The 288,358-nt window shown below is 38.8% G+C and overlaps 6 protein-coding genes across 8 annotated transcripts; 3 read left to right on the top strand and 3 right to left on the bottom strand.

Annotated features, from left to right (window-relative positions):
• The first annotated feature begins 13,796 nt into the window (after positions 1-13,796).
• TNKS2 (tankyrase 2) lies at positions 13,797-48,493 on the top strand. 2 transcript variants are annotated; one of them, XM_066191217.1, is made up of 27 exons: positions 13,797-14,027; positions 19,105-19,329; positions 20,275-20,370; positions 21,005-21,041; positions 21,363-21,438; positions 22,693-22,787; positions 23,322-23,388; positions 25,084-25,270; positions 26,198-26,319; positions 26,824-26,915; positions 27,003-27,081; positions 28,021-28,192; positions 28,830-28,909; positions 29,877-30,022; positions 30,422-30,587; positions 30,878-31,097; positions 31,494-31,603; positions 32,300-32,488; positions 33,285-33,537; positions 34,145-34,221; positions 34,801-34,921; positions 37,087-37,184; positions 37,790-37,864; positions 38,865-38,970; positions 39,624-39,810; positions 41,206-41,362; positions 41,664-48,493. In XM_066191217.1, the coding sequence occupies exons 1-27, from the start codon at positions 13,823-13,825 to the stop codon at positions 41,724-41,726; spliced, it is 3,501 nt and encodes a 1,166-aa protein (XP_066047314.1). In that variant the 5' UTR covers positions 13,797-13,822; the 3' UTR covers positions 41,727-48,493. The 2 variants fall into 2 exon arrangements, with proteins under 2 accessions (XP_066047314.1, XP_066047313.1); XM_066191216.1 differs by having other exon boundaries at positions 34,139-34,221.
• An 8,746-nt stretch (positions 48,494-57,239) lies between these two features.
• Positions 57,240-58,252, bottom strand: FGFBP3 (fibroblast growth factor binding protein 3). The gene is made up of 2 exons (XM_066190599.1): positions 58,191-58,252; positions 57,240-57,889 (listed from the first exon to the last, which is right to left on the bottom strand). The coding sequence occupies exon 2, from the start codon at positions 57,820-57,822 to the stop codon at positions 57,313-57,315; it is 510 nt and encodes a 169-aa protein (XP_066046696.1). The 5' UTR covers positions 57,823-57,889; positions 58,191-58,252; the 3' UTR covers positions 57,240-57,312.
• Positions 58,253-71,077: 12,825 nt separating this feature from the next.
• Positions 71,078-73,268, bottom strand: LOC136293668 (D(1)-like dopamine receptor). The gene has a single exon (XM_066190600.1). The coding sequence runs from the start codon at positions 73,266-73,268 to the stop codon at positions 71,895-71,897; it is 1,374 nt and encodes a 457-aa protein (XP_066046697.1). The 3' UTR covers positions 71,078-71,894.
• A 12,706-nt stretch (positions 73,269-85,974) lies between these two features.
• On the top strand, positions 85,975-127,251 carry TBC1D12 (TBC1 domain family member 12). Its single transcript, XM_066191214.1, is given in 15 exon segments — positions 85,975-86,092; positions 86,095-86,974; positions 102,992-103,115; positions 109,742-109,798; positions 114,616-114,731; positions 116,409-116,491; positions 118,066-118,183; positions 118,520-118,626; positions 119,172-119,252; positions 120,779-120,873; positions 121,540-121,611; positions 123,460-123,588; positions 123,909-124,018; positions 125,104-125,362; positions 125,588-127,251. Coding segments are annotated over 15 exon segments (2,418 nt in total). The 3' UTR covers positions 125,657-127,251.
• A 74-nt stretch (positions 127,252-127,325) lies between these two features.
• On the top strand, positions 127,326-147,391 carry NOC3L (NOC3 like DNA replication regulator). The gene is made up of 21 exons (XM_066191215.1): positions 127,326-127,390; positions 128,554-128,761; positions 129,141-129,267; positions 130,927-131,084; positions 131,196-131,252; positions 132,238-132,368; positions 132,817-132,978; positions 133,756-133,849; positions 134,043-134,218; positions 134,451-134,579; positions 135,048-135,179; positions 135,559-135,639; positions 136,188-136,288; positions 136,745-136,817; positions 136,890-136,953; positions 137,041-137,112; positions 138,101-138,282; positions 138,515-138,643; positions 139,255-139,352; positions 141,090-141,174; positions 142,892-147,391. The coding sequence occupies exons 1-21, from the start codon at positions 127,382-127,384 to the stop codon at positions 143,021-143,023; spliced, it is 2,400 nt and encodes a 799-aa protein (XP_066047312.1). The 5' UTR covers positions 127,326-127,381; the 3' UTR covers positions 143,024-147,391.
• Positions 147,392-147,493: 102 nt separating this feature from the next.
• On the bottom strand, positions 147,494-283,327 carry PLCE1 (phospholipase C epsilon 1). Of its 2 annotated transcripts, XM_066191211.1 has the most exons (34): positions 282,900-283,327; positions 258,605-260,209; positions 221,046-221,337; positions 196,030-196,346; positions 186,645-186,790; positions 184,625-184,883; positions 183,783-183,991; positions 181,216-181,257; positions 178,908-179,574; positions 178,226-178,408; positions 177,265-177,382; positions 176,722-176,881; positions 173,397-173,519; positions 173,176-173,312; positions 172,013-172,251; positions 171,163-171,224; positions 170,819-170,984; positions 168,930-169,037; positions 168,422-168,538; positions 168,181-168,339; positions 167,050-167,173; positions 164,775-164,899; positions 164,027-164,144; positions 159,669-159,800; positions 158,252-158,542; positions 157,309-157,472; positions 156,143-156,404; positions 155,164-155,282; positions 153,715-153,843; positions 152,756-152,965; positions 150,787-150,948; positions 150,415-150,633; positions 149,473-149,675; positions 147,494-148,349 (listed from the first exon to the last, which is right to left on the bottom strand). In XM_066191211.1, the coding sequence occupies exons 2-33, from the start codon at positions 259,859-259,861 to the stop codon at positions 149,505-149,507; spliced, it is 6,987 nt and encodes a 2,328-aa protein (XP_066047308.1). In that variant the 5' UTR covers positions 259,862-260,209; positions 282,900-283,327; the 3' UTR covers positions 147,494-148,349; positions 149,473-149,504. The 2 variants fall into 2 exon arrangements, with proteins under 2 accessions (XP_066047308.1, XP_066047309.1); XM_066191212.1 differs by lacking the exon at positions 181,216-181,257 and having other exon boundaries at positions 282,900-283,326.
• Positions 283,328-288,358: the final 5,031 nt, after the last annotated feature.

Genomic DNA, 288,358 nt, shown 5'->3' with positions numbered 1-288,358 from the left:
GAATATCCCACGGAAAAGGTATTTAAGGAGAAACTTCTCTGCTAGTCATAGCACAACAATGTTGAAAGCAGGATGGGGTGTTGGTCAATGGAATGTCTCTGTTTCAGAAATTACACCCTATTATCAGGGCTGCTGGTTTCAAAATCAGGTTATGCATGCCCTGCAGGTATAATACCAGAAAATAAAGTAGTATACCTGGCCCTTTTATATAACACAATGTAAGTACAGATAGAGGAGGAGAAGTGATGATTCATTACCTGTTCATCCAAAAACCAAGAATGCTGATTCACATACTACATCCTAAAGCTTCACAAGCCTAAACGTATTCTTGACCGTTGTCAAATCATCTTTCTAGATGCTGTGCACAGGAGATGGGCTACGCTTTCTGTCACTGATCTTGCTCTAAATCAACAGGTCTAGATCAGCCTTAGAGTCAGTAGCATTTAATGTCTCTTCTAGTATTTCCTACTTCTACCATCCCTTGTCATAAGTTTTGCAAATAATATAGTACTTGTTTTGACCTCTGTGTTTTCAAACACCATATGGAACTTTAAAAATACGTAATGTAGTTTATAGAATACTACAGCTTTTTATTCCAAGCTTATCCTTGTGCCTTGTTTCTTATGATAGCCATATACAAAAATGAAGGCAAATTAATCCTTCTTGCAGGAAAAAGAAAGATTTCATTCTGTCCAAGACAGGGAGCTTCCTGCACTCAGCCATTTATAGTTTTTACTTCTACATCAGTTTGCCGAAGTTAGCAAAATGTTCTTTCTACAATTTTTATCAAAATAAGACATTAATCTCTATTTTGTTTAAACTCTATAAACTATTAGAGTTGGATGCAAAGTTGATAAAAAACAGCTGTTCCTAATGAAACTGCATGAGACTTACTCCAGTGTAAGCCCATCAGACTGGTGTGAAGTATGAATAACATCTACCACACAAATATAAAAAGGCCCTGCCCTGACTCTCTGGCTGACATTCCTAATGATACTTTCTCAGCTAAGTCAATAGAGATACAGTCTCATGCATTCATGGATCTTTGAGATCCCCTGTTCACAGGATTATTTCCTTTCTTTTTCCATATGTATTTGAAAGAGTAATTATACTCCTGAAGATCTTTCCCTGAACAATGTTACCACACTCAGTGTGTAACCCTTACAATGCAACTAATAACAAAGGTGGGAACTCACACTTGAAACTCCTACCAGGTTTTCTTGATGGGGCAAGAAGATGCTTAGAAACGCATTCAGTGGGATGTGTTCCGAGTTTAGGGACAATTCTACTTTCACTGTGCATCATCCCCACAGCCACAATAGTTTGCAGAAATTTAACAGAGCATGGGTTAAATCTGTGGGTTTCTGTACTTCAGTACCAGTTTACTATAATCTGATCAAACGGCAAAAACCAACACAAATCTGTTGTAATGCTGAAAAGAAAGGCCATAAAAAACTTACAGTTTCATCAAGTGTTGCCTAACATTTGCTTCATCTGTCTGTATTGTCTGTTTATGGAAGGAGTTGTTCAGCAGACCAGCTGAGCAACTGGTCAAACCTACTTTCCCTGCAGATTCATACTGGTATAAGTTTAACAGTGGAATGACGATGTTTCCATCCCTTATCAGAGTTAGATGGTCAAAGATCAGAATCAGTGCAAGACTTCCTAGCAGGAAGGAAACATGACTTAAAGATAAACCAGCCTATATACACTCCAACAGTGGTAGAACCGTTTGAGCTGCTGCTATGTCACACAGCATTTTAACTACTGCCAAGACGTATTATGACTCCACTGTTGATAAATAGTATCAAATCTAACCCCAGTTTTCTTCCCTTCTAAGTAAGTCTTCTTAGTAGATGAGTTCAATTACCCACTGTGACTTCACTCTTGCAGATAATTGACTGCTCAACCACCTTAAATTGGCCTTTGGTAGCTAGGCTCAGAGGGCTGATGATAGGATGGCTGATGCAGAAAGCATATGCATGTATTTAGAGTGGGTGAGAGGGATGTAAGCATACATCCTGAGAAAATGCTTCGTTTGCTTGCTCTTTTTAAATCTGAAAAACAGGGCACTGATTTCGTGCCAGGGGACACTTTTGAATAGGAATATCTGGAATTGCCTACTAAATTTGGTTTAACTTGAAGTAGGAGGCAGAGAGCAGGAGGAAATCATGATGGAAAAGAATGGATGTCAGGCTAGGAAAAAATTGGGCTAGAGGCTCTGTATCTAGAGGCTTTCTTCTGTCTCTGAGCAGATGCTCTGACAGAGCCCTATTTTTATGGGGACATGCATTTTCTTCAAAGGGGACCCAGAAGGGAGTACTGCCAGCTCATGTTGGTCCTTTTCTCCCATCACAAATGCCATAATTTAAGTGTAACATGTGCCAAGAAAGAACCAAGCAAAAATTATTTAGATACATTGTCTAAATACGAAGGGAAATTTGACCTCTTCATAAATTCTGTATTTGCACTGCAGTTAAGTGTTTTGTAGGCACATTTGAGTTTATCTAAACATCATTACCCTGATGGAAATTCAGTCTTGGGTGTTATTTAAAAAAAATTAAAAAAAAAAAGCTTTTAGTGTCCTTGAGCAGTGCTAAGAACAAGGTCTCTAATTCAGAGGTGCTGCCCACTTCCCTTCCTTTGCACTGTTTCCTTCACCTTGTGCCTCAAGTGATGCAGCACAAAGTTTAGGAAAAGGTGACAGCTAAAATGACACATGACATTTTAAGAAGCACGTTTTCCTGACATCCCGTTTCTTCTCCTACCTGTTTTTGGTTTTGTTTTTGTTTTTTTTTTGTCCCTGCAATTAGAGGAGCTGTGCTAATCACGAGTGTCTAACAGCTCTGTGTGCCAGCCTTGGGGCTGGGCTCACATATCTGCACAACAAACTCTCCGGAGTGGAAAACTCATGCCTGGACTGAGGCAAGGCAGGTTACTGAGGGAATATAACAGGGACTCAATGTGCCATTCTTGCCCAGAGGACACAAGGGGAAAGGATCGGGTTCATCCTTGCCTCCTCCCATCTGTAGCTAACAGAAGTCAGTCAAGAATTGATTCAGTGAGTCTTTCTGAGAAATTTAGAGTCGTGTCAGGGGTTTGCTGAAGACAGAGCAGAACTTGAGAGGAACTCCTTTGTCCTGAAAAATGACTAAGAGCAGTCATTTGTCAGCTGTCAGTGGCAGCTGAGAGGCAGCTTCCAAGGTGAGCAGCCTGTGAGCTCCAAAGTGGTGCCTCACAGAATCAGGGAATTAGTCTTACCATATGCTAACACACCAGGTGCAAAAACAAGGTTAGTGTGTCAGTGGATCTGCTGCAAACACGTGCCAATTTCACAGCACAAATGCACAACTATTAACATGTATTTTAAAGGGAAGGCTCTACACCATTGAGAAGCGACTTAAAAATAGGAGAGTATTAGTTTCACATAGATAAACTTGGAGGACTGACACAAGATAATAAAAGGTACATAGCAAAGGAAAAGAACATTCAAATAAATCCCTGCAGGTCACTTTGGCCCTGCTTTGAATTCTTTCCAAATTTAGCCTGGAGTGTCCATGCCCCTATCAAGTTGTTTTTGTACACAGCACAACAGGACTGGTCCAAGCTAAGCTTCAAACAGAAGAACAAATTCCATTATCTCTTTCATACTTTTCCTTCTTAATGACTTGATAACTTAAAACTTTCCAATAGCTGACAGAAAATTTGCTAGTTAAGAAGTTGTTTAGAGATCCCTGAATTGAAAGTCAGAATGTGAACACCAATCAAGGTATCAAGAAACTACAACTAGTTCTGGAAAGGTTATGAGTGTCTGGGGATTTTTTTTTTTGTAAACATACTTTTTCCTACAAGAGAAGGAATATAATTTTTCCTATTAAGTAGCCACAAAGTGCAGATAATTGTCAGTCATTGATGAAAATATTTCTCCCCCACCTCCCAAAATTCAAAAAATTCTTAGACTTTTTTTTTATATGGAGTTTTTTTAATTGTTTGGGATTCTTGGTTAACATTTATGTAAATAGTTCCATTTAGTAATTTTAAGTGCTGCAGTGTTTTGCAAAAGAACAGGGTACAAAATATCCTGTGTGCAGAATTACAATTTAATTTGTTAACCATATTTCCAATGCAGTTTTTAGCATAACAAAAGCAGCGTTTTGGCCTAAAAAATCAAGGTCTTTTACTGATTTTAAATCTCTGGTTTCAAAGTTTTTGACACATAGTTCACGTTATGTTTATAGTGGTTTTCTCTTCATCCAACTTCTTTTTCCCTAAACAATGGACAGAAGGCAGGGTTTCCAAATGGCAGCATGTTCTAAGATTTATTAGGGTGCTTGGCATCAGAATTAAAAAGAACATCAGACTTTGCCATTACTCGCAATAGCCACATACCCAGCTGCTTTGCACAATTCCTCCCAATATAGACACAGAGGAGCTGTCTTGCACAATTCCTCCCAATGTAGACACAGAGGGGCTATTTTAAGCCTTGTCACACTTTGAATTTGGAACCCCTGTCCAAAGAGTATAATGTCACCTAAGCTTTCACATTTGTGCTGGGAACAGCTAGAGCAGGGTTTTAAAAGAGGACACTGGCAGTTTGCCGGAAAAAAAAAAAAACACCCCCAAAAAAACCCTGCCAATAAATCTTCTGTCTAAAGTAACTGGACAAAGTGTAACTCAGAAATTATAAAGAATCAATAACCAGGCAATTTCAAAATACAAACACACAATCTTGGATTCCTTGTTTCTTTGTCAAGAGAAAGTATATTTCCAAAATAAGTCAGTGACTAAAGGGAAAATCTGGTTCCTCAGGCTCCTTTCCTAAAGGAGGAGCTTCAGAGCTGTGCCCAGCTGACTTCTGTCCATACACACAGATCTAGAGTAACTGAGCTTGGCCTGTGTGGGAGCATAGCTTGGATTTCATCGTTTCTGATCAGGCTAGTAATAATAGCAAGGCTATGACTACTCCATTCTGCCAACACAACTATTTAGGTGGTTCTGATATCACTTTGCAGAACATCTGCTTTACTTCACTCCTTTTTCATTCTTGAATTAACTCTTACCACACCTACAGTGAACTCTTCTACCATCCCAGCTGGGTAATTGCCTCAATAAAAAAGACAAGATAACTCTATAAATGCTGTTTTGAAAGAGTTCCCACAGCAGTGTTGTGCTCCTTGCCCATCCTCCACCCACCCTGCTGCCTCACAAGTTCCTTGTAACCTGCAGCCTTAGTGGCCCTGTGCAGTGTAAGGCAACAGATCACACCATGTCTAAACCCAAGCTTCCAAGTCAGCATCTGCTGGACAAAGGTGATGCTTTAGAGAGTGGTCTCAGGGTGACCATTAATGCATAATTTAGATTTAACCACTATGGTTTCTGATAGCTTTTTTGAACAATGTAAGTAGCATGAATACTTGTTTAATTTCTCACTATACTGAAGCATAGTATCTTCTGGTTTCTGCTTCTTCTCTTCAGGGACTTATTAAATATTCCTTTTAAGAACGTTACAAGCTCAGCATCAAAGTACATTATAAGTCTGTCCAGAAATAAATAACACCGTGCTCAGGAATGTTAGCTAAGGGAATCTATAATAGATTTATTTCTTTCTCTCCCACTCTTCTGCCAGTAGAGAGGCAAAGCCTCCAGATTCTTCTTCTTTCCTAAAGGGACTGGCAGTTGACCAGCTCAATTAGCAAAGCATTTAGGCATGTTACTGAACTTCCATAAGCAGGTCTCTCTATGTAAGTTAACATGACTACTCCAAATATTCCAATACTTTGCTAGACAGAACTAGGCCACGAGCGGAAAAAAAATAACTGATTTAGCCAAGGTGGGCTACACCTACAGGACTCTGTGAGATCTCTGCTAAAAGCAGACCAGCTCTCTCCCAGAAGATGGTATTACTGTGCTGTTAGATGCAAAAGACGGTTTCTACTTCACACTCTCTGTAAGGTAAATCCAAGTTCCCAGAACTTCCCTCTCTGTGTTACCTGAGTAAATGCCAAGTGAGAATTGCTCAGAAAAAGTACAATTTTATTTCATCTCAGGGTTTTTTTTGCTAAAAGCTCTTTTGACTAAATTGGAGGATTCCTAATACCTCACAATTTTTCCTTACAGTGATTGCTCTGTCTTGGATGAAATGAACACAGGCATGTATCAGTTGTTGTGGTAAATCTGCACTGTGGCCTCTCAGATCTTTGCTACAGCACAGATTGCTTTTGGATCACTCAATGTAGCTATAAAAAGGGAAAATGATATTCCTAAAAGGATTATTAAATACTGTTACAGTGTAAAGTGCCTGGATTGAGAAGAAAACCTTTAAGCCAGTTGTGCATGTGCTGTCATCAGTTCTCCAGTGCTCTGCACCCTTCTGAATGCACAGCTGACTTTTCTGGTTGCGTCAAACTGGGTCAAATGATAATTTGTTTGCCTACAATTTAAGATCCCTAGTAACTAGCACACATTCCATATATTTTTTCCAAGAATACCATTTATCTTGGATCAAATACAAATTAGGCCAACTTGTATCCAGTGTTTATCTGTTGCAGAGGACTTCTGTTTACAAGCTAAGAGGGCCACAAGAACATCTGGGTCCTGTCATCTAGACTGCAAGGGTTATTCTGGTCCACACTGAATAGTTTCCATGCAAGGACAGTATTGAGGAAGACAGCAGTAGCTCTGCTCCATGAGCTGTCCAGACAGCAGACAAAGGATCATCAGTGAAGTTACTTCTGAAGAAAACCAGTTAGTAACCTAATGGGGAAAAGCTGTTTCACTGTTAGATGCCTGGAGGACCTTTATTTGTGTGCACACATATTGTGTGCAGTGACAGCATTTCAAATGTCTTTAAGATCTTCATCATGCCCACTTCTCCACACCAGTCTCACTTTCCATTCAGCTGCTCTGTTTCCAGTCTTGAAGTTGTTCAAGTCATGAGGCAGATCTGGAAGTAAAACAGGCTCCCTCTGGGCATTTTCTGGGGAAGTGAGGTAGGAGACTCAGTTAAGTATTTCTTATCTTGAAGACCAAAGGGCCTGGCGAGATGAGGCAAAGAATTGAAAAGGAAAGGGTGAAGGATGACCATTCATGCTCCTGGAACAATTCCAGAGAGATAGAACCTGAGATATATTTAGTTCTAACCCCAAGTAACCTTGCTGTTGAAATGAAATCTTGTGTAACTTCACCTTAGCAGCAATAGTTGGCATTTATGTAATTATGTAAAGTTAAAATGACCTATTTTTTAATTATAAAGAAATGTATTCTGTGATCTCTAAAATATAAAAAGGAAAACTTTTAAATATATTTCCCAGAATAGCTAAAATCCTCATTACACAGCATTACCCTACACAGTAAAAAGTATTGCCATTTAAAGAGGAATTTATCAGGTATTAGGCATTGGCTGCACTGGCCAAGTACACAGTGTCATGCTAAATAATCACATTCCAGATGAAATTTGGCACCATTTACTATTTTTAGGAAGTCAAATTACATCACTCTGTACCCGTGGTCTTGAGAGTGACCATAAGGCAATGTTTCAACAATCAAGGCAGGTTTAACAAAAGAAGAAAATCAGTAATTTTCTGGACTGAATGGAAAAATTATCTTCCATGGACAAATAAAGACATAAATTACTGCTATAAGACTTCATATAAACTATATAGAAGAAATCTCAGTTGCTTATAGTAATTAGACAATTTAAAAAGAAGATCAGAGAAATAATCCTAGAATAAACTGGCTGAATAAAGTGCTTAAAATTTTCTCTCCCTTGCTAAAAAAAACCAAAATCCAGAGAAAGGCTGTGTATACACATAAATGAATGGTATGTTGCCATGCACTTATGTCCCTGAACTGTGATGAAAACTAATAATACTTAATTTGCTGATATTTTCACTTCCCTTAAATTGACAATAAACAAAGCCAACAAATTTGCTGTTCTATTTAAAAATTGCTTTACTAATGGGATTTGTGTATATGTGTGAGAGAGAGCAGAGAGAATGATGCTGAACACATCTTAATTTCAAAATGTTTTAATAAACTTCAGTGTAAAATTCAGTAAGCCTTTTGTAAAGCATCAGTGAAACTGGTGCAAGATTTTTTTTCTTGCACATATTTAGTCAGGTAAGACATACAAAAATAAAGACCTATGTAACACAGTCTTAAAATGTTGCCAGATTAAGGGCTTTTAATTTATTTTTTCAATTTAATTTGCTTTCAACACTGTTCAAGTGTACAGTTATTTTAAAACTTTCTCACTACTCAATATTTCTAACTTTTGTTAGACTCAAGTCTTTGATAAATTTAAGGTGTTACCAGCAGTTCTGTTTGGGTTTTTTTGATCTCAGAGGTCTGATAAAGGGATTCTGTCTTCCACTGACTCATGGAACAAAAAAATGAAATAGATTTCCCTTAAGCAAGGATTAGCCACTTTACTTGCAATGTAGCTGTCTACTGTGCATTCAGGTAGGAAGAAAAATATCTTTTCCTGGTAAATATCTGAATATTATGAGATTTTTTCTGCTAAAGACAGAAATATCTTTGGGTGAGGATTTTAAACCTTGCTTGCAGGAACGTAAGAATTGTCTTAAGGGAGCACTTTTTTCCTCAAAGAATATCCCTCACTACTCTACCCTTTTTGAGACATTACTGGTTACAATGAATTTTAAAGTGTGGGAAAAATCCTCCCAAAGAAAAAGTTTCTAGTTGTAATGTTGGTTTAGCTCTATGACAACTTATGCTTAGTAGGATATATACATAATTGTGTTCACTCCTCATAATCCTCATTTTAAAAAGAAAAAATCGTATTTATTTTTATAGGTTTTTACTGAAAATTTCTGACCGTTAGAGAGGGACTCCAACAACCATTTGAACATGTTTTCTACTTTCTGTCACTCAGTTAGAAATCCGCATATATATATTCTTCACAGTACGTCTTAGGATTGTAATGGTTTCATGTCTGATTTTAATACCACCATAATGACATTCCTTCTTCTCATCACAATTCCTCTTCTGAATCACTGCCATGGACTACTTTTCAGCAGGAGCCTTCCATTAGAAATACTGAAATTCACTGGATTTGACAATTTTTACTTCATGGTGAAACTATACAAACTTCTAAAACTATTTCTTAGGCTGAAGTCAAGAATAGCCTGTTCATTTTCCTGTTTTTTTTTCCCCTGGACTGTGGAACTAGCTGTTCCAAGAAGCCATCATTTTAATTGTTGAGAAATTGCCACTCAAAGATCTGTCGTGGAATAAAAACTTGACAATCTATTTGCAACTATTTAGAGGGGTACACGGCTACTTTCTTTAAAAACATTATATTTAGTTTCTTCTCTGCTTTCCTTCACACTGCCTGCTCTGTATGGTATTTACATACTATAGGCAGCCAATTCAGGTATCCCAATTAAAAGTAGATGCTTCTTATGCCATCAGTGGAAAAAGGAACATTGCTTCAGAGGGCAATTAAGAGTAAAACACTGAGAAACTTGCCTGCTTTGTCAATTACTTGGAGGACCTGGACACTTCTGTTCAGCGCCCAGGACAGACTGTGAAGATGTCTGAACCTCCACAGAGACTCTTTTATTTTTTTTGCTTTAAATTTGGACAGAAAACAAATACCAAAATTTGTTAATAAAATGTCACTTGAACTGCAATTTAAATGCATGGAGAGTCTCTTGCTACTTGTGGGTTGCTGCCCCGAAATATTCTCCCTTAAGATGATTTTTCAAGAGAATTACTCTTTCCCTATTGCTATCTCAGTCAGTTCTACACAGATTATAACCTAACTAGCCCACAATTTTTTTTTCTTTTGATTGGCTTCAGAAAAATGAATTTCACGGTTGGACACATATTCTGGTTTGCCTTTCATTGCTTCTAGCACTTTCATATTATTATACCTACTTGAGGTACAGATGGATCTGTTTTGCTGGCATCCCCAGTCAATGTTGATCTTTGGCCCTACTGCTCCTCTGCTGCTTGTGGTTTCTTCCCAATAAAAAACAACAACTTCCCAGGCCTCCGCCACCTTCCCATGCTGGCACCCTGTCTATTTCTGCTTTGCATGCAAGGAGCCTTCACTTTTAAAAAAGCTCTCTGTCATCCCAGAATGTTCCAGGCACTACAGAAAAACAAACAAGAGCTCCCTTTAAGCCCTCTAGACTTGTTTCAGTCCAGCAGTTTTTGACAGAAAACTGGAACAATTTTAAACAAATCACAGGCATCCTGGACCGAAGGCTTTTCTGTTCTGTGTAATCTAGTTTCCATGAACTCTCATACACTTATCTGTGCTGCTGGTGTCTAGATCACAAGCTTCTCCCTACCACTAAAATAAGTCTTCTCCAACTGCTGTCACCACAGCTGGTCATGAAGCTGCTGAACCATTATCCTGGTTGCTGCATACACAGATACAGTATTTTGATAACTAAATCGCCTACCATTACAGCTTGTTAACAACCCACAGTGTATCCCCATCTCCTAGAGGGAGCACTCTTTGTGTCCTTTGTGTTTGCTCCTCTCTGAAAAGCTCAGTTTCTCAATATTTCATCATTACCATGTCTCCTTTCTTTTCTTCTTTTTTCCTTTTTTTTCCTTCTTTTTTTTTAAATCCCTTTATTATTCCAGAACAACATTTTATAATTATTACACTTTACCCCCAACTGCTGGTAAAATAAAGGTGGTACATCTAAAACACCACTAACTACACATAGCTAACTGGCAGAGAAAAAGAACTGCTTGTTTAAGATACATAGCAAAAGTACTTGATGGATTAAATAAGTAGGGGAAGGGAGAAAATTTCTTTAAAGATCCATTTTACACATATTCACTGATGTACAGCCTGTACTGCTTGGATTTTGCAGTGAGTCTGTATTTCTTAAATTGATCTTTTCATTTAGAAAAAGAACTTTGCACTGAGAAATAGAAACTGAGAAAGTTTCTATTTATAGTTATAAAAATTTAGTAATAAACAACAGTACACTTCTGTTTCTCACCAAAATAATCCCTTTTCTTTATAGGAATGTTTTATTATTTCCTCATGTGTGCATTAATTGTCCCTGGTTTGGGCTTTTTTTCTAAGCCTCTTCTGGAAATACTTCAATTGGAATAAATTTAAAATCATTCTCCTTTTGGAATAAGCTAAATGTCTGAACTCTTGAAGTGTTCTTTTTATTCTGGCATTTTACTTTGCTTCCAAGAGCAAGGCAAAGCACTGCAGGGACCAAACAAAAAAAACTGGAAAATCCTCATAACATGAAGGGCTGACAGCCGAAAGTCCTAAATCTGATTGACTGCCTTGTAGATTGGCATGAACAATGCCTCTCCCCATAAGTAAACCTTAATCTTCTAAGCAGAAAGGAATAGCATTTCTTTTTAAGGCTGCTTTAGTCTTTCCATACCAAACAGTCCCTATTTTTCTTTCTTTTTCTGTATCTTTCTCTATTTATTTTTATTTTTTCTTTTTATTTTTCCCTCTTTTTTTTTTTTCCGCTTTCCTTTTTATCTCCTTTCCTTTCCTGCCCTCTAGTGACCAACCAAGCATGTTTCTAAACAACGTGAGCACACTTCCAAATACTTCATGTTTCTGTTTTGTGAGGTTATACCACCAGAATAACTACGCTTCAAAGGTCGAGGCCATTGGTATATCACAAATTACACTACAAGGAATAAGAGTGAATTTTGTCTGAGCTGTTCATCTGAGCCTCTCAGGCTGGGTTAATAACAGGTGGATTAGAAGCCTCTAGAAAAGTCCCTAGCACATGTATTGGGTGGGATTTGGCACATATTTCAGCTATGGTTTTCTAACCATGCTATTGTACAGAAGAAAGAAGAAAAATATTGGATTTTATAGATTATTTTCTCATAAAATAAACATATAAATAACATAAAAAGCAGGGAGGGCGGGTATGTATGGTGAATCTCAAAAGTTACTGTGAAGGCTATTGATACACCAGTTCTAAAATGTGCTGAGAGCCTTTGCCTCCTTGAATTCAAAGCTAATTGAATCCTGCTCTTACAGTGTAATTTTTTAAAATTGTTTCCAATCATATAGACCTGCTGTACTTTCACACTCAAGCTATCACAAAGACGTGCTGGCAAAGGAAATCAGGCAACAGATAATTTAGAATAATAGTATCTTCTGTGTACAGTGATGTGGAGAGAATATATAGTTTATTTCAGGCCATGCTCTTCATAATCGTGCTCCAGTGGAACACTGGATTTAAAATTACTTAGAAGACCTGAGGAACAGGATGTGTTTGTATTTACACAGGTATATGAACTCAAAAGCTTGTATAGTTTTTCCCAGCTATGCTAATGGTGATAATAAAAGATACAAATGGCAGCATTGCAGGTCTTGTTTTCAGTCTGTGGTGTCTGCAGGCAGAAAGGGAAGCTCTCATCATGCATACTTGGGGGAAGCTGGGAAGGTCTGAGAGGGCTGCAAGGCCTATGAGCCACATTTGATGACAGTTTTTGTGGAACATTATGGCCCCATGCAAAGCAGTGGATGAATTATGTAAGTATGGGACTCTGGCCATAGCCAGGCTATTTCCTGCCTGCTGAGCACAGCTTGAAATTTAAATGGAGACACAGAGAAAAGCCAGTGGGATTACAGAAAACACACATGACCAAAGCATCACATTTGTTCAAACCATGTGGTTTCGGCCCTGTGCTGGCTGCATTTTTCTGTCACACTGTGGCTATGTGTAAATTCCTAAACTGAACAGGCCGCAGACACAAGCATCAGACCTTGATCTGTCACTAGAGCATGATGACAGCCTGGTACAGCTTGTAGTCTCCTGCAGAAAAACTCCTGGGTGCAGTTCAGGCATTAGCATGGATCAGGGAGAGAAAATATGGATGTAACTGACTTGTTTCACGGACAGGGATGTTTGACAGAATTGAAGTAACTAGACTGTACAAATGTCCTAGATCTTTTTCCTTGTACTTAAGTCATTTAATTTCCTAATGTAACAATAGCCTGCAAGATGAATTGAGTTTGGAGTTACCTGTGCATTGGCCACAGGAAGGTACTGACTCTATTCAGCTACCTTTTCTATAGTAAGTGTTTTAATATGCCGTGAGTGAAAAAAAAAACAAACAAACCACATTTCAGAATTATCAACTGAATCCTCTTCTCGTCAGTCCCATCTGGGCTCAGGCTTGCCCATCCAGCCGATGAGGCTTACTACAGGGGCGGACGGGAGGGATGGCGGAGGGAGGGGCGGGCACTGTCCGTTCTCTTCCCAGATCTTGAATTGGCTAAATCAACCATCAGGGCTTTTGGATATCTGTTTTCCGAGATTAATAGAGAGAAACACGTCGTTTATGTTGAATAATTTCCCTTTCATAGTTATTATGCAAGCACTCAACTTCCTCGGAGTCACTGTATTTTGCTATATAACCAACCGTGCGAGAATCATGAAGCCCCTTGGCACCAAAACGCAGTCTTACGCATTTTGCGGGGGGGGGGGGGGAATCCCTTAACGGAAAAATCCCTGCATTTAACTACTGAAAGCAGCAAAGGCACATTTGTTCTTCTGGCGCGAATCGCCAGCGGTGTATTTTTTCCCGCTGCCCAGCATCCCTCACACGGGAGCAGGGGCAGCCCGCGCGGCCGCCAGCCGCTCCCCCCCGTGCCGAGGCGCTGCGGCGGCCCCGGGGCCGGGCCGGGCCGGGCGGCGCTGGGAGGCTCCGGCCGCGCGCGCCTGCGCACGAGGCCCGCGGTGCCCGGATCCCTCCGCCGGGCGCAGCGCCCGCCCGGGAGCGCGTGCGGAGCCCCGCGGGCCGTGCGGGGCGGCGGCGGCTGCGGGGGCCCGGCCCGGCCATGGCGGGGCGGAGGTGCGCGGGCGGCGCGGCCGCTCTGGCTGAGGCGCCGGGCTGCGGCGCGGCGGCGGCCGAGCCGGCCCGTGAGCTGTTCGAGGCCTGCAGGAACGGGGACGTGGAGCGGGTCAAGCGGCTGGTGCGGCCCGAGAACGTGAACAGCCGGGACACGGCGGGCAGGAAGTCCAGCCCGCTGCACTTTGCCGCAGGTACAGGGGCCGGGGGAGCCCGGGGGCGGCGCCGCCTCCCCGGGGCAGCGCCGGGCCGGGCCGGGCCGCCCGGGCCGCGCCGCGCGTGGGTCCGAGCGCTCCGCCGGCCCCGGAGCGTCGCCCCGCGGCCCGGCCCGGCCGGGGCCCCGTCGGTGTCACCCCCGCGGTGGGGGTCGCCGAGCCGTACAGCTGCGCCTGCTCGCTTGTTTCCTTTTTCTTTTTTGTCTCCTTTTTTTTTAAAAAAACAAATCTCGTCTGGCTTTGAGGACACATCTGGAGTGGGGTTCGTACTGTTCGTGTTGTGACACGTGAGCTCTGACAGGGACACATGTCCCACGTACAGTTCTGGATTTCAGCAGGCCTGTGCATTTTTAAAATTGAACTCATGAAGGTGCTTGTCAGATAACGCCGTTTCTCAGCTTTTTTCGTTCTTATCTTTGAGAAATGGACTTTGTTAATTTAGGACGTAAGTAAGCAAACAACTGACGTCACAGTCTGGACAATTGCATTCACTGGCAGCAGGCCAGAGGATTGTATCCCACCTTTTCAGACAAAGACCTGACTGCCACTGTCATTTTCATCTTGCTTGTTCCGGTTTAATTACAGCCTTAGATGTCGGACCCCAAGGTTGACGGGTTGCAGAAAACAGCAGCCTCTTTTCAGCTTAACAATATGGATAGAAACAAAGATGTTTGTTTCTTTATTAGATTGTCTTGGTAAAGGTTTCTGCTTCAGGTGTCCTTTCCTCATGTTAAGAGAGCTTGACTCTGACTTAAGAGGTCCAAGTTCTTGAAAGCCTCCTCAGGACAGCAGTATCTCATAAATTCAGGAAGCCTGGTCAGCAGGAGAGCTCAGGAGGCAACTTAAAATATCCTGTCAGAGGAAAACAATTTTTGTAGCTATTTTTTTATGTGCAGCAATCCTGCCTGTTCACTTACAAACTCTGAATTAAACAACTGTGTATGTTTTAGAACATTTTGGAGAAGTGAAGGATTGTTTTTATTTTTTTGCCTTTTGTTAGTTCTGGGGTTTTTTTGCCTAAGATGTTTCTCATTCACTATAGTGATCTAGTTTATCTCTCTGAACAGGGGTGATCTATCTTGACTGACTTTAAATAACTCCTGGTCTGTAGAAAGATTTTTCTTTAAAAAATGCATAGCCGTAAGTTCATGTAGTCGTTAGATTGCTAATATTTAACGGGTTGCTGTGTAAATGGGAGACACCGTTGTCATGCCCGAGTCTTCTTCACGCTTGGTACAGGGAAATAATTGCTCCTCTCACGGGCATGTAGGAGATGCTGAGAGTTTCTGGTTAACGTGTGATGGAAAACACTTGTGTGATTTCTCTTGGCTGCCTCAGGTGGAGCGCTGCTGTTGTCAGCCCACCTGCAATAGGCTCTCTGTGAAAGGTGGACATGAGTAGCTCTTGGGCTTGGGCCTGACTGCTTTTGTTTGGTTTTGCCTTTCCCCTGTCTTTCACAGTTGGAGTAATACTCACTTCTTTTGTCTTTGCTTCTAAAGGAGTCATATTCCAGGAAGTAAAAGCAAAAATCTGTTGTATTCCTGCTTTGTTTATCCTAGTTGTCTGGGTATTCTTAGAAAATACATTACAAAACTTCTCTGACTAGTTTCATTCAGTTTCAGGATTTCTTTTATGAGGAAGGTGGAGCTGAAATACACCATGTTTTGTATTGCCCTTCTTTTCCTTTTTTAGTGGCATTCTGGGTCTGAACTTAGGTTCTATTTTTTAAGTCTTTTCACAGATCTTACCTTACAATTAAAAAAAAAAAAAACCACCAAATTCCTCTTTTTCCATGTGTCAGTTTGTACATGTGGATTTTGAAGGAAAATATGTAAAAAAAAGCTTCAGGCTCTCTCCAGAAATGTGTCGTTATCAGAAGTAATACGTATTGGAGTTTTGCTGGAGGTTGTTCTTTGGATTTTGTGTTTCACAATTGTGTGTGTGATAGTTTAGTTATCCTGAAGGTTTTCGTCAAGAGCCCACCACCCTCCACAGGAAAAGAGGCTCCATCATCTCCCATCATAAGCTGCATATACTTTCTCAAGTCAGTCTTTTTCATCACAGTATGTGTCAAAGTTCAAAGTATCACAAGGTTTTAAGGTACCAAAATGCCCTTCCTGCAATCTAAAATTCATCAAAGATACGAGCCCCCGGGCCAGAGGAGAAGAATTTGAGCTGAGTTCTTTCTGTTAGCTTTTTATCCCGTTGAAAGTAGCTGAACACCAGTTATGACCTACAGTGACTGTAAATAAATACCTTTTTAAAATTATACACAGTTGTACATTTCTACTATGATAAATACTGGGGAATTGTCAGCTAAAAATTTGTAACTTTCCAGGGAACGAGGGCAGTGAGCTGCTCGACTGTCACAGGTGGTGGAGGAGTGTCAGCCTGAGGTCCTGAGTAGCCAACCTTTCTTGTTGGCAGTAAAAAACAAAGAGTTCATCATGTTGAGACCATCACCTTGCACAGCTGAAAGAAAGCTGGGATCCCATTTAGGTGGTCTCTTGATAAAAGCTCAAGAACTAAAGAAAACCCCTACCCCTTAAAAATTACAGTGTTGGGGTTTTTTAAAGTGTTGAATTCGTTTTTACTGCAGCCAGCTGATGGTAAAGAGGCACTGTTAGAGTAGGCAGTGGCTGCCTTCCCGTGGTAGCAAAGGCTGCCCCTGCTTTCCACTCTCGGGGAAAACAGCAGAGGCAGAGACCATTGTGCTTTTTGGCCACTTCCTCTGAACTCATGCATCCTTTAGAAAGTAATGGGAAAAAAATTCCCCTTCCATATATGGTGCCCTGTTGTACAGATGCTTCCCCAAGGAAGTGAGGAATCCCTGCTGTGCACTCTATGCTGGAGGGAAGTTACAAACGTTGATGTGATACAAATGAGTTCATTTCATTGACGTTAAATTAGCTACAGGTAGCTGAGGGGTGTTGCTGTACTTAAAGTACGTTATGAATAGATGCAGGCTTTGCTGAGAGGGAAGCTATGGGTTGCTCATGAATTGTATCTGATTGAAGCTCTGTATTAAATAGAGGGATCTGAGGGAATTCCCTGTGCCTACAATAAGGTTTACTACAGCTGGTTTTCAATTCTGATGTTGGTTCCTGCTGAGAAATTTTACCTGTAAAAACATGGCATTATAGCAATACTTTGAGGGGTAGGAATGCCTTCTGTACAAGAATGAATGGGTTAGCTACCAGATCTGTAAGTTCTGGACAAAGAACTTGATCAGGGTCTTTTCTAACGTAATTGCAGCAGTCCTGGAGAACATTTTTTGGTACTCAAAGGAAAATACCAAGCTGTCTGTCATCAAATAACAGTTTTGATTATGTGTTTGCAGGACTCTGGCACATGTGAAAGTCTCTTTTGAGTAGTTTCTCAAAATAATTTAGTATGTTTTGAGTATATATTCAAGCTATAAACAGAATTTTTTGAAAGCTTGAAGAAGTAAGAAAACTATCAGGACACGTTTAAGAAAAGTAGCAGTATTTATAATACTTAGAATAGCTTAGCATATTTAAGAATGAGAATCATGATGCATATAATGTAATAGAGACACTAAAGCTGCATGGATATAGCTACTAATATTTTTTTTTGGCAGCAAAAATATGCATGCATGTGCAGTGACTAGGACTTACTGTGCCTGTGCAGATAAATTGGGTTTGCACGGACCATGTGTCTGATCCAGTTCTCATCCTATGTGTGCGGAGCTCCTGTTCTCTGTTAGGACAGGCAAGGTGGGTAAGTGTCATGGTGAAGCTCAAAAGTGAATTTCCTGTAGGGTCTGTGGTTCTATCATAGGCAAGGTTCTAGTAAGCTGAGGTTTGTATTTTGAAGAAGTGCATCACCAGTATAGCCTTGTGACTGTTACTGGAAAACACTTAGAAGTCCATGCTGTGATTCAAAAGTTTGACATAAAATGATTGTTACAATAATGAGGAATTCATGGTGAATGTGGTTCCTAACCAGACTTTTGAGGGAAGAAGGGTACAGGGAGGATTTAATTAAAGTCTTTCTGAATACTTGTCCAGGCTTTTCTCTCTGACATATACAAATTGTCTGCAAGATCTTCTCTTAGCAAGTGGGATCCAGAAATTGCTTAATAATGGCAGTGGGGTTTTGGGAGCTCCAGGGTGTGAAAGTGTTTCTTGCTCCAGAAGAAGGATTTACTGAAGTTGGGTTTAGTGAAGAACATGCTATGAAAACGGTCAGTCACAACTAAGCTGAGACTAAAAGTTCAGTTATAACTGAAATGCTGACACTTGTTTGCTTTGGTGACTTCGTCACTGAAATGCTGTGCTGTTATCAGGAATATACATCATTTCTAGGTTATGATTGCAAGGACTTAAACCTACTATGGACATTCTATGGGTCATCTGTAACAAATTTTAAATTTGCTGCGATCTGGATTATCAGTGGTGTTGATAACTTCATGGTTATTCCCTCTGAGGGGAGAGCTCAATTTCATCCAGTTCTTGATCTGTTCAGGGAAAGAGTTTGTAACTCAGATATTTAAAGCAAGGAAGGCCAAGTCCTGCACATGTGAGTTATTTCCCAGAAGGTACTTGGCAGAAGACTGAGACGTAATAAAATATGGCTGTTACCTGCCCTAATAATTGCTGAGACCCACAGAGACATTCATGGAACCTTTGAGGTGGCCTTTAGAACATAACCAGATGGGTATAATGGCTACAAGCAGCAATCCTAAAGCATTCTGGCCTCATGTGGAGATAGCAGAGCAAATACAGATACAGTTTGATGTCCTAGTTCATTTGCCATTGTATAAGTATGCAAAATACAGCTGAAATTTGAGGGAATACTATCAAGATACTGTTTTCTGTAATCTTTAATACTATTTTTCTACTGAGTTTAATCTAATTTTTAAGAGTTCCAGAAACATCCTTAGAGTGTAAATGCTTCTTTAGTAAACCATGCCACTTGTGTTTGTCTTTAGGAATGGTTACTGTTACTGAAGTTTGTTGTTTTAATCTGCACATCTGGGGCAGGAATTTCTCTTACCCCACCCTGAAGCCTTTTCTCCCTTTTCCTCTTGCAGGTTTTGGTCGGAAGGATGTAGTTGAGTATTTACTCCAAAGTGGTGCCAATGTCCATGCGCGAGATGACGGAGGCCTTATTCCCCTTCACAATGCTTGCTCCTTTGGCCATGCTGAAGTTGTCAACCTGCTCTTGCGGCACGGTGCAGATCCCAATGCTCGAGATAATTGGAATTACACTCCCCTTCATGAAGCTGCCATTAAGGGGAAGACAGATGTCTGCATTGGTAATTTTCTCCCACTCTTGCTGTGACTGACTCACTTGTTTAAGAACCCTTCAAAGATCATTTTCACTCTGTGGGGCTATGGCTGATACAAGGGTTAGAAGTAAACATCTTTCATAAACTTCAATTCATATGTCATTGTTACAAGTTACAAGTTTTTGGATCTATTTTTCAGAATTGTCTACCTATAATGGTTCACATTGACATCATGGGGAAAGTGGTTTCAAGTGACATGATGGAGCTAAATTCTCTTTTGTTTCAGCCTAGACTCTTTTACTGCCTTCTGCTTCTGATCATAGTGCAGTGGAAAGAACAAAAGTGATCTTAATAATAGATTCATTCTGTCTTATGTGTAGCAGCTGTGTTAAATTAGTTAAGGATGGGAAAACTTCAATTATATTGACTACCTGTTTTACCTACACAGTTCTTAGGAGGAGCTCTTTAAGGAAGAGGTAGAAAATTAGACACATAGTCTAGAAGCGTTTCTTGATTCTATGGTTTGCTGCCATTTACTTTAAGAGAGCTGTAGAGCTCTAGAGAGCTATACAGATAACATTGCCTGTTTGGCCTGAATATGAGTGCAACATGCACGGCCTGCCACTGCTGTCTGCAGGTTAGGACAGCCCAGGATTTGGGGCAGCACACTCTGGAGCTGATGGAAAATAGCTGCTGAGTTTTTGTGGTGGGTCAGTCACAAGCTTTCAGCTGAGATTTTCTCTTGTCAGTCTGTGGTTCTCTTTCTGATGTTTTTTTTCTCTTCAAATGTGTCTAGACACATTTCACCAGATCCACTGGTCACAGATGACACTGAAGAATGCTGACATTAAAAATTTGAAAGATGAAGTTAGGATGTTCCTTTTGCTGCTTGCAGGTTACAGTAATGATACATCTCATAAACCTTGTCTTGTAGAATTGTTTTCTCATGGAAAGCTTTGGCATTTTTTGTAGTACTGTTGCAGCATGGTGCTGAACCAACCATCCGGAATACAGATGGAAGAACAGCTTTGGATTTAGCAGACCCGTCTGCAAAAGCAGTGCTGACTGGTAAGTGATAGTCTTTAGATTCCTTTATTGCTAGTAACAGTTGAACTGATGTAACACAGTAGTTTGGGGCTTCTCTTCTTGATACTGCTTTAACTTGTCTCTGGTTTGTAATTCTAAATAGAATTCCCTTATGGCTCTCATCATCTCAGTCACGGCATGTGTTCTGGATAGTTTATCATCCTAGTTCAATAATGAACTGTCAGATATATAGAATCATAGAATGGCTTAGGTTGGAAGGTACCTTAAAGGTCACGTTGTTCCAATCCCCTGTCATGGGCAGGAACATTGACTAGACCCTATCCAACATGACCTTAAACACATCCAGGGGCAGGGAATCCACAGCTTCTCTGGGCAGACTGTTCCAGTGCCTCAGTACCCTCTGAGAAAAGTATTTCCTTCATTTAATCTAAATCCCTCCTCTTTTAGTTTAAATGCATTTCCCTTTGTCCTATCAGTACCTGCCTGTGTAAAAACTCACCCTTCCTCTTTTTTAAAAGATCCCTTTAACAACTGAAAAGAGTATTTGTAAGTACTTCTAGCGCTTAGGTTCTCCAAAATTTTAGAAGAGGAGAAGTGGTGAACTTCACATATAGAGACTTACTTGACAGCTAAAGAAAGTCCTTTTGTCTTCTAGGTGAATACAAGAAAGATGAACTCTTAGAAAGTGCCAGGTATGTATGTTCGGAAGATAACTGGAATTAGTTATATTTGCAGAATTTTGTGTAATTGATATATAGATATATAGTCTTTGGAGCTTGCATTCCATCTTGATACTAAGCTTTGGCTCTTTTCTGTGAATGAAGTTATGAAAGTAGTTGCATAAATGCATTTTTGTTTTCCCTTTAATTCTGACAGTACAGAGGGGAATGTGTTGCTTCAGATCTGTTGAATATTGAACATTTCACTAAACACAGTGAAAAATACAAAACCAGAATAAGCTACTAAAAATTGGGATAAGAATTTTTCTGCTCATTTCATATCTTGTTTTTCAGGAGTGGAAATGAGGAAAAGATGATGTCTCTTCTTACACCATTAAATGTTAACTGTCATGCAAGTGATGGCAGAAAGGTATTTTTGTTTAAAACCTGATTTAAAACTAGTTATTTCTTACATGATCCAGTTATTGTTTGACCAGATTTTAAAAATGTTAAACATAAAATCTGTTTTCTTCACTGTATGTGGGAAAATAAGATTCCACCTCTTTAGCAGCCAGCTGAGGTTTGTTTTTTAATCTTAAAAGGACTACATAAGTGTTTCTACATAGGAGCAATAAACAGACACCTTTTCAATTGAAACTTCTGCTTGACCTCCATATCTGCAATGATAAAGAAATGAGGTCTTTTCACAGATTTTTGTCCCTATCAAGGAGGAACACACAGGCTTTATTTGACATGCACCCTTAGGCTAGTTACTGCTCCTGTTTCAGGAACAAGCTATTCATTGCTGTAAGTAATGGTAAAGAAATATATAAAAAATGTTCAAAATCTCCATTCTGAAAAACCCTGAGTCTTCTGGGTTCAGCCTCTAGCCTATGGAAGGTTCAGGTTATTGAGTGTCACTTTCTGGCATCCTTATTCTCATTAAGTATTTGTACTCATTCACCCAGGTTTTGATCTAGTTACTTGCCCTTTGTGAGACTTTGTGGTAAGACACTGGGATCTCCAAAACACTGATACATCTCTGTTTTCTCATCTGGTTATGAGGCTTATCTTCTAGGAACTGTAGAAATCTGGTTCACTGGATGGGTTCATAAATGCAGAAAATAAGATTTCTCCTCACTAATTTGTAGCTCTGCCTTTAGTGCTACTGATGCTTGAATGCATTTGCTAGAAAAGATCACTGAGCAGTTAACTGCCTGCTCTGTGGAGGGTGAGAGTTTAGAAGAGATGAAATTTCCCCCATACCCTGCTCACTTACTGCACTCACAAATGTGGATAACAATCCCTCTTGATAATTTTTAAACTTACTTCGCTGATTGGCAGAGTGTCTTCTTCATAGTTCAATAGTCATTGTTGCTAGTGGTCTTCCTACTTCCCCTTTCACAAGGGCATAGTTTGTGCCAGCAAAGTTTTTATAGCTATGGTAGGCAAAAAACCAAAACTGGCCTTTGTATTAGTGATGGAATAAATTTGGGATTTGTGTTTATGTTGACTTCAAGACTAGTCAGTGAACAATGAACATAGTTATCAAATGGGATTTTTTTTAAACTTGTAAGTCTTAAAGGACTTCAGCAGTTAGTACTCTTAACAAGTTGTGAAAAAACAAGTACAAAATCAACCTTGCTTTTGTGTTACTGATTTTTTCTACATTCTGTTGTTTCAGTCTACTCCACTACATTTAGCAGCTGGGTATAACCGTGTAAAAATAGTCCAGCTCTTACTGCAGCATGGAGCTGATGTACACGCTAAGGATAAAGGGTAAGTTCCTTTTTCCCTTTGTTCAGAGTAAACACAATTCGTTACAAATTGAGGTGAAGTGCAGTAATACTGTTTTAACCACAAAGAATTTCCAACTTGAGACTGTTCTGTCACCTTTAAGCTTTCTGTTATGATGAAAATGCAAGTTGATTAGTTTTCACGGGAGAAGATATTACAGCATTGTTCTTGCGAAAAAGGATATAATTTGGGTCCCTCCTGAGCATCCCCTGCAGATAGATCTTGGTGCTTAGGGTTCGAAGTCTGAGTGGAACCTTTTCATCTGCAGCGAGACAATGCAATTTACTTCTCATCTTCTGATTATTTTAGATGTTTACTGTTCTGATAAATGCTGATGGGATTTACTGGTTTTTTATTCAGCTTCTTATTTCCACATAGTCTCATTTGAAAATTTGTCTCATTATTTTTGTAAAATGTTCAACGTAAAGCATAGTGCCAGTTGTAATGTGTTAGATGCATTTGAAATTATTATTTATGTACTAAAATAATCATCCTTCTCCTTTTTCTTCTATGTAGAGATCTGGTGCCACTTCACAATGCCTGTTCCTATGGTCATTACGAAGTAACAGAGCTTCTAGTAAAGGTTGGTCTTTGAAGAGATGAAATTGCATATTATGAAACAAGAACAGTTTATAATAATAGACTAATACAAGTTGCATATCTTTTTTATTTTGTACGTAGATTTACAAAACTTAGATAATGATAAATTGCTTTTGCTCTACATGTTAGTGATTATTAAACTGGAGCTACAGAATCTGCTGCTTGCAAGGAAGCTTTTTCTTTACAAATGTGCTTTCTGTTTTTAACTCACTCTGCTCCAAAGTTGAATATTTTCATACCACCAAGTAAATACTGCTTATCTCAGTCTTTCTACTCTCACAGAAAAAAAAAAGAAAAAACGGGGGGAAAAAAAAAAAGGCATAGAAAAAACCCTTCAAGCTGAGTGATATTTTGAGTTCAACAGTGGAAGAGTATTTTAGAAGACAAAGCAATAAGAGATGTTCAAAAAGAATACTGATAAAGATAGTAAAGGTTTTAAAATTAAAGAGCAGTCAGTCTTCTGAGAAAATTGACTTTGCAACATCAGTTCTGGTGCTGAGTTGTAGCCTTCACCCCAAAGAAAGAGAAACCTGATAGTTTTCATAACAAAAGGGAAGTCTTGGAACTGAAGTGGTTTATCTGGATTATGTTGGTTTTGAAGATAGGTATGATGCACATTAAACTAGTGGGTTGAAAAAGTGGGCTGCAGTATAATGTGTACTCCACCCAAGGAGTTTTGAGCTGTGCCTGTTCTCAGCTGCCACAGCAAATCAAGATCATTATAACAGCTGACTGTTCTGTTACCTAACTCTAGACATTTGGCTGCTCAGGGAATAGCTCTTGTTCTGTTCTGTGTTTCAGCCCCCTATTAACTCGGTGTATCTTTCTATTTGTTAAGCAAAAAATTAAATTAAAAAACTTACTGAAATAAGCTTACATTGTCGTAAATATAAAGAGTCATGTTTTTTTTACTTCAAGGACCAGTTGTAAAGTGAATTTTTACAAAGGTGGTGCTAGACACAGCCCCACAAATGAACTTTTGCCTGTACACCACTGTGTGTTTTCTCAATTTAGAGTTGTGTTCCTTATTGGATTTCTGCTCCAGAGAATTCTGAATTCCTTTCTGCAAAGCCGTACAGCGTTAAGAGAAGCAATAGGAAAGTGTGTGTCCTCGCTTAAAGACTGAACTCGAAGTGCAGTCAAAATGTTACTGGAGATGAATTACACATACATTACTCATCCAGGAGCATTACTTGTAGAATCTTGTACTTAAATGTTTTGAATTAAAATTAGCTTTGAGTGCCCATCTTGGTTTGGATACCGTGGCACTCATACCTTGGGTGTTATTCACAGAACATGTATTCATCTTAGTGCAGCTGGTCACTCTAGACACTTCCTAGAGCTGCAAAGAACCAGAGCTTGTTCACGGGTGGTTTGGAGAATGCGAATATTTCTATTTCTCTGATTTGACCTGTAGCAGAGCTCCTTTTTTTTCTGAAAGAGGTCTGAAAAGACTTGCTAGCCTTTGGTTTCTTTGAATGTACCTGTGGGACACCAGGTGATTAAAAACCACAATGTGCTGAAATGCTGAGTTAGATGGAAAATGAGTGTTGTAGAAGCAGTTTGCGTATAAGCATTGATTTTATTTTAACAGTCTACTGTATTAAAACTAATAACATAGTCTTTTTCTAACGTCTTGGTTTTGATTGCATCTTTTTTTACCCCTTTCCCTTTCAAGCATGGAGCATGTGTGAATGCAATGGATCTGTGGCAATTCACCCCTCTGCATGAAGCAGCTTCTAAGAACAGGGTGGAAGTATGTTCTCTTTTGTTAAGTTATGGTGCTGACCCAACACTGTTGAACTGTCACAACAAAAGCACCATTGATTTGGCTCCAACACCCCAATTAAAAGAACGATTAGCATGTGAGTATAAAGTGGGATCAGTACTACAGTTACAGTTTGAAATGTGTAATTAGATTCCCTAGACAGTGACCTGCCAGAAACCAGATTTGGAAAATGCTTACGCTTTAAAAGTAATTGTGCAATTTTGTGCAGTATGTTTCACTGTTTATAATTTGAAACTGCTGGATGTTTTGAATGTAGGCATTTAGAATAATTTAATGTCAGTTTTATAGTCAGGTGGTTGTGATGGGTTTTGTAGCTTTTGCCCTATTACATGCCTTCCCTCATGACCTTGCCAGTACACTTTCATTTCCTGTACTTGTTCCTGTCATTGCATCAAGATCATTGAAATATTAAATTTTATTCCAGTTTCTTGTTTGAAGAAAAGAAAAAACAACTGTTTAGAATGCTGAACATGTTTGAGTGTGCCACAATCACTGAAAGTTCAAAGAAATCGATGAAGGGATTGATTTTTGTCCAGCAAACGTAAAGAGTTGAGAAGAATGACCTCAGATTCTGTCCTTGAGTGGTCAAACCAGAACTTTCTGGGATATTTACAAAAATTTTCAGTAAATACTACACTTAGCTTCATGTTAGCATCTAGGAATGGTTTTCCAAAAATAGGTCAGAAGTGAACCTTTTTATATGCTTGAGTTAGTACCTATGTGAACAATAGAACCTACAGAGTGGTGAGTGAAATAGATCTTGTGCAGCCAGTTTGGATGTGTCTGGCTTTGGTTTAGAAACAAAGCAAAATTTGTATAGGGTTTTGACTTAACAAGTTCTGTCAAGTGATTTAATAGCTTGAGTCAGACTTGGAAATGTATATTCCATGGTGTGCTGAATAAAGTGAATTTTTTTTTTTTTTTTACTGAGAGAAACAATTCTCTTGATCCTTCTTGAGCCAAGGAGTGTGACTCTCCGCTATGTATTTTTTTGTTTTTAAAGATGAATTCAAAGGTCACTCATTGCTACAGGCTGCAAGAGAATCAGATGTAGCTCGTATAAAGAAACATCTTTCTTTGGAAACAGTGAACTTCAAGCATCCTCAGACACATGAGACAGCATTGGTAATATCTCAGGATTTATTAATGGTTTTGTATATATTGTGGCTAACCTAAGCATACTAGGTAACAGTTTAGCAATAAATATTGAAGTGTCAAGTGTTGAAATTCAGGCCAACCTGGAATATCCAGTGTCTAGTTAAGCAAATAACACTGATTAATATTTTGTTCTTAATGTTAAGACCAACATAAATGATTTAGGCCGATTTAGATTGTCTAAATGACTGGGTTTTGTAGAATAGTCTTATTTTAAGCAACAGCAAGCTATGTTTGCTAGCTTTGTTTTGATGGTTTCCAGCAGTGATTAGAAAGGGGAGTTCTTGAAGATACCAAAGTAAATCCAAAAGCCCATGTGGAATCTTTCAAATTAATAAGCTTCTAGGTGTTTAGGAGTTTTTTTTTTCCTGTTGTCTTTGTATGCCACCAGCTCTTAACTGCCAGCTGATGAGCAAGTAGTAAAACCTGGATATTGCTAGCTGGTTGTTAATTGTAAACTTTTAATGTTTACAGCACTGTGCTGCTGCATCTCCATATCCTAAGAGGAAACAAGTGTGTGAATTGCTGCTGAGGAAAGGAGCCAATATCAATGAAAAAACAAAAGAGTGAGTGGTTGCAAATCAATACTCTTAACTGTTTGCTTAGAAGATTTTGCAAAATACATTTTGAATTATTCCTTTTTTTTTTTTAAGCTTCTTGACTCCTCTGCATGTGGCATCAGAAAAGGCTCATAATGATGTTGTTGAAGTAGTTGTGAAACATGAAGCTAAGGTATGAGTATCATACTTATGTTGACATTCATGTACTATACAGGTTTTCATACTGTGAGAACGGACTGCTTTTGTAAAATAATTTGTTTTGGAAGGTTCTAGATTTATAGACTTCAGCTACAGGCCATCAATCCATCTGTACAGCCCTATACATTATAGAATCATCGTTGGTTTGGTCTAATTTTAAGAAATGCAGATGTAGTTCTTTCTGGGAAGGGAAAACTTTTCAGGTGTCTTATTCAGTGCTTCATTGTCTAGCAGGAAGAATGAAGTATATAAGGAAAAGGGGGGGGGTGTATATGAACAGCAAGAAGCTAAATTGAACTGTGGGACAGAGACTTTACGTGATGTTGTGTGCAGTAAAAAGTAAAATGAAGGCAAAATGTTAACTCATAATGATTAGTTCAAACTTCCACAGAAAGAAAATGAGGAAGGGAGAGGCTCTTTGTGGTGCTTGAACCCTCCAAGATTGGGAGTTGAATCTCTGTCATGGAAATTTGATTATAGCCTGACAGCTGTGAAGTTTCCAAACCAGAGGAAGAGTAGGGAATAAAAGTACAATTTTGGTTAAGTGTTTTAAATTGTTGAAAGCACTTGGACTGAGCCAACACATAGGAAGTCCTCAGTCTGAGAAACCACAATAAGCCAATGCTAGGTAAAAGCTGTTCTACGCATTAGCACTGAAGATCTTTGCTGTGAGGAGCAAAAAAGTGAAGTATTCTTAGTTTTGGTAAAAAAATGCAATGGATTATTCCCGTGCCTCTAAAAGGGGGCTACTTTATGAGCTGCTTTTGTTTGAAATGTCATCATCTTTGGAAATATTCTAAATATGTTCTTTTTATTGAAGTAAGGATGCTACTTGTGAAATGTTCCCAGTCAGCAATGAAAACATCTTTAATACTAATTTGATGGTGGTACTTCTTGTCTGTGTTATTTTTAGGTTAATGCATTAGATAATCTTGGCCAGACCTCTCTTCATAGAGCAGCACATTGTGGTCATCTTCAGACGTGCAGGTTGCTGCTGAGTTCTGGATGTGATCCTTCCATCGTGTCTCTGCAGGGCTTTACAGCCTTACAAATGGGGACTGAAAGTGTGCAACAGCTGCTGCAAGGTGTGCTGAGTGATTCAAGATCTGCCGTGGTGCTTTGTTTTACTTGCCATTCCTAGTGCTATCCAATAATAATGAAGAGTAGTCAACAACAACAAAAAAAATGTTCTGCAAAAGGCAGTACTAGGTTATGTTTTACTCCTGACTTAACCATATAATTTATTGTCTAGATCATCAGAGATGAAGATTTTGGGGTATAGCCACCTGGAATAATTTTATTAAAATCCTGATGTAGGGTGGGGGGAGAATCAGTAGAAAATGAGTTTCTAAAACAGGAAATTCTTGCTTTGCATTTGTGAGTGGAGGCAACAGTGTACATGGATTTTCAAGGCTAAGGTTTGGACATTATAATGCATAGGTAAACTTGATCTGGTCTAATTCTGAAACTGAAATAAGAATGCTTTGTTGTTTCCACAATATCCCAAAACTAAAGGGAAGCACATTGCTGAAGTCAGCTTCCCAAACACTATTGGCTCTAGCAGCTATAGTTGTAGATGGTAAGCAGAGACAAAACTTGTCAGTAATTGGTTCACTTTATTTCAAGGATTTCCCTTTTTAAAAAAATCAAGTTATTTCCTGTCTTAACAAATTTCTTCAACTGCCTACACTGACTTCTCATGCAATCTCATTTATTTTGCAGAAGGTATCCCATTAGGTAATTCTGATGCAGATCGACAGTTGCTGGAGGCTGCAAAGGCTGGAGATGTAGATACTGTGAAAGTAAGCTTAAACCTCTCCTTAAAGATAAGAGGGAATTTGTCATGGTTTAACCTCAGCCAGCAACCAAGCCCCACACAGCTGCTTGAACAATTTCCCCCCAGCAGGATCAGAAGGGAATCAGAAGGGTAAAAGCTGGAAAACTCGTGGGTTGAGATAAAGGCAGTTTAATAGAGAAAGCAAAAGCCACACACGAAGTAAAGCAGAACAAGGAATTAATTCATTACTTCCCGTGGGGAGGCAGGTGTTCAGCCATCCCCAGGAGAGCAGGGCCCCAGCTTAGATAAGTAACTTGGGAAGACAAATTCAATCACTACAAATGTTCCTTCCTTCCTCCTTGTTCCCCCACTTTCTGTGCTGAGCATGGTGCCCTCTGTTCTGGAACATCCCTTTGGTCCCTTGGGGTGACCTGTCCTGGCTGTGTCTCCCCCCAGCCTCCTCGCCAGTGTGGCAGCACGGAAAGGCCTTGGCTCTGTGTGAGCCCTGCTCAGCAGTGACAACAGCATCCCTGTGTTATCAGCCCTGTGCTCAGCACAGATCCTAAACACAGCCCCATTCCAGCCTCTGTGAAGAAGTTAACTCCACCCCAACCAAAGTAGCACAGAATTATATGTCAGTGTATGATTTCTCAAAGCAAGCAATCAAACAGTGCTTCACTGACTGTTTTAGGATTGTGATCTGTCCTAAAACCTTTGTATTGCACAATTTTTACAGATTTCAGAGTACAATATTTATCAGCTCCAGATGTTTACCTTATAGAAAAAGCATTAATAAGTCAGAGGTGTGGATTTGGGAGCAGGTGGATTTTTTTCTTAGGACACAATCTGCAAAAAGTAAAGATTGAAAAATAATTTTTTTAAAATTGAAAACGGTTATGGAAAATTACATATGTATAACAATATTCTATGACTAAATTAGAGGTGTCAACACTATATGTAGTGACATATTTTTTGTTTGGGGAAATTCACAGAAGCTGTGTACAGTCCAGAGTGTAAACTGCAGAGATATTGAAGGACGTCAGTCTACACCACTTCATTTTGCAGCTGGATATAACAGAGTGTCTGTTGTGGAGTATCTTCTTCAGCATGGAGCTGATGTACATGCAAAAGATAAGGGGTAAATGCTGGAATATATCTTTTCTTGGCAGTTGTAATTGGTCATATCTATCAGCTTTTGAATATTGTTAGCTGATAAGCATCCTGTTTTTCTTCAGTCATTTTTTTTATTTTCTTGGAAATTTCTGTTAGAATAAAGATGTTAAGAATATCCAAAAGCATTTTGCAGTACTTAAGATTAGAGCATCAGGAATTTCTGTGGCCCTGTGCTTTTAATTCTCTTTAGTGCCACGCTGATTCAATTTTTACTACAGTAGGTATTCCTACTATATTAGACTGTTGGCCGAGGTTTTGTTATGATTTGATGTGGTCAAAGGTACACTGTGTTTTAAGTTTATATTGCTTGTTGAAAAAATACCCTATTTTTAAAGAGTTTTTCTTTTGTTTTAATTGTTTCCAGAGGACTTGTCCCTTTACATAATGCCTGCTCATATGGCCACTATGAAGTTGCAGAACTGTTGGTTAAACATGGTGCAGTTGTCAATGTAGCTGACTTGTGGAAATTCACTCCCTTGCATGAAGCTGCAGCAAAAGGAAAATACGAGATTTGCAAACTCCTGTTACAGGTATTACATATGCTGGAGGGAGGTAATTTTCTTTTCTTTCTTGTTTACTTTGAAACATAAATGGACTTCTTTGAGAAATTGATTTGTGGTTTCTAGATTATTGTATTGAAATGTTTACAGTAAAAGGGATACTGTTGGTATGTGTTGTCCTTTCTCACACAGTAAATGGAAGACTCTCTGCAGGATTCCAGTATGTGTCAGAATATTTGCTCAACAAGGCATTAGATGCCTAACATATGCAGCATGTTTATTCTACTGACATACTTACCACCTGTTTTTGGTGTGCACAGCATGGAGCTGACCCTACAAAGAAAAACAGGGATGGAAATACTCCTCTAGACCTTGTTAAAGATGGTGATACTGATATTCAAGACCTCCTTAGAGGAGATGCAGCTCTCCTAGATGCTGCAAAAAAAGGTTGTTTGGCCCGAGTAAAAAAGCTCTGTTCACCTGACAACGTCAACTGTCGGGACACACAAGGACGGCATTCAACACCACTACATTTAGCAGGTCAGGATTCTAATTAACTAGTTTGATCAGTTACTAATTACTGTGGCTGAAATTTCTATGTCTACACAAGTTTAGACTTTAGCCTCAAGCAGGAAGATTCAGTACTTTTTCTTTAAAAAAATTAGTATCTTACGCATATTAATCTTATTTTGATTTTCAAAGTGATTAATTATTTTCCTGTTCTCTCTAGCCAGAGAGGATCTTTTATGGTTTATTGGCAGGTTTAAAAGCAAATGCTCTTAAGGTAATGCTGTCCTTTGTAATAGGTATTACACTGTCCTCACTGGGACTAACAATTTAATTTACTTTCAAGTAATTTAAGTGAATTACTACTTCTCCTCAGCATGTTGGGGATGGTGTTTTAATTCTGTTTATTCTGTCCTTCTGCAATCCCAGCTGGTTACAATAATTTGGAGGTTGCAGAATATCTGTTGCAGCATGGAGCAGATGTGAATGCACAGGATAAAGGAGGCTTGATTCCTCTGCATAACGCAGCATCTTATGGGGTAAATATCTCAAACTTTTTGAGACTTTATTTATTTTTAAAAATTGGTACGTTTCATTTCAATGGTAGATTTTGAGCGTCTGCAGAATGCTTTTGCTGTTGAGTTATAATGTAATCTTATTTGTAAGATACAGAATGAATAATTAGATCACAGCTTACGTTAGAGGTAAGGCCCTTACGAATTTGTAAAATCACAAATGGAGTTTTCTGACCATGAACACCTAAAAAGCCAGCAGGCTGAAAGGTGTTCTGTAAAATGCCTTTCATTACCTGTGCCAGTCAGTTTTTTTCAGGAAGATGTCACTTTCAATTATATGACTGCTGTTGAGACAGCAATTGCTTTTATGAACTTCCTGAATCTTTCTCCTTGAATCAAGTCTTTAACCAAAACAGTTGGAGAACTTTCCAAGCTGGAAGTTCAGAATCAGGCTTTTTTTTCCTTCAGATTCTTCTGGATTTGGTATATTGTTTTACTCTGTCCTTTTTTCACAAGAGAACAAATCTTACTTAACTTTTTGCTGGCGTGTCATAGGTGAAGAAGAAAGCACCTTGCTTTAATACTTTTTAAAATTGTAATTAAATGCATTCTAAGAGAATTCAGAATTACTCTGATTTCGGAGAAATAGCAGTAATAGTTCTGAATTATTTTAGTGTACTGTGGTACCTTGGAATTAAACAGGTGTTTTTACTTTTGCAGCATGTTGATGTAGCAGCTTTACTTATAAAGTATAATGCATGTGTGAATGCTACAGACAAATGGGCGTTCACACCCCTTCATGAAGCAGCCCAGAAGGGAAGGACTCAGCTTTGTGCCTTGTTACTGGCACATGGGGCTGATCCTACCCTGAAAAACCAAGAAGGACAAACACCATTGGACCTGGTCACTGTAAGTGGTGGGGCTCCTCTTGGGAAATCTGTACTTATCTATGTGTGACAGCTCATTTAAAACTATCCTTTAAAAAACAGTAATACAACCACTTCTGCAAAGTTTAAAATACTGTGGATTCTGTGGGGTTTGGATGTGCCTGGCAAGGGAAGTCAGTAGAGCTTTATAAACCTTCTTTAAATAATTTCTTGCTTCAGGCATCTTATTTCAGTATGGAGTGGGGGAAAAAAAACCCTCAAAACTCTAGCAAAATGAATTAATGGTTGTAATTTGATGCTTTGAATTCAGTGCTTATAGTTTGTCTAGTACAAAAATTGTGACAATAAAATATAAGCAAACGTGCAAGCAGCATAAATTTAAGAAACTGTCTGTTAAATTTATAGGGGTGTTTTTTCTAAGTATTATAATGTAATCCAGAAGTACACTCAGAGTAACCATTTTGTTCCATAAATTCTGGTTGCCAGTAGAAGCTTCTGTTCATTTTTGTAGCAAATTAATTCTCTTTAACTGCCCCTAAATTGTTTTAGAAATACTGAAGTCTTTACTTTTTACCTTTTTACAGCTTATATGTATAAACAGTTTTTTATAAACTTTTTACAGTTTCATGTATGCTACTAGCAGAAAAGTTCATTTGTAAGCTGCACTGTAAAATGCATGTTTTCCCAATTCTTAAAGTATTTTGCAGTGTACTTAAGAAATCTGATATAATGATAATGCATTCTAGGAACAAATATTGTGTTAAAAAAAAAGTGTTCCTGTGTTCCTCTGTTTTAATGAGTTGTTTTCTGTTCTTTAGGCAGACGATGTCAGTGCATTACTGACAGCAGCAATGCCTCCTTCTGCCTTACCCACTTGCTACAAACCTCAGGTTATAAGTGTGTCTCAGACTACAGGTTCTGCAGCTGATTCCCTCTCTTCTGTTCCATCCAGTCCATCCAGTTTGTCTGCTGCAAGTAGTCTTGACAACTTGTCTGGTAGTTTTTCTGAACTTCCCTCTGTTGTTGGTACAAACTGTGCAGAGGGAGCTACTGTTCTGGAGAAAAAAGAAGGTGAGGCTTTCTCAGGAGCGAATAACATTTCTTAACAAATGGTAAAAAGAACACAAAAGTGTGATGTTTACCATGCATTCATAGAACTTTTATGGCATACGCAATAGATTCCAATGAGGAACAAAAGTCTGAAAGTCTTACACTACAAAGATTTCACTGTTTTCCCCTTACAAGAGTCTTTAAAATGTTTTTTGCTGAACAGATCTAATATGGTGAATTGTGTTTTAAAAGAGAAGTCAAATGAAATTTAGCTGCATACCAAGGAATATTTTACTACAAACTTTATCTTTAAGAGGCTGTTTTTAGATCAGGTATCTTAAAGAGGCTATTTCTATGACATTTTACTTGCCAATGTATTTTCTGTAGTAACTTGCATTCCTGGTGGCTGGTTGGCTTGTTCTGTGGGAGCACAAAGGCTGCCCTTAGGGAGGTAGAAGAGCAGATTAAGTTGCTGCTGGTTAGTGATACAGATGTTTAATCCACATCAGCAGAAGACCAGGAATTTCTGTCTCTCTCATTGTTGCCACAGATGGGGAGATGTGTATGCCTTTTTTTACAATACAGGTATGAATGTACATTGTGAGTTTTTCTTCTTACCCAGTTTCAGGTGTAGATTTTAGCATTAATCAGTTTGTGCGGAACCTTGGCCTTGAACATCTAATTGACATATTTGAGAGAGAACAGGTAAGTGGTTATATTTGTTTCTAGATACTCTGGGCTAGAAAGCAATGGAATAAATAACGACTGGTTAGTATAATGTAATGAAATTTTAAATGAGTGACTGTCAAAATGAGTGGAGAGAAGGAAAGGACTGTAAATGGATTTTTAATTGATATATATAATAAATGTATATTAAAATATATGTGTATATATTAATAGGTGGGACCAATAATGTTCCTATCAGTTTGACAGTTGTAGCACTGTTTCCTTTCAGTGGTATAAATGGTACGGGAAATAAGTAGTTTGTGTTAATTAGTAATTTCAGCATTTGTTTCACTACATCTAGAAGAGTTATTTCTCAATCAGAAACATGGTCCTTGTAAGCAATGCAAGTTGCAATTTGTAGGTTGTAGCATGTTTATTTAAGACAAAAAGTTAGAAGAAAGCGGTTGAGTTAAAGTAAAATAGGAAAATAATACACTGACGCCTCCAGTGTTCCTGCTCTTTTCACACTTGCTTTTTCTCACAGCTGTTGTGAAGTATATTTTCACTGTCATTGGCAGTTGTTCTAGTACAAAAAACATGGTCTTGCTTTCATTATAGATAACACTGGACGTATTGGTTGAAATGGGACACAAAGAATTGAAGGAAATTGGCATTAATGCTTATGGCCATAGGCATAAAATCATCAAAGGAGTTGAAAGACTTATTTCTGGACAACAAGGTATATGCTTATTTTAAATTATCACATAATACTGCCTTTACATAATCAATTTTTATAAATTATGTTATTCCAAATTGTATCTGCTTAAAAAGAATTGGTAATAAAACCTGACCTAGAAAATGGCAGTTCAAATGGTAAGAATGCCTTCTGACTTGAAACTTGAGTACTTTTCTTTGTGCTGTGAATCTTGCCTTTCCGTTCTCTGATTTATATTCTTTGTCTGTGGTCACTCTTTTGTGTTTACTTAGGTAAAGTGTTGATCTACTGCAAAATGCTCATAAGCTCCTTGAGATAGGGAGTATTTCTCTTCATCAAAGCACTCTGAAGTGCAGAGGACATTCTGTTGATGAGTTCAGGCCTGTTATGTATTGTTTGTTGGGTCCTGCCACAGAATGGTGTCTGCTCACACAGAAAGCCAACTGAAATTCTTACTTACACTTCTCTTTAAAAATAGAGTTGATGTGCTTTCAGTGAACCAAAAATAATATAATTGCTTTGTTCAACAGCTTTAGCTTACATTGAAATTACTGCTAAAGCCTCTTTATTTGTGCAGGACTGTTGATACCAGCACAGTCCCAGCAGTCCTGAATTCATCATAATTCAGTGTGCTTCATTTAACTATGGCTGCATAGAAGGCAGATTAAACCCTCCAAATCTTTTTTTTTTCTTCTTTGATTCACTGAAGTATCACTTCCTGTTTTTTGCTGTGTTTCACAGAAATTAAATAAATTAGAGTTGGTTGGATTTTTTTCCTTTCCTGATTCACCATTTGTGTCTTCTCATTCTAAAATTTGCACTCCATAGTAATGAGTTGCTATCCCAAGCTCTAAATTACATTTTGCTCCTTAAAACAGTATGAACCAACCCAAAGATAATTATTTTCTTGATAATGAAGTATTTAAGTGAGTCTGCATAATTTTCTCATAATTGTCAGGTCTTTCTGGACAGACTCAGTGAGTAATTGGGATAAAAGTTAGTTTTAAGGTGTGATTTCGACCTCATGTCTTACTTGAGTTTGAAGTTCACATAGCCAATAACAGTATACTTTGCCTTTTAAGCAGGCCTGATGTATTTTTGAACATATGTGTATTTGTACATATTTCAGTGTGTCTTTATATAGAGAGAACATCAAATATCTAAATCGTTCACCACTTCCACCACTGGTCTTTCTAAACTCCCCCTGCCTTGATGTAAAAGGCCAGACATTTTTATTTGTAACCACAGGCATAAGTACTTAAACAATATTTCAACAACTCTTGATCTTCTTCTAGGGTGTGTTTTTGGGGTGGGGAGGATTATTGTCAATTTTCTCGAGTTGTTGTAATGGTATGACCATTGTTTTGAGGTTGGTAGTGGATGAGCTTTATTTTGGTTCTTCCTGTTTGTTTCTCCTGAGCCTTATTCCAGTTGCACACTGCTAACATGAGGCTCTAGACTGTGCATATATCTGTAATTTCCACTTTTCCCCGATTATTCCTTTTAAAGAGCTCATGGCAGACCCAGTGTTTAATTCTGGTCACCTGTTAGTTGGAAAGGCCACGGCCTTTCAAAAGACATTGTCCATCCAAAAGACACTGGATACACACTGTTTTTATATTTTTACATCCAGTAGTTACACTCCCATTACTTGCCATTTTGATTGCAGTCTTTCCAATGCAAATTGACGTTGGATTCTGTGTAAAATTCCAAAATTTTTTTGCTTATTTGGAAAGATAGAGAAGTTTCCTTTAAACATTCAATATCTTTCAAGCTTTCAATACCAGGCTCAAGCCTTTTGGTTTGACAGACTTAGTTCTTTTGCCAGTTCTTTCTGCATGACTGTGGGAAAAATACTCCTCCTAAATTAGTGCTTCAAGTTGCTCTGTATTTATACTGCAGTTGTCACCAGTAGTTGTGGACTCTGTGCAGGGACTGGTTGCTTGCTGTGTCGCTGCCTAGAGTTGAAATGAATTCTGAAGTAAGCAAATGCTTACAAGTATTTTCCCTGCTGTGTGTATTAGTATACTGAGCTAAGCATGGACAAATGTGTTAGTGCGTCTGAAATGATGATCCTTGCTAAGAGAAGGATCATTCAGTGTCCACAGAGCAGAGAAAATTATTGTGGTTCCTGAAACTGTGTTTTATTACATTCGCATACATTTTGCTGTGTTTTATTCCATTCACAGGACTTAACCCATACCTGACTCTAAATACCTCTGCTAGTGGAACTATTCTCATAGACCTTTCCACCGAAGACAAGGAATTTCAGTCAGTAGAAGAAGAGGTAAATGCCATTCTTTGTAGTCTCTCAGTATTTTTGCTATTGCTACTAAAGAAGTAGATAAAGAACTATTGCTAGACTGTTCAACAGTGCCGTAAACATCACTAAATTTAAGAAAAACCTGCATAAGGATACATCAGATTCCCAACTTTGATTGCATCACTTATAATCTGTGCTCATGATGTCTGTAATTTTTTTCTTTCTTACATTATTATTGCTTATGTTCTTAAAATCTCTACTATATATCACATCTCTTCAACATAACATAAATTCTGTGCTACCAAGGGATTGCCTGTTTGTCATACACAGTTTTACATCACTTCTTTTCAAAGTGCCGTAATCACACAAGGCAAAATTCTGAACAAACACAATTTTAAAGAGATTAGGGGCAGTCAAAATATGTGGGTTTTTTTCAAAAATCATTAAACCTATTCATGTGCATTCACTAAATCTGGTATTACTTAACAGCCAGTCACCTAAAAACTTCTCTTACTATTTTTAATTGTGTTAATACATAATTAGTTCTTTTCATTATTTGACTTGTGTAAAGGAAACGTGTTGAATGTGTTCTGAAAGAATGTAATCCTCTTTGAATTCTCAATTTTCAGATGCAGAGTACTGTCCGAGAGCACAGAGATGGAGGACATGCTGGTGGAGTCTTCAACAGATACAACATCTTAAAGGTGCCTGTTGTTTTTTTATGGCCACTGGTTTTACACCTTTGGAGTTTTGTCGAAAACTAACATATCCATAAAATGTTCTACACTTATTTGAGTTCCATAATGGGATAAGATGCATCATTCTGAGACATGCACAGGATAAAGATCATCTTCCAGGGAAATTCAAAGACTTAAGTTTATATGAGAAAGCTGCTTACAGGTTAATAGTCAGGAAGAAATTTTATGAGAAATTAACATAGAAAGATCTCACTGAAAACTGGAGAATTTTTGAAGAAAAAGGCAGAAGATTTTATAGTAGAACCAGTAGAGGGTGTCTTTTGAGGGAGAATGGCAGGAAAAAAAAACACAAGAAGGAAAAGCAAAACTTTTGTACTCCTACTTGGCTTGATTTAACATCAAACAAGTGTAGAAAACCAGGCAGTAGACAAGTTTAAATAATCTAATGGAATTTTGGTTTGTATTTATGTAGTTTTCCCTCTGAAGTAATGGTAATTTTCATTAATATGATAAATATTTTGATTTGCAAGTAAGTACTACTAAGATTTATTCTGAACTGAAGTTACAGTGAAATTGCTATGCTATATCTATGTGCACAAAACTTTGCAATGCCCAGCATACCTCTGCAGGGAGTATGTAATTTACTTTCTTTTGGAAGTGCTTCAGAAGTGTTCATGGAGGGCATTTCTTAATTTGCTGATTGATCTTTTTACTAATGGTTCAGCATCAAGAAGAATTTTGACTGAGTCTGCTAAATTTGAATTAGAGAGTATTTTAATTTAAGGATTATTAACAAGGAGCTCTGTAAAATAAATTGATTCTTAAGTATATAGTTATTGTTAATTGTCATACTACAACAATCAATTTGTGCAGGATAAGTCAGTTTGTGTTTCGTTGAGTCCCAAGGAAAGTATTCCTCTTCCAATGGCAGTGTAACTGTAGTGTAGGTTATACACGTGTCCGGTAAAGTGAACAGAGTTTTTCAGTGTCATTTTGGCTGTTTCAGATTCAGAAAGTGTGCAACAAAAAACTATGGGAAAGATACACTCACAGGAGGAAAGAGGTCTCTGAAGAAAATCATAACCATGCCAATGAAAGGATGCTGTTCCATGGTGAGAGTTTGAAATGCGCTTTACGAACTTAATTCATCAGCAGCACTCTTTTTTTGGAGGGTTTCTACTGTCTCAAACAAAGTAATTTTCCTCAGTGGAAGTAGGTTCTAGGTTTTACATGAGTTTTTATGAACAAGTGTTTGTGTATTTCACAAGGGATGATACAATGTATTGTGTCATTCTTCTGAAATTTGCATCTCCTTGTCTCTCCCCCAAGGAAACTTCAAATATCGAAGTGAAAATATTTAAGCAAATATGAATGAAGATTAAATAGTGTGCCTCCTCAAGTCTGTTTTATCAGCTATATGACCAAAATGATGAAAGGTCAAAATTTATTCTGTTTAAGGATTCTGTCTAAGGATTGTTTTGGGGTGGGGTTTTTTTGGTTTTTAGTTTGTTTGTTTTCTTGGTTTTATAAGTTGATAAGTTAGTTTTGTTCAGCATTCCAGAAAAGATAGCTTATCATTAGCAAGGTAAAGCAAATTGAAGTCTTCCTTGTGCACAAATACAGAGTTTGTCCTGGTAGGCAAAGTTCACAGTGCATATTCATAAGGAAGACTACATAGTTTCCAACACAGTGGGAATGAATGATTGAACTGTGACATGTACAAAAATCTGTGAACTGTATTTTCAGTATTTTTTTTTTCTCTCAGGCTCCCCATTTGTGAATGCAATCATTCACAAAGGCTTTGATGAGAGACATGCCTATATAGGCGGCATGTTTGGAGCTGGGATTTATTTTGCTGAAAATTCTTCCAAAAGCAATCAATATGTGTATGGAATTGGAGGTGGAACTGGATGTCCAATTCACAAAGATAGATCTTGCTATGTTTGCCACAGGTAAGTCCCTTGAAAGAATCTGATTTTGCTTTTGTATGTTGTGTCGTAGACTATCAATGCAGCCGTCTCTCTCTGAAGAAGGATTTGCTTGACAGCCAGACCTTTTCAGTACTCTCTGTGTGCTGGGCCTGATAGAAACTTTCAGAAAACTTTGACATTTTAAGTCCTAAAAACCTTCAACCATCTTCAATGCATTTAACTGTATCTTTGCTCTTAACTTAATATAAAAATCAGACTTAGGGAGCCAGAGAGTGAAGAGGATCTGCTAGATCCTGTGAAAGATGCAGCAATATGAGTTTATTATAGTTCATTTCCTGATACAGAGAAAGGAGAAATTCAGAGATACTCGGATGCAGTATTTCTTTGAGGAGGATGTACTTTGTAACAGTCAGCCCTCACATCACTGCTTTTTCACACACTGAAACAGAGATGTGGATTTGTGGATTCTGCCACTACCTGAGTTCTTGAAACCACTTTTCAACAGAAACACCTGTTATATCTTACCAACGCCGTCAGTTCAGAATAAACTCTTATGTCATGGAGTCAGTTTTGGTGATGGCAGTCATTTCACCCAGAAGAATATCTAGTGTTTGTGTGCATCCTGTTTTACATTAGTACACAAGGATAATGTCATACTTCCAGTATCCTTGAGTCTCTCCCCCTTTTCATGTTGCTTATTCTTTTCTGGCACTCTCTAATAACAAGGATCATCTTCTAGAGTTACAGAGGATGTCAGAGTCTTTTCATGGTTTTCTAAAGTTTTGAGTAAGAAGGGGTTTTTAGTTTGTCTTCTGCAAAGAGTGAGAAAAGCAAAAGCAAAAGTTTTGGCAGAGTGAAATGGTTCATAACCTTGGTCTATAAAAATGCCAGGATTGCATTGTCATTGCAGTAGGTACATGTGTACAGAAATAAGAGCCCTTGTTGAGTCTTTTAATAGTGGAAACAGCATAACAAACTGACAAATGCTTGTCTGAGGAAGTTTGCATTGACCTAGAGTTTGCACTTGACCTTGATGTTGATTTGGCTGTTGGATACAAATCTAGCATTAGAACATTTGTGAATTATGTTGTCAGGATGAGTAAGGGGGGGAGGGGATAAAAAACATTTTCCTAAAAAACCCCCAAAATGAAAATAAATAGGTAACACAAAAAGAAAAGGTGCTGGTAATCTCTTGAGTACATTGTTAAACATGCTGTTTCCAGTAACTAAGATAAACGTTTTTCCATGTTACTACCAACCCTTTTCTTGGGCTAGAGCTTTCCAAAGTGAGTGTAACTTTTGTTCAGCAAAACAGAACCCTAGAAGTTTATGAGCTATGAAAGCTGCCTAAAGTGGCTTCAAGGTTCAAAGTCATAAGCATTGTGTATTGATGGTCCTTTTTCCCTTTGAACACAGGCAGTTGCTGTTCTGTCGTGTAACACTGGGCAAGTCCTTCCTGCAGTTCAGTGCCATGAAAATGGCTCATTCTCCCCCGGGACATCACTCAGTGACTGGGCGGCCCAGTGTAAATGGATTGGCATTGGCAGAATATGTCATCTACAGAGGAGAGCAGGTAAATAGCTTTTGGGTTGGTTTTACAGGCTCTGTTTTGTCTTTTTCAAAGGCATGTAATGCATTGAGGATTTTTTTTCCCTGTGTTTGTGGTGCTAGGACTTGCTTTTGTTTTAGAACAAACTACAGCTGCAGTTGCAGGTGAAAGGATGCATGTTTCCTGAATGATCCAGGGATTTTTACCTTTGTTTTGCCCTTTTTTCCTTTGGCATTAATAATTTTTACATCTCCCTAACAAACATTCTGCATTTATCCAGAGAATGAAATAATAATAATAAACAATGTGTGTGTCATTTTTCCAGGCTTATCCAGAATACTTGATAACTTACCAGATAATGAAACCTGAAGCCACCACTGATGCTTGAGAAAAGTTACTTATGGGAAACCATCAGACTTTGGATGCGAAGATATCAATGGCTGCCATCCCTATAATTACCAGTTTTTGTTGAAAAACTTCCCATTCCCAGGTGGTGTGGTAGCAAATGTGAACGAAATATACCAGTTCTGACTTGATAAAGCTTTAATAATGTACAGTATGTTTTTCTAAAATTTCAGAAATGTCCTCTTTTTCAGCACTTTAACAGATACCATTCCAGGCATAAACTGGGGTTTGGCTGTACTAAATTATAAACAAAAATTAACTTGAAACAATGGTTTTATACAATAATGCATTCAAATCTAGCAGAAATTGTAATGGTCTATACAGGAACTCATTTTACTAATATTGTGTTCTTTAAAACACTGCATTTACACTGAAAACGTTTTCATTTGTAAAACTGTAAATAAGAGCTTTTGTACTAGCCTGGTATTTATTTACATTGCTTTGTAATATAAGTGTTTTAGAACTGCAATCTTGTACAAAATGTTCCTTCCAGATGTTGGTTTGTTCATCTCTGTTTTCTCATGCAAGTTAGATTTGAATAGTCAATTTTTTCAGGTTTTATCACTTATTGTGAGGGAGAAAGCAAATTTTATCTGAGGAGGTTTAGAAATACCCAACTTTAGATTGAATACACAAATTTTTGTTCTGTATTTTTATTTATGAAATATACATTCCTGAGAATGATGGGCTATGAAAATAAAATGTTCCAGACAGATACTAAAGTGGTTTTCCACCTACTTCCTAGAGTTGCATATTTTATTTCTGTAAAATGCCTTTTGAAGTTTCTTATTTAACTATAGGTATAGTTAACCTGTATCCTGACTTCAAGGCTAGTAGACCTTGCAAGTTACAGTTTTAGTAAATTATTTTCTTTGAATGTAGATGGAAAATTAACCTCAAGAAGTTCTTTCTTGAGTTTCTCTTGCTTACATTTAAGCCAGGAAGTTAAATAGTTTATTCCTAACATGAGGGCAAACAACTTGGCCTTTTTTGTATGCTTAGTTTGGTAGATTAATCTACCTGTTGGTGCCCTCAGAATACGAGCATTGCAAGGTGGAAATGTTAACAGCCATCCTGTCATCTCCGGTGTCTCCTCCATGTTAACGTTCAAGCTGTGGTTGAAGCAGGTGTGTAGGAGTGTGTTTGTCTGCTTTCAGCTGAGTGGGACTGGTGGGGCTGCACCTTCTGCTCCCAGCTCAGCCAGCTGGGAGGGGAGGAGCACCTCTGCCACAGCAGCAGCTGCCTTTGGTAGCCCTGGTGAGGCCCCTTGGACAGAGGAGGAGTGCAGAAGGTACAGCCCCTGTCCAGGTCTCATTGGGGGCTCCTGGCTGCCCCCACCCGCTCAGTCAGCGCTGTCATAGCTCTCGTGTGTATTCTGCTTTTCTGCCATCTGCAGTTTTTACCTACATATTTCAAAAATATGTAAATACAAATTATAAGTTACTTGGGGTTAAAGTGGGTAGGAGTATATTTTAGTTGTTTAATATTTCTACGTACAAAACACTGTCCCAGAAGACAATTTGTTTGCAGGGCATGTTATCTTACCATGGTTTTAAATGTAGTAACTGGTCAAGATAATGAAATCCTCTTGCTGATGTGGTGGTTATGTGATTATGCTCTATGTAAAAATGTATTGAACCTTACCCAGTTATGTGAGGAATAAGATTGCAGAATTCTTGCAGAAAGTAATACTGGCTATGAATAAAAAAGGCTTTGATTTTTAGGTACTTTTTCCCAGCATGTTGCCTGTTCCTTAGGTATAGTAATGCTGGAATTTGTGTTCATGCAAAATCTGTTAATTATGTTTAAAACTTTTTTGTTATTGCTAAAATGCTTCTTCATTCTATATGAATGATCACCTAATGTCTTGTAAAATATTGTGGTATGATAGCATTTTAAGTGGTACCACAATGTTGGTTTTGTCTGTTTGGGGATTTTTTGAGCTGTTTTTTTGCATGACATTCCTTGCACTCTGAAGATGGAAGCTGTAATGATTTGATAATACTGACTGTTGAGGTGAACCTTTAATCCCTTGTGCAATTAGTTCTGCTTTACTCATCTTGAAGTGTCTTTACATGTACTGTATGACATTCCATATCCATTTAACACTAAATAAATTTAATTCACTGTTTTTCTGGTAGCATGGGAGTAATTACAGATGTAGTATGTTAACCCATTGTTTTAAATGTAAGCATGCACAATGCTGTAACAAACTGCATCACTGGAGGCAAAATTAATTACATTAAGTAGAAGAGCTTTTAATGTGGATGAAAACCTGCAAATACTGTGGACACTTGTAGTTTGATACATGGCTAACTAACAGCTTTAGCTAGCAGTGAAAATGTTTTAGTAATAAACCCAGAAGTAAGCTTCAATTTGTGCACTTAAAACTCCATTATATGGTCCAGAACTGAGAAAGAAAACTTGCTTACATTGGTTTTGTAAAATGAAAAGTAACCTAAAGAGTCTTACCTTTCAGATAACTGCATGGGTGTGATACATACATGAGCAACAACAGAAGGAACTGTTTAGATCACTGGTAGTATTGCAATAAGTAAGTAATTTCATTTTAGTAGGACAATTTATATGATGTTAGGTTTCCAAAACCAGGTTTGTATAGGAGACCTAAATAGACATGAGCACTAGAGGGTAGGAAAGCAAGTGTTTTCTAAGATTAATGGTAATGAAATTCTTCAGACGGTCTCGGGAACTCTATTTCTCATAAAAATGCTCCTGAAAGTTCCACCTGTCTAGGTTGTAAAAAATTAACTTTCTATTCTGCATTAGATTTGTTTTTGTTTTTTTAAATAATTAGTATAAAAAGAAGTGATACAACTAAGCAAATGGAAAATATTGGGATCTTTTCTTTTAAAATTTACTCGTAAGTTAGATTTTAGTTCTTAGAAATGAAAAAACAATTCAGCCACACATTTCTATCTTACATAATTGAAAAAGTTGATTGTCGATGCAGTGCACATTACAGAGGTATGCTGGCACTCATTTTGAATGCAAATGACTGTATAGAGGAGTTGCCACTGTCCTTTCTACCCTGAACTTGCTCATTAGCTGTACGTGTATCTTTGAGTACACACACACTTGCTCACTTTCTGAAAAAAAAAAAAAAAATTAGAAGAAGTTTTAAAGGTGTCTTTTCCTGCAGAACATCATTGTCGGTGAGAGTGCTGCAGCCTAGGAGCCATGTCCACTTCTTCAGCCCATCTCCTGAACTTAATATAATAAAATGGATTTTCTCTTCCACTGGAAACAGCCCCATGGGTGGCTTTCCTTCTGCCTCCCAGTTAAAGAAAAAATGGTATAGAGACTTGACTGGTGTTGAGCTGAAGCAACCAAGGCTGCTTTCTTGCCTTCAGTGACCTGGCAGTGAGACTGAGGCCTGCCCCTCTGTGGTTCTTGGAGCTGTGCTTTAGATGCAGTAGGAAGTGGAGGTGGTGCCAGCAAGGGAAGTGCGACAGTGGAGGGCATAAGGGGAGGTGTGTCCCTCTTCTTGCCCCTGTGCAGCAAGCATAAGCAGTGGTTATTCTGAGAGTACCAAGGGCTTTCTTCCGCCTTCCTGTGGCCCACTAGATTAGAAAAAGCTACAGGCAGCTAGAACAGAACACAGAAGAAAAAGCATGTAGATGACTGGTTTGAAAATAAGTTCTGCCCCAAAAGGGGCAAGGTTGGCAACTGAGAGAAGACAGGATGGAGAGAATAGAAGAAACAATGACCTGCAAAAAAAGGCAAATTTTACACACACTGAAAAGGCATGGTAGGAATAATAAATCTAATTGTTAGGAATGGCCAAAGGAATCATAGTACATCAGCTTCCCAATTTATGTTTAACATAAAAAAGCAAACAAACACTCGTGTAGACATTACAGGGATTTCAAAAGGGCTCTTGAGAAGAACACAGTGGTTTAGGAGGGGAAAGTTGCAGCCAATTCAAAACATTAATATTAGACCTGGGAAAAAGTGTGTGCAAGAAAAAAAAAGAATTTAAATACCAAAGGGAAATGCCTTGCACAATAGATCTTCAAAACTTTGGGTTTGAGGCATTGATTATCAGAGACAAGCTGAAAACCCCCGCTAGACAGCATAAGAGCAAAGTATGGCACATTACATTATCCACCTGGGTTCTGTATAGTAGTAGGAAGTATATGGGGAGGTGGGGATTTTAATGCAGCCAGAAAATTCGAAGGATATGGAGGTGAGATCCATCTCTCCATCTGCAATCTTGATAAAAGTGGTTCATTTTTAAGTGTGTTTCAGCTGAGGTCTTCCTGGGTGGCACCAAAGGTGATTGGGGTGGCTCCGTACACATGCAATGTCACAGCCAGGGGAATACTTCTTGCAGTTTTTAAGCTAGGACCATTAGCAGATTTCAAAGACCATGATGGAAGTATTTACAAACCTTAACATTTAAAACAAACGTGAATTGTTTAAGGAGCAAAAGAAGATGCACCAGTGCCTGAGAATGTGTGATTGAGGCCTTCTATAGTTGGAAAAGTGGCTTCCTGTCAGCTGCTAATACTGTTTACAGATCTAGGGTGGTACATGTGGGGAAGGATTAATATTGAATAGTGTAGCTGATAGAAGTAGCCTGAGAAATTAACTGGGAAGTAGTCGCTTTTTTCAGGGCCAGATGTGTCTGGCTTTGTGCTGTCCAGCTGCTCTTCAAAAAGGTAACCTTTGCCAGCAATGTATTTGGAAGCTTGTTTCACAGTAAGAAATTTATTCAGTTTTGTGGGGCTGTGGGCATCATAGATCACAGAAATAGAATTCCTCACTAACCTGATAAAGAAGCTGGTAGGTAAATTAAGCAGGTAAATAAATTAAGCAAATAGGTTTGACTCAGTCTTGGAGGTCTTTTCAAATTTTACTCATTCTGTGATTCTTTGAAAGGAAAAAACAGATCTTGTTGCAAAAATGAGTAACAGTAAATCAATTAGTCTGTATAATATTTATGACCCAGCTGAGGGGGATAGTGTATCTAATAGCTTTTTAGTCAAAGTAGAAGGTGACAGCAGTTACATTAAGTATTATTTTAATTAATGACAGAGTGAGCTACTAAGCAGTCCAAAAGTGTCATCTTTAAATAAACCTGTATATGATGACCACTGTCTGATAGTAGTTCCCTATTTGAAAGTATTTTACTGAAGCATTGCAAACGTGAAATTAACTAATTAGATTTGAAATTAAAGAGGTTTACTTTGATTATTAAGTATTCATTAGAGCACTTGTTTTTATCAAAGTCTAATTCAATATTTAGGGAAAAACCTACTTAGCAGTTGACTACTAAAACTTAAAAGATTTATAAACAATCAAAAAAAAAAATAAGTGCAATTTTACAGACAGCACAGTTCCAGTAATAACATGAGTCCCCTGAAGCACATTGTGTCAAAGGTGTTATTTAATGCAAAGATTCTAAACCAAATAATCAGACAGTGAAATAGATCTGACTTCAAACTAAATGGACTAATGTTAAAGCTTATTTCAAAATATTAGGAATGTGAAAATGCACTAGGAACTGCAAAATGATAGTTTTTAAGAAAATATTTTCCTGTTGGGAGTAAATCTCTGAATGGAGAACCATTTAACATCTTACTAGAGAGATGGATTTCTGAAGGTGCAGAACAGACCTTGAGGAAAAAAAAATGAGGTTTAAACAAAAGGAGCAGTGTTGTGGGTGTGTGTGTAATTGACTGAGCATCTCAGAGTGGCAGCAACTACATTAACAGAGAAAATCAGGTCAGAAAGGTCTGAAATAGTCCACTCTAGAGTGGAAGGCACCAAGTGTCTTGATAAGGAGGGAAAATTAGAGAAACATTAAGTGTGTCAGATTGCTGAATTTCTGAAATAAAAAACTTCGAGTGAACCTTCTATCCAACATCCTACATATATATGCCATGTAAGCATGGTGAGTAGCTATAAAAGCCTCTTGGCAATCAGACTCAAAATGAGATGGAGAGGCAGAATGATGAGCTAGCTCATTTCAAGCAATTCTCAGTAGTAGCACAGAGCAGCTAAGTCCTGGGGGGAATACTAATGGGAATAACCCATTATGGATAGGATTGGACAAATATGGAAACCTGCTTTTTAATATAATTGTGTATTAGACTATATTCCAAAGCACTTCTGAAATATCACCTACTATTAAAACTGTTCTTAGTAATTATAAATTTGGAAGCACTAATAAAAAGAACATATATTTATAAAATACAGAAAGAAATAATAGTAATTTCAGACCTGGAGCAGTTAAGTGGAATATTTCAGTTAAAAGGAAAATTTCACACTTACTGCACATAGATGTGTTCAGGGGCATGCTTTTAAGTTTTGGATAGTTTTGTTCATGTAAGTACCACGTGTCTGCTGTAGGGACATAGTCCAGCAGAAACACTGAAATCATGACAGTACTTTGCAAGAGATATATGTGGCAATTTTTAAAAGCCAAGGATTCGTACAAAATAGTCCATAAACTCTTGGGTTTAGGTATGTCTCCTCTATGTCTTCTGAGACGTCCCTCCTCTTTCTCAGAACTACTAGCTTTTCAGCAAAGCAGTTGAACAAAAACTATGTGTTAAATATTTCATCTGCCAGGTTTTAGTTGTGTTTAGTTTTTTGTAAAGAAGAAAGAACAATGGTGTGACTCGGTACAATTAATAGCTTAAATATTGTGTAATAGGGTGCATTGTTATGTATTACAGATACTTTATTGCAATATCAATAAATAACATATTTTCCTTTAAAAAACCAAGCTACAAAATAGTTCTTAGTATGTCTCCTTCACTGGACTGAACTTACGGTACATATTTTGTGGAGTTTGTGATTCAGCACATTTAACGTACTTAAAATACTGTTAAAAATAGTGGGTTTGAACTCACTGACCTACTAGTTTTAGCATAATGAATTATATCTGTAAACACACATTTGCCTCATAATTCTATTAGTCTCAGGAAAATTTATCAGATCTATATTTATATCATAATTTGGCAATACAGTATTTTAAGGTTACTGAGCAGAATGGTTAAGATCTCAGTAGTCAGACACAATGCATTCTCCCCTGCCATATCTCATTCTAATGGTAACATGCTACCAGGATTTCCCAAGCAAATTCATTATGTCCTTTAGTTTTAAAACTGACTTTATTCAGGTTTATTCTTTTCTGCAGCATTTTGTCTCTTTAGACCTATCAGAATTATTTAAGTGTGGCTGCCTTTTGCACTTTCTCCCTTGTTGCAGAGAGCAGGGATTTTTTTTTTCCCCAGCATTAAGCACTTCAGCTTCTCAGTTCCGAGCTCTCTAGACCCTCTGTTTGATCTGAACAAGCATGATAAATCTGTTTTGTGGGGCTGCAGCTTCATGATGTAAAATGAAGTGATGTGGGTGGCTTGTGACAAGAATGCACACATGCTAAATGAACAGCAGTTTCCATGGGGATGGCTGTACCTGTAATAGCAGACAGTCACGTGTCATTTTTATTGCTGGAAATTCCTGTTTCTCTACAGCATTCTTTATAATTTTGTCTCGTTTCTCTTTTCAGCCCAACTCTGTAATAAAGTGATTTGACATGGAGTTCTGTGATAGTCACAATATCCACTGAGAAGCAGACAGACATTTCAGTTCATAAAAGTGAGGTTCATCCACCTTACTCCCAGGTAACTTCACACAAAAGTATCTCTTGTGGTGCTTTCAGTATACCTTTTAAAAGCAAATTATCATAGAAGCCTGGAATGGTTTAGGTAGGAAGGGACCCTTAAAGCTCATCTAGCCCATGCCCCTGCAATGAGCAGGGACGTTTTCAACTACATCAGGTTGCCCGGAGCCCTGTCCAGCCCTGTCCAACTTGAATGTTTCCAGGGATGGGTGATCTACCACCTCCCTGAGCAACTTGTGCCACCGTTTTACCACCCTCATTGTAAAAATTAGATTAATTCTGGCTGGTATTAAAGAAGCTATATTGCAACTAACAATTTTAACACTTGTATTTGAAAGATAAAATGAGTGTATCATTCCAGAGGTATTTTATTTACAGACCTTTGTTGTTTGAAATAGAATATTTCTATTCTAAATGTTAAATCTTAGGAGTAAGATCACATCATAATAAAACTGTTTGCTCTTTTAAGTAGTTTGAAGTAAATAAGGACTATCTGCCTGAGAGAAAAGGAACTATGTCCAGTTTGTATTTATAGTTTAGGATTCAGAAACTTACGTTGGGGAACTGCTGAGAACAAGGTAGACTAATCTGCTTGCTGCTGATGAAAAATGCATGTGAAATCTGTAGCTCCTATGTGGAAAGCAGGACATCCAAGACCACCAGTTCTGCCAATCAGTCATTCACATTTCCCACTGTTTTCCTCTATTGTAGCAAAATGTGAGAAGCTGCCCTCAGGCCCCGCAAACAATGCTCTTTATTGGTCTTTACTGAGGCATGATCGGGCATCTATGTGGAGACTGCCAGCCTCAAAGCAGTGCTAGTGGATGACATCTGGCAGCCCGGCTTTGCTACAGATAGATTTATGAGCTGTGAAAGATGGTCAAATTAACATCTTCTGCATTCTTGATAGGATTAGGGTTTCTGGGACATGCAGCCATTTGCATATTGCCCTGACTTACCACATCAGTATTGTGTTTGTGGCTCATTTTAATAGATCGGGAGACAGTGGGGGCTTTCTCCCTTTACATCCTACGCTTTTCCAGCTTTTCCAGCTTTTCCAGTCAGTCTTGGCAGTGGCATGGCTGTGTTGGTTTAACAGACCTAACAGAAATCATACTTCTTGTTCTGACTTCTTCCAGCTACAACCTTAATGCCGCTCAAGAGCAGCAGCAGTTGTAAAAGCCATTTTGCTCAGGGAAGGATGCTCTTCGCTGGGGTGAGCTCATGCAGACACACATAAAGTTGGATGATAATGCATTTCTATGAGAGTCCACAACAGTTGTCCCTAGGAGTTAAAGAGAGAAGATCTGACAGAAGCTACCTTTCCACAGCCTCAAGTAACTATTGAAAATCTTGGAAAGGTTAATTTACCATAGAAACATAGCCAAAAACTCTTAGCCTTAAATCTCTGTCCCTTCACCCCCTCTCCACACAAGACTTAGACCACATTTTTTTATTTTTTTATATTTATATTTATTTTATTTATAAATGGTGATCATCCAGTGTTGGTAAAATATAGTTTGTGCTTGTCACTAGACTGGAGATGGCTTCAGTTTGCTGTGTGTGTTGAGTGACAATGGCCACGCACCCCTCACAATGTTCCCCAGCCTTGGGGTGCCTGTGTGGGGTAACAGGATTAACACCACAAGCCTGTGCTGAACAGGATTCCTAAGGTGCCTTGAAAAGATAGGGCATCCAACAAACCACTGTTGTAGATTTACAAAGAATATTTATATGTACTTACTCCTTACTTAGACTGTAATAATAAAAAAAATAAAGGAGCTATTGTTTTTCAGGAAATTACAACTTTTCCAGCCTTATCTTCTGAGTTACATATACCAGTTTTTTACTCTCACTGGTTTAAAATTAGCTGGTACTTCCTCTCAAGCACAAATGACTTCTACTGCAAGTGATGTATGATGGAAATATTTTCATTAACCTCATTCAGGGGTTAGCCCCAAATTTCCCACAAGAAGTCTACTCCACTGGCACCTTAGTTTGAATCATTTGAAAGGAACTAGCACTGTGAGAGTCCCACCGCTCCATCAGGTTGTGGGCAGAGGAACTACAGAGGTGGAAATGTACATGAGCATCAGTCTGACCTCCTGAGGCAGCAAAGAGCGTGAAGAAGGCAGTTGAAACATCTGCACAACCATTGCAGGTGAGGAGGACCTATGTAAAAGGCTGACCAAGCTGTGACTGATTATATTGTGGTCTCATTAGGCATACACGCCTAATTTTGTGATGTTATTTCACTACTAAGCTATGTTTACCACATGGGCACATTAAAAGGAAGAAGGCAACCAATGTCAGGTGAATTGGGCTCTCCCCACCAGCCTGGTACTGGCAGAAAGGGCCAGATGGCTCCTCTTGGTGTCCCAGTCGTGTGTTTTCCCCATAGGTGCCCCCTGCACATGGCTGACCCCCAGCCCAGGGCTCCCTCGTCTCCCAGAAACGAAAATCGAAGTTTATCTCCCCGGGGTCTATAATAACTTCCTTCTCAAACCAAACTGCCTTTTGTTTTCTGCTGCCGTTTCCCTGCACGACCGCGGCACCGCAATGTTCCCGGCTCAGAGACGCCCATCGAAAGGAGCCGTCCCGTCGCAGCTGCCGTTAGCCGGGGCCCGACGAAGCTCGCAAGCGCCCCGAGGCCATTGGGATGCTGTCGGTGTGTCCGTGCGCGGCGGGGCGGGGGCTGCGGGCGTTCATTGGCCCCGTGCGGGGTGGGATGACAGCAGGGCCCGCTTTCCATAGGGCCTCCCGCTCGCCCCGACGTCTGCCGAGGGGAGAAAACCATCACACTACGCCCTCTCGGCTCCAATGAGAGCACAGGCGGCTTCAGCCGGGGATAAAAGAACTTTAAAAAAAAAAAGAGACTGTAGTCTTGGAGCTGCGGGAGATGAATTGCGAGAGACCATTTCATGCCAAGGGACTTCAGAGAGCAGCATCCCCAAGAGCCATTAGCTCTCAGCGAGAGTCGTGCTGAAGCCCTTTGCTGTCAGGATAAAAGCATGCATGTAAATTTTATACCATTTGTCTTAGAGCAGAAACAAAAGATCAGCTCTAAATCCTCCACATCTTGTCTCGACTAACACGAAATAATAATGTCTTGTGTGGCTGTCTTGTTACTCTTTTCCCATCGAAAGAATACCGGTGATAAATTTATTCATAATTTTGGAGGATTTTGCTCTTAAAATTAAAAAAGAAGCAGCAAACACATGGAGTTGAGGCTGTATTTATTCCTGTTAGTGCAAATCATGCTGCTGCTAAGGATGGTGACTTTGGGAAGTGCACAGTACTTTTTTAAATTGAAAAGAAACACAGCTTTAAAAGGTTAGCCACTACACTTTCTTCTCCTGCTTTTCACTAAACTAACTCTGAGGAGGATATATTTCACGTATTTTCTAGTTACAACTGCATAAACTGGAAAAAAAAATATTCCTGTAGGGTTTTTGTTGTTGTTGTTGTTCTTTTTCAACCAAGAATTCAAGCCCTAGAGACATTTCGGGATGTAAGACTTTAACTTACTCCTGACAGAATATCTGCTGGGTCCAGTAGTCAGATTAAATACAGGCTCTGTAAATAATCTGGAAAATAAAATTCTTTAAGACATTTTTTCTTAAATTAAGAATGTGTGCTGAAGTAGATATTATATACCATTTTGTATTTCAGGATTTAGATCTCTATAATTGGACCAGATTTTGTCCTCTAGATTTCCTTGTTAAATAAGTATTTCTGTACTTTGTGAATGCGTAATAAAAAATTAGTTCTGTGTTTTATCATGACGCTTCCATCAAACATTTTCTCATTTTATGCCAGTCTAAATAGAAAATAATGTCATGTTAGAGTCTAAAATTAACTACAACTTAGTCCTCAGAAGTCTTCTTTTAAATTGAGCAATTATTCCTAGGTTTGCTCTAACAGATTAACAGAAAAGCTTCTCGAGCTGATCCAGCAGCTCTGGAGTGGGTGTAAAATGAAAGAGGGAACCGCACGCCAAGATGCTGTGGGACGGTGCCGTGTGTGCCCGGCAGGCAGCAGAGCCCTTGTTCAATGAATGCCTGTGCCTGTCCAGGGTGTAAGGGCCAGCAGCAAGGACAGAGCTCTGAAACAGATCCGTAAAGAGATACTATGTGTATTTATTCGTTCATTCACTCGTTTGTTTGTTGTTTTCTGTCAGTGAAGAGGTGCGTGTTTCCCTGGGGCGCTGAGGGCCCGGGGCCAGCCCACAGGGTTTGTCCCTGCTGGCCGCGGCTCTGTCCCGTCCCCAGGCTGGAGAGGAGTCCCAGCAGAGCCCGGCACTCGGGCCGTGCTGCTCATTCAGCCGTCAGGAATGCGGGCTGAGCTCGGACTGCGCCTGCCGCCCCGCTCGCACCCTCCTCTCTCCAAGAAACGTGCATGATTTACCTGCTGAAGCCTTGGAAAAAATTGGGCAAAGTGTCTGCCTTCTGTGAGGCAGCGCAGCCTGTCCACACTTCGCAAGGCACAGCACAGACTGGATGAGGCTAAGCCCTAAAATTATTTCTAAAGCTGTAGATATTTTATTCATACTCGTACTTAACAGATCCCTTCCATGGAAGGAAGGAGAGTGAGGGCTCCGAGAGTTAATCTAAAGTCTGTAATTCTGTACGGTTAAAAGCCTCTTTCATGTAGCTGTGTTCGTGAACTGAGCTTGGAATTCATAAAAATCCAGATTATCACAGAGGAGGGGATTTGTTGTTTGGCAAATTGACAAAGCCTGCCATTCACTCACCTCGTGTGCTGCTTGGCTTTACAGTAAGTCTTAGATAGGGCTCATAGCACAAGGGAGGCCTGAAATAGGTCAGGGGCAATTAAAGAGTTTCCCAAAGATTTCAGGTTCTGTTACCCAATGAGCTCCAGATTGCATAGTTGCTTTTTAATTTTTCTTTTTTTTTCTTTTTATTCTTTCTGTGACTCTGCCTTATTCTTATTTCTTAATAGTCTGATGGCTTTTAAATTGCACCACAAACCTCCAAAAACATTGCATCCCTTTGCAGGCTTCCCCAGCATAGGCTGGTCATAAACTCAAATAGGAAACATCAGTGTCAAAATTACATGTGGAAACATTAATATGCAAATTATCAGCAAGTACAGCTGGTAGACCTGAGGGTTGAACTACGACTGCCTGAGCAGATTTCACGTGTTAAGCCTCTGAATTCAGAGAAATGAATGAAGACTGAGAGGGAAAACCAGCATTTTCCAGAAGGAAGTTCCTAGTGAAGAACCCAGGAAAGAATAATTCCTGTTGTGGACTGGGACAAAAAACTGAACTGCTCAAAGTCTGGGGTCTGCAACTCCAGACCCACTGTGGGAGAAGCTCTGCGCAGACACTAATGAAAAAGTTATTCCATTCCATTTATTAATTTTTGAATCACTTTACAGGAAAGGATTGCTACACACAGCAAGACAGCTTACTGCCTTCTTTAACCTTGCAAATTAGAGTAACATCTTCTAATTGTTCCTTCAAAATCAGAAGGTGGTGAAAGAGAGATTAGTGCTGTTTAATAGGATCAAGGGCTTTCTACATATAAAGAGAGCAATTAAAGCCAGACACACTAATTGCATGCCCAGATTCAGCATCACTGATTTTTCTCCAAAGGAAAATCAAGAAATGGTATTGCCAGCTTTCAAGATTCTGTTGGAACCTCCAGATACAGAGATGAGCTCAGCAGCCAGAGAAAAGAAAACAATGCTGTGTGCAATATGGCACAATTTTTTTTTTTTCCCTGAAAACTTCCTGAGTCAGAGCTCCCAGAATTCAATTTCCAGAAGCTAAAATGTCAACCATTTGTTTTTGTTTTCAGGTAGCTTTTGCTTTTCCTTGAAAAGCACACCTAGTGTCCTAATATGTCAGCTGGCAGCACCCTTGTGATGACAACCCAAGCAGCAGCAGCATGTAGTTAATTATCCCCAGCACCATCTTCCTCTGGGAGGGAAGAGTTTATCAGGCTAATGGGATAAACAGTCAGGGCTTGGGCCTGGCAGGGTGGCCACACTGGCCCTTCTTGCTGAGGACATCAGGAAGTGCTGAGGAGGGAAGGATGGGATGACAGGACCCAAGCAAGCCAGGAACCAGAGCAGCGGTGAAGGGCTGCCACAGCTTCAGTGGGAGAGCAGAGGTAAAGGGTGGCCGCAGAGTGGGGGCATGGGCAGATCTGGGGGGGGCTGAACTAAATCCAGAGTGGGCAGTGAAACCAGTACATCTTGTGGATCTGCCACAGGACTAAACGGAATAGTTTCTGTTGGGAGTGAAGATCCTGCCTACAAAGTGTTTCTGGTTTGGCTGCCTTAGCTGGTGGTGGCAGCTTTTATCCAATCATGGGAGGGGATGAAAATGCTGAGATAGGAAGCAAAAAGCCATGGTTTTCCCCCTTTAAAAAAATCTGAGGATCTCACTATGGTTTCCCATCAGTTCTTCAGTAGAAAAACTGAGTATTTGTTTGCTATTCAGCACTAGGCTTTGGTGTTACTAACCACAGTAAATGCAATTAAAACAGTCTCTTGTGTTGTTGTATTTTATTAGTTAGTGGTGCTTAAAGGAACACTTTTGGAGAATCAGGGAAATATTGTGGTTAAACATAGAGAAAGGGATCCTCTTCTTTCTTCTCCCTCTCGGGTAAACAATGAATTTGTTCAGAGTTCCTAGTTGAGTTTTTAAATGCAGAGTGAAGTGGGTAATCAGCTTGGTTGCCATGGTGTTCCACCTTTGCATCTGATGGTGAGAAATACAAGCTCTAGCAGCACTGCACAAAGCTGCTGTGCCACGGCCATGGAGTTAAAACAAAGCCGAGCATTATCACAAGGTACTGTGCAATGCTCTGGCCAGCTGCCTGCTCTGTGGCTGCTTGGGTGACAGGCACATGAAGGAAAAGTGAGCAGTCTTTAAAAAAAATAGTCATCCAAGTCACATTCAGTGACGATGAAGCTTTTGCATAGCACCACTGAGCGCTGTCCAGCTATTTGCTGTAGAGGAAACCATCTTGGCACTAAGAGCTGCATGCAACAGTCCAGATCCTCCTGGGCAGATCCTGATTACTTCTTAGTGGCCTACTCACAGCCATCCTTAAAACTGTACAGAAGGAGTCTGCAACTGTTCCTGGTCATAGACAGGTGTCTAGGGCTGTGTAGGACCCCAGGCAGCTGAGGAAAACTTTAGCTTTCCTTACCGAAATGTACCCCATTTTGTGTGGATAAAGTATCTCTCAAACCCCTCTTCCCCGTGGGTAAAACAACTTGCCTATTCAACACTGTGCTGTTAGCTGGGTGAAATATCATTAATCTTCTAAATACACTTCATGTACCTCGATGCTTCTGAGTTTCTCAACCTTTCTTTTCACAGCTGGTGTCTCACCCAGCCCTGTTCAAGTTCTTGTTTGGAGACAGCTGACCAACTGTTCTGTGGGAAACAGGACAAGACTGGTTCATGTAGCTTGTGAAATCTCTGTCAGCAAGAAAGGTTTTTCTAGGCTTTACTGTTCAGTGCTGTCTCAGTCGTTTCTTATTCTGGTATAAATGTATGGTTTTCTACTTGGGTGATTCCAGTGTAACTTTAAACTCCGGGCTCATAGAAATTGATTTTGGGGAGGGAACGGCTGTCTCTTCCTATTTCTGTCCCTCGAAAAGCGTTAACCTACTTGAATGCACCAACTGTGCCTAGATGTTCTCACCCGGGTCAGTTACACACGGTAACAGCGCTGCAGGTGTTACAGGGCTTTGGCGAGACAAAGAATTACGCGAGCTTCTTGTCACAAAATAGTAACCGCTTTATTGGGGAGTAAAAGGACAGCGGACAGAGTCGGGGGGCACTGCCGGCGGCGGCTGAGGGCAGGCGAGGCCGGGAGTGTCCGGGCGCGGGCGCCGAGCGGCCGCGCTCCCTCCCGCGGGCCGGAGCGGCTCAGCCCTCCCAGAAGCCGACGAAGAAGCTGCACAGCGAGTGCCACCGCTCGGCGCAGTAGGTCTGCGCCGGCTCCTCGGAGGGCTCCGGGGCGGGGACCGGCGCGGCCGGGCCGGGGTCGGGCAGCAGGCGCAGCTGCGCCTCGGGCGGCGCACGGCCCGGGCCGCAGAGGCGGGCGCTGAGCGGCGCTCCCGGGGCGCACGGGTGGTGCCGGCGCCGCAGCCGGGACAGGATCTGCCGCCAGTACTGGCGGCTGCGGGCGCCGAAGGCCGGGCAGCGCCGCGGCTCCCCGCGGTAGGCGCAGCTCCGCGCCGGCCCGCCGCCCGCCGCCCGGCAGCTCAGCCGCAGCTCGCTGGCCCCCGCCGCCGAGCGCAGCTCCCAGCGGCACCGCTGCTGCTCCGGCGTGGAGAACCGCCCGGCCCGCGCCTCCTCCGCCTCCTCCCGCTCCGCGCCGCCGCCGCCGGCGGCTCCCAGGGCGGCCACGGCCAGCAGCGCCAGGGGCAGCCTCATCCTCGGCGTGCCTCAGCGACGGGGCGTCCCGGCGCGGGGCTCGGCCTCCCGCCGCATCTCCCGCGCCCTGCGGACACACGGACCGTGGCGGGCGGTGCCCCGGCGGGAGCGCAGCCCCCGGGGTCGCGCCAGCCCGAGGCGGGCGCGGAGCGGGCTTAGCCCTCCAGGCTCGTAGTCCCCGGGGCTTTTAGTTCGCGTCCGTCCATCCGTCAGCTCCGTGCCGGGACCGCCCCGGCCGGGAAGCCGTAACTGGACAGCGCTCGCCAGCTGCGGCACCAGACCCGGCTAGGGGCAACCCCGTTCCTTTCTCCCGCGCCCGGTTTTCCCCACGCCCCCCGGTGTTTTCCGCCCTGCCCCGAGGCACTCACGGTGCGCTGTGCGGTGCGTGGCCGTGCGTGTCCCGGCTGCCCGCGGCGGGCCCGGCACGCGGTTATCAATGCTCGGGGACTGCCCCCGCCGACGCCCCTCCCCGGCCGCCGCCCGCGGGGGGACAGCGCGGGGACGCGCCGGGAGCGCTGCGCCCCGACGGCAGCGGCTCGCGGGAGATCGCCCCACGCACTGGCGCTTTGTTCGAGGAAGCCGCACGCCGGTGTCACAGAGCCATGCCGCCGCCCCGGCCCCTTCCGAGGTGGCGAGCGAGTCTGGGAGCCGCGCGGGAATACTCCGGGGCCAGGGGGACAATGGGTGTGCGCCTGGTGCATGGGAATCAGTTTATTTTCCTTTGCAAGTGATGAAGCTAAAAGGGATTCTCGTTTCGGAAGTAGAATATCAGTGTGGATTATTTACGATGATTTTTTTTTTTTTTAATGTGGTAAGAATCTTCTCTATAGGGTGCGTTTAAAAAATGCTAGACATTTCAAGAGAGCGTAGACAGAAACTTTTATGTTACTGCATGTTTAGGGATGGAATATCAGATACCAGTTTCAGAAATCTCTTTTCAGAATTAGGATCTCAAAACCCACATATACTTCTGTTTCATGGGTGGTGATGTACTTTGCACATCTGTTCCAAACTCCGTATTGTTCTGACCCTGTCACTCAGCGATGACAGGCCCCCACGTTACCAGCAGCTCCCTGCTGCCCTCGCAGTATTGGATGAACTGATCTAGAACAGCCCTGCCCAGAAGGACTTGGGGATGCTGATCGATGAGGGGCTGGATATGACCCAGCAAAGTGCACTGACAGCCCAAAAAGCCAAATGTGTCCTGGACTGCATCCAAAGCAGCGTAGCCCGCTGGGTGAGGGAGGGGATTCTGCCCCTCTGCTCTGTGATGCCCCAGCTGGAACACTGCATTCAGAAATGGACCTGTTGGAATGGGTCAAGAGGGGGCCATTAAAATAGTTAAAATGGGTGGAGGAAGACTTTCCTGTGACAAGAAGAAGAAAGATGAGGACAAAGTTTTAGCAGGGCCTGCTGTGATAGGACAAGGGATAATTAGTTTAAACTGAAAGAGAGCAGATTTAGATAGGTAGAAAGAAGCAATTTTTTACAATGAGTGTAGTGAGGCACCACAACAGGTTCCCCTGGGAGGCTGTAGATGCCCCGTCCCTGGAAAGATTGGAGACCAGGCTGGACTGGGTTCTGAGCAATCTGAGCTGGTTGAAAATGTCCCAGCTTGTTAAAGGGAGGTGAACTAGGAGACCTTTAAAAGTCCCTCACAGCCCAAACCATTCTATGATATGACTCAATGGATGAAAGCGGTTGGCACTGACTCATCCATCTTTCTGTGCTGTAAGTCCTAAAAATGAAAGACTTCTGCAGTGTCTGAGAGACTGAGAGAATGACTGCTGGAGAAGAGGTGGGATGCAGAGTCCTTTCTCTAATTCAGAGGAGGGGGAACATTTTCAGGTAGATCTCCCACTTCCTAACTGCATTGCATAGTTAGAGCTCTCCCTAGTTGGTTGTTTGGAGTGGGAGAGAAACAGCAAAGGAGAGAGGACCATGAGAAGGATATAAAATATCTTAGGCAACAAATCATAGGAGAGGGTTTACAACCAAGAATCTCAAGAGGAAGCTGCCTGGAGTTACACACATAACTACCTCTGAAGGACAAGGCTGTTAGCTGTGTGGCTCCTTTCTCAGCATGCCCACATGGTGTATTTCACTTTCATGGGTGCTGAGGACTCCCTATGGGCTGTAGGAGGAATCTTTGCATCTGAGGGCTGTGGGTACCATGAAGCATCATAAAGGACTGCATTGCGACTTTTAAAATCTTCTATGGCTCCGGTGAGCACAGGGCACATCATGTGCCTTAACTTATTAGTTCACCAAATGCTGGAGTTGCTTTCAAATTAAGTTCTGACCACCTGTAGTTGTTATATATTATTGCACTGAGATCTCCATCCATTTTTTTTTTCACATTCTTGCAGCCATTTAAGCAGTGTGAAATGGAGTTTTCTAATATGTTTGATATATTTTTTTATAGTAGATTGTAAGTGTACCGGTTTTGGAGGAAAATATTACTGTGTGTTTTAATGAGCACGTTGCTGTTATATTTTTTGGACAATTTACTTTAAATCTCATATAAGTCATTAAACTTCAGGAACTAAGAAAAGAAGATAAACCAGAAGGAGATTTCTCTAGCCTACCCATACAATAACTAATCTTCCTTAATATTCTTTGCCATGTTCTCTTGCTCCTGGTACCTATATTGCACATACATTTCCCTCCATGATTGTGACTTCTCTTTTGCAGTAAAGCAGGTGTTAGTCTTTGATGCTCGTTGCTTTTATATGAATTTTCCTGCACAATCTACAATTTTCTCTCTTGGATTTGATAGGGATACGGTGGGGGGAAGATCTTTCTTACATTACTAAAATCACTGTATCCTTTTGTTCTGTGCTTGCAGTTTAAATCTAGTCTGTGTTACTGTTTTAGCTGGGGTTTCACTGCTCTTTCCCTACCGTCCCCTTGCATTAGATAACCTTTATGGCCCTAGAAGTAGCTGGTTATGGAATTATCTTTGAAAACACAATTACTGTGCACTGTGGCAGAGATACTTCCATTGCCTCTGCAGAGAGCCTGAAACAAACCCCTAGGGAGTTAATGGGTCTGTCCATCTGAGCAAATGAAATAGAGAGTGTGCTTTACCTTGTGAGTTCCACAATGAGACTAAGCTGGGAGGAGTTACAGATGTACCATGTTGGATGTAATCTGGACTTCAGATTCTAAACCAAATTCAAAGTTAATGTGAACACTCACAGGACTAGCCCGAAGTGTGGGACTCAGTTCAGTGGTGACAAGTGCAGGATAATGGTCTGAAACACCTGCACAAAGCCAAGATGATGGATGCTGATGGAGTAATGTGTCTGCAGAAAAGCATGAACCACAAGCTGAATGTGAGACAGCAGCTGTCATACAATTGCAAAAAAAAAAAGGCAAACAAATAAAGATATCAGCCATAAGACACAGGAAGTAAGGCACAGGCTGAAACCAGGCTTTGAGTAGGGCATTGTATCCAGTTTAAGCACTACTCTTCAAAAAAATATAAAGATCAACTGAACTGAGCCTGTAAAGAGCAATGAGTGTATCACAGACCTAGAAAACTTGATTTATGATGAGTCAATTTAAACAAGGGGCTTGTTAATCTAACAAAAAAAAAAAAAAGAACTGAGAAGGCAAATGGTAAAAATTGAATCTCTGATTAAAGCTATTTCCTTATTCATCTTTTTATTTCAGAAGTTCAGATCATGGCCTTAATCACACTTTTCACTGGTCAATGAATAAATTATCCTGTTAGGTTTTAACTCTGAACTGAAAAACCTATATTCTGTTTATAGGCCACTTTGTGGACTTTGAAGATGTTGCACAGGAAACTGTGTTAGGGCTTTGACTTCAGGGTATTGATCTTTCAAAATTTAGTTGAATTAACCATTTGTATTTTATAAAAACTGCAGTCACTATGAAGAAGAGTATCCATTTCTCTTATTCTAGTCTCTAGGACTGCAGCAACAACTGTAAATGATTGCAAAAGAGTTTTGCTTTACAAATGGAAAGTAGTCACAGTTTCCAGCCATGTCATTATAAATTCCTTTTCAGCGAAGTGGGTAGTGTAAACAGGATTTATGATTCATAAACTGAAATTGTTTTAAATACACTAGACTGTAGCTATGTTTAACCTCCTTGTTTGAGCTATCAATCTTCCAATTTCTTAGTCCTGACTCAAGCGAATAATATCATATTTAATGTGTCTACAGGGAGATAGACTAACCTTCTCAATTACCTTCTAGATCCTGTTTAAGCACTTCTCTAGAGTCAGACTGACACCTTTGTCCACGTTTTTGACGTTTGTGTGTTGTTTCTTTCTTTCCCTGACAATCAAGTGCTACTGAAATTCAACCCAACCTTTCGTTCAAGAGGTAGCTTTTTTTTGCAAAATTATAGAAAAAGTTAAAGAAACTGTATAGTATTCATCAGGAGATTTATAAATAAATTTCTTATGATGGAGAATTGGTTTGAAATTATCCATATGCCCATCCTTCAGTCAACAGATCGTGTTGATGAATGCTCTCTTGGAAGCCAGGACATTGCAGTTCTTCAGAATCATCCCAGAATACATTTTCTCCTCAATTCATTTGCTTTAACAGAAAATGTTCCACATATGTTTCCACCATCTTTTCTGTCTTGCATTCCCTGCAGGCTTTTCCACAAGCTGATCTGAGTCATTTGCCTTGTGTTCTCCATGGCTGTGTTTCCACCCAGGTCAGGAAATCTTAGAGAATTGAGTTTTTGGTAGAGGTTCCTTTGCTCCACAGGAACCGCTTTGTTCCTTGCACCATGTATATATTCCTTTCTTTAGTTGACTTGTAGATTCTCAACTCAGATTGTTTTGTTTCTGATTAGAGATGCATAGCTACATGCTACTTTTTAAAGCATGCTATTTTTCGTACTTAAGAGGCCACCTCTTAAATGTTCTCTTCTGTAATCTGCTTTCCACTGTGAGGATGCTGCTTTATCAGCCACGTAAAGGTTGCCATGCTTATTCTTTACCTTCACAAACAAACTTAGAAAGCTTTTTCATTTCTGTTTCTCAAATGTTTGTCAAAGAGTCATTGTTGTCTCCATTAGCAGAGAACCCACATGACCACTATTTCTTACCTTCATTCTTCACTGTGCAATGAATGGACTGACCTTGGTGTTGACAATGCCCCTTGTTGAGCTGGGTATGGGAGTTGCAAGACCACCCCTACAACTCCAGGCTTTTCTATCAGCTGATCAAAACTCTAAGTCCTGTGAAAGGCTGAACTTCAGCTTTGCCTTTTCCTTTCTTTAAGCTCGTTCAAAATAACTGTGAAGAAAATCACAGAAGGAATTCATTTCAGCAAGTACTACACAGAGGACTCCATTAGAATGTAAAAAAAAACATTTCCTTTATGGCTGGTCATCCTGTTGTCAGTTTGAAGAAGTGGGAAATACATTACTCTTTGTTGTGGCAATATGCATACAGACCTAAATGTAATTGAAACCCCATGCAAATATTGCAGAAGGAAAATGAGCTCCCTTTTGAGTTGCTCTCGTCCTCTTATTTTAGGCACAGACAGAAGGATTGAAGGAACTAATTTAATCCGAGCATTTCTAGAAATGCGAAGTGTTAAAATTAGCTCAACAATTGCGTCCTAACACTATTTCTTGGCTGCAGTGTGGTGGAGGTGACCAAAATGCCAGGAAAAGCTTATTTCATAATTTAAGTGACAAGAGTAGCTAAAGAACAGAAGGGTGCAGGGAGCTAAAGTGATGCAGGAGATTATCTATTAAAATGTTATCAGAGAAGGCCTCTATCAGGTGGTGTGAGAGCACATTGTTATTGCAGAAGCAGCAGACACAGCATGAGGAGAGCAGACAGCTAGAGATGTAAAACCTGGTACTAGGCATGGACTGAACCCCCCACCCACCACACAGGGGAGGAAATGTTGTACAGATCACTGAGATAACTCACAGGGGTGGGATTGCTTCTCTCTTTTCATCTTTTCATGAAATGCAAGGAAACTCCACGTTCTGAAAATGTGAATTGTGAGGGTTTCATTAAGAAAAGGTAATTGTAGAGCTTTTAAAATGAGGAAACGAATTATAATTATTTGACAACCAAGCCATAAAGACAAGACTGAGTTCTTTTAAAAGTCTTATGAATTGAAAAAAAAAAAAGTTGTATGCTGGAATACAAGTTTAAAAAAAAAAAAAAAAAAGATTTCTAAAACAACAAGTCCAAACTACCAGATTCCAGTTCAAATTCCAGAAAACCTAAATGGCAAATTTATAAAACTTATAACAATAAACTGTCCTGGAATGTTAAATTTAATTTCATAACAAATAATAGAAGTAGTCTTTTTTTTTGTAATTGATAAAAATGCAGTATGCATAGTGCTTTCTATGTATCTCCTCAGTAAAATACCTCCCCTGAAACTGGAGGAGGTTCAGACATTTAACTTACCCAGATATTCAGTTTATTTGGACTGAATTCTTTTGCCACCTGCTAAAGGGTGGATATTGGTTTTCCATGGTGCTAGCTGATAGTAGACTATTGCAGCAAAAAGTAAATGTCAAAAGAGATAATTGTGAAAGATGTCATGTACCTAAAAGGTGGATGTTTTTCTAAGGGAACCCCATTTTTTAATGGATTATGGTTTTTTGTACATTGTGATTTTATCTAAAGTTCCAAAATGGTAGGCAGAATGCTGGTGTATTAGATACAAGCAATGAAGTTGACCCCGTCCTATAAATTACAGTGATTTTAATGGGGCAGAAATACACAGGCTATACAAGCTGTTATATATCAGTCAGCATATGATTGCTGGTTCCTGTATTACAAAATTCAAATGAGTCTGATATTGTGTTTCTTAAGTAGAACTATACTCTGCATAAATATCAAATAAAAAACCATACGCCACAACAAAGAAACATCAAAGAAAAACACCTGAAAAAAGGAAGAACTAAGAATGAAATATTACTTAAGGCAGTTGACTGTCATATTCTTGCTCATTTGTGTTTGCCTTGTCACTACACAGGCCACTGAGTTTCCACATCCAACACGGTCAGGTTTGTCTTTTCTTCTGTTAGACAGTTGAAGTTGCTTTCTCCTTTCTGCATCCTGGTCTGTCTAGGCCTAAAAGGATCAATTAGAAATGGAAAATAGTTTTTCTACACCCTGACTGATTAGAAGAGTGTAATGATAAGACCTTTAGAATTACTGGATCAGGCAGTAACAGAATCATAGCAAAGACCTCAGTGCCCTGCAGGGAAGGAGCTGTGTGTAGTGCTGGGAAGATGCATGGTAGCAGGCACTACAGGGCAGTGCGATTGCATGCAGGCAGACTGAAATTCGGGGAAAATCTGTTTTGTGGTACAAGATTGCATGATGTTAGGTGTCCAGCCCAAGGGCTATCAAAATCACAATGATACCTCCTGCACAACACATCCCCTTCTCCCCAGTTAACCCCTCGGGTGTGCTGAAGTTCTTTGTGTTTTCCATGGTAACCTGTACCACTAGACTGATGTTCTAGAGTTTTTGTTCCTGGAGCAATATGCCATGCAGGGCTTTTCTCCTTTCTTACCACATGTGACACCCTTACCATGTGATGGGTCTTCTGCCTCTCAAATCCTACAGTGTAAGTCAGCATATAATGCTAAAAACTGCCTGTTTTTTTGAAAACACTCTTATAGCTGAGGCTCAGAGGCAGCAATGAGCATTTCTTGAAAGGAAATTATGATTTTTCTAACTAATGCAGAAATAATCAATAATCAATTGCATTAAATTATGTGAAAATTTTCGCGTTTTACTATTCCAAGGTTTGGTTGGGTTTTTTTACCAAATACATATTTCCTTCACCTTCAGTCAGTGTGTTTCCCAGGAATGAGTCTCATGATTGGACTGCAGGGGAGCAGGAATGTTGTAGCAACACTTAAAGAGAAAATATATATTTGGAAGCATATGACTTGAGGCATTGTTTGAGCTCAGCTTGTGCCACCCCAAAATTACACATTTCAGCTTTATAAAGTAAGGCATACTGAACAACAGTTGAAGCTCAACAAAGCATTTACAATTCAAATTTTGTGCCTGCCTAGCTTGCCTGTCACTGAAAGTTAGGCTTAAATTCACAAAGGGGGTTATTCAGAAGCAAAATAAAATGTTGCTTCTATAAAAAAGAAAATTAAAATGTAGTACATATTCAGATAAACAACTGTTGTGCATTTTCTGGAACCAAAAGTGATGGTAGTAGTGAGTGCAGTGACCTGTGCTGCAAATGAAATCAGTTTGAATTGTCAGATATCAGCTCAGCACAATAGGCATTATGCTTTATCTCTATTCCCCTGTCCCTGGACTCACCCCATCTGTGCTGAGGTGATGCCTCTAAGGATCATCACACTAACTTTTTAACACACTTCAAGGAAATGGCTTCCACTACAAACTACTTTGTACTTTTATCTTTCAAACGACTTTGTACTTCGTCAGTAGCATAACTTGTCTGCAATGCAGTGAAAATCTAACTCCTTTTTGAAAGAAGCCTGCAGTGAACTGCCGAGCCCTCAAAGCCCTATTGTTCCCAGTAACAGCTGCTCTTTATGTTACCTGTGATGCTAACAGGTGTTGGGTGTTTCTAAACCCTTGAAGAGCTTAAAAACTGTAGGCTGGTAGCACACCAAGGAAGTATCAGTCTGGTGAAACTGTAATTCATAGCTTGGATGTACTGGTATTACAGGATAAACATTCTTAGGGTAGAAATTAGGGTTATCAATCACCACTATCTGTTAATTTATTGTCACAATGTGGTTTGGCAGTTCTAATATTCTGCTAAAATCCAAAAACTAAGTGGCAATGTCTAATTATCAGTTTCATCTCTTGAAACTCAGCTCTTTTATGTATTTCTCTCCTTCCATTAGCAAATGTGCACCAAGAACATTTGTCATGATGTTACCTCTGATGATTATGTTATTGACTTAAGCATTAGTGAATAATCTATACTCTGTGTTATTTTTTGCATTCATTTATTTAAAATCTCGAACTGGTTCAGCTTTGTTACCAACAGCAAAAGATTGTAACTATCTTGTTTGCACACTGGATCTTGTTATTCCCTTTCTCTTACTATCCCGCATCACTGGCTTTTTTCCCCATCAGCTAGTCAGTCTAGTCAGTTTTTCCTCTCACCCTGAAGAAGGTACCTTCACTTGATTCAGTAAATTGCTCTAGACACATTTGGCTCTTTGGCCTAGATTTCCCCTGACTGTTAATAGAAGCTCAGGCAACTTGCTCACATGTTTAATGCAAAAGTCATCACAAGATGTGAGCCCATGAAATAGCGTATATAGACTCCATTCAGCCACTTCAGATTTAAATATGAAAAGAGTAAAATGAAGTGATGTGTTCTCACTGAGGGTGGGAGCAAAGGTGAATTTAATTAGTTAAAAATCTAATAAAATGTTGAACTGCAGAAAGCTCTATGAAAATTTTCTTTACAGAAAAAAGGAAACCTAGCAACAGTTTCTGCAAATTTTACAAGTGTCTTCTCACTACCTAAAGTAAACTAAAACTGTCTCAAGATGAAATTCTCTTCTTGTTGATGAAGATAAACCTACATTCTCCCTAGCATCTTCATTCATTTTGTACTATGTGCATGTGAAAAATCTTGGGTACAGGTCCAAACTCCTTTTATTGCTGTCAGTAGTTCCACTGATCGGCAGTTTTCCTATCATGCACCTACCTACCTAACTTAAGAAAAATGTGAAATTCATCCATTAAGCCCTGGGTTTTCTAAAATGTCTTCAGTGATTAGACACAAGTAGGGATTGAGAAGGAATAACAAGGCCAGATCAGGACTACAGTGAGTTTTTTCAAACCAGGTATGCCAGAAAAAAACCCCCAAGAAACGGTCCTTTAACATCTTTGTGCCTTTCTTTGGTGTAAATGCAAATTGGCTCTTAAGAGAACTAGAAATCTGAGGAACAGCCCATGCCCAGGGGGTGCATCCTACTGTGTGCCCCTTTACAGTGGGAAAGGCAAGAGGTTTCAGGAAAGTGAATCAAACCATTTCAGTGAGATAAAGTTATGTGGTGGGAGTCTGTAACCATGGTGATGAAACCACTCAGGTAAACCAGAGTCCGGGGGACTGGACTGATCATGGTTCATATTCAGAAAGCCACCTCAACCTCCCAGGTTAAGGGGAAAAAACAGTTTCTGAAGAATAAAGACTTTTTCACAAAAGAATTTTTACTGATATTCAAGTGATTGAAACATGCTTAAAATGGTGTGCGTAGGTGCCTCATCTGAAATCCAACACAAGAGGCATGATTTTGGCAAAAGCAAAGCAGCAACAGATGCTTCTGACAACCAAGTTGTGTAACAGGTTTCTCTCTCTGCAGCCTAGGTCAGCTGTTTCTCACAGAAAGTTTAACTGAAATGTTAAGGCCCTGGTACTAATCAGAGGGTTAAGAAAAAAAATGGAGGTATGATACATACAATTGAGGTATGATCTTATTTTCCTTACACTGATATTTCCACTGGATTCTTCATTTGCCAAAGTTGCACATAACCATAACCTCGGCTACTGGAGCTTTTTATGACCACAAGAATTCTGTATTTATCTCAATTATATAATAAGGAAACAAGACCGGCAGCTGATTGAGAACTTTGCAGACTGGCAGAAGGAAAGAGTGGGAATTATTTGAACAGAAGAGCATTTGGTATACGTTGTAAAACCCCACCACTTGTACTTCGCTGCACTGAACTGTGTTTTCAGTTTGAATCACAATTTCTGTGATTCAGACATTTAGGCACTGGCTAATACAAGTGTTTTGATAAGGTATGTGTGAGGTTGTACTGTTTTGACACCAGGGCTATTTAGAAGCTATTTTTAGGTCACTGTGATGTTAATGGTATTGTAAATGTGATACTATTAGGCGTGGAAATGAACTGCTTTTAGTCAGTGAAATACCTCACATATACTGTGGTGAATCCATTAGGAGATATGTACTTTTGGTGATCTGAGTTATAAAAAGTGCATTTGAGGAATAGCCCTAGATCTCCCTAAAAAAATTACTGTACTGTTTGGATTTAGTTTGCCCTGCTGTGCCAAGAATGTTGTGACCCAGAAATAGATAACAAAGCCCTACCACGTTTTTGCTTTGAAAGATACTTGTTTTGAGTGGCTGCAATAGTGTAAATAGGAAATAATTTCACCTCTTAATTTCTGCTGAAGTAAACCTTGGCGCATTGTAGTAATTTTAATATCTCTTATCACACTTGAGCCTAACAATATTAATTGAATCTTGTGTAATCTAACACAGCAGCTTGCCCTGTCATGAGAAAAATGTCAGTCAGAAATCACAGCTAATCATTGCAAAGAACTATTTGGAAAAATAAGTCTTGCTCATTTCCTAGTCACAGAAGTGAGTGATCTGTAGAATGCTTCCCAGTCTAGGAAAATAAAACTACATAGAGTATCAATATTTATATGTTATTAAATCAGCAGATGTAGCCTGGATAGCTATGTGGTGTAGTTTCATATGAAGTACCTTCAGTAATACGCTACTGAAAATGAGGAGGAAGAGTTTATAATATGCACTTTCTGAAATTTATTGCAGTCTTGATCATTACACTGCACTTACTGCCGCAGACCTTACAACTGTAAACTACTGTAATGTGTAACATCTGTACATCAGTAATAATCATTAGCAATTACTTACAAACAATTACTTCCAACATCACTTATAAAAACCAGTTTCAAGTTGTCACTTTAAAAATCTGCAGTAAATACCAGGAGGTTTTTTTCAGGAAAATGTACATTTCTTTTCAGGTACAATCTGACCTATTAATGAAGCATATTTTAACTATAGTCACAAGCACTGGCATAAATAGCTTTTTCCATTCTTAATGCAAATATAGTTTCATAGATTGAAGCAACCATGCATTTTTGATAGTTCTTAAGAGAAAACATCATTCAGATATATCCATTGCTTAATTTCTGCTACCCACTCTGCCCTTCACCATTTTCATCATCTCTCTAAATAGTAAGTCCAGCTTAATTCCTGGGCGAGACAGCCCCCATAGCAGGGCAAACCTTGTGAGAAGGTAAATCTTTCCCTTCCATTGATTAACATCTTTTATCACTAATAATAAGACTGTACACATACTAAAAAACAAAATGTCTCCTGTGCATAATAATTTCATGTGTGGCCTCAACTGCCAGAAGAGTGCCTGCCCATCAGCTGGAAGATGTGTGTGGGCAGGGACAGTTCACTCTCTGAGGGATGGAGCCAGCTGAAGCTCGTGCAACAGGAAAAGAAGGGTAGCAGGCAGTGGGGGAGTCACACTTCAGTGTAGTATCTTGTCAGGTTTATCAGTATCTCCCCAGGATGGGTTTTAGTGTGGAGAGGGTGAGCTGAGATGTCTCTTAGAGCTTGAAGATAAAATTTTTAGGATTTTTTTTTTAGGAGTTAGATTCTGACATTCTTATGTGTTTCTGGTTTGTGTAAGAAGAAAGAAACGTATCAAGGAAAATACTCTCACAAATTGAATCTTTAACATCTGAATCCATGTACAGTTCATGTATGATCACTTAAAAACTAATCAATGGGAATAAAAAAAAACAAACAAACAAAAAAAAAACCAAAACAAAACAGAAAAAAACCAAAAAAAACCCAAAAAAAACCCCACCACTTACCTTGCGTCTTTTTTAAGGCAACACCAAGTTTTTTTCAAGATTGCTCTCCAGAGGAGGCACTGGGCATGCAGAATGATGGTTGTTAAAAGCCCAGAAACATGGATAATCACTAAAAGAAAGGAAGTGTACCAATGGCATCTCAGTGTTCCTATCTGTATCTTTGTTGCCTTCAAGAAAATATCCAAGGATAGTTGCATGCAAAACAACCCACAGCCAAACATCATAAACTCAGTGCTTCTTAAGGAGACATGTTGTCATAGTGAAGCAGGACTAGAGATTATCTCAAGAGATCATTACACTGTGCCTCCGCCCCAAGACAGGATCAAATTGTCACTGTCATATCCAACAGAAGCTTACAGTCATTTTACTGAGAGAGATGTCATAATTTACCTAGGGAATCTGCTCCAGTGCTTAATTATCCTTATTCTGGGAAAGTTTTTCCAAATTCTTGCCTTGGTCTTCCTTACAGCCCATTGCCTCTTGTCCTGCCAGTGTACCCCATGAAGAAGAGATTGCAGTCACACCCAAGTATTCCCCAAGGACACATTCCTGAAAAGAGCAGGATAGCAAGAGCAGCTTTTCCCATAAGAATTAATGATGGGGAAAATGCATACAGGGATTTAAGAACTACACGTGGTTTAAAATCACAGGGAGCAGGATCACTGGGAGGAAAGTCTCTTTGCTGCTGTCCTTTCAGCACAGATCACTGTTCTGAAAAATATCATCTGTGCCATCTATGAGACAATGCCCAAGCCAACTCCTGCAGTGTAAGCATTCTTGTCTCTTTCAGGACAGTTTCATCTTCATCATCTTCCTGAGATAAATCAAATTCAATCCATCATGGGTGAGGGACAGAAAATATGGGGCAAGATTGGTGGTTAGTGGAGCACAGTATTAAATGGTCAGCAGCAGAACCTTTAAGCAGTGGACACAGAAACAGAGGACAGTGAGATGCCACTGTATTGCCTTAATGTCTGCTGAACCCTTCTACACACAGAGAAATGACCATAACGTTTTCCCAGTATTCTCTCTCCTGCAAACCATCCAACACCTATTTGCTCTGCCTTTTGTTGCTCTTCATATTTACAAGTAGTGAAATGGGTTGACAGAGATGACCTGGTCACTCTTTAGTTTGTGGATTGTATTATATTTCTATTTTCTGGAGGGATTGGCTGCCTGAACTATGAGTTGTTTTTACTTTGATGGCTATGACAGTAAGGGGTGAAGGTGGCCATGGGAAGAGGTTAATGTGTGGCTGCCGTGTGCCTTTGGGATGGACTCCATATGCCTATCGCCCCTCCGTGGTCAGAGCAGTGTTTTCCCATCCCTCTGGCATGGGACTTTTGTTGCTGGGGAATTTACACAGAGACAGGGAGAACTCTCTCTGTGTGGTGGCTGTGTGTGTGAGAAGTGTTTAATCACTCATCCCTCTGAAACAAGGCAGTGGGGTCCCTCACACTGACTGAGTCCCGTACAGGAGCCAACAGTTTCCAGGGATGGCTTTGCCTTGCAATCCAACTGCAAAATAGCTGGCACTTCACAACTCTTGGGGCTACTGCCAGGGGCAGTCTGTGTCTGAGAAGTCACAACCCTCTTCTCCATAGATATCTCCTCACTGCTGTCCTCTCCCTGGAGGCTTGTGGCACAGGGCACGGGCTGCACCCAGGCAGTGATGGCAGCAGGAGGTACTGATGAGGGGACTGCTCCTTCCTTCTGGCAGGTGGTGTCATGGTGGTAGGAAACCAGCTCATTGCTGAAGTTGACCTTCTCCACAGGGGATTTGGGTGTGCCACAGCAGCAGCACCGGCAGCCCAAGAGATTGCTGAAAGCCCTCCTGAAGTCCGCATTGAAAGCATAGATCACTGGATTTACTGAAGAGTTGGCCCAGCCAAACCACACAAAGACGTTGAAGGTGGTTTGGCCAACACAGAGTGACTGTCCTTCAGGATCTTCCTCGAGGCTGGGCTGGCAGAAAGGCAGCAGACAGTTCAGCAGGAAGAAGGGCAGCCAGCAGCAAACAAAGACTCCCATTATGATAGAAAGGGTCTGCAGCACCCTGGTCTCCTTGTGCAAGGAACTCCGCAGAGAGGAGGTGGGCTCCTTGCCAGGAGCTGGCCACTGCCCTCCTGCTCTCTCAAGGGTGGAGATGCGGCGGATCTGGGCCTGGGCAATTCTGTAGATCCTGCTGTAGGTGATGATCATTATGGCCACAGGGATGTAGAAGCTGATAAGGGAGGAGGTGATGGCGTAAGCGCGGTTCAACCTGACATCGCAGCGGGGTGTCCCAGGTAGCCAGGAGCCTGGATCTCTACTGTCCTTGGCTTTATGCCATTGTAGCTGCACTGGGATGAAGGAGATGAGGATGGAGAGCGCCCAGGCCATGGCTATCATGGTACAAGCAAGGCGCTGGGTCATCCTGCGCTCATAGCGAAAGGGGCTGGCGATGGCCCAGTACCGGTCCAGGCTGATGATGCAGAGGTGAAGGATGGAGGCAGTGGAGCACATGATGTCGAAGGCCACCCAGGTGTCACAAAAGTGGCTGCCAAAGAGCCATGAGCCTCCAGCAACCTCGGTGACCGCCTTCCAGGGCATCACCAAGAGGGCCACGCAGAGGTCTGAGATGGCCAGTGACAGCACGAACCAGTTGGTGACCTTGCTGCGGAGGTGGCGGAAGCGCAGGATGGCGAGGCACACGAGCGCATTGCCCAGCAGCGTGCTCAGCACCAGGGCGCCCAGCAGGCACCCGGTGAGTGCCCGCAGCCCCCGCGGGCCGCCCCCCGGCGCCGCGCTCCCCATCCCGGGGACCGGCCCGGCGCAAGGACCGGCCCCACTGCCCCGGGCCCCCCTGGCCTCTCCTGCCGGCGGGACCCCCGCGGCCAGCGCCGCCCCCGGCTCCGGGAGCGGCCGCCCGCGGGGGCATGTCTGCCCGCCGCGCTCGGTGTGCCCCGCGGCGGCTCGGGCTGTCCCGGGCTACTCACCCGCCGGCTGCCCGTGCCTCGCCTCTCGCCTCCCGGCTCGCCGCCGCCGCTCCCGGGCGCCGGAGGGAAGGGCCGTCCCGGCGCGGCGCGGGGGCTCCGGGCGGCGGCGAAGCCTCGGCGGCGGAGCGGGGCCGGGCCGGGGCAGCCGCGCGTTCCGCCCGCAGCGCCGGGACCGAGCGGCGGCAGCGCCGGGCGGCGCCGCTGCCCGCGGCCCCCGCGCCGCCGGACCGAGCGGGGGCCGGCCGGGAAGGGATCGAGCGCTCTTCCCAGCCGCGCGGGGGGAGCTTTCCCCGCAGCATCGCCCTGGGAAGAGCCTTTCCCCAGCCCTCAACCTGTACTTGTCCGAGTGTCAGGGGCGAGGCAGCACCTGGCGCTCTCAAGTGTCTCCGTTTGGAGACCGCGGTCACGGACGGCTTGGTTAGCGAGCAGGATGTCACTTCGTGTCTGTCTACGTACGCTGGGAATGTGCTGAAATCTGGCTGTCAGAACCTGTTTTCACCAAAATGCTGTTGTGCCGTTTATTTTTTGTTTTGAAATTTTATGTAATGAAAGCAAAAGCACAGAAACCTAAGAGCTCTAGTTTGGATCTGTTGCATTTTGGCAGTAAGTTGTTCACAGCACCCAAACCTTGCCGCTTTATTTTTCAGCCAAATGTGTCTTCTGATGTATTTCAACAGTCTTTTATTTGTTATTATAATAATACGCATGTTGTCGTATAAATGTATATAATTACAGCACATGTTTACAGCCTACATTCAGTAAAGTACCCTAATGCAAATAGGGTATAATCCTTCATTTTCAAAGAATAAGTATGGTAATCCTGTCATGAGAAAAAAGAGATTAGGACATGAATAGAAAATATCAATTAATGTAATTAATTACCATGGGAAACAGGTATTTATTTTTACATTAGGTATTTTTTTTATTTCTTTGCCTCTTAATTAAAACTACTCCAGTCCCTAGTTCCAATACAAATAATTTTCAAACAGTAAGTATCTGATTTCCATTGTACTGTTATGATTTCTGGTAATTAGTAGAGAGAGTGGAAATTTTTAAAATAAATCTTGAACACCATAGCTGGCAGCTTACCCTGTAAAAAAAAATCAGGATATTTAAGCTAAACTAGTTGGATAGTACCATTTCATAACAGATTGTTAACATTTGGTCCTGTTTTTTAAGATCCAATTTTCTTTGTGCCTTGGACATCAGTCTTCATTAAGCAGCCCACTGTGTTATTCCTGCTATGATATTGAAAATTGGAAAACATTTCTTGTTAACATGTTTATCTGTAAGACTAACTCATAAATCAAACAACTGCTGGAGAATCTTCTCTAATTAAATATATACTTTGTTAAAGCAGTAGGAGCTGTAAAAATAACATCGGCTGGCATATAAGAACCACTCCACTTTTGTCTTATTTGGAACCATCTGTAATTCCGCATACATGGATTTTGCCAACATCTGCGAACCACAGTAGGTCTCTGATGTTCATTCCAGTAGTAAGAACTAAATCTTAGTTTGTAAGAATTATCTACACACTTGCTAATTTGACTTGATACATTTACTTTTATTTAGCAATCAATAAAATGACCCCAAAGGACAGAATACAATTAGTGAAGGATTGTAAGTGGGACAGTAGCTGGTCCTAAGGCAATATGGCACTGAAAAGGAAAGAGTAATGCTTTTGCATATTCAGCAGATAGTAGTGCTGCAGGGCTCTGTAGCACAAGGTAGCCAGCATTCTCCATATTAAAATAACTCTGTGTATCTCCTGTTCCCAGGATCACATTATGCTCTGTGAATATCTCTGGCTCCTTTTTAGCATGCATTATAAAGGAGAGTGTATATGATGCTGCGGTTCTGTGTGCGTATCTGTGAGTACCCTACCTCAAAATTTTGTGGCTGTTGGTTGAAGTAAAATCTCACTGACCGATCTCAAAACACAAATTTCTGATTGTAGTAATTGAAGTAGGCATCTAGGTTGAAGTCAGAACCCCTACTAATATCCTCACTGGTAGGAAGGTTGTAGTGTGGACTCAACCCCTACTAAACACAATAGGACCTGCACAGAGAGAGACACTCTGAGTGCTCTTACTATAAAGAAAACATCAACAGACACCTTCATCTTCTTAGATACCAGAGGATCCAAGTGGAAGATGTAAATGCTTAAGAAACTATACAGTGAGTCAGTGGCAAAGACAGAAATAGAAGCATTGCCCTGCTTTTATTCCTATATTGGGCTGGAAGGAGTGAAGTGTAAGCTTATGGGAGAGGGAGGAAAGAAAAACACAGGGGAAAACACACAACTGTGTGAAAATTAGTGTGTGAAGTGAGTAAGCTTTGGTTTTAATTATTTCTTGAATTTATCTTACTTGGGATAGAACAGGAAAGTTCTGGGCAAAATAATGGAAAAAATAGTGATGGAATGGATAAATCATGACCCATGACTTCAGAAAATTTGTAAGCTTGTTCCATCTGTGAAAAATATAAACTTATCCAGAGAATATATGTAAGATATATTGCAACATGTATATAATGGCTTGATATTGTATGTTTTTAAATGAAATCACTGCACTTAAAATCTCTCTCCCTCCAAGAAGAGATTTATATAAAAAACCAAAATCAGTTTCCTTCCCCTTCTCCTTTCTTTCTCCTTGTCTTACTTCTCCCTTGTACAATTATGTCATCCTAGACTAAGTGCTCACATGTTTTATAGCACATATGATTAAGAGGAGACCTGATTCAGAAATTAAAACTCAGCCTTTAACAGTTTACTACGACTGCATTTGGAGCTCATGCCACAGTCTAGCCCACTGATGTGCTGGCTGGACAACGGAGGTGGGTTAAAATTTAGTGCTCAAACAGGATAATTCAACCCAAGCCTCAAGGTACCTCCAGGAAGGGCACTGCCATTGTCATGCCCTGTGCCGTGGTGCCACAGCTGCCCGGGGGCAATGAGCCTCCAGCGGGTGAATGGCAGGGTCTGCTCTGCGCCTGGGAGCTGTGTGCAGGGTCAGTGCCAAGTGTCATCAGTGTTGTGTGCACTCGTACAGACAGCAACTGGAGGTTGATTCAGTGTCAGCATTTCTGCTTTGTCAAATGAATGTAATACCAACAGTGGTTAATTAAATAGTTCATTCAATTTTGAGATCATGCCCAAATGTTATTATAACAAACTTCAGGAAGTAGTGTCAACTTTTAGTATGTGGTCTCAGTGTGTAAAATGTATTGAAGTGCTGGTAAAATGATGCTGTGGCTAAGCTGTCTTCCTTGCAGTCTGAAAAGCCATTGATAGTATGTGAATCAGACTAAACTGGGGTTTGTGATTAGCTCTGGTGACTTTGCAGTCCCGCTGGGAACTGATTTTAAACATCTTGGAAGCAAATGTCATTGAAAGCAATAATGTTACATCTGAAACCAGTATGATTATCTGTCCATCCATCTATTCATCCCTGCATAGCTAAAGAATCATTTTGTACATATATGTGTGTCTGTACACTTATAATATTGGCTTTATATATTATATTCATACTTTCAATGCCATGAGTTCGGTGAATTCGATCATATACTGAGACTGCTAACCTCTTTGTATAGCAGATCCAGCATTTACTGCTGAAAATAGTACTTTATTACAAAGATATGGATTAGTTATATGAGTGAACTGGAAGTTGATGGATAATTCATTTTTCAGAAACTGTCTAGAGAAGTTAGAGGAAGAATAACTAAATTGACAGCTAAGTATCAAAAGCATAGTCTGCTCAGACTTAAGAGAAATAATTTGAATTTGTGTCATCCAATACAGAGTCCACTCTGTAGATCTTCACATATTTTGAAGTTAATATGGTTGTCTCAGTGATTTGATCATGAATTTTTGGCAAATCAGCTCTTGAGTTTGGAATACCTTTAAAGTTGAGTAAGGATGAATAAAAAATATGTAACATCCAACCAAATTACTTTTCTGGGAAAAGGGCCTGGCTTCTCTCCTGAATAGAAAGGCCAGAGATACCAAATTCTCATTTTGGGAAGCCCCGCCAAGCATTACTGCATGAGAGCTTATGAATTCCAGTCTGTAAGGGTGCCGTGATGCTTTCTATGACCTAATTTGGAGAGCGTCTACTTGCAATTGGGATTCCTGTGTAAGGGCATTAGGAGAACAAAAAGTATTGGTAAATGGCTTTTACAGAACACTGACTGGGATCACAGTACAAGGGGTACTCAGCTGTGAAGATGCCACTTTTTGCTATCTGAACCACCAAGCAGCTGAACTGATTTGCTGGAGAGATAAAGGGAAGTTGCACTATTTTGACCCCTCAGGTCTCACATGAAAGCTGCATATTTTTTCTAGCACCTAACCACTTAATATATAAGTGCTTTCAGAGTTCTTGAGTATACCACCTAGACAAGATGACTCTTAGACTTTAAAAATTATAGGATTGCTCTGATTTATCTTATAGATACTCTTCAGTCTGAGAGAAAGCTTTGTTTTCATTACTGAAAATATTAGAGCAAGAGTGGCTGTCTTCCCATCATGTCCTCCAGTTTATGACTGACATAGAGAAGAAAATATTGCCCTTCCCAGGACTGCCTCAATCCTCTTGGATTATCCCCTTTACCCTCTAGTGATACAGGAAATGCACAGAGCCACTTAGAGCCTTACCAACCCTTCTAATTGCTTTCTTATTCTCTCTCTGCTGTATTTTACTATTCCTGGGGCTGTTGTCAGTATTCAGTTTTGGAGCTGGATCCCAGAATTCAAGAGGGTTTGGTTTAGCTTTGAGTAGACATCAAGCATTTAGCCGTCTTGGGGTTTTTGGCAACTCGCTTTTCAGTGATAAGGTCATTCCATTGTTTTCTTTTATCATTATTTCATTTCTTTTATTCCCCAGGACCAGTGTAAGTGAACCTCTTGTTTTTCCCCTCAGTGTTCTTAGTGGCCCAACTTTTACCAGCACCCTTGGCTCAGTTCTAGTTAGCTGCCTCCCTCAAGGCAGCTCAGATGAGAGATCAGGGCTGGCACTTCATCCCCTCCGGCCCCCCACATTGGGCCTTCCTGGGAGAGTGCCAGTGCCTGAACAGTATTTTTCACCTTCAGAGCAGACACTCTTGCCAACTCGGGCAGGGATGAAATGCCCGTTGCGACATTTAGCTACAGTCCCAAACCCACAAGGTAAAACCAGGAGCTTTAGCTGCCAGACAGCCCCATGACAGTGCTCTTAACTCTCCTGATCTGGAGCACCGTTCCCTGGCAGCCCTGGAGCACCTCTGCAAGGCTAAGCAGCACACATCTGGCCGCAGGAATGCTGGGGTGGAGTTGGCTCCTGACACAGCCCAGTGGTTTAGGAGACAGAAAGATGGTTTTAATGCAGTCTTTGCTTTCTTGCACATAAGCTGTATTTTTGAGTTGCACTTTATTTAACAAAGTAATGTGTTCAGCTGCTCGGGTATTTTATGACAGTGCCTGCCATTTTCCAGAGAGGCACGTCTGAAAAGAGAGAAGGTTAAAGTAATCAAGATAACGTGGAAACCAGCCTATAATAAAGTGTTCACCATTTCAAAATGCTATCTCTGTATACTTCAGGATACAAATGTCCCCATAATGGGTAAATAATTTTTTGAGAGACGATGTGTATTATTTTCAAAGGACAGACTACAAATAGATTTTCTGTCTACATAGGGCAGTGCACAACACTCAGAATTAAGAAGTCAAATCTCTAATCAACATGACTTGACTTTAAAGAATTTCAGACAGCCACAACATTGCTTTTTGTGCTGTGTTCATTTATTTCAGAGATTTAGTGAAACAGAGCCTATGAGCAAGCTGGCAATCTTCTTAGCACCTGGGAGATGTGATAGGCTGAATTTCAGTGTTTCATAAAGAGCATTTCAGTCCCTCATCCTGTTACAAGTGTGCACGCAGCCCCTGTCAGAACTGCTTGGACTGCACAGTCACACTACATGGGCATGATGCACAATTGCTTCCTGAAGGGAAGATCCTGCCACTGCCACTAGTAAGGCTTGGTGCTTGGAAAACCTGTGTTTGAGGATTAGCAGTGGCTCAGTACAGAGAATATAAGCAAGGCAGAAGTGATGCCAGGAGGCAGATATAAGCCTTTTGAATGCTTCACAGCCCTATATTCACTCTTCTTTCTCTGAAGATTCCACATCCCTATAATCTATCCAACACATATTTTAGAGCAATATTTGGATTCCTCTCACTCATTTGACAGCACAAATTTTCTATTATCTAAGTTAGGGTATGAGCCCATACTGGCAAGCCCAGTTTAGCCACTTACTGCAAGCTCATGGATGGACCACAGCATGTAAAGTAACTGGGCATTGATGCTCAAGGATACTTACAGATTTTTAGCACAACAGATAAGGTTCCACAGCCTACACTAACTACTTTGGAAATTGATCCAGATTCTAGTTCTTGTTCTTAATAGGCAAATTAATCTGGGTTTCCCCAGACTTCATGCTGGCAAAGGCCAGAGAAAGTGCTCTTAGTAAAGATCATGGTAGTAATAACTACTTGGAAATTATCCCTGGTCAGAAACAAATCCATCCTGCAGGAGGCCTCTGATTGCAATCTTTGCCTCAGAAGTTCCAACAGCTCATACACCTTGCCACCTAGTGTTCCATGTTCCTTCTCTAGCAAGGGCTGAGCAAATTTGTGTTTGAATAAAAAACAGATGAACAAAAGGCCTTGTCTGTAGTATATGCTTCTTTTCCCGTGGTAGAACATGCTAAATATCAGTTGCACTAACTATAGCTTGATTGCATAGGTACTTTCCTTGAGACACCCCTGTTTAGACTGGGGACAGGTCTCTTTCAGTTCTTTTATGCTTCATCTATGGAAACAATTGCACAGAAGTGGAGGCAGGACATATGATTGGTTCTTAAGACTGAGTCAGGATAAAATAAGTTATGCCCTTGGAACTGAAAAATGAGAAGTGTTCCACTGTCACTATTCAGCCACAGCCATCATCTAATAGCTCCATTTACAGCAGTGTTGATTGGGATGAGCATAACATGACAAACTTTATAGAATAATTCAGCAACACAAGCTCTCAGTGCTGTCTGGAAAATAGCTCAGGATATGTGTAGGATGCAACACTGCATAATTAGAAGGTGATATTTCTGTGTAGTAAATATACGCCTCTTCTTTTTTTTTCCCTCATTCCTGTCCATCCATGGTGGTAAATGTTTTATGATGGTTTGTACAAATAGACAAACATTTCTCAGCAAATATAATTTTAAAATGTCCTTAATAAATAATACACTTTAAAAGTGTCTCCCCTTTTGCAGTGCCTGTGATTTAGTCCTAGTGCTACTGGCTGTGCCTGGCTGCAGCATTTCCTGAGGGATTGTCTGCCAGTGTAGCGCAGCTTAAACACACAGCAGTAAATTGAACCTTACCCTTTCCAACTTTCCAACCACTCCCTCTTATTCTGTTTGCCCGAGATAAGGGAGACTTGTTCTTTTAAGGATAAACTCCTTTTTACTACTATTTGGGACCTGGTTCAACATTCACAAGCAGAGCTTTGTAAACCGAGGTAGGCAGCTCTTGCTTCCAGCTACTTATTCCTGGATCTGTATCTTCCAGCTTCATGTGCTGTGAAACCAACACAAATGCTAGGACAGTAATGTCAAAAGAACTTGGGAAAAAAATTAGGTTATTTTTCATCCATGAGTAAAATCAATTCACACCAATATTGTCACTGAAAACAGTTCACTCATTTGCTCTTGTACATTCTGTGACAATTTCTTCAACGTTCTATGAAAGGTTTGAAAGCTTCTATGCTGGTCATTTCTCAAGAAAATAATTTATAATAAATCAAAATTAAACGTTTTTATCTGCAAATAGTCCTTAACCCCTTTCTGTTCTCACTGAGTTCAAGAGGAAAGACTCTTTCAAATTTCATCTTAGTGGACTTTTTTTTTTTGAAGGACTTCTCTTGCCACTAAATTTATCAGACAGAATTTGAGAGCACCCAGGACCTGATGCTCAGTCTTGGCAACATTTTAGAGTCATGCTGTATATTCATACAAAGCATCGGTAGGTTCAGGGCAGATTAAAATCAGATCAACTAGATTATTCCTAAATATTTAATGTGAATTTACCTTATGAAGAGGATGTGTTTGGAGAATGAAAAGATAGACTCTTTCTCACAGCCCCCAATGTGTATTATGACATTAATTTAAAATTTTATTTCAGAATATAAATCAAATATGACTTGGCAAAAAAAAATCACAAGAATAACTTTTTTCCTGCTTTTGCTTTATCAGCCATAGAAATTAATTTATTAGTATTAATGACACAGTAAACAAACCGCACAAGACCAAGACGGGAATTTGTTGTAATCATCATAGTGGAGGACTACCAAATCTTTATCAACAACATATTAACTTTAGAAAAGTAAACACTCTCATTGCACGCGATCATATATATTGGTAGGAAAAGTGCAAAGTTGCAAAGAAAAATCTCTGCAGTTGTATGAACTCTCACAAAAACCATGTACCATTGTAGGCTAAGAACCATGCTGCTATCCTGCCTAAAAACCAGAAAGTTTTTTAAACCTTAAAAACCAGTTGGGACTGAATATATGTGATTCAAAATTTGTGGATGACATATGGAAGAATAATTGTTCTTGGTCCTCTAAACCCTTCTAGAAACCCAAAAGAGGCAGGTGGAGAACAGCTGCCCAAAATGTTCTCAGGGAAAGGAGAAAAGGGCTCAGATCTCCTCACTACAGTGATCCTCTTTTCACTTCATCCCAAAAATATGCCTCCCCTAACAACACAGAGTTACTGCCTGAGCAAGTGACAATCTGAGGCTGAGAAATGAGGTCCTGTGTTGCCTGTTGACACTTGTTCCTTTTCTTCTGCTTCATCTGTGTCTGTTCTCTGCCCATTTTGGTGCTTCTCCAAGGGTGAATTTGTACAAAAAGAAAGAGAAAACTTGAAGTGTCTGTGAACACATCGTGAGGTTTCTGGCAGACATGGACAGACACTGTGGATCAGGTGAGTGCCTAATTGGTTAACTGGATAGAAAGAGGAAAGCAAAATACTTCTGGATCATAACAGAAGTGGATTTTAAATTTCTTTCATTCATTTCTTCTACACTCTTAAGAACCTGTGTGATTACAAATCTGTTTTGGATGTGGTAATAAATACTTCTGTTTGTTTCGATTTTAACCTGGTTTCACATAAGAGTGATTTCTAGGTAACTCTCTGTCCATACGGCTTTAATGACATTTAAACCAGGAGCATTTGGATACACTGGAGCCTTTGGCTTTTCTGTATTTTGATGATGATAGCCAGAAGGAAACAATTCTATTTATAAGTATGCCATCTAATTTGCCCTGTCTGGCAGTGGGAAACATGGAGGTTACATGGAAGGAGAGTCTTCCAGTGACTGTCAATAACCTGGAAAGGCTCCTGGTGCCTAACAGAGCAACGACAAGTACGGCTTAGCCCAAAGCATTGCTCAAAGCATGATGTTATTTGAACCACCTTGAGCATAAACATACACAAGCAAAGTAATACAGACTGAACTGCCTTAATATAGGTATACAGCATGTTTGATCCACAAGTAGTGCAATTTAATTCTAGGACTGCAGCAGGACTGGGAGTGTGCCAAGGAGCAGCTTTCAGTGTGCAGGAGTCTGCCAAACAACTTAATTAATTGTTAGTTACACTCTGCAACGAGATCTTGTCCAGAGGGCTTTGTATTAAAAGTGCAAACTGCTATTAGTGGGGTGCAAGATGTTTTTTCCAAAGCAGTGAAAGCCTCGGGAGTGAACTGCCAGAGATCTCAACTATATTGCAAATAGAAGAACATCTGAGGTTTTGGGAACCCCAGGGTACAGCTCCTCCTATACATTGATTTGAGGAAGCCGTTTGATATTTTAATTATAGAAGTAATGAAATAGCCCTGAAAAACCATCAGCTACATATTGGTTATGGATGTACCTGTTAAGTGGTTATTTCAGTTAGCAGCATTGATTGGCACAAGAGTTAGACTAATATTTGAGTCCTTTTTATGTTGTCCTTTTGATAATGAGAAGTTAGCAACGGGCATTGGCTTATTAGTTGAACAGTTTGTTGTTTGTGGTTTTTTACAGACTAGTGCTGTTTCTCAGTCTTTGGGAGCAAAATGTAAATTACAGTTTCCTCATACATAATTACTATTTAGTCCCACTTCTTCCCTGTGGTTTGCTCACAATATTCTGCAGATTACCTGCTTATCCTTGCTCATGCAAATTAGACTGAGCTGAACTGGCTGAACACTTGCCTGACGATGGGAAGTGCTAAATGAATTCCTTGCTTTGTTTTGCCTGTGTGCCTTTTGCTTTACCTGTTAAACTGTCTTTATCTCAACCTATGGACTTCCTCATTTTTATACACCCCCATCCCACGGGGAGATTGAGTGGTTGTGTGGGCCTTCATTGCTGTCTGGGAGTAAACCACAGCACTCCTGGAGGTGGAAATCAATGAAAATCCTATGAACCAATGGTCTTATTTTGCGCAACAAAATGTGCTATCCTTTGGAACCCCTGGCATAAATGCCAATGATCCCTGCTGCACTGACTGAAATTAGCTCACCACAACCCAGCCCTGTGCCAGTCTTCATTTTGCTTAGCTTGTTGAACATCTGGTACTGCTTTGCTGCTGCTGCTGCTGCTGCATTAATGAAATCACTGAAGTCTATTTAATGGTGACACTGCCATAGAGCATCCCAGGCAAAGAATGACCACTTTGTTGAGAATGAACACAGACACTCTCTGCATCTGAGTGTTTCCTTAAACATGAAATGCTCACTGGTAAAGGCAAGAGTGCCTCCATAGCACCCAGGATGTATGTTCACTCAGCAGGCAGACTGATCAGCCTCCACGTGTCTGAGATGACCCGAATCACAGTGGAGAACAAAAAGCCTGCCATCTTAGTTACAGTAAAAACCTTAATTAGAAAGCTTTAGCTAACAAAAAAGCTTAATTAGTTCATCTTTGTTAACGGTTTCTTTTGTTCTTTTTGACCAAAGTAGCATACAAAGTGTTCTCACAAGCAGTTCAACAGTCATATCCAAAGGATAGGCAATCCTGGAAATATTGATTGGGCAATTTTGGAAGCAGCTGAGGTCAGTGGTCCCTTATTTGGCACAGCTGTAGCTGGATGAGGCTGCATGCCTGCTATCAAGGTAGTCAAATCAGATTTGAGATCCCAACTACTTGCCAGTTGAAGTCAAAAGGGGCGAGATCAGACTTCCTTGTTGCATGTATAACACCACTGTTGCACGTCAGGCCTCAAAAGTACAGTTACAAGATAACAAGAAAATAAAAAGCCGCTATTTTTTATTAACTTGAGCAAAGCCCAGACTTTATATTGCAAAGTGCTAACAAGAAGTCACAACACAATGAAACGCATCAACTTTTTATTTAGGTGAAAAGTCTCAGTTTAAACTTTTCTTTCCAAAATGCTCACAATTTTTAAGGCAAGGAAAAAAAAAAAAAGAAAACTAAAAAGCAGCTGTTCCTTTCCCCTGGTGGGTCACACCTCCCTCTGGGCATGCTCCACTTGCCTGCCTTTAAAAGCAAGGCCCTCCACCATGCTGGGACACCTTGGAAGGTGGGCTTACTAAATGGAGAACTTCTTCGGCCAAGGATTTCCAGGAGAATTGCACTTCCCTCGCTACGAACTGTGAGTGTTTACTGTTGGAACACATAAATAATCTGTTGGGTTGGGGTGTTGTTTTGTGTGTTTGTCTAGGATGAGGGGTAGCCTACAGAAGCAAGTACGGGACCTATGCTGTTACTGCTTTTCCAGGGACTTGAAGCCCCCTGGCCTCTTCTTTTGCGTGTGACTTGTGGCCTTGCTCCCTTGCTCTCCTGCTGGGCCGAAGGGACCGTAGTAACTTGGTTTTTCTCTGAGAAACGTGGTGGGAAACAGAGCTGATGGGACGTGTAGATGTCCTCCGTCCGCCTCCCCAGCGTTAACCTGAGGGGTTATGACATCTCATCCCTTGCTCAGGAGAGGAGTCACCCCAGCATTTCGAAGTGCCGACCTCATTCCCCTTTTCTCCCTGCCCCGTTTCCCCCAAAGCTCAGGTAGGTCCCGTCTCCTCTAAAAAGCGACGCTGCCCTGCCCGTCCCCAGTGCCCACAGCCCCGGCCCCCGGGGACACTGGTGCCGGGGCTCCCTGGGCCCTCCGACTCCCTCCGCGGGGCGTGTGTGTGCAGTGTGTGCGTGTGCCCGGCTCCCAGCGAGCCGGGACCGTTCGCTCGATCGCAGCCCGGCGGCTCTGGGGCGGGGACGGGGGGACGAGGCCGCCGGGCCGGGCTTTCCGCAGCCGCGGCACATCGGTGCAATGCGGTACGTGCCGCGCGCCGCCAGCCTTTAGGTGGAATACGGCACCGGGGGGCGGGGGCGCGGCCTCCACGGCGCCTCCGGCGGGGTGGCGTCTCTATGGTTCCGGCTGCGGCGCAGCCGGGAGGGCGAGCGGGCGGGCGCTTCCTGCCCGGCCTCTCTATGGTGACTTTCCGGGGGGAAGGGCCGCCGCCGGCGCCGCGCGCCTGCGTGTGCCGGGCCCGCCCGCCCCCCGCCGAGGCCGCTGCCCGACGCGCAGAGCGGCGCCGGCTGTCAGCGCTCGCGGCGCCGCCGGTGCGGAGGAAGGCGCGCGCCCCGGCCCCCGCCGCGCCCCCGGGGCTCCGCGGCGGCAAATGGTGGGGCCGGACGATGCCGGAGCTCCGGGCGGCGCAGCCGTGCTTCCCGCGGGCCGGCAGGAGGCGGCGGAGGAGGAGGCGGCGGAGGAGGAGGAGGACGGGGAGCGGGATGGGAGCCGGGGCTCGAGCCGGCGGAGCGGCGGGCCGGGGCAGGAGCGGCTGCTGCAGCGTTACCTGGCGGCGCTCGGCCCCGCCGCGGCCGCGGGTGGGAAGCGCTGCCCGGAGAAGCCCGCTAACGGAGCCGCCTGCGCCGTGGGCCCCTGCGGGAGGATGACCAACGGGGACGTCGGCTTCCTGCTGCCGCCGCAGGAGCCGCCGCCTCCTCGGGCGAGACGGGATGAGCCGGGGCCGGAGGAGGAGGAAGCGAAACTGCAGAACGGGGGCTTCCTCCCCTGCCCGACGGGAGGCGTCCCCTCGGGAACCGCCTTGGAAGAGCCGCTGAGGAGCTGCCGGCTGCGGAGCGAGGCGGAGCGGCGCGGGGGGGCGGCGGCCGAGAGCCCCTCGCCGCCCCGCAGCCCGGGGGGAGACGCCGGCGGCCGGGCGCTGGCCGCCCCCGGCTCGCGGAGCTGCCGGGACCGGGCGGAGCCCGCCGCCCTGCCCCCGGCGCCCCTCGGCTTCACGGACGTGAACCTGAACTCCCGCAACACGTACGAGGTGAGCCGCCGCCGCAGCGCCCCGGAGCACCTGCCCCACGGAGGGACCGCGCCCGCCGAGCCGGCACCGCCGCCGCAGGAGCCCGCGGAGAGGGCCCGGCACCGGGTGGGCATCGCCGGCGCCGGCAGCAGCTTCGCCGAGTTCTTCACCAGGTAAAGGGGCCGTCCCCGGCAGAGCCTGGGGCGAGGGGAATGCAGGTGTGCCCGACCGGGTGGCGGCGGCCGTGGGGCGCTCTGCAGGAGCGTGTCTCGGGCCGGCGGGGTCTTCCTGCGGGTCACGCGAAGAGCGGTTCCGACCCTGGCGGGCTTTTTCGCTGGCGAGCAGATACTTTTAGGACAGGATAGAGGGGTTGGACGTGACAGTAAGATGATAAAGGACGTTTTACTGCTACGAACTGCATGGACTTCAAACTGGAATTTGCTTCCTGTACCAGGGCATATCCCTGAATAATCGCAGTGGTACTCATTAAACCGCTTGGAGAATAAAGCGAAAGTTGTTGGTGTTGGAAGCTCCTTTCAAATCGTCGTGGAAATTGCAGTGTTATAAAGCATTTGCTACTTGTTGCCGGTGTAGGTAGCGTTTACTTACTTCGTTCAAAGTGTGTTGTTGAAAACTTCAAGTACTCTGCGTTGTGCTTGAATTGACTTAAGTTTCTAGCAGAAAACCGAAAGCTGTGGGACGTCCTGCTTTGTCGCCTCGGATCTCTGTCACGTTACTCTTTAGGATACTACCCAGGAGGTGCAGCTGGACTATAATAATTTATAGCACACTCTGCATTACCTTTATTCGGTTTGAAGTGAGGAGTTTAATTTCCAGCAGTTTTTGGTCTCCCAAACCGAGAGGGTTTATAGTTGTTGTTCAAGTCACTCTGGTAGGACAGTAGTTCTCTAGGTGTTTTAAGATGTCAGAATAAGGTTACTCTATTAACTGAAGAATTGAGATAGGAGAGGTTTGATGCCAAATTGAGACATGGGCTCCCTCTGCCAGCTCTTAGGAAAGGGGAAGATGGATTCTTGAGGATAAGGATAGTAGCAATTGAAGAGTAAGTTTGGGGCACCCACTTTGTTTCAGGGATGGACTGAGAGATGTCCTGCTATTCCGTATTAGTGTTCTTCCCTCCCATGCTTTTTTCTTTTTCCCCACGTTATGTGAACTGCAGTATATTGTATGAAAGTAGCTCAGTTGGTTGGAGCATGGTGCTAATAATGCCACAGTTGTGAATTCAATCCCTATCTGGGCCATTCACTTAAAGAGCTGGACTTGACCAGTAATATTTGTATTGTTGCTTTTTGCCCCAAATCAATAACTCATTGAAATTCTGGAGCATTTTCCTCATAGATGCTGTGATTTAACCCCAGGTGTCAACTAAGCACCACACAGCTTCTTGCTTACCACCCCCTTCACCCCTGGCTCCCGTGAAATAAGGAGGAGAATGAAAAGTAAAACTTGTAGGTCGAGGTAAGAAAAATGTGATAATTAAAACAAAGTAAAATATAATTATAATAATAAAAATAATAGTAGTAATATAAAGAAAAACCCAAGTGATGCACAAAGCAACTGCTCATCAGCCATTGATTAGTGCCAGACCCTGTCCCCACACACTGATCAGCCACCTCTGGGTAACTTGCCCAGTTTATGTTCTGGGCATTAGGTTTTACAGTGTAGAATCCGTTTGGCCAGTTCAGATCACCTGTCCCAGCTATGCTCCCTCCCAGCTTTTTGTGTACTTCCTCACTGGCAGAGCATGAGACACAAAGTTCTTGACTTAGGATAAGCACAACTTAGCATCAAACAAAACATCAATGTGTTATCAACATTGTTCCCCCCCTGAATCCAAAACAGAGCTCTGTACCAACTACTGAGAAGAAATTAACTCTATCCCAGATAAAACCAGGACAATAGAAAAGTCTGAACTTGGTATGCAGTAGAAGTTGTCGATATACACTGATATTTGCTGGTTTTAGTAAAGGCCTTAGGTAATACATGAAAAAGTTTAATTGCTTCTGTCCTGACAAAATCTGTAGTACAGACACCTCCGGGAAAGAGTGATTCTCAGCAAATCCCGTTTCACAGCACTTGACTGGCCCAGCTGGCTGTGCCTCTGATGCATTTGGCTTGGTGAGCAATAGTGGCTACCTTCAATTTTGCTTATGCATTCATAGAAGAGCCTTAGTTACAGCTGATTTAATCCTGTCAACCAAAATAAGACTGACTAATGAAAACTTTCAGTGTTTTTTCTTAACAAATTCAAACTTGTTTTGCTTGATATATTTGTCTCTAGAGACATAAATACTAGAGTGGGTAATATCCATTGTTATGAAAAGTGGTAATAAAACTTTTGTAACATTTTCAGTAGTAGTTCTTGTCTTCTGAACCGTTATTTCAAAAGCTTAGACTTCTCACTTTTATATGAAACTGCCCAGATTCAGTCAAAGCTGACGGTTGCCAGTCTAGGTGGGTTATCCTGTAGTTCCTAAAAACCAGTAATGAGAACTGAAATGGTATAAAAAATTGTCCTGTGTTTGAATGTTTGTAGCAACTCTACTTTCTTGTGGAGTGGTCAGGGAGAAGGTTGCTTGTATTTTTGAACGTGCACAGACTCATAAATCATGTTGCTCCCAGAGTTTGAGTTGTACCGAGTGGCTGCGTACCTGAGAGAGAGGAACTCATTTGCGTGTCGGTGTGTAGCTGCTCCCACAATGCAAAAAAAAAAAAAAAAGGGTACTGAATGTGCTACACAGGTACACAGGTAGCCCAGCAACCTGGAATATCTTATGTAGGATGTTTTGTGCTTGTAATGTTCTTTGTTGAGTTTGCAAACTATCTACAATTCGGTATCTCCCATTGTGTTTTTCTAATAGCCATAATTATATGGAAAATCTTCTAAAAGCTGGACATTTCTTGCCAGATACTTAATAAAAGAGAAAAGGCAAAGGGAAAGTCCTACTGCCTTCAGCTTTATTGTAATTGCTGTGACCGAACAGCAATCACAGTGTGATCAGACAGATCTGGGTTAGGAGGCTGCTGTTTTCAGCTGTTCCAGCTTGTTCCTAGCTCTTCAGTTATCAGACTGACCTGCTTCATAGTTCTTTGAAATAATCCATGTTAATTGTCTGTCTTCATTCACTGAACCAGAGATAAAACTGATGAGGTGAGGTGGAGGAAAAAACAAGCAGCTGTCATTAGATGCATCTTATCCACACTGTGTCAGGGAGAGTGGTTGTGCCCTTGAGATTGTCATTAATAATTACTTTAAGATCCTGGGAAGGTTTGCAGTGGTGACTAGAACCTTTTTTTCAGGTAAGTATTAGGTATGATATATGACCCTGGGATCTTAAGTTGTGTTTGTGCCAAATCATTAAGCCTGTCAAATCAATACTAATAACTTTTAACTGGAAAATATTTGGTTTTGCTTTACATCTTGTTTCTCTCTACATCTGAAGTGGGATGCCACAAGTAGATCAGTATGTGAAGCAGAGTGTCATGACAAGGAAAATCGCATGGTTATGGTCACTTGTGTCCACTGTGCTACTGTTTTGGTCAGAGCAATAAATGGCTTCTGGGATGTCACCTGTCACTGCTTTGTAGTGCTGCATATGATTCATCATGCACTCGTATACAGGCATTGTTCTTCTGGTTTGTGGTATTACACAGCAGCTTACAAGGGCAGTGCTCTGTTCTTGCGTTTTTGGGTCGCTTTTGGGTAGCCCCAGTGGGTTGCTGTTGGGTGCAGAATGGTTCAGTGAGCAGGAGCATTGCATGGACAGTTGGATTGAAGCCATGATGATTACCTTGGCTGCAGTATGCTCTAAATGCGCTGCTTTGGGGGACAGAGTAGAGCAGTAAACCAAAAAGGTCAAGCAGCAGCAAGTAATCCAGGGCTGAGAGAAAGACTCAGTGGTGCTGTAGCTCTTCTAAAGATGAGTTCTATTTCATAGTTCGGTAGGTGGGTACCAGGCATCTTTTCAGCTTGTGTAAGTATTGTACCTTTCTGAATTGTGTGTTTGCTAGACAAATTTAGGTATCTGGTAGTTGGCAAAGTTTCTTATTCCTGGATTCAAAGCTGACTGTTGACAACAGTCATATTTGCTTTTTTTGTAGTAGAGCACTATTTTCCCAAGTGCCTGTGTTCCAGTATTCACCTAAGATTCACAGAGATTAATTAATAACTGCTGCTTCTTCTAGGTCTTTGGGGTGTGCTGTGAGAAATAGGTATAAGGAGTTATAAGCATGTATGGCTAGTTGGCACCCATATTCTAATGGAAACTGTCTTTAGTCTCATACTTCCTTCATTGCCCAGAGTGGTTGTGTTTATTGTCCAGAAGTTTTGAAAAATATTCACTTGAGGAGATGATGGAAAATCGAAAGAAGTCAGTATTTGTAGGCACAAAGCACTTAGAAATCACTGAAGCTCACGTCTTTGTCTCCCTCATTGTAAACACAGCCCTGTGGTTCCATGAGTAGGTAGTCCTTCAAAAGCTGCTAATCTTCTTGCCTTTACAAATGTCCTTGGCAGAGACTGTGGAGGGTTGCAGGGAGGTTCACTGAGTATTGTTACTCAGTACACAGTAGTGTCTCTAACTCTGTAGTTTATATTTTAATTTATTGCTAAGTAGCACTTGAAGCTTTTTGCGCTACATAGGCATCTGCCTGAATGGGTCTTGTGATGGTTTAGTACCAGAATCCACATTTCTCTTAGAGAAAAGCTCTGCATACATAAATGATCATGAAACTTCAGGGGATATACTCTGCACCTATGGAGAAGAAATATGTTTAGGGGACTTTTGTTCACAAATTAATCAAGTGGGAATGAGCTGTACTAGTTGTGATAGGCCTTCTAAACCCTTCATTCATGTTAAGAGAAGACAACAGATTGATGGGGTCACTTCACAGTGCTTAATTTCTATTCTGGCATTGCCTGTGCCTATATCTTGATCATATCTTACTGAAAATACTTGTGTGTTTTATTTTTGATTTTGGTGTTGTTTTTACATTGTCCAGATTAAAACAAACCAAATGAAAAAAAAAGTACAGATATACTGTCAATATACTGGAAAGATAATTAGAGAGAAGAGTTAAGGGAGTACATAAAAGCTTCCCCTAGAAGCCATGAGGGCACCCTTCACCCTTCTGTTTTGGGGTGCAGTTGTTTTTGATTTCTGTAAGCAATCTTGTAACCTAAGTGAACAAACGGATACATACAATTGCTTTGAATTGAAGCTGACTGGAGAAAGTAAGCTAGGGTACCTGGACCCAAATCTGTGGGCAACTTCAGTACTTTTTCCCAAGTTAGAGACATAAGTAACTTGATAAAAATAGGAAATGTCATTCATATTATCAAGTTGAGAAGCTCCTCTGTAGATTCTTCCTTTATATTTGCGGAGAATGATTTATTTTGTGAAGTTGTGTTGACATGTTGGCCAGTCTCTGGCTTTCAATGAGTGCTTCACCATAGATGATATGCTATGCACCTATAGAATCAGTTTGGTTAGGATGTCTGTTAACTAGCAAATCCAAGTTAAATTTCAGTAGTTCTAGCTGAAGAATGTTCTGTGATTTAATTCTGGTTAGGTTTCAGAAGGCCATGTTGCTCCAACTTCTGTCTGCAGCAAGTCTTTCCCCAGCTACCCCCTCAGGGAAAAAAAATCTGACTTGAATAGATGTCAGGTTTTTTTTGTGGGGGGGAATGTGTGGGTTTTTTCAAGCCAAACAGCTTAAATTGCTGGTTTTGTGTGCAGCAAGCTGTTGGAATCATATCTTGTTTTGCTAAGGAGTGTTCTACTGAGGCATTTAAACTTAATCTGAAAGCAGCTTCTCTCTTCCCCCGCCCCTTCATTTTGCAGAAAGCCTTTTCATTCCTTGGTGTCTTCTTCTTATTTGGGGTCACACGGTTTCTTACAGAGTATGTTGAGAGTAGTGTGACAAAGTGAATGGGACCTCTCTTCTGAATAGGTTATGACTAAAAGAAGAATGTTTTACATGGGAAATAACAACCAAAGGAGATCACTTAAATCACAGCTGGTCTCTAAGAAAGTGATAGTTTTATGCTTTTGCTGTCTTGGCTGTTAGTTATTCATGAGGTTATTTTGTCCTGATTGCTTAAGAGTGAAAAAAGAGTTTAAGGGATTTTGGTCACATTTCATTCACGTGGATGCAAAAATTATTACTCCTGTCTTCAATTTCTTGGAACTACTGAGATGTTTATGATATAAAGTCTGTCCTTTTTAAATCATTATTGGTCTTGTTTGTTGTTCAGCTGGGAAGGAACTAAGTTTGTTGAACTGGGTGGTTGGCATTGCTTTAAACTTCGCAGCCTCTGTGTGTGCATCTGTCTTTATATTGTTGCTTTCTAAGTTTCTAAGGGAGTGAACTGTCGTTTCTGCTTCATCTCTCTAGTACTGCAGCCTGTTACCCAGGTTCAGTCAAACCTCTGAGTTTGACAAAGCTCCAGCATAAAAATCCAGCAGATTTTTGAATGAAGTCTGAACACAAGGAGAGCCTGTAAAAGAGACTGATCATTTGGCTCTGTATTTTCAGAAACCAGTCAGCTGTGCAAGCCACCTGCAGAGCATTTTTCTTCTGGCTTGATATTGGGATAACAGTCTGAAGAAGAGCGTGGATGTTGTGTGGGTGAACTTATGACTTCAATTAGTAGAAAACTAGTTCTCATGGTCGTAGATGAGTTTATTCTTTCAGAACTCCTGAGAGCCAAACACTCACGCTGGTGTTCTAAATTCCTTTCCTGCTTTCTTACGGCCTGACTGAAAGGAGGAGCTGTAGCCTAGAGGAGTACTTTCCTACAATTTTTCTCCCTACTCCAGGGTACTCCTTTCTTAAGAAGAAGCTATGTGCAGTTTCCATTGTAATCTTGGGAAGTTCTATTTAATGTGCTCTTGGGTAAGGGAAAGAGTGGTTTTTGATCATGTAGCATAATGGAAGCTTCCTTATTGGTTCCCCTTGCCTGTGACATTTGTTGGTCTAAACTTTCTGAAGGGCAGCTGTAGGAATGGGCAACCTAAGCTTGGCTGTGGTCAGGCCTCAGACCTTGCAGAGCTCTACCCTATCTGTACTGCTTCAGTTGCCTAGTGCATTCATGAATGTAGGATCTTGTCTGGCTTGCTACTGAGCAGTAATGAAGCAGCTTGTATGCCAGAATGCTTTAAAACTCAAACAATCCACTTGCTATCCAAGGTTATTTCCGTGGTTGGCACCTGTCTGCCTTGGGTAGCAGGGTTGGTTTAGTCTGGACAACAGGAGGCTGATTTGTCACTCTCTACAAATACCTGAGAGGGGGTTGTAGTGATGTGGGTGACTACTTGATATCTTTTTCCAGATATCAAGTGACAGGATGAGAGAAAACAGCCTCAAGTTGTGGCAAGGGAGGTTTAGGTTGGATATTAGGAAAAGCATCACCACTGAAAGGCTAGTCAAGCATTGGAACAGGCTGCCCAGGGAAGTAGTTGAGCCACCATCCCTGGAGATGCTTAGAAGTCATGTAGGTGTGATACTTGGGGATGTGGTTTAGTGGTGATCCTAACAGTGCTAGGTTAATGGTTGGACTAAATTATCTTAGAGGTCTTTTCCAACCTAAATTATTCTATTATTCCAACTTTTTTTCTTGTAAACTGTGTTTTGCATATTGTTTGCTGTTCCTCAAATTCTGTAAGTAGCAGAGTGGTAGACTGCAAAGTTTCTTCCTCATTTTTAAAAAAGTTACCAGGCAAAACTGAATGAAATCAGTCCCCTGCCTTCTCATATCAGCTAATAGATCAAAACTTAATTATTGTGTTTCGTAGTATTTTTGCAATTGATCACTGAAACAATGACATAAAACATATTGTGAATTGGTAGTTGCTGCTGAAACCCAATGTGCTGAGCGACTGCAAAAGTACTCCAGTAATACCTTGCAGTGCTGCATTGTGCAATCAAGTAGTTGACAGGCACTCTTCTGTCAGGCACCAGAAAGGAGAAATATTATCGGAGGCTTAACCAGGCCGGTCAGAATTGCAATCACCCCTGAGACAGTCTTCAAAATAAAACTCTGCCCTGTGTTTGAACTTACAGTTCACAGGCTTGCAGACCATGTCACTGGCTGGAAATCTTGATGACCTTTGTCTTGAAAGCATACATTGTATAGAAACATTTGAACTATAGCTATAGTGACTGCCCCCATAAAGCTGGTGACTTTTGCCTCAACTGAAAGTGAGTCACTTCTCGAACAATTTCAGGTGGTTTGTTTAATGAAGTTGTACTTTGTGAGATATCTCAGTGAGCTGATTGAAGAATTTGCTATTGTCAGGAAACAAAGGAAATGTTTCGTCCCTGCTTCTGGTATTTATATGATCCTCTGTGAGCTGCTGTAGCTCATTAAGCTGGAGAGTGAAAAATGTTGATGGTTTTCCGTGGGAGAATGTTTTATCTAGTGAGTTGGATTGAAACTCAAGCTATAGAGAGTCTTGGAACTGGTGCAGCAAAAGGATTGTAGGACATTACTTGTAAAAGGAAGAGAAGTGAGCTTCCCTGTTATGTGTGTTTGTGGGAGGAAGAGGTCTTGTTCATCTAGCACCATTTTGCTTGGAGGATGTTGCTCATTAACTAGCTGTGACTTTACTGGAATTCCTGGCCATGCAAAAAATACCAGAAAATACAGATGAACAGAATAGCTGTAGTCAGCTGGTAAAAGTTCTTCAGTTCTCGCAGCTGTGATCTAAGACTTTGGTTTAAATACTGTGGGTAAATGACATTTGACCATGATCGGGGAAGATTGACCGTAGTGTTTGGTGTACTATCCAAATAGCTTTTTAACTGCCTGATCAAATATGAAGATGATAGAACAGTCTGGCATAAAGCTCTGTTTTGCTACATCACTCTGAAAGGTAAAGGCTGATTTTCTTCCTTTATTTGTATTAAACCATTCTGAAATTTAACGCCGTCAGTTACCTTGCCTCTGTGCCTGTGTGTTTATGTATGTTTTTGAATGCTTGCACAGCTTGTAAAGCTGACCTGTGCAGCAGCTCTTTGTTAGGAGTATAATGTAGTGTGGTAAAATGCTGTTTATCAGTGAGTGTTCTGTAATGCTGCTAAACACTTTCAACTCTTAAAACTGCCCAAGTGTTTGTGTACCTGTAGTAAAACTGTTCTGCCAGCAGACTTTGTAAAGCCACTTTGGGACTGGCATCCACTAGGAGCTTGATAAGAGAGTTGATCTAATTTAGTCTCATCAGTGCAGTTCCATGATAGTTCTGTCAATCTTTGTCCTCTCCAAGGCACCAGAAGCCACCTCCTTCCCAACCTCTCAATCCTTAGCAGCTAATCCTTGACTGTTCATTAAATTTCAGGTACTTATTGTAGCCAAGGCTTTAGTTGACCACTAATCTAAATGGAGACATCATATTTAATTAAAAAAAAAATACTACAAGCTTGGTCTTGCTGAAGATGGTTGTTTTTCTGGGTAGGATTTTTGTTTCCTTATTTTATTTTATTTTAGCAGAGGGGAGAGAGGCTGAAAGCTTGCTTGTATAGCACTTAAGACTGCAGGTTTAGAATATTACAAACTTTGAAGCTCCTTTGGAGAGGGTAGTTTGGGATATTCTTTGGATTGTCTCAGTGCTGAGAGAAAGAGGAGATCTTTACATCTAGAAGGTGCTAAAATTAGAAACCTCCCGTAACAAATCTGTGGTTGGGGTAATAAAATTAAAAGAGAAGCTTGTATCTAGCTGCTGCTTGTAGCAAAATGGTGGAAAATGTAAACTGTAAAACTGGTTGGATCACATCTCCTCCAATATAGGGCAGAACTTGGAAACTTGTGCTGAGAGCAGTCATAAATTGTTGGATCAAAATGGGCTGACACTTGAAGCTATTGAAATTAAAAATGTAGAATGCTGGTTGCTCTGCACACTTTATAAGTGGCTAACCAAAAAGGTTTTATTTCCTTTCAATGATTCATTATTTATGCTTAGAGTTGAGTTACCTTTGTTTCTGCATGTAAATTATTGAAAAGTCTTGTTTAAAGCAGAGGGGCTAATTCTGCTTAATAAAGCAATGGGGTTTTGTCTGCTATTATTTCCAAATTATTCCACATGAGACCTTAACAGAGTGGCCGAGACTCGAGTATGGAGAAGAATTCTACTGTATTTTTAAGCAGCTTTTGTGTTTTATGCCTGGTAAAGAGATGCCAATGCAAATATAATAGTTCTTGTTATGTACTTGACTATTGTCATGACAGAATATGGAATTGCAGCCTTGTAGAGGTCTTCAGAATTTGTTCTAAAAGTACGGTTTTTATGTAAAAAGTACTCCTTTTAGTGTTTTCTGCCTGTAAAAATGTATCTATAGCAATTCCTGGAACATGCCTCTTCTAACTCCTTGCTGATACAGCTCTCTGGATAAAAATTGTTGGGTAAATAAGTAATTTCCTTACCAGCTCGTCTTGCAGCTAATTCAAATTTCAACAAGTTTCAAACATACACCTATTTTTTATGCCTATGAAACTTATTAAAAAATCAGCATAGGGTGCAGCAAGAGCAGATTGCATGTGCAAGGAGAACTCTGTTCTTTGTGGAGATGTAAAATCAGTCGTTTTGTTATACAAATGCAGTTTTTAATGACTTTTGTTACTTCATTCCTTTTACACATTCTGAGGTTATATTGGAATAAGTAGATTTTTAATGTTATTGCAGAGAAATTTAACTTCAGGGCTTTTAACTGCATTTTTGTAACTATATTAAAAACAGAGAGAAAATGTACTGATTTCTTCTTGTCCAACTTGGTGCTCATTTGTAGCATTACTTCTGTGCTGGAGCTCAATTCTAAGCCTTTTTGATTCTGTGAGGAAAAGCTGTATATGATAGAGTGAGGATGTTCTTGCTGGGGTGCTGATTCCTTCCTGTTTGCGTGTTGCTTCCCTGCATTTAAAATGGTGCAGTTATGCAGTGTTTACTAACAGGTACTAGATGTTTAATCAAAAGGAAAATCTAATCAGCCCTCGCTTCCTCTGTCAGTTCTCTGGCTTTCAAAGCTTGTTTTCTCGGCATAACAACTTCCCTGTTATCAAAGCTCTTGAAAGATGGATGCAATGAGAAGAAATGATTGATGATGGAAAATGACAGTAAACCAGATAGTTGTGTGTAAAGTAAAAGTCAGAAAAAGATTTTGACAGTTAGCTTTTTTATCTAAAAAAAAGTAATTTTTACTATGCTAGTATAATTTGAGGTCTCTTTTTGGAGCTATTTTATTTGTAAATTAATGAGTAAACATTTTGAGCAAGCTTGAAGTTGTCTTGTAAGGATGAGAAATCAGAGAGTAGTAGTTTACCTTTCAGCATTGAGATATAACTACAACATTAATTTATTTGTAATATAGTTCATAATTCTGAATATCTTATTTGGCAAGAAGATGTTTCTTTGGTGCCACACCATGTATTTGCCAAGGATGCCTACAGTTTAGTGGTTTTGGTTTGGGTTTAGTTTTTTGGTGTTGTTGTTGTTTGGGGTTTTTTTCCTGTTTGTTTGGGGTTTTTCTTGGTTTTTTGTTTGTGTTGGTTTTTTTTTTTGGGGGGGGGGGTGTTTTGTTTGGGTGTTTTTTGTCTGACACAGTGCAGTATTTCAAATTAAATTTTTTTGTATATTAAAGGGACCAGTAAGGAAGCATACTTTCCTCATGTAATGATGATCACATGGTTTCTGCACTCCTCTGAGTTCACTTGAATTTTGCCATTTTTCTGTAGTCCAAGATGAATAAATTAGAGAAAAGTAGTCTCATTTTTAATATGCTTTATACTGATTTTCATCCTAAAAGGGTCAGGTGTAACATCCAACACCTGAAATCAGCCTATAGATTGCTAAAAGTGTCAGAATAAGTGACGCTTGAGCCTGTTTATGGAGTTCTTATGATTGAATGATTGGGAAGGAAAGCTACTTAGGGTGTTGCTGGGATGCACAAAGCCGTGGAATACTGATAGCCTGTTGTTTGTGGCACACAGTGGAGCTGTACAAAGGGGAGATCCATGTATGATATCTTTGTTGAAAGAACTGTAGCAAAATGATGTGTGGCTTGAAACTAGATTAGTTTGACACTTTTGGTCAAACAAGATTCTTGTCAGACTCTTGCTCTTGTGGAGAGGTGATTCAATTATACCTCGAGGCAGAGTGCTGGAGATGTATCTACCCTGGAGCCTTTCCTACCTGCTCGTGTTTGTGGTTGCTGCTGTTCGAAGCATTTCAGATTTCTTTGAGTGGCTGTTGTGCAAATACAGCACGTGTGGTTTTGGATAAAATTTAAGATCAAGGTTGAAGTAATTGTTTCATATTTTCCCGTAACTTCCTCTAAATCTTGGAAATCTGTTGCCCTGTTGGACTGTTCTATAGCTAGCTTGGATATCAGAAAGAAATTTTTTGTGTTGAGATATTTTTGGGGGGAGAAACCAAAACCCCAAAGTAAATTTAAAAAATCACTGGAGTATCAAGTTCCACCTATCCCCTTCTGAGACTTAATTCTAATTGCACTTAGACGACACTAATTAATCTTAAATAGCAACAAAAAAGTGAGTTTAAAAGCACAAGTGGAGTGGAAACAAGCAATTTCATAAGTAGAACATAGTGGTAATGTGGCTTGCAGAAATGGTTAACATTTTTGAATTGATGTACCACCAGTGTGGTGAAACTTGCACAGACTATCCTGGGCACAAGCAGGAATAGTTGAAGCAGCGCTGTTAAAAATAAGGGGAGAACCCACCAGTCATAGCTGTCATTACAGCTCTTGGAGCTGTGTGATCAGAGCCCATAGGTTTTTGGTTAGCATAATCCAAACCGTGTTAGCAATAGATGTCTTGGTCTGTGCCAATAACTTCTCATTCTGTGGCACTTCGTCTAGCTTTTGAGCTCTGCAAGACACCTTCTGAAACATTTTGGTGTGTCATTTGAGAGTGCTATTATGTGTTACAGAAAAGAAGAAGGGGAAAAAAGCCTTGCAGGTTTCCCCTGGGCTTTGGTAAACCAGAGCTTAAATCAATGAACTAATTTAATACTTCTGTCCCATGGGTCCTTGCAACAGAAAGAAGTGTTCAGTTCTGAAGTGTAGGCTCTTTTTTAAGGAATTTTGAGGTTTTCAAATGGATTCTCTACCAAAATGCTATTGACTTTTCAGCCATTTCAATAGTTGACTCTTCCCAGGACCAGTGAAACTCATGAATATTCTAAGCAGCAGCAAATATATCAAATCTAGTACAGTTCCTGCAGTTCAGTGAATGCGACTTGTAAGCATTCACAGATGCTGTTCCTTAACAAGGCTTTTGTAAAACTTCACTGCTGTCAAGAACACATCAGATGTGATACTGTTAGCTGCCAAAACAATGCATTCCATCCTCATCTTATTTGTAATCTCTCATTAATTTATTTTGGATTAGAATTTCTATGTGAAGTTTATTCTGACATGATACAGAGTTTTACCAGCTTTTTGCCTTCACAAGAAACAGACTTCATGGAATATGAGCTCAATGAAAATAAAACTTCTTTCCTTCCGGACTGCATTCTGGAAGGTTTGTTTTAATGTTTTATTAGTTTAAAAAAATGAAAATTTAAGTCTTGTAAAAGCCATGAGCCTGCCTAAATAATTTGTATAGAAATATTAATTTAAAACTTCTGGATGTTTACATATCTTTTTCCTTTTAAAAATCTACCAGCTTCCTGGTTAATGATGAATTTGATACAGTGACAGGTTGCCATCAATGATAAATGCATCTTTTAGCTTCTACATATGCTAGCAATGGAGTTCCATTGCCAGGTAATCGTGGTGGTGTTCCACAGGATGTACAGAGACTGGATGGTTATTGCTACCCATGAAGTCAAGAAAGGTACTCCAGAATGTATCTTCTGGATACCTGCTTTTGGGGTAAAAAGTCTTCTCTAATCAAGTTCAAATGCAGCTGTTGCAGATTTGAGGGCAGGGCTGTGGGGTGGTCCAGAGTGACAGACTGTCTTTAGAAAACTTCTGTCTTATTTTGTTGATGATTCTTTGCATGCTTCTCCTTCCCACCTGGAGAGATGTAAAGAAAGCACTGTGAAAAGTGTCCTTGTGAAATGAGCCTTTGTTTTTTATGTAAGCACATGTGTTGTTTTTTTGTCTCACTGGGTGGATCTGTTCATTTCACTAATGGTGTGCAGTCCTGGGATTGACTGAGGATGGTATTTTTTAAAGGCATGGCTACCATGGCTAGTCTTTTTCACTGTTCTTCCTTTCCAGGTTATATGTGAGAAACCACTGTCTTGTAGCTTCTGAGCACTTACTTTGCTTCCATAGGGATGGACTAAGATATTACAAATTTCTCTGGTGGGGACAGAGTTGTGGGATGTGTGGATCAAACCCAATGCTTGCTAGAACAATTTGTATTGAACTATTAATAGCAACAACTCGATTCCATTAATGGCAAACAACCAGTCAAACCATGCAATCAGTTATTCCCAAACATGCTTTTCCCAATAATTGGGTAGGAACAATATCTGGGAGACTTCCACAGAAGCGGCACAGTGTACTAGGGCACCAACAGATTCTATCTGGGCATTCCAAAACAATCTCTCTATGTTCTCTTTCATCAGGTGTGTGTAATCCTGTACTCTCTGCCTGCCTATAGCAACTGCTGTTTTCTTGAACACAGTCTTTTAAAATCTTTTTTGGCAAGCTGTTGATGGTGGTAGTGTGTGGCAGTGGCCTCAAATAGAGTGAAGAGAGTCTTGGTGTTCTAGGTTTCTTAATTTTTCCTGGATTCCACAGGACCACCAGTCTTGAGCTTATCAGTTTTTGGGAGGCTTCCATGCTCTGTCTATCAGCACCTCCTTCTCTGTCTCTCCAGCTTGCTGTTTGCTGGATCCTTTGCTGGCTAGATCCTCAACTACACACAAGTTCACGGTCTGTAGAGTTCATTCACGCAAACCTGCACTGAAGGGATTTTTTACAGGCATTTGTTTGTTTCCCAGATAACCAAAAACATTCTGGGAACTAAAAAGATAACTTGTGTTTGAAGACCATACAATGTCTTACAAACGCTAACAGTTTCTAATTGTAAAACTATGTTGCCTGGCCAGAAACCCTGACAGCACTGGAATTTAAGAGCCCTGAGCACTTTGCACTCAGATTGTGGTTGTTGAAGCATGCTCCTTTTATCTGGGCAAAGCTGAGAGACTGTTTGCTGTCCACAAACGTGACTGCTTCCAATTTGAAAAGGAACTATATTTTAAAATACAGCAAATACTTGAAGCGAAGAATAAATCTGGGGATCTCTTTCCAGAAGAAGAGTGTGAAGTTAGCTAGTTAACACTGTTCACAAAACCTCTTCCACCATATTCTGTTCTCTGAGGTCAGCTGGCAAGCTTCCTGAGAAATAACCTTACAGGCTACTGAGCTTTTAATCCCCTTGTGTTATGAGTTTCTGGAGAGTAACTTTTCAGTATTCAGAATAAATATATTTCTTTCATTTTTTAAAGTATTGTACATAACACGCTCTGTGGGAGCTTGTGGTTGGGGTCACATAATACAGCTGAGTATCTGGTAAGTGGTCACTAGCACAGTCTTGTGATGGTTGGCTTTCGAAGAAGTAAGAGCAATGCAGTTGTCTGCCTCTTTGAGTGTAATTGCTCTAGGCACTGGTAAAGGTTATCTGCTGAACTGAAGCTGTGTGATTGTTGCCTGGTTTTCTAGTCCATGCTATGAAAGTTGGAGATGTGAAGATTGGTAGAAGTAATAATTCCTTTTTTTTTTTTTTAAATCTCTTAAGTTACAGGGTGTTTTTCAGCTGTTGTTATTTCAGTCTCCAAATAAGTCAGGAAGAAGCACTTAGAGCAAACCCCAAACAAATATATGAGAGTCTGCTGCGTGCTGTTTATTTTTAAGAAAGTGCCTGCTATTAGTAAAAGAAGCTCTGATATTGCATAAAGTAGTTTAGAGGTAAAGTTGAGTGTTAAGTACAAATATTAGCATTAAAGCACCTGTAATGAAAGATGCTCCGTTTCAAATTAATTATTTGAAAGTAGAATGCACTATGCATTTGCTGAGCAGTAAATCTCTACAGTACACCCAAGTGGTAAACTGGTGGAGAAATTGAAGAACTGTAAGTAGGCACAATATACTTTGTTTATGTGCTTATAATAAACAAAACAAAACCCTTCCTCTCTTTCCAGAAACTTTTTCACTAAAAGGACAAAGGAACTCAAACCTGCTGTCCAAAGTGCTCCTGGTTGGAAGTTGTTTGGAAAAGTCCCACCCAGGGAAAACCTTCCAAAGGATTCCAAAATTATTCAGCAGGTGAGTAAACATTGCACAACTCTAGGTAGGAAAATTGTAAAATAACACACAGGTACTGCATTTCTTGGCTGTTATATCCACATTGGTGTTATAGGACCGCACGGTGCTCTGAGAACACTCTTCTGGGGCTTTAAGTAATAGTAGTAATTAGTAGTAACTAACGAATTTGAGTTTTATGATTATCTTGTACATTCTTCAGTACATCTCAGTACTTATAAAAAGTATTTACAAGAAGGTGGTATATGTTCAAAAAGCATTTAAGCTGTTTTTGTCATGACATTAGAACTTGCATTAATTTCCCATAAAATTTTGTCTTATTTTACATGGTATGCTGCAATCTGACTAATTTTTCTGTTATCATACTTGCCTTGAAGGGTTCCTATGTAGGTAATTTGTGACAAATTGGTTAGAATTCTGAAACATGTCATCTTCTTTAAATTAATGTTTTAATCTCATTCATGATACTTTGTTGCAAAATAATACTGTAAATTAAACTTGTTTTTGAACTACTGGAATTCTTCACAAAGATACCTTTGATTTCCTTCCTCTGTCACAAAGTTGCACTTCCATATAATTGTTCCTGTGGAATCTGTCTTTGATAAAATACTAAAATGTCAGTCTTCAAAGGTGAGCAATTGGTAATGTGTCATTAACGTCACGTTAGCGTGCAAACCTGAAGCTGAAAGATTTATTGACATAGGAAATATGAATGTCCCCTGTGTTGGTTAAAACAGTAACCTGAGTCTCTTGAGGGTGCTTTCTGTGTCTCCTTTCTTAAATTCCAAATAAGCTGTGATGTGTTTGGCAGATGTAACTGGCTGTGAATGAAGCAGTGTTCAGTTATCTCCTAGAAAGAGCTTTGTGACAAAGAGGGCCTTTTGGGAGCAACCAAAGTGAAAAATGTGAGGATCTTTTTAAAGGAGTTTAATGCAGTGGGACCTGTGACACAATAAAATGTTGCAAAAAAATGATGAGATTACAGAAAGATCAGTCTTGTGCATTGAAACTACAGGACCTTTAAAGGTCCCTTCCAGCCCAAGTTATTCTGTGGTTTGTACTGTGAAGTAAACTGAATGCTTTTTCTACATTTTCAAATACAATTTTCTTATTTGAGTGGTTTTCCTCTTTGAGTGGGAGAGGGCAAGCATTCTTGGTTTGCTTGCAGGTGCATGCTGTTGGCCTTGTGCTGTGAAAACACTGTGGTAAAATCCAGATGTCTCTTCCATCCTAAGAAATCGAGAACCTGCACAGTGTTACCTGTCATCTGCTTACTGTTTTCTAGTAATGAAGATACTAGTGAAGACTCTGGAGACCGTGTTATAACAGAATGCTTTGGGCTGGAAGGGAGTCCTACTCTCCCTACTATGGGCAGGCACCTTGCAATAGACCAGGTTGCTCAGAGCCCTGTCCAACCTGACTTTAAACACTTTAAGGGATGGGGCATCTTTCCTGGGATGGATCACAGCTTTCCTGGGCAACCTGTTGAAGATGATGATCTGAAGAAATAGTCCTACTTTCTTATTCTGTTGTCCCTCAGTGATTGTGTTTGTTTTAAATTGTAGTGTTCCCATTTTTTAACTCCTCCAAAGCGTCAGAAAAGCAAATATATTACAATAATGTATTATCTTTAACCATGATTGAGTTGCTTCTAGTCATGTGGTTTATGCTATAATATTTTCCAGATTAGAGTTACTGTTGGATTTACATAATCTTGAGTAAAGTATCAGTAATAGCTAATAGTTTTAGCTTTGTGTTTGGCTAAAGCATGTGTGGTCTTTAGATAAAGCCTCATGAGCTAAGAGATACAGGTGCCAAAGGGGGAACCAGCTTTGGCAGTATGCTCTGCACACAGTTAGAGCTATGTACCTAAGGAAATTTGATCTTAAATTGGGAAATGACCCTAATGTCCCCATAATTAGCATGTGTCAAATGTCTTGCGTGTGTTTAAAATTTACTATATAGGTCTGTGTGCATATGCCTTTGAAGAAAAGCCAGTGATTTCTTTTCTCAAAAAATGTTCAAATTTGCTAAGCTGGTGATGGGTTAGAATGAATATAGGCACACTTGGTATTGGAGAGCAGTGGGGCATTCATTTCAAATGGCTGACTGTAGTCTCTAGACTAATTCCTCACTAGGCTGGAGATGTGAGTGAAAAGAATATAAGGCCTTCAAGAAGTTGACAGAAATATGATTAAAGCTTAATGTGTTTTGTTCACATGCAATTCTGTGAACCTGTCAGGTTACTTCATAACCTACATGGAATGTCTCTCCAAACTTGCACTTCGACTTTCTGAATCAGAGTGGAGGGATCAAATATGATTGAAACAGAAACCCTGCATTTCCCCCCAATTTTAGCTCTTTGAGGTCAGAACCCTGGTTACTTCTTGTTAACCAGCTTTTGTAAAATGAACCTTAGGTGCTAGACTACAAGAGGGTAGGAAAGCTGCCTGTGAGGGAGTTTATGGTAGTTTATTATTAGCCACAAAGCTTGCCATTCCTGAACATTATTTTTCATGGTTGGACACGGTCCTTTCACTTTACTGATGTCACTGGCCAGCTTTGGGAGGGTGCAAATAAACCCTTGATTAAGGAAACTGAGTAATGAGTCAGCATCCTGCATGTAAAAGATGAGATCTTAAGAAGCCCTGTTGCAAGAAAAATTAACTCCCAACAGGAAAAACTTTGCAATTAATAGGAGGAGGAAGTCTTTTGGATAAGGATAATACATCAAAATTTTATGGCAATATCATGAAGCATGAAGTACTTTCCTATTAGTAAAACTAAGAAAAATTGCATCATTGTAGATTTGTAGCCAAAAGATTGATAGGGCTTATATGCTCCTTTTCCATCCTGGTTGAAGGAAGCCTCCTTTGTTCTTTTTGTTATGGTCGGGATGATGTAGTAAATCACTGATTACATTTAAGCGAATGCTTGTGGCTCCCAGTCACTGTCTATCAACTAGACACTGCTCTATGTGGCTCTCCAGAGAAGTCAGGTAGTGCTTGTAGTATCTTGAATAATCTCCAAGAAAATCTGGAAACTTAATTGGGGATACCGTTTCAGACATTTTTCAGATGGCAATGCCAGCCATCTGTGCCTTCAGAGACTGTCTAATGAATATTACTGTAAATAATTTCTTTGCAAGCCTCTCAGCCGGTGTAGAAGACGATGAGCGTTTCCGAGGCGCGGCAGCATGCGGGGTTTGCCGGCACAGGCCCTGCAGCTGTGCCGCCGCGGGCGAGATGCGCTCGCTCAAACTGGGTCAGAGGTTGAAAGTTCTTGGCAGCTGCATCTCCCCACTCGCAGCTGCTGGCACGCTCATCTCTCCTTGGATTTAGAGCTGCCCAAGCATGATGTGATTGAGGCCAACTCTTTTGCTGGACATCTCCTTCCTCTGGGCTTCTTTCCTTCACTGTTTTTTTTTGAAAAGGGAAAACAACTCCCCAGGACTGCAAATGTCAAATGCATTTGATGGTTTTAGGAAGTGTGTCTTTTTTCATGAACTGCAGCTAATAAAACTAGCTATTGTAAGAAGCATGTTGTCATTAATGATCAGTTTGGTAAATTCTTTTCAGTCTGTACAGAAATCTGCTTTAAATTAGACTGCTGAAATAGTTTAATGCAGAAGCATTTAAAGCAGAAACAGACTTGTGGGCTGATATATAACATTTTGGAATGTATTGACTAAAGTCCAAGTTCTGTTTAAAAATGCAAGCTCAATTTCAGTTTTTGTGTTTACAGTTAAAGAGCTTTTAATCTGATAATTTTTTTCTGAATATCAAGTCATTAAGTTTAGCTTATTAAAGCAGGCTTGCATACTTTTTATTAACGTGTTTAAAGCAGTATGGTAGGTTTTGTCCTAATATACCTGAATTAAAGTAAACTCAAAGTATGCAATTACACGTTGCAAAATAAAAACCAAGCAACACGTACACTAAATTTGCTTTATCAGCAGTTTTAATAATGCTTCCCTCAGTGGCAGCCTTAAATGAAGTGGGAAAAAAAAAAGCTTCTTTTCTACTTAAATCTGCCACACCATTAAAAGCTTGCAGTGATTTTAGAAATGAGTGCTTATTCAGATGTGAAGCCATCTTTTCCAGTAGCTATCAACTTGTGTACAAAATGGAAGGTTTTAATCTTAGACAGTCCGTTAAATACTAGCTTTGACTGGGTCACTGTTGTACATCTAACCTCTGAAAATACTTTGAGGTGGCTCTGAAATCTTTACGAAAAAGAAATATTTGACAGCTAAAAAACCATAAGTGTCTTCACTTGAATATTTTTCCAATGTTGTTATCTCCAGTCTGAGATCTAATGGAGAAATTGCAGTCATTGATTCGGCAGAATTCCTGTGGTCTCCCAGGGACAAGGGTTTTCAGAGGCTTCTCTTCAGAGCAACAGATGTGTTTTGAATCAGTTTTCATATGACTCAAACCTTTTGGCTTGCAATATTAACTCTTCCCTCCAATCTTGGTTGTTAGAGTTTTAAACGTGCACAAAGCTATTAATGCTTATAAAATGTGTATGTGTGTTTGTAAACAAACCCGAGGACTATGTCAGAGAAGTTGTTGAATGCTTTTTTACAGGAGTGATTCTTAAGCAGATTGTTGTTTAGAGGTCATGTTGGCTCACCTTGCACTACTACTGGAAGAAAATGAAAGGCAAGACTTTTGCCTGTTTGCCAGATACAGGGCAGAAATACATTGGTAACAATCTGCCTTGAAACAAGGACAGATAATTAATGGGGCTATTGGGTCTTGCCAGGAACCTGTAACACCTGAATGACAATTTGCCCTACCAGAAGCAGTGAGATGGTTTTCTCTGGAGATGCTGTAGCAGTTCAGATTCTCAAGAAATGTCCCACATCATTCAATTATCACATGTGTAATCAGTAAAATCTCTATTCTACAAGTAAACCATAGACATTCCCCAGTGTTTTGGATTTCTTCAATGATTGTCTTGTCAGTACAATGGTAGTGAAACTGGTAGGACCTCAGAGTGACAGATGCTTTCTTTTGTTTTGCATAAAGGCCATAAAGTACAGTTCAGCTCCTACTGCCAGGATGTCCCAAGTTGCTTTGACAAGGGAAACTTGTTAAGGAGAACATCTTACGATGTCAGTGCTATGTTGGTGGCACAAATGCACCTTCAGGGGAGCACCTTACAGGGGGGATGGGATTGGTGTTTTGAAAATAATGTGGAAATATTGAATCTGCTGATGTGAATTCTTCTGATTGCTGTTGTTTTTAAAAACAAAGTCTTGAAGGACAGCTACAAAGAGTATTGAAGCAACTGTTCACTTCCTAAGGCTTGATAAAGAAAGCGTAGGCATACATAGGTATGTATTTTCATTTCTGTTCCTGAAAGTTGCTGGATTTGGAGGAAATAAATAATATAAATTGAGGTAATAAAATTATAGAACATATTTTACTTTGATTTGGTGGGGCATGATTTTTTTTTCCCTCTTCTGGATCCTCTAATTGTGGATCCCTCTCCTTCTCTTGGGCCTTTGAATTCCTTTAGCAAGGCATGATGCATAGGATTTTTTTCTTCTCTCAAAGAACTGAGCATTTGCAGGTTAAGCAGACATACTGCTGAGCTTGAAGTGCTGAGAAAACAAAATCATCATCTAGGCAGGCTGTATCGTGGACATTTATTTTAAAGTGTGAGATTGTGGGGTTTTTTTGTTGTTCTGTTTTAATATAAATCATACCCTTCCAAGGCTGGCATTGGTTCTTCAGTACTGAGAAGGAAAGATAGTGTGGCAAGGGAAAAGAAAGCCTTTAAAAATTGTTTCTATGGTTCTGAACACTGCAGGTGTGTTTTGTTGAATTCATGATAAAAACCTTATTTTCCTTCTTCCAGGCACTGTAAGTCAAGGCTTAAAAGCAGTGGGCTTTGTTTGCCACTTTCTCCACGCCCCATCTTTTAGCTTGGCTTATCTTTCCATTATAAAACCAACTTTGACTTTTGCTTGGAAATGTGCAGAGCCATGGTTGTACAGGGTCTCCTGTAGCTTGGCTTGCTTTTATACCTGGTTGCCTTGCTGCTTGAATGGTGCTTAGAATCTTATTTATAATGGAAGTGACTGTTGCTCAAAGCATTACAAATACATCTCTGTTCTCACCAGCAAGGCTGAGGTATAGCCCACTTTTGAGCTTTCAGTTTATAAATACTGATGATAACGTGGCAGAGGACAATGTTGTTTTTCCTTTCTAACAGTGTGTGCCTTCCAAGGCTGTGGTTAAGTCAGTCTAATGTCCATAAGTGGTGTGCAGTGGGGAGACACAGGATGTGTCAGGGACTGCCTTTGTCATGCACTTGAGAAACACCATGGAAAAAATCTCCCTTTGAGCAAAGGGGCTGATTGCTGAAAATATAAAACATCAATTAAACCAGAAAAACAATCCAGTCAAAGTCTATACAGATCCTGCACAAGTGGGAAGTCTTGGTATATATATTTGAAGGGCTGAAAAAGGAGGAGGAACAGACACATCCAGGTTTTTTCAAATATACAAGATAAATACTCTACATGTGAATTTAAACGTTGGCTTGCATGTTGGTATTTTGTAATGATCTTTTCCTTCATTTATTCACTAAGGCTCTGCTTCTGTTTTTCTTATTAGGATGACAGTTCTGGCAGTCTTGCATCAATATCTGCTCTCAGTCTATTAAATACAGGGGTATGAAATTTAATATATACTTTTTTTAGTTGTATTTGATGCCATGCATGGGGCTGTGTAGCACTCATTAAAATAGTACAAACATCACATTTTCACAGTAGCATGAATATTTTATGGCACTAACCATCAACTCATTAAAAACCATTAGTAAAATAAACAAGTTTCACATGTGAATCTCACTAACTCAAAGCGATAGAGTATTGTTTATTGTTTATATTGCATGTTCTTGAATAGCAAGAAATAGGCAATCATAGAGCTTGACATAGTTTACTTTCTATGTTTGCTGTGCCTCATTGCTTAATGGTAAAAGTTGTTGAAAGGCTTAATTTGTAATATTTTTGAACACCTTATTAAATTTGACAATTGATATACTAGAGTTTTCTTTCTGTCACTGAGCCACACAAGCTATTAACAGTGGCACTTCAGATGCTTTTAATGGCTACGTCCAGTGTGAAATTGGAAACCTAGAAAAGCATAGCTATTGAAACTTCTGTTACATTTTTACCTTATCTATTTGCTGTGACTGGCATCCTTCTAGAATTGTGCATGCCCATTACTTGGTAAACTTTTTATATAATTCTGCACTCTGTGTCAAACATGAATAGTACAGATTGGCTTTTTAGCTCTGTGGCGCTGTGAAACAGAGCAGTCATGTAACTGCTGGTTGATTCTGATGCCTGTGGCTCACATTACAGGGCCTGGCCACTCTCATCATGTCTTTATTGGGCCCAGGGCCTGTGGCTTCTTGTAATCAAAAGAAGATGAAACTTGATGCACCTTATTAAATATCCAATTGAGGAAAAAATACAGCAAACAAAGAATTGAAGGTGGATGGCATTAACTTTGGAAGATTGATCTAGAAACTCTTAAGTGTCTGTTTGGTTGTCCTTTTGTACTGTGTGAAGATTAGTATTTTCTTCTCCATCAATACATCTGTTCTTTTTATTTCACCTGCAAATTAGGCAAGAATGTACTGTTCTGCCTGTCCTGACAGCATCTGGAATTCTTATTTCTGAGAAAATGTCTAGTTTATGACTCACAGAATTTTTCAGTGACATCTGCTCTTGCTATAAACACTTCTTTGCTTATAATCACCTTATATCCAGTGCTAGCTCAGCAATTTTAACATTTAACCTGAAGGCAATATGCATCCTTATGTAGGGTTATTCATTAGCAGAAATTCTTCCTACATGGGTGCACTCCTAGGTGATTCTGTTAATGCTTCTATCCTTGGATCGTCAACCCATTCAAATGAAGGCACACAATCTTTCTGATGATATATCTAGTTAGCTGTAGAAAATAATGAAAATAATCATATAGATGTTTCATAGACTCATCTGCTCCAGTCAGATGCATGTAGAAGGGGGAAAGGTTTAAAACCATTTGCACAATATATGGCAATCCCCATTCTGTTTCCTCAGCAGAAGTCACAGTTGATTGTTTTAGTATCAGATTTAGCATTAGAGAGGAGAAAGCATGTTAGAAGAAACTGTCGTACTCAGGATGTTTAATTGGAGTATTAGTATGCCTTGACATCTACTTAAATAGAGGCAATCCTTAAGATAGGGGGAAGTTAATTCAATGTTGTATTCTTTAGTTGCATAAATTCTCTGCACATCAGATGGTCTTTCTCCTCCAGCATACCTACAACAGAATTGAATGTGTGGTATTTTGTCTGTATAATTGGTACTGTGAGAACTGCCATTGTCCTTGTAACCAAAGGCTTTTATCACTCATTCCCAGGAGTTCAGCTTTTGTTGTTGGATCATAAATAGATCATACTTATTTCCAGATTCATGTTGAATTTTACGGTTGGTATTTATTCCTTTACAGCTGTATAGTTTGGGCTCTGTAGATGCAAGTTTGTCTTCTAACACTGAATCCCTGTGTTTGCACTTAGCTAAATACTTCATTCCCACAAGCCTACCCTACTTCAGGTCTACTAATGCTTTTGGAATGCTGCAATGCAGCTGGTTTTCCTTTCTCTAAGGTCATTGGAAGAAGAGGCTTTGAGTAGTTACTTATGTTACAGAGAGCAATCCAGTACTGTTTAAAGGTATCGAAAATTACTCTCAATGATCTGACTGTCCTTTATGGTTCTACAAGAGAAAGATGAATGAAACTTCAGACTTGCATGTTTTCCTTGGTGATAACAAAAAGGTGTAAGCAATGAAGACCACTGTCGGTTTATTTACTTTTTAAAAATTTTTTAAATTATTTTTTTTTAGAACACCAGGGCATTTTTTTTTTGTGTTCTTTGTTGTGGTGGTAGGGGCTGGGGTTTTTTGGATTTGGGTTTTTGGGTGGGGTTTTTTGTTGTTTTGTTTTAAGAAGATACTATTTGAGATATCTTTATCTTCTTAAATAAATGCTGTTTTATAAGCAGAAGATGTTTTCCCAGCCCCAGTGTTACCTGTCTGTAGGTTAATAGGTTTATCTGTATCTCTGCAGGAATAAATACCAGAAATGCGAGTCCCTCTACATATCAAAGTACTCTTAAGTATATTGTCACAGTGTGTTTCAGGAAAAACATGCTTTTAGCTTCTTACCTGGTTAATTATTGGCAGTGGTAACAGGATGCAGTTCCAGACTCAGTAGGAAGATAACTGTTTTTACTTTTTATTAAAGCTGAAATTTGTTTTTTTTTTTTAATTTTAGAATTATGAAGTGTCCTGGAATTTTCAATAAATGCCTGATATGTTGCAATAAAGATTTTTTAAAATAACCTTCTCTAAGCTTGTGAAACCATACATATGACACTTCAAAAATATTTTTTTTTTAACATATACGGGTTTTACGTAGTCTTGAATCTTAGCTGTCAGCTGCTCTATCTTCTGGCACATGCCCTGCATGTTAAGCATTTGACAAGACATTTGACCTTAAATTGTATTTTTACCTTGTTATGGGAGAGCTCACATCTGTCAAAGTGAAATTTTATGTCAGCTAAAGCTTTTTAGATTCTGCATCAAATGATCAGTTAAAGATATTGGATTCTTTACATCTAGTCATACAAAGTACTCCAAAAAAATGGATAATTTATTTGCATAAGTTCTCTACACATCTGATGGTTGTGGGATCTAATCTTCAGATAAGTTTCCTAGAGCACAGGCTTCTTGAGGAAAAGCATCTTCCTTTGGAAGATTCTGATGCTTTGGAATGTGTTTCAGTTTGGGGAATGTGCAGCCATGACAGTTTGAGCCTGAGGCTATTTTGGTCTCTGTTTTGACTCTTTCTAGTGACACTTTTAGTTTTCCTTCTCTGCCCATGTGATATCTTTTTTACAAGGCCCAACTGTTCATGATGTGTACTTACTTTCAGAAACACAATTGGATGATGAGTTCTACCTCTTGTGAAAATCTCTGTTGAAGAATTTTTAATTTTTTGTGTTTTTCTTTCTCTGTTGCCTTGGAAATAGTGTATCAATTCTTAGCACATGTGATAGCCAGAAGTACTAGCATTGTTCACATCTATTGTTTGTATTAAAAAAGGTAAGAGTGGCTTTGTTTCTGATGTACACCTTGCAGTGCTTTTTTAAATCTTTTTTTTTTCTTTTCCTTTAGAGCTTGCATACAAGTTAGATATGTAGAGATGTTGAAAAGGTTGCTGATGTTTGAGCTTCTCCATCTCTGACCACTAAATGAACTTGATTTGGTGACTCTTGTTACAAGGGAGAATATGGAAGTAAATCAGAACTTCTACCAAGAATAGGAGGGATACCATTGCTATTGTACTGCAGCCTGGATGCTGATCTCTGGGTGTTATCACAGGATACACCCCTAATTTACAAATGTACTGGCATGTCCTGAGGTATACAGCATGATAGCAGTACTGATGTTGTTTCTATTTTTAAGTGGAATGAAATAACTTTAGGCCTGAGAATGTGTGTATTCATTCATATGGTGAGCATTGATTTTTTGGTTCTTCTTGTGCTTGTGTAAATTACAACAGAACTCACCACTCCTGTGTCCAGTTGTTTAAGATAGTTGTTTCAATGTGCTGAATGGTGTTGATGCATATTATTCCATTAACTTGGCAGTAAATTTTTATTGACAGAGGCTAAAAAGAAGGGGATGTGAGATTTGAGGTTTTCATCTGGGTCCATTTAGCTTTTTTCCTAAGGATTGTATCATATTTCTGTTTAGTTGAGTTGCTGTTGTAGTAAAAGGATTAAAATTCTTTCTTCCTCAGAATCTTGTGTGTATTGAAAGCAGTTAAATATTCCTAAGTAGATTGCATGTTTTAACCTCAGAGGAAGGAAATTGTATGAAACAGACTTGTAATGATAAATACTGGTGTAGTGTCACTGAGTATAGTGTAGGTGGTTCTGGTTAATGTGGGTGTGATGGTGTTGTTAGAGGCCTCAGGAATGAGAGGTGTACTGGATCTTAAGAGGGGCTGGAATCAAGTGGAAGAAATGGAAGGAGACCCCTGTTCTTGATTAGTGCTCTTTGTTGTTAGTGGTGATTTTTTTTTATTGTCATCTTCAAATATTGCTTAAACATACTTGTGCACTAGCTAGGCTGGGTAGATTGTGTAGATATCTTTACTACCTGATCCTGGGATGCTCAGTTGAAATACTGAACTAGATTAGATCAAAGATTTAGTTGATACAAGAAACTGCTTTCTCATTCATCTTTACTTAGCAGTCTTGGAAAGCTGCACTGTTGCTATCAGTGTAGTGTTTGCTGCTTGCTGTCTTATTAAGCAACGTTAAAATATTTAATATGAAATTATTTATGCATTAAGTAGTATCATGCTTATTAATTTGGAGTGAGGCTGAAAGTTGAAATTTAATTTGTATCAATCATGTTGTTTAGGAATATGAAGCACGGACAGGAAGAATGTATAAACCTCCACCCCCATCAGCAAGACGTAAAAATATTGAGTTTGAACCGCTTTCAACGACTGCTTTGATTCTGGAGGATCGACCAGCGTAAGTATGATTCTGCTGTGCAACTGAAGGACTGAATTTTAGATACGTTTCTGATGAGCTAAAATTCACAGGTCTTGTGTGAAAGAATCGTTGGATTATTCTGTCCCACATAATAACCTAACAAATACTTCCAGAGGAGCCTTTAAGTGTATCACAGTCTCACTGTAATGGAACCACCCATCTGTAAACTACTGTATCTCACAGCTGTCTGTGACCATGCTCCGGGCATCCTCAAAGTCTTCAGGAATTTCCTTGATTGATTTCTTCACTGCTTTCTCAGTGTGCACTTCCTTCTCCCTTATCCTCCATTCCCCTATTTTGGAAACGTAAAAACATATTCGGTAGGTAATACCTAAAAGTGCAGCTGGAGGCAAGGAAACAGCAGATGCAGATGTAACAAAACCCACATTAAGTACAAATAAGAACAGTGATGAAAAATGGGTAATATATTGGTCAGTATTTTCAGCTATACAGCCTTCAGCAAGCTGAAGGAAAGAGAGAGGACCTGCTTGACAAGAGCTTGAGGAAAACAAACGGAGCAATACTTTGAAATTGTACCACGAAGAAGCTTGTGATGGCACTGTTAAGTGTTTGCTCTAATCACTTCCAATTAGGAAATGGAAAATAGAACATATTAGTGTTTCTTTGGATATTCTCTCTAGGAGTATATTAGCTCATTCTATGCTAAGACAGAAATATCCTGAATGGAATTATGGATTGCTGTGAGTATTTGTTTTCATAAATGCATTATTTCTTTTACTGTATGGTAGAGAGTAAGAGATGGAATGACTGGATTGCTGATGTTTTCCTTTACTTTCATAGTATTACAATTCACAAGCTAGGATAAATATGCTTTTACAAATGACACTTGTTTCAAATTGGAGTGCCATCCCAAGCGTGTTGTGTGTTGCCACTGTCTAACCTTTGAAAATATATTCTGCTCTAACTTTCATTGAAAATATTAATAAGTGATTTTGCCTGCTTGTATGAAGGAGATGGAAAACTTTTTTATATTAAATGACAAAACTGTGTTCTACTTCTTTCGGACCGAAGTAGACTAGAGATTAGGTAAGAGGCTGAGACCAAGCACTGTGTTTTAATTTGCTTTGAAGTGGGTCTCCTTGGTGAAGAGGAAGTGTGTTTGGCAATTAGGGGATCATTATGAAGTCAAAAAACGTTTTTATCTGGTGAACTCTTAGATTGCACCAAGCTTTCTTAGCTTTTGCTCTGATATCAGTGGTGATCTGTCCTTTTTCCTTTGGGAAACTTGTCTTCTTTTGTGAGAGTTTTAAAGGGTTAACTACAATGATAAAAACCTTTGCCTTTTATGGAAAATACATCTTCATGGATTTAATATAAACATATGATTAAAATACACATGGGCAGAAATGCATTGGAATAAATAACTAAATGGTATATCAGCATTTCCCTTTTGTCACTCACTTGAGCATCATTCCAGGCGTTCAACAAATTTAATAACCTTACTTTGGGGAAAGCTCTAGGAGAACTAAAAAACAGGAGCGGCAAACATCTAGCAGTTCTCTGCAGCTGTTACTGGAACACTGACAGTATGGCAACCCCAAAGCTCACTTTAGAGAGAAACCAGATTTAATCCTGTTCTGAAATAGTCCAGAATGTCATTTGTGTGTATTGAATTCAGGAACAACTTGTTTTCAGAAATCTTCCTGCCAAATCAGTGGAGGAGGCTTTACGTCACCGTCAAGAATACGACGAGATGGTGGCAGAAGCAAAAAAACGAGGTATGTCAACTGCCAACAATCACTGTAATTCTTCTCACTTCTGCTGCAAAAATAAAGTAAATCCTGGCTTGTAGGCAAGTGGGTACAGTAAAGAACATCTTGTTTAATATCTGGGTTATTCTCTGGTGCATAGGGGCATGCAGTTTAAAACAGATCTCAGCGATCAAATTGTTATTCTGCTACAGTGAATGTAGCTAGGTTCAGAATGCAACTTAACCTTTCATATACTTTTTAAGGAAAAACTTAATTTTTTAAAAGATACTTGTGTATACTTGATCACCTAGATAGTTTCTGGGTACTTGGACTCTTTTTTTTTTCAAGCTGTGTTGCTGCAGTTGCCACTAAGAGCCAAATTATAATAAAGCTGACTGCTTAAAGATCTGGTTTCTTAAGAATTTCAGATCAATTTCAATGTGAAGACAGATGAAAACTTTGGGGTTATTTTCCAATCAGCTGTACCTGTGTGAACCTTACTCCCACTGGACATGGTTAATTTAAAAAACAGATCTGAAGCATCTAGTACTGTGTCAATTTATGAATAGTTGTTGAAAGGACTTTTTTAGTCTTGTGCCTAGTATTCAGGGAATAAGCTATTTTAAGAATCTGTGCTGCATGTTTTACTTGGGCTGTTGTCGTCAAAGATACATGCTTCTGAACTGATTGATCCTCTGTGGGTCTGTGGCAGCTTACCTTGAAAGAAATCCAAGGCATTTGACAATGCATTTCACTCTGCTCTTGTGGTGTGTATCTTGTAAGTTGTGATCTGTGTTCTTTAGTAACAGCATCTTTGGAGGTTCAGCCATGTGTGGTGTTTTCATGTGTGTGCCCTGGTTTATTGTTGCTGCACACTCAAAGCTTCAGTAAAAACTTGAAGCTGGTCAGCCATATCTGTTTACCAGGGAGGACATGTTTACTCTCTTGATGTGTCCAGTGCATGCTTAAATAGAAAATGTCTTGCAATTTCACAGTGGTTCTGAGTGATGTCAGGAGAGCACTGCTCTGTCCTTCTTTTAGCCTTTTTAATAAGAGAATCCACAAATCATTTTTTTTAACAGAAGGCAGGACATTGTTCTCTTGTCCAGCATTGTGACTTTGTCTTAGGTCTTTTAGGTCCTGTTTCCAGAAAAGAAAATACAGAATCCTTTTAGGTGGAAGCTTCAGTAAAATTTGAATAGTTTTAAAATGGATGTACTTCTAAATAATAAATTTATCCACAAATACTGCTGATTAGTCTAATGAAAAAAATAAGGCTCAGATAGAATATGGTTTGAAAATCATGAGAGGAAAAACAGCACTGATGATGTGCTTGCTTATTAGTTATCCTGTGTACTGCAGAAGAGAATTATCTGAGTTTTCTAGCCTGTTTTTTGCTTGTCTAAATCACTGTATTTGAACAACTTAGCTTAAATTAAAAAATGTCCAGAGAAATACACCTACAATCAACAGAAATAGTACTTGCAAGTGTAATTTACCCTCGATCATTTAGACATCTAAATACTTGGGTAGTAGCTGAATAATTTACCTAATAATTTGTATACACTAATACAGAATTATTAACGTGTTATGCCTAACAGAAATTAAAGAAGCACATAAAAGGAAAAAAATAATGAGAGAGCGTTTCAAGCAAGAAGAGAATATCGCTAGTGCTATGGTGATTTGGGTCAATGAAATACTACCTAACTGGGAAGGCATGTAAGTAAAGCTCTACTGTGTAAATGAGGCAAGCGTGGCTTGTTTCTCCTCTGGAAACTGAGGACCCTCATACCTTATCTTCCTTTTCTGTGTTGTCAAGAAGTCAGTTTTTGTTGCCATGATAGAGTGTGAGGTCATTACAGAGCAACATGAAATGTGTTTTCTGGGAGCTGAATGTTTTGGGGTTTTTAATGGGGCTTTAGCATCAGCAGATCTTTGAATATTGATTTGGTAAACAGTATGTTATTTTGCTTGTGAATTGCTGAGTGATTTTAGAAAAGATGTGCAATATGTGCCTTCTTTTTCTTTCTTCTTTTCCCTGCTTCCACGTATTAGGCGTGCTACCCGAAGAGTTCGCGAGCTGTGGTGGCAGGGATTGCCCCCAAGTGTACGTGGGAAGGTTTGGAGTCTAGCTGTGGGAAATGAATTAAACATCACTCCTGGTATGCTCCTAACAGATCACATGTTAATGCATTGGTTATTTTCAAAGAAAAATGTAAACTTTTGTTTAAAAAAAAACCAGGGTGAATTTCTTTCTGAAGAAATGTATTTTGCAAGGTTAGGAACAAGTGTGTTTTGCAATTAGGCATCATAGCCTCATAAATTATGGAAACAAGGTTCAAAACCTGCTTTCAAAAATGTTTAGTATTTTAAGAATTAAGGTAGTGCAATCCCCCCCACCCCCCCGAAAATAATTCTTATGTTTAAAATTGAGAATTTATAGCTTTGCTTTCTTAAGGGGGTGAAAAGGGGAATTGCTTTATTTCATAACTAATGATTGATGAATTGTAAGCATTCTATTAACAAAAATACAAATCTGAATTACATAAGTCATGATTTCCCTGTCATAGTTTGCATGCTCACCACAGCAGAAAGCACAATAGAGTGCACACTATGAAATTGTGTATAGTGGTATGCTTTTGTCTTGGATGGGTGCTTGTCTTACTACTTCCATTTTGGTTATTGGTTTTGTTTTGCTTTCTTGCAGAACTTTATGAAATCTTCTTGTCGAGGGCTAAGGAACGATGGAAAAGCTTCAGTGAGACGAGTTCTGAGAATGACATAGAAGGTGAGATCTGAGAGCTCAACAACCTCCTATTCACTTTTACAAATATAGGAAGTCTCACAAGTTCCTCGGCAATTTCAACATTAACAATACTTGTTAAACATTCTTAAAGTAATTCCCTACTTAAATGTTTGCTGTCTTATAACAAGTCAGCGAGCAAGGGGCTTGGCAGTACCTATTGTATCAATAAAATATTAAAATATTGCATGTGCTGCTTTCGAATGAATGTTTCCTCTGAAATATCAAGACTTGGCTCTCATGAAAATGTTAGATAAAATACAAAAAGAAGAAATGGGAAACTAAATTACAATGCATGCTCTTACTTAGCTTTTCTTAGATGGGTTCTCCTTAGTTGATATCCCTTCCATGATTTTGGGAAAGAAAAAAGAATATCCTCTATTTTTTGGTTCTGGAACGGAGAGGTGTAAAACATAAAACATGACACATTTCAGATCCCACTTGTATTTCTTTGCCTGCCCAGATGGCCTTTCCTCACAAATCTATTAAGCGGGGATGTTAGCACTCTTTTGTAGAATGCAGTTTTTTCACTGGCATGTTGCTGTCTCCTGTGGATGTTCTTTCTGTAAAAAATAGTACCAGTGATGTTTTTAATGTTGGATGTATCCTTTTTATAAAGGTTAACTCTTCGTGCTGTTGATTGATATTTTTTAAAATGCTGCCTGCCCTGTGATAGTGCCTTTTCCATTACTTTAGTTGTTTACACTTGCCATAGCCTGTCCTGAACTAATTGCCTACTTTGACTGTAAATTATTTGGGTCTTCCTTAGGGATAGCCCTGTGACTCATCTGAAGGTTGTCTTGAGACAAGCAATTTATAAAAAATTCTGTGTGTATATGTCTGTAAATATGCTTATCCTTGGAAAACATGTTTGCCATGCCCCTTGGTCTGTGAAGTGGTGGTTTGTTTTTTGTTCTTTTGTTGTGGGTTGTGGGCTGTCTGTTGGGGAAAACTTAGGTAATCTGTTTTTTTGAGAGGTAATAGTTCTGGATGGGAATGAAGGAAGAAGGAGCTGTAATAATTGTGCCAGATGTCCTGGGAAATGCAGTAATAAGGGAAAACTTAAGAGTGATAGAATTTTCATCTCTGAAAAGAAAGCAAGCTGACAGTGCTTATTACTAATCTTTGGCAGCAAAGTCTGGAAGAGCAACTAGCATAGTTTTAGGAAGACAGGAATGAAATGTTGCTTTCCAAGCTTCAGCAGAGCAGGTTCTGTTTAGTCTGTTCATCAAATTGTCATCTTCTGCTTTCCATTTGAAAATCTTGTCTGATTTAAGCCCTCTGAAAGAGCCTTTTCCCCAGGTGCTACCTGTCTTTTTTCCCACATTATCACTAGTGTTTTTATCATGTCCTTGTGGAGAGGATTGGCAGAGACAGTTCAAGGGCTAGCAGTATTTCTTCTAGAGGTTCTTGGGTGAATGCTGCCTTCCTTGTCTTTATGTGCCTACAGGAGTTTTGTTCAGCGTTTTGTAGAATTTATCAGCTTTAATAAATGTTGGTTTTGCTTGCAGATGCAGGTGCATCTGTTGCTGATCGTGAGGCTAGTCTGGAGCTAATTAAGTTGGATATATCACGCACATTTCCATCCCTGTATATTTTCCAGAAGGTAAGATGCCTTTAACTTTAGTTAGGACAGCTTTAAAATTCTGAATAGTTAAACAGGAAATATAACTGGCCAACTGTGGAATAGTTTTTAGAAGTTGTTTGGACTTTTAAAATGTTTTTTAAGTAAGAATAAGGTAGAGACACTTAGTGATGGACTATGAGGGGTTTTTTCTCCTTGAAAAATTGCATGAGAGTCCTGTTGAAGATTATGAAACTACAGGCAGAAATGAGAGTATTCTCACTGCTACAGCAATCTTGATGTGTTCTGGTACACCTTTTCAGGCTTTATGATTTTTATACAGCTACAATATGCACATACATGTATATAAAATAACATGCAATAGCGTAATACAGTAACTTGTGCTACTAAGAATTAAAATATCAGTTGTCTCTGAGAAGGAAAGACCAATCTTGGATCTGTACCAGATATCTTCATTTTCTATTATGTACTGATTTTTGCTGAATTATTTAGTAGTATTATTGTTACTTTTTTTTTTTCTTTTAACGTCTCAAATGCATTTGTGGTAATGCTTGGAGTTAAAAAAATGGTATTTGAGATATGAATAAGCAACAATTCACTGACTCGCATCTTAAAATATCAACTTGTTCCTGTCCTGGATTTTTTTGAAAATAAATGCTTTTTTCTCCTGCCCTTTCCTCTGATTAGGGTGGTCCTTATCACGATCTCCTGCATAGTGTTTTAGGAGCATATACATGTTACAGACCAGACGTGGGATATGTAAGTATTTGCTGTAAAGTGTTTATCACATGGCAAATAAGCTAAAGATGTCATGTATTAAAGTATATTAAGTAAATAGGTGTTCTAAACTTTATGCTACTAGTACTTAAAAAAATAATTAAACCTCGGCTGTTATTTCATAGCAGTCACAATGATGGTAGTTCTTAGAGACAATTAAATGGCTGAAAATGTACTGAATGTCAGTGTTGAGTGTCTGGATTGCATGGAAAATTCTAAATGGGTGTGTTCACAAGACATTATAGTTGTGACAGAGTATCCACAGGGAAAAACCCCTAAGGTGTTAGTGGATTTCTAGTTAGCACCTCACTTGTTTGGTCTCACTGTTGCTTCCCCGTTGCCATTTCCATTGTGATACTCCCTGCCTCACTACTGCACATCCTAAAATCCAGAAACTCCTTCTGAGTGTCTTGCTGACACAGAATAATCACTCCCTCTGAGTTCAGTGAAGATGAGACAGTTTTCAGCAAACATGTCTGTGTTTAAAAACAAGCAAAAAACCCCCCATTAAAAAAACTGTCAAAAACCCCTGAACGAACCAACTAAACCTATCATCTCTCTGAATGGTGTTAGCTTACAGAAGCATTTAAGTAATGAACAATAATGAAGAGAAGAGTTTTTTTTCTTCTTGTTCCTGGGGGTATCTAGGAACATCTTTCACAAGCTCCAATGCTTTGGGGCTCAAAAACACTTGAAAAGTTTTAAGTCTCATCCATGCAACAAAGCATTATTTAGCACAGGGTGTGTCTTCCTCTCTAAATCAGATATGGTTGGGACTCTGCATAAATAACTGGTCAGTTTTTCAAGTTGAAATGTTTTTAAGCCTGAATTCTGTCATCTGTGACCTCATTTTTGGAGACTCACCCATATTTTTTAAGTGAGATTACAAACTCTGCAGGTTCTGAGACGGCTTGTTCCCAGGGTGGAGTTTCAAAAGGCAAATAAGTAATTTTTCATGGATAAGTCTTCTCTTTCCATTAGAAATACAGCTAGTCTTGGTATTTCTTATCACATTTTTTTACTGGTAATATGGCAGTAAATGTAATGTAATCTTATTTCCACACGTATTTATCCTCCAGAAGTGGAAAGCTGATAGACTTTTTCTGATGCATATCGAGACACTTTTCCCTAGTTGGTTAAAATGCTGAGTGCATGGGCTTTTTTTTTTAATGGGAACAGGCAGCATGAATGTTTAGAGACAGTGGAATAAAGATGATTGCAATTGAAATTGGTAAAATTATTGTTAGCATAATAGGTATTCAGATCATCACTTAACTACAAGAATCATGCTCTTCACTTCTGTTGCAGGCTAAAGTGGTTTTGGGAGAGTAATGGTGGAAAAATGTAAACTTGCATTGCAGCTAACCACCTAGAAGTAATTTTATATATGTGAAAAAATACGGTTTGGCGAGTGGAAAGACATGTATTGAGTGTTCTGAAACAGAATTTTGTCTCAGTTCCAAGGTATCTGTCTGGGTCTAAACTGTCCCATATGTGAAGTTTTTCTCCATGACTGCTTTTCCCATAGTTCAACAATGAACTTGAGACCAGGTTTTGTTTCTCGTGAGCTCTGCGTTCACCCTGTGTGGTTTTAACTTGTATTTCAAGTCCTAAGGACTTGTGATCATGAGACTTCCCAGAGCATTTGAACTGCTGAAATCAAATCGATTGCATGCATAAAAATAATTTATCCACATTGTTTCTATTCCTCTGGAAATGTTATGCAATGGTACTTGATAAATTGCAAACTGTAAATATTTCCATTTCCAAAGATGTAATATGTACTGAACCTACTCACCTATATTTGCCCGATGCTTTTCCCACTTGAAGGTACAAGGGATGTCCTTCATTGCTGCTGTGCTCATTCTCAATCTGGAAGAGGCAGATGCTTTCATTGCCTTTGCTAACCTTCTAAACAAGCCATGCCAGCTGGCCTTTTTCCGTGTGGATCACAGCATGGTATGCACTGAGTTTTCTGGTTTTGGACCATAACGTTCTTTTGACGTGAAGCATAGTTGTTTAATTAATACCTTCCTTTTGTCCTATTGAATAATGGAGAACTTTAACCTGTGATTACAAAACTGAGAGTACCAGGTACTAATCCATAAAACTCATTCTCATGTTTTGATTTCTCCTCTAGAAACATTTAATCATTTTACTTGTCCTAAGGAGTCACATTGTGCTGTGTTGACATCCTCAGTTCTTGGTGGGGTTTGTGTTGGTTTACAACCAAACATTCTTTTGATGACTGCTTATGATGTGCTTTACTGTCCCTACAGATGCTGAAATACTTTGCAGCCTTTGAAGTATTTTTTGAAGAAAATCTTCCTAAATTGTTTCTTCATTTCAAATCATACAGTCTCACTCCAGACATATATTTGATAGACTGGTGAGTTCATAGAACATAGAAAACCTAACCTTAGAACTGTTGGAACACTTTATATTTTGCTATAGGTCATTCAGCACTGGAAATAAAGCACAAAAAAAGGCATTCAGTAGGTCTTGTGAAATAATGATGAACTGTTTTGTGTAACTGCAGTTCCTCTGGCAGGCTTCAAGCTTTATTAAAAGGGATGTATTCAGTTAAAAAAATGAGACAAACAGGAGTTCTGTGTGTTCATTTTCTTGTTGCTGCAGTCGTGTGACATAAGTAGGGGAGAGAAGGCTACTACATGGTACTGCTAGAGCTACTGAGGGAAGTGTGACTGTAGGAATAGAAACTTTAAAGCAGAGGGAGGATGAAATTTAGGACCTGGTTTGAAAGGGGATAAACTTGAAAATACAGTGAACGGTTTAAAGTAACAAATGTTCTAAAGCAGAGAGTAGCAAGCTCTGTGTGTGTCTGTAATGGAAAGCAGCAGTGCAGGCACCCTTCAAATGTGATACTGCTGTCAAAGCCAGGCAACTGTTTCTGTGCATAAGGATGAGCTTCATCTAGAATTATTAAATTCTTGTGATTTTAATGTGAACAAAGTTGAAAATGTATCACAGAAATGTAGCTATTTGATTTATCATTAGTATGTTAGTGGGATGCAGCCCTCTACTCAGATGAGTTGTGGCTTTAGATTTAGTTTAGGAAACAAATAATTAACAGAGCTGTTAAAATCTATGGCTTAAATGGGAAAGGTTGTTACACAGTTGTGATCTTTGTTGCTTAAGTTCTTATGTGTGTATTATACTCTGAGTATGAAGAGATTTGTCACTTCTTTAGCCAAAGCTTTCTAAAGGAGATGGCATTCAAATGGGAGGATTTCTTGTGGCATAAAAAGAGATGGGTTTCAGAGTACAATTTCTGACTTCAAGAGCTGGAGACTTGTGGATCATTGAAATAGGAGGAAAAAATAAGAGTGTATAAAATAACTTGTCATCTGCTTACTCTGAACTAGTGTAACTGAGATTTAAAGAAAGTTGTCTTTCATCTTTCTGAAACAAGTTATAACTCTTCCTTTTTGTTTGTTTTTGACTCATTTGTAGGATTTTTACACTCTACAGCAAATCATTACCACTTGATCTGGCCTGTCGTGTCTGGGATGTTTTCTGTAGAGATGGAGAAGAATTTTTGTTCAGGACAGGATTAGGAATCCTTCGGTTATATGAAGATATTCTCTTACAGATGGACTTTATTCATATAGCACAGTTTCTAACAAAACTTCCAGAAGATATTACATCAGAAAAGCTTTTTAGTTGTATTGCAGCTATTCAGATGCAGAATAGTAACAAAAAATGGGCACAGGTGAGTTTCTTGGAGATATATATCCAATCAGACACGTCAGCACATGAATATATGGGGCACTTCTTCTCATGGTTATTTAAGCTGCCTGTCTGACTCCTGAACAATGGGCACTTCCTTTCTAGTGTCTCATTCTAGAAAGTAATCTCCATGCTAATACTGTGGTGGTTAATATTGATATTATTATAACACTGGCGGTCTTCACATTCATTAAATTTACTTTTCCAGGTGTTTGCCTCACTGATGAAGGACAACAAAGAAGGGGACAAGAACCATAGCCCAGCACTGAAAAGCTAATGTTGAGGTCTATTGGAAACGTGGAAAACCACTTGATGACAAAGTTGTTTTCACATCATTTCTATGTGGAAAAAGCACTACAGAAGATGTGAAAATGATTTGTAAAAAAACCACAGCTCTCAGTGGAGTAACGAACTGATGAAATCTTCACCCTTTTGCCAGTATTAGTTTTTGCCGTGGGAAGATCTGATTTCACACAGAATACTAAAACCTATGAAACTGAGAAGCGGGGAGTTCATATTTAATACTTTAAAAGAATCAGCTCAATGCAATAAACATTTGTAATAACTTCTGTTGGTACTTTAAACAAATTTTTGAGGCATAACTTTTTACAAACACCACAAAGGCACTTTTTGGAGGGGATGAGGGAAATGCTAAATCTTAAGGCCCCAAAACTGCTATCCAAACCAAATGCTTTGGTACAAACCTTACCTCCAAAATTAACAATTTTCAAGTATTGAGGACCAAATAAGGTGGTTTGGCATCTTTATGTGCAAGGTGGTTAAGATTTGGGAAGGAGTATTGTCTTATTTACTTGTTTGGTTTTTTTTAGTTGCAGCTTCATTCTTCAGTCTGGGCAAATGTAATTAACTCAGGAACTGTAGACGTATCGTGCCCAAATCTAGATAATCTGAATTTTAAACAGTGGTAAGAACATGGCTGCTATTTTCACTGTACAGCTTTCAAAGCAAGTGGTGTTTAAGCATTTGTTTTGGTGTATTGGTTGTGGAGTAAATGGAGTGGGTATTCTGTGAAAGAGTTTTGCCACCAGAAGGTTTATATTGTTGAGCCATTTCCAACTAGAAATACTTACATGTAATGGTGGACACTAGAAAATGACAAGGCTATCTAAAGGTTTTTGTGTTCTCAAAGAAGCAGCCACTTTTAACACTTGGAAATAATGCAGACACAGAATTGTTTTTGAAACTGTCTTTTTATTAGTGTGCAATACTGAAATCCAAAAAGCATCTGGTTTAGTGATACTTATTCTTTAACATCTTTTAACTGTGAGACATAAGGTCATACTGTATGTGTCACGGCAAATATTTTCAAACGTTTCCTGTTCTTGAAGATGCTGTACAACAACCTGTGGTTGTAGGGGACAGAAATTTAAAATGGATAGCACTGCAGGTGAGGAACACTTGCACTCTCTTGATCCATTTTTAGCTAATATTTAATGTAAATAAATTCCTTACATGTGGGTTTTTGTAACTGGTCCCTCTGGAAATCAAGTAAAAATTACCATTATGTATTTTTAAGTGCGGGAGGCTTCCAGTTGTCTGGTGTTTTAAAAGCAGAGTCTGCATAATCGGGGTAAAGATTTAGTGTGGTGTAACTTGCGTTGCTATCTGGTTTAAAAACTACATATATGCTACTCATAACATTACAATTTGAAATGTAAATGTCAGATTTTTCTTAACTTATGTATTCACTACTTTAATTGGATCCAATTTGTCTTATATTTTTGTGTTATCTTGTACAGTTTTCTTACTTTTCAACTATAAATCTGTATATAACTGTAAATAGAAGGATCCAGCCTTCCTTTAAGACCACTAGTACCGATTCCCGTGTAAATAAATCTTACAGCAGCTGCGGCCCGTGCCTCTTCTCCCTTCCTGCGGGGCCGGGCTCAGCGGGGGCGCGCTCGGCCTCCGCCGCCAGGGGCCGCTGTGGGCGCGGCGCGGGGCGCGCTTCCGCCGCGGGCAGCACGCGCGGGCCGCCGCCATGAAGCCGGTAGGGGCCGTGAGGGGAGCGGGCCGGGGGGCGCGGGGACGGGAGCCCGGGGCGGACGGGCGGGACCGGGAGCCGTGGCCGGGAGCGGCCGGTGCCGCCGCCCCGGGGCTCTGGGAGCGGCAGAGCAGTGCGGGTGCTTTGGGTGGGCACCGGCGGCGCAGCGCAGGCTCGTGTCTCACCCCGAGAGGAACGCTGACCTTTCAGCGCCTTCCCCGTAATCTAACATAGAAAGGGAAGCTAAAGTTGAGCTGCCAAAAATCCCGGATTCACGGATTCAGGGCGTGTTCCCAGTGGAACCCGCAAGGATCGTGGAGCCCAACTCTTCAGAGACTGGCCCGCACAGGGAGCGATCCCGCAGTCTTGCCGTTGTTAGCACCATGCTCCAACCATCTGAGCTAAGGATTCCGGGAGCCCCGCACTGATCCGGCCGCTTGTCCCCTTTGTCAAGGGACACATCATCCCTAACAGCGATTCGATGCGCGCTTTGTCTGCGCAGGCCGTGTCCATTCGCATCCCGAGCACCCTTGGCCGGGTGTCGCAGGTTTGGCACGGCCGCGTACACTGGCCCGCGCCTGCGGGTTTCTCGGCCCACGGTGCCTCCCCGAGCTCTGGCCCCGTAACCCTGCTCCAGTGCAGCTGCTGCTGTGAGCCCTGCAGCAGGCAACCTCGCCAGGCCCTGCAGCTGCCGGGCGGGGAGAGTTTCAGGCAGGAGAAAGCCAAAGCTCAGCTTCGGGAGGTGTCCTGAAGGAGGACAGTTGCCCGAGGCTGTGGCCTTGGGCGTTAAAGTCCCCCGAGGTACTTTACGAAGTGCTGGGGAACAGCAGGACCCTGAGGAGATGACAGAGTGCTTGGAAGCACACAAAGGACTGTGCCCTAACAAGCTGTGTACCATACCTGGAGTATCCATGTATCTAAAAGTGATGGACATAGGGTTTAATAAAATAGTTATCAGAGAATGTTTCTGTAAAACATCTGTCACAGTGCTCTCTTCTCAAGGATGTAACACAGTTGCGTAAATTTGAGACTAACTGATGATACTCTTAGCAAGAAACACATTGTTCTGTCCTGATAAAAATAGGAACTGAGAGATCTTAAACAGTGGAATAAATTTTGCAGAGGCTGTTAACATGTCGGAGACTTGTAGCTTTCTGTTTGTTTTCTAGAGAAAAAACACAAAGCGAGTTCCAAGTTTTCGCAAGTTACTGAGAACTAGTCAAATAAAACTCGACAATAAATTAAAGAATAAACAGTACAAGCAGAAGAGTGCTGCTAAAAAGTATCGTAAAGAACAAAAGAAGCTAAGGGAGGCTGTCAGAGATGCTATTTCTAGAAAGCCTTTTCCATTGGAGGAAAGCAAGAAGAAACAAGTTGGTAAGTGTTTTCTCAGGTATGGGGGTTACTGAATATCCTGCTGCTTCCTGTTGTAAAATTTGAAAAAACAACACTCCATTTTCTGTGTACAAATAGTTGCTGTTCCTGTTGAAAGAATGGGAGACTTGTGAAAAATACAAAATGTAGCCATTCTGGCACCTAGAACGGTCAGTTAAAGATGGTAGAAATGTGTTTGCACTGATCATTACTGGACGTCATAGTAAAGGGGCAGTTCTCTGGGATAACAAAGCCCACATACATAATGGTCAGTGGGCTCCAGGTAGAAGTAAAGTGGTCTCAAAAATGTAGGCATGGTTGGGTTTTCAAGGATTACTGTACATATGGGATCTTAATCTGTAAACATTATCTCCTAATATAGCTAGGAAATGGGAAGAAAAAGAGGAAGAAGATGCTCTTCCACTGGACATGATGGATGAAGATGACTTAAAATTGATGGAGGATCTGGCCCAAAGAGCATCCTTTTTAACCAGAGATCTTTCTTCCAAGTGAGTTGCAAGGCCTCCTTTTCACACTAATTCAGCCTTGTGTGGTTAATGTGTAATTAATGTGCGAAGTAATGCATACATCAGGAGGTCTCTTTCAGTCTGGTGTTTCTTTGCAGCTCCGGTTCAGTGTTTCCTCAGCCTGTCAGGACTCCAGTATTAACGTATCAATGTGTATCAGTACATTCAGGTGCTCTGCCTAACCTTCAGGACACTTTTTCTGCAGTGTTCTTTCCTGGGAGGTCCCTGTCTGTGAGATGAGTAGCATCCCTCAAACTGAAAGGAATGCTTTGTTCTGTAAACAGAGTCTTTTTTCTATATAGAGTATTCAGGACTTTCCCTGGACTATGGGCCGCTATACATATTACACTGCAAATTGCTGGAAAAAAATAAAAAGGGTTCTGTAAGCCTTGTCTGTAAACACATGCGACACTGAAACATTCATACAAAAAAATTGTTACCAGTTTTGTGGACTGAGGCATTGGGGAGAGTTCACAGTGATGCATATAGGAAGGTAGTGCTCCTGGTGGTAGTCTTTGCAGACACACTTCTACAGAGTTCTCTGGTTACGTGATTGTTTGAAAATCTTAGCTTGTCTTTTTTGATGGATGTGAAAAGACTCTATGCCTAGCTGCTGTAGGGTGGTTTTAATTTGTTACTGCTGATTCTGCTTAGTAATTAATAATCCAGTCTAGTTTCAAAGGAAAGTAGTAAATGGCTTTTATTTACAGTGTTGCAGTTGTGCTGCACAGTCCCTTGTAGCCAAACTGCAAGATGTTAAATTAGAAGACTTTTGTTAAACCTTCCCCTTTCCCCACATTAACTAGGTGTGACATAAGTTTAAAGTCTTGCAAGACTTGAAATTCATTGTGTGGTTTTATTTAGAGATACTTTGCAAAATGTAGTTCTGTGTGTCTTACATTCATTATGCCAGAATGGTTTTAGAATGGTAGGAAAACAGTGGAAGCAGTTGCTTTTTTACCTGTTTCATTGTTTTGGGCATTTAGTTCCTTTCGTAGTGTTCCCTGAAATTGGAGAACTTGTCTTTTCAATCTGCTTTACTCTGGTCAGCTGCAATCTGTCTTACAGACTTGTCAGATACTCATATTAGCGCAGACTAAATACTTTCCCTGTTGTACGCTTATGTGTAGCTCAGGAGCATCCCTGTGAAAGGGTGACACAGCACGCTGTGTTGTTGCTGTCATTGGAGAGAGGTGTGTGACACAGGCTTTGCCAGCGGGCAGAGTAGAAGAGTTACAGGAGCAGTGGTAAAAGCAGCCATGGAGTAGGGCAGATAAAAATGGTCACTGAGCCACTCATTGTCACGTCCTGGTTAAGCCTCACCTAGAAGGTCCAGACACAGTGAGGAAGAGAGAGGCTGTGTGACATGTTAAGGAAGGCTCTGGACTGTTTGCTCAGTGAGAGGATCCTGGTCCTGCTGGTTGCAGGTGGAGTCCTTCATGGCAGGACTGCTTGGGGTGGTTTAATGGGTCTGAGCCCTGCCAGGGCAGCTGCTCTGCTGTGGGGGAGCACAGAAGGGGAGGAAGGACAAGTGAAACAGCCCCTGGCCTAGGTGAGAGGCAGACACTTAATGCAGCTGGTCAGGCATGGCTCTTGTCAAATTACATGGCTGGTTCATTTCGTTTGCCTCGTGTTTTCCAGTGAACCCGTTCACGTCAAAAAACGAAAACGTGAAAGTGTGATTGAGAAATATGAGAAGGTGCCAAGACGTTTGCAAACAGAGCCAGAAAAAGAACTCATCCATCTGCTCCCCATCAAAGACAAGAGTGGCATAATTCCTCAAGCTGTGGAAAAGCCAGGTAAGACACAGGTTCTTGAACTGGTAGAGTAGCCAAGAAGTATATAATTTATTTGTTTAAAATTTCACAGTATTTATTATGTGCTTGACACTAGACACTCTGTTTTTGCAGTTCTAAATATTGCACATGATGAAGAAGAGGACACAGAAGGTACAGAGGAAGCAGAGGGTAATAAAGCTTTTTTCTTTGCTTTTTTGTTGGCTTTTTTTCCCCAAATCACTGACATACCTGAAAAGTATTTTGCTGTTCCCCAGGAAAGCTTGCAATTGAAGTGTATTTTGTTCGGGATGTTTTTCAATATGTTCATTAGCATGTTGCCATCAAAGCATAACCATTATTTAAAGCTTCCCCTCTTACCTGTTAGAATGTCAGGAATGGCTGACTTCAGATTCTCTTTCTTCAAAATTATTTTGATTTTTCACCTAGAACTGCTGCTTGCATGAAGTTCCTTTTATCCTTTGTGTCATATTTGCTAGTAAGAAGGAAATATTGGTGTTACATAAAGAATGTCTGTGTGGTTCTATTTTGATTACTCTGAGATCATTTTGAAATGCAGTTCAGGACACAGATTTTTGTGGGCTTTAAGTGTCTCTCTTTGTCTTTAAAATTTTTTTACTTGAAACATCACTACCAGGAAACAGAGTTTCATTTGCAGTTGGCTATTGAGTTAATGCTCATTTTCAAATAACGTGGTGACTTCTGGTTTCTTACTGTCTAAATGGAATCTGAGGTTGAGGTTGAGGTTGACTTATAGCAAAATAAGACTCAGAAAACGCTAACAAAAACAATTGTATTTTTAAAAGAAGTGAATGGTGAATAATTTGATACAAATTGCAGAGCACTGCAGTTTCTTGGCGTGATTGGGGTAATATGTTGAGTTTATATGTTCCCATTGCAGTCAGACAACACCATGGGCAGATGCAAAAACATTTAATCCACTTCTTTTTGCAAGCAAAAGATTTTGAAGTGGAGCAAAAATGAATCTGTGGGTTAATAAGATCTAGCAAAGTAATTCTTAGAGCTTCTTTGACAGTGAAACTTCTTGTGTTACTCTCATGTGGCCTTACCAGGGTAGCTGTTTGAAATGCAGTATCTGCAACATGGCATTTGTTGAGTGACTTCCCCTCTTTTCTAACTCTCACATCTGTGCCAGACTTTAATGAGGAGCCCCTGCCTGTTCTCACTCCTGAGGAAATGGCTGCTCAAAGGAGACAAAAGCTGCAGGAGAGGAAGGTGCACATAGCTGCCTTAGCATCTGCCATTCTCTCAGAGCCAGACAGCAATGTAGGTACATTTACTTAATCTGCATGTATGTGTCTGTGTTGTGCCCTAAGTCAAGGAACAAAGATCTGAATGAGCAAAGAGTAGCAAAAGCACGGGAATATATGGTAGAACAAGGAAAAGGTCAGTGTTGTATTGCTTTTGTTATTTTCTGTACAAGATATCTTGTTTGTTAAGCATGACCCTTACATAAGCGCTGATTTCAGGGTTGTATCTGACAGTTGTCAATGCTTTGGGATATACTAACAATTTTCATAAATTTTGTGCAGGTTTGTAATTGCAGGATATTTTGAAAATTCCTGAGACTGAAATTTCTGTTTTGATATCTATAATTTCCTGGCTCTTTATGCAGTGCTAAGTGGAGTCTGAGTAACTGCTGAATTAATGTACGTTGTGCTTGTCCCTTGGTTTGCAGTTCTTCATCTGATGTCTGCCTATTTTCTTCAATCAGATTAAGAAGCTGAAGGAGCTGCGTGCCATGCTGATGGAACAGGATGCTAACGTGGCTGTGATTGTAAGGAAGCTGGTCATGGTGTCTTTGATGGAGATATTCAAAGATATTGCACCTTCATACAAAATTCGACCTCTGACCGAAGCAGAAAAAGCTACCAAGGTGAAATATCAAATCTATTTATAGTGTGTATGAGTAGTTAAGAATGTTTTCAGCTATGGCAGATACTAAGGCTGATTTGTTTAATATGAATTTATGGTTTTGAGCAAAGGGGAAAAATACACAAATACTTGTGGAAGCTCTGAAGTTGTGACACTTTCAGGAAGAGAGGTTTTGGTTTTGAACCTTTAGTTCTTACATACTTGCTTCAATAAGTAGGTGACATGCATGGTAATGGAGGGGAAAAGTAGTATCTGAAAGTAGTGTACCAAACCTGGGTGATCCTCCTCATAAACCTTGGAATAAGGTCCTGCACTAAAGAGAGTTAGAAAGAAAGGAAATTATGTGATGTTGTCACCTAACTGGCATAGATTTCTTTGAAATGTGTTCAACAATTTGCTGAACAAATAGAGTGTAACTCTTTTTTTCTGGAGCTTGTTTTTAACCAATTTTTAGAAGGTTTTTTGGATATAGGTTTTGTGCAGTTATATAATCTTATATATATCAAGGGTTTTATATATATAATATATATATGTAAGAAAAATAACGTCTAGTTGATAATCTTACTTCAAGCTCTATAAATAAAATAGGCCTAACTGGAAAAGGCCCTCTGAACACATCTGTAAAAAAATGCAGAAATATTTTATTTTTTATATATTTCTAAAAATGTCTGTCTAGATGAAAAAAATACTTAAGATACCTGATATTTGTTTTAAAACTTTTTTTCCACCATTGTCTAATTTCAGTATAAATAAAATCTCATTTCGATTATGTTCACAGGTTAAAAAAGAAACACAGAAACTGAGAGAATTTGAAGAAGGCCTTGTAAGCCAGTATAAATTTTACTTGGAAAATCTGGAGCAAACAATTAAAGGTACAGTTAACACTTCCCATTTTTTGTCGTAAAGGCAAAATTGTTTGCAGCAGTTTCCCTCCTCTGAATGGATGGTACATTCTGTCTTTGAGATAGCACTTGCATGAAGTATGCCTGCAGTCACTAAAATTTAAATATTTATAAGATCACCGTCATTCTGAAGACTAATCACTAAAAATAATATTTTGTGTAGATTGGAAGCAGAGGAAGTTGAAGAAAAGCAATGTCATCTCATTAAAGGCATATAGAGGTCTAGCAGAGGTAGCAGTGAAGTGTCTGTGTGAGCTGCTTGTGGCCCTCCCCCACTTCAACTTCCACAATAACATTATTGTTCTCATTGTTCCACTCATGAGTGATCCATCAAAAATGGTAAGTGATTTTCTGATTAGGGAAAGAGTTCTTGTTTTGTGTAAATAGAATTATTTCTGAGCTTTATTCCACAATATCCAGATCTTTTGGCTATATCTTCTCACTGTTTTACAGGCTTTACAGTGTTTTACAGTGTGCACTTTATAATTGGTAAATACCATGAGTATCATATGTTACTAGCTCTTGTTGAGGACTTGGCTTTACAGAACAATTTCTGTGTTTTGCTTTTCAGATTTCTGAACTGTGTGTTGAGGCAGTTAAGAAGCTCTTTAAACAGGACAAGTTGGGCTATGCTTCACTTGGTGTAGTTAAAGTCATTTCCGGCCTTGTGAGGGGTAGAAATTATGATGTCAGACCTGAGGTAAGAGTCTTTCTGTTGTACCTCACAATATTCTTCTGTCAAAAGTTTCAAAAACCCCCAAATGTTAAAGTTACTGCAGCTGCTGGCTACAGACAAGCAGAATTTCCTCACTCTGTCAGACCACAGACAGTTCAGGATTAGGCTGAGCCAGAGAGCTGGAGAGGTATAGGGCAAGGGAAGGAGACTGGGAGGTGGAGATCAGATTCTGCCAGAGACATGGCTTAAGTCAGGCAGGGAGACTTGAAGTCAGAGGCAAATGGAGGAATGGATAGAAATGGACAGTGCTGGGGAAGGAACTGGGAGCAGGGGTCAAGAGATACAGGTGTGAAGAAGGAACAGGAGGCGAGTAAACAGAAGAACTGTTGACCCGCAAAGCCCACTAGCTTGAACGGAATTCAGCATTTCTTACCCTTAGTTCCTATGAGGTTGTAGATGACCTTTCGTTGTATTTACTTTATTTTACAATAGGTGTTAAAAGTTTTTCTTCACTTAAGAATTAAGGAAGTAGAATTACAAAAAGATTCTGAAGACATTGCACCAAAGAAAAGGTTCATGACTTACAAAGAGAAAAGAAAAAATCTTTCCAGAATGCAAAGAAAGGTAGGATGTGCTTTCTCATGCTCTACTTCTGTTACTTTATGTGGCAATTTTTTCCAGCAATGTTTGCACATCTGCTGTTGCCATTGTTAATTCTCAGCATCAGTGATCAGTTTCTGCATTGTACTTGAAAATTATGAGGTTCTTCAGGGAATTTAATTATCTTCCTGTTTTTCTCCTCTTTTCTGTGTTGACAATGCTTTTGATTGGTTGTTTCTGATAGGATGAGGGTTACCCTGTAGAATCACAGAGTGACTTAAGCAATTCACCAATTAAGCAATTAAGCATGGAAAATTTGTTCTTTGGGTATCTTTTCAACCTGGATATCCAGACTGGTGGAAACATTGAATCTGTTGTCTTAAAATCAACTGTATATTTTCAGTGGAAGAAAGCAGAAGAGAAACTGGAACGAGAACTCCTGGAAGCAGAAGCATCAGAAAGTAAAGAAAAGAAACTGAAGTTGGTAAGTAATTTAGAGATTATTTTCCTTCTTTAGCACAGTGGCAGATTCTAACCCTTTTGTAGCTGTCTTCCCTCCATCCCAACCTGTCAGCATTCCACATCTCTAGAACATGCTGTCAGCTAACAAACACTTTGCCTGTGACAGAGATTTAGGTTTTGGTGAACCACGCTCTCAGTTTAGCCAGGAAGGCCAATGTAGCCATTCCTGTTCCCTTCTGCTGTCTGCTCAAAATAGAATTGAATCCATTGACAAATGTCCTCCAGGTGCCCTTTGTGCCATAGGACACTGTGTAGTGGGTATTGCAGCCCCTCAGAGGGACCTTTAGACAAAGGATGAGTGTGGCTGTAGCCAGGCGAGAGCCAGGGGCAGGAGAGCACTGGAGGACTTGCGCTTTTCAGCATGAGAAGAGCAGAAATGACAGTGCCAGGACTAGTTTGAAAGGCCTGAGTGCAGGCTTGGACAGAGAAAAGCATTTCAGCTAAGTTTAAGTGAAGTAGAAATGTCTGTTTTACATGATTAGCTGTTTAATTTTGTTTTCTTTCCTTCAGCACACAGAGACCTTGAATATTGTATTTGTAACTTACTTCAGGATCTTGAAGAAAGCTCAGAAGTCTCCACTTTTGCCAGCTGTGCTAGAAGGTCTTGCAAAGTAAGAACTGATTACCTTATTTTGTGTGTGTTGGAAAAGACATAAACACTAAAGAAGTTTTTGTCTCTGAAAGGGATTTAAGCTGTGAGAAAAGATACTCTTTTTTTGGAATTCTTTTATTTCTCTGCTGAAGTTTTCCGCTGTTTCCAAAACCATTTCAATGTGATTTGAAATTTCCCATGGTAGAATTGATGGTGGTGCAAATGCCGCAGGGAGTGATGTGATTCTGTTATTTTGTCTGATTAATTGCTAAAGGACACGAGCATGTTGTTAATGCTCTAGAAAAGCCATGATTAGCATGTTGGGGGCTGAATTATTCTTCCCTGTGAAGATACTAAATGTTCAGCATTTGATTTAGTCTGCTTTTAAGGTGTGGATCTTGGCAATTCAGAACACTTTGAACTGAGTTTACAGATAATGTCTATAGTTTAAAAATGAAAATCTCTTTGATTCAAGGTTTGCTCATCTCATAAATGTGGAATTTTTTGATGACCTATTGATTGTCCTTCATTCTCTTATTGCATCTGGGGTAAGTTGAATTTTATTACAGTTTTCTTAAAATTACTTTCTTTTGGGTACTTAATATGTTTTGTATTGTTAGGATTTAAGCTATCGTGAGAGTCTTCACTGCGTTCTCAGTGCCTTTCATATACTCTCTGGTCAAGGTAGGAAATTTTTAAAAACAAATTTTTGTTCAATATTGCCTGAAAAATAGATGGAGTAAATGTGTTTGTTTGGGATTATGTTTATAGGTGATGTTCTTAACATTGATCCAATGAAATTTTACACACACCTGTACAAGACACTGTTCAGTCTACATGCAGGTAATTTCAGATTCTTATTTTCCCTGTTCAGCTAGATAAAGTTTATTCTGTTTCTTTGCTATCAAAGCCTTTATGTAGCTTAATAAACTACACTTTTTTAAAGATATCTGATTTCTGAGAAGATTATTGTCTAGTTTAAACTACTTTTTTTTTTTCTCGAGTTGCACATTGCATTACTGCAATACAAATACTTGAATTATTATTCCAGTACATGGTAACAGGTTCTAATTGTGTCATTTCATTAGGAAATGCCAGGTGTTTGATCTTGGATAAGCATTTAGTCTGTTCTCAGTTCAAATTTTTTTACTTCCTTATAATTATTTCTTTCAGTGACAATTTAAAAATTCTTGTCTTTTTTCTCTCTCTCCAGTAAAGAAAAAACACCTGATTTTTCCAATATAATTCTAAAAATTTTAATTTAAATTTTGGTTTTGAAAATTTTCTAGTATATATTTCTGATTTTTATAATGATAACATTTTTATGTTCTAATCTAAATTTTCCAGTAATTCTGAGAAATGGAATAATCAGCGAAAAAAAAGATTTATGAAATTTGAAATCAACATAATTTTAATTAACTTCAGAAATGTGAATTCACTAGTACTAAACAGTTAAGAATAAACATTCTGCACTTCTGGTAGAAGAAGTCTGGTAAAAAACTAGATCTTTTCACTGTTTAAGCATTTATAGAAAATGATACAACGAATTCATTTAGGATTAAAACAGTAGCTGTGTTTAATGATTAGATATTTTTGATGGAACAAGTATTTTCTTAGAATGGAACACAGAAACAATGGTACATTTTTTCTGTTCAAAGCTGGACTATTTTGACCAAAAAGGGTGGATGCTTAATGTCTGGATCGCATGAGAGGTGTCTGAGCCTCCCAGCTTTCATGCTGTTCTCAGTTCCAGTGTCAGCCCATAGCAGAGTATCCAGCTGAATGTCCATGAAGTGGTTCTTTACTCTTTGTATGAAATTCTGCTTTTGAGGTGGCACCAATGAGGACATAGGGATTGTGCTGCAGTGCCTGGATGTCATGTTTGCCAAGAGGAGAAAGCAAGTCTCCCAGCAACGAGCTCTTGCTTTCCTAAAGCGACTTTCCATCCTTGCTCTTCATGTACTTCCAAATTCCAGTGTTGGGATCTTGGCAACAAACAGGGTGTTCATGCAAGTAAGTTTTACTTGTTCAAAGTTTTAGCTTACTGGCTAAAGGTTATTGAATTTTTTGATAAAATAATTTTGTGAAAAAATGTTAAAGCATCTTTAACAAGAATGATGAAAACAGAATATGCTTAAATGCTGCTAGAACTGAAAGAAGTGGAATGAATCCTGAAACTGACTCAACCATGTTATAATGGGGTGGGTAATACAAACAACTCAATTTCTGGTTTTCCGTGTTGCAGACGTTCCCAAGGATGGACCTCTTACTAGACAACGAATCTCAAGGCAGTGGGGTTTACCTCCCAGAATTAGACGAACCAGAGCATTGCAATGCCCAGAACACAGCACTGTGGGAGCTGCATCTACTGCAGGTTTGTGAGGAACTCAGGGATTTGGGAAGTAACAGCAGTAAATTGCCACTCAATGTTTAGGTGCTTTACACAAATGGAGAACAGAGGTCTTCAGGTTTATCTGTCAAATCTTGGCCCACATGAGCCTACAGAGTGGAAGACCAACACAGTGATATGGAAGGATGAGCTCAAAAGGAGATGTTACACATCCCCTATTATAATACCACACTGGTTCTTACTGCAGGTTGCCTCATTTAGATTCCTTTGGAGACTTATTAGATCTGTTAAGTTCCCTTGCGGTCCAGCCCTTGTTCTAAGAGGAATTGACACCTTGATCTGTCATTCTAGTCACGGTTTGGGAAGGGCTTCCTCTGCCCTTTGTCCCTGTTTTCTGGGAGTAGGAATTATCTAACTGTGGAGAGTCATGCTCACAGCATGATATGAGGGAATAAATGCATGACTGGGCATTCTCGTTCACTTAATCCCACAGACTGACTGATTTTGAGGTACTCAGTTACTAAAATAAAAGCAGACCTTCCATCTTACAGAAATGGAAATAAATATGAGATTCTGTAGATAAATACATTATCCCTTTCTGTCTGTCTACTGCTTTCCTTCTTCCGTTCTTTCAGAGACATTATCATCCAACAGTGCAGAAATTTGCATCTCACCTTATTGCTGGAGCTCCAGCTGAAGGCTCAGGAGCTCTTCCACTTGATTTGAGCCAAAGGTGAGTTATCAAAGAGTTGCTTTTTTTCTGAATAGGCCCTGAAAGGAAGCTGTTGCTTATACTATATTAAAGGAGTAATAAAGGAATTCCTAACAATAATTATCTATAAAATTAAGGACTCTGATCTTCAAAATCTCTTTGCTCTTCTGCCAGTACAGAATGCTGGCTGCCTTTTTATTTTTATTTTTTTTTCCTTTTCCCTGTTGAGGAAAGGGTGTGACAGGGCAAACATCGTGTTTGTCAGGGTGTGACAAGGGTAAACATCTCCAAGAGCAGTGTGTTTTCTTCCCCGGGAGCAAAATATCTTCAGCAGCAGCCCTGGTCTGAATATGGATCAGGATCACTGCCCTGGGGCTGTCCAGTGGAAACTAGAACCCAAGTTGCAGTGTAAGGTCTGTAGTAGGTTAAAACATGAGAACAGCCATCCAGGCTCAGACTAAGATCTAATTCAGCATCATGTCTTTGGCAGTGGCTGGCAGCAGGTGCCTTGTGAAAAGTGAAACCAGAGCATACATGTAAAACATGCTCTGAGCAGGCCTCTGACAGGTTTCAGCCTGGTGGATTTCCTGAACCTGATCCCATTTTCTGTTAGTACCTCTCTCTTCATGGAGTTCTTTTCAAAACTGTTCAATGTCCCTTGAATCAGAGCTGCAAATGCAGCATTGTTTGATAAGGCTTCTGTGAGTCCACAGCTCCTTATGGTAAGATCTGCTTTCTTTTGTTTTGAACCTGGTGCCAGTTTGCTTCGTTTAACAGCCCCTGGTTGTTGCTGTGGGAGCTCAGTCATATCATACCTCCATCGACTGTCTCTCCTGGATGGAGGGATCCATCTCACACATGGAGCTGTTCCATATCTTCCATACACTTAATGCATGTTCCTGTACCAATTTAAACATTTCAAGATGAAATTGGAGGCTCAGCTGCAATGTTTGAGATGTGGATCATCTATGGATTTATACACTGATGTAACTAATTTCTGTTGTGTTCTGTTTCTTTTCAACTCCAAACAGCACTAAAGTCACATTCCCATAAAAATGTCTGTCATAAAAAGAAGGCATTTTTTCTCTTAAGTGATAGTGGTCTGCTTAGAGCCTCCTGTTTTTATGTAGAGTTGCTTTTTCCAACATTAAATTTCATTTGCCATTTTACTGATCATCTCATACAGTCTGCCTGCAGTTCTTTACAGGTGGCTCGTTATTACTGCTACAAATAACTTGGTATTTTCCAGCTCTTTCTTGAGCCTGTTGGAAAGCTCAAAGGTCCTGGAAAAAAACTTGTGGAAATCCAGTTTCTTCCTGCCATTGCAAAAAATTACCATAGACTCCTGTCCTCTCTTTCCTGTGTTTTAACCAGTTTTTTCTGTGATAGTCCTCCCTGTTCTCCTATGGATGTTTTTTTCATAAAACTCCCTTCATAAAACTGTTGGAAATTCTGGCAGATTGTGTCAGCTAGACCATCTTTGCCTACCTTTATTTCCACCCCCCACCCCCCCTCCATTTTTCAAGTATGTACAGATCACAGCTCTGGGAAGACAGCAGTTTTCTTGTGTCAGCATTTTACTTTCACTTGCACTGTTTCCCAGCCATGGACTCCTGATCTTTTCCATGTGATGCTCATTACTCTGAGGAGCTCTGAAGTGTGATGGAGGGGGAAAGGCGTTTGTGTGAGATGTTGCTCTTGGATTGGTGATGGATCAGCTGAAGTTGTATTTATCTAATGCCTGTTTATTTACTGTAGGTCTGCTACAGAACTTTTTGAGACATACTGTATGAAAGGGATGACCTTTAATCCTCCTGTTGCATCAGTAACACCCAGAAGAAAGGTACTGTTCTCATCTCTCTGTGTCCTTTTTTAACCATGTGGCACACCAATATAACCTGTATCTGCTGGCTCACTATGCAGTGCCCAGGTATTGGCACACTCGGTGTGGCTTTCTGGTTTCTGTACTTTCTGCATCATGTATATTTTTTTAACTGGCAAAAGATAGGACTGAGTATAAGGAAGGAAAAAAAAGCTGTATAAATAGTCCTACCTCCCACAGCATCAGTTAACATAGCAAGATTAATATGGTAGCTGTTATTTTGCACTTTGCAGTGGTTCAGTGCAGACTTCTTGGCTCTTTTCTGTAATGATGAACTAATGTTTGTTCACAAAGCAATAATAAAAAGCCAGCTCTTTCCCCAGGGTGGGTAGTTGCCAAGACAGCTGGATTTCCATAGTGCTTGATTCATTGTGTCGAGGGATACTGATCCCTGCTAGTGTCACTGCAGCTTTAAAGTGGAAATTTGAGGGGAACAAAGAGTTGATGTGAAAAGAGAAGAAATGGGGGAAGTGTATTTATATCCTCAGCACTTGGATGTGTTCAAGATGCCAGCCTCCATTAAATGTCCAGTGAGTGGTGTGTCCTTTAAAAAAGTGATCTTTTTCCTCCTTTCTAATGCAAACATTATAACCTATTAACCTTGTCAGTGCTCCACTTTGTAACTCAGTAATGTCAGTTGAAGCCTTGAGAGCACAATTTTTTTTTCCCATTTTAGAGAAGCAACTTCTGAAAATGTGTTTGTACTTAACTTATTCACTTGTTTTATAATGACTCCTTGATGTGTGTGTCCTGCTGGGGAGTTGCATGAGCAGCTCTGACTGAGCAAGACTGAGAACAGCAGATGGGAGAGAAATTTGGGTTGAATAAGGAAATGCACAAGCTCCTTTAGGGAGCAGAAACAATGGAACAGCAAGATCACAAAGTGTCCATAGATGGCTATAATGGACCTAATGGGAAAATTACCTTGGGATCTTGCCTGCTGTATGGTTTTCTGGCTCATTTAACAAATTTTGGCAGTATCTGAGTTTTACCCTCTGTGTCCCGCATGTGCTCTGTGTGCCAGGCTGCCAGTCTGTCAGCATCTCCCTGCTCTTGACAGAAGCTCCAGACTGGAGCCCTGTGCACCACTAAGGAGAGGCTCTCATTTCTCCAAGAGTGCACAAAGTACTTGACTCTGGGAATTTTAAGACTTTCACAGGGAAGTTTAAATTATGTGCATGATCATCATTCTTCATTTGAGCACCAGGAAAACGCAGGGCTCCAGGTGTGGCTGGAGGCAGACGGGTCAGGGGATTCCTTTCTGACCCACAACCTGTGCTGTGAGCACTGTTGCTTTTGCTGGCCTTTTGGTCAGAGGTGCTTGATTTATAAATGTGTGCTGTCACCAAACTGTGCTCGATTTGTATTTGTAAGGTGTGTTGAACAGAAGGCAGTGTGTGAAGCCCCCAGAGCTGGAAGCCATGGCTCTGTGTAATCTTTTAAAGCCCAGCTTACCACAAACCACAAAAGACTCAGCAAACCCACGAAGGACTGCCTGACATGGGGCTTGCTTGTAGCCAAGGGAGATTCCCTGCAGGTCAGGAGGAGTGAGCTGCCAGTTGGACAGGTCTAGTTCAGAGGAGGGGGACCATGAGAGAGAAACAAGACTGCTGAACTGAGGTAGGCATGGAAAACATGCCCTTGTTTAGTAATACAACTCATACTTTGTAATTTTCAGGATACCTTCTTGCAAATGGACTCATTTATAGATGAAGAACTAAACAGACAGCTTCAACAACACATCAGTGAGACTGTTGCTCACAAACCCTTGGATTTTGCTAAGCACTTGAAGGAGTCATCCTTGGCATAAATGTACCTATCAATCAAGTTCAGTTGGATTCTTAATTATGGAGAAAGATTGGCTGAAAGAAAGCACCAGTCATCATAAAAGGAATACAAGTAGGCTTTTGTGTGAATATAGAAACACAAAAACATGTAACAGCAGTTTTTCACACAGTTACAGGCCTGTCCCCATAAGCATCAAGCCCCTGTTCAGGGGGCTGGGGAATCACAATGAACTGTCATGTCAGTGTTTCAAAAATACACAAACCCAGGTAATTTAAGATTTCTTCGCAACCATGCACAATTGTATTTTTTATGTATTTTTCTAATTTTTATAACAGAATATAGACATATATATTTCTGTGAACTCACTGGGTTGTGTTGATAACTTAATAAATATTTTGAAAATGTTAATATAATATTGACTTTTTGATGTCTAAGTTACCTAGATATTTGGAATATGTATTGCATTTTTCCTGTTTTTCTCCTGATGTCTTTTAACCATTTATCTCATCTTGAAATGATTTTGCATTTGATGTTTTTTTCCCCTCTGATGAATCTTGATATTGGCAAATTGAGAGTATTGAATTTCAGTTCTAAACTACCATCATGATTGAATGCTGTACTGCAGTGTCTTCAATAAAGCATTGCTGTCAAGAATACTAGACAAATACAAGGTAAGAATGTTGGGGTTTTTTGATAGGTAATCCACTTTCTCCAAATATTATTTACTGTCTGATTGTTTTAGAATCCATTTTCAGCTGCGTGTTGGCTTTGCAAAGAGCAGGTGAAATATATGAAATAATCAAAAGGTGAGTATTGTCTTTATGTGAATCCCATTGTACAGGGGAATGTAGTTGGCTGACAGCCAATGCACTTCTGTAGTGTTTAATCTGTGATGTGATAATGGTACATGTGTAAGTTTTGCAAAGCTTTTCTTTAAGTCAGAAGATACCTTCTTTTCTCTAGGGTATGTAGTCCTTTATCCTGATTTATGGTTCTCAGATAATTTTACAATTCATCTATTTCTCTTTTAATACATGTTTTCAGTATTGATCACACTAGTTCACCAACTTCCAAGTAATTAAATATAAATTTACAAATGTTTTTAGAACAGACATCTGTGTGTTAAGGGATTAGAAAATACCTATGTATTATATTATACATACAAAATACCTATGTACTGTATTATGTGTGCAATGTAGACTACAAACCTATATACATAATATTGGTGGTTATACACGTTTCTGTTGGCTTAGGCTGTCATTCCCAGAGATTCTGACTAGTTCTTTTTTGGTTTGTTATTAAGTGTTTGCAAATACAGATGTGATTTAAATTCTGCAAAATTCCAGGGGACCCATTTGTCAGTACCTCTGGCAATTCAGGAAGGCAAAAACAAAAGGTCAACATCTTAAACCATTTATTTTTTTACAACATATACAAATACAGTTTATTCAAGTCAGCAGAGAGAAAACAATCCAGGTGGAAAGTCACTTTTAAAATTGTTCATTTTACATAGTTTCCAAATATATAAAGACTGGCACATAGTGATGTTGCATTGTCAGAATATTTTGACATGCTTGAAGAGGCAGAGGAAGACAACTGTACAAGTCATTCTGAAAGAGCTTATACATCTATTGGAGCAAAATCTATTTACTGCTATTTATTTTTGTGTTTAATTTGCTAACTCTGCCAAATGTCTATCACTATTTAAGTTACAAAGTATTTATCACAGACAGGAAAAAATTGCCACCATTGGTACATTTAGTGGGCTACCCTAAAAGTAAACTGAGTTTTATAGTGGAATAATAATAGACAGTGATTAAAAACCAGATGTTAACTGAAGCATTTGAAGAGCAGAACAGACAGCTGAGTTTCAGAAGCTACAGACTTAGCCTGTAAAGCTACCAGCAAGGTCTTCTCTTTCTGAAAATAAACTATGAGTGTAAGAGAAAGTGTTCTTGAAATATTTGGGTATTTCTGTGTTGAAGTGTCTAATTCTCAAAGGCCTGTGAGGTCTAGAAGCAGACACCTTTCTAAAAGCAGCTATTCAGACACCTCACCTAGTAATATAAAAGTGTCACTAGGCTGACAAAACCAAAAACTGAGATAGTATTTTTTAGTGTTCAGACTGCTCTTACTGGGGTCAGTAAGACAGAAGCAGGAAGCCCTTTGGGCGGCAGAGGAAGCAGCTCCTGGAGTGCCCAGAGCAGCTGAGCACGCACACAGGAGCTGGGACTGCCCAGCTTTTGGGCCTTACAGTCACACCCTGCAAGCAGCACCTGCTGCACAGGGAGAGGGTCAGAAATCCGTACAAAAGTAGCAGTTTTGAAATAGTACAGAATAAAATATTTCTGTGGTTTTGCCAATAGGCAACGGAGCAGGACAAGCAAGAGATTTCCACCTGTAAAGTGTGCAGTGCAAGGCCTGCTACTGCTCACTGCATGCTTCTGGAAGATGATTATTTACATTCCTTTCTTTCAAACTTTATCCTGGTAGCTGCTTCCTGTAAATATAAAAATGAATGTATTTTCCTAATTGATGTCCATACTCAGCCAAAAGCATGGAAAAGGACAAAGTTAGTCAGTTTTGTCATAGGAATGTGTGAACAGATTCCTGCAGAAATACAGTCTGTGGCTAAACAGAATAAACATTCCTATTAGCATAATAACTTAGCACATGAAAGCTCTTTAACTGGGCTTTCACAAAAGTTAACAATTCCCCCTTGCTGTTTAATGCTTCAAGTGGTATTATATTTCCACTACTTGGAACCACCAAGAGGAAGGGCACTGCCATTCTTTCCCAAATTCACTCCAAAGTATATCATGTTTCACCAAGAAAAGTTTACCTGGGTATTTACCAATACCTAGATATTAAATTAAGTGATGTATGTACATTAATGAAAATACTGGAACGAGTTCATTAGCCTTACACAATTCTACATGTCCACAGGCCTACAAAGTTAGGATTTCTGAATGAAAAGCCAAATATTTTGCTGTTCTCTTTCACCGTGATAAACAGCAGCAAAAGGAGGTTTTGACTATGAATGATGATGAAGATACTTCAGTTATTCCCACAGCTAGAAAAATTGTGGTACCAGAAATACTAAAAAAACCTGCTGATTTTAAATGGCCACAAGACTTCAGGCTAGTGTTAGGCCTATAGTGCACAAGAGGATAGGACTACTGCTGTTCCCCCTTTGCTTCCCCACGACTGATTTTTGTTTTGTTTTTATATCTATGTGACAGAAAAGCACTAGTGGATGACAACACGAGTATAAGTACTTTCTGTGTTGAATCCGATTACTTAGCAAGGGTGTCTGCCAGCCTACTGTGATACTAAAGGTGATGTTAGGAATTCTCAGAGCTGCTAAAGATTAAAAAAACCCCAAAACCCAAAAAAACCCATACCACCACCACCAACAGCAACAACAACAAAGCTAAACAGGTTAAGGGCAGACGACAGGACATTAAGTGCTGTTTTTAAAATGCCATAAAAACACCAAAAGGAAAAAAGTCTCAGTGATGTCAAACTGCTACCACGTTAAAATAACAGAGAGAATGAAGCTAACATTTAAAAAAACCGGTTGCACTAGTTGAATTGTGCAGCAGGTTAATGTATTTCCCAGTAATTCCAAAGTATTCCAAAGCAAACTATGCATATAAAACTTTGTGTAAGTTGTCACTTGTTAACATTTGCTTGGGATCAGTCTTTTCCTTGGGCAGGCTGCAGGGAGCACATGTCCCTCACAGGGGCTGCTGCTGTTGGAATTGGTAATGAGTTGAGGCTGAGCTGGCTGGGGGCTTGAGTTGGGTCATGTTGCCGATTTGCAAAATGCTGCTTTGGTAGGTAAGTTCAAAACTTTACTTTTGTGAAAGATGAGCAGTGGAAAGTGCATGGCCTCTGTGAGGATATGCCATGGAGAGATTTGACTTTTTCGTATGTCTGTGGTTATTTTTCCTGAAAGCTGGAAGTGACCTCAAGAGGGCACTTTTTTGCTTTGGTAAATGGTTACTTTACAGGCATTTTCTGTAGTGTATAGTGAAAGACTTCATCGTTTCTGGTGACAGAATGCAGGTTCTGTCGGCTTGTTTATGTGCCAGTTAATGACTTTGTTTTCTTATATTTCACTTTCTTATTCATAGGGGGGGCATTAGCTGTCATGAGACTACAGCCTGAAACTTCTTTCCTCTGTTTAGGGTTTGCTCTAGTGAAACAAAAACATGTGCAGAGCAGTTTGTTCCCCACAGACATTTCTTGTGGGAGATCAAAGGGATGGCTGACTGCAGCAGTTGTTTAATTTGTGCCCCTGTAATGGATTCTTTTAAATAACTAAACACATCAGTGATTCCCATGGAGGGGAAAAAAAGAGACTACCGCAACTTAGATAACAAAAGATGCACACGTAAAACTTCACAACAGTGTTTCTATGTAAACAGAATTGTCAAGAGTTATAAAGTTTTATGCTCTCTGGGTTTAACAGACAAGTAAAAAACCAGTTCCTGACTACATGGAAAAATGTGGTTTGAATTCAAAATTTTGAAATGTTAATCAATGCATTGTTTTGAATTTGGTCAGTACTGGGTTTAAACACCTTGTGCTGAAAAGAAACAACCAGAAAAATTCCAATGTTTTTTTCCTCTAAATCCAGAGAAAGATAAAAAGTCTGCATTTTCTAAAAAGTAGTATATGATAAATATACTATACAATGGCATGTACTTTGAAACACGATAATAAATATTCTTTCTTTAAACACAAGCCTGGAAAACTAAAATTTATAAGAAGAAAATGTTGTTCCTTGCCAATGTCTCACTACCAGTAAGGTGTATTCAGCTATTGTACATTATTTTGTTAATGTAGATAAACCATAAATAATTTCGAGTGTTTTGTGTATGTTCACCAAAGTTAAGCAGATATGCAAAGGAAGTTACAGTATATTTAAATCTCTTTACAGTCACTTAACACAGTGTTTAACAGTAATCGTCAGGTAAAAGTGCGTTATTTTAATATGATACACATAAAAGAACAGTCTGCTTCTCTGCCTTCAGATTCCTTAGAGGCAACAAGCTAAAATTATCTTTTGTTTAAAAAGGGGAAGGCGATGGCACGTGTTTGTTTACAACACACAGTCCAAGAAAACTTCTCCATCCGCCTGTGGAGAATCTGCAGCTGTGAAGATACAGGAAGAGAGGAATCTTCCGAGAGCTGACAGGCATCTTTCCCATCTGCAGTATCCCATTTAGGATTCCCAGATTCTGGATGCTAATCCAGCAGCATTGCCTCCATTAAGCAGCTGTAGCACAGGGCACACAGTTGCTGACCAGTTCAGTCCGCAGCACGATCCTTCAAAGGCACTGCAGAAGGATTCAGTTATGTAAATTCCAGGTTTGAGTTTCAGGAAAAAAAGGAAAAGAAAAAACAAACAAACCCTAACCAAAACAAACAAACAAAAATCCCCGAAAAACAAAACAACAACAAACTAACAAAAAAGCCCACCAAACCCAATGCAACAAAACTCCAGTGAAACAAAACCCCAACCAAATGCAGAAGAGGGAAAGTGACTGATTTTTCCATAATTTACTTTGCTTTCCTTGAATTCAGATTGTTTTAATGCATTAGGCGGTTTATAGCAGCCTAGAAATTCATCCCTTCCTATCTGAAATACCTTGCAAATAAAAACTGCTTGAATTCTGTTATTTTAGTGACTTAGCAGCATTACAGTGCGTGTCAAATAATGCTTTCATAATTAGATGTATACAGAAAAAAAAATGTAATCTTAAATTGGCCATCTCTGAGGTGGGATTATCAACACTGAAAAAGATTTCTTCTTCATTTGCAATGAGCTGCAACTTCCCAGCTGCTGTCACAGTGCTGTAGTAGCACTGTGCAAGTGCCTGGTTAGTGTACAGTGCTGGGCAAGTGGCCCTTACTATCTCCATATAAACGGGACAGTCTTTGTTGTGTGTTTCAGTTGTTTGAAGTCAAGCAAGATGGAAGAAATTGAAGAGATACAGAAAGGATAGTGTAAATGTTTAAACATTTCTGGCAGAATTTCCACAGACAGAAATTAACACTATAAACTTGTTCTAGCTGAAAAAGAGATCAGTCCTGATGATTTTGTTATCTGGATGTAAAAAAAAATGAAAGCTCTGCTGCTCACTTCCATTTGCCGTGGCCCAGAGCAAAAGAGTAACAGAACGCCACTATTTGAGCACAATGAAAATAAAAATGAGTACTGCCAAATCAACTGGGATGCAACATTTTGAATTAAATGGACACAGAAAGTGGGTGAATCTCCACCATTCTGATTCACTGAGAGACCTTCCTGATGTCCTCGTGCCTGTGCATACAAGGCTGTAGGAGGCTTTTATGGATCATTCTGTCAGTCCTTGGTTTGATCAGCTCCAGCTTGGAAGTAGGGATGCTCTGTGAATGCTGCACTGAGCGCCTGCTCAGTGCTGGGGTGGGGGTCCATACCTGAGCAGGCCTTGCTGTGGCAGCAGCCGGGACTATTCCATGATGTCACTGAAGGCCAAGGCACACGCGGCTCTCTCGTCCCGGCCCTGGGGACTGTCCTGCAGCGGGGGCGACACGAAGCCCCGGTACTGCTTACTCGCCTTGGTCAGCTTCTTCAGCTCACTGGTGAACGAGATGCCTTTCCTCTTGTCATCTCGTGCTGCCTGTAGAAATTACAGAAGATCACAGACGTGGTTTAACAGCTGCTTGTTGGCTGGGAGAAAAGGAATGAACATGAAAACGCCTAACACACTGCTAAGGAAGTATTCCCTTTAGGAATTCAGTGCGGCTGTGCTTTCATCCAGGCACTTCCTTCTGATTGTTCTGAATAAATTAATTTAAAATTACGCATTGTTAAAGATATATTTAGCAAATCTGGTAATCTGTGCTTATAATACAGTTTAAAGCAACAGTGTCTGTGGATTGGTGGTGGTTGCTGGAAAGGAGAACACAGCTCCTTCTCCCAGCAGGCCTGTACTTCATTCCTGCCATTTTTTAAAGCCTGAGATAAAGCAACAGAACAACTTTTTCACTGGGCAAGAATAAAGGGCACTTTATTCCAGTAGCTTTTAAGTTCTGCCCATTTGAATGGTTCTTTATTAGGACGGGGAACATGGCATGCACAGCCAGAAGGTTTTGAGAAACAGAAAGCTGGTAGCAGATAAAGGTTGTTCTGGATTTGCAGGCTGCTGAGGGAATCATTTTGCTGGATGTAACTGATGCAGTTTTGCAAAGAAAAAGGTAAGGATGGTTCAGAGAAAAGAGGAAATCTGCTTTTTGCTGTAGTCTGTCCTCTCCACCTGTCCTCATGCCAGTCGTGTCTCCCTTGCATGGAGAGCAGGTTCCCATTAAGCTGATCACACACCATCTATATCACCTGCTGCAAAGTATGGCATCTTTTACCTGAACCTGTTCTTTGAGCTTAAGGATAAATTTTCCTGCTCCCTTCCACTTGCTTTGGGCCTGAAACACACACTCTTGATCAGAGAGAATCCTCTGAGACGGTTTAGATGTTGAAGACTTTTTGTTTGCTGGCTCTTTTGTCACCTCTTCCAAGAGCACGTAATCGCTTGGGTTTGGATTGCTCAAAATGCTGTAGGAGTATTTAGCTTTGCAGAGAGTCTGTTTAAAAGCAGAAAAACAAAACAAAAAACAAGGCATTCCCTCAGATTCAGGTTATTAAACCGATTCTTCAGCTAGTGCTGAGAACAAACCCCGCCTTAGCTTGTTTGAAACCAACTTCCAGCCCACGTTGAGGTCGGCACGTGCCCTTACCTGTTGTATGACATCCTGAGCCGTGCTGAGGCGTGGAGCTTTGATCACGGTGCGTGGTTGCTCTGGGGAGACATCATGTACCTGAACAAAGAAGCTGTCATCCTCGGAGCTGATGGCTGCTTCTTCCTTTGCTTCTTGAAAGACATTTCTCTCATTTAAATTCTACAGAGAAAATGACAAATTCATTTACTTCAGAGAGGTAACTAATAGCTGGTGGTCACACAAGGGTTTTGTTACACGGAAACTGGAGACTCTGTGGTTGCCTCAGCTCCATTTTGTTCAATGCATTATAAGAGAGTTTCGACAAGCCACTATTGCTAATAATAAATAATGCTAATAAATACCCATGTTTTCTAAAATCAGTGTCTGAAATACCTTTCACAGTAGATGAGGAATGGAGATGTTTGCATAGCATCATATTTCACAAAAATGGTCCCTTAAATCCTTCCTTTATATATACAGAATGATGTTTTGTCATGTAATGGTGCCACTACAATGGGAGATGGTGGAAAGGGTTCTTTTCTCTCCTGTCCCTCCACTAAAGCCAAAAGAATTTAGAGAGCCAGAATCCGAGCAAACATTTTCCTGTGGTGTGGAGCAAGAGGAAGGCTGCATGTTTCTCTCTCCCTTTTCAATGACTACTGCAGATTTCAGACAGAATTCCTCCTTGAACCTTCTCTCAGAGAATGCATTTCTGTCCAAGGCCTTGGAACACTTGAAACACAGCTTGGATTTGTAAGCTGTAAATATGGGCTGTGTATGGCACCCTGTCACTGGACCTGCTTCTTGTTTTTCCAGTCAGATTTGCAGCTTCATTTCTAGCTCCAAGTTCTGAGGTGCTGCTGCGTGCAGGAAGGCTCAAAATTATGGAAAATGCTTTGAGGTACTCACATGACAAGACAAAACAGCATAATCTTCACATGTGCTAAGGCAGATTCTAATGCATTTTCTGAAGGAATGGGGCTTGGCAGGACACGTGCGCCAGCGTACACTGACAGAAGCAGTGCTGCAGTCAATGGGATTCAGTAGGCTGCTATTTCCACAAACAAATTTCTACCTTGCCATTTTTGTTCCAAATATCAGATATAAAGGAACCCAAAATGTGGATTTGTGTAATATAATAGCAATTTGTCAAACTGAAGCTCAAACTGAACTTTTGAAACTATCAAAAGTTCTCTCAAAATAAGCAAAAATACGGTTTTTTTCAGTTTAAAGTATACCAGAGGTCCTCTGTCATATATATATATATATATATATATATATGTAAGATCTGTGTACTAAGCAAGCGTTTTTATTTGCCGAACTGACCAAAGAAAGTGCCTCTCAAAATAGTTAAGTGTCTTTCTCCTGCTTTTTTGGTCTCTGTCTCACAAGCCAGGGCACTGGCATATTTTAAGCTGTAGATGCTTTTCTCATAGTGTAAACTGAAGTAATCTTCCTCCTTTAAATTAAAAGAAATCACCGATTTCATTATTTTATCTTATAATTGATAATATAATCATCCTTTGAGGCTTTTAGACTTATTCTTTAATATTAAAATTATTTCTAATTTTTCTAGACAGATGAGAAGTTGCTACCATCTAAATTGATGGTGGTTTTTCTGGAGTTCTTTTATCTGTGATCCTTTGGTATTAACTATTATCTTTATATTAATTTCCTATTATGCCATAATCTGGATTGGCATTAAATTAGAACTATCACTCCAAACAAAATCACTGAACTGGTGACTGAACCATAATGAATAAACACCACACAGCTGATACTAGAGCTGAGGGAGGTCCAGTTGGTGTCACACAGGTGTATAAAGTCCAGTTGTGCATCTCACTCAAGAGTTAAGTTTGTTTTCAAAAGAGGCACAGAGCATTGACATTACTCACCAAGTAGTGAAACCAACACCCTTTTGTTTTGTGGTCCTAATAGCTATTTTTAGCTACCTTTGTAAATAGTAATTTATCTAAAACAGACTTACTTCCTCTCGAGTTTTGAAGATAATTCTTCCAACGTATCCTTCTTCTGGGAACCAACTGTTTAAAAGCTGCACTAGCCCTTCTTCAGGACCAATCACTCTCTGGAATGGTGGTTTTCTGCATTCACTCTTTTCTTTAGATATAAAACTTTTCTCTTCCATCAGAAAATAATCTGCAGCACATGACTCGGTGCCTTTTATGGTAGCCAAGAGCTAAGACAGACAACATACAACAATTAGAATGCTAAATATAAACACTGCATAATTAGTAGTTATAGATGAGAATGAATAAGGAAGCTTTAGGAATCAGTAACTATTCTGACAGCGCAGGCAGGATTTCTGATGTGCTATTTATTATTCACATATTTTACTCCAGGGTAATGTCCTGTTCTCTTTAGCCCAGCCAAGCAGTTCAACTATTCCAGACAAGGCAGTACTATTTCAGCTTATTTCGGTCCTTTTTGGCTGGCCAGAAAATTTATTCATAATCCCAGGACAGTACAGTCTTTTCCCACTGCTAGAATAACAATCCCTGCTGATTTAAGTGGTTTCTCTACTCATGAACTTAGCCCTCTAACTTTTACTCTCTGTTCCTACGGTGCTTCCAGTTCAAAGAATTGTGCAGAAATGTTTGCCTTTGTTGTAAGGAGAACCCACTGCCCCCACTGACTACGGAGATTGTTTTTCTCATCTGCATAAGCCCAAATATTAAAATACTAATAGAGAATTTGTTCTAAGATTATAAACCCATTCTCTGAAGCCAAGAGTGGGAAAATTCCATAGATTATATTCTGTGTTTGCTGTGTAATTAATTCCACAGCAATGTGTTTCTAACAGCACCCCTTGCTGTGATGAACGAACTACAACGACCCTGTGTGTGAGAAGCACAAGGAGGCAGAGGTCCAGAAGGACGTTGTGTGGATTCTGGCAATGAAGAGTCTGCAATTCAGCAGGAAGCTCACCTGATGGAGCAGCTGTGCAGCCGTGGTCCCTGCACTTACACTGAAAACAGTGAAAGGCTCTGGGCCAGGAATTCCATGAACTGTCACTTTGTAGGTCACGGCAGCTTTCCTTTCTCCCAGGCTAAACAACTGCTCAGACAACATTCAACAGGTTACTGGATGTTTTTACACAGGCATGTTATTTCTAGGTTGCTTAAAAGAAACTGTACACACAAGTTTTAAGGACCTTGACAAAGCAAAGCTGTTCAGTTCATACATGGCTCTTACACTACAGATCAAGGTATCTAAAAAACCCCCAAAAGACCCTCCAAAAGCCTCCATCAGATCTTGAATCTGAAGAGAAAGAAGAAAAAGGAAGTTTTCCAGTGAGAATACATAAACTACCACTGGACAAAAGGCCAACCTCCATCACTCATTCGCATTCTAGCTGAGCTCAGATATTTGGACTGAGTGTACAGATTACTGGATGAAAAGCTATAGCTTTGTTTTAACCTCCAAACTATTTGTTCTTCCTTTCTACCCTAGTAATTCACCAAGATACAAGTCTGGCAGGCATTCACAGGAGGTACTATCTGTAACACTTCTGCTACACACACGGGAACTCCAAAGGTTTTATCTAACACTTCAGGAGTCAGCAAAATGATAAAATACATGTTTAAAGTGGCCAAAACACAAGTAACCCAGGTAACCTAACAGTAAGGGCTTTTGAACAAAAATCACATCTATGCATGCATTTTAGATATCCAAATATCTGTATGTGTGTATACATATTTGCACATATACACATATGGATGTGCATGCACATATATAAATCTGTATGTATTTATGGAACTGCAGAGTTCATCTTCTCTAGCAACAGAAATCCATTTTACTATCATTATTTCAAAATTGTTGGTAATTTGCATCTTCCTCTTTTTTTTTGGTCTCAAATGCTTTGCTTACAATTCATGCACAAAGGAATGCGTGAGGCTGCACTGAACCGGACTGCTCATCCACATTCCCCCAGTCAAGGAGCACATTTCTTGTTCTATACCTAAATACAGCATAGGAGCCAGACTTTGAAAAGATCTACCCCTTACCACAGTTTTATCCACCTGGGATAACCTTACTTCCAACAAAGAAAAAAACCAAAAAACAACAACAACAACAACAAAAAAAAAAAACCACAAAAAAAAAATAACAACAAAAAACCCCCCACCAAACACCAAAAAAACCAAACAACCAAAAAACAACAAAAACCAAACAAACAAAAAAAACAAACAAAAAACCAAACAAAAAACAAAAAGAAAAAACAAAAATAACCCACGTAGGCATCAAGTTATGTCTGAAGAATGTACAGGTTTGAGGGCTAACATCTTTGAACACTCTGGACCTATACATCTTTACATCACAGTCGTTATTAAACCAAGAATACAGGTAATTTATGCATACAAACAAAAATTAAATTACTATAGATGCTGGTAGAGTGTTTCCAGAGGGACTTTCTTCCATTCTCCGACTGTTTATGAACAAACTGGAAATTTCCAAAGTTTCATTGTGTAAGTTGTGGAGCTGGACGTGTCTGTAGCCTAAAGAGGAAAAATCCTTCTGTAAATACTTTGACACATCATAGGACACAAGTGTCATAAACAGAAAATTCAAATTTGCTGTTTTTATAGCTACACTTTGCCACACAGGTAGGATTTGAAGCACTCTAGTAACACTGCATTAACACTCTGTACAACAATGTCACACAAATCCTACTGCTGAGTGGCTCATAGAGCAACCTGTCTTTGTTTTACCATAATATTCAATATAGTCACACATAAAGTATCGAAATATCAGAACATAAATGAAGCAGGGTCAAATTCTCATTGGAAAATGCATGTGTATGGCCAAATCTCCTCATACCAACCCAGACAGTTGTGTGACATCACAGTGGCACAAAGCAAATGTAAAAGAGCTACTGGCACAGGGAAACTCCAGCCCCCAGGTGTCACACAAGTAGTGATGTTTCCTGATCTCACTTTCTTTCACCCTTTCTTCAACTCCCCTCCAGCCATGGCTGTTCCCCTCTGCACAGCGATCAGCTGTTACAGCAGTTTCTTGGGCAAAGGACAAGGCAAGAGCAAAACCACTCCAAGCTTCCTAAGGGAAGGGAAGTCCCCTGGTGAACACAGCCTCAGGAGCACCCACAGGATTGGAGCAGGTGTGCACCACACGCCGCTGCCTCCACAAGAGCACAGGATCAGACTTTTTACAAGTCACTGGGGTGCTGCCAGCTCCCAGGGGGTCTCAGATCAGCACTATACCGCCAGGCCGTGGTGTGTTGTCTGGTATTTGCTCCTTGTCCCCTCTAGAAAAATGCAATTGGTTAAAAATGTCTCCCTGGAAGGATTCAGCCCAGGAGCCTGCTGGACCATTCTGGCTTAGGGTGCCACCACCGTACCTCTCTTCAGTGCCTTCAGGGGAATGATCCTCTGCGCTGTTACAGCCGAGCTGTTATTTTCCACAACCGCGAACCGGAGGAAGACCAGATCTTCAAAGTGAACACGGAAAAGGAACTGCTCGTTCCACATGGGGTTGAGAGTGTTGCGGTGGATGGGCTTGGTGCGGAAGTGGCAGCTGTCCAGGGGCATCCCCAGCACGTCCAGCTCGATGCAGGGGCTGCCTGTGCTATTGCTGGGGCACACATTCTGGCCGGACACGATCTGCAGCCGAGGAGTACAGCCAACAATTAGTGGAGTAATCCCTATGCTGTCATGATCCTGAGCTAAATACTGCTCAGCACATCCCTAAGCACAGTTTGGTAACGTGTGGAGTTAATTACAACACTCACTTTTGTGATTGCCAGGGCAGTAAGTTCAAAAGCAGAGCTCCCTCAACCCTCCCATCCCCAACACCACTGCTATGGTATCTTTCCTCTGAAAAAATACACTATACAACTGTTCAAGGCATTTGAACATTAATCCAGAAAGAATGTACCAGTAATGTAGTCAAAAAGGATCATATTTTCTTCTTCATTACTCGGGGGTGATGGTACTGAGCTCTGGCTTGCTTTGGCATACACAAGAATTAAGTGTGCAATTACCACAGCTGGGAGAATTCTGATTCTTATGAATCTCACTTTTCTGACACATTTCCTGGAAAGGACTAGCTTCTGAGAGCACATTTTTTTGGCCACAAATCCATGAATTATATATCTTGTTATGTAACTTACAAAAAAATATTTTTTCGAGATTCAGTAGAGCTTTTCATAATGGCTTTTTGTGCAGCTTTTTAAGTGCTCACAAATGTGTAAAACATCAAGGCACATGTGTAATTTTACACAGTTGCATGGTCCCAGGGAAAATGCTTTCAGGACTGAGTTTCAACAAATACTCTGAAGGAAACAGGGGAAGTAACTGTGGATACAAATCAGCCAATGCAATAAAATAAAGACAAATCTTTGTTCCTTTCCTCTCCAATTTCTGTTAGTTAGGCCGACCTTTGGAAACAACATTTAAAGATTCAATCTTTTCATTTAGAAGCATGACTGTAATGCTGGTTAAAGACTGTAGCTGCACATTGTCTGCTTCTACCTGTCTGTATGAAATTCCCTTTTCATGTACTTACTGTTAAAGAATATATAGCTGGCTCCTTATTATCAAGGTCTCTTTCCAATGGACAAAACTGCTGGTACATTGAACAGCTTTTATCCCACAGAACCGGAGGTTTCAAAACATATCCACAGCCACCGTTAGCCTCAAACATTGCTGCATTGAGTTGCAGAGGAAGATCTGTGAAATTAAGGCAGCCAAAACTGACAGAGAGCAATGGTACAATGGAAAAACTGTAACAGTGAAGACAAAGTCATGTTTGAAGTATCTTTTAAAAAACTATTTTAGTTGTGTACTATTCCTGATTTTCAGAACTAGCTGTGATTTATGTATCCAATCTATCCAGCAATTACACAAAACTCTAAGAACAGTTCATTCTTTTCCTTTCCATTGTCTTTATTAAACTGTAGGGCTTGCCTACACCAGTTCTCTGAGAAGTTTCCAGGAATGTGTCCTGAACTGCAGAAAGAAAGAGCATTGTAGATGACATTATGGGTCCCCATCAAAAATGTGAAGGAACACAAGACAGGATAGCAAGTATTCCAAAAATGTTTGGATCAATCACCATTAAACCAGCATCCAAGGCAACACTTCCAAGTGAAAAATAGTTCAGTATCTTTTAAAGCTTGAAATTATCAGAAAGGGATAACAATTACTTGAACTGTGAGAAACAAACCAACCTTCAGCAACAAAATAAATATAAAAATGGAAGTGTTGCTGTCCAGGCACTTCTGGATTATCAGGGGACCTGGTGCATTGGCATAAAGCTCCTGGACTCTGAGGTCACTGCCCTCAAGGACCAGACTGTTGTGGTCTCAACCTGCTTGTGCTGGGGTGCAGATACAGGAAGGTCTCCTCGGGAGAGCAGGGAAACACCAACACGGAAAAATACAAATTCACGACTTAAGCCCTTCTATCACATTTCAAACGCGTTAAAACCTGGGTTTGTGTAGCCTTACCATCTGTCTGGTAGTTGAGGGCCACGAGCTGCACACCGTGGAGCCAGAAGATGAGGGGGTGTGGGTTGGAGGAGTCGATGCGCGTGGCTGCGGGGTAGGTCCTCAGGAGCTGGCAGGTGGTGTGCTGGATCAGCTTCTGGGAATAGCGCCTGCAGAGCCGCTTGGCAGCGTTCTCGTTCAGCGACGAGATGTGGTAGCACTTGGGTGTCCTTATGATAGCGCTGAGGGAAGCTGGAGAGTTGTAGGGAGAGCAAGGATCTTCCCAGGTCTGCCGCATCGCATCAAACGGACCTGCAAAATAAACAGGGCCCTCAAGGTACAGCTGCAGGTCCAGAGACTCCAAAAATCCAATGTTTTCTAGAGAAGTACGTGTGCGTGCTTTGGTTATGGTAGAAAAACGTGATCCTGGAAAATGACACTACTCAGGGCAAGTGTCACAGTCCTTCTCACACAGTAAGAACAATCCATGAGATGAAACACAACACCCAAGTACTGAAATAACACCATGATTAGGTGTGCGAACCACCACTTCCATAAATAAATACCTAATTGGCATTTGCCTGAATAAAATAAAGGAACAAAAATCCCTTCTTCTCATTTATACATTTTCCGTGAGGAAGAGAGGCAAGACTGAAAGCCATCTGTGCTAATTTTCCAAACAGACAGTCTACAGAGGCTGCAAAGGTTAGGAGAAAAAGGCAGCAAAAAACTTATATGCTTTAGAATTAGGCACCACACTTCTTCACTTTTAGGACACTGACCTCTAGAAGGAAATCTCTCCTGTCTGCTGCAGTCATGCCCTTGGGCTGCAAGGAATACAACCCTCCCTGAGCAAGAAAATGAGTTCAAAATATCTGTTTATGGCAATCACTTGAAAGGCGGGAGTTCTGGGTCTTATTCCTGCTCCAGAACTTCTCCTGTACTTTCTTTGTATTCCTTTACATCTGTTCATAGGCAGACTCCCAATTTCCAGGTTCACAAACTGAATCACCTGCAGAGTCTAATTTGCACAATTACACGTTTGGATTTGGCTGAATTTTAGGCCACTGAGTTCAATTTCAGACACTAAAAATCCTTTTCTGCACCAGCCCAACAGTCCTGGCTTTCATTTGCATTTTGAAAATATTCACTTATATCTTTAAAAATATAAACTTTAAGATACTTAAAATGTATGTTACCTTTGAATTGTTTATGAATTAGGGTAATCATTTTTCTGATCAAGTAATCCTAATATTCCACACTCACCACGTTAGTTGTAATAGTGGTACTGCAATAGCTGCTGTGCTAACAAAAAACCTTTCCAAAGTTTAACAGTTTACACATTGCAAAGTATTTGATCTTTAACAACTTGGTCTGGTACATGTGTTGGATTACAGTGGCATTCCACGTGACTGGTGAAAGAAGATGCTAACTTTACCTTTTCCAGATGCTTTGGCAAGAGCAGCTGACTCCCCAGGGCTCAGCCTGCCAGGATTGTTGCCAAAAATGGACTTCCTGCTTTTTCTTTCTTTTCCTCTGCTAGAGCCAGATGGGTTTAGAGTTGACAAGCCTGTTCCCATAAACGTAAAATAAATGAGCCAAAAAACATGACCAAGAGGGCATGACATTTTCCACCATATTTTACATTATTTTTGAAGGCATGAATACTTCTGTTATATAGCACACAGGACAAGCAGTGTATTTTTCTCTACAATTTAATTTTAACATCTTTACATATATACACACTTTTATATATGTACACATTATGTATGGTTTTGTATATAATACATACATGTATGCATTTATAAAATTTATATAGAAACCCATATGAAACAATACAATATACAATTCTCTCTCTGCAAGATAACTTTTCTCCACTTTACTTTTTGGCCTGAGGAAGGTAAAGGCTTTCTCTCAAATTACTAAATGGTCCAAATTGATACTAAAAAAATCTGATACTAAAAAGCAACAGTCCCAATGTATTCATCCTAGGAATAATTAGAAAAAAAAACCCACCTTTTCCACAGAAGTAATAAATCGGTACAGTAGTGAATATCATTAAATTCATCTAGGTTATGATACCTACATTATTAAATAAATGCAAAATTATTGTTTAAAGATATAACATAACATAATGTAACATAACATAACAATATGTCCAAATGGTGTCAGTTAAACACTTTAACTTCAAAATGTTTTCAGAGTCATCTTCTGTTTATTTGTATTTCATTGTTGGGAAATGGAGTTAGGTGTACAAAATCCATTACATATTTAATGGCCAGCATGTACTAGGAGTGGAGCTGGAAAGCTCTAGTACAGCTATCATTCAAACTGTGCATTCTAGAAACATAATCATTAAAATCATGACCTGAATCCTGAATCCACTTAAGGTGGGATTTTTGTTTGCTTGGAGAGAGCACACAGCAGACCAAAATTAAAGTGCACAATTATTATTCTGACACTCAGAGCAGTGAGATGTGGGATGTTCTCAGAGATCCAAGATGTATTTGTGATATAGAATGTGACAAAGCAAATACACGGTTATATGCCTACCTGTGACTCCTAAAATGTTCCACATTAATTCACATCAATTCACACCTGCCTAAAGACAGTTCTGGATGTAATACTAGTATTTCAAATACAAATGTAAATCACGAAGAGGATACACTGGCCTTTTTCTGATTGAAGACTGCCCACAGCTGCAAATTTTCAACTCTCAATCTTCATGGCATGTGTACATGTACTTACCAAAATTATGCACAGAGTTTCAATGGAACTGGGGTTAGTAAAATTCAAACTATACATAAATGTTTTCCACACTGGAGATGCATTGCCTCTTTGGGCCAAAGCATACACATAAACCACAGAAGATGGCAGAAACTGGGATAAGGAATATGAATTGACTAGAAGAATGAGGAGTTACGCACTGTGTGCTTCCAACACTATTTAAACTCAGTTTTCAATGGATCAAATGGACTTGGCAAGTAAGATCCAGGTTTCAAAATCCTGTTGTGGAGACAGTCACTGAGGAAACAAACTAACCTGATAAATCACCAGAGAGTGCAGTGCAGAGCCCTAGGGCCGACTGAACCCAGCGTGATGGCCACAGGGTACACTGCAGCCGGGAATTTCTTTTCAGTCTTTCCCATGCTTTGCATGCTACACATCTCTTCCCACAGACAACCTCCATTTTTCACTCCAATTTAAACCTGACTTTAAAATACAGTTTGGCCAATTTATAGGATCATCAATTTGCAAAGTAACAGAGGTTGACAAGGACATGAAATTCACCTTGTCCAACTCTCTGGTCAAAGTAGGACCAGCTTAGATCCCACCATACTGTACATAAATCCCACTGTACTACCACGGTGTCAGAGCAAATGTTTTGTGTTTCCCTACAACCCCTGTGCCATGCTCTTTGAGTTACAGAATTTAGTGCTTATATCCTGTGTTAGATATAAGCACATCGCTTTACTGCTTCTAGACTTAATCCAGAGGATTGCAAGCTTCCCTGCCCGTCTCCTTCTCACCACACCAACATAACAGGTTTAACTGTAATTGCCACCTTCTCACCATGTGTTTCAGACTAACAGAAAGTCTACAGGTTTGTAGACCTTAAAAGGGAATTTACACCATTTTTATATGTAGGGTGCCCCCTTTTATGTTCACTTTAATTTCTTGAAAAGCGATACCATAGGGGCAGATAATCTGATATGATGGAGACGGTGACTGGATATCATGCTGGAGAGCTCAGGTGACTCCCTGCTCCCTCCACTTGATTGTGCAAATCCTGCTTCTATGAACTCAGTTTCTCTACTCGTTGTGGAAGGATCTCAGCACCAAGGTGATGTGCCATGTGCCAAGGAGCAGTGCTCAGGGGTGCTCCACTGCCCTCAGCTTGGGTGACCCCAGAGAACAGACCTTCAGCCTCTCAGATAATAGTGGAATGATATTCAACACACTGAAATTCAAGTTAAGCAAGAACTGTAAGGTCAAAGAGCACAGAAACAACAAGAGCCATGGTGGGTTCCTTGTTACCAGAGGTTTTATAAACAACAAATGTTATTTTCTCCACATGATAAATTCTGTTTTGACCAGGGAACATTTAGGGAAGTCTGTGTTACCCAGTAGGTTAGGGTAAGTGAACATTACGGTCCTTGTGCTTTTTTTATAGTCACGAATCAGTGATTAACATTCAGGGATGCAGGCAAGTGTAAACACAGAACAAAAATATATGAAGACAGGAGAAATGAAGTATTTACACCATTGATCAGACACTGACAGGAATTCTGCCCTCCCTGTTTCCAAAACTCTTGCATTTTCTAGGTTGGTTAGGAACACAGGCACCAGAGCTACACAGTCATGGAACTCCCAGCTTTGTTCCCATTGTTAATGGGCAATACTGGGGTAGGGCACTGCACCACGTCGGTGTGAGCAGAGGAACTCAAGTAGTGGCGTGGTGGCCATGAAAGCCCACATTACCTCAGAGGAGGCAGTATTAGTCTCAAAGGAGACAAAGTTTGTTGGAAAAGTAATTTCTACGACTTTATGTGTTCACCTGCGAAAGGAGATAATTTTCTTAATTGTTCTATTCATGATCCTTTTAAAGCAAGAGGAAGAAATCTGAGAAGGAAAGCAGGTATTTCTTTAATAACCAGTATTACATTGAAAATTAAATATTTCAAAGTTTTCTTAGCATATCAGAATTTTTTAATGTGTCAAAATGCCTGAAACAACCCAAACTATCCCCGTTTGATCTTGAATATCTTTCTTTAAAAGAAAATATTTTACTTGAAAGATATCTCATTGCAGATTTCATTAAAAAGAGTATCAGATTTGAATTTTTGGAAGTCATTATTTTTACAAGTGACACCTACAATTTTTAAAGTTATAAAAGATTATAAAAGAATGTCTGTCCATTTTTCAGCATGTTTATCTTGCCTATTTGACACTATTTTATGTTTAGTTAGGTTTTCTAATCTGATTATAGCTCTGTTTGTATAAGATCATGATTTGGCAGAAATGCTAACTTTTCCACAGAGAGCCATTCCACTAAAGAGCAGATTTTTCATTCAAAACATTAAACATATCAATAAACAATTAGTTCTCAATTTAAAAGTATTTATGTACACAGGATGAGCCAAAATATACCCAACCTCATATTTCAGTACTGAACGAATGCCTATCAGTGATCTCTTTAGTTACTCCCTCACCTCTTCTCTGCAAAAGTTATTCTTCCTACTGTACAGAAGATGGTTTTCCTATTTCCATAACTGCTTCCATGAAGACTGAGTGAGAGTGTGCAAGCAGCTGCACTCACCCGCCCCATGAAAAGGTGCTTTACCCCTGCAAACGGCTCCTCTCCTGTCCACTTGGGAAAGAACAGAAAATGCAGCTGTAGGCAAAGGTGAAATACACTAAACAGAGGTCACCTAAAGAAATGTGATACACTCCACCTTCAAGATTTTAAGATTTTCCTTCTTAATTCAGTAGGTCCTTACATGGAAACTCAGAGCTCTTAAGATAAAGCTTTCTGTCATCTGGCATTTGGCAGTGAAGCAGTTGTCTAAGTTGTGAAGACTGGCAAATTTCACTTTTGTAAACATTTTAGTATGACAAACAGTATGTAGTCACATAATTTATGAACACTACTTCTCAGCCAGGAGCTGCTATTATGAAGACTACCAAATCATGAAGAACGAACCTCCTCGACAACTTCAAACTGATTCAAAAGATAAACATAATGTCTCCAGGAATTAGAAAGCTTAAAGCACTAAAACAGGGCAGTGTACTTACCCGGGAACTTTACAGCTTGACAGTAAATGACAAGATCTGATAGTTCTGGGGCTATTTGTCTGCTTTCCTTCTTATTTTGTGGAAGATAGAATTCTTCACCCAGTTCCATGTCATAAACCTGAGTGACAACACCAAGAACATTTAATAATAGCTTTGGTGAATGTGGAAGAACTCCTGCATATCTTACTTAAGTCTTTGAAGTATTTTACCTCTTTCCTCCTATATGGTTTCTGTTCTCACCTAACAAATCTCCTTCCCATGGGCACATTTCTGATCAATAGCTGTGACTGACTCTGCAGTAGTGTAAAGGACTTATTCAGAGTCAGACAGAACACATCCATGTTGAGAAGAATCTACAATACACTAAACAGCAATACACTGCTTTCTTTGTCAGATGATTTGATAAGAGGTGCTATGATTATCTGATATCATACTGTGGTATTTTAAACTTATTTTGAAACACAAAGATGCTGAAGATTCAGATGAAATCTTCAGTTCCATCAATAATGATTTTCAGCCAAGCAGCCTATATATACTATAACCTCTGAGGACTTTTCTTGAACAGTATGTTGAGTATTTGTTCTACTTAGGCTATTTTCTCTGGTGTTCCTCCATGCTTTCTATTGTTTCTCTTCATTAAAGTGCATTTTCTATCTGATGCCTCATTTACCCAAACTGTCCAAATCCTTTTCAACCTGGTTATATATCAAAGTGCAGCAGAGAAGAAAGTGGGAAAAAGCAGAACTACCTTTCCTTTATTACTGTAAGTAGCACAATCAGCCTTCTTTAGTCGTTTGGCAGTCTCTTCATTATATTCAAACTGCAGTTTATCACTTGATAATTTATTCTCAGGTCGGTCTTCAAGAATATTATCTAAAAATTAATGTGATTTTAATAAATATAAAGCCAAACATTTTCAACTGAAAATTTAATTTGAATTAACAATATTTGTGGACAGTGCTGTGAATCTTACATGAATAATCAGATGCTAAAATAATGTACTTACTGGTCAAAGCATCACCCTCTATTACTAACCTCCTATTTAAAATTTTAAAGCTTGGGTTTGGTTAAGACATTGCCCTTTCTTTAAAGCCCATCCTTTTGTGCTCAGACGACCTTTAAAATCAAACTATTTAATGAATTAAGTTTGCCATCTGAAAACAAATGATATTCCTGAATGACAAAAAAAGCCGAAGTCCAAGCCTAGTTAACCCCATCAAATACGTGCACATTTTGCACAGCGAGTTTTGGCTTTCCTCACCTTACTTTCACCATGCACAAGTATTTTTTAAATCTACAGAAATACCTTTTCAAAGCTACATATCTTTCAGAGAATAGTATGCCTAATAATGATGTGGTCTTTCTGGACCAAAATATTGCAGATGTCACAAATGGAATGGTTTCAATTTATTGCTGATATTCCTGATGCTTTGACCATATTCTTTTTATGCATAAGAAGCGTCACACATGCAGGCTTTTGACAATTCCTGACCAGTTAACAATGCCATATAAGAATATCTGCTTGCATTTATAATATGAAGTAGGAACTATATATTCACACTGTCACACTGAACAGGCTGAAGATGCAGTGCTGATTTTCATGCAGTTAAAATGCTCAACCAAGTGGCTTTTACCTTCCTGGCTGTTAGGAGCAGGAGAAGCATTAAGGACATCAGCTACAGGGAAATGAGTCAGAGAGGGAATAAGAGTAAAGGGAATTAAGATTTAGAGCCAGAGAAATGAAAAGTGTCAGTTGTTAAAACTACTAGCCTTACACAAAAAAAATGTATCGGTAAGAAGAATAAAACTGAATCTCTTTTAGAAAGTTTACAAACCATTATTTAGATTAGTTTTAACAAAATATTAACGTAATTAAAAACTTCAAAGAATAATCATTGTAATGAAGTAGTAAACCATGCTGCAGATTCCTTCATATACTGGAAGGTTTGAATGCTTCTTGCTAGCTTCAGATTTCTCAAACCTTCTCTTAACTAGAACAGTGCTCAAAAGTCACTTACTGCAATCAGTTTTCAAAATTTTCTTGGCAAGTCTGCTAGCAAAGATTTGAGTTTTCACAGCAATTTACATCTACACCATCTCCACCCTGTTCCTCCCAAAGAGTATGCTCGAGTAGCCAGCTAGGCCAACTTTCAGGCAAAACAAAACTGAAGGCAGCATTGATATCGAACTCATAAATAGCATCGCTATTCCACAAGCAGTGTCAAGTCTTGAACTGCAGTCATTAATTTTGTGACTATTTTTTAAGTCACTAAACTCAAAAGCAAACAATGTAAGCAAGAGACCACCTGGAAAAAAGTCCTGTGCTGCAGGACATGCTTGAGCCTTACATCTCCTGTGAACATGGCACCTAGAACCTAAAGGGGTGCCTAAGTTATCTCAGGTCCCCACTAGAATTAAAGGTGCAGCAAGTGAAGTACTTCCCTGTTCACTCAGGAGAATGTCCCCAGCTGTGTCAGACCAGTTGTCCATCTAGCCCAGTATTCTCTTTCTAACAGTGGCAACAGAGCAACAAGCCACTAATCACTACCACAACAACCACAACTGCCGAATAATAGGGATGATGTTGGACAAAATACTCCTACCTATAACATTTGCTTACAAATCTCTCCATGAATTTGTCCAATCCTTTTTTATTTTTCTAAGATGCTGATGCCATTTGGCTCTGCAATTTTCCATGGCACCACATTCCAGAAGTTTACTACCAGCTGCACAAACATTTTACCTGTTTTACACTGATCTTCCACTTGTTTTACTGAGCACCTCCTAGATCTAACAAGTAACATTCTGTGCTTCCCTCAATCCACCACTTCATGACTTAGTAAACCTGCTTCCAATTCACCCTTCAGTCCTCTTCTCTACCAGCTGAAGAATTTCAGCCTTTTCAGACTCGTGCAAGGACACTGCTTACCCAGCTCATTCCTGAACTAGAATATTCACATCTTATTACTACAGTTCTAACAAAAGCACTGTAACAAACAAACAAAAAAAATAAATATAGTTACCATCAGAGAGAGATTCATAGTCATAGTCATATTCATCCTCTTCATCTTCTTCCTCTTCATTGGTAGGTGTGGGGTTGCTAGCACCATTGCTAGCCTGTGCTTGCAAATGTGCCAGCTGGTGAGCCTACAACAACAGAAACACTTACTACTTTATTGCTAAGTACTTTTAAAAAGAGCTTTCAGCACTGTTTGCATCTTGTTTTGTTTATATGAAAGCACTGAATGCATTAAGTGAGAAATAAGTGAGATTGTTAAGATCAAGCTAAAATACCACTTCAGGGATTTGAATGTAAAGAGAACTTGTATTGCAAGAAAAATAATAAGATATGAAACCTAATTAATTACAGGAAAATGTACAAGTTGCACATCATTCAAGTCTGCCTTTTTCCGGTCTGAGACACGCTGTTTCAGAAACAGTTAAATACTTTTTCATAAGATGGAGAATATCCATATATGGGTATGATCAGTGTGATTTACTCATCTGATAACAAGAATTGAAGTCTAATGCAATTGTGCTTACATTTTGGGTAATGGCAATTAGTTTTCAAGGATTCAATCGAACCGCTGACTAACCACAGACGTTATTAGATTGAAGCTACTTGAGATGCAGCCCTAATTTTTAGAAATCAAAAAAATTCTCACATGGGAATAACCAGTTCTTGAGTAGCAGATTCCCCAACAAAAAGTCAATAAAAACTCAATTATTTGCCTGGCTTGAATTTGAAAAACGAAAGAAAGCAGAACTCTATCAAAAATTCCTACATACTGTAAATATACACACATACTCAATGCATATCTTCTCAATAAACATGAATAGTAGAAGTTACAGCCTCAGAGAAAAAGATTCATTTACGTTTGTCACATAGGGCATGTGGTGTTACTTACAGTATTATGAAGTTTTATAAATCTAATATACACTAAAATTTAGTTAAGCTGCAGCTATAATTTACTGTATGTGTTGTCTACTTATTTGAAAGCACTGCAACCCACTGTGAGTTTTCCAAGCATGAATGTGCATTAGATTATTCTGCTGTACATATGGGATTAGCAAAAAACAAAAACTTCAAACACAAATGAACTATTTCTAACAAGAGCTGGGTCTCACTGCTTGCTATTAAGGAAGGACTTTACCTTTTGTTTCAATATATCCACTGGTGTTTGATGGGCTTTCAGCTTCTTGTTTTTAAGCAGGATTTTTCTTCTCAGTTGGCCAGGGGAAGGCAGCATGGGATCATCAGAAAAGTCACTCTCAAATAAAAACTTCGTCACCAACTTCTCTCCAAATACATTCTGAAATATCATGAACAGGCAACGCATTATGGAAAACCCCACGGCACATGCTTGGAATGACTCCCCTCAGCTGAGGGCCTACCTTGAAGATCTCGGCCATCTTGCGCTGCTGGGGCAGCGAGCAGTGGTTCTCGATGGAGATGATGACCGGCATGTCGGAGGTGATGAACGCGTTGCGATCGATGGCTTCAACCACCTCCTGTGAGAGAGAGAGGGGCTGAAAGAACATGGGAGCACTCTGCAGCCTTCAGTTAACCTACTCCGAGCTGACGGGGAGACATCTGCTTCCCTCTGTACGAAGGAAGAGGCCACAGTGTGGGCATCTTGGTACAACACAGATGGTAACACCTACTTTTGTTATTTATGTAACAACAAAATAACAGAAAATTACACTATATATGCTACGAAAACTAATTTGAAAGCATATTTACCGCTGAGAATTTCATGTCTGACATAATCTATAGTTTATATTCTATTAGAATTTAGCCCATTAGAATTTGTATTTTTCCACTAGGCAATTATTTTTTCCCTTTGTTACAGAAAAAAATGACTTCTTTTTTTTTTGTTGCCACGTGCAATTACCAGCATACCTTAAAAGAGATCTTTGTAGTAAGAGTGTGCCCATGATAAATGATAGGCATCCCATCATCACCATCCCAGCAGTCCAACTCTACGCTTCTGCAGCCTTGTAAAAGAACCTACAATGCAATACAGTTGAGCAGTGTAAGCACATCTAAGCCACAGTATCATGCCATAGCAGAAGGCAGACATTGCAGAGCTGATGAAAGCCCAGTGATTCAGCAAAATTGCTGCAAAGAGCAATCTCTGTGAAGTGAACAGCCCACAGAAGGTACAGTCCTCAACTAACTGCATTCCCTAACTGAATTCCTTATTTCCCATGGAAAAAGAATGGGAAAAATTAAACAAAGCATGTACATTTTTGGAAGAATTACCATAAAGCTTTGAGATTCATGGAATCTGTTTGCAGAAGGTGGTTCTTACTGTATAGCTTAATTTTCTGAGAAAGATTCCCATATTTCTACCTGCAAAAACAGCTATAAAGCAACATGGCAATTTATTTCAGGTTGCTCCCATGACAGCTTTTCGGGAAAGCACCTGAACTTTGTTTGCTGGGTTTTAAAATTATTGTTAATTATATAAATAAAAGATAGTCTGTAAATGAAATCTTGAGAAACTTCCATGAGTAGAGTTAAAATGGAAATGTGCCAGGCCATCTTGATCAAATGTTAAGTGAATTTACAGTCATCAATTCATTCATCAATGTTTTAATTATTCATTTATTTATTTTAGAAAGCCATCGCTAGAAAAACCAACAAAGGAAGCAGAAGAATGATGAAAGAAGAGATGAGCTAACCCATCTTCTGGTAGCTCAGCTTATTATTGCTATCAGTATTTAGTATGCCTGTCATCTGTACAACAATTTAGTATTTTACTGAATAGAAAGAGACCAACAATCAAACCCATTTCCAGCAAAACCATTCATGAACAACAACAAAAAAATTACTTCTGCTCAAAACCTGAATAATTTGATTTCAGACAGTTGTGTCCACAGCTGGCACTCCAGCAATTCCGTGAGAGCCAGAACCAAGCGCCTCTTCAGCTGGCAACACTACTTGAGGGACAGGAAGAAGCTTTTCTTAATCATGCACACTATGCAGGCAGTTGATCTCTATCTCACTTCCCATTACCAACACAACACTAAGATCACTGTGCAGTGCTGCTACAGGAACCTCTGCAATTGCACTCCTCACTGCATTCATGTTATCCGGGATTTCCCAACACAGCCTCATCTCTCTGCCTATAGCCCCAGCTGAAGGAGCACATGGGACACCAGATGAGTCCTTTCTCAATGGTGAGTCATTTACTCTCGGAATAAGGAAAACACTACTGACACCAAGTTTGATGCTTTCTCCAGCATTTTGTAAACACACAGACATACAATACGTACACACAAATAAACAGAGAACTGAAAGCCCAAGGGAGAAATTGTTCCTTCCCTGATCACCACACATCAGGCATTAAGTCCAAAAACTGTAGAATATTCCTAGAAGTAACGTTTTTAGAAGTTATAGTTCTATTTGAAATTTGTCTTTGCAGCGCAATGTACAGTATTTCAGTAGTGTTTTTGACATCTGAATGAACTAAAGTATTAGATCAGTCTTTCCTGTGGGAAAGTCTAATTTTAGTAGGTTGGGTCAGACCGACTGGTGTCTAAACGCTATGAATCTCAAACTAAACTCTTTTTTTTTTTTTTTTTTTTTTTTTTTTGCCTTAGAAAAGGCATTTGAGCACAACTGTGCTTACAGGCAGCTTTCCCACACATCATGTTTTCCAACGTTTTGCAAGCAGGGGTTTAGGACATTTCAATTTTCAAAGCAAAAAGGTCATGTTCCTGAAACTTGTCAGTAAAGCAAACAAGTTCATGTTGAAAGCTACACAACAATCCAATCCTGCATACCTGGCTGTAGAGCTCCACTGAGGACTCCCCTTTAAGCTGATGGCCAGTAAGGTACGTATTGTGGGAGGATTCTATGTAGTAATATGAGAGAGGAAAGTGCAAGTCCTCAGGATTCTCCTGTGATTCATCATTTTTGGAGGCAAAGTTGTCTTTATCCATCAGAAATCTAGAAGTGAGAAGATGTGAGGAAATTTTATGCTGTGCTGAGCATTTTGTGACTCTCCAAGAAACATCAATACACAGGTATCATCTTTTTACATATATATATGTAAATATATGTATATATACAGACATACATATCTATCTATCTATCTATCTATAGATGTTAGCCCATAAGTAATTACCTTGCAAATCCTTCAAAAGACAGCAGCCCCTGCTGGCACATGTTCACACTAGGTTCAAATTTCTGGAAGGAGGAAGAAATCAAAGATATATTTAATAACAATTCTTAGAAATATGTCTTTGTCACGTTTTTATATGTAATCTGCTCATAGCACTAAAGAGTTAGTATGAAAACACAGTCTTTTTGTGGATGAAGTAGTCAGGTGCCTGCAAACTTTGTTTTACAAATAACTACACAAACATACTAAAATCATAACCATAAATCAAAGAACCATTCAGATTGAAAGGGATGTTGGGAGATCACCTAATCCAACCTCCTGTTCCAAGCTGAGAGAGCAATTAAATTGAAATTAAGAAAGATTTATGATCAGGTGGCCTACTCCTGTCTAGTATGCTTAAAAACAACATACCACCATCTCAACAAGAGTTGTGGTGTGAAGCTTCTTTAGAGTTTCTGTCTTTTAAACTCTGCAATTCTATCTTATAAGTTGACATTTATACATAGTTCTTAGCCTTTGTTAACTGCTAAACGGGGCCTTAGTTTTGAAGTATATTAATTCGCATGCTTGGAGGAATAAAATTTTTTCTACGCATTTTCTGAAATCTTCAGCCATGGTACAAAAGGGAATAAAATGTCCATGTTTGCTCTGGATATTTATGGACATCCATAAAATTTTCTAGCCCAAAATAAAGATAGTATGAAATTTTAAAGTCAAGTAAACTTGAGACAGTATCAGTGTGAAAGGAAATACCCACACAAATACTATTCTGAATAGCACACAACATTAATGGGGAAAATGGAAGCAACAGGAATTCAAGTAAAAAGGAAATGCAGGATATTTTATTACAGACCTGGATAATACTGAGGATTTCATCATAAGTGCAGTGCTCTCCTTGGCAATTCACTAGGAAGTCATTCAGCTGCTGGATTCCGACTCCAAATACTCCCAGTGATGTGCTTTCAACTCCAGTACCATTGGTTACAATGCTGGCAGCAGCAATGGCATCAGATATTTGCCTTTGGTTGTCTGATAGCTGCTGCCTGCTCTTAATGAACAAACCAAGGTCTGAAACATTTCTAGTCAACAAATCTTAAAAGAAAAATGAGAAAATAAAAATATAAGTGAAACAATTATGTCTATTACATATCCTGTATAGAATATAATGGTAATAGTATACAACACACACAAGTATTCTCACTGGGAGTTTTAGCACTGACACAGTAATTAAGAACAAAACCATCTTGTTTCTACCCACTAATAAAAGAGAGAGTATTAAGCATGCATTTGAGTGGACTACAGGTGTGCAATTACTCTGAACAAAATCCTGGAACCTTTAACATGGATCCACAACCTCCTACACACCCAGGACTCTCCGGCTCCCTCTCACCACCACAAACAGCCTCAAAGCCTTTCCTTCACTATGTGCAACCCCACACCCTTCCTGTTCAATCACCCTTTATCTTCTTCCAGTTTCATATGCCAATTGTTCTGCACCATCCCCACAGGCTTCTTGGCAGAAAGATTGTTTTCTTTACATGTGGCCAAAGTCCCAGACTTAGATTAAGGTAACTGAGGAATGTAAAGTGGGACAGAGGCTTCCTTCCCCTTTATCCCACATAAAGCAGATCCACTAGGAAACTAGATAAGAAAAAACCAGCCAAATGTGACACAGGGCACAGCCTCCTCATTTCTCCTCCCTATATTTGCTCAGTGTTTTAGCCCTTTCAGGGCTCCTGCAACCTGTACAGATGCCTGGGCTCAGCCTTTCAACAACCAGTTTCATTCCTCTGCTATTACCAGTTACAAATATATCTGGCTAATGGAAAGCTGGAATACTTTTCCTTCCCTTCATTTTTGTCTTATATCCTGCTAACTAGGTATTAGTGGAGGCATGGCAGCAGTCCTCTACTTAAACTTAGAACTGATAATGACACTGACTGAGACACATTTTACTAAGGCAAGTAAGTGAAGTTGCTCAGCAGCCAAACAGCTGCATTTTTCTCTTTAACAAACCTAAATCAGGCTGGAATCCACTGCTATTTTCATCAATCTTCAAATTGGTATAAAGTGGAGCAGGGTCTAAGCCAGATCGATTGCAAGGCACAGCATAAACATCAAAAAGGTCTTTCAGATCCTTGCGGCTACGGACACTGCAAAGAGAGTGGAAAAGTTCAATTTTTGCTCTTTTATAAACTTGGATGAATGAAATGAGTACAGAAAGAAATATCTTTTACCTGAAAGATTTGAAGAGCTCAACAAATTCCACAAAAGTCATGTTACTATCAGACACCATGAAGCTCTGAAATCCCTTCATTCCTCCTTTGACACGGCCATGCCAGCTACTGCTGCTCCATGTGCTAAATTAAAAAAAGACTGCTGTAGTTTGGTTACATTAAACTTCTACTTAATTGAAATATTATGTATTAGTGTATTAACAGTTTATTTGTGCTCTCCTTAATGCATTTATTACCAATATCTGGAAGAAGCAAAGAAAGCACCATCTTATAAGATGCATAATGGGGTTTTTTTTTACCTTCTTGCTTTATAGCAGCTATTTTTTTCCTTCAAGACAACTGCAGACTTTACCAGAACGAATGTATATTACACAATTTAAAACTTTCATGTGGAAAAAGGCCTGATGTACATGGCACAAATGAAAGCACTTATTTTCCTTTAAAGAAAACAATGCCAGTATTTTCGTAATGCAGGCTGCGTATAAGGTTCATTGAAGATGAAATAATAAAACAGATTGTTCTGTAACTGAAATCATTAATCTAAGTTGTGCAGCTGAACAAGGTTTTTGAAGTAGAACCAGCACATTTCCAAAAGTCACATCCCAAAATCTTTAGGCTTCTAGAGGATTTACACTGCTAAGTACAGTTAGGCCCTGACTTGAGCAGGATGAACAAGTCCTTAGTGAACCACATGGAATAACTTGCAATGAGGGACTAAACTCTTGAGCCTCTTCCTGGGCCTAAACACCAGTGAACACACATTCAGGAATGGGATCTGCCAGCAACAGCATCCTGAAAAGGGCAGGACCTAAGCAACAAGACAAATATCAAGAACTATCTAGTTTAAACCATAATTAACTGCACAAGTTACAGTATTTCCTTCATAATATCAGACCACATGTCAGATTTTATTGCTCAGTAATGTCCAAATATCCATTCTTCTATGAATTCTGCCATCAGGTTCAGTACAAATAGTACTGAACAAATACAGGTTCAGCACAAATAGTTCTGACAGCCGTGATTAAAAAACAGGAGCAGCTTGTTCAGTATTCCTAAAGACATGCCTGCAAGCAGGTGACTTCAAATATCCTGGACCAGATCCCTGAGTTTACTCCTGGCATGGGATGGATGCATGCAATTGAAAACAAAACGTGATTTAAAAGTATTAAAAAATACCGTCTACTTTAGTTGATAATATTCAATTTGTTGACATCACTATGGCAAGTACTGACACCCTTCATATAACTTTTTTTAGACAAAATAATTCCTACCATTTTTATCAGACAGGAAAAATAAACCATGATGAGGAAAGTCTCTAGATTCCAGAAAACAGATTGGAACTACAGAGTACCAAATGGGAGACCAAGAGCAGAAGAAAATCTCAGCATCTCACCCAATCTGATCACTAAAGATTATCTTCCAGAGTAATGAGAAATAAATACAAACAAAAGGTTAAAAAAAAAAAAAGCCAAGAAAACCCCACCATCACCAACAACTAAAATTGCAATTAGTAGCAATCTGGATTACACCTGTAAATAGCTAATGAGAGAGGAGGTTTACTTTCCTTTCCCACAAAAGCCCCCATCTCGAGTCTTCCATATCCTGCGCTCTGTAACCCAGCAGCCTTATCAACCATCCTCCTGCTTTCTCCATATCACAAGTGGCACTAGATTTCCTAGGAACTTGGAATTTCATCAGATGCCCATCTGCTTTGAAGGAATGACAAAAGCAGCTGCAAGCTACCTGTGTTCAGAATAAAACTCTCTCCAATGCTCCAAATTTCTTAACGGCTCATGAAAACTGGGTCGAGATAATGGGTAAAACACATAAATCTGTTCTGAGAAAGACTTCTCCAGGACAAATGAAACAGCCATAAGCTACATCCTAAGCAAGTCGCAGCAAGAAGGGCCATAGCAAATTTGGGGCTGCTCTGCAAAGCAATGCTGTGGAGGTGGCAGACAACTTTGTCAGGGAAAACCTGTGATAGCTGGGGTAGGTCCACAGTGCTTAGCTACACAGAGATCCATGCAGAAACCCAGTCCTGAGAGGATTTAAAGGAACATTAGCTGTCCTTTCCCAGGGAATGCGAGTTCTCCATTGAGCCTTTTAATCTCATTTAGAGACAACAACTATTTTGGCATAAAAGCAAAAAGCAGATCTGCAAAACACAGAATCGTTTTTCAGAGATAGTAAAGCAGTATTTCTTCAGTTCAATGTAAAAAACAAAGCTATTCTCACCCTTAAAAAAAGAAAAAATTGCTTACCAAGACAAATCCAAGCCTGTGCATGACAGTGAAAAACAAAAAGAACACAGAGGCTCACAAAGCAGTGTTAACCCAACCACACATGTTCACAGGTGGCTCTACTCACACCTGTTGCTAAATCCAACTATTTTAAGTTTATTATAAATACAATCCCCAAGAAATACACAACAGAAACCATTGCACAAGACATGTCTCTTCTAATATAATGTTCTATCAGCAGCAGTAATCTCTTCCATTGTTTATTTTTGCTCTCCTGGAACCCCCCAAATTCGTACTAAAAATGGTATTTCAGCAATCAAAAAGGCAAAAAAGGCACTTTTTTCTCCAAAAAGGCATCAGAAAGTCTCTGTTGAGACTGTCTTCTTGGATGTCATAAAATACTGCCCACATCCCTGATGTATTATTAATACTGTAATTACTACTACCATCACCATTAGTATTTACAGAATTAATATAAGAGTGCACTATGTTACTGCACATATTGCAACAGCATAACTTTTTACACTGCCTAAGTGGCACAAAAAGGATTAATGTTCAAGAAAAAGAGGCCTATAAGAGAAAGATTCCAAATAGGCTCCTCCAGTTCCCAAGACAGTACTGCAGTCATCACCAGGAATGTCAGCAAAAGTTATTACTCCCCCAGGTAGAAATTATTTGTGCCAAGAAACCTCAGAACTTCAGTTCACACATCTGTAACATTTCTGTTAATTTTCACTATACAGAAAATGCCTAAACTATGTTTTGGAGAAGATCTGGAGAAAGAGTTAAACTCTTTATTTGTGTAGTTTTGGAACAGCATTCCAATCTGCTTCTGTAACAGATATAAACTGAAACATGCCGCTCAGGGACTTGCTACAAAGCCATCCTTAGATTCATGGCATTTCAGCTTACATGCCTTGTGTTGCTCTACAATGTGTTTTAGATGTCCACACAAAGGCTAATTACATTTCTGGTGCTGTTTTTGTCAGATTTGCCAGTTTGGCACAAACCCCACATTTGATAATAAATAAGTTATAGTAGCTTCTTTTCTTTTTAAATCAAAGCATGGATTCTGCCCTTACCTAGACTGACTTTTGCTTGAAGATATTACAGGAGAGGAGACTGGTCTTGCTGGTGAAGACGATGTAGCTCCTAAGTTGGGAGATCCAGATGCTGTCAGAGAGTGAGCTCTTCTTGATGGCAGGTTGTTAGATGGAGAAGCGTTAATGAGAATATTTTGATCTAAGGAGAAAACAAAAGTTTTCATCATAATTATAACATCTGGCCCAATAAAAATGCTTTTGTCCAGGAGACCTCTATGAAAACCCATTAAAGCACAGTGAGACACTAGCAGGATTCTAGATTTGTCCCGAAAGAGTCAAAAAATATGTACCGAACAACACTTACAAATGTATTTTATCTGAATAGACAGGGAATGCTACTGAAACTAAAAGAAAGAACAATCATGAACAACTAAAGAAATTAATTTCAGAGTTCACACATTTGGAGTTTCAACTGCAAAAGTAGCTTTCTAAGTTTATTTTCAACACTACAAAAAATGTCTGCATAAAAAGGCATTGAGTAAAATCGTGATAGATTTTTAAGTACTAAAGCAATCTATTTACCTGGTTCTTCTTGTTCATCAATATCTTGAGGATCTGAACCACTTCTATTACGATATTCCTTACAGCTTTTTGCCTTCCGAGTTGCCATTTCATCATCAGTGGCCTCTCCACTTTCACCCTAGAAATAATGAGCCCCATAAGAAACATCCCAAACCCACTATTTCCATTTCATTTCAGCACAATCTGCAATAAAACCATGAGATAAATCAGCTATTCCTTATGAAACACTCCTGTGAGGCCAATACCAGTAGGAAAGAAAAGAGATACCTAGTCAAGCACGGGACCATTACGTGTTACCTCAGTTTGACATCACACAGAAGATGACAATGATTGTGCCTCTCTAGAATGTTGCAGCTGGTTTTACAGTATTTCAGTGGTGCACTGAAGCGCTAAAGAGGATGGATCTTGTCATTTCAGAGTCTTTCTACTTGCCCATTAGAAAATGTGGGTAGTGTAGAGGTGCTAGTCCGGCATTTTCCTATCTCCTGCCTACTGTTGAAAGCAGTTTTGTCCAGGAAAAGAAAGGAGACTGCCAGCCTAGGTCATGTTTCCATCACTCACACAAGATAAAATGGGTGCTAATGTGATGTGGAATAACCATGATAGTGTTTTTCAAAACATGAAAACAAAAAGGATTTTAAAAAATTACACCAACCTCCAGACACCACTTTGCATTTTAAGATTTTATCACCACCAGTATTTTATCTTTATACTAAGGTACCACCTAAAGAAGAACTCTTGTAAGAATTCTGTTCAACTCTGCCAGCCCTGGCACCTACGTGTCCTCACAATGCTGCAAGCATGAGAAAAGAACAAACTACTGGAAAACAATAATCCTCAAACCTGAAATGACAATAAACAGTTTTAAAATCATCATTTAACTTACTTTCTCTGGTTCAGAACACAGCTACACAGTAACTGCAAGAAGGAAACAAAACACACAAGTAACAAAATATTCTACCCTGATGAGAACTTTCTTCTTTTTCTTAGCTGTGTTGATTCCCAGAGTGTTGTTTCTCTGCACATTGGGCTTCTCAGTGCTTTTGGTGAGAGAACACGTGCCTGTGCTTCTTGCACTCCATCGTCTGCCTCCAAACAGCTCAACAGCCTGAGCCAGGGTTGGGCCTTCAAACCTTCCATCCTCCTACAAAGATTCCCAGCGTTAACAAAACAAGGAGAATAAGGACACATTTTTAAAGCAATAATATAGACATCTCTGACGAACCAGTGAAAGGAATATCAAGAGGAGACAATTTTTGATTACTGAGTGAATTGATTACTCTGAATTCCCCAGAGCTCTTTTGTTTGCTGCATTGGGGATGTTTTTTGCCCTATTATCACTCATTATTTTGGTGCACTTTTAAAGTACAGTCATTGTTTTTTTCTTTAATAAAATACTTATTCCAAAACTCCAAACACATAAAGAGCTCTGAAAAAAACCCTTAACCTCGAGGTCTTGAAAACCTGCAAGGGTTGACGTAACCTTGTGTGGAGAATCAGATCTTGCTGCTTAAGCCATGTTACAAAGTTGGAGATTTAGTGTTAATCTTTAATCTAATCTTACCTACAATAGAAACTAATTGCATTACATTAAGCTGTTGGTATCCTTGAACTTTTTTATAGAGAATCACAGCATCTTTTACCTGGTAAAGGCTGACATACTGTTTCCGTAGCCACTGTAGTCTTTGATCGGGAAATCTCCTCATTTTTCTTACAGCTTTAGTCAATTCCAGCAATCCATCATACAGCATTCTAGCAGTGTATTTTGGAGCAACAAAGTGCAGCAACTTATTATCAGTAGTCTGAAGTCCATAAAGTAGTGTTATACCATTTTCTTCAAGGGACATATTGCAAAGTTTATTTTGAACACACACAGTGTGCATATCAATGCCCGAGTGTCCCATATATACAGCCTTGGCTGAAAACAAGTCCAAAAAGCCTTCCACCAATCCAGCATTACCAAGAAACTGGTATTTACCAAGCTCAGCAGTATTGCCCAGCACACTCAGTTTTGCCTTGGCATTTGCAGGGCAAACTGTTGTGGGTTTTGTCCAAGTCAAAGTACTATTGTCAGGCTGGAGCTGAAGAAAGCAACGAGCTGAGAGATGTGTCTCCTGGTCATAATGAATGACGGTTGCCCCTTGTTGCATGAACTGATGGACATCAGCCCTGATGGACAACACGTACCAGGGAATGAGTTCTATCCCATGGCAGAAAGCCTTTTGTTGCTCTTCTGTTGAACTTGTGTCCCATTCTTTCAACTGCTCAAATATGTCGCTTTCAGAATCTGAAAGATCTCCGATGAGAAATCTGCATTTGAGCAAAGATGAGAGATTTCTATTTAGTGATGCATGTGCTGATTTATGCTATTCTTGATGAATATTTCTGCTGCTGTAGTTTAAATAAATGGAATAATATCATCACTATATAATTGTACTTACAGGAACTTGTGTAGTTTTTGAAGTATTACAATTTATGTTATCGCAATTTTGCATCAATTAAGAGATGCTGCTACAATTACTTATAGCTACTGAAACAATATGATTATATTTTCCTAGAACTTTCCAAACTTTGCATTAATAATAAAAAGTGTCTGATTGGTTCTTAAAGTCAAGTGATTGCAGTTTCTAAATCTGCTGTGTAAGATTGCTTCAGCTGAAATATTAAGCAGCATATGTGGAAACTGCTAGCAGGATGTAGACAGGACTTCTAACCTCTGTTCTATCACTGATTTCATGTGCAGACCATTTACATTATATAATATTCTGATTAACACTACTAAAATACTGGTTAAAATACATATCTTCCTCATAAGAATGCACAAAGAATTTTATCAGATACTTTTCGTAAGAAATTTTATTTTACTCAAGGAAAATATTAACACAGAACTTGTATGCAGCAACCAAAATTTCCGGAATATTTTGTCAGAATTAGAAACAGTAGATACAGAGCAACAACACTGAGCTAATAGAAGAGGTAGTTTAAATGAAATGTCTTCCCTGCAGAAGCTTCTAATGTGTATGAAAGCACAAATGTTCAAAATTTGGGTACTACAGTGACCAAAATAAAAGACAAACTGTTCTGTGTACAACAGAACTAATGAAGCACATTTTCCTAAGGATATCCAGGCAATAAAATCCAAACCATCTTCCTTTATATATCCTTCAAGACATCTTGTCCTAATACCCTCTTTGCTTCCCCTTCCTATCACCACAGTACTCCCAGTTCCTGTCCCTTACCTACCAAATAAGCCAAAGGTGACTCATGTTGTGTTTCCAAGACACATACACCATCTCCCCCAGTGCTGAACAGCACAGATGACATCAGCTTTGCCTCAAACTCTCCTCTACCTGGATGACAAATTAATCTGAATTTTTCCCTTATTCTATACAGCAATGATTCCTCCATGAATTTATTAATTAGTGAGATCTCTGTCTCTTCACCAAATTTATTAAAAAAGTGACAAATAGGTTGAGGTTTTATTACTTGTGGTGAAGGGCCTGACAAAATAACTGCATCAGTCCTAAGTTTCTTTAAGAAATATTCCTACAAATAAAGGTCACGTGTTTTAAGTGAGCTGATATAAATTGTCTTACTCGAGTCTTACCAGACATATGTAAATTGAAATATTTACCTGTATTAATAAAATTAACATTTTAAAAGGAAACGAAAAACTGAAGCAGCTCTTTTTCCCCTATACCCTCAAAACAATGGAACAAGTCTCTGTAAAAACGCTGTAAAATGTATTCAGAGAGTAACTGTGCATGTCTGGAGGAGTCTATTGCAGCAGAGACAGAAATGGCAGAGCTTTGTTTCACATATTGCATGCTGCAGATTAAAATGTACAAGAAGCAGGTAAGCCAAGCACACACACGTAACCACACGCAGAAATGGAGCCTCTGACACAAGCTGCCAAAAGCGACACCGCTGCCAATTGCTGAGAGCACTTACACAGCCTGGGCTGGACCAGGGGCTTTCTTTACATGTGCTGCACTGAGAGGCAAGGAAATGAAAAGATAAAAGGAACAGTCACACAGGTTGTAGTTTTAGAGGAGAAAATTGCAAGGTATACAAAAAGAAAAAAAGTGGAGGTTTTCTCCTATTATTTTATATGTTATTTACTGTAACTAGAGAAGCTTAAAAGTGAAGATAAGATCAGGCTAATGAAGCAAGGATTCAAAGTCAGGAGTACCTTCATAGGTCACTCAATAATTAACAATTCCAAAACAACTCTATTTCAAATTTTTTTTTGTTTTTTTTTCTTTTTTCATTTTTCTGTTTACCTTTATTGTGTAAAAATTTATTAATTGTCAGTAAAGAGTTCTAAGAAAGATTAATGTTTGATATTTATCTGGCATGTACAAAAATCCAGGGCAATTAGATGGGTCACTGACTACAGAGTGATAGAGCTTATTTGCTAACGCAACAAGGAAAGTAATTATACCCACTGCCCACTGATTCTATTAGATGCCTTTCATTTTCTTCAAATCAAATTAACTTACCAGCTTTGGTGCATTCATGTTCCACAATACTAATCCAAATCATCAAAAGAAAAACTAATTGAAAATCTTTCTTACAATTATAAAGTAATGAGAAACATGTTATGCAGTGTATTTTTCTGCCTTTATGACCACAACACTACAATTATCAGATAATGCATAATTATGATATAATTTGGATTTTATAACACTGTATGCAATATATGACAGGTCTCACAAGAAAGAGGGCTAAGTTTCTTCCTCAGAACCCTTTAGCTGTTCACAGCAATAAAAACAAACCAAACACAGCCTCCATATAAGTATAACAGAACATGGCCCTTCTGCCTCTATAGCAACTAGCTCCTGTGCCTCAGCCAGCTCTCTGCATGCCCAGGAAAGACATGGCAAGTGAATAAGGAATTTCCAAAGCCTGTGAGATCCTTGAGTTAAATCAGTACTTTCAGAAGTATTCTCCTACAAGTATTTTACTGTTAAAATCAGTACTTACTGCACCAGAAGTACAGATATTCATAACTGAGTAGTTAGTAGCCGGAATCAGGAAACATAACTTTAATTACCTATCTGCAGTTTTGTTCATTTAAATTTTAAATTTTCATTTCAGATTCACACTGGGCTTTTTAAAAAACTGAATTCCTACTTTAGTTTAGTGTGCAACTTACTAGATTATATTAATGAATAAAGCATCAGTGATTAACCAAGAAATTATTTCATAAACACATAAAAAATGAACTGTTTAATTTCTATTTTGTTTGTCCAAGTGAAATTCTTCTATGCCTAGATTATTCACCATTTGAACTGTGATTGCAAACTGATTTTAAAGCATATTAATTAACAAAAAAATAATTCCTGGAAGAAAGTATTTGGACTGAAGTAAGTCATGAGATAACATATGTGGGCAGAGAAGTGGGTCTGTCTTTCTTGGCCTAATCTAGTGCACCACTTCCTAGAAGCAACTAAAGCCAGATGTGAATAATTCTATTAGAAACCACTCTTTCAGGAAATAATGATTATTTATTTGAAATGAAATTTAGAATTACATGTTAATGAAATAAATGCATTTTAAACAGGAAGATAGTAGTTGCCTCTCAGGCAGTCACTTATTAGATTTAATTTTTAAGTAGCTGAAATCAGTTAGATAGTTTGGAAGATATTGATATTTCTGATACACATTATCAGTAAAATAACTTAAGCAATGACTTTAAGTATGGGGTATTTTTATGCCAGCCCTCACATAATTTTATAGTGCTTCACCCCAGCGCAGTACAGCTCTGTTACTTAATTGAAAGCTGACCTGACCCACCTATGTCTACATGGGCTCTGCAATGAAACTTCTCTGCAAAGCAACATGCTAGAAGATCATGTGATATCCAAAACTTTCCATTTGCTGTATTTCCTCCTGGTGACTAGTACAGTCTTCAAGAGTGGTTTTCAAAGTGAAATCAGATTACTGAACACAGGGCTTTTTTACACAGGGCACAATGAAGTAAACTTCTTTGCAAAATAGCAGGAGACAGCAACCTGAAAATTCAAAATGTGTACTCGCACAAGAAAGTTTTCTGGACAAAACTGAAACCCCTGAAACTAACATGTCCTTAAAAGAAGAAGCCTTTAGAAGGATAATAACCTTTTTTTTTTTTTTTGAAGGGGCCAGAACACTGCCTGAGCATGCAGAATATAATGTTCTGAGCTCTGATAACAAATATGTCCTGGTGCTATTCCTGTCACTAGAGACCAAAATTGTAATTGTAACTGTGGATTTTTAAAGCTCTCTGTGTAAGACAAAAAGGATTTACCCTTATCATGAGAGGAAATAATTACATCATGAGGGAAAATATAGCTATACAGAAAGTTTCCAAGCAGTTGCGTATCAGGGGAGAAAAGTTCTGAATGGGAAATGGATAAATACAAGGGAAGATGTTAAAGTTGCTCTTATTTCTAAAAGCAAGCCTTGGTAAAAGAAAATCAAAGACTGAAACCATGATATATACATGCGATGATAGTAAATAAAGTAAGACCTACTGGTACCGGGTTTTGTCCTTCAAAGAGTTTTTTCTTGAATCACTCCCTTCACTAACATTATCTTCACCCTCTTCAGAATCCAAACTGCGATTGCAGCTCCGAATAGTTTGAAAGATATTGTTTGTTGTTGCTTCTTTTTCTGGATTATTTAAACCATCTTGGCCTACTCGCTGTAAGAAATTATCTTGTCCACTGTAATCTGAAACAAACTATAGAGATTTCTAAAAGATTAGTATAGTAACAAATAGAACACTGTGTCATCTGCTTCTCACTGTAGAAATTTTTATTATTAAGAATATTTAGTGCTTATTTCCTACTTGCTTCCTGTGGAATTTTGTGCCTACTTGCAACCCAAAACAGTCCAAATCATTTCATTAATCAAGTAAAACAAGTTAAAGTAACTGCTGATCTCACAGGGGCATCTTTCTATTAAAACTACAATAATAAAACTCAGAAGAATTGTTTCTTTCCATAGAGGAGAAGTTTGATCTGCTGAGCTTCTAAATTCTGTTTTTAAGGAACTGAAAACTTCCAATTCCCAGTGAATTAAGTGGAAGGTCAGAGTATTTAGCAGAAAATAATTACACATTTCAGGCTTTACACACTTACTTAATCCTTTATTACTAATGCCGATTTCTCAGTACTTTGGTACTGAACTAGGAAGGAACAACCAAATCTAAATTGCTAAGGAACTATGGGACTTAAATTGAGGTTCACATAACTGACCAGTCTAGTAAAAATCTGGTTAGGAAAACTTTAATTAGATGATGCCTTTGTGTAAGATTATATAAAATAAAGCACTGGCTAAGAATGTAACATCTTAGAATATTCATCTCATTTACCTCTAATGTTTCATACTGGGAGTTATACCGGGGACAGAGTCTGATGAGGCTTGATGCTCCATCCAAAACTTCACAGAGCTCTTTTAAAAATACACCACAGAAAGGAACAACTTTACAGCCTGGAATATTGAGTGCCCGGTTGACCACTTTCCTGTATTCAGATGATGACTCATGTTGTGCCATTGCATCCTTCAGACTTCTCATGGTCTCAATATCAGACTGGTCCATAAATTGCCACATTTTTAAAACTTTTCTTGACCTATTGCAAGAAGAGACCACAACATTTATTAAAAAAAATTTAAACTATTTACTTGCAAGTCTAACACCCACAGCATATATGTAGGAGAGGCAATTATAATTGCTCAGAAATGAATAAATGAATTCAAGACCATTGTTTTTATGAAAACTCCCCCCTTTGAATTATCAAAGAACAAAACTAAAAATGAGAAGCTAGCAGAGCTAGCAGTCTGATCTACTGGAGCAGCATTTCACATTTTAATAAAAGTCCAGATGCATAAAACATACCAGCAGGCTATCTTTTTTTTTTTTTTTTTTTTTTTGGTGTCATTGCCTAAAATTTCTAAGGGCCCATAAAGAAATTTGAAAAGATTAAGGAAACAGCATAAAGATAAACCAGAGTGTTTCTTACAAATTTCTTCACATGAACAATCCATAAATCTAGCAAAAGTTAGGGGGTCTTAATTAAATTTTTTTTTAAGAATTCACATGGTTTTCTTCCCCAGTTTGCTCACAAAATAAATTATTTTCACAGAAAAAAAGGAAGTCAGGACCATGTTCAAGCTCTCAGGCACCACTGCAGAGCTGTAGCTCAAAAGAAATTCTGATTTCCAACAGAAATAGCGCCAAGGATTGTGAGTTCCTCTGGGAGGTCTCTTACCTTTGGAGCTGTATGTCTATGTAATCATATGGACTTTCTTCCCACCCCCAACCTCAGACATACCACAAGATCCAAAGATTCACTTTACAGTGAATTCACTTTCCCTCCCTGTCCCAGAAATGCTGCTCATCAGCACTAGCCTTCCTCTCCTCTCTCTCTTGTGCTGTGCAAATGCATTAGAGACAAAATTAAGCCCTTAACTGGCTTTGCATTTTCCCTCATAACTTAGTGGCTTAGAGATCGTGGATGTATTCTGCTGAAATATACTCCCCATGCCTATGAGTGTTCCAAATGAGCTTTATATACCAAAACCATAAACAAATAGCTCAATGAGATCCTTACTAAACCACAAAGAACAGCAATGCAAACACTTTAGAGCTTTGTTATACAAACATGTTACACAACGAGGGTCAAAGCCAAGAGATTGGAAACTTGATCTTAACTCTACCCTGTTCAGTCCCATTTGCTGCCCTCTGAACTGCCAGTGCCAAGGCACTGCTTCCTGCTCCCCTGGCCCTATGTGAACCTGTTATTCCAGAGGAAAGCACACAATGAGCTGTCTTTGAGTCCCTACTCTCTCCTCGAGGAGTCCTTCTACAAGACCATGACAGCATGAGATCCCAACACCAGTCTGCATAAGTAAATCAGATTCAGCTGTTTGGTCTTGTTGGGGATTTTTTTGGTTATTTTGGGGTAGTTTCTTTTTTACAGTTAAGACTGATCCTTTTAGAGCATCACCAGGATTATGTTTCACTTATGTTCTGGAGGTTCCAACCCCAAGTTACATTAGTCGTAGCTCATTAGATAAACCACAACTGCTTTCCCATGTTCTTTTTACATTTAAAAAAAAATCAGTTTAAAAAAAAAAGTTTTCTAATGCAACATACTCAATGTGCATCAGGAAAAGTGATGGAGTCTTTAGACCATTTTGAGAGAAAAAGGAAGGGTTTAGCATGCTTCATTTTTCCAAAAGAGATTACTAGAAAGTCACAGCATGAGATGATGTGGCTTAGACATGGATTTTTGTTTAGTTTCATTGTTCTCCAGAGACATTTGCTTAACAGAAGCTGCAATATAATCTATCACTGAAAAGCCATTTAAAAAAAGAAGAGCTGTCAGTACCTTAGCCCTGCCAGGAATTCCATTACAGCATTGTAGTTGCCCATATTCCAGCAGCATTTTGCCACATGTACTAAGTATGAGAAGACCTCTCGTTTCTCCTCCATAGAACCTGCAGTCAGGATCAGCCAGGTAACCCACGAGCTCACCTTGTAAAACCAAACAGACAGTGTGGTCAGCCAAAGCAATGTCACTTGGAGGATTCATGCATACTTGACAGATAATGTGGGTTTGTTTGGTTTCTTCCACCAGGAGGGCATCAGACAATATTCCTCTTACATGTACATAGCCAAATCACATATGCATTGCAAACACAACTTACACAGTGATATATTCACATTACAACAGTTAAACCATTAACTAGTCTAGAAAAACTTTTATTAAACAAAGAAACCACTGCATCTTAATATAAGATATTCTGAATATGCATTGATGCCACCAAAGAAAATGAACAGCTTCAGCTAGCGCTGATTTCTAAAGCTGCTGGAGAGAACTGCAGTATAAATTCTCATTAACATGGCTTACAGGTCTCAACTCCACAGGGAATAACCCTTGTTAACAATATGAACAGTGAAAGTGGATAAATTGGATTTTTTTGGTTTTGGTTAATTTCATAAAACTAGATGCATTTAACTCACAATTTTGCTAATTCCTATATGCATCAAACATTTCAGATAATTTGCAATATCTGTTTGCAAGATCACAAATGAACTAAATAAAAAGAAATCCCATCTTCCAAAGTGTGCCCATACTACCAACTTCTCTTTTGTAATTAATTAATGCCAGAATCAGAAATCAACTTAGTCCATGATTCTGTCTGTATTGAAACAAATAAAAATCAACCCTTCATTTCATCAGTGTGCAGATTTTCTTTCCAGTTTATGTTCCCACAACATCCATTAAAAGTAGCTATATTTCACATGGAAACCTAATTTAAACCAACTGTTTCTTTTTACAATATGACTCCCTGGAGGCTTGATTTTTGTCATTGTGTAAACACTTAGGAGGCAATAAACGTGATTTGTTTACTGACACTGTGTTCCATTCTTTGGTCCTGAAGGACTCAAGTGTTTACAGATAATACAAGTGTGAGGAGAGGCTTAAAAAAAATTAGAAAACGCTAGTTCACCCCTCAGGAGCCATAGACTTTTATATTAAAAATAAAGCATGTGAAATAAAATGTGAATGCATTAGTACTAACAGGAAAATAACCCCACTGAAAATATATAGGGCTTCTATTCATGCAAGCCTATACAGACTCAGTGTTCTGAGCCACCCACACTTGAGGGAGGACAATTAAAGACTGAAGAATCTAAGTTACTATTTAACCTGTCTGATGGCCACATCAATCAAGAACCATAAATGAGAAATGTCCAGATGAGAAGTCATACTCCTTATATGCAAAAAAACCCCAACCAAACCCAAAACCAACCAACCAACCAAAAACCCCAAACAAATAAACATCAACACCACCAAAAAAACCTTAAAAGTGTGATTTTATATATATAAGTAAAAAATCACACTTTAGGATTGAGTTGGATGAAGTTCATTCATTGGGGACGTACTCAGGAGTGAGGACAATGACTGTGGGGATGCTCTAATAGGTTGTGAGCATCAGGGGTAGCACACTAATCACTGCAGCAGCTCAAAATGAGAATCTGAATTCAGCTAAAATTTTATTTGATGTGTTCAGTTAGTTACTCCTAAAATGTAACTCAGTCAACAAAGAAGTGCATACCTAAAGAGCATGAAGGAATGGAAAATACAAACCACCATGGCACGGCAGTCAAATGAGGGCAAAACCAGAATAAAAGGTAAAAAAATAAATCAATTAAAAAATCAGAAATTGTGAAACAGAGCAGTCAGATCTGTGGCACAGAATAAAGTGACATGTTATTTTTGGTTATTATTCTCATTTTCCAGAAATGGCTCTGTTAGGGAATGCAACTGCTAAACATGCAATCTCACAAAAAATTAATATTTGTTTGCTATGGAATACTAAATGTGGCAATGATTTGATTAATATGGTTTTAGAATTTTTACAGAATAATATAATTTTAAACAGATATGTTTTAATCTAAGGTAGTAAAGATGTAATAATCACGAGAAAACAGTATCAAAATTGAGAAAGAATGTCTAAAAGGGCAACTGACTTCATACTCTCCATTAAGAGGAAACCTTTAAACTAGGGCAGCCACTTGCTGAAATTCTGTTTAATAGAGAGTTTAAGATTGCTATAAACAGCATGATGAACTTTTACAATCTGTAAACACAAACAAAAATTATAAAGAGCCTTTTCAGCCTTGAGATACTGCATAACATGTAAGAGCAAAAGAAGGGTAAAAAAGGCACCTTGAAGTTCACGCTGACTCCTCTTGCAGGACAACAATAGAGGAGTAGAAAACATTTTAAATATCTTTCACTAAACAAGAAGACAAATAAAGTGTCTAAATATTTTAATTTTAAAATAGAATAGGCAAAGGCAGATATAACAGACTGGGCAGAATCAGGGGAAAGACATGAGCATCTAAAGATACAAACCACTCCTGAGAAATAATGAACATGACTGCTTTATTAATGTTGGTATTTTAATTTTGATGATGATGAGATGAGAAACAGATTATTCAAGAAATAACAAATTTATCAAATTTTCATTGAAATGGAAGTTCAGAAGAATGGAAGCTGTCCATGTAAAGCTGAGCTAGATGCACCTCACACAAAAGAAAAGCAGAGAAGAACTCTACAGGTACTTATTTCTTGGTGGCTATGGAATTTATGTGGAAGTTGCATTCAGAATCCTGTTTTTTCCACTTCGGCAAGCAAGTAGCACAGACATTATTTTGATGTGTCACAATTTCTCTGTCACTAAACCCAGGGGTTTTCTAGTGGGGGAAAAGAGCAAAGGGAAGCTCCACCCTGGCAAGCTCTGACTTCTGGACACTCCAGACAAGTGGATACAGAGCAGCACCTCCTCTTGCAGCACTTCCCCCTTGCTTGGCTTGCAGAGCCACCACCCCAGCTGCACCACAGCCGAGGAACACCTGACCTGAGGATGAAGCACTGTCAGCTGCCTTGGTACCAAGCTGCCACAACAGCAGCACCAGAGCTTCATGACTCAGGCAGTGCCTGAGCACACACAGCACATCCCAGACAAAGAGTGCACAGCAGTAGCCTTGCCAAGGAGATCAGAATACATTGGAAGTATTTGTCAGAATGAGCAGTAAAGCTTTTTCGACAAAGTTTTTGTGCTGGATAGCACTTTAACATCAGATCACAATCTACATATCAACACAGTAATCATTATTTCCTTAGTTTACTTTTTTTTTTCACACTTGACTTACATAGTTCTGTTTACGTAACTCATTTTAAGCTCCCTTCAGAACAGAAATCATCACAGCAAACCTATAATTAGATTTCCGCTGCACTGCTGATGAGTCTGAAAAGCATGAGAAAATGTATCCTGGCTTTGTTACGATAACCCACATGACTGCAATACACAAAAGTAATAAATTAACACACGATCCACCTAAACAAGTTGATAATAACATCAGTCTTTTCTTTCAGGTGGATAAAAATGAGTGTCTTTCCGGATTGCTGGCTACTAATATTAAGTACTAAACAAGCAAAATCGAATAGATGTTTGCTTAAGATTTAAATATTTTCTGGTGCCCTAATAGAAGCACTAAGAACACTGAGCCAGATTGAGTTCAGATACATAGAAAGTAGCTTCACTTGCAAAGTTTAAGAGATATAGGAGTCTCCTTCAAATCTGAATCTGAGCACACACGACCTGCACCAGATGTCTTGGCAATGCAAAATATACTGAGCAATATGTACTACAATTTTTAGTACAAAAAGATCTGTACAGTTTCAGGTTTTTTGAAATTATCATTTTATATCACCTCTACTATTTTAACCACACCAAAATCTGTTGTATTCAATAACTATTTTTTTAGAAGTTTTTTGGCTTATCTTACTTTGATCAAAGATTTCAAGTAAATTCAGGTTAGCTATTGCTAATGCATTTGAGAAAGGAATATTTTTACTCAGTGTTAATTTTTTTACTTTTAAACATGGGAAATATATATCAGTCACTAAAAATGTAAAATGAACCTATGTTTTTGATCACCTAGTTATTGAACTACTACCGATTTCAAGTCAAATCTATATGCAGGCAAAAATCTCCCAATTTGTCAGGGGCAGAATATAGCTTATTACTGAGGCTGAGCCACTTTCACTAATAAAACATGAAAGACACGAAAGAGACACCCCTGATGGAACTTGATACTCAAGTTATGGTACATGACCTTAAATCTCTGTACAAGTGCAACCTACAGGACAGTTTATCATTCACTCTATGGGAACCTCGCTCCATGCAGTACACAGAAAGGAACAGCAATGCATGCTGAATTATTAACTGTATCCCTAAATTTGCCATGGATTTTCTTCACTCGTTCTTTTATTTCAGCCTTCTAATACTCAAGATTATGATAATTCATATCTATATATAAAAATTATATTTATATAAATTCTTTACTATCCTCTATACAGCTCCTAGAGAATGTATTATGTGATTTTTTTTAAAATGGGAATTAATTTATTTTTTACATTTTATGAGAATGTAAATGTAGTGGTGCTACTGAGGTAGGAAATTATTAACGATTTCCACCTGCAATGTGCAGTGCTTTATAATCTGTCGTGTTTTACACTCATTTCACCAACGCTTCAGTTTGTAAAACTTTTATAGCAATTCCCAAGCTACATACTTCAGTGCATGATGCCACATGGAAGAAATCAGGTCTTCTATATTTATATTACATTTTGAGGAACTCCATAATACTTGAGAAATGCAGCTTTCAGAGGTGAAATTACCAAACACAGCCACCTGGCTGAAGTTTAACAATTACCACTGCTAGCAAGTAAAACAAAATCTTCTGGTTTACCACAAGGTATGATTACAATACATACCTTCTTTTACTCCTACCATAAATTAGCCATGGAAATCTTTCTATAACAAATTGTAGCTGATTTAAATGCTGCCTGCACTGGAGCAAGAAAGAAAGAAACTTAAATACTGACAAAATAAAGTAAATGTATGAGAAATCTCTGCATACAAAACAAGAAGATGATTTTTAAGGTATCCAAAGGATGAATATGGCAATCTATAGCCCACTTAACAGCCATTCTGGTTTCAGTAACTTTGCCTGATAAAATCAAAAATAATTGAGGAACATGAAAAATAACCTTCATCAGTTTTTACCTTCATATGGTAATTACGGCAAGAGGGAAAAACAATATTTTGTTTAAAAGCAGAATTCTTAATGTATCAGGATAGTCCAATTTCTCCCTTTAAAAGCAACAATTAAAAAACACTAGCAGTATGCAGCATTAGCACTAATAGCTGGCTGCAGTGAGTTCCTCTGCACTGCTAACTGTGCACAGACCTGTCAGTGCATATTGATGAATATCTGTGTATATACTTATACAGAGTTCTGTGTATAAAACAAAACTGGCATTTTTACATGGGTTTCACTGAGGTTTAATTATTAAATTTTTTTTGGCTCTTGATATAATATGCAAAATAACCTTCAGATGCATTTTAAAAATCTGAATATTTTAAATTGCATATCTTATGCACAGATGGTTTACTTTACATGCTTGTGTGAAATTATATAACCTTACAAAGAACATTTACCATTTTAAATCTGATTAAACACTATTCCAAACAAGGACTGGAAAGAGTCTGATATTTGTACAAACACAATCTTTTTAAAAGCATTATGCAAACCCATTTAGGCATTGCAAAAAAATTCTGAACTAAGAGACAGAGTGCAATATTTATTTACATTCCATTATTTCAGTAAAATGATATGTCTGCTTTGCTAGTGAGGTTTAAATTTGTATTTTGAATGAGCAATGAAAAAACCTTACAAAATTTAACAATTACAAATAAAACTAACATCACTAAGTGTCTTAAGTAACCATATTTTAATTAACTTTATTGATTTTAAGAACGATTTAGTGAGTGATGAACCCACTCCAGCTGCAGGGCTATAATAATGTTGTTCAAACTTCTTCACCTTTTTCGCTTGTTTTTTGACAACCATTTGTTTCAAAAAAAATCACCTTATTCATTTGACTTCTTATTTTGCATTTTCAGTTCATTAGTGGGACTACCTTCAGTCAGCTGTCCGAATGATCTTCCAGTCTGGTGCAACTTTCAGCATAGGAACTCAATTGCTCTGTACCCATGTCTCAGCATGGAAAATTAAATGTTTCAGTTTGTTTAAGTTTTATTGCTTTTCTTTTACTTGAAGCTTAAGCCAGACAGATCAAGTTACAAGAGACTCTTTCCATGTTTATATAAAGCGATGATTGAAATAATTTTAAATGTTTACATAAACATAAATGTTTACAACATGTACATTGTGCTTGTGTCTGTGGTTGCTTTCTGGTGACAGGCAGGAGAGTGGCTGGGAGTCAGTCATAAAGATGCAAGAGCCTGGGGGACGGGGTAAAGAGACAGAAAAAGAAACAGAATTCCAGGAAGACCATGGCATATGACACTGAGGAAGGAGCACATGTCACTCCACGTAAAGAAGCAGGTGAACTTATGTCATACAAAAATCAGAGAAAAGATCTAAATTAAGAAGAGAAAGGCACAGCAGGCAACAAGGAGAGATGGCAAAAAAGTATGTTACAGTTGTTAGAGTCCTAAAACACACTTAGGTGCCATTTTCCTCACTTTCCACCTGCCAGGGCTCTGCTAACTCTGCAGAATCTAAAAAGTTTCTTCCCACAGTTTTACATCCTTGAAAACTAAACTTCTTTTAGTCAGAGCACCATCAGAGCAGAAAAATATATTACTACTACTATTAACTGCACAGTCTTAGAGACTTAGAGCCAATAGTTTTGTAAAGGTAGACATTAATGTATTTCACTCTAATCCTCCCACTAATTCAGAATCAGCTTTTCATTACACTTAGTAACAGGAACTAATATGTCTTTAGCTTGCTCTACAGCATTGCTCTGACAAGACTCTAAGATCAATTGGATATTATTAGCAAGTATGAGCCGTGTTTCACCAACGACTATGTGTTGTGCCCAAGGCTCCACTATCATGTAATCACATTTTTAATCAAACCTTACAGACTACAGGCTTTATTTATAGCTGGTGATACTGACTGCATGTAGCCCAAAATCTTCAGAATTGGCTGTCATTTTACACAAGTATTATACGGTGTTCCTCCTTAATATGTATTGTCAGAAAAAAATACTAAAAAGTATACTGCTTTATGAAAAATACTCTAAATAATATAATTGGTATTTAACAGAACAATGACATGGAATTGTTTTTCCCCATCATGTATCAGAAGCCTGTCATCCTAAAAGTAATTTTGGCTCCCACATTATAAATACACTTCAGTATTTCTATAGGCAATGCCAAAAAAATCAGCAAGTGCTCACTGAGTTTTGCCAACAAAATCATGACTCTTTGGACAAGATTTTTCTTTCCATTTATAAACAAAGACATTTTGAGAGTTCACGCTTGTGATTGGCTATGGCAACTGATACACTCCACCATAAGATAAAGCATATAGCAAAACAGTGATTTATTCCAAGCAGTAAATATTGTACAATAACTCCATTTAAACATATAACATCTATGTTTTTAAAAAGTTATTCCAGATTACACTTCAAATAATCTATTGCACTAAATACCAAAGAATCTGTGCACTGAATATTTGGGAATGAATTCAAATTATATAAAAAACTATCCTGTACCATTACCAAACAAGGAACACTAGCAAACAAAAACTGCCAAGTCAAACCTCTAAGACTAAAAGATAACGCTATTTTATCAAAAGGCAAGTTTAATGCTAAAACTGCCATTGGTATGGAACAGACTCAGTAATTTCTGACAAGACTTCTTCAGGACCTGCTTGCTTTTTAGTCCTGTGACCCTTCAATGTCACAACACAATCACAGCCAGTCTAATTTGCACAGCTGATGACAACATGTCCTCAAGAAACTGCCCTGGCACTGTGCCTCGCCAGGTTGCAGCACAGCTGGGCCAGTGCACCTGGTGTCCCCTGGCCTCAGCCCGGTGACCAGTGCAGAGTAGCCCCACAGGAAGGAGGGCCCCAGCTGGGTCAGCACCTGCAGCCCTCTCCAGACACACCAGACACAGCATCTTCTTGAGTACTGCTACTGCAGCTAATTTAAACTATTTTTAGGCTCTGTTTAAAGACTGAATAGTTAGCTGCAACTTTTATGTGTGTTCCCATAATTGAATGAGGTGAGAGAAGCCAAGATGTTTACCCTATTTTAGTTCCTAAATCTCAGTAACGTGCAAGAATAAGGAACACTTTGAAACATGCTAAATATTCACTCATTGATTCTTCTTTGCCCAACACACAGAAAGTTCACTGGGGGTGAATACACATTTTTCTGTATTTACTAAATTTTATGCTGATTTTTTTTCTACCAGCATGATTTTCATCTCGCCCACCATAAGAATGCAATGGATAGCAAACTACAAAAGCATTAAGTCAGCTTTATCTTTATTTTATTCCACTTCTACGATTCTAGAAACTGCTAACTGCTAACATTACACATAGTTCAACAACCCCCTGCCCCCCCCCAAAAAAAAAAAAACCAACCAACTGTTACATGTTTCTGCAGCTAAAATGTGAGGGGATTTTTTAGGGGGTCTAATTTTTATTTGGGTTAGGGTTTGGGGTGGATTTTTTATTTTACCAGTTTCTCAATCCTTAATCAATTTTCTAGTAAACTCGTCAGAAGACCACCTTCCTACAAACAAAATAAAATCTTACTAAAGAACTCAACATTTGGCTTCTAAAAATGGCATGCCAAGTGACACTTCCTTGTATAACAATTCTCAAGACACACACAGTGATTAAATAAATAAATAGTGCAGATTAGTATAGTTATATTACAGAAAATACAGAAAATTCTAGTTTATAATACGTCTGTGCTGACTCCTAAGATCATGCTTAGTCTACAAAAATCCAAAACAAATAAACAGAACTCCAGTACCTAAACAAAATAATAAACTGACTGAAACTGTACCCCATACTGTTAGTATAAATACAAAGAATTAGAAGTCTGTAATTTTTTTCTTCATGTTTACTTTACAATGTGCAAGAAAAGGTTAGGCCACTGTCTCCATACTTCACTGAGCAAATTGGTCCCATAGCTCCCATTAAATTCAGTGCAGGTTATTTAGCTAAATCCCTGGTCATCTTAACTTATACTTTAAAAATTTGTTGTTACAGCTAAATTCAGCTCTGAGAGATAAGGAAATAACTAACCCACACATTAGGTAACAACCCTTATGAAAAGCAATTTAAAAGTTTTGTTTTACCTCATTAAACCTTGTCACGAGATCTTCTACAGCATTATGTTCACCATTGGGAGAAGAAAGAATAGTAGCAGATATGGACGCCTTAATAGATGGCAGCTTGCTTTGACACTCAGCACTACCCAAATCCCTGGTTAGAAAGCAGAGGTAGTCGATGGGTAAGACTTTGCGGTAGAGCTCCTGCTCCTGCTCGGTCAGAATGCTGGCAACCTCCTCTGGGAACTGGATGAGGTGCTGCAGGTCGATGAGCTCCTTGCTGATACCGGCCACGCTGGAGGGAAGGACGCTGGAGCCAGCCATAGATGTACACGCTTGGCGTTCTAAAACAAAACAAGTAAAAAATTCATTAGGCTTTGCCTTTAACTCTTGGACCGTGCTGTGCAAAAGCAAGGCAACTTTTGGTTTGGTAAACTGTTCATTTACTCAGCAATATACTATATTCTAAACACTTCCTTTCTGTTTAAACAATCTAGCATGTTCTTTTATGTGGGGTTTTTCTGCGTAGAGAGAGGGCAACTAGAGCTGGAGCTTGTAAAGCCACCCGCCAAAAGACACTTGCTTCCAGAAACATCCAAACACCTTCTTCCAGCAGTCATGTCCAGCGGCCTTGCCACGGCCTCAAATAAAAGGGTCACCTGGCAGAGTGTGCCTCTGCTTTGCCTCCATGTAACAGCCACAGTGCAAAGCAGTTTGAGGCCTTGACTGAGGCACTGAGACCCTATTCCCACAAGAAATAATGTATAATGATCATTTAAAACCCATGTGGGTCAATCTTTTTCTTCATAATCCACTTGCTATATGATAAGTTGTATCTGAGCTTGCTGCATCATAAAACCAAATGACCAAAGCTACAAAACATTTTTCATTCCTCTCAGAAAATGCATATATTTGGGGGTATGCATGTTTTATCCATTAATACAAAACATTCATGGAAGTTCTACAATATCCCAGCAGTGATATCTCTTGAAAAATAAAACTTTTCCTAAGAAGGAAGAAGGCAAGCTTTCTAAGATCGTGTGGGAAGCATGAAACATCAACACAATGATTCCAAAAGAGTGAGTGAGTCTTCTTACTAGATAAGTTTAGAATGGGTTCTCTGAACAATTTTTCAAGAATTACTTAAATGTAAAAACATTCATAGCCGTATATTACATATTCTTCCTCATTCTCAGAAAAAAGGAGTTTATTTTTTCGCATTGCTTCATGAAATATCTTCAGAGATTTTTTCCACATATAATGGAAATACATCCTAGATGTATCTCTTACCCGATTTTTAAAATACATATATATAAGCTCTCATTTGATAAAGGGAGCAAATGTCCTTTCTTTTCTCGAAAAAAGAAAAAAAAAAGAATTCCTAATGACTGATTAAAATTCAGTCCCTTATAATAAACATAAAATACGCTGCATGAGTTTTCCACTTAGTAATTTTGTGCAGACTATTATTAATCAGAGGGAAGTTAAAAAGACAGAAAATTGGCTTTTCTTAATATATTCTACTGAAAGTCGAATGATAAATTGCAGTAGCCTTAAATAAAGTCTTTGGGTGAACAGAATCTGCAGAGAAATGTTCAAACACAGATGAGACTTCTGAAAGAACAAATACAAATTGTTTCTGTCTAGACTAGCAAGCAAAAAAAGTAAAGGGCTTAATTGGCAACAAGCAGTAACTTGATTATATAGTGAGGAACATATGTAACTTCAGTGATAATGAAGAAGCGCTGCACAGTATCTGTAGGTACTGAGAAATCTCTGTCATTGAAACACCTGCAGGAACGATAGGGGGGGGAAGCCAGTTTAGAACACCACTGATATGTCACTGCTGCTTTGGGCAACAGGTGGAGTGCAGTGAGCTTCTGGGCTCCCTTTCAGTCGTGTTTGCTTCAATTCTACATGAGATTTCAATTCTGTTTCTTGCTTCAATCTGCACAGAACTACTCTGAAAGGTTTCATAATAAAAAGCACTAAAAGCTCATCCGACTATTCTTGGCTTTGCAACAGAACACAAGCTTATACCAAAAGAAAAACAATGCAGAATACAATGTTCATTTTTTATTAGAAGGATTATGTATTTACACATGCTTTACATACGTGGACTGAACTTTCAGCGTCACAAACAGCATTATCTCAGTAAGAGGATGATATGGAAGGCATGACAAACACCCACCAACACCTCTTTGCTCCCTAGAAGTCAGAATGCCACACTGATTCTGCATGCATGACAGCTCTTCCTGATCAAGACAGAGAAAGTACAGCCTGCACCAGCCTCTCCTGTGTCTCACCACTGAAACTGAAGGTGTGTGGTTGTGTCTATATTGTACATTTATTTTAGATCACAAATGGCCTTCTGAAGTCAATCTCTCAAGCATCCTCACTTACTGTGCTTTAGTTTAGTCTTAGTGCAAGAAACATGGGATTCTTTTCAGACAAAACTACACCAGAAGATGAAATCTCAGAAGGCAACTAACACATCCCAACTGGTAAAGAGCTATAGCTGTCAGAAACATCCTGTCTTTGGAACAAGAACCGAGGCCAGGAAAGGACACTTGGCCCAGAGAGCTCAGATCACGGCTCGGCTGCAGGTGATCATGTACCACAGGAGACAGAGAGCAAGTACTATGGACAGTGCAATGTCACAGCGATTCTGGTGCTTTGCAAATCCAACATTATTTGGTAAGTACAGTTGTAAACACAATACAGCTGCCAGTATGGCAGGAAAGGAAGATCTCACTCTGCAAGGAGTGCCTACTGACTGATGAAAGAGAGATAACGTAAGAGCGAAGATAAGCTGTCTCGCAATGCACTGCTTGCTGATGAGGTTTAAAGGTGCATTCCTAATAACTCACCTTCTCCATCACAGTACCAACTACACTATACAAAAAGACCTCAAATCTGGCAAAAGTTGACACTGAATTTGCAATAGGCTAGAACACTGATCATGGTCCTTTGCACATTACCCTGACTAACTATAATCACCCTTCAGGCTCTACTTAGTACAGCCTCTCACATCTAAGAACAAGGCTCAACACCACAAAGTGACCACAGCTAAGGCTGGCTCTAAAGCATATCTCTATACTGCCAGAAACCACCAGGAATACACATCTCATCACAACTGGATTTCACTGGACTGACTGCCCATTGATCAAATCCAGCAGAGAGCCAGTGCACAGATTTTGAATGCCCTTAACAAAACTACCTTTAATGAAATGCTCGTCTTTCATAATGAAATCTTCACAACCCAGCTCCACTCTAACAGAAAAATGAAGCTGTCAGAAAGAAAATCTTTTCGTGGAAGCTAAGCCAAGATGATTCAAGGGCAGCCACTAGTACTGCTGGATTTGGAAGAAGACTGAAAATAAATAAAACACTTCTTGATTCAAAGCACTGAATTTCAAACTAGCATTTCTCAATTCTTCATTAAACTGGAAGAACTTTATGTAAATTCTCTCTGTAATGTGAGAGTCCATGGAACAGGCTGCTGCAGCAAAAATGCAGCTGATATCCAAGGAGAGGAACACAGGCTAAACAGAAATCTGAAGGCACACAGCTCATGGCTAAAGTATGGCTATAAATACTGAAGTAGAAATAACTTATTTAAGTAAGTAGAATAACTTCTTTCTGTTGACTTTTCCTACACCCATAAATATTTAATTCTTCCATAATTCACATCTTTGCAAGTCTTGGTTGTTGGCATAATTTACCTCTCCAGATACAGATATTTTATCTTTCCTCATTCCAGTCTTCTGTGTTTTATCACAGAAAATCCAGGACCTTCATTCTCAACTTCACCACCTTCCATGATTTACATTCTGCATGGAAGTCTATTCCTTTTTCAGTCTCTTTGACTGTATTGAACTAGTTTTTTTCTAGACTATCTTTTCGTCCTTTTGTGTGTGTATGCTTCAGACTTCTACCATTTTTCACTCCAGGAACGGATCTGTTTCTGTTATAAAACTTCTTATCCAGTCTCATACACTAATCTCCAGGTTTGTGTTGTCGGTTTATGTTCTTCAGGAAACAGATAGTATCTTTCTGCACTTCAAAGAATGGCCAGGTCCTTGCAGAATGGAACTGCTTTCAGACCAAAAATCACAGTGGGTTTTTTACAGTTAAGGCAAGATACAATCCTCACTAAAATCAGCTGCTGCTGCAGTAAAAAGGGGTTTTTGTGTTCTACCACATCAAGCTAATGCTAAAAATACTACAAGAAAATGAGGACCCAGACTATTCTTTTGCGAGTTGCCTAAAGCCGAAATTGGTAGCTTTGCTTATCCCACTGATAAAGAGCTGAAGCAGATAATCTTTAACACAGCAAGTATTGCTTTCATTAATCAAACAAGATAACCTCTGCTTAGCTTTAACAAAGGACTCATGGACTGACTTAATCATTGCTGATGCCCACGGGAACAAAGAGGTCTCTTCTTCGCTAACAAAAGAATAATCTTTTTAAGAATGGGAGAAAAGTACAGAGTGCCAGGGAAAAGTCACTACATTTTTTAAACGAATGCAATCTCATGAGAGTAAGCCTGCCTAGAATATGAAAACCTACTTTCAACAAAGTTTGATGAACCAAAAGATTCAATAACTCGATTTCTGTCTTAAGTTTTACTTCTAGGTACTTTTCTTTCTACGCTTACTCCGATTTAAAAAAAAAAGGATTCTCTCTCTACATTCAATAAACACTTTTAAAGCAGTAAAGTGAAAATTATAATCACTAACAACATGCTCACTCTCTAGACGACTACAGGCAAAGATCTTGTGATTATGACAAACTGCTCTAAAGAAAAAGATGGACTTCAATAGCTGTAAGAATAAAAGTAATTATTCAACCAATTATAACATCTTTTAACTTAGACTGTTTTTTGATAAAAGACTTTGCTTCCATGACATTATAGTAATGTAACTGAAAGTATAGGAAAATCTTAGAGGATTATTTTTCTCTGCTGGTATTAAAATGTGTGCAATAAATGGATTATAATAGAAGCCTTTTTACTAAGCTATGCTACAGATATACTCCAAACTGTACATATGCTTTAAGAGAACATATGGATTATGCGTACAGTGAGAAAATAAAAACTGACCACAGGAAAAAAAAATATTAAGAAATAGCTACAGACGAACAGCTGTCAATGTATATAATGTAGAACTGTTCTGTTCAAAAATAGGAAAAATACAATAAATGCTCCTCCAAGCAGAAGACACCTATGAAATATATGGCAGTTTAATTGAACACCAGCTTCCAGTACAGATCAACATAACTGGAATAGCTTTGTTTTGCTGTCCCTTGGATGCAACATATCTCGGTATCGCAATAATCAAGCCAACAAGCTTTTGTTAATTTCCTGTTTCTCTTCTATCTAATCAAAAATATCTCTCTCCCTTAATGAACATGAATTCACCATTATCAAGTTTGACTGCAAACAACTCACTCCAGTATTACAGAGCCTGATGTTTAACTTAGTGGGAAGCTTGACAGAGAAGAGGATGAAGTTCAAGTTTAATTTCACTGTAGAAACCACTGAAATCAATACATCTGTTTCGTCTTCAAATTTGCTTATGTGTTAAGTAATCGAAGAATGAGAAGATGCACAGGTTCCCTCTCCATGGGCTACCTCTTAAAACTGCCTATCAGCACCCATTGGAAATTATTATTAGCAGGGGACCTCTGATCTACAGGATACTTGCACTAAATAAAACTGGAGTGCATTATGAGCTAAGCATCAGCAAGCAGAAGACATAGAGATAACCTGAAGAAGATAAGCTAGGGTCTGTAGAAAAAATTATTTCTTTTATTAGACCAAGTAAGATTATTGATACACTCTGAGGGCACAGGATCCTTTTCAGATTTGGAATAGGAACAGCAAACTTCATGGCTAGTTCAAGAATGCCCGCTTTGAGTTTAATTCAATCAAAGTAATAGCAAGACTGAAGAAGGTGATCTTCTCTTGGGGAGAAGCAGCAAGTTAGCACATTGGGCCAGGTGAAAAAAACAGTAGTTTCTATAGAACAAAGAGAAAAGGAAAAAGGTAGAAATCACCTGTGGAAAAAAATTTTGCTGGAAATAGAACACTCTGAAACTCTTACACACAGGTATTTTTACTGAGGATGAGATTTTTTTGTTGAACAGATTTATGAAACCTCTGGAGAGGATTTTTTAAAAAGGCAACTAGCATGTTGAAGTACAACTGATTTAAACTACATTATATACCACAAAATCCTGACTAGTGGAATTCAGCAAGAAGAAAGAAATGGAGTGAACGTAACAACAGTAACTTACTCCTAAAACCACTCCTTGCTTTACGAACTGGCAAAGAGTTCAGTTTTGAAAACCAGACTCTGAACACACTATTTAAGTTCTGCAATTATAGCATCAATCACATGTAATCCCAGAAAAAAAAAGTGAAAGCACTGTACAGTTAGAGATACAACCTGCCTATATAATTTCTGACTTGAAACAAATTTAAGTTGTCTAAAAAGGTGACATAATTATTAGAACAGTTGGGATGCATATGCATGGGAAAGAATTTTTTTTCTTTAACCACAGAAGTTCAGTAAACAGTTTCACAGGGTAATATCTGTGCACAACAAAACATTCATTTAGATTGCAAAGTTGATTTCATGATCAGCATGAAGTATTTATTAATACATTAACTTTGAGTTAACAATTACATAGCAGTCCTTAAATTTTTCAGAAGTTCATACCCGTAAGTATGACCTTGAAAACCTATTCAAACTCTGTTTAAGGCTGTATTAGAAGATCCTGGTTGTAAGCTAGATATACTGATAATAGCTCAGTTGGCTGGAGCATGTGCTAACACCACCAAAGTCATGTGTCCAATTCCTGTATGGGCTGTACGCTTAAGAGTTGGACCCAATGATCCTTCCGTGTCCCTTCCAACTCAGAATATCCTGTGAAATCTGAGCACTGACATAATACATGAAAGGCATTCAAAGCATCACCATGATTTCACCACACCTGAACTGCCATGTCTGCCTCCCATCATCCTTAGTGTACAGCAACACTGCCCTGTGTAATTACATCCACACTGCTACTCAGATTTCTGGAAGTGTGTCCAAGGGCTTTTACCACTCCACTAGCCTGAGTCATTCATGGAAATATTTTGCAGCGTAGAAGAGAACTTGGCTGCTTGTCTCTGAATTACCATATACTGTCAACACATTTAACCAACCATTTCCTCTCTGTATGCAGGTTGGCTGGTACTGGCTACAGCTGATAAAAACAATCATATACCTGTCCGTAATAAATAGAATCACTGGGTTTTCTTCTGGCTGTAAACTCCCAAGAAAAAAGACTCAATGAATAGCAGTGTAACATTAATTTTGGCTTTGCAAATCAGAAGATCTCAGAATAAAATTTATCCAATTTGACGCTGATTTTCCAATTCCTTTCCATTTTCAGGGTAGCTAGCAAAGAGCTGAGGCTCCAATCCTCACGCAGAACATTACAACTAGCAATGACTCCAGAATACCTGTACAAGAATCAATGTGGGGTTTGTGTGTTAACCCCAGCCAGTAAACATTTCTTCTGCACCTGAAATAATACGCCTTGAAGGCGGAGCTGAAACAAATGACCCTGAGGCTAACAGGGTAGTAAATGGCAGCTACAAAAGGCACCCTGTGTTACACAGGCTTTGGCTGAACATAGACATACATGTATTATGGAGAGATGAATCAGCAGTGCTGCCAGAAGTCTGAAGAGATCCACCACCTACATGTCTAGTCAGAAAGCAGCTTTATTGCCCCCAGTCTACATGTATGGCAATGGGCCACCTGCGACCTGCTATTTTTGGGGGTCTTCACCTACTTCTGTAACTCATGAAACTATATCCTGATTTCAGAACACCTGCCAGAAGAAGGTTTAATTATAACTTGGTAGATAGATTGTGAATGTCTGGTTGATTGGTTGAAAATTAGCTCCCAAAAGCTGTTTGACACCAACATGCTGTCTGTCTTGCTGTGGCATGCAGCAGCACACGCTGCGCAAGACCAGACAAGATTTCATTGCCTCAGAGGCAACTGTCACCAGGCAGTCTGGGTGAAGAGATTCTGGGCCATAAACAGTGATCTTCCAAATCTACACCTTTATTTCACAGTGTAACAGATATGTGAAAAGGCTGGAAAGAGGTTAATACAACACCACCACACTTGCTTTTTAAGTGTTTTCAGGTTTTCACTATTTTCCTGCAATGAAATCCCACCCAATGAATCCCCTCCTCTGCAAACCTCCTGAATGATTTCAGAAATATTACACTATCACATACATTTCATAAATCTTTCTCCTAAAGGCTGTCACAATGGTAGACTAGCAGGATTTTGACTTGAGTGACACACTAGCAGGAGGGTTCTCTGCGCAGCATCTGTATTCAAGACCTTTTAAGATCTGGATATAAATACAGCATAGCATATGGAATGTTAAGTTCAAATGCTAAACAAATGTACATGTAAATGGCCAGATAAATTCCAGCCCATAAGAACAAAATGGTCAAAAGGGAGGATTTATGAGTTTACTTTGGAAGAAAAGAGGTTGTAGAAAAAGAACTGTAATATTATCACTGCAAAATGAACTCGTTACTGCTTGAGTTAAAGCAGAACTCAAGGTTTAACCTCACCTCCCAAAACTGATACAAAGCATGTCCAAAATCAAAGCAGGAGTTGTGGTTCAAAATAAAATTAAAATGCATACAACTTTGAGTTAATGCTGCAATGGAAAAATATCCAGTGATTAGACAGAGTGCAAGAATCTCAAGTCAGGTTCCAATATTTGAGTATTTTGATCAAGATAGCAAAAAATAATCTTATTTCTATTTTTTTTCCATTTATGCAATGCAGAAGCTTTTCAATTGTAAGAATGAAAGATCTGTGTTTTAAGTTAGTGAGTTTGGGAGAAAATGCAAACAAAAATGTAATTTGAGACTATACAAACTGCAGCTATACAAACAAACTGAGACTACAAACAGCAGTATTCATAATGTAAATAACTGTAAAACTACAACAACAGGCATTTTCAGTGTTTCAGAGCCTCAGCCTGGAGGCATTCCTTTCTAGCCTGAATGCACTGGACTTTGACATCAGCAATCCCTGCATTTAATTAATGATCTGTTGAAGTGCGCAACTTGCTGCACAACTTTCAAAAATTCTTGAAAGGACAAATTAAAACTCATTTCTAGCTTTAAGATCCTCAGAAATACATTTTGTAAAAAGCATCATCTTCTATACTTTGGTCTTATGCTGAAGACCAGATTGTATGTGACAGTGACCCTTCAAGGACAGGTGGGAAAGAGGAATGGTCTGCTCCCATCTGGTCCAGTTTCCCAAATACTACACAGGAATGCCCAAGTTCAAATGACTATTCAAATGAAAACTGTTTCTGTTTGGAAAACAATCATTAAATATAGTCCTTCAAGGTAAAAATAGTAAGAACGTTTCCTATGGCTTCAGTGTCATACCAAGTGAAACAAATACCAAAACTGCCACTGGTCTTAATGGTACAAGATGAACACTAGATGCTAATCTGAGAACTTAATTTTTAGTATAGTTATGTCAAAGAATAACATGAGAATTAAGTAAGATCTGATAAGTGTACAACACTTAAAACTAATTTTTCTTGCCTTTTGAATATTCAAAGGAAAGAAAATCCAGTGCATGAGGCACGCTACCAGATTTTCCACATAGACCAAAGGGCAGGCAAATCTGCTGCATAAGGTGTTTTGGTTATTATTCTTACTGATTACTGGAACAAAATTAATCCAAGCCACATCCAGCAAAAACAACACTTGATTAGATGTTCCCATTTAAGCCCTGAAGCTTAGCAGTGAAAGAATTTTAAAGGAATGGAATACACTTGGAAAATGTTCAATCAGTTCAGAGTTTTCATCATTCTGGCCTGCTTTCAGCAGTTACCTAAACAGAATCTGTTCATAACACTAGTTTGTTTGAGACCTGTCCTCTACATAACTATTTCACAGATAATGGATAGAGAATAGAACCACTGACAGCAGATCCTGTTGATTGTGCACCTGTGTACAAAACACCTTTGTATGATCTGCTAAGGAACCTCTTTCACTTATTTTATATTACACTTTCAATAATATAAATTCAACCTCTACATAACTGAAGCACCGACAGAATCTATACCTTCACCACTTAGTTTTGGTGAGGATTCTATTACTGACTCTACTGTGTGCTCGGAATATTCCCTGATGATGAGAACATTTTGTGAATAGGAGATCTATTGTAGCAGCTACAATTTAATTTGATATGCAAGATTTTTAGATTTCTAACAAAACCAAAATCCAGGAAATATTACCTGTATTTAAACAAAAAATATACACATAGAAATTCTCTAAGACACATCGGAGGAAACTGCATGATTTATTAAGGTATCAGTCAAAAACCTGTAATGGCACATCACAAAACTATTGTGATAATAGTTTTTTGTCAGCATTGTACAGCAGGAAGAACCCAATAAAAACAATATTGCATTGCAAAGTGCTGTTAAAGACAGTACCATCATTTATAAAGACACTTAACACAGAGACAGAAAGAACAGTGAGTTCTATGCTGCTAAAAAGAAATACTGCAGTAATTGTACCTCCTAGTTCAAAATTCACAATGTAGAGGAAATTATGAAAAAATTCTCTCACACAAGAATAAATGAGTGAACCAAGGACACTAATTGAAAAAGATGCCAAAAGTGGAGAAAAATTATGAACTGATGGATTACATAACAGGGTGAAGGGCAAAGCTAATACTCATAATTCACTATCATTCGGCACTCACACTTCATTATTAAAGAAATGGCTTAAAAGTATTTTAAGACATACTAAAAAAGTATTCACTGAAACTGGTCAAAAAGAGAGGGAGATGTTTAAGATGTGAAAATGAATATGTCATTAACTGATAAAGACCCAATGAGTAACCTGCAGCCACTGGGAATGCTGCGCAGCAAATCCATGGCTCTTCTCGCACATCCTGCAGAGCACTGTTATGGTGGTCAGCAACCTCCACTCTACCCCAACACAGCCAGAGCTGTGCTACTCCTCCTTAGGTGTCTGCCTACAAAATAGCATTTGGTCTGTGCCCTGTTTACACTGCACAGAAACACAGAGGTAAAATCACAGCTGATGCCCTTGCTGTAATCCTTATGTGTATTCCTAGAGAAAAGCAAGGACAATCTCTTAAGTTTTAGTTTAAAAGAATTAAGGCTAGCTATTGCAGTTGGACTGGACAATGTGTAGGTTCCTTCCAACTGAATTATTTTAGACTACTGTATTCTACATATTATTTACATTTTTTTTCCTTGTGGTTGGAATTAAAAGCAGACTATCTTCACAGCTAGTATTAATAGCCATTTCTGAGAAATGCACTATTATGGGCTAAGTAGAGCACTCCTAAGAGTACAGCAACTCCTGGGTCGAGTGCTCTCAGGACAAAAGGTGTTATTTAACAGATACTTTAAAGGAAGGAAAAAAGTTTGTAGTATCATAAGATGTTTCTTCCACATAGATTCTGCAACATCAAAGAAACAAGCAGTTGGAGACACACAGCGGATGAAAGCTGTGGGAACCTCTAGAGGAGTCTGCAGGTAGTCAAATTCACCTGGAAAGTGCTTCATGGACAGAAACTACAATGCAAAACACGCAAAGGGATCCATGCAGGCAAAACGAAGATGGCTTTCTATACGTGTTTATTGTTTATTTTAGTGTGGATTAGTTTATGCTCTTTTCCTCTTACTCCAGACACGGTCTTTTCTCAAGCTCATTGGTGAATACGTATTTATGTCAAATTAGCATTTTTCCTGTAGGGTTAAATTACAACTGAGGAAGCCAGTCTGAAAAAATGGAAATGTGTAACTACAGAGGAATGAAGTAAAATAATTGCCATACTATTGTTTTTGGGTTTTTGTTTGGGTTTTTTTTTGGTTTTTTTTTTTTCCAGAAGGGAAGTAATTCAGCTCCTTTCTTCTATAAACTACTTCCTCTTGTAATGCAGGAAGAGTAAAACCAATCAGTCTACCTAGAACAGCAGCAATCCTTAGTCTCACTTTTTTCCTTATTTGCAAGTTGAATGCAAGTTTGCAATGTAGTACAATACCTGTTCGGCAAAGTCCAATTACCATTGCTAAATTTACTGAGTGAAGAAAAGGGTTCTGTAATGAGTTTACAGGATTAATTGAAAGAAGCTATTCCTCACTCTAGAATGCAATTTCCGAATTTTAAAAGGTAATTTTGATAGGTATCTTTCAATGCAAACACCTAATCATGAAAATTACCAGAAAACTTTCAAAACAGTTGTACCAGCCTGCATCCTTAACAAGCTGATTTTTCTCATGAGGAAGTTGATGGGAAGCTAAGGATATGTTATTATGCATATATAGTATCTCTTTAGCTTCCCATCATATATTCATATGCTATTTTTATAAGGGATTAAAGTTAATTTACAACTCCCCATCATAGTAAGTCGCATTCATGATGTTATATAACCATTATACTATGCCAGTTTTTCTTTTTAGAAAGTATTGCTACTAGCCAGCTATTCTTAGCAAGATTTCTGGAATCACAAAGGCTGTGCCAGAAGCAGAACTCAAAGGATGCTGAGAGGCATTTTAAAGCAGAAAAGAGAAATACTCAGCAACACTCAGGTCAATATAATCCAAGTCCTTCCACAGACATACAGAACACTTTAAAGCACAGTCACATATTTTCAGTGGCTACACCAAGGACTGAAGGACCAATGGCATCGTGGGCTACCTCACCACTTCAGAGAGAACCATGACTGCTATGCAGTACAGACATGGCCAGGTGAGCTACCAGTGGAAATGCTGACATGCTCAATAAAACTCTGAAGTCCAAGAAAGAATCTGTATTACTGAAAAAGCAAAAATATTATGTAGCTTAATGAAAAAAAACTCATCCCAATAACAAGAACTGCCAAAAAGTCAAAGCTGGAAAGATTTTGATTCTTTCTTTCATATGTTTTTAAATTATAGAGTGGAGGAGCCTGTGTGATTTAGCCTTAGAACTGAAATCTGTTCTACGACGCAGAAGTTTAAGCCAGAGAGGGATTAGTGGAATACAGCAGACAGCAGAAAACAGGGCAGACACATGTCTGGAAGCCAAAAGAAGTAAAACAATAGACTACACAAAGTATTAAATCAACCTTAACTTCATAATAGAGATCTAAACAATCTCAACATCTATAACTTGCCTCAATATTACTTACTTCTTCCTCCCTCAAATATAAATGCTCCAAGTGCTTGCTTACCCTTGCAAGATTTTTACAACTTCACTAGTAAAGTGCTGTAATTCTGCTTAGACTAAACCCTGCTACAAGTAACTATAAAAGTAACTATTTTCTGTAATTGTTTTTGTTTAGTTTATATCATTTGGGCATCATATGGTAAATTAACAAAGATACATTTATACAAGATTGTGTTCAAGCAAACAGAGTATAGCTATATGTATTATACTGCTGAAAGTAGCTCTCTTGTAAAAAAAATTAAAGCATTTATTACATTCGGCTTTCAGAGGATTAATACACTTGCTACATAAAAGCTGTTCTAAACTGTCACAAGACTCCTTAATGAATTGCGTCTTTGTCATTAAGCTTTCGCAGATTATACTAGAAAGGGTGTTTACAGTCCTTTCCTAACAGGAAAACTTGCAAAGCTAGTGATTTTACCATCTGAAAACAAACTCAAAACTAGTACCTTCCTCAGATGTTAAGAAATCTCCCTTAACCTGAAGACTTCAAATGCAATTAATTCCTTCTGTAAAAGTACATAGCAAAAATTAAGATTTCTCTTTCTTCCTTGTGGTGCTACTGCTACCTGCAATGCAGTTAGGGTTTTAAACAGAATTAGCACCAACCATGTCAACACTATTGCTTATATAGCAAAAAAAATTAAAAACTGGGAAAATAAAGCACATTTGTCTTTAAGACCAGCACAGTCCCTCCCAAACCAAATTAGCCTAGGACTGTTAAATGGCAGTTAAGCATTTTACCTTATAAACGTGATTTTTAAAAAAGCAAGTAGTGAAGTCAGTGACTTCTAACTTGTGACACATTATAGATCCATAGGAAATAGGAAGTATTCTAGACATAAGAACTGAAAATCTTGGGTAGGAAAAGGAGTTTTGCTTTCCTAAAGTTCATGGCTCTGAAGAAATAAGATGGGACCCTAAAACCAAATTTCTTCTATAAGCTTTTAGGAGGTGGTGCTGGCCAAAACAGGTCCCCCTGCATAGATCATGGATGACACCAATAACACACAGTTATCTTTCTGTATTTTTTTAAAGACACAGACAAACCACAGAGTATGCAAAGAGAGCTATAAAATTGTTCCGGGCTTGAATAGTGAGATCAAGAGAAAGAGATTTAGATCAGAAATGCATAACTTTAGTTCAATAAAGTGAAATTGAGAGGAGATTTGACTGTAGTGGATATGTAAGCACCTTCCAACAGGGGAAATATATCAGATTTTACATAATTAAATCCAGCAGAGAAATTTCATAACAAGAACAAATGGTTGGTCCTTGATGACAAACAAACTCAAACTAGAAGTGCCACCCTTCTGTCAATGACCACTGGGAAAAGCTGTGCATGTGGATGATAGTTCTCAGGCTTCTTCAGGAGACTGCAGAGTAGCACAGTTGCCTTCCAACTCCTAACCTTAGAACAGAAACAACTTAGAAAGATGACAGACCAGCTAAACGTCTCCACTGACATAAGGCTTTGCAATTTTGTGAGTTTTTTACTTTCCCAAACAACATGCTGTTACTGCCCTTTAGTTTTCAAATTTGATGTACCATCATCCATGCAATCCCTAAATCTTTTTTTCCTTCTCAAGCTTTCTGAAATATTTTCTAACATTTGATGTTCAAAAAAAGTTTTGGTTTTTGAAGGATGTCCCCGTTTCTTTTGAACAAATGGAAGTATAATATTTTGGGGGTTTGGAAGCAAACAGAAATCCTAGTTACTGACACAGTTCTAGTTCTATCTTTGCAAACAAGAATTCGAAATATATTTAAATTTTTCCTTGATGTCTTTTTTAGAGAAATTCATTCTATATATGGTTATGGAAAATACCTGAAGACTTTTCTCACAAACACTGTGCTTGTATGCAAATCCTACCACCATCTTCAAGCCAACCAGTACCTGAAGCAGCACCTCTTCTTTTTTGTGCTCAGTGAATATTTAAAAGGTTTGTTAATAGCTATTGGGAGGTTCTGTATTCACAAGTATTGTACCTATGAGGTAGACATGACCTATATGATTTAATTTGATTCCTTCTACTTCATGGCAATTACAGAACTACATACTATGAAGACCTAAAGCCTAGAAGAAAATTCTACTTCTATGGTTCATTTTTTTTTTCAAATTTAGGACACTTCAACCTAAATAGTAACAAAACTATTTCATGGTGCTTCAAAGTATGATACCATAAATAAGTTCCTAAAATGTTAATTACATTTCATCAGCCAAGTGCCTACACCAACACAAGAACAGAACTAACTCTTCTCAGCAAATACGGCAAAAACATTCTTTTTAGGTATAGCTATTTTCAGAATCAAGTCCCAAAGATTAATGATGTTTCAAATTGGAATTATTCAGAATTCCAGCCGGATATTTCTAGAAACTCATAATAAGAACAATTCAGTTGAAAAAACTGTATAATAATTTTTAGAATAAGTTACACATATTTATGATATTTCAATAGCTACTCTGCTTTTAAAAGGAAATATCTATGTTAAAGAAATTATCCACAGAATCACAGAACATGCTGAGTTGGAAAGGACCACAAAGATCATCCAGTCCAACTCCTGGCCCTCCAAAGAACCATTTTGCTGTGTTTCTCTGCAGAGCTTTGCAATTTAAATTTAAACAAGCAAACACAGGTGAACAACTCCAGAACAAATCTTCTCTAAAGCTAACAGTAACATAATGAAAGGCATTTGATGCAATAGCTTTTACAGACTGAGAATTCTTTTTTCCTCCCTCAAAGAAAAATGCTCTCAGAAGACACCACACCGACTGGTGGATGTGGGCAAAGAGAGGAGACCTAATGCAACAGCACCAGATCTATCCCATTCCTAGAAGACCTCAACACTTACAAAGAAAGCTGAATGTGTGCATGAAATCTGTTGCACTAAGTCCATGGGAGATGTAGACAAAAATATGTAATTACCGTGGAGTTGGGCAAAACCCTTAAAATTAAGCTTAAGAAAAAATTAAAGGTACTTTTAGCATCAAATTGTATCTTAGTTCTTCTACTGTTGCTTTGAAACATTTTAAATTCATGCTTGATAAATCTTCCTGGCAAATTACCTTTTTTCGGAATTACTAAAGTATGTAGCAATGCTTTTATATACACAACTAGTATTTCAAAAGCAAATACTTAAACATTGGAAAACTATGTCAATATGAATCCTCCTAAGTAAAAGCTAAACCAATTATGCCCTAAGAAAAATCCTTGTATCAGCTTAATTTTTAGAAAAATGCTTACACCATCCTGCCTCAAATCAAAGCTAAAAACATTACAATACAGCCAAAAGGCAGGGTCTGAGTTGAAATTAACTAAAATAAATTTCACTGCCTTTCTTGTAATACTTCTAGGTATCTCAGATTTGTTATCACTGACTGAATAGAGACATCAAAAACACCATTGTTTTGCAAGTAACACAGATACACTTGATATCAGGATGATTTTTTTCTGTGCTGTCTAAATCACTGAGGTGAGAATAACGGTGTTGACAACCAAGAAAACCTTCCTATTGCAATGGGGTACTATCACTTTGAATGGTGAATGTTTGTCACAGCCTTTAGCTCACAGCCAGATTAAGGAAATGGGAGAGTTAGCACAGAAAAGATATTCCTTTCACAGAGTAAAATATTATGAACCTTCATTCAAGTTACAGAGGCCACTTAAAAAAACCCATGCAAATACAGATATTTCTTTATGATCGGTTAGCAGCAAAACATTACTTTTACATGCTGCTATGCATACATGTCATTCAGAAAGGAAAAAAAGTTCCTCCCGTAAGCAACCATGGAAAAAAATCTGGTTGCAAGTTATAAACTTGTATACTGAAGATCCAGGAAGAAAATCTCACTAAAGAAAAAAGCTTACTAAAGAAAAACATTCAGAAACATGTTACTAACATGTAACATTTGAGAAATTTATATACTTCAGAAAAAAAAAAAACTTAACCTTGTTCTAGTACTTTTTAAAGCACTGAAATTCATATTTTGTCCAGCAATTTTGTAACAGAGACTGGTTCTCTGTAGAGTAAGAAACAAAGGAATGTCCCACAACATAATTTAATATCTAAATAGTTGCAATGTGAAACAAATAAATGCAAAGCAATTTGCCTAAATTACTTGAAATATTGCATTCCATTTCAAACAAGCTGAAATACAAAATACACAGTTATGACATTATTTCATATTGCTTATATTAAATCCTTACTTCATTTTCCACCTAGAAACAGTTTTGCATCCTTACAGCACTATTATTAAATGCAGCCATTATAGATCTAACATAAGATTAGAAAACCCAATTTACTTCTCTGGAAATAAAACTATCACTTTGATTTAACTCCCTGTAGATAATCAGAACTGGGTACTACGGGTCACAGAAGGGCAAATCTTACCAGCAAATGCGCCTTCCATTGAATCTTAGATTCCACCTAAAATGCCAGAAGAGCAGGTACTTCCAGTACCACAAAACGTCTCCACGCTGCACTTGTCCAAACTAACAGTCAGGCAACAGCTGCTCAGTTTAAAGCTACAAACTGTGGCAAAATGCATAACTGACATGCCTTGTGTAAGCCATGAAGAAGACATGCATTTGGCTGGCTCACTGAAAGGTCAGGTTTCCCACCTCCCCAGATAAAAGCTGAAACACTAGGATTCAAATGGAAGGAAGTTTAGAAATTAAGGATGAGCATACATCCTGCAAAGACTAAAAGCATTTGATTTTGACAGCAGAGTTATAAACAAGAGTGATTTTAATTCTGCTGGATTTTTGTCTTTAAATATATTAAGAAATAAGTTACGCTACACTCAGGCTTTTGTACAAGTTATATTTATATCAATGTTGTTTAAACAGGCCAAAAGTAATAAATGGAATTACTTTTTGTTTTAGGAAACTTCATCTGAAGCATTACAAAAACCACAGTGTGGGTTTCTTTATTAGCAAATGCCCTACCTTTACAGCTATTATGCACCCTGCACTAACAACTCTAGTAAAAGGCAATAGCATTAGCTTTAATGGGACAAAGGGCTATGACTTAGGCAATCATCCAAGAAAGTTTCTTTGAGAGGCAAAGTAGAGGAAAACCTCCCTGAGGCTTCCAGAAATGTGATTAAGAAATTACAAATAGGGGGTATTAAAAAGACAGCATAGCCCTCAGATTGCATCTATGTTCAGAAAGTAAGTAGAAACCAAACCCCTGCCTTCATCCCATAGTCTGTATCTGGCTCTGGCACTTCTATCACTTCTTTTCTTCATTCTAACCCTACCCTTGTCTACACACAGTTTACACCACTTTCACAAGCAGCAGGACTACATCACTGGAAAGTTAGTTATGAAATTTGCTAGAGTACACAAGACTGAAAACCAATATGCTGCCACAAGAAAGCTTTCTCCATTTCCCCAGGAAGTCTGAGAAAGGTCTGTGCAGAACTGGAATGCGAGCAGTACACTCAGAGACACTTTGTTTATACGGTGAATATACGTATTGTCTGAAAAATCTCTACTGAAGGAACGACCATGGGACCTGGCCAACACACCATAATTTTTTCATTGACAACACAAGCATATTCTTTCTTAATTGGAAGAATGACAGTTCAGTGTTGTTTCCAACTTCCAGCTGGAAACAGGACACTTAGATTTTCAAAAAATTCATGTTAAATATGATAACATAAGGATGTCCATGGAGATACAATAGAAAACTTTAAAATTAGTTTTACCTATAAACATAAATTTTATTAATGCTATTTCACTACAAATATACAAAATGAACCATCAAATGAAACATTTCTCATCATTACAGATTCAGTACTAAAGCATTGTCATTAAATTCCGTTAAAAATGCAAATATCTGTAAACCTGAAGAAAATAACTGAATGTCTTTGATCTGCTAAGCAAACTGTATAGTATTTCTTAGAATTTAGCAAAAAAAATTTGTGTCTGGAGAGAAATAAAACAGCATTATCTTACAAAACTTGATTTTCCCTCCTAGTTTGTTTCCTAAAACCAAAGCTTCAAGAGATGACTTTTGAGTCATCTTGTTGCTTGAGTCCTTGGGGTTTTGTGCTCATGATTGACATGCTAACATAAACATACCAAAAAAGTTCCATTCTACACTTTAAAAGTTCCCATGGATACTACTTTTACAAGGTCCATTCAAACAAATGTTCAGACCTTTGAAATAATAAACAATAATAAGCAGTTCAGGGATTAACTATCTGCACTCAGAATCTCATGTAATTTTTTTCCTGAATAATAATAATAATAATAAATTTGATTTTAAAACTAACATCACTTTGCACAAACTTCTGCTCTCTCAGCCTTCATTCACAGACATCCGCATGTCCTTAATTACCTTCCTCACAACAAACTTCTAACAGCACAGACTCATTCTATGCATTTAAACTTTTTTTTTCTTGTGGTGGAAATAACAGCTATAGACTCCCCAAAAAAACATTGCTATAAGCTGAAACACACATACACAGGTTAAATGATCAACAGCATACCAAAACTGTCACACAGTATTATTGGAACCAAAATCTATAGAAAATCAGCTGAAACTCCGTTCTGTTTCTTAATGGCTCAGCCCTGTACAAGGATTAGGATACCCAGACCCATACAGACATAACTGGAGTACGATACCTACTACATCCAAAAGCGCAATTTTACAGATGAAAATATTTTAAATTCTTTTAATAATGTTACTTACACTGGTTAACTTCAGTCTTCTGTCTGGTTCAATTATGTGTCTATCTTGCAGTAATATGCCTTACTGATCCTGGAAAGAGGACTGTAAGGACAAGACAAGCTATGGTGGCAGAACTTAAATCTGTGTGCCTGTGATGTATTAAACATGTTGGATTGAAGGAAGTTTTTGGTAAATTAATGTTAATTAGGGATCCTCATTAAGTCCTTCTCCCACTACCCTTGGTGTGACCAATCTGGCTGGAACCAGGCCCGGCCTCAGGGTGCCAGGTCCAGGAGACTGACCTCAGTGATTTTTCCCTTCTGCCAATTTGCAGGGACAATCATTATAGTCAGCTCCAGATGGTCCCACATGCCCCTAGACTCAGAGCTGTCCTCCAAAATCTTTCTCCTCCTTCCTGATGTCTCAGCCTTGATCTGTGCTTCCTGCCATGTCACTCTCTTCTTTCTGTTCCTAACCAGATGACCTGCACTTGTTCCTGCTCTTCCTGACCTACATCCTGGAGGCAACAGAGCAGGCATGAAATCCTTGTTTCCTGACTCACACCCTTGCCTCAGACCACATTATCTGCATACAGACTGACCTGTCTCCAGTATCTGATTTCCCCTCCTACAGCGCATTGCCTGACACATCTTACGACAGACTGTCAGCCTAAGACACATTTTGTCTTTTCAGGTCATATTTTCAGCTTGTTTGGCTTTTTCTCTCCTTCTAGATGGTCTTAATCTTTGGGCCCAAACATACACACAACACAAACACACACACAACCCATCAACTAAATTATGCTGGCCTTTCTTAATCTATGTACATCAAGCTTGTTACCACCCATGACTCTGACATATAGCTATCAGACAACTGCCCCAACTTCAGGGATCCTGGAATTTTCCCAATATTGTAACAATACACTTTTTGCAAAGGGTACAAGAAATAGCAGTAGGAAAAGCCACAGAGACTTGGGCACCTGTTTTGCTGTGCAGTCTTGCAGATGGCAAAATCTAATTTAAAAAAAAGGGTAATCACTAAATTGTGTGGGATGAATGAAGCAGGTTTTCTTACGAGCAATGCAGTCTGCCTCCACATTCATGACAAATCAGTTTCCTTATATTCTTGGTCAAAACCTGCTATTGTCTGTCTAGCAAGTCCCGTTGAGCTTTCTCTGGAAGACATAGTCCAATTTATATCACAGAGAATGGCACCAGACTAATCCATTTTAGAAGACACTAAAGTGAAAAGAATACTGATACAAAATGTTTGCAGTCTGCTCCATCTTCAGACACCTCTTTCTAACTTTCTTTCCCTTTATCTTAGATTACAAACAGAATTAAATTGGGGTGGAGGGACGAGTACTTTTTTTTAAATGATATCAAATGTAAAGTACAAACATTTTGACATACTCTAGTTCCTTCTTTAAGACAACTTTTTTCACTTTCTGCACAAAATTGTCAACAACATATGAACTATGACAATGACTGGCCCTTCAAATATGATTCCAGTGAAAGTTCTGGTCCATTCACAACTGTGAGCAAACTTCTGTAACAATCAATTTGTAAGAAACAGAAAAGGCTGAGAAGCAGGATATCCTTTCTACAGGAAAAAAAACTGGCTTCGATCCAAATCCCATTGAAAGACACACTTAGAATTTTTACTAACCAAAAACGGAGTTACATACAGAGGTACTAAAACAGTGCAGTACTAAATGTCTTCAGTATTCATATGTGAAAATTATGTTCACTGTAGCAACAAAGATGCTGACAAGGATGTGAATGTCACTGAGCAGCTGTGGGAACTCCAGGCATCTGTGGTTCCCGGGAGTCCACTGTCAGACTGTCCCTGTGCTACGGGGACCAGAGTCACAGCCCCTCAGTCGGGAGCCTCTGTGAGCCATGTGAGAGCAGGGCTTGCAGGCGCCCTGCTCCAGGCCCAAGACACGACTCTCCTACACAGCAGGCCTGATGTAAGCTTTTGAAAACTCAGTCTCAGATCCACATGACTGGGAATTCTGGCTTAGAAGGTCTGGTATGTTTGGAAGCCTTCTGTGGAACTAACAACACTGCCTGATCTGCCCACAAAACCATCCTAGCCCTGGGGACTCAGAGCATTTAAGGTCCTTAGCTACCAAGGAAAACCTTAGAAAGTATTCCCTGGAGCTGGACTGCTTGTGACTGCAAGGTTCATCACTCAGGTCACCAAGTAACCCCTGATGGACTGAACACAAAGAACTCACAAAGTGCTTGATGCTAGAGAGACACAAACCCAGGAGGCTAGCCCAGTGTTAGGGCCTTGCTGTTTGCAGGATCCCTATTTCCTGGGCAGATATTACATAAAGGCTATGCCTAAAAAAAGTATTAATTTTTTGAGCAGTCTTCCATTTGGATCATGAAGGCACTCGCCATTAAAGTAATGGGCTCCTCTTTAAACACACGGTGCAAGAGAGTGTTGAACTTTGTCTCCAAAAATTGCAAACATTTTGAAAGAAAAGTAGTGGAATACTTTCTAGTCCAGAAAAGGTTCTCCAAACACAAATTCAACAGCCCATGAGATCTTTTCAAGACTTCATGATATAGACTGGTTCTATTAAACAAATTTACTTCTGCTTTGGAAGCTTTTTAAGAACTCTCTTGAAAATCATGTGAAATGCAGTGATATTTACTCCTTAGTTGACAACTGATTTGGAGTTACAGTACCTGTCTTCCCAAGAGGTCATTATATGTGACAGAGTCATACACGTAACTTTTACTTTATCTATTAAACTCCCTTCAACTGAATTTTTCAATTAATTTTTGCACTGTTACCCTTCTGATTCTCCTCCCATCTCATTGTAGTGAGTGGCAGCAAGATGCTACCTACCAGGGTTAAACAACAGCAGCTATTAAAGCACAACAGGATCAATATATTCCCTTCTCAATTCCTCCAAACAACTACTGAGCGAAGTGTTCCCATAACATTCTGTATCCTGTGACAAATCCTGCATTACATTTGATGACAGAGCTATTGACGTGAACCAAAATTTCTCAGGTTTAGATGAGGTTATCTTATTGAGGTTAAATCCAGCCATACAGAGGATGCTGGACAGATGAAAATAACCTTCTTATCCATCTGTATGGACAGGACAATTTCTCAAAGGTACACATCTATGAATAATGACCAGAGCTCTGAATTCAGAATGTAGTTGGGTTCCTCGCTAATGCAAATGACTTGGTCACATCAACAGGTAACATTCTATATAAATGTTTTTAGACAGGACTCTTACAATTTCTCAGATATAATACATCATCACAATATAAATGAACAGGAAGCTTCCACATCCATAAAATGTCAATATCCTAAAGCTGCAGGACACCTCTTCCTCACCAGAGACCAGCACAGTAAATCATGCCTAGACCACTAAAGTAAATCATCTCTACTATCTACACAGGCTGTCAGTGGAATTGCAAACTGAGTTCAAAATCTTGGCTTTTTTTAATGTCTTACATCCTTTGGCTTAGAATCCAACAACATACACCATGTAATACTGTCACCATAGATACCCCCAAACCAGTGCAAAGTGTGCTGGTACACAGAGTACATAGAGTACACATGTGCACACACTAGCTCAGGCTCCATAAAAAGATGTAGCTGTATCAGCAGCGTGGTAAGCCCGAGCTAACTATTGCTGCTGCTTCAGTTTCAGAACTCAGTTCTGAAGCACATGGCTCACTTCTTCTAACCTTGCTTTCTGAGCTGTCACAGGAATGTCCCTGTTTATTTTCCTAAAGCACTTACCTCCCCGGAACAAATAAAAAACCAAGCCAAATAAACCAGAAAACTCTACCAAAATTGGACACTATACTGTACACAGCTGTCTCTCACAGACAATGATGGTACGTGAAGCTGAGTAATGCCGCACAAGGTACTACTGAAATTCATTCACATGCTGCAAGTTTGCCATCTGTACCTGTAATTCTTAGAATATTTTAGTGCCTCTCTCTGCCCTTTGATTCACCTAGAGAAAAATTAATTAAAACAAGAAAGGGCCACTTTTTGGGATAAAAACAAGACAGCCATATATACGAGCATAAACTATACCACTATTTGTTAAAAATGAAGTCAGTATCTGTGTTAGTTAAGGAACCACACTGATTTTGCATTTATTTTGTCATATTCCTGTAAAATTGTGGGCAAGCCATAATATTAACATGCATCACTTCTACCATAGTATGACTGAGATATTACATCCTTTTGTTATGGTTCATCAGACAATGATAAATCTCCCAATGCTTGAGTAACTTATGAAGTATTCTAGGCATTAATTAAAAATTAATCAATAATATAGGTACTGTTCTGTTCTGTACAAAACCATCTTTTAAAGCACAGAATTTCTATCAAGAAGGCTTTGTTTAACTTCCAAAACTGACCAAACTAAATCATATTAAGGATATTATTACATATGATCAGCATGGAAGTTTAGTATGCAACATCCACTTTCCAACAGGCACTTTCCATACAGACAATACCAATGTTATTTGAAATGACCCAATACCACAAAGATGATGGACCCAGGAGAAGACCAACAATAAATCAGTAATGAAGCGTACGCACTCCACAACACAGCGCTATGCCAACAGCTACCTGTATAATGACAGCAATAACAACCAAGTAGAGCACAGACTCCTTTCTCTAGTTCTGAACCAAGTCAGCCCATGAGCAGGAGCACTTGGTAAATGAGAAATACCACACACAGGAACACCCTGAAAACATCAGTTTAGGCATTAAATTTGGATGCAGGCAGGAAAGATTCCAACAAGAAAAAAACAGGAAAATGTGTTTGTTTTGTAATAGGATTCTTTTCAGTTTAGCTGCATTTTTACTTTATTAAACTAAAAGGGCTATTTATTATGACACATAATAACTGCAAAGGAAAATTCCTATTTGAAAACATAAAACCTTTATCTGTTAACTTTGTGGATGAGTACATAAATTACTGAATACCATATAGTGTTAATAATTTTGCAATTTGTTCTATACTTTAAGTGGACAAAGATAAAAAAACCCCTTAATTACCTTTAAGCATTGTTCTTCCAGTTGATCCTCCAAAAATATTTAAAAGACCACTTCTTGCTCCTAATGATGTAGTTGCTTCTAGTAAAGCACCAGTTACATAGTTAGAGAGTGCAGTCCTCTGTAAAGTGGCACGATATTGACAGTAAGCACCTGTTACACATGGTTTTACACAAAAACCATCTCCTTTGTATATACAGTCTGTAACAGATGTTGGGAGCTTTCTCAGAAAATGAGGAATATATTCAAAAATATCTTCTGCTCCTTCCTCTTCTTCTCTCACTGTACTGAAGATCTGTGGAGAATGCAAAAGCATGGACTGTTAGTTCATCTGCTTAGGATAACACACTGAATATAAAACAATTCCAAATGACCACGACTTCTTGTGAAGTTCAGTGACCTGCAATATCTACATCCAAAACTGGTTTGTTAGGATTTGGGGTTATGCTCCCAAACAGGATATTTAAGTAAGAAGTCATTCTGGCTTTCAATCTATGTTTAAAAGCATTCTAAAGATAACTATTAGACTAAAAAAACCCACATCAATATACCTCACCAACATTTAAAATACAGAATATGCACTAAATTGTTTATAATACTATATACATATACAAGATCTGTTGTACTTCCAGAAAATCTTAGAGGTATCAGTAGCAGAAAAAACAGATCAACTCTGGGTTGGTACTTTTTCTTGCTGAGTGGGTGGGGTTTTGCAAGCAGAAATGGTTTTAATCACTCTGAACCCTCTTTCAAAATGTTCCGGTGTTACGTTTATTGCATTACTTCCAGCCTACGCACAGGTCCTCTATCTTATATTGGTTTAGTACTCCTTTTCCAATATTTGTGATAACACACTAATGAACTTCAGTCTGTGGCTTAGCAACTAAGTAATGTTTGCTTATTTAAAAGAGTCTAATGATCAAAGCAAGAATCTGGAAGAAATCTCTTCATTTAGCATACAAGGGTAGACTTGATGCTTTGCATTCTTTTATGCTGACATACTGATTAACATTAATAATTTGTTTCAATGATCTGTGCTTCTTAATTACAAAGTGTAAACTAAAAATTAACACGGGGAAAGGTCAGTATAAATGTCACCAGGACAGGTGCTGAAACAATTTTCATGAGGTTGCTCCCCACCAGTCTTAGATGTGCAGAAGAAACAAGCTGATGGTTTCAAGACAGTTTTTTTCAATTAACGCCTTGTGTCTTGTTGCCATCCTTTCCCACATATAAACAAAACACAGCTATCCATCAACACGGCAGAAATTGCAGCCAGTCCTACAGAGCAAGCGCACATGTGCTCAGTCAAACGATAAGAAAGTGTTTGCACAGCCAGTGCACGCTGCACGTCAGAGGCACCGGCACCCTGCCCACAGGACACACACGTGCCCAGCCACAGATCCAGGGAGGGCAGCAGCTCCCGGGACAGGGATCTCACACCCCTCCACTTCTGCCCTGACACTGGCATTCACCCTGCCAGGTAAGTGAGGAGGGATCCAACGCCCTGCTCCATGAGGGATCTGACCCTCCACTAACAGAGGAGGTGGACAGTGATGTGGTTCTTACATTTGTGTAAACAAATCACAGAAAATCAAATACAATCCAATACATTAAGTAGATATTTGTTAGCTTAAATTTTTGTAATAACCATGTTTGGGGGAAAAAAGTAATATTTCATATTAAAATACAGTAATTCGTTATCTGGTAATGTAATTCAATGATCTGAAAAAGAACTCTGACATATTTATTAACATAAAAAACTTGCACATGTTGACTATGACTATATATAACTCAATTCCATTAAAAGATAGCTTCTGTGATGCACTACACTACTCATGCACTATACTACAGTATGAAATGCTGTGACATCTATCTTTTTTTCCCCTCTCCCTGCAGGTTTTCCAAAATATGTTTGGTCTGACATTTCTAGAAATATTACACCTGCATTTTTATCTTTTATACCTTTTTTGCCTATCTGGCAGCTTTATAGACTTACTGTCATTACAGACACATTATTACCTTAATTCCGAAGGAAAATGTGCTCTTAAAGCACGCCTTACGTGCACGGGATGTGTGTAGATCTTTTATTTAGCTAACTGTCTGCAAGTACCTTTTCAAAAGGTGTACTGTGAAATAGTAAACCTCCGGACTACGAGTGTGTCACACACAGCAGACATAATTAGTCTTTCTAGCTTGTTTAAAAAAATATTTAGTTAATGAATATAATTTAACTTCTCAAAACTGCAGTTACCATCCAAAATATTTTTAAAATTGGGTTCTGCAACTTATAAAGGCATGTTCTGTTGCCTACACAACTAAAATTTCTTTCAGCTGCCAAAGCAAAGAAACCATTTGTTGACAGAAATAGGCGACAGTGTTTTGCTGGAGAGATTATACATAGAATAATGGTGTTAATCTCTTCTGTGTAAAGTAGACTTCGGGGCACTAGCTGTCTCCAAAGACTTTGCACCTCACAAAACATTTTCAAATTCTGTTTGTTTTGATGTGTTAAAGTTTTGAGAGTGTTACCTCTGCTGCACACAGATGAGGTTACAAAAAAATAGACTTACAATGTTTATACTTATCAGCCCCTGCAAAGAACTGAAACAATCAGAATAGGAACAAATCCCTCAGGTATCTGATAGGGGAAAGCACCTTTCAGAGAGATTGCACCAGACAATTGGGGAAACTTAATCTTGCCTGGGAGACAAAGAAGTTTATTCCAAGCCAGGTTTACAGTTCATCATGGCAAAATCCAGATCCTATTGATCCATACCACTACCAGAAAACGACTAATGCAATTAAAAATTAATTTGAACCAAAAAGAGTAAAATGCAGCCCTAAACTGAAAGCTACCCAACAAAAAACAAAGCCTCACTTTTGCCTTACATATCAAATTAAAGATTTCAAAACCATCTGCCTTCTGATGTTGCCGTGTCTCACTTACTGCATATAAAGCAGTAACTCAGAAGAAACTCAGGGCAGTATCTGACTCTAAAAGTGTTGCAATATTAAACATTCTGTAATGAACACATAGCACATTTAAAATAAGGAATAAGATGAAACAGGAAACTCCATACACTAATACACCAGTATTCCAATAAAAGTATACTACAGCTTCAATATTTTTTTACTTTCTTTTCTTTTTAAAGGAGATTTTAGTGGTAAGTAAAAAAATGGAAAATAAAAATTACTTGCAACATACAATATTTCTGATTTCTACAAGAGAAAATTGTCCTCCAACTCTAAAATGAAAACTAGCTTTAAAATAAAGATTATATTCTGACAGAATTCCATCCTTGTAGCTTTATAACCAAGTCCATATTTGGAAAATGCATGGAAACAAAATAGATTATTCAGCTCTTAATAATGTATGCAATAAATCATCAAAACTTTACTTTTAGAAGTCCCTCAGTTTTGCTTCTAGTAACTTAAAATGGTATCTGCAAGTTAACTTATTGATAACCTTCAGGCAATAAAACTTTCTTACAGTGACAACAGACATACTTTGCCAAGATATTAAAAATATCTTTAAAAATAACCACTAGAACAAGAAACTTACGCTAGCCTTGAAACTATTCTTTATTCTTCTCTTGCAGTCTTTTTTTTCTCTTTAATCATCATGCAATTGCAAATTGCAATATGTCCTTTTCTCCACAACATTACTAAAGCTTTACTGTGTAAAAATGGCAGAAACCTAAACACCGCAGCCATTTATTGCCCAGTTTCTGGCACATATTCACCCAGAACGGGTGCTGCTGTACTGGACATATCAGATATAGCAGTTCATAAAGAAGAATCGTGATTTCCTACTTAAACATACGTGTATCTCTTACTGTAGTCTTTTTTTTTTTGTTCGTTTCTTCTTCTTTCTTTTTGTCTCTTTTCATATTTTTTCTGCCTCAGGTATTTAGCTTAGAACTTGGAGGCATGTTATCATATTGCCAAACATCTAGCAGCTGCTGTTCTTTTGAAACCCAGAAACTGAAATTATGAACAGAAAGCGTCCCATTCTTAGGCAGCAGGTTTAATCTAACATCATTAAAATAATAAAGAATATTTGCACCCAAAAATTTCATTGCAAAGAATAGTCATGAAAAATTATGCTTATTGCTATTGCACTGTAAAAGTATGAGAAAATATGGTGTCATGAGGATTTAATACTTCACTGCATCTGTCCAAATGCCCTCTAAAAACATCTATCAAGATACCCTGAATGATCAAGATGGAATACTGAAATGTAGGAGGTGTGTGCGCGTCTTCAGTTGATATGACACATTTCAGCCTGATTTCCTGGCTGTTCACCCGCAGAGCATTTCTATGCTAGAGGGCTGCTGACAGCAGCCTGTGCTCATTTGTTGCATGCTTTTAAAGCATTTTTAAATGCCTGCAAGCCAAAATGGTATTTTAAAAAGTAATAACTCTCAGGACAGTGTGCGTTGAAGATCATTTAAATATCTCCTTTGAAAACACAAAGGTTTTACAGAATACAAGCCTAAACACAATTAAGACCACAGGAAATGCTGCTCTTCTCAACTTTGTTCTGTTCCAGGAAAAATTACATTAAAATGAGGAAATTTTGATGGTGATTTTTCATTTTGGCCCTGCAGATTTTTCAGAAGAAAACCAGACTAATCAAAGTGATCTCTTGGAAGTCATGAACAAGGACCATTCCAATTGCTTTTACATGTATTTATTGTATTGTTTAATTCAGATATCTATAGCATGGAATACAAGCACAGTCTGCTATGAAAAAAACGCCACCTTTGGCAGAAAAAAACTAATATGCAAGGTGAACTTGGGTGAATGAAGCATTAATGCACAATTGGTCAATATTTCAGTTTTATGTATTCCAAAATGGTACTCCACCGTAACACTTTGAAGCCTATATTAGTAGAAATGTAAAAATAGGTAATGGTGATAGTTAATTTTCTGAAGTACACTGGATTTTCTCAGCTTTATCTCATTCAGGTTATGACCATACCTCCACTGATTAGTTCATGACATTTCAAGATCATTGCTAAAGTACAAATCTTTAACTCAGGGTGTTTCTAAAATATGAATGTCTTGTAACAGTTTCTGATTATGTATCAATTATAAGAACTGAAATACATTAAACACTGAATGCATTTTTTGTTATCCCTAGAATAGTGTATATGTTTGTCTTTCTTCCTGCTCTGTATGTGACATTCTTAAGAGGATATGCCAGAGTCCATATCTCAAACAGTTGTGCAGGTTGTTGAAAGCCAAGGGATTTTACTGTGTTTGACAAAGAGGATCCTGTGAACAGCTGAAAGGTCTGCTCTGTCAAGACTACTTCTTAGCTCTCTTCACTGGCAAGTCTTGTTCACTTCAGCAATCGAATAGGTGAGGTCTTCAGAAATCCTTTCAAGAAACTGGACATTTTGGTAAGTGTTTTCCAGTGTTTGGAGTACAAAAGCCGGAAATTTTGACTGTTAGAACAGTATCTAACAGTACAGCACTCTTGGTGGTACTCAGCAGCCTGTAACCAAATAAGAACACACCAGGACAGCTGATGAAATTTTTGGCCATGTGTGTTACTGAGTTTTTGGTATTTTACAAGAACAAGTAGAGCAAGGTTTATGATAAAACCTGTGGTCAGTTAACTTCCATTTCCAACTTATTATTCCAGATGATGTGGATGAATACAAATACACAACTGCATGCTTTTCTAAATTGTAGATACACTGAAATTTGTGAGAGACTGATGACTGTCCAGGCCAGCAGGAGATGAAACACCGTTCTCATTCCAAATCCAAAACAGCACTGTAATAGCTACTAAGAAGAAAGCTCTACCCTACCTGAAACCAGCACAACTACTTCTCCCAAGCTTCTCTGACCCGTTGTTTGTCATGACACTCTATTGCAGTTTCTTGCTGTGGCAAACATGAAACAACTATCTGGCAGTTTTGCAAGCTGGCATCAAACTCACAGATTCCCACAGATCCTCTCACAGCATCTCATGATCCAACATTTTTGGCTAACAGGCAACATTCTAAAAATATGAACAGTCATCCCATATTAAAATAAAATGAAATAAAATAAAATAAAATAAAATAAAATAAAATAAAATAAAATAAAATAAAATGTTACATATTATGATGCCTTTCTTCATGCTCAAGAGCTTTTTGAGATGTATTTTAACATCACCCTTCAGTGGCTTTGCAAGCCAACAACTGCCCACCAAGCAGAACTGACAGCACATTCAGCAATGGCACTTGCCACCCGGCCTGCCTGCAGCCTTACCAACAGAACAACAACTATCATCACCTGAAGATTTTGCTGAAACACAGCCATCTGATGCAGGATTGCATTTGTGCTCAAGAAATAGCAGTAAAGGGCTGTTGTGACAACCAACCAGCAAGAAAGCTGGAGCTATAAACACATATTCACAGTGAAATATATGCAACTCCACAAAACCAGAAAGAATGGCAGGTATTAACAGCGTTCTTTATATTATAACTTGCTCATATCTTGCTCTCTATGTATTTTCACATGGTGCTTAAATGTAATAATTTGCCTGCCGAGATGCTAGGTTTTGTAATGGAAAAGTTCCTTAAAATATCCCTAGACTGCTGAAACACTGTTCTGCACTTTAAAAAACTGCCTAGAAAATCAGAGGATATGGTGCCATGGTATATTCCAAAGCGTACTTCATAACATATGAGGAATGCTATGTTGTCTTGGGGAGTGGGGTCAGAGGCAGGGAGAAAGCTATTCAGGAAAAACAGACGCACAATAATCCGTACCACTACAATTTCACCCAGTACTTGACAAACATGCTGTTTGCTCTAAGGCATATAGGCTGTAAGGCTCACAGGTGTTGTTCATCTTTTGTCTGGGACACTATAAAGAAGAAAAACAGGAACTGCTTTGTGAATGCAAAACGAGCAAGGTTGGTTTGCTGGAGCAGCACCCTGCATCATTTGCAATTGCAGCAGTGAGTAAAAGCAAACACCATATGCCCTCATTGCCCAGGAACTGGTGAGAGGGGTGGGAGGAGTGGACATGATGCTAAGATACAGCCTAGCATATAGCATCACTTTCTCCTTACAGTAGTAATAAATCTCTCAATTCAAACAGAAGTTGCCCTCCCTGGGGTTGGGCGTGTACCACTGCCAGAGGAGGTGCATGCATTGGAGCCTGTCCAGTCCCCTTAACGCATCTGAAGGAAAGAGATAAAGGTCTTCAGGCATCTCTTCATCTTAGAAGTCAATGCTTGTTCCAGCATACTCACACAGCTTTTCTAATACAGTCACCCTGGGAGACCCAGATATTTTCCTTTTCTGCAAATGATCTTCAGGTTCCAGCAATTTAGAAGAAACACTGTGGTGACCTGTCCACTGTGGATACCCTCCCAGCAGCTCTCTTGCCAATATCCTTTTTTCAATGTCTGCTCTCAAAAAAACGTTTCCAACTCTTGTGCTCTCTTCAAGGATGAGGAAGGTGTAAACAGAATGTCAGGACAGAGCACAAGACAACAGTACCATGCAACAGAGCAACAACACTCACTCACTCAACAGCAAGTTTTGTAGAGTATTCAGTTCTACACAGTAAGTTGTAACTGGGCAACGTGGCACAGAGCAGCAGAGCACACACAGAAAACAGATGACTTGACCCTGGGAACATGGAAATCAGTCGATGGCAGCTGGAAGGCTGCCAAAAGAGCAATCAAGCACAGATGTGCCCAAACACTAATATTCATTAAGTGATGTTCTATGAACTTTCTACAGCTTCGACTGCAATTACAGAATGTGCATTACCTCACCAGCCAATATTTCTTATGAACTGCATCCTGTTAAGGATGAGATAACTTCAAGAAAAGAAACAGAATTTAAAGAGGATCAAACTGTCTTCCACAGGCAATCCTTAAATACAGTTCAACATTCTTCAGAAATACTATTAGCATTCCTATTCAGTTCTGGTATCTGACAAGTGTCTTTACTGGTGAATTTTTTTTTCATTCATTATCATCAGGAAATGATGATGCGGTTTTAAAAAAATTATTTTGAAATTTGGATTTATGACCAGAAATTGTAACAGCAGGTCCAAACTTCCAACAAGTCATCATTTTTACTTTTGATAAAACTTAGTTGCTATTACTTACTTATTTATTCCATTTCTGTAAGGTAACAGTATTAAATAGCCCTTTCCAAAGGAAAGATGGACTTCACAGATTTAGGAGATGGAAAAGGCAGTGTGATCAAATTGGGATACAGATTTAAAACAGCGTCTCCACCCTGAGAAAGTCTTGCTTCTCATTGGCAGGCATTACACTTTAGATTCAAATAACTACTAAGAAGAATCAACTTAAGATACAAAACAGAGGCTGATAAAAGGCATTAATTTACTGTCATTTGAAAGTTTTTTCATAAACATTTGAAATTTCAAGTTGATTACAGAGAAAATTAACAGATGACACTGAACACAACATGGGAGTTCTTCACATCAGTCTTCAGCAACGTGAGACAATGCCCTTGCCAGTGAGAGAAACCTCGGTAATTTTAGCCAGAAAAGGCCAAAAATATCACTTTCAGCTGGGTCAGTTATTCATACCTCTCTTGGTACAAATGTGTATGTGAAAAAACATAAGGTTATTAATTATTTTATTACTAAGTTCACTTGCTAACTTCTTATTTTAAATATTTTTTAATCTTTTTCTAGTACTTCGCAACATATAACTTTCAGCTGTTTCCTGTTCTACCCTTGTCAATTCTACATGCAGCCAGTATTCTTTTTATTTCCTGTGTGCTTCTTTACTTCCTCCAAACTTTCACCCCAACAATATAATTTACAAACAATATGCTGCCTTTGTAACTAAATAAATTAAATTACTCTTTTAAATAAACATCTGTGTAATCTCCACCTAACTAAGGCACACCTTGGGGTTTTTTTTACTGAAAAGCTACTAGTTTTACTAATCTGAAGTAGGTCATGTCTTTGAAAACCTGATCACATGGATTGGAATTTCTTGGGTTATCACCTTTCAAAATTACCTATGTTTTTAACAGAGAAGTATACGCACCACACACATAACCACTTTTCAAAGATACATTTTAATCATGACTTTTGATACACCATACTGATGAAAAAAAAAGCATTTATATAAAACTTCAGAGGTGTGTAATAAAAGGTATTTAAAACAAGAAGACGACTAGCAGGCTGAATTTTTGATTCAGTATTTGATTCAGAAGTTTTAACATAACTAAGTACGTTATCTAAAATAGGCTAATTAGGCTTAAAACTGTCAGACTGAAATAATTCACTCAAACCATTTAGATGTTCAAATATTAAATGTATCATAATTAAATAATTTAAATTCAAGAGAGATGAACACTTTCATTTTAAATTCCTCCTTTTATTGTAGGAGAAAGGTCTTTGTACATCAAACTGTAATGCGGTGCTACTTTTACAATGGATCACTGAATCTTCCAAAGGCAAGTAAGAAATGGCAAGAAATTCTAACAGAATCCACTGAAAACTCTATTTAATATATCCTTGAAAGCTTACTTTCCTCAAAGGTAGAAAAAAAATTAATTCAATTAGTTCACTGAAGGTTTCAAACAGGCATCACGTTCATATTTCTTATTTCTGAAATACTGTTGTGTGACAGGTGCATTCAAAACAGGTGAATACCGAGCACTCAAAGCAGAGGAACCCAAAAGCCCCCTTCCACGTCTTTGTTTTACCTATCATTCTGTATGTGGAGCAATAGCAAGTCTAGATTTTCTCTAAGAAACAAACAAAAAGACCCCACACATGCATCAGATAAAGGCAGAAATCTGTAAGGTTTGTACCTTAGGGTGTAACTGTACTCTTCCCATTTGAGGAAAGGCTTCCACAGAACTCACACATTTAAAAATAGCTGCATTCCCACTCATGTAAACTGATTATTTAAACAACTTTGAAAGACGAGCTTAGTCGCATATTCCTGAACTATAAACTGACAATAAGGTTTAGGGGTAACACACAGTACAGAAAAAAAAACACTTAAGAGATCTCCTGTCAACATGATTATCTTAGAACCAGACAGAAAAACCTAAAAATTATGGTTGTTGAAGACCATGTCTCACCACCCCTTACATGCCTGGTTTCTCATCCTCTTTCTACAGTCATCTGTTTGTCAAAGCTCAGTATAGCTGCCTATGCCGAACCCTGGCCTTATGTGTTTTTAAAAATACTATGTTAATATGTATACTTACATAACTGATGCAGAAAGCACACAGTCTGTTCCATTCCCATGTCTCTCATATTAAAATTCATAAGATAGCCAGTGGTAAGGGTTAAAGGTCATAGAACTGGCTAATTCTGTTTTTACACAGTGTGATGCTGCATCCCTGCGAGTAGAGAAACTGGTCAGAATTGCTTTAGAAGGTCTCAAGCTCAGAGTAAATGCGCCAAAGCTCAGACATGAAGTACATGTAATAAAACTGTCTTTGTAATTATACAATCACTATTTTTATTCGTATAAAAAAAGGCTCATAATGGGACTTTATTGTACTTTACACTCTGGACTTACAATGAAAGGTGGATCTTTTAAAATCTATCAGAAATAGTCTATAGTTCAGATCTGTAGCCAGAAACCTAAGGATTAAATAAACGTGAAGTGCAACAGAATCTTTCTGTATCCTGAAATATCTTCATTTACAACCAACTTTAACTGATATTACAGTAAAAGACTGGTAGGCAGATTACTACAGCTGTAAAATTTATGCATCCTACTCATGGCATACAGCTAATAAAAGAGCAAGTTTTCCTTAGCACAGGAAATCTAGTTCTCATTTTCTAATTTTATAGACACTGAATCCATGCCTATTTGTTTGCTTGTACTTCAGCTGTTGGGTTCTTAGGGTCACATGAATAATTATAAGATTATTTTGGATAGTTACTTAGGGGCCAGGAAATTCTCAGAGTTTTCATGACTGAATTGTTTGATAGACTTTTAGGTCAGGATACAGAACATGATTTTATGAAACAAAATAACTTTGTTCTATAAAGAGGCATTTTCCACTTGAAGGGTTTTTTTAAAAATTACCCAAAAATAGAAAAGACACAATTCCTTGCCCAAAGTCACAACAGAATATTGATACTTGAACTTAACTTTAAATTACATGCTTAATCAAAATTTACTGATAAAAAGTGAGTCTTCATTCATCACCATTCACAATGAACAATTAATAACAACCCTACAGAAAGATAAGAATTAAAAAGGGGTATCTTGCAAATTTTTAGAATAAAAATTTCAGCTAGAAGTAAGAGATCACAATAATCCATCATGGTACAATGAAGCAATTTAACTTATGTTGGTTTGTTGGATCAAGAACATAGTACCTTCAACACTATTCATCTTCCCCGGCCATTTGCTGCTAAGGAAGACAGTTCTTCATCTGTAAGTGCAGAAAAGCTAAACATGTGAAGACACTGCAAACAACTAATACACAATGTTGTAACCTAAAGAAATAACTTCCTGTTTTCCTTGTTTCCAACTGGGGTGTTCAGCTGCTGCCTCTAAATAGCTGTCCTACAGAACACCGTACATTCAATTTTCACATCATATTTTTATTTTATGACACAACTTTGATGATAGATACCTAATTTACACTAATAGCTATACTTACATTAAGACAACTATACACTGGAATAAAACCGAATCTACGGAAGTAATTGTCACTGAAAGAGTTTTTGATCATCATCCAAATCTGCTAAAATGATGAAAGGATGGTAACATTATGATTAAGTTAAAATTGATGCTGCCTCCAAATGGAGCTTTGGAAGCCAAGTCCAAGATCTAAACATGGGGCATTGATTCATTAATTATATTTCCAGTTCTGTTTAACTTGACTGAAAATCACAAAATAGATAATCTAATGTCTTGCAATTTTCAAAAGTTCTGATTCCTTAATCACATTTAAAACATGTTTTTTAAGGTAAATGTGCTTGTTTTATGAGAATGAGTATGACTGAAAAAATAGAGTGACTGAACAAGGGAGAAGGAATAAGAGCACATTAATTCAGTATTTAAATTAAACTTTTTAATTGTGGATGAACTAAGTTTCTGCAGGACCAGAGTATATGTTCTCCTTTCTTTTCCCACTGGAGTGGAATGTCACTGGAGGCTTGATTTTCAGAATTTAAGGCATCTGGCTTAAGACCAGATGAACAAAAATATTTTAAACTAACTTTCCTTATTCTCTGGAGATTGTTACAGACCCAGGGACTAGAGTTTAGTCATCCATGAGATTTATTTTGCTTTAGCGTTAGCTTCAACTAAACTTTGAATATACAACAGCTTCCTTACCAAAATTCATAGCCACTCTGCTTCAGTGTAATCATTTTTATAAATTGCAATTATATTGCACTGAATTACATGCATAAGTGACCTGTGTGTATGCTTAGCCTCACAAAACGAAGGATAAAACCTAGATTTCTATTACAAGCTTCTCTTTCATACAATCACACCAGTTGTGAAAGCACTTTGACTTATTTATCTGTAAGTACACATGCCAAATTTAGGATTCTTTAAACTTCACAAGCTTCACCTTAGTGAGATATAGTGCTCTTGAATAGCTTTGGAGAGCTGAGTACAGATTTATTTTGAACTAACTGCAGCAAGTTTTCACGTACATAACTATTCACGTACTCGAGAGAGGAAAATCTGTAATGGATGTTGCAGTTACATATTAAGCAAAAATGGTTGTTTGTTCTTGTTTTAAATAATTACCCTAGAAAGACTAGAAAACATTAAAAGCATTGTATGTTTCCATGAAACTCTAGCAGTAGCTTAACATTTTACTCAAGTCCCAAATACTTTCAATTTAACAAGCACATTCTTAAGATCTTTAGAGAGCAGTTTTGTCACAGCGTCATCATTCTGAGAATAAGCAGGAAGACTTGTTCAAACAGTGCTACGATAAAAACCTGAGGCAACATCAGGGACAAAAAACCCCAGAGAAAGAGTACTCTATAAAGATTATAAAGATCTAATGGATCTTTACTGTAGTACAGAATAAACAAACAAAGATAATTTCCAGGCCCCCATTTTCTCAGAGTCACATCAAGGACAACCTGTTTCATTGAGGGTAAAGTTTACAGATGCTTTTTATAACAGAAATCTCATCAAATGCTAAATCTACATTAAATAAATAAACCTGTTGTAATACTGGCACTGAAAAGGGCAACCCTGTGGTGAAAAAAAGTAATTTCCATCTGAGATTTCTAATAGATTCTAAATTTTTAGATTCTAAATAATTAGAATCTAATAGATTCTAATTTTAGAATTCTAATAGATTTCTAAAATCTATTTTAAAACTGAGTCATTATATTCCATAAGTAACTCTACAAACTGTACTAACACATTCTTCTACAGTGAAATCTTATGAAGTGAATGCTTATGAAGGTGGAAAGACCACATGAAAACAAAATGAAGCAATGATGGAGGTCTAGCAACTTGTAAAATGTAAGATATAAAGCTTGGGCACTAGTTTGGTTTTATTAAAATGATTGATACAAAAAAGACACTGGCTGAGAGTCATGACCCCTCTCTAAATTAATAGAGAGGTAAGAATGAATAAAGATGGCAACAAATACAATTCCATAAACTAAGAATGGTTTTGCTAACTGCACCCTCAATATGTGCTTCACAAATGTGTGACTGTAATTCAACATTTTGTCTAGTCATTCTTTTTTTTAATCTTCTGACTGGCTGACTGTGTATTTTATTCATTTACAGAGCATTAATGCCCTGAAATTACTAATGTATCAGCAAAAGCCCATATTCGCCTGCTACTTAGCAATATGGTCATTTAGTAAAATGTTATAACGTTATATCTGTATATCCCACAACTCTCCTTTTTTATCGCTGTGTACACACTTTAAACCAGGAACTTTTATCTTCCTGTGCATTTATTCTGCTTCTTGGAGAGTAAGTCCCACAACCTAATGCTGCCAGGCAGTACCATAGTATATATGACTTAGGATTATTTGTAATGTATCAATCTTTAGTTCCCCTTTGTGTTATGATTTTGTAGCAGCACAAAGAAAAAATTGTTATTTGGACCCTTCACTGAAAACCTCAAGGCTTTGTCATAATGTTCCCAGGTCATTTGCTTTGAACATAATAAAGCTAACTGAATTACAAAGGCATCAGAAAGGTAAAACTCCTGCTATTTAAGTGAAAGAAAGATAAGTTGTCACAGAGGTACAGAGTTTGTGTTCATTAAGTTCAACCATCACAACTTATTCTTACTAATCATCAGAGCTTATGTACAAAAATGAACAGCATTGTGTTATTTTTTCAAGTAGGTACTCGGATCCCTCATTAACTAACCTACACAATAAACTGCTTGTGCCAGGTCAAAAGCACTGCTCAGTTTAAACTCCCGAAAAATATTGCTTTACTGGAAGACTAGTCCAGTAAACATTAGACATTTAAACATTAGGCAATTTCCAAGTTTTTCAGACTACTGAAAAGTACAACGTATGTTTGAGAAAAGGAAACAATTCTCTATCATCACTAGTGGGTAGTGTAATTTTAGCTTCTCGTCCACATGATGGGAAAGTAAGAAAAAACAGTATTTTTAGCATTTATAAAAATATACATAATAATCAAATGTCATCCTGACTGCATTTCTACAGAACAGTTTTGTATTGATTACACTGGCTGAAGCTATAGCTACAGAACTCTTTCCATTTACATTACACTGCATATTCAAAAAAACAAGTCTTACATATTTTGTTTATGACTTCAATAAATCTTCTTAAAAATATCAAGTGTTTTCTATAAAGCCTTGCAATATTTCTTCAGCAAGTTCACAGTAAGAGTCAAAAATTCTTGGGGGGGGTTTAATGTCAACTTCATTAACTGCATCTAAGTATTTTATCAAAACAATAAAGACAAAATAAAACTGTAATTAGTAATTACATTACTTTATTTAGAGAGTTAGAACCCCATACTAAGCAAAAAAGTAGACTTTTATAACTTTATGCGCTAAAATTCTGTAATTGGCTTTACAATCAATTAAACACAATAAGCTAATAAACATTCACATGCATTATGCCTATTTCAAATAAAATGGAAACAACACAGACTTTTCAAAATTACCAGTTCTTTAAATCTACAGGGTAAGTACTGACTGAAAAGAAAGTTGCTGCAGAAAGAAATACCTTGCTTAATAAAGCAAGAATACATTTTTCTCCTGCATTACATTCTTCTTTCTGACGAAGGAAAGCTTTCCTATTATCCCTGCAGCAAGAAAAACTTTTTAACATTTTATATTACATGAACCATACCTTTTTCCCTTGTCTTTCACCATATCCATATCTTATCAACTGGCAGGAAAAAATGACAAAACTGTATAGAGATTGAAACAAGCCAACACAAGCAGAAACTGCAGGTTGGCTTTCAGCAACACAAGATGACAGTCTGTTCCCGTCTACAGAGACTGCCTAAGAGCCTGCAGAGAAAAGAAGTGTTGCCAAATCTTAATCCTGTCGCTGCATTTCACATGGAGCTGCCTCACCTCTGCAGCTCCTACAAGTCTACTTCCCAACAGTCTGTGGAAATTTGTTCCTTGTAAAAACTCCGTAAGCATTTCAATCTGATCACAGACACAGAGATAATAAAAATCTCATACATGTAATGTTTAATTTTGCAGACCTACTGGAGTTTGTGTTTACATTACTGCAAATGAAATGATGCAATGCCAAATTTATCTGAAAGCACCGCCTTAGACACTTGGTATTGTATGAATTTATAGAAAAAAATTAATTTACAATGCCAGCCATTACGCAATTTCTAAAATGTATTTATAAATACAGAAAATAAGGTCATTGGCATGATGTAAACTCACTGTAAGTTAAGGTAATATAATTCTTCCCACATTAGATTTCTCACCTCTAAGCTACTACTACAATTAGATTACTGCAGAAAATATACAGATTAATAGGAAAAAAACTTGGAGACAAATTATATAAACAGAACAGGATTATTTCTAATTACAGTCCTCTTGAATCAGCTCCCAAGCACACTGCTAAGGCTGCCACACACTGCTCTGCTCTCATGCTGCAGTGTCCCTTCCTACTGACCCATCATATTTCTTCACAAGGGGGCACAATTTAGAAAGGCAAGGCCTGGTTCACAAGTCATTTTTGCAAGCCTGAAAATTCCAAGGAGAACTGTATGCTACTTTAAGAGGGTTACAGAGGAATACAAAGTGTATGAAGGAGAAATTTTGCTAGTGCAGGAACTGAAATAAGCAGCTTTACAAATCCATTTTTTTTGGTGATTAAAGATACATGATGAAACCAACACGAAAGTACTGCAGCACAACTGGGTATTTTGTAGCTTTCCTCAGAAGGGGTCCTTAAAGTGGGTGACACCTCAAAATAAACATGAATAATTCCGTATCTGGTAACCTGGGTAACTTTATCTCAGAAGTGGGCCTTGTTACTATTTAGTTTACCCTCAAATATTGCTCTTCAGTAACTTGATCTGTGGACAAACACTGAATTAAAAAAGCTTATGGGTGAGAGTAACAAGTTATGGAAGGGGAAAAAAAAGTATGTGATAAAGGTAATGATGACAAAGGTGAAAGTAGGAGGATCACTGACTAGCGGGAGTTTTGAAGAACCACTGAGTAGCAGAAGATGTGTAGTAAATAAGAAAGTTACATATCTTCTGAATTCTTTTTAAATAAGATGACACACCACTTACTGTCTTTAAGATACCTTCCTTTACAGTTATGGAAACACACAAAAGAAAAACTCTTAAAAGGTATGCTACAGTCACATGCTGGGATGCTGGGAAAGAAAAAAGCATGCAGAACATCCAACTATTAGTAAAATATGATAGCTTCATTCAGTATTCTCTTACAATAATTAACAGACAGCAACAAGTACATAAAAAAGTCACACGGCAGAGATGATTATGTTCAAAAACAGATAAAATGATTTCTGAAAAAACCCGATAATAAGTATTTTAATATTATTGTATTTATCAGGACTAACAATTTAAAATACAACATCATCTAGGCAAGTAATGCATAAGTAGCAGGAAGTAGCTTAAGTCTACTAAAAAAAATAATAAAACTTCTTAACACTTTGTCGTTAAACACCCCAAAGATCAGTACGTTAGAATTTTAAGTACTGTAGCCTCTGGCATTATGATACAGTTTTCTCACTCTTCCGAAACTGAAGCAAGAACAATTTCACAGGCATGATTTTGCTGAATACGACTTCCTAGAATACATATGATATACTTTTCTACAGTCTTTCCTTTCTCTAAAAACAATGAAATGTCGTACAACAACTACATGTGAAGGACTTTCCTTTAGAAAAAAAAAATAAAATATGTTTAACTCTAATAACTGATCTTCTGGTTTTGCCTTGATATTTTAATGCACGCTTTAGTATCCAAATTCCCTAATAACATTTTGCAGTTTATTTTCTCAAGTGCTGGAAGCCAGAAGAAGTATTTTAGTGCTTATATTCAGGGAAAATGTACTTTTTATTGACAAGGCATGATGATTTTAGGATCTTGTAAAGTTTGGTCATGGTCTGGTTCATACAGTTTGTCTAGAAGACAACCCCTTGGAATTCCCAAGCATGAAAAGAACAGGTAAGCACCTCTTCCATATATACCAATTTCATTACATCTTTTGGAGACAGAGATGGATCAATTATTTTGAGCAAAAGGACAACAGTAAAACAATGCTGGAAGGAGAGTCCATATGGGTAATGGGTGAGTGGAATAGCTATGCTATAGTCTCTTCTTGCCTATTTTATGCCCAATAATGAGTGTGTTTCTACACAGAATGACAACATAGGAGGTACACACTCAGCTTTCTGCCTTCTTGCTCATGATTAACTCTTGCTGAAATGCATCTGTGAAAATCTAGAGTCTTTGATAGAGAAATATCATATAAACATTTAAAGATACCTCTCCTAGAGAAAACATGTTGGATACACTTCTAACCAATGAGACATTAATGATTTCATAGCAAAATGGTTTAGAAAGGATGTAACTGGAAAAAAAAAGGTTAAAAATATGCAGTGGATTTAACTAAGCAGCTCTAGAATCTGTAGCTTTACCTATATATACTATGTGCTGCTAAGGTTCACAGTCTTTCATAGCTACTACTCCACAAATGCTGCAGAAATGTTCTTTGAGAATTTAGAACAAATCACCTGAACAAAAGATGTAACTTGAACTGAATATTCCTAACTCCTGGCGTTCATAATAAAATCTTCATTCTAAGTGCCTACAACCACATCATTATCCAAGTGTGAACCCTGATACCATCTAGCACAGAAATTGCTTTCCTCTTTTAAGCTTCTTTAATGTGCAGCATGATCCACTATGCAAAGAAATACTTCAAGACAGCAAATCCGTTCTTGGCAGTTCCAACAAAACAACAATCTAACAGATTTATTCAAATACAATTTAAGTGCACTTCTGGCAGATAAACAATGAAATTCTCTCTCCTCTTTGGGGACTTAGGGTTTGTGTAGAAAAACATAACACTATCTAAATTCCATGTATAGTCTGGTAATGCTCTCTATCTATTGGATTTCAGATCATCATGTCCCTATGGTCTGGAACATATTCTTTTTTACACAAATAGGCTTGTCAATCTAACTAAACTGACAGCACTCTGAAGCACACCCCCGCACATACATACACACACAAAAAACCCCCCAACAATAAACCCAAAAAAGGAAGGAAGACAGAGGAGGCAGCTGACAAGTCTACGTTCATTAAGAGTAGTTTCTAAGGTCTCATCAGGAACTCCAATATTACACGAAGGACATGACGTAAGGTTTGACTAGAACAGTCACTGGGGTAAGACGTCCTTGCTCTCTTCGTCTTAGCACAGGGTCATCAAGGAAACCAAATGCTTTTCCTGTCAAATACATTTTTCATGTATTTTTCAGTGTCACAACATATGGACCTAATAGCATTTACAAGAGGTTCCACTGAACTGTGGAATCCAACAGATGAACAAGCACTGTTCCCTCCAACCCACATCAACAACTTTTTTGGGGTTTGTTGTTCTTTCAGTCCAAGGAATAAAAGCAATGTTTTCTCAATAATGTCAAGGAATTTTATGCAAACAAACCACTACAAAATGCCTGAGGGATGTGAGTTTAAAGTTTATTGTGCCAGCATGAGTCATAAATGGTGTGACCTGTTTTTAGAGAAGGTGACATTGTCTCCAGCTGCAGGATTTTCTTGACAACAAGGTGAAGGTTCTCTATTACTCAGCTTTGTTTACCTTCCAAAGAGAACAATCCACCTCTGCAGAAGACTGACAATATGACCTCTTAATTAAGAGGCATCAATTCTAAAATAACTTTATTTCACAGTGACCTTCTTTGACATTGCAAAGAGCAGAAACTTTGTGGTATGGAACAGAGGCAAACTCCGTATTTCCTACAAATCTTTAAATACATAACTCATTAGCTTTATGCTTCTCTGTCTGAATGGAACTGGAGAGAGCACATATCTGCAAGGCATTGCACTACAGTATACAGCCCGGGAAAGAAAAAAAAAAAGACAACAGCCAACACATTCCCTTTGGTCTGCTTGCCAAGTCTGTCCCAAAGCCCAAAACCCCAAATGCAGAACTCTGGTGTTATAAGTTCCCCCACGTACCTTTCACGAATTTGCCTGTGTAGGTTTGTCCCAAAGAGCTTTAGGTTTTCAAACATTTTGGAACCTGTGTCCATACCAAGACACGCATTTGCAACACATTAAACACCCCAGGCCTTTCACTGAGAAAGTGTGAGCTGCATTTTGAGTTCCAGTAGATTATGCTTTTCATCACATATATTCTGTATGATTTGATCCAAACCATCCCTGGAAAGCTTCTCCTCAGTGAAAGGAGAAAAACATTCCCATGAAAAATTATTTCCTCCAAGAACATACATGGGAACTCTCCAGCACATAAAATTACACCAGTAAAGAAGGATGAAAGGCAAGAATGCAGAAGACCATTTTAGCAGAATTAAAAAAAAACAGACTGAAGCCTAACTTGCAGTTTTTATACCCGTCAAAGACCAGCTGGAAAGTCTGCATTGTCCGCCACTAAAGACCTTAACATTTTCTTTCCTGTATAAATAATAATTTCTGAAGTTTATTGAAAAGTTTTGCAAGTACTGGGTGGGTGAATATTTTCACTTACCTTCCAAAACACACAGGAAGAAAACAAACTATACCCCAAAATCAGTACAAAATACTACTATAGGTAGAACCCATGGAAGAAATAAGTATGTAAATAACATTTCCAAAGCAAAAACTACTCAGATGAAGAATCAGAATCTGTAACACGTCTAACTTCAGTGTCTTGCTCTTTGCTGAACAACTCTCCCTCAATTGCTGCGATTACAAGAAAGCTGGACAAGCCTTTTCCTACTGCTCGAGCCTTCCAAGGAATTCCACACCTCTTTCAATCAGCTGGGTGAAGATAAACTGGCATATGAATCAGTCACTTTTAGACTGAATTTTGTGCACAAACTCAGATTTTTCAGAAGAGATATATGTACCAACCCTGTTACCTTAACTATACGTAAAACTAAGAGGTAACACTGCCAAAACTTTATACACACTATAGAATCAGGAAGCCTTTATTCCCTCTTTTCTTCTGAATGCTTGTAAGACATAAAATAAATTATACTGCCAACTTTCTCTATAAGAGGTCTGAGAATAAATCTAATACAAAAATTTACAAAGTTGATCAGAATTCTTTTCTAAAATAGTGTCTATAAAACCCAGATGTTCCTAAGTTTTTGGCACCGTATTCTTTTGGTATCATATATTTGTATTTGTAATTTGAAGATTTTAATTCTAAAGTTTTATGAATGCTCAGAAGAATAACTGCCTACTGAACAGCCATAGATATTACCTAGTAACAGAATTTTCTTTCACGCAACATTTTTAACCTACCCAGGAGTACTCTCCAAAAGTGCATGTAAGGAATCAGTGTTAAAGTCATACTATTCTTAAATATAAATAATAACTTTCTATTAATCTAATTTGTATTCTTATGAGCTAAATATTTTTTAGAAAGCTGCTATTATTTTTGAACTTCAAAACTGGAGTTTCTCAAATAATTTCTTCTGGCTGGATCAGAAAATACAGCGAATGTTGTGTTTAATAATTAAGATTTTCATCTGATTCCACCTACTGGTAGGAAAAATTGTTTTCTATAGCCTTGACAGTGGTATAAGCATGAAAAAAGCTTTGCCCACAATGTTATTCAAGTAAGAGACTAAAATGGACAATCGGATTTTTCAACAAGGAATCTAATTTTAAAAGGAGCTGGTAAAGAGTTGAAGGAGTGACATTCCATTTTGTTTTTAAATTCACAGGCTCTGTTGAGGCTTGACTAACTTTAAAGCCTAAATTCATTTGAAATACATAGCACTGAAGATTGAAAAAAAAAATTCATTTTAAATTTTTCTTTTATACAATCTATTCTATTTCGTGGTTTTACTGTTTTTCACATGAAAAAATGTTCCTTTTCATCATTTTGCCAAGAACAACATTGCACTAGAAACAGATTTTTAAAATATTTTTGAATACTTATATGAACACAAAGGATATTTTAATCAATAATACAAAGCAAACTGAATAAATCTTTTATATTAAGGTAATTTGCTCAAAATAAAATTTCTTTTTGTTTATGTTCATATAAACATAAATGTCATGGCATAGGACTATCCAAGAGAAAATATCATCTCTGTTCAAACCATATAAGCACAAAAAGCCAGGAAGCTTGGCTCCATGATGGGCAAATTCACCTCAGGAAAAGATTATTTTGTCTGGTTTGTAAAAGAAAGTCAGCAAAACACTAAAACTAAACCTTAAACATTTTCTGAGGATTCCCAAGCTGGTAAAGGGATGGATCTCAGAAAACTAAGGTCTGACACATACATCATAGACTTAATTGTCCTAAATAAAACATGGGATCTAGGCCACTTGGACCTACATGACATCACAAGGACTGTGAAAGACCTGACTCTTCTACTTGGTCCCACAGGATGGAAGAAGACCTGCCTCTCTAACTGCACTCTAAATTGGAAGAGTAGAGGAAGGCTTTACCACAAATTGCCTGAAGGAATCCTCGAATACCCTTTAATTATCATAAAAACACTCCCTTCAAAAATCCTTAGGAAAATATACCTCTACACATGCCCTTTTTTTTTTTTTTTTTTTTTGTTAAATGATATCTTTTGGGCTCCTCATTTGGCTGACCATCATTCAACCAAGATGGGAAGAACACTTTTTATTTTTTAAATATGATAGAAGTTGTTCAGAATTTCAGGGGGAGAAAACAGCAGCATGTGGAAAATGCTTAAAATTTTATGGAAAGGATCTTTTCAAAGCAACATTTGACATCAGTGTTTGTTGAACCTTTTGAAGTGCTGCGGCCTCTCTGAAGGTAGATAATCATACAAAACATTTTAGAAACAGTAAGATTCATAGCACAAACCAGAGAATTTATTCCCAATACAACATACATATGTTTCTGCAAGAGTATAGACCATACGACATATCAACCTGTAAACATTTTAGCAGTGTTCTACAGAGCATGTGTTTCCTGACTAGTGAAACAGTTGAAAGGCAGGTAAGACTGCAAATGCTCTTGGTTCACTAAATATTCGACACAAAAAAGTGCCAAAGTACTTCAGAAAGAAGCTCTTATATACCACAGTGCAAATAATATTTCTACTCTAATTTTTGCAAATAAGGTAAAGACTTGTTCTACTGCCTTTTTAAACATTATTTTTTAAACATTCTTTGAATGCTGAGAAATAAATTAGTTACAAGAATAAGAGCCATGAAGTTTGGAGTCACATATAGTAAGTCTGTTGAGTCTACTCTAAGCAAGTTTATTGTCAAGAAGAATCTTTTAAAATATTTCTAAAGCAGTCAGCTACTTCCAGTAATAAAACAAACCATGAACGCTTCCATGTGCAACTAAATCTTCCTCTCGTTTGTGCACCATGACTGAACTAACAAACCTCCAGAACTGGGAATGTGGTGCAGCACAGTGCAGACACCTGAACTAGTGTGAATTAGGGAAATCAGGAGCATGTGGAAGCAATAGCATTACTTGTTTTTTCCATTGTATTGTATTTCAGCTCTTTCCTTGCCTTTTCATTAGCTAGGGGAACAATGACCTAACATGGTGATCACAATTCCATTTCACACATGCATCGATTACAATATATTTGAATGATTTGTTCTGTTTCAGACAATAAGCACAAACTTGCTTCTATTAGATCAAATCTGTAGGAAATCATAGTGAGAAAGACATTATGAAGAACTTCTCTCATTATTTTCTAATATGCTAATAGTAAGTTTTGAAAAAAATAATTTTAGATATTTGGGCAGTCTGAAGAAAAAACAAGGGAGCTGTATACCAGTCTTCCAGTAGATAACAGGATGTTAGATTCCTTTGTGTCCATAAAAGAGCAAAGAATAAAAACTATTCACCAACACAACAGAAATTATCTATCAATAGACATTGACTGCTCCACTTGTTATCCTATATTATGTCTACTCCATAAACTGTGCTGAGATGTGTATCATGAAGTCATGCCCCCATGCAGCATAGTGTGCAAAGAGAAATATTTAACGGTGCCCATGCTCTTTACAGTATCTGCCTAATCTAGGCTTTTAGTATAGTCAAGTCACCTCTGTACTCACATTAACAGCAGTTCAACATTTTTAGAAGCACGGCTTTCTGCAGAAAATGGTATTTAATGAAACTGTGCTCCAAATGGGTGGAAAAACGGAATTCTGAGCTGCAGGCAAAGGCACCTGAACGCTGCTGTAGGACATGGGCGTACAGGCTCAGAGAGGCTGCCCAGGCACCACTTGCTGCGTCAGTGCAGACACAGTAACAGCCAATCTGTCAGCAAAGATCATGGCAAACATCTCATAATCTGCAGTAAGACAGAGGCTGGAGAAAGGTCTATCAGGCACAATCTTTGACTAGTTGGTACACAATTTTAAACCTTTAGAATTAATATTTGAAGTGGGTGAAAATGGTTTCATTACCATTTGGGCTTTTGGGGTTTTTCTTCCAAGCATCCAGTTGTCTAATCTAACACCAGTGCCAAGTTTGGAATTCGATTTTGCCTCAAATTCAGTTTTCTGATTTTTTTTTCTGTTTACTTCTAACTAAAGAAATACCCACCAATGCCAATTAAAACTGCTAATGTAGCAGAGAAAACAAATCAAGCTTAGCAATAAAATGTATTAATTATTCTATCCACCAGATGGCATATGCCTCACATTTTACTTCAAATACAGTACAATTTCAATGACAGGTGCAAAGATCAGATTTTTCCTATTTCTTTTTCTTCTAATGTACAAATTTCAATTATATTTCAGTATTTATACTGTTTCAACAAATGAAAATGCATGTGCTGTAACCACGGTATGGAAAAATGAGATGATTTCCACACTTAAAATATACACAGTCCATCTATGAGCTGTTTTGAAACCTTAGCCTTTGCTCTCCTAGCAAAGAGATGCTAACACAGTTCTATTGGAAAGTTACACCTGTAAAACTATCCTTGCAGAGATCTGGGTCAGCATAAATATAGTATAAGGACTCTTATCTAATGAAGTCTTATGGTCAAAAGGACTGCAGCAAGAGAAAGATTTTATCATCACAGGTATCATGCCACATACTCACAGTTATTCTTGATTATATATGTATGTACATGTATATATACATCCAAACCATGTCTAAGTGGAAATCAGTGATGCAGGAGCCCTGTCAATATTTTCAAAGAGCATTTCAGTGGAACTTAAGCCCAAATTTTCAAACTTGACTCCTAAAAATCAAACCGTAAATCCCTAAGACTTGTAACTGCTGCTGGTCTGATTATGAGGAACACAGGGCATTCAGCATCTGGAAAATCATTGTAGTTTTATCCAGTCAACTAATTAGGAACTTTGTATGTCTAATTTAAACACATGATTTTGGCTGCAATTTTTCTGAGTAGTACCAAAGTGTGAATTCTAACTTCAGAAAAGTGTAATGAGAATTACTGCATAAACCAAGCTTTCTCACATCATCTCCCACTTGTTTTCTGGACTCAACTCTGACAAAGAACAGTTCAAACCTTTATGCTTTTAATGGCTGATGTCAGTCAGACCAACTGCATCTGTCCATGGTGTCAGGCTAAGTTAAAAGCACTATGGTGGACAACATGACAACAGTTGGCTGGACAGGAGCAACCTGCAACAATTAGCAAAATGCAAATAGCCTTTGAACCCGCGATGTATAAAGTCTAATGGTCCTAGTGCCATTTACCCAAGCAAATCCAACGATCAAAATTGATTCTGGCAGGACACACAAAATATAATTTTTTTTATGCCCTTCATTCTTACCTAAGTCATATGTCAATAAATGCAGAAGATCAACTGCTAGACCTCATGTTAATGGATGTACTAATAAGGAGATCCTCTAACTACTGATCATAAAGAAGAGAAAATCAGGTAAAGTATTTTAATAAGTACTTCTCCCCTTTGCTAGAGAAAAAACTGGTGCCAGTGACTTGCCTATAGTGCTTGCTTGCATAAAGAAGTTAAAAATTAGAAAAGTACAAAAATTAAAACTGCAGAAAGCTCAGTGGCCACAACACTGCCATCTTTCAAAAACAGTGTGGTTTCAAATTTCTAGTTAATATTCTGTCAATGCTTAAACAATTTTATGAATATTTCTTAACGAAAAAAAATCACAATGAGGCAAATATTAGAAGAAAATATAATATGGTTTTTCCATGTTACAAAATGTTGAACCACCTATTCTAGAAAAACATGCCCCAAACAGTTTGTTATCCTACGATGGTAATCTTGACAAGTCATTAAGAAGTTTTTTCCCCAGTCTTAATGGCTCTTGAAGACTTTTGTGTTTTAACACCTTGCCTAACGACATGGCAAGGTTTTTATAAAAAATATCTGTAAACCCTGAAACTTGCTTTATAATCCTGCAGACAAGCTGTGCTATCCAGCCCCTGCTCACCTAGCAGCTGCTCAGGTCCCTGGTACAACTGTAGGATTCCCTCCCAAGCAGATGGAACTGACACAGGCCCAGAGAGAAGCTCTATGATGAGATTCAGGACAAGCCTAAGAGATAAGGTACGCTAATAGGAGGAAGGGTGTTTTCTTCACCCCATTTAAATGTGAACATTAAAGGGTGGATGTGGAGGGTGTGCAAGGAAGGCCCTGCAGTAACTCCCCAGCTCAGCAAGGTTTCAGTAAACCACAGGTTTAGTGGCACTGGATCCTGGGCTTCAATGCCCTTAGGCCACTCACAGTGTTGAAAGTAGTCATAATGCCTGACAAAAAATCATAGCTAAGGCAGCTGCAGTTTAAAATCTGAAATTGTAAAGTATATAGGTTGAAAATCATAGGGCAGAGGAGATACGGTCATGCCTGGATTAGAGGCACAAGTTAGACTACAGAATGATGATAAAATGCTTAGGAGGCTTTTAATTGAAATTTCTTTTTTAAAAATTCTTTTAATGTCAGCTTTTTGTCTGTTCCCCAAATATGAAAACAACTTACGGTCTAGACTGTCTTTACAGGGCCCAACACAGTATTTATCAACAGAACATACAGCAAATAATGTCATCTCAGTCAAAAACTACAAAATTTGCTCCAACAAAGTCATGGACTCAGCACATACTATTAATGACACACAAGTATCACCTAAGCAACCAAAAACCTCTTCTTGTATGTGCACAAGTACTGCTGCTACCGTGGCAATGGTAATACATGAACAAGGAGAGTTGGAAGCTTTCTCCTTGTCTCTGGGAGAAAGGTGGAAGTCTGCAAGTCTTGGAAGGCACAGACTCAAACTAGCAGCCGCAGTGTTAAATTTTCTGATATGCCTCATGTTAGTCTTCTAAGAAACTTTGTTATTCTAAGATTTACAAAATTATGAGTCATTCTATTTCATAATTTAATTTCATTTCTTGACCAGGTAATAATTTGAAACCAATTTTGATCAAACTAGGGACTCTAACTCTTCTTGAAGATCTGGGGTTTTTTAAACTAACAACTATTTTTTAAAAAGCATGTCAGTTTTATCTAATATATTCCATAGGAGAAATGTTGAGGAAAAAAAACCACCCATAAAATATCATCCAATTAAAATCCCAAGAAGGTAGTAAAATTGCCCAACTACTGAGTCTTGCCATGCATGCTTGGCCTTGTCACATCAAGCCTTGCCAAAGTGTCTCAAATCACAATGATTTAAAAATCAAATGGTGACTGGTAATCTCTCTCCAAATTCAATTAATTTTCTTCATATTTCTACTTGAAAGTACAAACTCTGTACAGAACTATCATGACAGCACTAAGCACTGTTTTACCTATTTCTTAGCTCCACAGAAAACCAGCAAATCTCTCAGTTCTGGTTAGGACTGAAAACAAGATTTTGTCGGGTTTTGCTCTCTACATTTTTCAAGTCCCAAAACTCAAAGGACGCTTTGTCAACTATCTCTTTTATTTTCCTTCCAAGTTTTTCATAGAACACTGGCTTCTTTTCATTAGTTCTCTCAGTTGACTACCTTTCATATCCCATTAGCAAATTCGCCCACTACTGTTAAATCAATTTCCATGTCTTTTACTTAATGAAAAAAAAGGGGTTTAAAAGTTTTTGTTCTCTAAGATGCACTGAGTCACAACCACATGGGTATGTCCTGTGAATCTGCTTTCATCTTGGCTGTTGTTTCCCTTGTGGTTTTTTACTGACTGGAGAAATTTCAATTCAGCAAGGAGCAGAGCAACCTGGTCACCAATGCCAAATATGAATATTAATTAGCAAATGCTTCTTATTTCCTGATGAGTACAGTAGAAAAAAAACCCCTTACAAACGTATGCTCCATCATAGTTTGATTTAACTTAGGCCAAAAATACCAGCTCTTTTGGAAAGCAATTTGCAGTCTAAAAGTTCAACCATTTGCATATGAATCACCCAAGGTAAAGTTTGAATGCTGTTTACTAACCTTCACATGAAGAAAAAATCTCAAAACAGATTATGGAAAGAAAGAAGACAAAAGAAAAGTTTAAACTGAAATACAGTAACTAAAAATGGGACAGATGCCACATGGGAATTTGAGCTCCACAAAGCTGGACTTACATAGGGATGCCCATTAAGACCACGCAATTTCATGAAGAAGGAATTTCAGCCTTAAGTACTAGACTTGGCTGAACGTATATTGTTAGTATTATTAAAAAGTACTATCTAATAGTAAAGAACTAAAGGAAAATATACTGGGAAGTTCTTTCTCTCTATAAAAAATGAAGAATAAAGGAGACTCCATAAAGACCACCAGTGTAGGGAATAGTAAGCATGTTGAGTCTAACTTCAAGAATGCCACTAGAAAACAAGATCCGACAGCTACTTGATAGGTTTGAGGTAAAAACAGCAAAGCTAGTTAGGAGGAGTTATTTCTAACTAGAATTTTCTAGGGAGAGAGGAAAATGCTTCCCCTTTTCATCACTGAATTTAATGAGAATTCCCGTGGAGACTTCCAAGGTCAGGAAGCCTTGAAAAAGAGAGCAGATCTTGGAGTCAGCCACCACAAGGAACCTGCGGAGAAGGAAATTGGAAAAGCCATGGAGAAATTAAGAGCTTCAAGCTGCACCAGTGAACCTTTTTCAAATGGCAATAGCTGGACCATATCCTGAGGTAAATACTGTTAAGGCTGGCATGTGTAGAAGATTGCAGAGCCCTTAAAATGGTATGGAATAAGGCCTACAAATGGGTAAATAAAATAGTTGAGGCACCTTGTCCAGTGGAGCAAATGCATGCTCTGAGGTTCTGGAGCTGGGACCTTCACTACAGACCCAGCTCCTCTTCTGCTACTCACTGATAAGAATTTCAGTGATCTAACAGGTAAGGAATCCAGGTCAATCCCCCTCATTCCAGCAGACTGACCATGGGAGAAGACATGCTACCAACTGTCTCTGTGTGCTTTTCTATTGTGCCAGAGGGTGCAGATTAAATAAAATCTGACCACGCTAGAACAGTGCAAGGTGTGGTTGGATGCCACAGAACAACCTACTACACAAGAACCAAAAAAACCAAACCAAACCAAACCAAAAAAACCAAACAAATAGAACCCTCTCCCCCCCCCCAAAAAAAAAAAAAAAAAAGGTGAACAGATGATCTTTCCACAATCCCACACAAAAATTACCACAAATATGAAGACGGGGCAATATTTTCATTATTATCTATATAAACACCTTTTGGGTTAGTAAGTTAGTCATTTAAAGGTCCTGAAGAAAGAAGTCTGAAGCATGGACAAAACACAGCTGCTCTCTATGTGGATATGGAGTCAGTTCACCATGAACAGAACAGAAACAAAGTGTACTGCACAAGCCAGTCCCAATAAACAGGTAATATAACAATTCTTCCTGTCTTCCCTGATACACCAGCCCTGCTTTATTCTGAAAACAGATATCAAACTCAGTTCTAAAATTCCAAAGAAATTCGAATGATTACAAAAATTAACACATCATTTATCCAAAGCAGTCCAAAACCTGGGGGGTGGTAGAACAGGACAAATATGATGTAATGGTCAGGTAAGTATGTAGATCATGTATCAGATAAATCAAAATATCCTCATGCAAACACAAAAACTTGGAACTGCTTGAAAAATTCCATCATGCACACCCAAATTCCCCACACAAAGCTTCACCCTGGTGCTTCCGATGCTGGATTAATTCTTCTATATCAAGTGAGTTCCTGGTGTAGCAAAAGCTCTGTAGTATATGAAACATCTAGGTATAGCAAACCATACTTCATCTCTTGAATTTCAGCATAACTTCATACTTGTAATGGTGTCTAAGGTATTTGTTATACTCTTCCATCATTTTATAAAGGTAATTTAATTCTGAAACAAACCATTGAAGCATTTATCTCCTCAGCAGCTGAACCACTGGGAGGAAAAACAGGAAACAGCTGGTCAAAACCAACATGTGATGAGAAATTTATTCAAAAGTAAAAAAAAAAGTATGACTCAAAAGTGATCATCATTTACAAAGGCTGGATTTGCTTTTCACAAACCAATTGCAAAGAAACACTGTGCAAGCTAAATTACATATGCGGTGATTCACAAACGCCCGCTAATGATGAAAAAACTTTGTTGCTCACATGCATTCAAACTATAATAAATGTCCATCCACAATCTGTTGGCTAAAGAAAACAATAAAAAAAAAGAAACAAAACCCCTCTACTTCTAGACTTAGAGAAAATAAGAATATTAATACACTGCTGCTAAATATGGTTCATGTTATACTTCATGCTTATAGATAACCTCTATCTTTTCTGCAGCCTCAACCCTGTTCTGCTGCCCCTGACTTGGTGTGAATAGACCAAAACTTCCTTTATACTGACGGCAAATCACTACATCTCAGTGAAATGTTCACAAAGCAAAAGGTTTTGCACTCTTGTAGTTCTCCCTGACTGTATTTTAAGTAAGATAAGTTTCAAAAGGATACATAGGTAAGCCAAAATACAAGTTACTTTCTTAAAAGGGAAATATTCTGAATGCTCATGAAATAACAAGTTTTCCCTTGAAAATACATATATTAACATACACAAGCCATGAGTGCAATCCCAAGATTGCAAACAACAGACAGGAAGTCCAATGTTACAGCTCCCATGACAACCGCAATGTGCTTATATAAAGCAAAAAATCTCATATATGCAAGGGTCAGAACTATAATGGCCTCTAGCATGCTGCAGGATGCTCTAAGTCTGCAAAGTTACTCAAGATAAATTCCTAATTTAAAACAGGAGATTGAGGACAGTTTGCTCTCAGGAGTGTTTTTCTTGATCCACCACAATATTCCATTTAGAACAATTCTCCAGGCCTCGGATACATTCTTATGTTTTTGCTGAAAGACAAACCACTCAGAATTATCATTCAGACATTTATTCAGTGCAGAAGTAGTTCACAGTTGATTGGTTATATACATTTTTATTAAAAACTAGCTTTTTTCTTTGCTCTTATGCGCGTAACTCTAAAATTCCCTAATGTTAATATTTGGAACTGGTAAATTTGGAGGTGGGTTTCCACCCCCTCCCTGTCACTGGAAATTTACAGGATATGTCTCTTCCGCAAACTACAGTGCAGGGCACTGCTACTGAGCTTGCTGGTGATAAAAGGAATTCTAGCCACAGCATACGGAGTGTGTTTGGGAGAAGTTTATCTTCTCCAAACCCTGAGTGAGCTCACTAACAACTAACTGCCTCTAAGTCCAGAGAACAGATGAGATCATCATTTGTTTGTAAAACAGTTAGGACACAGACTCGAGTCCAGAAGTAGGGCTTCCAAGCAGTGTGATAACATGAACAGTAAAAACCAGCATAAGCAACTGATGGGGACTGAGGGAAGTTTTATTTGTTAAGTTAACGATCCCACCTGAGTTATATTACAGTGCCTTACACATTTATATAGGGAATATTTTTAGTTTAAAACTATAGTTTTAAAAAGTGCTTAATCTAAGTTTGGCACATGTCTGTCTCTTAAAACATTTGACATAAAACTATGGTTCACATCAACCCAATAGCTTCATTCTGCACATGCCTCTTTTTTCTCCCTCCTAGTAACATTATGCCTTAACAATAAGAGTAACAATAAGAGATTTTAAACAGATTATGTTATGACCAGGATTTCACCCATTCTCTAATACTTGAAGGGAATTCCTAAACACTCTAAGAACTATGACTGCTGTAACATGAAACTAGAGCAGCTAATAATACATCCTTTGTTTGGCCCACAATTTACTAATGAAGGTTGGTATCCATTCCGATTGCTTGAAAACAATTTTTACAGTGTTGAGAGACTGGCATGAAAATAACCAGTACATAACAATCACTTTTAATCACCTTAAAATAAGCTCACATTATTTTACTGTGGATTCAAAGTCCAAATGGTAGCAACACTCAACATGTTTTACAGTTACTGGAAAGGCTAAGAGAAAAAAAATCCCTACTTCCACGAGAGTTCATTAGAATATTCAGAGTCCTGCAACAAGTGCAGGTGCTGATTTCAAGACAAAAAGAAAGCTTTTCATTGCTGTTGCATGCTTCTGTGCTGTCACAGCAATCTCCTCTGTAGGTCTCCATCTTCCAGTACTTTCTATACTAAAAGCATGTCTTCAATCTCAGTTCAAAAATTAATGTATCTGGTTACAGTTGAAAATATTAAACAAATTTTTACTTTCACACGATTTGCAGGACAATAGAAGCACTGTCCTATACATGTGATTTACAGATAAATAATAGCGTCTAAATATATCATTGTCTAGTGAAATTACTGAAATAATTAGGAGAACAAAAATTTTAAAAAAAGAAAAGAAAAAAGTGGCTACAAATACCAGGGCTAAATGTCTGTTTCCAGCACTGCCCCACTTGTGACATTTCTGATGAAAGTTCACAGTGCCCTGAGTCCCACTGGTTCCAGGACTGCAATGGTGTCATTAGCTGTGATTGGTGTGTCACTTGACAGCCCAGCTCATACATACTTGGACAGTACTTAATGGCTGCATTATGTTCAATTGTTATTTTGATTTTCAGGTTGTCAGCAGTCTTTATTTTCAAGAAAATTTCATAACCAGAGGGTTCATAACTGTAAATTATCCAACCACTTATCACACATAGAGGAAGCAAATAGCCTCATATCTTATGGAGGATTCCTTAGATATTGTGGCAAGTAAAATTTTCCGGTAGACATTTTTACACTAAGTTGTTCTTTAAATATCATACTGGTAAGGTATATGCCTACCAATTACTGTCAAGCCAAGCTTATTTCATTTTAGGAAAAATTCTTTCTAAAAGATTCTGAAAGATAGTAGAAAAGCAAGATAAATTAAAATGTATATAAAATCTCATAAATTCAGATTTAGTTATTCACTCATCAACAGAGTGATCTTTATATGGCACAGTTTTTATTAACTTACATCAGAGTAAACAACCTAACTTTTCAACAGTTCATACAGGTAATGGAGATAACTTAGTTTCAACTGTGAAAGAATTTTAGAAAAGTGTCCAACTCTAACACACTAAAATGAACCCTTTAATGTGCTGCAGGGAGATTTTCTAAACCAAATCTTCATGCTTCTTTACAGTTAATGAACAGTCACTAGAAGGAAAGTCAGAAAATGTGGAAAAATTGAAGGCATAATATAACGCTCTTGCCAAGACTCCCACACTATTGGCTCTAAATACCTAAATGTGCTCACAGCTAAAACTTATTGTTCATCATTTGGCCCAATGTCGTTAAAGGTATAAGCCAACTGTAAAATAATACAAAGTATTAAGCAATTTAGCTCAAACCCTATCACATTATGGTAGTAAAATGACTACTTCTACAGAGAGAGGGTAAATTTTCTGGTTTTAAAGTTAGCCTTTAAAACTGGTGTAACTCAACCCAAGGCAAATATAAGTATAGAGCTTCATTTTAAAAAGTTCAATTTATTTTTACAGCACTTACTGAAGGGAAAACATAATTTCATGCCTATTTGGCTTCTCTCCTGCTTCCCTCATTTTTTTCCAAATAGTCAATTCTGCTCATTAACTTTTTTCTTCAAACAAAGAAACAAGAAATACAGGGTCCAGGTAGAATAAAAACCTGCTTGTCCTTACCTACCAACTACTTTGCCATAAGTAAATAAACCTTTATGTCTTAAAAGCACAATGGCATTTTAACAGGCAAAATACTCATGCACAGTCCGATAAAAAAATTATTTTAAGAGTGCAGAAACACTCCAACCACTTGCAGATTATTTGCTTTATGGCATTATTTCCTGTAAATGCCTTTCAGCATGCTAGACTAGAAATTTTATTTCAAAATGGAAAGCTGAAAAATCTCAAATCCGCCTGTAGTCCTCACCACAGAATCACAAAGTAGCCTTTTTTGTTAAACAGAAGTACAAGTACAGCATAAACTTTAGCCTGAAGAGCAGTGTTGCATTTTAGGTATGCAGGGAAAACTGCGAGGGAAGAGAGTAAAAGTCCATTTAAAGAATTCCATCTTTTAAAATATGTAGCAAGAAGTAAAAAACTGTGGGAAAAGCATATAATTCTAGCAGAAGGATGGTATGACAGCAAATTCAGACCTGAAATTCCTACAGAAACAATTTAAAATAACCCAGAAGTGAAAGTCAGTAATAATTTAATTTTTTTAGGCTACTTTGTGGGTTGTGAATCTCACAGAGTTTAGTAGAATAACTTTACTAATAAGACTCTTATGTCCAGGTGATTTCATGTGGACACTCTACAAGCTTTCTGTCCAATAAATCAGATCAGTCATATGAATGAAACACAGCACATAAACAGGGACTCTTATGCTGCTTATTACTACTAGCACAGAGGGTAATCAGATGCTTTCAAATTTTTCTTTCACTTCTTAAGAATCAAACTGTGCCTCTTCATTATATACATTATGTTTTGAATACATTGGAAAAGCGTATCTTCCAAGATACTACTAGATGTAAATGAGGGCTACACTCTTCATTCTGACAAAATATTGACAATTAAAAGTTACAATCAACTCAACACTTGAGATAAACAACTAAAAAATGTTCTTAGACACACAGAGCACTACTAACCCTTCCTTTGTTCACAATGTGTTAGCATTTTCAGTAATCAGGTCCTGCATTTGGTTAGTGCAACTGTTGTTGAAATAGTCTAAGCAGACATTATTTCTGTGACTGATAGTGAAATACTCAGTCTATCTGTATTTTCAGAAATGCCACAAAAGCATGCACTGACAAGAATAGCTGATAGAGCTCTGGAAGGGAGGAGGGCAGAAGAGGGAGGGAACTGAGCTCTCTACAGGTTCAAAATTAAAATCAATATTTATATTAATTACAAAATATTTATTGTAGTTAAGAGTATATTAAGAATTAAAAATCAATTATAAACACAAAATTAAAATACTATCTATTAAACAGAAAACAACTTGTGTCTAGAACTATTTTTTAAAAAATATTATTCAAGATGACTATTTTAGATTTCACATCAATAAAAATTTAAAAATAAAAATTTTTATAGATTTTTTATTAAAACAATTTTTTTTTTACCTCCAAATCTTTTTTCTCTCCTTAACTCTTTGTTAACAGACACCACCAAATGACTATAGCTCAACTTTATGGAAACAAAGAAATCTTAACACAAGACTCCTTACATTAGCCATGCATATCACAAATCCTTTCATTACATTCATTTAACAAAGGAGTCATAAAAACACCATGGGCACTACCAGGGAAAAAAAGCCAAAAACCTGATGCTAACAAATGCTGAACTACTATACCAAATCATTACATGAATTATGAAACACTCCCACAAGATAAATCTATTATAGAATCACTATTCTACCTGGCAACAGATGTGGTGCAATTAATATTTCCTTTAACTGCTGCCTAATTAGTATTTGGCATTTTAGTAGTGCCTTAGCAACTATGAAGAATGTCAGGTATATTAGAGTGCTAACTTCTATCTGAGCAGAGTTGAGCAAGGCAGCAGAGTTCTTGCTTCTTAAAGCTCAAACTACTGGCACTAGGAATGTAATGACACAGCAAAGATACTACTGACGCCTACAAAATAAGCTTAACTAAAGAATTCAGCTATTATGCACTGCAACTATGTTGTTGCAGCTGCCATCTGCAGATCTTGAAGTCACTTCCGTGGCTTGAGAGAATCGCTCGGTGAGAGTCTAGTGAGCTGCCCAGATTTCATATCTTAGTCAATGCTGGACAGGGTTACTTTTGTCAATTACTACCACACCTAAACCACCATCATATCAGGAAAAGGAAGAGTGTATTTCAGCCCTATGAACCTTACATCTCACAGATCCCAGAAAATGACTCTGGGAATTAGTCAGATTGCTTACACAGTGCAGCTGAGCTGAACCCAAGCAGTGGATACCTGCTCAAGCAAAGCCAACACTACCATGATCTCCTTCTAGGGCAAATTCTTAGCACTTCTGACTTCTTTAATACATACTAATGTGAGGGGCTTGCACTGCTCCAACACAGACAAGCAAATGTCTCCTGAACAGATACAACAGCCATGTTACACACACCCATCTGATAAGGATAAATGCTGTATTTAGCTACAAAAACTAAGTGCAAAATTAGAAAAAAAAATCAAGATAAAGACTTTCTCTTCATACAACACATACATTAAACCCAGAAGAGTCTAAATCTGCATATGAAATACCTATCAACAGTAATAATACGCTACATGAAGAAAAATGTAACACCATGTATTTTCTCTACACCACAAATCCTTAGACCCACCTCAGTGTGGAGAGGAAGAAAAAAGAAAAAATCACTCAACTAGACGACAGTTCACTGCCTCTCCTTTATTAGTGCTAGAATTTTTATGTAAGGGATATGCACAAATGAGACCCACATTTTCCTACTTTAAAACATAAAGGTCTCTATTGTTCCATGTTACACCAGTACTGCTATGAAAACTTAATTTCTCCAACTTTTTTTTCCTCTTGAAGAACAGAACTACTGTTCGCTTAGCTGTTCCAAACAGAATGCATGCTCAAAGGGTGAGATAAGGGGAAAGGAAGAACAAATTACCACATTCATTTACTACTTTTCCTTCTTTCTTTGATTATTAGCATGAGAGATTCCTACAAAATGCCCATAATTCATTAAATTATTTTAACCCAGTGCATATGTTCAACAGGTCCATATATTTGTCACATCCATTAAGTTAATTTCTATGTTTGTGTAAATCCATCTATAATGCTAATGATATAAGCCATAAACACATACAAATATTATTGCAGAAACAATATTTGACACTACAATAACAAGAAAAGAATGCTAAGAGAACTTGATGCATGTTATACAGAAGGAGGTTGGTCATACAGAAGGATACAGAGGCTGATAAGAAGAAAAAAAGTTTTAGCGTCCATTTGGATGAAGAAAGACTTAGAAACACGTGGTTTTAAACCTTTTCTGACCATGAGGAAAACATTCTGTGCATTGTCGTTATGCAAAGTGCTTTACAGTGCCTGTTTATCTTTTGCTGACTTGTAGGCAGAACATTTTCTATTTAAATAATTACTCACTTTTGTTTCTGAGTTCATACATATAGACTACAAAAAAAAATCTTCAAATCAAAGCTCTCCCATGCCAAAATGCTGTATGTTCACTATTATACAGTGGTGGTGGAAAGTGATTAAACAGGCAAGCACAAGAAAAGCTAAGGAACTCGTGTCAAATTGGAAATGTCCAACGAGGAAATATAAACACATCCTCTAGCTATCTCAGCTACAAAACACTGTCCCATCTCTCTCCCATAAAACTTTTAATGATACTTAAATGTACCATGCACATACCATGTTAAGTAAGTGAAATATCCCATTCAGTGTTACTAAGTTGAAGACACTTTTTAAATCAAAAGGTCAACATGTTATCAAAACAAACAAGGAAACAAAAAGAAACCCCCTCCCGCAAAACACTATGAAAAGCTTACCTCATACCATAAAGACTTCTCAAGACAGGAATTAAATTTCCATTTTATTAGGGACTGAATTATAGTTAGCTGTTCTGTTGTAATCCTAGAAAGCTTCATGCCACTGTTGTTTCTTCTTTGCTCAACATAATTCCAAGCAACAGTTCCTATGTGCCCTGACGGTAAAGTCCTAAAAATTGCTCTTGTTCCAGTATAAACTGATTTTTTAACCTCTTTATCATTTTTACAGAAACGTCTTATTAATAGAGTAGAACGTTCCTTTTTGTTTCTAAAAAAATCCTCTTCCAACTCTTCTTCACAGTTATCATTACAGTCCTCAAAATGGCTCAGAAAGGGCTTTGAGGGCATTCTTCCAGTAAAGTTATTTCCACAGAAGTTGTGACCTGAGCACGCCACTTTAACCTTTCGTGGTGCTCTTTCCAGACATAAATACTTATGCCTTAAAGCATCTTCATACAACTGCTGCCCATTTTCATTCTCACAATTATTTGTCAACTGCATAATGCTACAAGTGCAGGCTGGGGAACCAGTGGTGTTACCATCACCATCACTCATGGGCTGCAAGCAGTCATCCAAAATGAAGCTGTTGTGTAAACCACACAAAGCCTCTGATATATTCTTTTCACTAGCACAATGTAAGTGAAAAAAGGCCACTTTATCAGGATCATTGCTGTCATTCTTATTTACTGCTGTCTGGCTTCTTAACGAAGGTCCATTCATTTTCAACTGAATTTCAGCAAGCATGGCTCTTTCCAGCGAAACAGGAATTCCAGTTTCCAGGCATGCCTCTTCCCCTGCTAACGGCGCACAAGATTGATACAACTGGCTGCACGGGATATTGCTCTTGTAATTTTTCTGTACAATGTTACAGTTAATGTTAAGAAATTCCACTGAATCAGAGATGGAGCTGTTCCTCTCCCAGAAGTTTTCATTACTCTTGTCCTTAGCCAGTTGTTCTTTGGCCAGAGGGAATATTTTGGGCACTGAGCCCTGAAGACTTTCTTCTTCAAGTCTGTGTAAGTAAGACAGATTATGTGTGGTTTGCCTTCCCGAACCGGCAGTATGTCTTCTTATAGCACTGGTGTCCAAAGCATTTTCAGTATTTTCATCTCCAGCTGACTGGGCAGCTATCACTTTACCCTGTACTACAGAGAGCAGAACGGACGCTGTCATCTCCTCAGAGGTCATCTTGACACCGTCTTTAGTTGCTGGATGTGTGCTGGGGATGGGGGGAGGACCTTCTCCACCAATCCTCATACCATGATTTCAGCGTAATGGAAGATTCAGTGCTAAAGAATCAGGGAACACATGGTAAAATATATATCGACTGCTTGTTCTTTTTGAACTGGCTTTTACAAATTTTTTTTTTTTTTTTTTTTTTTAACTTTTGGGCCACTAGGCTTTCCCAAACTTGGATTACAGCATGAAACACTAACACTTCTAAACCAGTTCCTTGTTATGATGTAGCCATTCAGCTGGACTCTCTCCACAATTAATCCTCTGTCATATATAGCACACACACTGTTGCCTCAGATTGTAGATGACCAAACACATACTCCGTGTCACAGATGCATCTCCCCACAGGGCATCCAAGAAGTCGGTTTTCTGTAAAGAAAAGACATATATAGATATATTGAACAGCATCCGTGACACAAAATCCACCATCACAAGTACAACTACAATGCAAGTTAATTGTACTGAGATCTAGAGAATTCCAAAATACGCATTTAAACCTGTCTTAGAATTTCACAGAAGAATTTTGGAACGTCACTGTCATGTTTTACACATTTAAATAGTTTTCTCCACTTCACTATGGAAAGCCACAGGACTGCAGAAAACTAATTATTCTGAAGTCGTAACAATGAAAATGAACACATAAATAAAAAGGGAAAAAAGAAAATGTGATTTCCATATTTTTTGTGACTCATAGCCAGGATAAAACATTTTGAAGAGCACAATCAATTTTAAATCTACACTGTCTTTTAAAATAATTCTTTTCCTGTTCAGAACTACAACTACAATTGTTTTGGTGTTACATGGTTTTTGCTTTCCTTAAACTGTATGCTGTTACCATGAAATCATGAAGGAAACGTAGTATTTTTGCCACAAGTTTACAACTGAAAAAGCACAAAGACAAATTAGAGTAGGACTGAAATATAAATAATCTTCTGACTCCTTTACTTGTACGCCTTAAGGTAAAAAGTTAACCTGCCTTTCAACATTGTCATTAATTCTCAGCTTCTTTCCTGCAAGCAGCATGGTAAACGTAAATCTTGGAATCAGAAAATATGATGTTACAGACAGCTCAACAAAGGAAACAGAAGACTAAAAGAGACACGCCTAGACAAATCATGGTGAATTAAACAAATGCACTTATACTTCAATTTATCACATTTACCACTGAAAACTATAAAGTGTATTATTAAAAATATGGAAAATGTAGGCAGTTATATTAAGGCCTACGTTTACTAGAACAGTCTAAATTCAATAGAAACAAGCCAAAAAAGAGAATATATAACTTTAAAACTTCAACGGGAAAAAGTAGCAGAAAACTAAGGCAAATGATGAAATCGCTGTTTCAGCTACACATAATAATTAAATCATCCATAATGGATAGAATTAGAAATTATGGGAGGGATAAAATGCAGGAAGCTCAATAATTAATTTGAAGTGTAAAATCTGTTTTGATACTCTTCTCAAGTAACGATGATTAACAATTTTATTTTAATCCATTTTAGAGTGTCGGCTTTCATTTTTACTGATCACTAATCTTCATCCAAAAGTAGTCTGGCACAAATCAAAAGGTAAACATGCCCATTAGTTCACAGGACATTTGACAAGCTATTTTCCCACACAATTAAATTCACAAGTGTAACTAAATGTATCATTTTTGCCAGGGTGGCTGGAGGGTCAGAACACAAAAAAGAACAGCAAATGTAAGGCAAGTTACATTTTGCTACAAATCTGTGGCCTAAAAGTTTGCTAGACCGGGAATTCTTCATACAGTAACTACCACAAGTGCGTGGAAAAAAATGCAATTTCATACTTCAATCAATATTTCAATTTTACTGGTTTAACAACAGGGAGGGTCACAAAGGAAAGTGACAGAGAGAACAAAGAGCCACAAGTTTTACATTCTCCACCCATTACAAAATGCATGTGCATGCCAGATCAGCCAGAGCGGACTCCAGGTGGTAAACTCAGATCCTGTACTAAAGAGATTTAGCACCAGAAAGGAAAATAACAGCTCTGATTCATACAAAAGTTGTGTAGCAGGAGATAGCAGTAGTTCAACGGAGTGGCAAGCCTGGGTCTTAAAACAGAGTCATGTTACCAACACAGCCCATAGAGCGGCCAGTGACACACTGCAACAGCTTAGCTGTAGAGCACATAGAACAAAAAGGCAACACTCAAGCAATTTTCTAAGTCTACATTCTCTGGTAGTCCCTCTACTTTTAAATTGTACCCTGGAATTGATTTTAATCCACTTTCTTCAACCGCACCTACTTCACTTTAAAAAGTTTCACACTATCACCAACACGCACACAAAAAAAGGAAAGCACTTCAGCAATTTTCTTATTCTGATCTCCTACCCCTCTTCCCTGTCCTTCCTCTTCAAATCCACAGATGATGGCTAACATAACTTTTTTGACACAACACACTTGATGGATCTCATCTTATCTTTTCTGGCAACCACTGGCCTTTCAATCCAAATCTACATATGATGATGCTGCTCAAAGGAGAAAAATTTAGGAAGGAGAAGCAGCTGATTATTTTTTCTTGATCTCTTTAGTGTCTTTCTTGCTAGATCAAGTAACAATAATTCTTTGTAAAAGGTATAAAATATGCACATGTATTAGAAGCTGTCTTCAGCATTGACTTTTCAAGGAATTCTGTGATCTATTGAAATGTTTTTATCTTACTGATTTATCTTTCCTAACACCATGATATATTCATAAACATACTCCCAGTATTATTGCTAAGTCAAAAATAAAAATTAATGGATTGGATTGTCACTGCAAATATTATACCTCTTATTACACCTGTTGCTATATGAAACTCTTATAAAATATCACTACTGTGCAAAAAGAAAATGTTATTATGCAACTTCAACATCTCACAATGATTTTAAGATCATGAAATTGACCATGCACTTATGTTGCTTTTTTATGAAGAAACTTTAAAAAAAAAATAATCACATCATTGATTTGCTTCTATAAGCAGAAATTTGCTAAAACCAGAAGGCCATTTATATCCCTGACTATCCACAAAGCTCATTCAGAGATTAGGACTGATCTTTAACAGCCCTCCATCCTACTACATAATTTTCCCATATCTCTCTTACACCAAAGTGTTTCCACACATCCTCCCCAAACAGCTTCTCTCAGACCTTTTTCTTTTCTCTAGAAATTATCTCAAATCTCACCCAACACTGGTTCTGTTGGTCACCTCTCTCCTCAGCTGCTGAGGACATACACCTGCCCATTTCTCTCTACCAGTATCACTCTTCTCTATCTGTGCCTGTTTGAAATCCAATTCATCAAGAATAATGTCTGCATAAGAAGCTCCCACTGCATGTCCAGCTGTTCCCATCCTCTTGTGATCACTGCACTGTGACTGCAATGCAAATGCAATCCATCTCAAGAATCTTTTTACTCAAGTTACTTCACAGCTAAAACATTTTCCCAATCTAGTTCGTAGTATGGTTGTACTAATGTGCTACAACAGCACAAGGGAGAAAATGAGCTGCATAGGGAAGGGAAGAAAATGCCTCCTAATTTCTGCAATTTGCAAACATAATTTGATGTTTCAGCTATGTCAACCTAACAGGTAGCTGCCACCGAAACTGGTAGGCCTACCCCTGTCCTCACTCTTCTCTTTTTGCCCCCATTCCCTCCACCTCACTCATCTGGAGATCATGAGTCCACACAGTTCAATTGATTCACCTAGCTGATAAGCCACAAAACTATTCTTTTCATCCAAACAAACTGGCTCAGTTCGTACTTCATGGAATACATAATCACTGTATTCCATGAAATGAAAATATTAGGAATGCCTGGTAGGGACCACAGTAGAAGCTCAGTTTAGAAGCTCAGTCTCAGTAGAAGCTTCTGTTTAGATCATGTTTGCTGGACGTCTAAATGCACCCTAAAATTTCTCTTGGTCAGGTATGTCTAGTGTATGATGCAAAACCTCATGCGATAGCAAGTAAAAACCACGGTGGTAGAGCCTCTGATCTACGGACAACTGCAAAAATATCTGAAGCTGTGGCTCTGCTGAACAGATGACACGGGTTTCATGTGTCCTAAGTTATACTCTTCTCAGTGTCTGCTTTCCACTGCGATCAAGAGATTCAATTCAGTGTGCCCAGCAAATTCCTGAAACTGATGGAATTCATTACACATGCTATGAAGTGCATTAACAACACAGTGTTAAAAATGCTATCAAGTAAAAAACTCACAAGCTCAACCAATAAAACTGTATTTTGTATCTCACTGCAGAATTGCAGTATTACCACTCCCTGCAGCTTCCTTTACTTGCCTGTCTGCATATGGGTGGCCAAGGCCTAGATCTTCATATAAAATCCACATACAAACATATGCATGCATTTGCATATAAAAATGCTGAAATTATTCAAAAAGCATACTCTTCCTGTTGAACATCCACACTGATTTTGGCTTACAGTTAAATCTGAACATAAAAGCACTTGAAGTAGACAGCAAAGCCTGCACTGTATTCAATACATGCTGGCATTTTCTAAAGCTGCTAGATTAGCTGATGAAATCCATTAATAACTACACTGGTTCATTTTACAAGGCCTAAGTTATGTCAGAAATGTAATGTGCTCCTTCTATCAGTAAAGGGAAGTAAAAATATAAGAAACTAGATCCAGCGTTAGTGAATCATTGTGGATGCAGAGGTCAGCCAACAAAGACAAATGAGTAATTAAAATAAACAACCTGGCAACCATTCAGCACACGCATTCACAGAATGTATTAAGTCTGAAAACATGTGACACAAAAGTAATTTGACTACTTTTTTTTTTCATTTACACTGACTGCATACACTTTAAGACTTCAAGTACAGGGTAATTCTAATTAGTATTAATAACAATTAATTTCAACATTTAATGATTTCTTATTCCCCAGATATCTGGAATTGAAGCCTACAACAGACTAGGTAAAACATCCAACATAATCAAAGACTACAAAACTGTATTGATTTACTATCTGTTTAACCTGTAACTCATTACTCAAGCTAATTTCTTTCTGAAGTCAGCCAGAATTCTGCTTCAGTGAAAACAAAATACACTACGTTGAATAGAGCATTATTTACTCTTAGCAAAGGCATATGAAGGACCAGAACCATCCCACAATGTGGTAAATTAGAAAGCCTTTCAATTCTAGGCTGTCAAAGGAAAAGATGATCATGCAAACATTTGAGGATGCTGTTCAGACTGTGGGAACAAGTAGCAACTGCTTGAGAGGCAAGTAAGGACTGGGTGTTAAGGTGAAGATGGGGATTGTTTAGAGAAGCTGGGTGCTGTCAGTGATGCCAAATGCAATTCTGTATATATGATGCTGTGGGAGCTGCACAGGAAATTCAGTGAATGCCTGCTAGGGCCAGGATTATGAGTGCAGAGAATAAGGGGGACTGAAACAGATACATGACATTACTAAACACATACTGTGGTTTCCATGGGCTAACTGCTATTGGACTGGGACAGATTCAAAACAGCTAAAGGACAAATGCAAGCACTCTAACAATCCTCCCATCTATTCTGGCCACACTGGGACATTTACAAGTATATCTTCAATGTTCATCCTACATGCTATGTATACAAGGTATACATCCTAAGCAAAAGACATTTCAGCACACAAAAACCCCCCAAAAACCAAATAATTTTATTACGTAGTGATTTGAAATAGTACTATGTATTTACATAGTATCTAAGGTATAAGCAACCAGTTAATGAGAGATTCTCAGGCAACAGCAAATTACAGAAATAATTTGTCATGGCCAGTGGATATAAAACTATTGATCATCTTTGCCACATCACCCCAACAACTATGCTTGACAACTGTAATCCCAGTTCAAGCTCTTAAGGAGAAAACTGATTTATGACGAAAATGTTTTGCATATTAGAACTATCCATTTACAATTAAAAAAGAATAATGAGCTTAATTTTTTAGTAGATAAGCTATAGTCTGTTCCAGACCAATTCCTTGAACAGAATAAGAAATCACATTTATTAAGTCCTCTGTAATTTATGTTGTATCATGCACACTATTAGTTTTTCATTATAGTGTTTTATGTCAGAAACAAGCAGGAGATCCTAGTACAAGAACAGGGCACCAACATGTCATCACCATTTTCTAAACCTCACTTCTCCCTAGGGGACCACAGGCAAACAGTAAGGAGGAAATAGCTAGACTCTTAAGAATCACTCAAGATGTGCACAAATCCTATTTGAACAGTTGGAAGCAAGTTATAACAACATTTGATTTGGCATAGAGCATCATGCAGAACCTCAGATTTACCACCAGCATCTGTGTTTCAACAACAAAAAAATCTCAAAGAACTACAGTATTTATATGTCCTGTCAAGTTAGAGTCTTTTTTCTAATTTCTAGAATACTTATCTAAACATGATTGTGTATTAGATGTCTCAAACTATGCAAATGCCTGCCAGATGGTGAACCCTCTCAATTGCCTCATCATTTTCATCACTACATCAGGAAGAATGTGAATCTTCTGCCGGATACCAGCTCCACTCTTCATTTCTTTACAGAAATTCCTTTTCTGTACAATGAGATGCACAGAGAGAAGCTAAAACTGCCTTTATCTTACTGTCAGGATCAATTCTGTATTTCTTTCTAGATCTGATCTGCAATAAGCTGCTTTATTAAACTTTCTGTTTAATGGTTACTTGAATTTCATGCTAAGTGACCTTACCTGGGAGCTGTAATTTCATCATCAACACTTGGATGAACAAGTCCTGCTACCTGAGATGCACAACAACTCCAGCCGTTAAAGGCAGAATAATTCTTCTCCACCTTTGAACAACTACTTCTGGAATAACTTTTCTTAATTTTTTGAGGAACGTGAAAACAGTTAAATGCATAAAAAAGATTTTCAAGCACTGAGTCACTCACAGGAAAACAAAGTGCAGCACAATTAAAAACAAAAATCTTCAAGGCACAGAACTCAACAGACTTGTCACTGTTAAGCAGATCTCTTAGAAAGATTAGACAAAATATAAAGGAAAAGAAAATTACTGACAATAAACTACATTATACAAATGACAAGGATAAATAATGCTTATACAGAAGAAAAATAAGAAATGCAGTGAGAAATAAAGTAATTTTTAAGCATGTAAAAAACAAATGCACTAGTGCATCAGGATTTATTTTCAGATCTGAAAATTTAAAAAATAATCATACAACCCATGCAGAAAAATAAACAATTAAAAATGAGGTTTGAGGTTTAAGCCAACCTACTGGCAAGCTCTAGCCGAAACAGCTGCTCCCTCATTCCCCATTCCCTGTCACTCACAATGAGCTATCTCCTGAACAGGAGCTCCTGCAGGGAGAAGAATCAACTAATCCAGAGGAAAACTAACTGAGGATGGAAGAGTCTTCAGGCAGAATTACCTGATGCTGCTCACAATTCAGTCATGTAAATTGACAGAGATAGCATAAGCATAAAGCCGGGTGGAGACTAAGGGAGAATCCAAGGCCAAAGTAGAAATGCATCTGCAGCATCTCACAATGAGACAGCTTAAATAAGTAATCAAACACATTCTAAATACAATACGGATATACATCAAGTACATACCGATCTATAGGATTATAGACGTGTAAGTATAAAAACCTGAGAGGTTCAAGCAACACAAGTTACAACTAAAAAACAGGACAAACCAAAACAAATCAAAGACCATAAGGCAAGTTCCATCACTTAGTAACTGTAGTAACTGTAGTAACGAACAGTAAGATTGGTACTAGCTGAAATGATCAAGTATTTTTCAAAATTCAGATGTTATCCTTTGCTTCACTGGAATTACTCACATAATCTGAAGTGAACAGCAAGAAACACATTCACAGGACTGCCCACACACTGAGTGTGTGTTTGAGTACCAACAATCAGTCATTCTGATCCTTTGAAACACCTAGAGCTTCAGACTTAAAAATAATTCAGCCACCATCCTATTTCAAAGCTTTGTCCACCTTTGAAAACTTTATGGTACCCTTGAACCCAATGCTATCATTCATATCTTCATTTTATCCTTAAAAAAATTCTCTCTTCAAAGACTCCTTAGTACACACAAACTAAGTACATGAGCAGGAAAAATTACAGAAAGCCAGATGAAAGCCAGATGAATTCTTAAATGAGAAGGGAAAGTAAGTCGGATATGGATTGCTGGCCTTCACTCGTAAAAAATGTCCAATCACAGATTTACAATGGCACACCAGTGACAGAATTGTGTGTTTCACGCTCTGACCCCATACTTTTCCTACCACACCTGTGAAAAATGCTTTTGGAGATGCTGCCTTAACCAGAGGATACCATTTGTCTGAGTCAATTGCTCCAAGCCTTCAGAGGTCAGCCACTCCACACCCTGCCTGGAGCACCACCTATGCCTCCCAGCAAAGTTCCACCCCCTGTACTGGGATGCACACCTCAGCAGTAACAGAAACCAGCACACCAGTTTCTACAGCAGCAGGTTTATTTGCCTGGACACTGGTAACACTGACACTGTGACAGTTCAGCCTTGAGGAAAAGAACTGTTTACCAAATATCCAAACACCATTATCTCTCATTCTCCTTTTTCCTAAAGTGATACCAGAGAGGTACACGTCACAAAGCAAAACCCCATGTCCAGCAGGAATCTCAAGCCCTGGCAATCCTCCTTCTTACCCAGTTCGGCTTAACAGCGAAGTGCCACTGATAGCAGTCTTCCCATGTGAGCTCACTACCATTTCTACCCAATATGAAACCACGCCTTCAAGGAACTTAAAGTGCAACACTGACATACATTTCAATAAACTGCAACTGCACTTTGCCATAAGAAACTGTCACCCTGAATAAACCATCTTTCAAATCAGCAGCTGCTGAAGTTTTAAAATTACTCCAATCCAGGCATGACACAATAAGCAACAAAAACACTTAAATTTCCTTGTCTTGTTTGTTCTTCCTTACAGCATTTTTCTCATGTGAGCACAAAGTCTTCCCTCATTTCCCTCTCTCTCACTGTCCTGCATTAGCTGTAATTCAAGCCACACTGGTGAGAACAGAACAAACCTGTAATAAAAATATTTCTGAGCACTAAAATGTCAGAGGCTATGTTAAAGGCACATATATCACTACAGTTTATCTTCTGTAAACCCAAGCTAACACTTCAACTCACAGTATGCAAAGCCACAGTAGTCCTATTTAAAACATTACTTGAGGAATAACTTTTGTGTTACTGTTCAGCTGTCATAACTACAAGATTGAGTGTGAAACTCTGGTATATGTTTCAAATAAGAATTAAGTGCTAACCTGTAGGAGGACAAAAGTTCAGTCAGTTGTCGATTTAAGCATTTACACTTTAGTTAGAGAAAAGCAAAGAAAACTATTTCAAATGCCGAAAGCTGATATTATTCAATTACTGCACTACTATTCCCCTTCCTCAAAATACATTTTCTTTGTATACCACTCCTGATCTATTCATGCCATTCATTCAGGAATCTTAATATTTAACCTCTTATTCTTTCTCTTTTGAACATCTGCTATGTCCTGTGCATATTATTATGCCTAAGAGAGAATATAAGAGTAAAAAACAGGGTAAGAGCAAAACCAGGCAAGAGCAAACAACCTATTTGCTTAGATTGTAATTAATAAACTGCTTTAAAAATGTGGAAATTTCAGAAGACTATTGATTCAGCAGCCCTGAAAATACATGAAACGATTTCTATACTACTATTACTGTTCTAACATTTCTAGATATTAAGCACTGTGACACTGAAAACTACTGAGCACTACTCTAATATAGCAAATAAAATGTGCTCAGCAAATCAAGACTACATTAATTTTTTTCCTATGACAGTTTCATCAGTCACATCATTCTCTGGGAGAAAGCCTGCCCTGACATCTAATTCAAGCCATGAAACAATCTCTAAGATGTTGGCTCTTGCCAAAATCAAATGTGTAAGCACCAAGTCACCACACATCTGCAAATTATTTTTACAGGATATTGCAAGATGTTCATTACGTTAAGATAAAATTGATTATGTTGGGAAAGACCCTTTTAGTGATCATTTGCAGTTAAATTTTTTAATACTTTAAAACCCCTGTAGGCCTCATTGTAATTCAAATTATAAATACTATTTATTCAATCCCACTCAATAAGTAACTAGGACAGAAATATACCCATGATCAAAATCACAAAGTTTCTTCTATAATATACTGTCACATCTTCTGAGATAAATGGAGTCAAACACAGAAAATACACAACAAATTCCATGTTCCTTAAGCTCCAGCTGCATTTCTTTAACAACTTAATCTATTTGAAGGAGAAACATGCCTGAAGATTAATATAGCATGTCTTCATTAATGATTGTGACATATTTAGGTGACCTTTCATTTGAGAACCTTTAAACCATTGTAATGAAACCTACATCCTTGCTGGGGAGATATTAATTTGCTTTTCCTGGTCATCTTTCAGACTCTAAGAAAGCAGTCCATTAAGTATTTCTGACTACTTGTACTTACAACCTGTGGCTTATAAAAGTGTGTTTGTTCTTCACCCATTATTTTAGGATAAAAAGACAACCTTCACCAAATATTCAAATTAAGTTCAGTCATCATAAAACAGGTCACTCATGGGTAGTACAGTCCAGCTCCTTGCTTCAGGAATAGTAAGAATACAGAATTCTAAACACGAAAATCTGTTCCCTTGATGAGATTGGACTTTATGCCAGACTTTAGTCTACTTCAGTCCGCACAATTTAGTTAAGATAAGAATGTGTGGCAAAAGCTAATTCTATATTGTCTAAAACAAACAATCACTTGTTCAAAGTTTCTTACATTTCCAAAAAGTTCTTGTACTTTCAGCTGAATAGATGGAATTTTAACCCAATGAAGTTGTTGGTAAAATCGATGGACAAGTACCTCAGAGAATATTTAAGGTTTATGTAGAGTAGGTAAAGGTACAATCTAAAACAAGAGAATGCACGATAATCAAGCATTATAACCTTAGTTACTCCTAAAGTAATGTAATTGAAATAATCATGATGCCACTTACAACTAAACCTTTCTTAGAGCTGAGGTATTAGTATTACTAAGGATTTTCTCCTGTATGGACCCTCAACTAATGTGCAACTTCTTCACAGACAAAATGATTTACAGAGCTTCTCTTCTGTACCTGAGCAACATCTGCATCAAATTTATTGAGTCTAGCATTTTCAAGATCTGCACTTTGTAATAAACCCAATTGCTACAGGCCAAGTTAAAAGTTGGAAGAAAATATGTACAGGCATACAGTGTGCTTTGCAAAGTCATTTCCATAAGAAACTAGGCTAAAAACTGCAGTTATAATTTGGAAAATTACACTTCCTTCTCCAGAACACCTTTTTTTTTCTATTTTGACTTAACAGGCAATAGATGCCAGAGAGTCTGCTAGTATCCAAACAAAACTGTTTCATTAAAATCTTAAAATGCTGCTAGGAAATAATCTTGGTTCTTTTACCCTAGGATACATTCTTATACTCGTCTGCCTCTGTAATAACGTATTACGTAAAAATGGGTGTTCCATATATACTTTCTCAGTCAAGCAGAAAGATTTGTTTGTGTTCATTTGATTGTGCATCCCTGCTGCTAACACATTACCTCAATACAACTCTACTCCCTGTATTTAGGTCAAAAAGGTCCTAGAAGGGAGGAGTGCACATATGCCTGATCCATGCTCTAAACTTGAGCAGAGAAGGGATAGCACCACAGAGGAAGCAACTGGTGCCACAGTTAAACAGGCCAAAGAACACAACCACAAAAGGACTGTAAAAGATAATGAGCCAGCAAACATATGTTGAAATGCTCAAGGTTATTTCTGCTGTAAGAGTTGAAGACCAAACCACTGTGTTTTCTGTAACGTACTTGGGCATGATAATGACGAACAAATGCTGCCACCAGCACAGCACTCCGTGATGTTAACCCAGGATGGGATCAATGTGGGTATTTATCAGAGGCACTGTCAAGGCCTCGAGAACACCAAGTTCTTAAATGCCATAACCAGCCCCACCTGCAATCGCCCACAGCAGGCCCAGGAACCATTTCAGCTCAGGACTGCCCCCAGTTCTGGCTGAGCTATGTTGTTGACATCTCTGGGCTCTGGCCCTGCTCTCTGCAGCTCTTGACCATTTGACCAGATTCATCAGATCAGAATCAGGACCCAGCTCACGCACTGGTGCCTTTCTTGACCCACGTGGACTGCAGCAGCAGAGTCTCAGCCCTTGGCTTGTCCTCCCACTGACCCCTCCTGTAACTCCCCAGCACAAGAGGTCATTGGTCTCACCATCAGGCACAACCACAAATGATAAAAAGAACTTGAGGGAAATTAATTATCAAGTAATACTCGAACAGCACTATGAATATGGAATTTTCAGTGTTACCAAGAGGAGGGATGAGGAGGTTACTCTGAAACGCTGAATCAAACACTATCAGGCTAGTAGTGAAGCAGCAAACTGAAAGATAAGGAGCAGTCCAAGGCTTTGTAATCGGACTTCTCTTGGGCAAGATGACAACAGTGACTTCATCCCACTGAGGGGAAAACCCTGCAGACTAGTGCAGGAGGAGGCTCACCTGCAGGACAGACCGTTCAAACCAGTGATGACCCCAGCAGGCAGCTGAGAGCGTTATGAAGTAATAACTGGCACGAGAAAAGATCCCTGAAGGGAGGCAAAGCAACAAGGAAAACTAATGGTCTGTGCAGTCTACACAGTTCTGAAAAAAACAATGGCTGATGCTGGCAACAGTGCTCTGCTTGCAACAAAAATCTATGTAATGTTTCAAAATGGTGCAAAACCAAAAATCTGCTTCAAGACAGTTTGCAAGGTGATGCCTATCAGTGACTTGCAGCAACTGGTCAAGTTCAGTGATGATACGAAATGTTTACAAATAGCAGCTTAGTGGGGTACTGCCTGTACCAACACTCACAAGGTGCAACAGGCAGACTGCAGCTCTCCCTTTTCCAAATCAGTATCTTGCATACTGTATGGAGATCCTTGTTCAAACAGCAACAGTTTCTAATGTGGATAGTATTGCTCTCCTCTCTGGTACTTTCTGGTTGATAGAAAGACAACAAGGAAAAGTCAATTTCTTACAAGGTTATGTGAGAAACGGTGGAGATGAGGTATAAAGATATAGTACCTGTACATGTAGAATAAAGTTCATGGATAACAGTAGATGACCACTGAAGAAAGAGCTTATAAAACCAGTACACCTAAATGAATGCAGACTAACCTGTCCTTTGAGATTTCAAATTAAATATCGTTCATCCGTCTTCTTAGGCATGCTGCTGCCACACCTCAAAACAGTTAGCTGCTCCTGTGGATCTTTTTCATTTCCATCTTTTCCTTCAAGTTCTGGACTTTCTTTTTCTTGATTCTTTAATTTTTTGCAGTAGTCCTCTTATTTTATTATGAGCTTATCTTGCAGTCTTGTAAGTACCTCTTTATAGACCTGTTCCTGTTAATTTAGTGGGGACTGTGTCACACTGAGACCCACTGTTTCAAGACACCTTCTTACTGATTTCCCTTTCTACCTACCTTTAAGAAAAATAAAATCAGTAGAATGAAATTTAGTTTAGAAAAGGCAAGCTCTACCTTCAAACCCAAAATCTACCTTAGACCTCGCAAAGTATTTGACAAACTTCAAACAGTTCACGAGAGTAATCTGAGAACAAATTAAATTAGAAACAGACTGCACACTCCTCACACTGAAGTATTCAAGGATTCTGTACAGTTTTTTGGTGTATTTTGCTCATTAATGCTGGTTGGTTTTATTTAAGCGTTCTAATGCTTTTCTAAAAGGAGAAACAGCTATGGAAGTAATAAGGCTAGTAGTACTACAACATTTTAATGTTTTTGAAAACACAATGTATGCATTTCTGCACTTCTGATCTTACATAGGACTTCTCTGAAAAAGAAAAATTACACCCACTACAGAAAATGTAACTATAGAGAAAAAGCCAGCAGTTTGGGTGTACACTGTTTATCTAACTTAATAATAGTTGTACATAATCCAGGTGTGCATTATTATTGCCTATAACACCCATAAAAACCAAAGCACTTGCTTAGTTTTCATGATTCACTCACCAGAAAAAAATTACACAGCAACATTTACATAATCTTAGATAGTTATGGTAAAAAGAATGTGCAAGAGATATTATTATGTACTAATTCTAAACCCCATATTCTGATTTTTAATACTTAAATTCAAATATTTGACAATAATGAATTAAATATTTTTGAACCATACCAGAACATATTAAAAATAAGTCTAAATTTTATGGATACTCTCCCTCATAACTTAATATTCTTATTTTATATAGTCATACATCATCCAAGGGATTGTCAGACTATCTGAACACTCAAAGTTTTAAACCTTGAACAGGAGAAAACCAAGTACTAGAAGTGCCTACACATAAACATACAATAAATAATACAATATCTATGCTTTTTTAATTACACACGCATACGTACATCAAATATTGAAAAAGTAAGCAATTAGGTCTTTAGGTTTAGTAGCATGAAAGACAAGCCACATGCACAAAAACTGTAATTCTGTAGATATGGAATTAATTGTTGATATTTAGGACTGCAACTAGAGGGGGAAAAAAAGTATCACCAAGCTGATAATCAGAGGAAAAAGCCCATGCTAATCTATACGATTTCACTGTAGATGAAAGGTCTTTTCTTGGGGGCTTTGGGTCACATCTAGCAAACAAGAGACAGACAAGTCATACCAAGAATATGTCAAGGACTCAGTACTTCCAAAAATCTGTATGCAGAAAGATCAGAACTTCCCTTTTTCTCTGACAGAGGAGGGGCCCCAGCTTTCATGCTTTTCTGGCAAATACAGGGAACATGGCCAACTTTCTTTGCATTTGCTGGCCAAAAGCTGAGACAGTCTCTGTCTCAATTCAAACTTTAAAACCTTTATTGGGATGCATATGATTGCTCACAGAATAGAGCTTTATTGTAAGCAAAATGGGTAAGGCAGGAAAACCAGGATACAAAGGCTTTTTTTTTTTTTTTTTTTTTTAATTTTCCACTGATTTCTTTGACTCAAATGCACAGAAAAGGTATGGGAGGGTTTTGCTTAATGTAAATTCAAGCAAGAATAAGCAAGTGAAGGCTGGGGTTTCTTTCTTTTGTCCAGGGCTTTCCATTCTTTTCAACATCAACCTCAGAGCTCCAATGCTGTCATACCAAACAATTTTCTTTGCTTTAAATCTGTGCACACACCTTCCTCAAATATTTTTACAGCTCTCCCACTAACTCATAAGTCAATTGTATGCAGCTTTCTGTAAAGCACCATGGTTGAAATGAAGTTCAGGGGTGCACTGAAGCTGTTATACAGGATAATACTATGCTGCACTGTTGTAACCGTGGTACAGTATCTTTTGAGGCTAAAATCAGAAATTTTGGCCTCAAAACCAGCTTTCTGTATCTAGCCAACAAGACAACTGACTGTTATGGATAAACACTTTCATTATCAACTTCCATAACAGAATAAAGAGTCTGCGGAACGGAACGAGGGGATGACACAAACATGAAGTTAAGGTTTGGGCAAAGTAGAATGATGTTCGCAAATTTTAAGAGAATACACAAACTTCCCTCTTCTGGGAGGGTGGAAGTGAAGTCCTCTAGAAAACCCATTACTGTCTGTGCATCTCTACCATTCCTACACATATCAGGTAACAAAACACCAAACAAATGTTACGATCTGAATCCTGAAAGAGAATTCAGGCAGGCATAATAGTCTAATACTATACAGACATTTGAAAGATGTTACTGCATATTTTAACACTGACCTGTTTTATAGCCTGCTGTCTAGGGAACTGTTTATTTCTACACACCACTACTGAACCTGGCTTGCAAATCTAGAATCACAGTTCACAAAGTATAAAGAATTAATTTCTAAAGAGAATTCCCAGTATCACCAATTCTTACAGTCATGTACTCAGACGCACTGTTTTTCCAGAAGCCCTAGTTGTACTAATAATGCCATTATTCATAATCTGAACCTTAAAAACAGAACCTTTATTTATAAAAACAAAATGAAAATGGGAGCAATAATGGTTTAATAATTCTAAGACAAAAAGGAAGGTTCCACAGAAGGAAAACAAGGTTTTGGAATTTGATGCTCTTAACGGTGCTGACAACACATTTTTCATAATAAAATCAGTTTGTTGGCATGTTCCCAGAATGGACTGGAATGACTAGACAAAATAGTGAAAATACATCTCAATTGAAGATATTATCCATTTACTAATATCATAAATTGCCCCATTATTTTCCTAATTCCTCCAAAGTGAATCTAAAATTTTATTATTTTCTTATCTTGGTAAAGCAGAAAGACCATTTCAACCCAAAATGTTGCTGACTTCCAAGGTACATTGCTTTATATAAATGAATCTAAAAAAATTTAAACAAGATTCTGTTTTCTCTGATTCCTCAAATCCTTATATCTCCTACTACAAATAATTAGTTTTAAGACAGAGTTTCAGAATTAGCTGCACGAACATAATCAGAGTAAGAACAACATTTCTCCAAAAAGTGCTCATAATTGAGTGACACAGGGATCCAGTGAAAAAACATTTGCCATAGCTCAGAATTTGCTGGAACAAGAAAAAATTTCAGCTGACCACTAAGAACAAAAAAAGGGCATTGAATAATTTAAGAGACTCAGAAATGCCTTAGTCGTGGTCCTAAACTAACATTTTACAAGAATATTCTTTCTTTATAGCAAATCCAAAATGTTTCTGTAACTATCTATAAACAAATTTAATCTGTGCAAATAGATTGGTAGTTGACGATATCTGCTTATCACAAACAAGAACGAACAGTATTAATTTTATACTCTTTCTCCACATTGAAACTGGCTGCTAAAGCTAGGTCTTTTAATGATCACAGCATTCCTATACCAGGGTACTACAAATACACTTAACTTTTATTTTCTTTTAGAAAAGGTAGGTGAGAATGGAAACAACTGAACAGTGCATTTGGGGATTTAACTGCACTTCCAAACAAGTTTCAACTTTAGACCTTTATCTACAAATGTTTTCTGCTTAAGTACCAAGAAGGCGAGTTTGGCTTAGGTAGATAAAAACACCTTCTTCTTCTACCTGACACATCTAAAAAAAAAAAACAATTAAAGAATTAATAAACAATTCTGTTTCATACTGCAAGATAAATCACGTACTGGAATCTTGCCCTACAGTCTCTGAAATCTGTTTTAACTAGGGGGACAAAGGCATAACAAGTACCACAATGAAAACAACAGTACCCAATGCTACATGGACTTGGCCTAAGCTAATATAATTTCACGAGATGATGGAATACTGATAGCTACTTTCTAAATCCATCCAACAGAAAAACAAATTTAAAAAACTCTATAATTGTACTTAAACTACCCAGTCTAATGATATAAGGAATGCCTCTAAGTGGGACTGTCATGGAGGTTTTAGTAAATGACACACATATGAAAACAATCAATTTTTACGTTGTTTCTCCCTATTTCATTTCTAAGTCTACTGAGTGAACTCCACCACTGAAGTAGAACTTCTTGCTTATACTTTTCTAAATAAATGCACAGAATGAGAAGACATGTATGTTCAAATCAGTAATGACAGCAACATTCTGAGTGGCTCTTAGGACAAAAATATTTCAAACAGGTGTCCAACTGTTCAATTTTATTGTTTCTTTTTTTGTTGTCTCTTCCATAAATTAATTATAAAGAAAACAAAAAAAAAGGTGCAATCATAACAGAACAAAGGTAATTATGCAAAATTCTCCCCTTTTTGTATGTTGTTTGGGCATAAAAATGCAAACAACAAACTATTCATACTGCACTGAAAATCTTCAAGGGCTCTAAAGGAGCCATCTTAAGAAATATTCTTCACCTAAAAAATGCAGAAGTAGCATAACACGAAAGATTACAAGAAGCATTATTTGCCTGGTCTTCCTTGACACCACTGCCACTGAATATGTTACAAAACCATGGCCTGTGGCACAGCTGAGGAGGGAACATGAACTCCAGATCCCGGCAGGGACTCGGCCTGTTTGCCAGCCCCGCCTGCAGCCCAGGAGCTTCCAGCCTTGCAGAGATACTCCTCCATGTTTACTGCTTCCCACAAGTGTGCTGAATAAAATGGGTGCATATTGACTGATCAGTAACTTAAAGCTTTCACAAGAAATACCTGCAATGAGGTTATCTTCCCACAGCTTCCAACAGAAACAATGCATGTACTCACAAAACACCTGATACACTTGAAAGTCACTGAAGTATGACTTTTTCTAGAAAAGTTAGAAAAATACTAACCAATTATTAGTAATCTCTGTCCACCGATGCAGCAATCTGATTATAAATGCATTTTACCATACTTGTCCAAACTGAACAATAACTAACTGGTTGAAAATACATCTTAGAAAAATGTCAGAGTATGAAAATTACCTAAAATTAAAACAGAAGCAGAATATCATCTTCAAAATGCAAACCAGCCTGGATATCACAACACTGGGTTTTCCTTTTCCCTTGTAATTTGGTACATAGCTAAAAATCCAAAACCCTAAAGGAATTTAAAAGGGGGTATTCATATCACGAAAGTTCCTCAAGAAGAAATCTACAGGTTGTTCTCTGATGTGAACTGTTGGTAGTGTACAAAGTAGTAGCTTTGTATGGGTATGACCCCTTTTTTATCTTGCTAAATTCCAAAGAGAAACCAAGTTGTTTTTCCCCAAAACAGTGCTGAAAGGTATTTGTACCGCTACAGAAAGAAATTAACCTAATCCAAGCAACAGAGTTTTGTACTTGGAGTAAAGGAATGCATTATGAAAATGTTTGAAAGAAGATGCAGTGTAACAAAAACCTCAAATACCAAAGATCACTGCAGCAGCATTCTTGCTGTATGCTGTAGCACAGACAGAGAAAAATACTGTGGGAGGAGAGATCTCACACCAGAGCATTGTCTGAAACAGCAGACAGCAAGGTCCTACTACACAAGGCAAGGTCAACGCAACTGGAGAGTCATCTGTTTAAGAAAACACACTATTATTAGATGCAAGTTATGCAGCACTTGCGCATACTAATAGAATAAAACCATTACCCCAAAAAGAAATATTTTCAAATGGTAGCTTCAAATTCGTTCTGTGTTTCTACTTTTTTTGTCTCATTTAAAACATTGAAATAAGTAACACTAGGAATACTGAAAATGCCTGAGCATTTAATTTTTTAATTACTTATGAAATGTTACAACTGACAAATACAATCATGCAGTGAATTTACTTTTAATGGGCAGGCACTACAGAAAATGCTGAAACAAGTTATCAAACATTACTTACTGACAGCAATGTAGAATAAAAAGTATCCCAGAGGACAGCCTATTTAAACTGTTATGATATGCCTGGGACTACTGGGAGTAAAATGTCACAGTGTATATATACAGGCCCACAGAATACTTTCCCTGTACAAGACTCAAGCCTGCACTGTCTCTATAGCCATTGCTAAGCCAAGTACACACGAGTTTCGGATGTAAAGAATGCAGGAGGCAGCTCCGTAGGGCATGTCACATACTCCACAAGGTTTGTGTCCCTGCTGCTCTGAATCACTTACTGAAAGAGCTGGTATTACCAGTGGCACCATCACTGACACTTGAGAAATTGGAGCAATGTAGCAGGCTCTGGAAGAAGGATAATTCTGGTGGGGAGTTGAGCTCGTTCCTCTTAGCTCTTGTTACCAGGTTTCAGTAGGTGCTGCCATATCAAGCTCTTGCTTGAACATGTTGCATTATTTATGAATGACTGGGCAGTTAAGAAGAAAGTATTGTGGATGGCCTACTTTAAAATGAGTGACATTAATTCTGTCGTCACAGACATGTCAACATGACAGAGTATGCAAAACCAGAGGACCATACTTGGATCCCACATTGACATACTTACAAATTAACTTCTTTGTTTCAAGTAAACCCAAATAAACCCAAAATTCTGTGCCTTGAAACAGAATAAAAATATTAACAACCTCCCAATATAGGAAATTCATAGAAAGTCTGTCAGCACTTTATCCTCAGCTCTTAAACACAAGTCTTGTTTCAGCAGATAGACATTTTGCCCAAAAAAATCACGGACTGAAATATCACCAATATCTGGCAGTACCATGACTATGGAAAACCCCACCCACAAGCAGATATATAGATATATATATATATATATATAGGTTTGCCAAGACAAATAAAGCAGTATGCAGAGTAAGCTGGACTGCTCTGACATAATACATACTCAGTCATGTAGGTCCTCAAGTACATGAGCCACACTTCTAAACAATTAAGAAGGCTCAGGAAGCGACAAATTTAAGGAAAAACATGGATTTCATGCTAGCATGCTAACAGTTTTTTAAAACAGAGACATGATGAAAAGTGTTATTTACAAATGAATCAGACTGCATATTAAAGGTACAGAGAGCTGTTAACCTGCTGTCAAATTATAGCCATTGCTCAGCTAAACCATCAATGAACAGGTAGGCATGACAATAAGTCTGTCCATGCTGGAGCTGCGTGATTTGTTCCAACATTTCAATCACTGATATTTTCAAGAAGTATATAAAACACAAAAAATGATGTGAATTATTGCTAATAACACGTATCATTGCCATTTATAAAATTTAAGAGTCACAGTCGTGACACAAAATTCATTTTGCACTAAGTGCTGTAGAAACAGGAAACAACATGACAACCCGTGTTCTGAAGTGTGGTCATCATTGTTTTAAAAGAAAACACTCCTAAAGAAGTGCTTTTGTAAATATGCACATAAATTAAGTTGATAACTAAAAAAACCCTTAGTTTAATAAAAAAGATCCCTATGCAAATCATGGGCTTCTAATGAAATAATACATTAATTGCTTTTTGACTTTTTAATAACTGAAGTTTTCCTTTAACTAATTCTCATTTCAAATCCAAGAACTATTGCTAAATCATAGCTGCTCTTCTCAAAAAAAATGAAAAAAGAAGGAAGAGCTGCTAACTTAAGCAAAATGTTTCCAGTGGTCATAAATCTACAATCTTTTATGAACAGTCACTTTTCAATATGCCCCTTGCTCCTATATTGGATTTCCGTGCAGGTTCTAGTCACTAGTGGATCTTACCATTCATATGTCTCTTAAATAAAACGGCCCTTTGATAAAAGAAATACTCACTTCTACGGATACTTACAAATAGTGCTCAGATTGTTTCATTACATTCTTTTGGATAACCTAAACAGAAAGAATTTGTTTTTCTCATATTGCAAATCTCCCAAATCTCAAATTACCTTATCATCTCCATAAACTTGCTCTACGATCTCCAGTAAACACAGTTTTGAGAAAATTTTTATTCTGTGGTAGGGCTTTCATGTTTCTTGATCTGAAAGTTTTATCTTGTGGCATTTCTTTTCCTTCTTAATATCTTGGGACTCTGGTTTGAACACCACGCTTTTATTGCATAAGACGCGTCACATGAAATTAATGTTAACTGAGAGGGCAGAAACTGCACTGCCTTGTCTACAGTCACAAAATTTTAATAGCAATCTTCTTACCATGTATGAAAACACAAATGAACCTCATTACAGTATCTGAGATTACTACCTCAATACGGCAAGAATGAATTGTATTTAGATGACTAAGAAAGCAAGACTTTTAGTAATCCTCTGTAAATTTATGCAGATTGGACATATTCTTTTATGTCTTGGGAATTTCTCTTGTGCACTTCCTAATACACGAAACATAGTGTCTGTTTCTGGTTTCACCTTGTATGTTTCACTGCTCACCTATTTTCTTCAGTGTTTTTGTAATGATCACAAACATTGGTTGTTTGTCACTGACTTTTTAAGGGATGTGATACCACAGATCAAAGATGATTATTTGTAGCTGGAAAAACATGACTTCTTAAACTACACAACAGCCACTGTTCTGCAATGATTACTAAGTGGCTGCTTCATAATTGGCAGGTTCTCTGATCTTCTTTCAAATATACAAATATAAAGGATGGAAACATTCAGCAAACTTTTGTCATACAAACGTAGAGGATTTTAGAAATACTTGAAAAACTTTTTATCAAACTTGTAGCATAATAAATACAATAAGAAGGCCAATTCTGCCCCTTACACAAATGCCTTATTATGAAACAAAACATTTTACTATTCCTTGAAGTACAGCTGATCCTTCAGGCATTTCTCTACCACTCTTAATCCAGCTCTTTCATTTCCTTTATCAGAAGAAGCCCAGTTCACAGTCACCTGTATAGGCTCTTCCCTTTATCACCTGTGCTGGTGGCATTTCAAGAGGGTGCAGCAGAACAGATAAGCATCACACCTAGACACTTTGGTCCTGATCCTACAAACACTTCAGCGAAACTACTTCTCTAAGTGTTTGCAGACCCCGAGTCTTTCCAACTCAACAACGCTTCACCAAGTGGGGCAAAGAGAAGTCTGGAGCTGGGAGGAATGCATTGCCCGCTCACGCCTGGGTATCACGGCCTGCTGCACCCCCAGAGAGCAGAGACCCACTGAGGAGGGGAGACAGACACAGCACCCCCGCCACCCACAGCCACAGGCTCCCTCTAACACCACATCTTCGATGCGCTGCACCAATCTTCAACTAAAATTTGCCAGACTTCAATGTAAGAATTACGATTGATTGGACAATCGCAGTGGAAGAGAGAAAGTGAGGGATGAACTTAGAGCAGTTTCTAGCATGTGGGATAAGGACAGCCCACCCCAACTTTCTTTTGCATTTGGGGTTTTCTTGAACCCTCCCAGAGGAACGGGGAGAACCCGTAAGCCGCAGGTCAGGCGGGGAGGGCGCGGGCAGGGGGGGCTGCGGAACGTGGCCCAAAGTGGAGCCCCCGCCGCCCCCGGCACGGCCGCAGCGAGCAGCCCGCGGCAGCCCCCGGGGCCACGAGGGCCGTGGGGGCCGGGCCCGGCCCCAGAGAGCCCCCGGAGAAGAGCCAGCCAGAAGAGTCAGGGAAAGAGCCCGTGAGAGCGGGCGGGGGCGTGCAGGGGACGCACCTTTCAGCGTCCCCCCGGCATCTTGTCCTCCTCCTCGGGTCGGCGGTGACTCCAGCGGCCGGGCCGCGGCGGCGGAGCGCTCTGCGGGACGGGGCCGCCCCCGCCTCGCCAGGGCTCCACGGCCGCCGCTGCCCGGGGCGGCGGAGCGAGCGAGGCGCCTTCCCCTGCGGGCCGGGGGCGGGGGCTGCGGGCGCGCACCGCCCCGCCGGGCCCGGGAGGGACGGGGAGAGCTGGGGAGGGGCCGCGGGGCAGCGCCGCCGGCTGAGTCAGCCGCGGGCAGAGGGCGCGGGGCCGCCCGCGAGGGTTGCCCCGGGACCGCCCCTGCTCGGTGGTGGAGAGCGGGTTTCTCCCACCGGATGACTTCGCTCGGGACGGGTGGCTGAGGACATCCCCCGCACAGGAGGCAGACGGGATGCGGCAGCTCCTCCTTGTCCTGCCCCGTGCAGCCCCGCGCTCCCGCAGGCACGGCGCGCTGCGGGCGGCGTGTGGAGCGCTCCACGTCCCGCAAGTGCGGCAGCGGGAACCGCTGGCCCCGGCCCCGCTGAGGGGACTCCCGGAGCCACAGAGCGCGTCCCGGGTCCCGTCCCGCCGCTGGGAGCTGCCGGCCGGAGCCGCCCGCGGAAGAGCTTCCTCCTACCTCCCGCAAACGGGCGCCGTCGGCCAAGCGCCCCAGCCCCGCGCCTCCGCGCCGCGGAGTAGCGGCGCCGTCTGGCGCGGCTGGAGCCGCTCCAGCGCCATCGCCGTGTGCGCCCCGCGAGCGGGGGCCGGGGCGGGGGCGGGCCGGGCCCGGCTGCCTCACCGCATCGGAATGCGGGCCCGCGCCCCCCGCCCCGCTGAGCCCCGGGCGCGCCGCGCGGCGCGGGAAGCGCGGCCGCGCTCCGAGCGGGGCGGGGAGCGCAGCCCCGGCCCGGTGCCTCGCCCGGGCAGCATCTCCGGGGACAGCGCGGAGCCCGGGGAGGGCGGGGGAGCGCGACTTGGGACAACGCCGTTTGGAGAAGACAGCGGTGCACCTCTGCCTGCGATTTTTTCCTAAGTACGAGGAAAAGAGTCTCGTAAAGTTCCAGTTTAAAGGAACCATTCTCAAATTTTAAACTGGCGAGAGCTGGCTATAGCTAACTCGGCTAAATGGGTTTGTTTAGGACGTTTTTATGTGAAGGGCACCAATTCTCATAACAAAGGTATGCGGGGATTGCGTCCCAGTCTGGGGCTATAAAACTTCATTTATTTCATTCTTTGAAAGCAAGGAACCCATCGTACCACTTTACATTGTACTATTTACATTATACTACCACTTGAAAATCACATCTATCCCATTCTCAGTATTCTACTTTGTTACCTGAGCAAACATTCATCACCTCATTACAATAATTATCTTGTGAGCATAATACAAGAGTATTGATGTCCTGTAGGTAGTAATAACAGTGGAGAAAGTCTGTTAGGAAATACTCTATTCAACAAATACATCAAAAAAGTCAGTGAAGTTACCCACTGATAAGTTACGTGTTTTCAGTTTTTATGTTGTTATTTGGATTTTTAAAACAAATTCGGTCAGCTATAGTGTGTTATAATAATTCCCGGCGTTACATTTATTTTCTGTTCTGAGTCTTTCCATGGCTTACAGGTTCTGATTATTAGAACAGAGAGGAAAATATATCCACCATAGTAAAGCACTTTGATCTTTTTAGCAGAATACCCTCTAAATAATTTATTGTTTAGGAGACATGAGACATGGTAAGCCTGAACTAATTTAGATAATTAACTTGTAATATTGATCATTCTATACTGAAATACAGTACATATTGGATAAAATCCAGGTCTTGTGGAAATTTTAACATTCCCTTTGCCTCCAGCGAGGCCTGGATTTCATCCACTGCATATAGTATCCAAAAAATGCCATAAGACAATATTTTGCAAAAACTGAAATTTGAGTAGTGAATCTTTTCCAACTCTTGTTTTGTGCGATCTGTGTATTTTTCGGTACTTTCATATATTTAGAGCCTGAATATTGACTCAAAATACATTCAATTAATAATCTAGTGTACACTACAACTTGTGTCAGTTGCTTCATAACAAGTCATGCAATGGATTTTCAGCTCTACAATAGTGACAATGAAATACCCTCCAAACACAGGCAACACCAACCTTTCCACAGAAGATTTTTCCAGTTACTCTCTGCTTTTCCATTTGTTTTAAAGAGTGCAGGAACATTGCTATCCCATTACTCCAGGGGAAAATATATATAACTGTTCCTTTACAATGTGTTTGCACTTTTTTTTTCAACTTCTAAAAAGTCCAATGACAAAAGATACCCTCTACTGAAAAGGAAGTGTTACATTTTACTGAATGGAAAATTTGGAGAAATCACCATACCCTTGACTTGCCAAAAGAGCATCTGTCTTCAGGCACATATCAATGGGCCAATTTAGCATACCAAGGATCAATAACAAGCTCAAGCAATTTGTTGCATTAAGGATTTTATTCTTGAGATCCAGCTCCTCACCTGTAAATTGAAGACTTCTTGTTTCATCCGGATACTGGACTATTATTTAATAGCACTAAGATTTTTGAACACTCTGTAAACTACACATCAGATACAACACAGGTGCTCTCTATAAAAAAAAAAATTAGATGCTTACTTTCTCTGGGATGACATTTGCTACTCTGAAGCTGTAGGAAAGAAGAAATTCTGAATATCAAAAAGCTGCAGGACTGCTCTTTTCCTAAAACGTATTTATGCAATTAACAGTTCAGAAATTTCATCCCTGCTACCAAGCATTGCAGGATGAGAACAATCTGAATATGAAGAAATAATGGTATCTAGATAAATGTAATAAAGTTGCTGCAAGCAGAGCTACTTGGGAAGAAGCTCATTTCCTTGGTGGCAAGTTGGAAAGCTGCTGTTAAGATTGTTAGCCAGGACGTCTCTGCCTGGTTGTACACACAATGGCAGCGACTCCTCTCAAAAAAAGGCACCTCCCTTTCTTCAAATTTGTTCCCAAGGTGGGAGAATTCTGCAGGCAGCCAGAATTCCACTTTCTCTGAGGGACTTCCACATCTGAGCTTTGCAGAAGTGAATTTTGAGCTTCCTGGCAACCTCAACGTTATACAGATGAAGAAAGTAATTTTTTATTTTTTTTTTTTTTTTTTGCTGGACTTAACTCACGGGTCATGGTTTCTTTTTAACATTCTCAGCCAAGCAGAGAGTGCCTTGAGAATGCTTCAGTTTTCTCTCTCATTGTACATCAGCGTCTGCCCTGTTCTCATGAGAACTCTCTGTTAGTCAACACATTATACTCCAGTGCTCCATCAGGCTTGATGATTTAGAAAGACAACACATCCATCTCAAATACAGTGTTTAAAGGTAGAGAAAAACACAGTACTTCCAGAAAATATTGATGTGTCTCACAGTCTTCTACCAACCATGCATTTTGGAGTTTGGGTTACAGAATTGATTTAGAGATGAACTTCAAAGTGATGCATAAATATTAAATTCCACACATTCCCATAAGATGGTAAGTATTATTGACATTATACAGATGGGGAAAGTAAAGCAATGTGAGTTTATTTGGGCAATTTTTCCCATGAGAAAAAAAGTACAGTGGTAGCATCAGAATTGAAGAACACCTGGCTTTTTTTCTGCACTCAGTCTGAACTATGTATCACTAGCCTAAACCCTGCAGTATAATCTATAAAGGAATATTTTGTTTTTAATCGTGGTATTATATAGCAATATTTTCAAACAATTTACTTAACAAATTACATAAAACACTTAAAATATGCTTTTAATAAAAAAAAAATAGCCAAAAGGTTTTTCCTTGGGCTTTGCTCCAAAATTCACCCTTCAGCTAGGACTAAAGCACACACACTTGCACAAATGCAAACAGAAATTCTAAAAGAAAATTAGAAACACGTGAAAGTAAGGACTGAGAATGTTTTCTTAACTCCACTCTAGTTTCAGTACAGCAAAATTTTCATTGATTTACTAATGGATAGGCAGTTTTCTTGTGAAGAAACACACAGGCTTTATCTGCAATTAATTCCTTGCTTCCAAGAAACCAATTATCATTCGACAGAAGTACAGCCCATGGAGGCAAGGTGGCAACTGCTCTGTCAGGGCATCTCAGCTCTCTCTGTAAAGCACAGCCCTGCTTCAGTCATGAAGGGATTCTGCCCCATGAAAGCAGTTCTTACAGAGAGGCAGTTTCACTTAAGACAGTCATTTTACTAAGAGACCTATTTTGAGGCTGTTTGTGATTGCTAGATAAATAATCCTATCCAGTACAACTGTTTCAAAATAATAAATAATAAATTAATAAGACAAACTACTTGAATTTCAGAAATTTTTAAAAAACTATTAACTCTGGACTGGAGGTTTCTTATGAAGTTTGCTATTCTACAAACGTTCCAGAAGCTTTGTAACTATATTCCAAACTTAATGTTACTTTATGTGATGTGAGATCAGCTTTGCCTGACCATTATAACCATCAGCAGTCGTGGAGGCAATTCTGAAAGTCTAATGAATTTGCTCAAAGACCTTCTGACATTTCAATTAGGAAAAAAATATGTAGCTAGATTTTAAAAAAATAACAGTTAAAAAAAAAGCTGAAACAATGAGCTTTGGAATTGACATCAGCTGTTTGACTTTCTAATCATCAATAAAGTCATCGCCCAATTAGTCTTTGAAAGAGATACAAAAGGTTTCTCAGTAAAAAAGGTCCCACACTTTTTTCAAATATCTCTAGGAGAGAACATTTCTGCTAAGGATAATGAGTTGTAAATATGAATAATTGCATTATCATTTTTTTTGGCTACACAAGTTTTAGTCTGAGAAATTTCATATTTCAATGAAGTAGCTCCTGATGTAGATGAAAGAAAGCCTTTTATGCCTTAAGTGTATTCCCATTGTATAACTACACTATGTTTTTAGAATGCCATTATTTTACGATGTTAAGGTAGAGATTACATTAGAATACAGGTCCTCAAAACATTGGAGTGATAACTCTTGTTTATTTCATATTACATTTCAGGGACAATGGAAGCCAAAGTATTAATACTAGTAATTGAATAAAGTTAGTAAGTTTTTAAAATTTGAATATTATACCATAATTTTCTGCTGATTCTCCCTAGAAAAAAACCCCAGGAGATGGAAAATGCATAGCTATTAATTGATTAATCTATGAGAATTTGGGGGTCAGTAATATACATAAATATTAGCAATTTTAAAGTGGCAATTAACTAGCACTTTCATTCCACATCAAATTGCAGAGTCATGATGAAAGTGTATTGAGAACCCTGCTTTGTTACTTTCCTCATATAGTCTTAAAGTTCCTCAAGTACAGAGTAAAATCTTTAATGCATTTATAATGCTAAAACGTGTTGTTTCATGCATAAAATTACATGGTCCAACCAGAATGGAGTATTGTCCTGAGCATCTCAACAATAAAGCCTGATTTATCTCA

This window comes from Chamaea fasciata, unplaced genomic scaffold, assembly GCF_029207755.1.
Source record: "Chamaea fasciata isolate MVZ Bird 193981 ecotype frontalis unplaced genomic scaffold, bChaFas1.0.hap1 SCAF_9, whole genome shotgun sequence".
NCBI classification, from domain to species: domain Eukaryota; kingdom Metazoa; phylum Chordata; class Aves; order Passeriformes; family Sylviidae; genus Chamaea; species Chamaea fasciata.
The sequence above is the reverse complement of the archived record's forward strand: the minus strand, read 5'-3'. Positions and strand labels throughout refer to the sequence as shown.

What these genes read in the sequence shown, in the direction of transcription:
- FGFBP3 (XM_066190599.1), bottom strand. Translation starts at nt 57,822, where the DNA reads ATGAGGCTGCCCCTGGCGCTGCTGGCCGTGGCCGCCCTGGGAGCCGCC.
- TNKS2 (XM_066191216.1), top strand. Translation starts at nt 13,823, where the DNA reads ATGGCGGGGCGGAGGTGCGCGGGCGGCGCGGCCGCTCTGGCTGAGGCG. An exon ending in ATTAAAAGAACGATTAGCAT is followed by an intron (nt 25,271 to 26,197) that starts GTGAGTATAAAG and finishes TTGTTTTTAAAG; the next exon opens with ATGAATTCAAAGGTCACTCA. An exon ending in TCTTGCTATGTTTGCCACAG is followed by an intron (nt 39,811 to 41,205) that starts GTAAGTCCCTTG and finishes CTTTGAACACAG; the next exon opens with GCAGTTGCTGTTCTGTCGTG.
- NOC3L (XM_066191215.1), top strand. An exon ending in GTGCTAGAAGGTCTTGCAAA is followed by an intron (nt 136,289 to 136,744) that starts GTAAGAACTGAT and finishes CTTTGATTCAAG; the next exon opens with GTTTGCTCATCTCATAAATG. An exon ending in CAGTAACACCCAGAAGAAAG is followed by an intron (nt 141,175 to 142,891) that starts GTACTGTTCTCA and finishes TGTAATTTTCAG; the next exon opens with GATACCTTCTTGCAAATGGA.
- PLCE1 (XM_066191211.1), bottom strand. Translation starts at nt 259,861, where the DNA reads ATGAGGATTGGTGGAGAAGGTCCTCCCCCCATCCCCAGCACACATCCA. An exon ending in CTATGAATCTCTCTCTGATG is followed by an intron (nt 164,900 to 167,049) that starts GTAACTATATTT and finishes ATTAATTTTTAG; the next exon opens with ATAATATTCTTGAAGACCGA. An exon ending in CCTCAACTACCAGACAGATG is followed by an intron (nt 157,473 to 158,251) that starts GTAAGGCTACAC and finishes TTAATTTCACAG; the next exon opens with ATCTTCCTCTGCAACTCAAT.
- LOC136293668 (XM_066190600.1), bottom strand. Translation starts at nt 73,268, where the DNA reads ATGGGGAGCGCGGCGCCGGGGGGCGGCCCGCGGGGGCTGCGGGCACTC.